Source organism: Cyprinus carpio, chromosome A5 (assembly GCF_018340385.1).
Source record: "Cyprinus carpio isolate SPL01 chromosome A5, ASM1834038v1, whole genome shotgun sequence".
Classification (NCBI taxonomy): domain Eukaryota; kingdom Metazoa; phylum Chordata; class Actinopteri; order Cypriniformes; family Cyprinidae; genus Cyprinus; species Cyprinus carpio.
Window position 1 is genome coordinate 11,050,486 of NC_056576.1, and position 288,358 is coordinate 11,338,843.

Below are 288,358 nucleotides of genomic sequence, written 5' to 3' on the forward strand. Positions count from 1 at the left end.
ATCCTCTTCCAAGCCTCTTCATAAATGCCAAGTTCTGTCATGAAACTCTAGATGGCGCAGGCTGCAAACTGATGATAGGAGCCATGTGTAATGTATGGCAACTGATACTCCATTCCATACACAGTATGCTTAAACTACTTGACACGAGAAACGGCTGATTGGCTCCTGTACCTAACAAACACCCTAGAGCCATAGCCGAAGCCTAAGAGGACATACAAGTGATTTGAAACATCGACCAAGTTGTATATACACATTATTTGAATTAAATTAATTGCACAGCTTCTGTCAACATTTAAATGGCTAGGCCAACCAACGTAACCAGAGCTGCCAACTAAAGCAATTTCGCACACGCTTTCAAAAACTTGACCGCTCTAGAAACCTCTCCTCTCTCTCTCTCTCTCCCCGGGCTTATCCAAGCTTCTTAGGTAATGTTACATTTTAGCATCAGCTTGGTAGATTTGGTAGATAACACTAAAACGGATCGGATTGTGGGTAAGTTATTACTATCAAACGCAGCTACTTTGTGCACGTTTAGAACAGCCTTCGATACTTTCTATGTTATAACTTCCCGAAAAAAAATACGCAAAACATATAAAAAACAAACTTCTAGCGAAATACTAACAGCATCTTACTACCAATCCAAAAGAAATGTTGCAAGTTCGGAGTCGAAGCTCATTCTTTCAAGTCCATCAGTTGTCTCCAGCGATGGATCAGTGCCGATGTTTACTCTGTTTCGGCTCCTTTTCTTATCGGATTTGATTTGTGATTCCGAGCGGCGGTTGACATAGTACGCCCACAAGCCGTGGCTAGTTATTCTGTGTAGGTTGGCTGGTGGTTATGTTGCCATATCGCCTCAGCAATTATCTACCGTGGCAAGTAATGCAATGCAATTAAGGTAATATCTCTGCAGCCAACACATTTTTTTAGCAGCATTTCTTCTCATTCTTTTGATGCGTGTAGGTCATTTTTTGGATATTTTTACCTCAATTTTTACCACATGGCACCTTTAATGCAAACTGCACAGCCTTAACTACTTGCAGATCTGGTTGGCTCATGTTTCAACACTAAATATTTAAATGGCATTAACATTGTCAAATCCACCTTCCCAGCTCCAGAATTAGCTGTTAAACTCATCTGCAGCAGCAGTATGTCTTAACCCTTATCGGCATAGTCTCCAGTTCTGCCAGCATTTTCCAGAACTGCAACCCACCTGGCAATCTCCCGCCAACACTAAATAAATGCTTAATGCTGAAGTGTTGTGATATGCATGAAGACTGATTACAATAATCTCCTAGGTAAAGAATCCTAAAAAATGCTTAATGCTGAAGTGTTGTGATATGCATGAAGACTGATTTCTATAGGCTTTTATTGACAGATAAGTTGAGAGTGACTCTTGGACCAGCACCAAATCCTCTTGTACCACTCTTTCAAGAATTTATCTTCAGGAATTTTGGGAGATCATTTTTAGTCCATCTCCAATCCTGAAAATCTGTTTTGTCTAGATGGACTAAAAATGACCTTCCAAAATTCACTGCCAGATGACTAAAGATAAATTAATATTAATATCTATAGTATTGATCAGTCAAAATAATTTATTTTGGTTAATAGTTAAACGGTCAGTATGAGTATGCCTAGTCTGAGGACCAGCGGGTTGTCAGGTAGCTTTCATTTATTTTTTCCCCAAGTAATTTGCCAGCATCTCGTCCATATGCAAATATTTTCCCCATCTAATATCATTCATTGAGCTGCTCCTCTACCTGCTCCTGAAAACCGATGGGAAAGTTGGGTTATATGGTGTCTCACTTTTGAACCATGGCAGCCTCTTTCAAATGTATCACTTTATCCCCTTCATCGCCTCCATTTTTGTTGAAAGGTGTCTCACGAAAGAACGAAATAAAGGAGGAGCCGTAAAAATCATACCTAAACTGATAATGAGGTCGGAGGATGAATGAATAATTCTCTCATATCTTTTTCTTCTCACTATCTCCTTACAGTGTGACAGCGAGAGTGACATCGATGACAAGGTAAGACTTCTTTTCATGAGTGTTTGTGTGTGCGTGTCTGTTTACCTAACCCACCGTGGAGTGAGTAAGAGTGATTTTGGAGTTGATAGTATGAAAGCCTGTCGCCTGTCTGCATGCGTGTTTGTGTATGTGTGTAGATGACAGAAAATGGCTGCCAGTCTTGTGATTGTTGTTTATTTGCATATTACAGGGATACAAAAGCAAGCGTAGTGTGATAGAGAGAAAGTACAGTTATTTCAGAAGTGTTTTAAGCTTTCTGTGAGGTGTCATTGTGATTGGCGTGTACTTTGAAGTTGTTTGAACTTGACTTGATGTTTGTGCTAGTTAATTCTAGGCAGGAAGTACTATTGTGAACTTCACTTAACTCTTTCCCTGCCATTGACGAGTTATCTCGTCATTTAGAAGACAACGATTCCCCGCCAAAGACGAGTTTTTATGGCTTTTCATGTTTTCACTGTTATACACTCGGGGGCGCTATTACACATCTCCTGAGTGAGTACAAAACTCCAGAACAAAAAACACACGTGAACAGGATGGAGAAACTAGCGACCTCTTATGTAAACAGATGCATATGATAAATAATGCGATCATCATTAGCAATAGACAGCATATAAATGAAAACTGTATAATGTTATGGAGTAAAATGATGATCCAGGAAGTGGTATATGGCTGTGCATGCTTTGGAGGTGTTGATGAAAGCGATTAACTGGATTTATGCTTTGATAATCGTACTGAATATTATCCAGAGGTAGTTTTTGATAAAAATGTGATTTTCTCACCTTTTTGCAAAAAATTCTACCTTTTTTTGAAACCTTCCTATATTCAAGTGTTGATAAAAAAAGAATGCTTTAAGATAGAATAAAACAGATTTTTTTGTTTAAAAGTAGAAGCTTTGATCTTTATTTTGGTGTATTGCATATTTAAATATTCATACAGCAAAATATACTGGAGGCCAACCAATTTTAGTGAAAATCATCAAAATCGCTGGCGGTGGCTGGCAACTTTTTTTTTAAAAAGTGAGCAAGTGAGTAAGTGTAAGTGACGTGAAATACAGCCAAGTATGGTGACCCATACTTGGAATTTGTGCTCTGCAACCGATCCAAAGTGCACACACACAGCAGTTAACACACACACACACACACCCGGAGCAGTGGGCAGACATTCCCACCAGCCTTTCTTCAGCTAATTCTTTTTCCCCCTTTTTTTTTTGGCAATAGTGTAGTATTTTATTAGCATTTTCCATGTTTTCCTTGTCTTGTTTCTTGAAAGATGCATTTTTTTTTTTTACATTCTAACAACTAGCCTATTATGGAGACGTAATGCGAGGCTAGTTGCAGAATCATTGATTTAACCAGTTAGAAATGAACTACCAGGTATATATTTGAATGACAGTTTGAAAATGTTGTCTCTGCTTTATAATTTGATATGTTATCTTGACAGTGGATGTTAAATTGCAGAACCGGTCTTATCTGAATTTGCAGGTTCTCTTGTTTAATATGATGTATGTAACATCCACACAAGCTTTTCACAGGCTACTCATAAGGTGTTCGATTTGCATATTCTTTGCAAAATAAACAACAGCTACAGCCGTATAGTCATGGATAGATAGGCCTCAGATTATACCATTATGTCTAATTTGTTATTCAAATTCGCTCTGGTCATGAATGCTTTTGAGATTTGGTTAGCGGTTTGTAGGTTGCCAGATCTTTTCCGATGGAATGTTTTTCCCGGCACCTTTAGCGCTTGTTTATCTTTTAATATTGATAACCCTAATATGTCTGTCACCCATATAAACAGCATGTAGCTCCAGTGGAAGTGTAACACGTGTTAATTCCCCTGCAGTTAAGCTATTACTCCCTGCTAAATGAATGTGATAGCATAACTAATCTCCTGTAAGCCAAGCTCCCAGTTCAGTGGAAAACGTCTCCGGCGCACTATATAAATAATACATTGATAGCGAGCAGCAATTTGCATTAACCGCAGCTCACACTAGTCAATAGGCTTTTATCTCTCTCCTCATTGAGGCAGATGGTAAGAGAAAAACTCTTTGGATTTGACACGATGAAGAGAGGGACTTTTAGAGGCTGCTATTCTTTTAACACTAGTAGGCTTCAGAGAAAAGAGAAATGGGGTATTCCACACTTATTTTAGGGCCCTTTACTGCCTTTGTTTCTCTGTGGGTCGTTCTCTCAATCAGCTTGCGTTCTTGAAATTCTAGATGATGTGGATGTATTTTGTTGGTCACAAGATATATTTGTAAAAAATGAAACCATCTCAGATCTAGGGCAAAGAGATGTAGGTGGAAAATAGGCTTTTGTGGCATGCAGTTAGAGCCAAGTTTCAAATTACGTTTAAAATATTTATTAAAAAATATATTTGTTAAAACTGAAAGCAGCTATTTTATTTAAAATTAAGGTAAGATGAAAAGCACACTAAAATATTAAATGTTAAAAGAAAATACTGACTTCATCATTCATAACATATAAAAAGTACTCTAATTCTGCCGATGTTAAATGCAGAAACAGACTTTTTTGTGCATCAGTGAGAACATGTGGAAGCAATTGCAAATCTCTCAGAGTCAGAGAGTGTTTGTGTTCCTTCGGAAGAATGCATCAGGTTGGGATTACTTCTGGAGATAATAGTTGTAGATGAGAGCTACAGTAGTTTGAGGGCACTGAGAAAATGAATCATGGTTGTTGTGGTGTTTGTGTCCAGGTGCGCAGGTGAACACCTCATAGGTGTTTTTCTATACACTTATCCGTCTTAAACAGCGAGCGTAAGCAAGATAACATGTTTACCCCATCAAAAATCACTCTTACATAATTGCTTTGCATAAAGAAAAGAATAAACACTGTTATTTGTTATTATATACATTTAAATCTAATCTAAAGCATGAATCTTTCCCTTCTTTTGAATAGTAACAGGTGTCTTCCCTTGAACAATAGCTCCTTTGAGAAGTTGCAGGAAGAATGGGAACATCCTCTCTCATGGTGTTTTTATACATTACTACATTATAAAACAGCCCGCAGGTGCACTGGAGGGGTGTAATCAGTTGGGCTGATTTGAATAAAATTGCTTCATGTGTAGATCGAGTCCACTTATTAACAAAGACATCACGACTTGTTCAAAGAAAACAGCTCATGCGGTGTATGACAGATGATACCACCTGAGGGTTAGAGCCATCCCTGAAATTACATACACAGTTGTGGCCAAAGGTTTTGGAACTAGCTGGAGATAGTTGATGCATTTTATATTTTGTATTCGTATAGAGTATTGTATGATTTTTGTTTTGATTTTTCTGCCTTTTTTGGAATGATTTTTTCCTCTCCTGAAATGGCTGAAAGCTGGTTTTGTGTGTGTTTCCAACATAAATTATTTCCTTGAAAGGTTTCTGTAAAGAAAGATTGAACGTTGATAAAGAACACATGTGATGTGGTTCACTTTATTTTTGTGCACCAGTATTTCTCAATATTTTTAGCAGACTTCTAGCATGAATTAGTATTACTATAGTGTTTTAACCCTCTGGGGTCAGTGAATGCACCAGTGTTATGGGGATGTGCACGTGCTCGTGAGCTATTTTACTTCACTTTCCAGCAGATTCGTCAGATGTGAGCTATGAAGCTGCAAAGAAAATACGCTTGGTACATTCTTAATGTTCTTAATAAATGTTAATACAACTACACTGCAGTTTCCTCAATATCTGTGCTAATGCATTTGACACAGTTTTAGTGTAATTTTAACATGATGGTAACAGGGTTCACAAACCACACCCATGTTTTCTTGAAACGTTGACTTTAATAGAAAATGACAATTATACTTATACATATGTTGTTGTACTCTGTCATAGGGAGAAATGTCAGTAGTACACATAAGTGGTATGTTTAGATTTATTTTTTTAGATTTAACCACAAGATTTAGATTTAACTGAACATAAATTGGTAGTGTTAAAGTTCAATGTGTGGGTATCTTCTGCTCCTATATTTAGTTTTTCTTTTCTTCTTTTTAAATAAACCAGTGATATAGCGAACGAATTTAAGAGCCAGTGTTAACATTGCCTACCAGATGCCAGCTGAGTGAGGGAGGTTATGATTTTTTTTTTTAAATAAATGTGCAGGGGATTGTCTGACTCCATTGTACAGTGTTTTTTTACACCTCAGTGGATTTCTGCCACTAACACAGAAATCCCCATAACACAGGGGAAGTCGTGGCCTAATGGTTAGAGAGTTTGACTCCTAACCCTAAGGTTGTGGGTTCCAGTCTCGGGCCGGCAATACCACGACTGAGGGGCCCTTGAGCAAGGCACCAAACCCCCAACTGCTCCCCAGGTGCCTGAGCATAAATGGCTGCCCACTGCTCCGGGTGTGTGTTCACGGTGTGTGTGTGTTCACTGCTGTGTGGGTGCACTTTTGATGGGTTAAATGCAGAGCACGTATTCTGAGTATGGGTTACCATACGTGACTGTATGTTACGTCACTCACTTTTTTTTTCTTTTCTTTTCATTTTGCAAAATTGTTTTGAACCAAATGTTCAGCAAATCTATCAAATAATGTGTATTGTTTCTACAGCTGGATTTAAAAAAATAATACATAGTCTTGGGTGATAAACAGTTGATTGGAGTCTGTATACCTGACAACAATGCACTGACATGCAAATATCTGATAGAAGAGTACTCTAACTTTACATTTAGAAACATACTTAATTAGAGTCAAGCACCATTTTCACATTTTTCATTTAATGCTTTTGTTTTTGCATACTGGGACTGGTTGAAAAATAATTTATTACAAAACTAATGTTTGCACGGTTATAGGTTTCTTGCAGTGTTCATTTTGGCAGGCATTTTTGATTTAGTCTTAGTCTTTCTCTTGAGACGAAATCTAAATGCTTTCATAGTTTTAGTTTTTTTAGTCGGCGAAAAGTCATTTTAGTCAACTTTTAGTCATTACTTTTAGTCAATTTTTGGCCAAACTAGTTTTTTATTTTGGTCTAGTTTTTAGTAGTCTTTTAAACGAAAATAATCATTAATACTTCTTTTTAGTCAACTTTAGTCATTGCTTTTTTAGTCATTACTTTAATTTAAATTAAACCAAACTGTAGGTTTTACTTACCAAACATTTATTTAATATCTTTTGTGGTTGAATCGACAACGGAATTTAAATTTGACTGTCCCGGAAAAAATACGGGACGTCTGGTTACCACTTATCCCTACCCCTGTCGGGAGATACTCTGAGGATAAATTTTGGTTGTCAGAGCATGAGCTGGTTCGCGTTCCGCCTATCCCGCCTTCTCTATCAGCCTATCCATCTCGCGGGACTGCAGCTGGTTACTACACCCCTTCGACTATGTTTCAAACGCCCCCTATCCATCCGATCGACTATGCGAATGACCCATTCGCAATCCGCACATTTTGGTCGACAATAGCCTATAGGATGCATTTTGAATGTCCGGTAGTCCTCAAATAACATTATAGTCCAGTCTCGTCTAGTTAACGAAGACGCGGCATAAATTTCGTCATAATTTCGTCATCACATATTGTTTTTAGCTCATCAACGTCTCATCTTAGTCACAGAAAAAATGTTTGTTAACGAATATTTTTCATTGTCGTCTTCATTAATGAAATTAACACTGGTTTCTTGAAATAAATAAAAGTAAGTAAAAACAAAAGCATTAAATAAACAAAAGAAAACTCTTTACATGCATGCAGGATAACAGTATGTTCCAGATGTGGAAGGTCTGTCTACACAGTCCCATTAGTACCATTTTCCACAGTCCATACGTTCAATCTAAAGTGCTTAGAGCATAAAAAAGCTACATAATGCCATAATACAAGAGAACAGCTACTCCAGCTTTCTTACTGTATGTATTTCTCACCCATTGGTCAGATTCACTTTTGCATGTTTTCTGCTCTCCACAAGATGCATAGGTCTGAAAGGTCATATTTTGACAATGTGGATATGAGTATATTGGTCATGAGTATGCGATAAAATACTCAGTTATGAATAAAATGCTAGTGGTTCACAAGCCAGTGAAACTGTATAAGAGACTTTTATGTTTACCAGTTTTTTCTAACAATGTAAAAAGATAAAGTTATCCTTTTAGTGCAAAATCTAAAATTTTATACTTTTAGTCTACAATAGAATGTTGAGAACTAACAGATGAACAGAATAAATTATTGCTCATGCATACTTCTATAACAAAATTTCCGGTAACAGTTTACAATGAGGTTCATTAGTGAACTAAGAATGAACAATATTCTACAGCATTTATAATCTTAGTTGAGCTTGTTGACATTAATGTATTGTGAATTAACAATGAACGACTGTATTTTCATTAATTAATATTAACAAAGATTCATTAATATTGTAATAAATCTATTGTTCATAGTCAATACATTAACTAACATTAACTAATGGAACCTTATTGTAAAGTGTTACCAGATTTCCATTACAAATAAATGCTGTTCTTTTGACCTTTCTATTCATTAAAGAATTGTGCAAAAATATTAAGCAGCACAACTATTTTGAACATTGACAATAATGTTTCTGGAGTAATGCCCATATGCCATATTTAAATTATTTTAATATTTCACAATATTATTGTTTTTACTGTATTATTTATGAAGTAAATTGAGCCTTGGTAAGCATGAGAGACAACTTTCAGTATAAATAAAAAAAAATCAAACCGTTGAATGATTGTTTCACACATTGCATTTGTTATGAATCAAATGCTTCTGGTTCAAGTTAATGATTAAAAAGAAGCAACTTAAAAAAAAAAATTGTTTACCAGTTAAACATTATATGCAAAAAAGATACATAGATTGTGGGTCGAAAAGTCATGTATGAATCTGGATCGGCACTGGAATCAAAACATGATCCATTCAGTCCGGTTGTTGCATTGTGACAGACTTCCACAGTTGCATGACTCAGGGACAGAGCTGTCAGGTATAATTCTATCTCACCTGACAGGTGAACACTGAAAACTGTCTATTTTGTTGGGCAGCTTAAAGAGATTTGGGTTATTTCATTCCTCTTGTATATCTGTCCGCTACATCAGTGTGACAGCATGTCACATAACACACCCAGCCATTTCAGCCACTTCAGGTAAACACAGGCGTTTTCCCCTTTAACTGAAGGGCTTTATAGCTGACGAGCAAAGGCTGTCTTTATTGACACCCAAACCCTTCTCCCTCTCTCAATTCCGGCTATTTGTCCTGCCAAATATACTGTTGTTCAGTATGACACTGGAAGCATTAGCGCCACATGCTTGGATTTTATCTTTGTGTTGGCCCCAATTAGATGGGCCAAAGCATTTTAAAACCCACCCCTTTTTATTAACTCAATTCCCCATACAGTCTTACATGGAAACATCATGCCAGCATGCTTTTGGATGTTATGCTTTTCCAGTACATCAAGCTGCTTTATCTCAGATTAAGCATGTGATTCCTAAAGTTATGACCCCTTTAATACTACAGTACAAATGGCAATAGTTCGACTGCTGTTTACTTAACACTCTCAAATGTAGCATGCTAACATACAGTATGTAGCACAACTCATACATTAGCAAAAAAAGCTAACTGACTGACTTTACATGATACAACTTAACCTTAAAATGACTGTTTTATAGAGTTCTGGATTAAGTAGTATCATGTATGACAACATGCTTTTTTTACGTGTCTACATAACACATAGGGTGTGTCTACACCCTTTAATGAAGCTGTACCTACAGTCATTTAGCATCCACCTCACTGGTGAGTAAACTTCAAAAAACCTTACCTCTTCATATTTCACTGCAAATGCAAGAAAATGAAGCCTATTTGTAAAGATGATTTATTATTATTAATATTATTATTATTATTATTATTATTGGAATTATTTTATGACAATTAAACAGCCCAACCCACCGATTTCCATTATAGTAATGCAAAAAAAAAAAAACAATCATGAATTTTAATTTACAAAGTATTAAATGGTAGTAATTTTGTGAGTGTATGCTGATTTAAATACACTTTATTAACTTTATGAAAGGTTTTATCTACTCTTAAAAATTACAGAATTACTGTATAATTATTGGAATTTAGGGAGAAACTCTGCTTAAAGAACGTAATATTATCACCATGCAAAAACTTGATTTGTCCTAAAAAGGCATGTCTTCTGTGTGTAAAATAGATGCATTAAATGTATTTATTTATTTATTTATTAAATGACCCAGACATATTTTTGTGAGATTCATCCATATATGCCCCACATGCTTTTAGAATAGTCTGCACTACTGTATATCTGTGCACCTCTGCTTGTCTCGCTACAGTCTTTCTCCTTGACAAATTGCTTATGTGCCCCTTTTTTAGCAGTTTTCCTCCTTTGCTCCTCTCCGCATCATTTTGACGATCTGAGGGAACTAATGATCTGTAATGTACCTTCTACCCCTAGACCTTTCTTAGCTGTCTTTTCTCTCTCCTCTCGTCCTCCTTTTCTCATATTCAGTCATAAACAGGCCACCCACAGGCTTGCTGACAGGCCTCTAATAGTTTTTTTATGGAGGTGAAGATGGAGCAGCTTAATGTTTCGACACAAGCAATCATCGCTCCTCATCTCTTTAATGAAATTAGATTAAGTGCACCTGGGGAAAGGCTGAGGAGAGGGAGGCCGAACGCTGGTTAGGACGCTAGCTTTCATTTAAAACCAATTTGCCTGCAATATTCCGCCATCAGCCTGGGATTCAGCATGCAGTCGAAACGGAGGGTGAATGAGATCACACTGGCACAGACGGGTTTAATTCTCTTCCCTGCTGGCGGCGTGAAATTATAACTGACACATTCGACACACACTTTAATATGGAGATGCCATTTTTCTTCTGTCCAGCATGGCTTTCATTCTCTAGCTTTCTTCACCTCACATCTTTCCCTCCCTTGTCTACAATTTCTCTCTCTCTGTTTTTCTTACTCTCTTTCTCTTTCTTTTTCTTAATGGCACCGTGATGTTACCTCTCTCAGAACCGCTAAAGCATGGAAGCGGTTTTCTTTCGAATTTATTTATATTACGACTGATTCCAATGTTCTCTTCCTTTATTTGAGAGAATGTATTTTCTATGAATATAAGGAGTTACATCTGGTCCATGTTTTCCTGCGGTTCTGCTTTTACACAGCTTGAGGACGGAAGCAGAGATCTGACCCAATGTGGAATTTGAAGATGTTTCTCATTGATCTTGTTTAGCAAATGTTTTACCATTTTTAAGAAATATTGCATGCATTGCATTTACTTTGACATGAAAATGGGAACATTTAAGGCTTAGAGGAGCAGTTCACTCAAAATTTGAATGACTGTCATTCAGCTTCATGTCATTTCAAACGCTTCCATCCTTCCATTGAATACAAATGGAGATTTTTACAGCTTGTAAAAACGCATAGTGAAATTTTTCAAACAGGGAAAACAAGCCATATCCAGGGGCTCAAAAGCACCAAAAAAACGTCTTAATAGTATCATAAAATTTGTGAAGTGCACTATATTACAAGCCGTATGATAGCTATTTATGAGCAGGCTGAAATTTAAGTTGCTATTGACATGTAATATTCACATTCAGAAGCTCACAAATCTCATTTGTGTTTGTGTACAATTGAAGCATGCCATCTTTAAATGCATTGCAGAAGGTTTGACGTCAATGATGCCATACATAATTGGTTTGTGCTGATTTTCTGAAGTGAATTAACACCTTTTGGTCTGCTCCTTACATATTGGTATTGTATGACTTCAAGACTTGAAATATAACACATGAGCCATATGGCCAACTTTTGTGGTTTCTGTATGGTGTTTGTGTGTGTGTGTGTGTCATATTTGGAGTTTAACATCTGTGGTCACTATGAATTTTTTGGAATAGAGCTAGGCAAACAGTCTTCAAATTTCTCCTTGTGTGTTCCATGGAAAAAGTAGCAGCATACAGGTTTGAACCAGCTTGAAAGTGAGTGAATAATTACTGAATGTTTAACTGCGTTCATGTTTTTGACTCAACTATGAAAGAGTAATATGTCCTGTACGGCTTGACGCCAACCTCATTAAAGCATCACCGTTGAAATTTTGTTTCCACAAATACACATCATAGATGGCTTGCAAGGACACATTTACTTTGACATACACTTGTGAAACAGTGCTTATTATACTGTCTGTTTATTCTGGCACTGGGGAGAAGTTGAGAGAGGCCAAACATAATCACAGTGTGAATTATTGCTGGAGTGGGACAGGTGTTCAAGGTATTGTCTGAAAAAACAATTACAAATCTACAAATAACAAACCGTGGATCATTACTACAAGGGTGTTTTTGTAGGTGGTGCGATTGCTAGTTCTGAACCCAGTTCAATTCTATCCATCTGAAAACTTCTTGACTACATTTCAAAGCAGACTGCAATTTACTGGTACATACTCAAATTCATAAAGCCATGTCAGACCAAATAAACCGAACTCTAACATCAGGCAGAATAGTAAGCAGTGCTAGTGCAATGGTTTCTGGGACACTTGGTTTCTGTTACTGTGTTTCTGTCCTAATTCTAGGTGTCTGTTTTCCTTTTTTGAACAAAACTATAGATCAATGTCAGGTGTTTCCCGCAATCTGAGCATGTTAATGTGTGCTTTTAAAGGTGGATTGTCGTGGCAATCTACCCAGTGCTTTTGCTAGGAACAGTGTGTGAATAACAAGCCAAACCCTATAAACATTTTTCCACATCAGTAATAAAACTAAAATTGAGTCCATATTGGATGCAGATGTTGTCTGCTGAGAAAACATTTGGTGCATATGTTTGTGTGCACATGTGTCAGACTGAAGTATTTCTGACCGTGCATAAACATGATGCTTAAGTGCCTCTTATTCAATAAACATTGGCGGACGCTAACTACTCGCAGCTTGTTGCCAGTGCTTTGTGTTTCCAACTGGAGCTTGAAAACCAAGATTTGTCCCAGCCAGGGCTTGTCTGGAGAAGTTTTACATGAGCTGAGGTTTCACTTCCCTTCCAGGAAATGACACGGACAATCAGAGGCAACTCGCAGAAGGGCTCGCTGTGACTATTAGCCCATGTCATTGATTGTAATGCACCCCATGAGAAATGAGCCTTTCTATGGAAAGTATCAAAGAGTTTTGTAGATATTTCAATTCAATGTAGAGCCATGTGCAGCTTGTGAAATGTTACTTTATGGTCTTGACAAGGGGTGCTTATATGCTCTGATGAAAACATAAGATAGATAGATATGTTATTTTTTTTATATTATGCATAATCTATAGATTTATGGTGAATTCCAGTGCACTCTTAAGTCCCAAGTGTCTACAATTTCAAAACCCAGAATGTGAAGGTATGTTGATGATGTACGCAGAAAGAGGAAACACTCTAGAGAGCGAGCGTTCAGAGATGACGACCAAAACACACAAGCCTGACTGCTTTCAATTATAGTTTGGATACAGCAATTGAGTCCCTCATGAAAATAATAGAGCCCGCTTTGATCCGTTCCACTGAGAGGAAAAGGTTGCGGGCCTTGAAAGATTACAGGAAAACATTATTATTGTATCAAGGAGGCCCACATAAAACTTTATAGAGGCTTTTGAGGCACAGGGGGTAAAGGGAACAAGTCCTAACGATGCTAGTCACTAGCGCTCATTCGCTATATTTTCCTTTTTTAGCAGCTTTTAATGGCATAGTTATAGTCTGGGCTGTTTTATAACTTAAGGCAGCCCGTGTCTCACTCTGCTTTTATTATACTTCAGAGGAGCCCTAACATACTGCAACTTCATTCCTGTAATTTACTTTCATATGCTAACTAGCATGCATGTTTTAGCGCACTTACGCTCAGCGCTAACTCTTATGAGTTCTGACAGGGTTGTTCTGGAGCGAAATCAGCGGCAGACTGGCATTAACCCCACCTCCCTGCTGGCAGCACAGATAGGTTAGATGGGGCCTCGATTAAATTAATTTGACTTCATTAGCACAAACCTGCTACAGTCAGAGCACCCGCGGTGTTGCTGTAGAGGGGCATTGGGAGGCGCCTGGCAGAGGATCGTAGGAAAGCTAACACATGGCCTTGACAGCCGGAATATGCAAGCCCATGGACGGAGGGATGGCTGCCAAATGAGTGTAATGTAGCTTCAGTTCTTCAGTAGCTTTAGGGGAGCTCCATCAACGCCCACCCTCAACCCTGATGCCCCATAAGGCTAAGTCGCAATCCAGTGCTAGCTCTATCGGTTTTTACCTACTGGCAGAAAAATGCCCTGTCATTGCAATAGGCTTTTATTTTTTGTAGTAAACAGTATTTTATTATGTTTTTGTTTTTCTAGTAGGGTGAAATAGACATTTTACATACTAAAGAAAGCTCGATGGATAGGAACATGTAAGGTGCTAAACACAAAAGTAGGCTACTCTATGCAGCACTAGCATTGTTGGTTTGCACCTACTTGCATAAAAATGCCCTGTCATTGCAATATGTCTTTTGTATATTGCATATTGTATAATATTGTATTATTATTATTATTATTATTATTATTTATTTCTATTGCTCATTTTTACACACTAGAGAAATCTGATGGATAGGAGCGTGTAAGACATACTCTACAAATTATTCTCACTACGTAAGCTCATTTTTGTGCTTAGTTATGTTTCTAAATGGGTCACACTGCTGTTCATATCGCAGTGCTACACACTGTATTCTCAAGTAGCAGGTATATGCATTATTATTTTCTATTTTTGTCATTTTTATGTCAACTGCTGTTATAGCAGAGAAAGAAATTGCCTGAATATAACTACACATTTGATTTAAATGCGCAGAAATTTGATCACTACCTTGAGTACTATAGTTAGTTAGCGCCAGACATATTCAAGAGCAAACATTGGCAGTGCATTGGCCAGGCACTCGCCTCTATATACTTGTGTAAAATGTGTTTTGAGGGTGTTGAAAGAAGCATGCTTCAAGAGTGTGAATTGGTTTTCGGGAAAGAACATTCAAACAAAAAAAGTCTGTGACATTAGTGTCTTAAAAATCTGAACAGATGGTTTCAGTCTATCTTTTGTTTGACTCTCTCATTGTTTTGCTGGATTTGTTAAGGCTATTGACAAACAACAATATTTTGTTAACGTTTAGACTTATGGCAGAAGTGTTCCAATTCAGAAGTGGAAAAAAAAGTTGTGAATGTCTTTCATCACAGCATTACAAATATGTTTTAAATAGTACTTGCTTTTTAAGAAGCAAACACAATAACACATTAACACCTTGTATATGTTTGTTTCTTGAGCATCAATTCACCATATTAGAATGATTTCGGAAGGATCATGTGACACTGAAGACTGGAGTAAGAGCTGCTGAAAATAGAAACCGTAATAATAAATCACAATATTACTGGTATTTTTGGTGAAATGAATGCAGCCTTGGTGAGAATAACAGACTTCTTTTTAAAACATTCAAAAAACTGGAGAAGAAAGAAAAAAGACAATAATATTTACATAAATGTGTTAATTGAATTGCTGGTATTGTGTAAAACTGATTCTTGGCATGTGTTTTAGTCATTTTACTGTCAGTGTTATGAGTACTTATTTTGGATTGTGTAACTGCAGTTTGAGCCCTTACTGTCAAAGGGGGAAGTCGTGGCCTAATGGTTAGAGAGTCGGACTCCCAATCGAAGGGTTGTGAGTTCGAGTCTCGGTCCGGCAGGAATTGTGGGTGGGGGGAGTGCATGTACAGTTCTCTCTCCACCTTCAATACCATGACTTAGGTGCCCTTGAGCAAGGCATCGAACCCCCAAATGCTCCCCCGGGCGCCGCAGCATAAAATGGCTGCCCACTCAGGTCTGTGTTCACAGTGTGTGTGTGTGTTCACTGCTCTGTGTGTGTGCACTTCGGATGGGTTAAATGCAGAGCACGAATTCTGAGTATGGGTCACCATACTTGGCTGAATGTCACGTCACTTTCACTTTCACTTTCAAAGGGTGACATATAAATGAGTGCAGTTCTGCCAAATGCAGATCCAGGGGCCCCAGTTTGGAACGATGTGACTGAATCACAGAACACGTAATGAAAGAACACAGTTATGGCCCACAGAAGCAGAGAAGAGGAGGCCGCCATTCTGCACTGACCTGTACTCATGTGGGAGTGCAGGGATAAATAAATAACTTTGTAAATAAATAAATAATGGTAGCGGTAACTCCAGCTTGGCCTGCGGTAGCCAGAAGGCGGTAAGTTTTCTCCGTCTGGTGTAGACATGAGAACTCTTTGATCAGGAGAGCATCTGAAGATTCACTCCACATCTGCACACGGGGAACGAGCCACAAACTGCCAAGAAACGTTTTAATGACGCCAGGATTAGAGAATGAAAGGCAGCTCCAGATGGTGGACGGTGCAGAGCTGCGTCCACGGTGGGGTTTTTTAACTGCATTTTTATTGATAAAATATGGGGTGAAAAATTGCGCAGGGCTTATTAGGCGTCCCGCTGCACTGCTGCTCAGCTGGCCAAGCTGTTCGCTATGGCCTCTGTCCAAACACGCTTCCATAAATTTTTAGCAGCGCCTTTAAATCTACGAGATCCCAGCTTGTTAAGCCCAACCCACACTCCTGTCCACCTCCCTCCAGTCTCCTTCTTTCCTTCCCACAGGCCTTGAATCCTCAATCCTAGCGTCCAACTTTTTTTCTTCTTCTTCTTAGCATTTTCACTTGGGCTTTTTGAATGTCTCGGTTGAAAGCTTTTGTTGGCTTGGTTTTGCAGAAGAGCAGGAGGATGGAGCAGGGGAGGTTTTGTTGGGGAGAGTCCCGCTTTTCAGGCTTGTTATGATGAAATGCCAAGCAGTGATGTTTAGCCTCTCAACAACTTAATTCCTGCATGATTTCATTAGTTCCAGGCCTTTCCTTAAGTGAAGCGAGGAACTAGGGTGATTAATCAGATACATGCGGCACTCTGTCTAAGCTACTGGCAGGAATGATCAGAGACTAAAATAGACACATGGCTCCAACAGAGAGAGTGTAGAGAGAGAGAGAGCGTATACATTTTCACTAGGTGTGAATGTCCTCTTTGTTGATAATTAGATTGAAACTGTAAGACTAAGTTTTACAGTTTATAAACAGCAGGGCGTCTCTACAAATTCTAGTTATGTGGCTCTTGAGTTAATTCTAAATTCTCACTGAGCGCCTTTAAGCTGAATGAGTCAAATGAGGCACCAACAAATGTAGAAATGACTGCATTCATGTTTTTATCCATTTAATACTGAATGTCTTAAAACAAGGACACATTTTTCTCCACAAAAGAAAGAAGTGTATAATTTGTCATCATTTTATAGATACTTTTGTTTAAGCTTAAGGGTGCTCTGAGTAGGGTGAGTTTTTATTCCATGTTTTCCAGTTACAACTTAAAAAAGTTTTACATATAAAGAGATGAATAGCTCTTTAAAAAGTGTTGAAAATTATTTACATGTACACGAAGAAGCCTATAACATGCTGTTTTATATAGGTTTTTCTTTCCATTTGTTTTAAGTTGTTAATTTCAATGAACATTAAACTTGTATGTCTGCAGAAAACAACGTTTTATATATGTGTGTGTTTGTGTATGCAATTAAACACTGGTAAAACATTGCTGGATTGCATATTCCAGTTATTAATTAAATTTCAAACAAATGAGTAATACTAACATAGTTCACCTATAGGGTCGATGTAGTGTGTTTATAAATCTCATTGAAAATCTACTTTATCCAGAGGTATTGTCGACCCTGATGACTGCTGAACATTGAAATTTTTTTCTGTCATATCCCTTAAGCCAGCTCAGCCAGATCATCATCAATAAGTGCTGTTGTGGCCGACAGGACTTTGAATAATGGCCATCAATTTGTCTCTTCACTCCTCAAAATCCATCCCCTTTTCTGTTTTCTGCCGACAGCTTAATGGACTAATCTGGAACTGTGAGAAGAGATTGAGTTATTGGATGTGTTATAATTTGAGAGTGATGGGCCCTGATGCCTCTACCACAGATGCCTACTTTTTGTTATGCACTTCTTCTATTCTTAGCCCTCCTTTTTTTTCCTGCTGAGGATAGAGATGAGGGAATGTTAGAAGATTTTGATGTTTAAAGCCCACCAGGCCTGGAATTCCCCAATCAATTCCTCCCGCCTGTTTTCCCCTCCATATTCCCTTCATGTGAAGCCCAAAGGGGGACTGTTCGTTCCCAGAGCACAGAGTGTCTGAAGCCCAGGACACATGAACGCCTCTGGGACTGTGAAATGAATGGAGAAGGGGTAATAGGAGAGAGTTTTGAGGGCTATAACATGAGTTATTTATCAGGTTTGAGTGTGTTCGTGTCTTAGCGAGCAAGGAAAGAAAATGAGTGAATGAACCAGAGATGAAGCTCAGAGTGCACTCAGAACTAATGCAGTACTTGATGACTCGTTGGATCAGTGCACTTTTAGGAAGTGCAGGTAAAGAGCAGGAAGAGCATTAACACCACAGCCTCAGGAGGAACAAAAAAGATGAATGCACAGCAAATTTTCACCACAGGACACAGAGTGAAATGTGTCACAAAAAAGGACTCCCACGATGAAATCATACATGATGAGATGAAATGAGTGCATTCACATTTGTGCGAGCTTGGAATAAAATATGTACTGTATCATGTCAGCAACAAGTAATAACAATCTAATGGACCATAATGGATTCCAAAAACAGGCAACAACTATTTTTGATGGCATCAAATTCTGACATCTCAAATTGACTCAAGATTAAAGTTTGTTTAAAGAACTCAAAGTCGAGTTTTGAGGCTTTTAGTTTGACAGTTTTGAGGCCATCTACTGTATATTCGTATATTATACTTGTATACCAATGTGGCCTATTCCTGCACCTGCACATGTGTTCTTCTTCTGTGTTTAGCGTATTTGATGTGCACTTTAGTAACAAATTAGAAAGTCGATTATTTGCCATTTACTGTCAGACTATATGAGACGTTGTTGTCATAACATGCTGCTATGGGTTGCATTTTGATTCAGACATGTCTGACGGACTGGCATTCTGGCATTCGCGAGCTTTATGCTTTCTAATCTTATCTCCACTTTTTTGCCTTTTATGTTGCAATTATTCTGTTTATTGTACAAAATACAAGTTTATATCAACAGTCCCATATTCATATATGTATCATTCCTGTAGAAATTATATATAGAGAGATTTGTCTGGTCGACTAGTAGTTGTTAATTTTAAGCATTAGTCAACTAATCACACGTTTATTAATAAACCATTTAAATCATACTAAAGAGCCTTTAATTGCCTACATACCCTAATAAGGGCTCAAGCGCACACATAAAGCTTGCCACAGCACACCGGCAGAAGTAATGATGGTGAATGTGTCAGGGAAAAACAGTAAGATTTAACTGCATTAACATTTGAATAATCTATTGATAAAGTAGTGTTTTCTGTGTTTTTGGCTTTAGAGATGAATTTGGCGATGCTGATTCGTCATCTCCACAGTAGTGGATGCGCCTGCATGCAAGTTTCATATGGATACATAATTTCATGATATTATTAGAGCACTTTTTATGAAGAAACAGTAAGTGTAGAAAAGGACGCATAAGACATAACAGCTGCACAGTCCATGTTATTGCCTTTAAAATCACCATTGAGTGTGTTCTCACTGGTCCATCAGGTTTAAATGTCTTTTAAATCTTTTTCCAGTTCAGGGACCCATAACATTACGGTGAACAACTGCAATTCAGACAAATTGTTTCATAAGGTCACTTCCTCTCCACTGTGCGCATCCACAGCAAGCCTTCATTGTCTGACTGTACAATCGTGTATGTGTTTTACAGTGAGAGAGAGAGCGCCAGCAATATTCTCATTATTTTTCTCCACCGACCTGGTTATTACCCCGGCTGTAAATATTAGATGTTCCTGGAACATTGTCTCTCCTTGTTAAGTGTGACCCCCCCATCATGCCTCAGGGTTAACAGTAAGAACACAGAGCGCTTTCATGTAAAATGCTTTGATGGAGTCTGGCAGGCAGGAGGATCCTGAGCTGGTGTATCTGTAAAGGCTGGTGTATCTGAAGTTTGTGCCCCATTGTCAGGTCGGTCAACTCAATGATCTGTCTCGTACTTGTCAGATTTTCAGAAGGACTGTTTTTTGATTCATGCATGTATAAACCCAGCATCTCTCCTTAAAGCTGAATGTTTCATTTGTGTCACTAGCGACACCAAATTAAATTGCAGCAATAACTCTTTCTCTACCGTTGACGGGATTTTCCATCACTTATTACACAATGCTTCCCCGCCATGGACTTAATCTATCCTTTCCATTCTCGTTTTAATTCTTGTCAATAATTAAATATGGCGCTACCCAGACTAAGGTCTCTTGACAAGTTATTCTGGCAATCTGCGTTTTCACTGTTATATGGTAGGGGGCGCTGTTACAGATCTTCTGATATAGTACAGAATCTGTGGATCCAAAAACAAGTGAAGAAGATCTGTGTAAACCAGAGCTGCGACCAAAATCACATAATCTCTTGAGTAGTTATTTACTTTGAATAAACAATAACTTTGTAACCCCTCAAAAAGTATGACCTGTATAGCATGATTGTGTGGAGTATGAATGTAATCTAGACATACTACAGTCGCCATGTTGTCATTATTATATATATATATATAATATAATGTAGAGCATTGCGTTACGAAGCGCAAGGTTGGGCGTTCGATTCCCCGGGAACACATGATAGGTAAAAATTGATAGCCTGAATGCACTGTAAGTCGCTTTGGATAAAAGCATCTGCTAAATGCATAAAATAAATTTTAATTTTAATTATATATATATATATATATATATATATATATATATATATATATATATATATATATATATATATATATATATATATATATATAGTACTGTACTAGCTATATGATTTATCCTGTAAATTCATTTGTTCAAATGCACATAACCACCTTATCTAAGACAATTTTAACTGTAATTGAACTACTTTAATGTGATGTTTGTAGCTTGACAAGCATAAGTTTTAAAGTGTTTTCAAGTGTAGTATTAACTACATTGCAAAAGGTGAATGTGGGTAGTTGTTACTTTAAGAATATATTTTTACCAAAAGTGACCATCAAAAATGGCATTACTTGGATTAGCCAAATGTAGTCAGGTTTATTTTATTTTATTTTTTATTTTATTTTTTTATGTAGTAAAACCAGTTTACTTCAATATTACTGTATGAAGTATTTTCAGGGTATCTAACAAAACATTTTTTTCCAGTGTTATAAAAATGCCCAGGTGCATCAGTCCATATGCTGAAGAATATGTTCTGAGCCTTTGAATTCTCTGACTATTCAAAAGAACAGAAAGACCTTGGTAATCATTAGTTTTGAATTTACGAATTCTAGCCACTCTTTTCAGAGGGTGTAAAAGACTTTAAGCCTTTTATCTGTGGCATAATGTTCTGTCACAAGCATTTTAACTTTGAAATAAAGTACGCTGGAATCACAATCCCTGACAAGTGTTTAACAGTGCTACAACGTTTTGGGGAGTAATTGGCCAATTTTGCAAGGTTCTTGCTACAACCCAATTATAAAAATCGTTATGTGGCTATTTTTCTAAGGACTTCTGGGGGGAAAAACACAGTGCTTTTAAGCTGGGTGCTGTTATTCATCATAAAGCAGGGCTAACAGTATTGTGTTGTATTAGATATATAGGTACAGTATTTAAATAAAACAGACTTCATAATGAATGTGCTATAATGGCACAGCAAGTGCTAACATAATACCATTTATTGTGTGCTATACCAAACCAATTGCCGTTTACCCAGGGCACCATCGCAGATTCTTTGAGATGCGTTCAGTCTGGCTGTGGACCACTTGTATTGATGTATATCTGGAGAAACAGACAATCTCGCTGTTGTGCGGCAGTCCCAGCTTTCAGTGGGTCAGCGTATAAGCCTCTGGGCCCTCAGGGTATTATTGTCGCATGAGAAGCTCTGGACTATGTGCATAAAGAACATATCTTATTCTGAATTCATTCTGTGGCCTTTTATGAAATAAGAAGCTGGATATTGAGATATTTGGCTGATGGTACTATTTTCCACTAGCAAGCACATGATTTCATTTCATTTTGTAAATTCCTGTGGACATGCATCTATTTCGCATCAATATGATTACGACTGCCACTGTTCTCTGTGCTTGTGTCTGAAAACATAGCACCAAAATGTGCACTTTATAAATTATGTGCAAAATGGTTATTTCATTTGTTTTTGGTTTGTTTTTGGGTTTTTTATTTTTTTTGTTTTTTTTTTGTTTTTTGATTTTTGGACAAAGTCATTGCATCAGAAACATGTTAAGCTGTACAATAATACTACTGCAACTTGATTATTACATTTTCTGAAGAAAATGTGCATAAAGCTTCTCAGTACACACATTGTCTTAATAGTCTGAAGGAAATGTAAGTGGTGTTTTCCTGTACAACACTTAGCATCACTCTAGTGATGTTGGTATAGTTGCCAGGGTGTTGCTATGCAATATGCTAATTTGGTCTGATATATAACAATTATAGATTACATTTTGTTCCTTAAAAATATTACTTTTATTCAGCAGATACACACATTGAGCACAAACTTATATATATGTGTGTGTGTGTACTATTTTAAATAAATTGCTGTATATGTGTGTGTGTGTGAGATGTGTGCACAATGGAGGGGCATTATAGGTAAAGACAGAGTGAACAAGGCTGCAGAGATGGGGAAAATAGCGTAACCAACTCTAGATTGCTAGTGACAGGCTGATACTTCAACACTTACGGCTGCAGCCTTGATTTAATCACAGACCTGTCATTTGTTATTTGTCTGGCTCTCTCCACCGGTGCAGAGCCTGATCAACGGTCCCTTCCCTTGAGTTCCATCCCTCCTCCCCCAGTGTTACATCTAAATCCTCCATACAAATTACAACCTCCTCTGCGTGCTGGTGAGCAGGTTGATCGGAGATGGACAGAGGAAGAAAGGAGTGGGAAGGGGGAAAAAACTGTGGATTTGGGAGAGCAGAATCCGCCCGAGGCCCACTAAAGATCATTAATAGGGCCGTCAGAAGCCTTGCCAGTTGGTTAGCTTCTCATAAATAAGAAATGAATTCTTCCGCACCTTCATTAATAATGACTGCTCTAGCTATTTTGTTGCAATGTAACCTTAAAGGAAAAAGAGGGGGTGGATGCTGGGAGGCCCCTTATTCTCACTAGTAATATGATAAGACAGGTCTCCAAATTAGCAATGAGCATGTGATACCAAACCAGAGTCAATTACTCCCTGAGCCGAGCGGAGAGTGTGTGTCTCACATGCTTTCGAAGGTGGCTGGGGATGCTCAATGAATCGAGCCGTTTTAAAATCCTGTGTTTTATAGCCGGCAGGACTGCTACAGATAATCAGGATTTCACTGTCTTATTATTATTGCATGCATCTAAGAGTGAAGGAAAAGGAGATGGTGGAAACGATCTCGCAATTTCCCAAAGTCCCCGAACGGGAGGTTAGGGGGTTGTCAGGGTCAGCGGGTGGGTGAGATTATTTTGGTTTAATTAGGTGAAGGGGATGATTATTTTATTAAGGTTGTGGTAAGCTGTCACAACGGTAGCAGTGAATGAGCTTCATTAACCCAGAGCTAAAATCATTATTCTGAACAAGGCTCAAACCCCAAGACCTGAGAGACTAATCAGAAATGATCTGATCTCGTTTTGTCCTGGCCCTTTCTTTAAGGGCCCATTTAACCATGTTTTACTTTGATCTCAACAGCCATCACTTCTGCTTAAACCCTGAAGGAACGTCTGTCTGTCTGTCTGTCTGTCTGTCTGTTTGTTTGTTTGTTTGTTTGTTTGTTTGTTTGTTTGTTCATCCATCCTTCCATCCACCCATCCATCGATACTGTAATAATAATGTTTCTTAGGTACCAAACAAGCATATTAGTATGATTTGACGTAAGTGACGTACAACACTTTTTAAATTGTTATAATATTTCCAAATATTATTATTTTAACATATTTTTGATCAAATAAATGCAGACTTGGTAAGCATACGAGACTAACTAATAAATAACTAAAAAAATAACTAAATTAATTAATTAATTAATTTTACAGATCCCAAACTTTTCTATGGAAGTGTGTGTATATACGATATAATGATTTCTATATGAATTACATTTATTTTTTATAGATCATATAAAGTATAATTAATAAATGTAAGTCAATATATAATACTTTTTATTTTATTTTTATTCATATTTTTTTTTTCATTTAATTATGTATTATTATTTATTTTATATTATTTTATTTATTTATTTTTTTGCCTTTTTTTCCCATACCAAAGTATAAAAGTAAAATAATACTAACTAACACTACCATTAACTTTTTTTGTAAGAATCTGTTTGAGGTTAGAAGTCTTTAAACCATGATGATTAGTGCCTAATTTAAAGCCTTTTTGAAAACAGGTGCATCACGGTTTATATTGTAAGGTTTAAAGGATATTTTGTTAGGTTTAAGGAGTATAAAATTGTTATATTCTGGTGTCCAGGTTCATGTGTTGGTAGAATAAGTTAAACAAATATTGGTGGAGTTCTGCTTTTGATGGTTTAAAGAGATTAACATTTAATGAAAAACAGGGTAACCTTTACCCTGAACCTTTTCACTTTCTTCAGTTCCTTCATGAGACCATTAATAACCAACTATACAGAGACAGGAAGCACAATCGTTTAGCCACGCTTCGGCCTTGACCACAGATCTGAAACGCTCCAGCACTCCTCCACATCATCTCTCCATGTTCTCCATTATTCCCTGTTCAAGGTGTGTTTCGACTTCCAAGAAGCAGCCATTGTGTGGATGACTTATGAAGTCTCCCAGAGGAAGTCAAATCTCTGCTGCATACTTGGAGCAGGTTCGCTTTGCCTCATTGCCAGAACAGCTTTATGATATGTAATCTCTGGATAGAGCCTAGGCAGGGAGATTCATATGTATTACTCATGTGCATTTCTCCAGCTCCTAACCTCTAATCAACTGCTCTCAGCAGCTGGTTTTCCTTAAGGTCCTGGAGAGGATTGCTGTTGTTACAAGCAGACATTGTGTTTCACCTCTGCAGTCCGAAATGCTGCATTCGTCGCCAGACACACAGGTATACAGTTATATAGTGTTTATGAATTAGTCTAAGAGAATCAGTCTGTGCAATGTAAAACAGAATTTACATTTATACATATGGTGGACACTTTATCCAAAGCAACTTGATGTGCATGCATAGGTTTTGCATTTTAGCAGTCCAGGTGTTCGCTGACAATTGAACCACTCTTTACCTGTCAATTGACAGGTACTATATAATGGGATGTAATGCAACAGGAAATAAAGTAGGACAGGACTTGATTTTGTCTGGGATTTGATTGGACCATCAAACAATGAATCAAGTTTTACAAGAAAAAACTTTTTTAAATTATACTGATAAAATAATAATAATAATAGTCTGAATGCACTGTAAGTCGCTTTGGATAAAAGCGTCTGCTAAATGCATAAATATAAATAGCATTTTTTTCTATTTTTCTATTGGTTCTTTGTAATTATTTTTGGAAATGTACTTGAAATCTCTGGAAAATAACTCAAGTAAATAAGGTCAGTTCTGATTTCATATAAAAATGTATTCCATTTGTTGATTTATAGAATATGCCACACAAAATACTGAACATTCTTACACTTATTACATCCTTGGTTGTGGATCTTGGTGTGCTTTTTAGAATATTATATTGCTTCAACTGTCTGGCTCTTAAACCTATTGCATAAAAATAACATCCTAGCAATGCTTGTGTATAAAAATATTGCCCGGCAGGCTTGGCTCTTGATTAATTAGTTCAATCTTTTTTTTTTTTTTTTTTTTTTTTTTTTTTTTTAGCCCCAGCTGCTTTCTAATTGGTAATCCACTGTAGTAGTCATTATCTAAAACCTCTTTACTGTGCCTCTAACTGTTAGTAAACCAAGAACAATTAGCTCTCAATAAGCTTGCATACAAAATCACAAACCTTTTGTTTCCTGGGGAATTGCTTATTAATATTCATGAGGTCCATCAGCAGACCTGGTGAAAAACATGCCATTGTGCATCAACTAAGCTCTTAACTAGATTTAGCATTCCTGTTATATTCAGAGCTACTTAATCCAGTAGCGTCTTTTTCCCCCCTAGTTTTTTTTTTTGCCTCCAATCTCCAATTATGAATGATCACCTCCTTGCTTGCTGTCATCTGCTTGTTAAGACCAATATTGAAATCCTCGTGTGGATTTATGCGGTGAGATCTGCAATGGAAATCAGGCACATCTGTTTGGAGATGCCGGTCTGGAAAAGAGCGATTGCTTCTCCCAGAGGATCCGCGGCGGCATCACTCCTCAAAAACACCAGCTCGTCGGTGACAAGTAAACCCAAATCATCACTGATGTTATTTATTTTCAAATGTTCCCCGCTTGACAGACGACATCTTGTTCCGCGCCCGTCCCACGGGGCCCTGCGTCTGTGTCTGACGTGTCTGGCTGACACCAAAGCAGCAGGAAGTCACCAGAGACATGTTTGGGAATTTGTCACGAGCCCAAACACACATGCGCACCGAGGTTGTTTACACACCTACGGATCTGTCGAGATGACTGTTGCAGTTGTCAACATTTGTGGCAGTGCGGTGTGACAGTTCCCATCGAAATGAGACTGTGATTGGATTGAAAAGATGTAAAGGTATAAATCAGTGAAATAACAAGGAACGGGTGGGTGGAAAGTGCAAATGTAGGCCACCTTTCCCATTCATTCTGCTTTTTAGGTGCTTTAGATCAGCTCAAATCAGCTTTTGGTAAGTAGTCCGAATGATCCAACCTCTTCCGATTTCAGTATTAATTTAAGGGAGATGATAACCTACTGCAAAATTATATTATAGCCTGTCAGAGAAGCCAGATTATGTGCCGAATGGACCGTTCCAGTCAAAATTCTGGATGCGACACTGTGCCAAAACAAACAGGGCGACAAAGTCACTGTCGCCACATTTTGATCTATTGCAGTACACACTTACTTCCATGACTTTCACATCTTGGCAACAACTGGGTCGCTGCTAGAGAAAGAGTGTGTGTGTCCATGTCTCTAAGAACCAGGATGAGCGAGTGAGCGTAGCGGCAGGTAAACGAGGCGTGAGCACAGGGTCCTGCTCCCTGAACGCAGCACTCGTCAGACAGTCCATTTGTCAAAGCGCCCCAGCAGAGCTTTCCAAAAGACCGCGTCACTTCCAACCCCTGCGGGGAAACCCCACGTCTACATCCAGGACAGAATCATAGTATCTAGATTCTGAGAAGCATAAAGACTAATATGGACCTCATGGAAGGTAGAATTATGCTCAATGTTGTGTTGCAGCTGCTGGCATGATGTAAAATATTTTTGTTTTATAACAAAAACTACATCAAGTTTATGCTGCATCAATAAATCTGTCATTGGTTTCATTTATTAGTCCTAAAAGGGGAAAATAAATCAAAATACATCTTGACTGTGGTTTTGTTAGCTTGGAAAGAACACATTGTACTCGGTTTAAAGCCTCGTTCAGACTGTCAGCCCAAATCTGATTTTTGTGCAAATCCGATTGAAATCTGGTCATATTTAGATAGTCTGAACAGCAATGAACTACATGAAATCCAATTTTTGCAAATCCGTTTCGAGCTACATTCATATGTGGTTTGAAATCCTTAATCAAATCGGATTTCTGGAAATGCATTTCAGTCTGACTGCTCAGATTTTTTGTGTAGCTTTTTTACGTTCTCACACCACATAAAACACATCAGACATTATTTGTAGAAAACATGCTGAACAGTCTTGCAGAAACAAGGTTCTGTTCTTCCGAATAGCAAGTCAAGCGGAAAATGACAATATATTTCTAGTCTACCCGCCTCTTAGAGTTATGAAACCGGCGAGACAGCAGCACGGAATAAAGCTGCATATGCAACTTCCTACCTTTATCTCTGTCCCTTATTATAATCTATCGCGACGGGAACATGTTAACATGTTGCAAGACAACATCTGTATTGCAAACTGTATTGCACTTATTGTTGTTTTTAGCATAGACATACCAGCACAATTTCATTGCCATAGAAACCAATGCAGATATTGAGTAAAACGCCATGGACACACAAATCGAAAACTGAACAGTTGCGATACACTGTGTGGACAGTCAATCATTTAGATTGGATTCCAATTGGATATGAAGAAAAATTGGATTTGGACTGACAGTCTGAACAAGGTTTTATATTAGGTTTATTATAAATTCTGGTTTAAATTAAATTTAAATTATTGTATTTAGGCTTTAAATTCATAAAAGTTAATTAGTAAAAAATATCTTGATGAATTAAATGTGAAAGTATCATGAACTTTTGCTGGTCACAGAGCTTATTTTCTGCAGTAGTCCAATAGGTTTATGTCTAGGAAACAAGGCCGATGTTAACTTCTGGGTTGGCCCTCAAAAATATGTTATTCCTGAAGCCCTCCATGAAAACAGCTGCAAATGGAGGTGGGGAAAACAATAAAGGATATGCAAGAAGGTCTGAAGATAAAGAGGACCTCTACAGGTCAGATTTGAAAAGCCAACTGCAGGTTCAGTTAATACCATGAGTTTGGGATGGGACTAACTGTTCTCTTAACAGTGGCAGACAGGAAATCTTTGGGAAACACATTTGGAAACAGTGCTACTTTTTCCAATTGCATGCATTGTCTTTAGTGGAAAGGATATTCTACATTACACTTTTAAAGAAGCCAGAGGCTGAACATACTATTGTTATACAATAGTTAGATTCTTGACCTGTTTTAATAGATCTATGATATTTGATTTTCTGTTAAGGCGCAGATGCCAAATGTTTGTAGGTTAATGATTCACTTTTAAAATATGCATTTGATGCTTCACACTCTTCACTGTGTGCTTGCCATTTCCTAGTGGCTGTGTGGTGCCAAAACGAGTATTCCTCTTGTCTTCTTTTGAGGTGTCCAGCCAGAGCTCTCAGTAGAGACTCATTTATGAAAGCACTCTGCTGGCTGGCCCAGTCATGCACTGGTGCTTTGGACATCACTTCACTCCACTAATGGTCTTACTGGGAGAGGTTCTGCATCCTGGCCATCCATCAATGTGTCAGGATAGGGTATGTGGAGATACTTCAGTGTTTTACTTTTGTGTGTGTGTAAGAGAGAGAGAGAGCTATCCAACTATCCATCTATCTATCCATCCATCCAGACTGAGCATAGACGATTTCCACCTATAGTTTTGACACTAAATGAATGACACTAAACTGAATGCAAAAAGAATGATTGTTTTCAAACAGGTGGCCCTGTCCCAAATTCATGTCATTTGTTGAGCCTATGTTATGTCTAGAGTGTAGTGTTTAGACTTTTAACTGACTGACATTTTGTTGTCCCTGCACACTAAACTGAATGGAAGAAAATATTTTTAGCATCTAAAACTGACACTGCAGCTTGAAGAGACCGCAAACTCAGGGTTTGGGCTACTTGATTCACTCCAAAACTGCTGTTCGTTTAGACTCAACCGTCTCCTGTCCTCTGCTCTATTGATTTACCTCTGTGAACTTGAATGTGTACAAGTCTCTCTTTCTTTCTCAGCCTTTCTCTCTCTATGATGCACTACTTGTCCTTGGGAGTCGTGTGTGTTTGGGCCGAGTTATGGTATAAATCAGATGAAAGGTAGAGACTGGGCCTGCAGGGTTGTGACTTCCTCTGGAGAGTACTACAGCTCCAACTGAATAAATGGGAAGTGAAATGGCATATGGAGCCATAAAGTGCTCAGACTAAGGACTAGGCCACTGTGCTTTCCAAGCAAATGAGATTAGATTTACACATGCAGCCTTCAGATTTAGAAAGCTTACACTTTGCATAGCCTTCATGACTTTTTTTTTTATTTTTATTTTTTTGGAGTTTACAGATACTGTATGTGAAATTTAAAGCAGTTATTTAAAGGAATTTTTCACCCAGAAATGGCACTATACCTTTCAAAGCTATTGGGGGTCAGTAAGGTCAGTAAGGCTTTTTTGAAAGAGATTAATACTTCTGTTTAGCAAGGACACAATTAATTGATCAAAATTATTGTAAAAAGTTCTATATTGATACAAATGTTTCTAATTCAAATAAATGCTGTTCTTTTGAAGTGTCTATTCATCAAAGAATCCTGAAAATGTATCATGGTTTCCAGCAAAATATTAAGCAGCATAACTTTTTCGACATAGATAATAATAATTTTATAAATTTGATTGATAAGAAATGCTTTTTGAGCACCAAATCAGCATATTTATCAAAGATTATTTTCTGTAGAATCATGTGAAACTGGAGACTGGATTAATGGCTGCTGGAAATTCAGCTTTGTAATCAGGAATAAATTGCATTTTAAAATAAATTAAAGTCATTTTAAATTAATAACATTTCACAATATTACTGTTTACTGTATTTTTCTTCAAATAAATGCAGCCTTGGCCTTCAAATAAACTACCATAAAGTATAATAAAACTACATTTGTCCATATGATGTGTATATTAGATTTATTATACAATCTGAGACAATATTTCAATAGTATATTTCAAATAGAAATAGGCTAATCTAAATCTAAATTTTAGCCAGTGTTCACATGTGTTTTGAGAGAAAGAGCAGAAAAATGAGACCACTAGAGGACCCAGACCTGAAGTTGTTTAAAAAGCAATTACATGACTGCTTTCTACTTCCTGTTTAGTGGGATGTTACAGACTTCCAGTCAGAGAAAGGAGGAACGGATGGGGTAATAAGGGTGAAATGGACACCATAGCATTTTCAGACATACCCTCAAGGAGAGGAGGGCTTCTCTTATTAGGTAGAGAACAAGATTTATTCCTTTATTCCTACCATGGCTTAAAAATAGCCTTAGTCATTTCCATATGTGACCCCAGGTGGGAAAAGGTTGACAGGGCCTTTCCAGGCCTATTAGCCTCCCTGCCCAGATTAAGAGGCCATAGTCAAGGGCTGCCGGGATGGGGTCTGCACCCTCTTGAGCTCAATTGGTTAGAATCACAGATGGGGAGCTCCTCCGAGCCCGAGAGTGAAAGAGAGACTCGCTCGATATGGAAAGCTTTAGAACAGAGGGGATGGTGTTTCTATGTTCCTCAAGGATGAAATAACTTTGCCTCCGATGAAAGTTTTTAAACCTTAAATAAAACTCAGCACTGATGATTTTTAAAACAGCAGGGTTAATGCTTGTTTGTCTTTATGATCAGGCTGCAAGGGAATAGACATTTCCTTTCCTGTTTCCTATTAACTAGGATTTGGTAGCTTGTGGTACATTTTCTACTGCTTCTGCCATTTTTTTGCTCATTCTGATAACTTCAAGATTTATTTCTGTGTAATCACTAGGAGTAAACCTAAGATAGGTTTCCTCTGGTGTTTTACAGATTACAGCTTTCTTACCAAGCTCTATTAATTTAAGTAAATCTTGCGTTTGTGCTCACCAAAGGCCACAATAGTTACACTTTGAGAGCTTTGAGAAATCAAAGAACTGTGCACAGACATGTCATGTCTATTCAAACTTTACATTTGTATTTTAAATGCAGCTTCCAAAAATGAAAGGTCGTTGTAGGCTAAAAAAGTGTTTGTCTACAACACTATGGCAGAAATCACTCCTGCATATTTGGTCTGCCCAACTTCTGCTAGTCATTTTACTCAAAACTATGACTTTTCCCTTTCTTTTTTTCAAACAATGTAAATGTTGTCAACAAGGTCAGGCGCAACTTTGCTTGCTTCTGTCTAACATTTGTATATGGAACTGATTGGTAGTTTTGTTTTTGCGCTTTGGTCATGGTGCACGATGCCCCTGAGGGCCTGACCATGCAAATGGTTGTATCATGACCATCAAGGAACATCATGACATTTCCAGGGTGAACATCAGGTATCTAAAGAATTTTCAACTGTGAAACAGTCAGATGATTCCTGGAGGCCGTTGGTTCCTTTTCCTCAAAAACTGAATGGCGAAACAAAAATAGGATGATAGCATATATCCATTTTCATTGGAGCATTAATGCAAATGTTTGAACACGTAAACATGCGTGGAAAAAAAGCTCTTTGCAAGGTCACAATCCTTTTGATTTTATCAGTGCTGTGGTTTCACATATAACCGATAAAGTTTGCAATCTCCTCGAGCACAGTCAGATGTCAACTGCTGTTTTTTTGTCCCTTTTTCCAGTGTGTAGCAGACAGACTTAATGCCTCCCAGCATGGCTGCACTTAGTTAGTGGATTTTAGAGTGTTACTGAGTTTAAATAACCTGTAAAGTGTATTTGCCAGACAGCTCTGCATTATGGGCCTCTCCCCAGGCTGCTGACAGTGAGGGAATGGGTTCATACAGAGAGACAAGAAATAAAAAACAGTTACATTTTGTCTAATATTTCATTCTGTGGATAAATGAATTAGGTATTTTAGTTGGCATGAATGGTATGAGGTTTAGCTGTGTATATTGTGCAAAATGTCAAATCTGTCTATCTATCTATCTATCTATCTATCTATCTATCTATCTATCTATCTATCTATCTATCTATCTATCTATCTATCTATCTGTCTGTCTGTCTGTCTGTCTGTCTGTCTGTCTGTCTGTCTGTTTGTCATCCATCTGTCTGTCTATCTATCTGTCCATCCATCACTCTCTCTCTCTGTCTCTCTGTCTGTCTGCCTACAGGTATCTTTTTGTCTCTCTGTCTGTTTGCCTGTCTGGTATTTTTCTTCAGAATTTCTTTGAACAAGAGTAAATAGAATTAAAACGAATTTAAATTCAACTTTGAACTGCAATCCTTCATCCTGTTTGCTTCCATGTTTTAAATTCAGAAATTAGTTTGTCATTTTAAAAGCATTCTCAATCCAAGCCACACAACCCTAGTTCGTACAGACATTGGCCAAGGGTTTTGTGTGTACATATATATTGGTGTGTATTTGCGGGCAGGTATCTTTTAGTATGAATGTTTTTCTCTTTGCTATTATATTCAGTATGTGTGCATGTGTAGTCTCTGCACATATTAATAAAACACTAGTGGCAGGCATGCTTGTGATGCATTCTGAGCTCTGGGTAATACATTATGGAACAAAGAAACAAAGGACCAGTATGAACTCAGTGTAGACTGTTTCAACCCTTGTCTCTAGGGCTCTGTAACACTAATTAGAGAAAAGGCCCTCTTGCCCTCCGTCCTCTTTATATTTCTGTCTCCTTGCTCATCCCCCCATCCCGATGGATTTGAGGAGGAGGTTGGCAAGGGCACCTCCTCCTTTCAGATGAGTGTCGGGGGTCTTTAAGTGATGGTCCCACAAGGAAAAAGAGGGGTAAAAGTCATGTCAGGCTTGTGTCCAGATGGAGGAGGAAGAAAAACATGGCTGTGGGAGTGATTGAGAGAGTCTTTTCTGGGAATGCTAACATGCAATAAGAGGCTAATCCATATTAGCTGCACAAAAGCATAGCAGATTAGCGTGTGTGTTCATTAAAATGCATTAAAAACATTTTGATGTGACCTAACAGACCACAGAATGAGAAGTTCAAGGGAAAACAGAATTCCACTATTTTGTGTCAATCTTCTGCTTTCAAGATTAGCACCAATGATATCCCCTTCAATTCTTGGGAGATTCATCTATGTTGTCTTTACTTTGTTTTTTAATTGTTGGTCTGTGTGGAGAGAGAGAGAGAGATTGTAGAGGCTAACATGGCTATGCTAACCAGCATCAAATGGGGATGTGAGGGTGTATAAATTATTATTTTTTTAAGTTGTTTCAGGATTTTATGGCAGTGCCATCGCAACAATGTTGCAAAATTGGATGTGGGTTTTTTTTTTTTTTTTATGTGATGTTATTACGCAGTATCTTAGTATTCTTTTTAAAAGCTCAAATAGTGCACTTAACTTTTTACAAAAATCCCAGCCTAGGCTCATTGGAAAAACTCACCTCTTGCTACATTTTCACTCAGACTCCAAAAACCTACCAAAAGTATGTATACAATACACAGGTCATGATGAACCATCTTGACTAGTCCTGTTGAACCAAGCTAAAATGGTATGGTTGCTTCAGCAAATTTGTTTTTATGTCATGTTTGGATTTGTTAATACTATAGGTTAGGTTTAGGGTAGGGTTTAGTATAAATGTTATTTAGGTTTAGATTTTATTAGATATTGTAATAAAATAGGGCTACACCAGCACTTTTTGGCCCTGTCTGCTGTCTTGTGAGCACAATATGGAGGAGTGGAAAGCAGGAAAATTGTCTGTTCTGTGCCCATTTGATATCTTCTTTTATTCCTTCTAGGATAGCTTTGATTCTTGTTAAGCCAACATCTTGATTTTTGTTAAGCCTACATTAACTGTTCATAGGCTTCAGCGCCTCAATCAAAGACTCTTTCCCTTGTCTGATGGGCCTTGAGAAAAGAGTAGACATGCATTTTTAGATGCTAAGTCTTTGAAAGCATCAAGGTAAAGTGCTAATAGATATAAAAGGGGATCCCTCTAACAGCATAAAGCAGGCATTGGCAGCAGAGAAGAAGATTGTTTAGCCTGCATGACTAGCATCTGCTAATGTGATTTTCTTAGGTGTGCGATATTGACTGCACTCTCTGATTTGACAAATAGTATTGCAATATTTCGGGTTTCACTTAACTAATGCATCATCTTTGCAGTAAGCAATAAGCGTTTTGCTGATCAGGCATCATCTGTGAAATACATATCTGGCCAATGGCGTACTTGACTCAGGACTCCACGTAAGTGTCTTGAAAGCATTGTTACTGCAAGCCTCTCAACTGTCTCCATCTGTATTTGTCATGTTTATAACTGCCTCCCTTTTTCTTATTTTTTTTTCTTATGCACCACCATCTTGATGAGAGGCATCCACCCTGTGTTTCATTTCCGTAATGGCCTCGGTTGACTGTATATCAGATGCTGGGTGATTTAATCTGCCACTTTGCTGTTAATGCACAGAAAGTGACTCAAATTTCATGGCTGCTGGAGTCAACCGCTGCTTTATTGTTATTAGCGTCATGCTATTGTCACCACCTCTGAATGCAATAAGCATAAAGCAGCTATTCTTCCTGGCGAGCGTCAAAGGGAATGTGAGGGACAAGCTGTGCATGGTTTGTATGAAAAATTGAAACCTGAATAGGGGATTCACATCCCTGGCATGACTGCTGCTCACTGCTGATTAAATTGGGGAAGGTTAATGCAACCAGCCTGCAAAGTTGCACCCACTACTACAACATGCTTAGAGTGCACAGCTTGTTTTTCCTCATGACTTCTCATTTTTCTTTCAGTCAACACAGAATTCACAGTTCACCTGAATTTGATTAGCTGACCCCACGGTTTGTTTATGTTACGTTTCTGAGGTCGATTGGTGTTCCGAGTCAGTTCCCAGTTCGACCACGGTTCATAGAGCAGGGCCGTGTAAACAGCTAGCTTGTATTCGGTAATTCAATTTGAAATCTACTGTCATAAATTTAATTTGATGATTGTAATGTGATATTCCTAACTCAATTCATTTCATTTGCTTGCTGTTGATTTGCTATTCACTGGAGGATTTTTCTTCCTCAACTTCACTTTTCCTTTCCATCACCCTTGTAAATCTTGATTTCCTTTTTTAACTTGTTAAAATTAAATGTCGGTTTAATTTCAGCAAAGTTGTAAGTTTAAATAACCTGAATGGTAAACATTATTCACCTTTTTTGGGCTCTCCTACAGTGCTTTACAGGTTACAGAAACAAATATTTAACAGTAATTAATATTAGGGCTGGGTAAAATGTTTGATTTTTCATATAACGCACTGTAGTCTGATTCACAAACCGATGACTCTTTCGAGTCATTTGTTCACTTTAACGAATCATTAAAAAAAAAGAGTAACTTTGAGTTAGTCTAATGAATTGTTCATTGAATGAACTCACTTTAATTTAGTTGTGACTGTATCAGGAAATTTGTATTGATACCCTGGACTAATTAATAAATTCAAGAAAAAAATACATTTACAAAAAATTTTAAATCTTTCTCTGTCCATCCACGTAGCTTTTTTTTGTTTGTTTTTTTTGTTTTTTAATTTCCACAGTTGTTTTGCAATTGAAAAAAAGAGGTGATCTGGTCATAGATTTTGAGCACCAGTTGATTTAACAGTGTTGACATAGTGACCTCTGCTTAGCTGAAAAGACTCAAATTGCCCATCAGAAATCAGTCCTGTGCTAACGCAGCCTCCAGTGTAACCATGCCATTGTTTCCCTGCTCTTAAACCTTCCACTCTTTATCTTCTTTTTTTTTTTTTTTTACATCCCTTGCTTTTCCTCAAGGGGGCTTATTATACACTTCTGGAGCTCTATGAGGAGGCAGGGAATCTCTCAGTGGGAAGCCTGAAAGCCCAGTTTGCGGCTGGGGTAAGTCTGCAGGAGCATCTGCTGCCCGCGGCTGGGTTGGAGCTCTGACGCGTGGGTCTGGAGAACTATTTCAGAGCCGCTGTAGTTGTAGTGAATGCCAGCAGATTAACATATCTAACATGTTGGATGAAGGCAGGGCTGTTGGATGAAAAAAAAAACAGAAATGCTTGTGTCCGCATTCAGATCTACTAGCGTGAAATGCAGCAACATATGGTAGGCGAAGGGACACACGTACTGCAGCCAGAAAAATCACACTCGATTTTCCCGTCCTTTGTCTTTCCTGTTTTTTCTTCCTGTTGCACTCTGCCTCTTCCCCTCATTTGTGTCAAACGTGCATGCAAAGTGGCTTATGCAAATACTCATGTACACAAGCATGTAAAACCATATGGATCTCTCATAGTACGATAAGAGATGGCACACAGCACATACCCCACACACACGCGCTTGCCTGCACAAAGAGAAAGATTTATTTCTCCATTCTCCTCCCCTTTTTCCTCTCTTCCTGGCCTGACACAGCCCTTGGATCTATTCCCAGAGCTGACCCCTTAGTGGGGACATTGATGTAGGCTTGCTAATGATGAGAAATGGAACCATAATGCCGGCTGTTAAACCTCGGGGGCGCACAACAAATGTGCTTCCGAGACCCAGCATTTGTCTCTGAATAGATTAAATCCTAGCTGTGGTAACCTTATATTTAATCTCTCTACCTCTCTCTCTACCTCCCTCTCTCCCTTCGCTGGGCCAGTAGCTTTTCCTCATGATAAATAATACTTTATCATCCTCTGCCGCAGGCGCAGCCGGACTGCTTTAACTGTTGCCATTCCGGAATAACAATGCGATGCTTTTGTCTTTACGTGTGTCATAATTCAATCGCACATGGGATGACGACGCTGGATCTTTAGCATTTCGTTCCACATTTACATGCCATGCAAGGCCCATGAGCATTTTACCTGGGCATCCAATTTGGATGTTCTCTGTATGGAATGATAGCATTCCAGCCGATATGAATAATGTAAAGAATTTAGAACACATGTTGTTCAATTTAGTCTGCCTCGTTGTCTTGTTAGTCTCCTGCGTTCAGCAGGAAAATGAGAGCAAGTTATATTAAGTCTCTCTGAGGAGGTTTTTTTTCCATCCAATCAGTGTGAACACCTTTTTTCTGTGACATTGTTCTGAAAGCACTCAGAAAGCGAGATCATATCCTTGTTATTCTCCTAAGAAAAAAGAGTGGCAACGATACAGAGATCTGATAAATTGGCGCCACAACATATTAAATTATCAATGCACATGAAAAATTCATTCTAGAATGCCTTTCACACTTTCTGAGTCAGTGCGTAATTTACTTTTATCTTGTTAAGGCAGGGAAATTTTATTATGGAAAAATAATGCCACTGTTTTTTTTTTCCTCCCTAGACTCTCTCTTTCGCTCCCAGATTCTCTCTCTGATCCATTTTAAATGATTGCAGTAATGGTGCAGAAAAATAGGCTGAAAATGAGAAATCGCTCATGAGTAGTTATAAATATTCATGTGAACGATAACTATGTTGGGCTGCTTTTCTGAGTTCTTCTGTTGTGAAAGTCTGTCCCCACCACAGAAACGTCTTATCTTGATGATTCATGGTTAGTCTCAAAGTTCCTCCAAAGTTCTGAAAGGCCGTGGTTCTAGAATGTTTACGTTTCCAAATTCCGTACTTGTTAAATGTGCATTTCTTACGAAACATGATTGGTGGAATGTGCAGTATAATCGTGTGCAGTCTTAAGCCAGACCGAACGACTTCAAAAGGCATCATTTTGTTGCCATGTGGTCAAACACTAACCAATGATTAAAGAAAATTTGTGTAAGCGCTTTGATAAATCACTTTCTGTATTTGCAGAACAGAAATTTGGAATGGCTTGTTTCATGAAATTTCAGATGCTGATTTGAGTGATTTATAGCCACAATTTTAAATCACACTGTGTATTTCTTCTTAATAATAATGTGGTTGTAATATATGTTTAACAGCCTTTCTTAACAAATTTCCAGTAAGTCTTTCCAAATACACATACAGTATCCAATCCACTCATTTATCTCTACTAAATGACTCTGTCACAAGCAGAAACCATGTAAAGTAGATGCAAAGGTGTTTGGGAGCGTCCAAAAATGGCCATGTTGTTCTCATCTGTCACTTTTTTTTTTCTTTTTTTTTTACCATTTTGATAACCAAAAATGAGTGTAAGGAGGTTAAGAATGAGGACAGAATATTTGTACATGAACAAGATTCTGTCATTAAGCTAATGTTATTTCAAAACCTTATGCTGTTTTTTGTTTTTTGTGCAACACAAAATGAAAAATTTAATGCTTTTCCCTTTCCATACGTTGACAATAACAGTGTCCAAAAGCTCCAAAAAAATACAAAAACCCCTTAAAAGTAGCTAATATGACTATACGGTATATAAGTCTTCTGATGCCATATCTGTGGGATTTATGTAATAAAATGCCTCCTAGTTAATGTGCAGCTGGATTTGAACTTATGAACCGAATCAGTTTGATTCTTAAACACATTGTTCTTTTTTTTTTCTCTATTTCCCTTTTTTTCTTCTTCTCTAGTTGAACCAGTTGATTCATTGCACAAGTCTGACTGATCTGAGTTCTTGTCATCTGGAGGCCAAGAATATTAATTAATAACAACATACAATTTAGTCTGTTCTTCACGGAAAGCTATTGTATGCCTTTCAAGGACTTGGAATGAAGATTTGTGTTTTTTTTTTTATTTTATTTTTTTATAAAGCGTAGCAGATGTGCTCACTGTGAATTCATATGGGAAAAAAAGCAATGTGACATTTCTCCTTTTGTGTTCAACAGAAGAAAGAAAGTCTCATGATTTGGAATGACATTGGGGTGAGTAAATAATGACAGATTTTTCATTTTTGGTGAACTATGCCTTTAAACCTGCCTCATTTATGCTGATCTGCCATGTTTGGTGATGCAAATTGCTGTAACTTGCCCAAGGTGTTCCATCATCAGAGGGGCATAATTATCTTCGGCAACAACCAATATTGGATTGTTAAGCCTGAGGATGAGATGCCCAATGAGGCCTGCGCTCGTTCTTACTCTCTGTCTCTCTCTCGGTTGAGCTCTGACAGATGAATCTACAGGGAAAGATAGCTGAAAGGCAACCTGAGGCAACTGGAGCGTCTTTCTCTCTCTCTGCTTTTTTTCTCACTCTCCCCATCTCTATGCCTAGCTTGGTCTCTCCTCTTCCTTTTCTGTTTTTGACTTTATATCACTCAGAACGTATGTGCATCTGATGGAGCTTTTGTTGCAAACCAGCTTGCATTGTCGGAATTGTTCTTTCAAGCTTTACATGACTTTGAATTTCCAGTTCTGCCCTTCATTCCGTAGATCTTCTCTTCCCATGATAGTACAGTAGCTAGCCAAAGAAAAGTTGAAATCGTTTTTCTGTCATCAGATTTGCCTAGTAGCAAAAATGGATTCCCCTGGCAAAGTGAAAACCTATTACTGTCGACATATGGCACATCTGCAGTGCTAAACTAAAATTCGGTTTGTCTCAGTGCTAAGGTTAGTGCCATATTCATAAAACATATTCTGTGCAGGGTTCTTCAGAGATGATATTTCAGTGTTAAAGAACAATGATTTTGTTGTACAAGTTTGTAAACAATGTGTTTATCCATGCATTGTCCTCCCTTGCTTGACTCAAAGGCCTCAAGCTGTTGTTGGTACTGAGTTTTTTTTTTGTTTTTTTTTAGGAATTATACTTGCATGATACTGTCTGTAGCCGTTTACAAGATTTGATTTTCTCATAGCAATAAACCATTAAAGATAATATGACAATTGTTCCATTTGGAGGACCTCAGATATACCTCGTTCATGATCTCTCAGTTGTCTTTCTGTTGGTTGTCAGTGTATGTGCGTCTCCATCCCATGTTCTGTTTTTCTCTAACTGCCTGATGGTTTTAATAGGAAGTGTGTAGGAAAGGGGATGACCTATAATCACAATCAGCTGGTAAATAATTACAAGCTGTGCATTCCATGCAGAAACTTCCTAGAAGCACCACAGACATTGAATGCTTTATGGGGCAGGCTACACTGTTTAGCCACTTGTCGAAGCAAAACAAGAACATTGGTTGGTTAGTTTGCAACACTGTTTTAGTGTTTAAAAGATGCCATTTATTTGGTTTTGATTAAAGCCAGCCGCAGCTTAAATCCCTTGGAGATAAAATTGCTTTGATTCAGTCAAGCTGTATTAAATTGTCTGCAGAGTGTATAGGTCAAGCCCTCAATAAAACACAAGATGTTCAGTTCTTCTTTCTGAAAACAGTTAATAAAGGTTTCTCTTTAGATGGTGTGTCCTTTACGCCATTTATTTGATTTGACTGCCAAGCAAATTTGATCTCACAGAATTGACCCACTTGCGGATTAGATTCAGACTTATCATCCTTTTCAAACACAGATTCAGAAACTGTCGGAATCTAGTTGTGATGAGATGAAATTGTCGCAAGGGTGACATCTCAGTATCTGGGATTTTGAGTGAAAATTTCAATTGCACAATTTCTTGTTTTTTACAGCAGTATTTATATATATATATATATATATATATATATATATATATATATATATATATATATATATATATATTATGCAAAAAATTATCTTTTTTATAATAGCTGTTGGATGAACTAAGTGAATAAAATCACATTGGGAATATACTAAAGCAAAGATTGAAAAGAAAGAGAGATTTGAAATCAAAGTATGTTGTTGGTGTAGGGCAATTTTATCAAGTGATTTGTATTGTAATTTTGTAGAATTTATTAGGTCTAACTATAATATATTTTGGACCAAACCACAGTAAAGGTATAATATCCCTATGAATATGTTTGTGAACAGCTCACAAAACATTTTGACATGTAGGGTATGGAAAAGTTTAGGAGAAATGTGGTCATTTTTACATTTTACATTGAAGTCGTCCGTATGATATTTATAAATGTCTGCTAGAGTGAGATTTCATTATTAAAAAAAAAAAAAAAAAAATAAAAAATCCGCCTGGTATGATTTAAACTATCCGCCTCTCATACATCGATTGCTTTGGTCTTGTCCTGTGCACGTTTTTTTTTTTTTTAACACACCCAGCGGAGTGGCCGCTTGAAGCGCACTTCAGCTCGCGCTCACGGAACACTCGCTCCCGTATGTGCCTGGAGAGCCTCGCGCAACGGAGGCGCCGGACGCGCTCAATTCGTGTGGAGACTTTTAAAACCTTCCAGATACGTCGAAAACGAACGGATTCGCTCAGTTCATCGATATAAACGAGATTATCAAGTGCTCAGATCCATGGAATGTTGTTCCGCGGTGTTTTTGCCTGTGAAATCGAGCGGTACTTCTGCTGGGAATCTATTGTTAATGATCTGTCATAGGAGCTTACACGACTTGGGATTCATATCTGTCGCCTTCACCTTCCCTTGACTAAAAACCTGATTCTTTTCACCTGAGTGAGGAATGTATGACTCATTGCTGGACAGATATCAGTCTGTCTGATCTGTCGTTTGAAAATATCCTCCGCTTCTGACAGCTTTCGCCACCGCAGTCGTTAAAAACGTTCCTCTGAAGATTTATTGTTGGGACAGGTTCGTAATTCTTGTCCGCCTTCAGCCGGTAGAGATCTGCGGGAGCTCGGAGAAAGAAATCTGCCTTAGCTTACATAAGGCATATACTGGATGTAACGGAATTGCATTGTTTTTGGCACCTTTCGCAAAATCGGTTCGAGTATTTTTCCCTGATGGAAGCGAATCTAATATAGAATTCGGTAAGATGTTTAATGAATGCGTCTTGAATGCTTCTGAAACCAAAACTTATGTTTTGTGGGCAATAATTTGATAAACAGTCTTTTTTAAATGCTTTTTTAATAACAATCGAGGGGGGGACAAATGAAAACCTCACTGTTAGTGTCTGAAGTCTCTTGAAAAAGGTTTTACTTGAATCTAACAGAGGTTCAGGTTTTGTTCTAGAGAGTGGTGTTTTTTCCTCACGCACTGGTATCACAAGCAGTTTATTACCTGAAGTCATTGTGTTTTATTCGGTTTAATGCCATTTTTTGTATGTGTATGCACTTTGTTGTGTTTTTATTCAGCACCAAATGATAAGCATTTGAACATCTGAAATCTTTCTTTCACGTTTGTCAGGGTCTGGCTTTTTGTATCGAGATTATTTTTTTCTTTACTTAATTTGTTGCTTTGCATATGGGTCAGTGACGTGATGCTTATTTTTGTCTATATCTATTTCATTTTTACATTTTTAAATAATTAATACTTTCAAATTTAAAACATTAAAACGACATTTATACAAATTTTATGATATCATATACGTTTTCAATTTCTGAATTAATATTATTTTTGCCATATTTAGGTTTTTGTCTGTGTGTGTGTTTGTAAAAATGTCTAAGTGGTGTAACCATCTGAGAATATTTTTATTATTATTAAAAAAAAGTCTGAAAAAACTTAGTTTGGCATAATCTTTTATTGTTATTTCTTAAAAATAATTATATAAAGAAGAAGAATAGGCAGTTTTATTGAATTGCAATATTAATATTTACAAATTTTGGTTTGCCAAATCATTATATGGTATTACCAACCTGCAGGAAGCCATTTTGTTGTCATATGACAAGAAAATTGTAAAATGATAATTGACCCCTTAAACCCTGACAATTGTGTTTCAAGGTCATTGAGTTTAATGAAAATATCACATTTGAGCTTTGTGTGAAGAGCATTTTGTTCAGGTCAAATAGACTAACTCACTAATGTAAGAAATTACGTTGTTTTTAAGTAATGAAATTGAATTATTATTTCCAATAAATAAAAACAAAATACCTTAATGTTGAAAGCATTGCTTAAGTTAAGTTGTGTACACTGAGTACTTCAGTAGTTTTTATTTCGTTACACCACTTGATTTTTATAGCCATTAAGTCAGTATTTCTTTTGAAAATGGTATAAATGTTTAATTTATGAATACACAATACAAAGATGACATTGACTTTTCATCTACTTTTAATATTCTCATTTTTTTGTCACTGACCCATTCTTTCTTTCTGTTTATTACACATATGGTGTACATTTGTGAAGCTCTGACATTGTATATTGAGTTACATTCATTTCATATTACATAGGATATTTAGACTCTACCTAATCAGCTGTTCAAGGTTACCAACAAATCCTTTGCATATAAGCTGCGCCTCGAGTGTTTGTGCTTCCTAAGCCTGCCATTTTAATGTCAAAAATACCTATACCAATTGTTGTAGCTGGCTACATATCTGGATAGGAATTTTGTACACAGAACCAAATATGAAAGAGCTTGAATTTTAGCTTAATTCAAGTTAAGAGAATGCGTGTAACATCACTGACTTGCATACGGTGATGTAAACAGCCTGCCTCAGGCAGGGTAGAACATAGATCAGAGATTGGGGTGGTTTGTTGTCTGTCTGTATTAGCACTTTGAATTAGATTTGCATAAAGGATTTGCATTGAGACCATTTTAAGATACTCGTCACCACCTTCACAAATCATGTTTATGGTTCGCACTGCATCATTTTACATTACGGGTGCTTCATGTGTTGATATATGATAATTATATGTTACTCACGTTACATAATATTTTATGAATGCGGTTAAAGCAGCAAATTGATTGGCGCATTGCTCAGCTTTATGATTTACAGCTTTTTCGCTCAGAAAATAGAAGTGGATACAGACTACTGTACCTAATTCACATGAGAGTTCCTCCTCTCTGAACTGTCAGGGATTTTTGAGACTGGGTCAGGTGGCTGTGAGGTCCCAGAATTCACTTGGGTAAGAGCACATATGTTACCTTGGTGGTTGATGAGTGAATATGTTGATTTATACTCTGATTTCTACTTTCATTACACCATGTAGCAAGACATTCATAGACTATTTGCGATATGAAATAGCAGTAAGTGAAGCAGAATTATGGTGAGTGTTAAAAGGGCGCCCATTCACCTTCACCTTCCTCTCCCTCTCTGATAAGTCAAATGTATAATTCTTCATTTTTTTTTTCATGTGGCCAGAGGCTAATCTTTCAACTTGTGCAGATGCAGCTCTGGAATTAGCTTGCAAACGCTCCCTCGTTCGTATCTTCAAACCCTCCACTTATCAGGCGCGGAGAGCTGATATGGCGGAGGCCTGGCTCGGCAGTCCTGATAAGAGGGTGAGGAAAAATCTGCTAGCTATTTGTAATATAAGAGTCGAGGCAGATCACAGCCTAGACTGATATGACAGACCTTCCGGCACGAAGCTAACATCTTGAGTCCTCTTAGTCCGTGGAGAAATAAATGGAGTTTTGTAAGAGTAAGACGTGATAAAGGTAGACAAGCGCAGAGCAGGAAAGGGAAATGTGTGTTTGTGCATAATCTCCATAGTGACTTGATTTATTCGACTGTAAAGTGGATTCATTAATGTTGGTGATAAGGGAGTTTTTTTTCTTTCTTGAATGTTAATGTTATCAAGGGTGTTACTGTGTACATTAGCTATCATATTAGATAAACGATCCTGAATTTTGATAATGTATTATTCCGATAAGGATATGAAATACTTGTTTGTTTGTTTTTTGCCTTTTTATTATTATATTATACTATTTCTCTAGAAATATAGCATTATTTCTGTTATCATTTTGACTAAGCGGACTTTAAAAGACCCACTTGAAATTGCTTAGTAATAAAAAAAACATTTAACTTGTTTTGCTAAGATTTTGCTGTTTGTTGTGACTTTAAAAGCCAGGCAAACACAATTTATTTTGCAATATTTTTATATCCAGCTTGTTCAAATTGGTGAAATAATTGCTTTATAAATTATTTTATTTTATTTATTTTTTTATTTTATTATTTGCTTATTTTTCTCTAATAATAGGTGATTTTTCTGTAAGGCTATATTTTTTTAATTTATTTATTTTTTATAGAATGTCACCTTTCCTATGTGTAAAATGCAGTTTTGAGATCGCCAGACAATGGACTGTCATAAAAATATTGCCAATATTTCACCTTTTTTGTCTCCCCCCACCCCACATCTTATCACTTAACTCTTGGTAAAGCCCCTTAAGCTTTGTAATGTCCCATCCTCTTTTTTTTCCCTCCTGTAATTTTTTCTGCTAAATGTCAAACGCTCACACACACTTGTGCCCAAGCACACAACAGCAACATGCCAAGGCCTTTTAAATACCTCCAGGTATTGCTGAAGTCATAGGTCAGTGACTCACTGGCTGGGTGAGCTGGATTTCAAGCTGGTTGCACACAGCGGATGCAGCTGAACAGGGCCCGGTGCACACGGCACACTGTGTTTCTCTTCCACAGAGACGCTAAATCTGGATGTCAGAGAGTTATCCTCTCTGCTTGGGTCACACTGACCGGATGTGCTGCTGCTGTTGTTTTGTCAAAGCCTTGCAGATTAACCACAGCCACTACACTTCAAACACGGAGGCAGGCGGATGAATAATTCCGAGACCTCGCTCTTTAATCTTGTGTGATCCCGTTCCAATTAGCCATTGTGTACGGGTGCACAGAGCCTTGCTTTTTTGTGCAATAATAGAATGGCACACCAAAGGCGTCCTGTCTCTTTTGTGCAGGGTGTCTCATTCTCTACCTTCAGTGTGTTTCATCTGGAGTGTTTGTTGAGTGTAGGTTGGTCCATGTGAATGTGAAGGTGGGTCTTTTTGCAGGCTGAGATGTAGACTGATTGTAGAACAAATGAAGTTTTTATTTGTCCCAAATGTGGCCTTTTCCTGCATTCCTCAGTGCTGTGCTTTCCGGTCAGGCACTTGTGTGTCTTTTGTCACCTTTATAGCTCATAATTAAATGTGCCTTGTGTGATGTGGGAAATTATGGAAGCTCACAACCCAGACATGCTATTTACCAGCTGTTCTTTCTCTCTAATAATAGAGGAAATAGACTGAAGTGTAACAGTGCACGCAACCTGAGAGATGTGCCAAGAGGTCTAAATTCACAGTTACTCTGTGAGATATTAATTGCTGGAGCTACTTAAAACTCTTAAAACTAAAAGATTTGTATTGGTTTTGATGGTTCCAGGAAGAACCTTTAGCATCGATGGGACCTTTCCATTGGACAAATGGTTCTATATAATGAAAAATAATTCTTTAGATTATTAAAATGGAAAAAAAAATTAAGTAATTAAGGTTTTGGTGTTTGTGACTTTTAGATCCTAAGCAAACAACTGAACTGCATTTTGCTATTTTTATATCTAAGGCTATTCTGTTTTAAATGTAGCTGATAAAGTAGACTGAAACTAAGTCCTTTACATGAAAGTGTTCCAGGACCTTTTGTGAAAAATGGCACTCTCTTAGCTGGAGGTCTCTGTGGCTTTTACAGATGCTAAGTCAGATGTGCAGTGATTGTTTCAGATTAACCAACTTCCCTTCTTTTCAGGGCATCTGCGTTCTACCATTCACTGCTCTCATATTTCCTTTTAAGCCCTTTCACTGGCACTGGATTAAATCCTTGTTTAATCTGGTCCCTTAGCCGCTCTCTCTCCTTACTAAGCAGATTTGCAAGGGGAGGTTTCATTAGATGTTTTTTTTTTCTTCTTCTTTTTCTTCCTACCTAGGATGTGTAGAATATTCGGCGGGTGGTCTGCCAGGGCAAGGAGAGTAAGAAATGGGAGATGAATGAATATGAAGACAGAAGAGAGGGAAAGAAGAGAAGTTTGAAGATTGTGAAAGGGCAAAGAGAAAGCGAAAAGCAGAAGGGGAGGGCGAACGAAAGATGGCCAACATTAAAACCATAAGGCCTCTTTGTTAGTGTGGGGCTGACAAGCTGCCGTTCACATTAGGGTAATTAACACCGCCACAGATTGCACAACAGCTGTGCAGTTTAGCACTGTGGCAACATCAGAGAGCTGAGAGAGAGCCTGTGCAAACAGTGGCCTGTGCAGGGATAGTTAGACTACCACTGTTTAGATAGGTGCTCAAACCACACTCTGTAGTATATGACGTCCGCCAAGCTCTGTGTGCGGTAAAGCTTGGCTCGGAAAGCTGCAAGCTATTTGCGTAATAGGTGTTGCTGCCTATAAATTTTACTTCAGGAAGTTTGGTAGCCAACTACATTGTAGATAATACACTCTTGAAAATAAAGGTCCTTTAGTGCATCTCACAGTGATTCAAAACCAGGAAATATCAGGGAATTTTATGCATGGAAATGAATACAATTATAGAAAGTCATTGAGAGCGACTTTTTTCTCTCTTCATGCTTGATCTATTCTTGAATATTGAATTTACAGATAAATGGCGCCATCTGGTAAGTCTTTAAAAATAACACCCAACAATGCCATTGTTTACAGGTAATGTTATAATGTTTTAATTATTGTAATATTTTAGTTGTACTTAATGTATTTTAATGTGTTGCTATTATGCAATGCTGTATTAGTTTTGTACTGATTTTCCAGTACTTTAAATAGAAACAAAAATAATTAGTGTTGATAGTGTCATAAAAACAATATTGATGGATTTCTAGCAAATCAAGAGTGTGTGTGTGTGTGTGTGTGTGTTTCTACCCTGCTGAGAAATTTTTCTACCATATTTGACCTTTTCATTGTGTTTTTAAGTTGTCTCTATGAATCTTTAGAATTTTTGAAGTTATATTGGATTGTGCAGATCAGTATTCTGGTTTCTGGTTTTTGGGAGAACTAGAGAAGAAATAGATCTTTTTTGCATCAAAAACTTATATTTTTAAGACTGTACAGAATAAAACTATATTAAGAAATTGATACCATGTACTGTTTAGAGTAACTCAACATAAGTTTGAAGAACATATGTATTTTGTTAGCTATAAATATAATTTCGTTGTATTGCGCCTTAAGGGGTTGAGAAGGTAGATTGTTGAAATCCCCAACTCACAGCCTCATGCGATCTGAAGAGTTTAGCAGCTCCTCGGAACTGTGAGACTGTTGGCACGGCTTTGGAATTACTTCATGTAATTTCAGTGCCCTGTCATCTAGCTTGTCTTGGCAAATTTCTGGTCTTGCGCCCACAAAAACAAATTATATGTGAAAACACCATTGGCCTGTTCATGTTTCTGTTTCTTTTTGATTATATTTAATGTTTACTGTTTTCATTTTCGAGCTCCCTGTGTTTATCCATTCTGTTTTTCTTGGGTACCGATGCCCAACATCTGGATATGGGAAGTGTGTGCATGTGAGAAAAATGTTCCTACACACATGTGCAACAATCATTGGTGAATTAAACAGTACTGTAAATGTTGCATGAGGTCTTGTTAGGATTTTTCACTGTAAACCAATCAAAACCAATGCTTCTCTTATGGGTGGAATGTTGTCAGAACTGTCAGATTTTGCTTCACGCTTCCACGCGTGTTCTTTCAACATGACATCCGGAGCTCTGTGCAGAATTCCAAAGCCACATGGAAGAAGTTTTCAGTTGAAGCTTTATTGAATTAGATGACCTGTACTAGAGTGCTTTTTTGATTGTTCCATTAGATAAGCAAAACATTGAGAAGATGAATTCTAGATAGATTACTAATGAAAAACTCAACTTTCAGTTGTGCGCACAAATGCACGTTTGTCATTCTGCTCGGTCTCATACTTCCTGTGCTGCTCTCCGCAGGGTTATCTTGTTAAATTTCAGCGAGGGAGTGCTGACATTAAGAGACGAGATAGACATTTCTGTCCACCCCCTCTTCGTACTCCGGGTGCAGAGTGCAGCAGTAATAATCCGACAAGTGACAGCTAGCTATAATAGGAAGGGAAAGCTGACAAAGACGGAGAGGTGTCGGAAGCAAAAGGACACCTCTGATTTGCCTGCTGCGTTGTATTGAGGGTTTGAAGGGCTCTGGCAGGTGCCACACACCAATGTACACAGAATATACTTGGGCCCCGTTCAGTCCGACTCCACAGGGTGAACTTCTGTTATGCTCTGATTACCCGCAGGGAGCTTTCGGTCATAACTCACAAGGTGCCTGTTCACCATCAGCTGAGGGATAGGAAAGAGTGAGAGAGAGAGGTGATTCCTCGAGTATTTCTGTCAGTTGCCCTCTTCCTGGTATTCGTTTGATCTAGTGAGATTTCCTCAGCACACCGCTGGCCGGGTGATATACGGCCTCCAGGTGGGCGGGTTCAAGGCCTGGGTCTGGGTGGGTTTTGATGTGGCTGGCCGGCATTCAAGGTGCATGTGTTTGCTATGAGGAACACGCCACCTGTTAATATAGCATAACTGAGGGAAAGGGCCAAGCCTGAGGTGATGATAGTTTGCCATTGGTCACAGATTGTAGGAGCATGGCTGTTGTTTTATTGTTTGGTTTTTGGATGTGTTTCACATTTATGTGACTGCATTGTTCTTAGGTACTGCATTTAACAGTTAAAATTGATTTTTAAGAAAATGTGAGTGCTGCTTGTGAGTGAGAATGTAGGTGGTCTGCAGCGTGTTCCGGGGTCTTGAATTGAATTCAGAATGCATTGAAAAATATGGAACAATATTGACATAGAAATTGCTAGTAAATTTCACAAATAACTACAAAGTAATGCCAAGTAACGCATTGAATTAAACATAAAATTTTAAAGTAGAGAGACTGAAATGTTTTTTTTTTTAATTACAACTTCGAAAATATAATAATAATAACCAAAAGTTATGACCAGTTTACTAATTTATAAGATTAGCCTAAGTATTTTTGCAACCAGCCACTGGTCTTTAAATATAGTTCCATCAATATAAGATTTTTTTTCTTTTTTGTCTGTTTTTGCCTTTTTCATGTCATGGTTTGAGATATAGCCTAATACATATCCTGCAGAGAATTTACAGGTATGGTACAGGCCAAGAACTATATAATGCAAGGAAAAGGCACATGAAAACCTAAAATTCAGACTGCTTGATCTCTTTTACAGTTCTTTTTTTAAAACACGTCACATAAATCTCAAGACTTCTGTTACTGCCTTTCATTTATTGGAGCTTCAAATGAACCAGGTCTTTATATGAGGTGAGGTTTGCACTTCAGGAGGCTTTATTGTAGAGTAGTTTGTTGCTCAGTAGGGAAACATACTGTACACCCCCCACCCTGACCTGCTCCCGCCCTGCTTTTCACCACATTTACCACTTAGTTAAATCCCCTTCTTTCTCGCAGTAAAGCTTTTAAGCAGTGTGAGGATAGAGTGGGGACTCTGGAGTCAGGGGGAGCCGCTCCTAGCCACTGAATCTCTGCTTGCAGAAGGGTTTTTCTCTCAGTGATGCCTCGCGGTTGGGTCCAGGATGATGGGTTAAGGGATTCTGGCATTCCAGGATTATCCGCCTTTTATCTCCTTGCTATTTGCCGCCAATCCCAGAAGGATGTTGAGTGGAATTCCTCTATGTCCGCAGACATGATATGCAAACAGGACTATGTCTAAACAACTCACCAATCCGATTTCTCATAGATTCACACGGTGTCGATTGAGTCTTAAAGGATAATCCCAGTGACAAATGAAAGGAAAGGGTTTTTCCCTGTCAGAAATGTTAGCATCACCAATGCTAATCTCGCATTAGAGCTAAGGTGGGTTTCCAAGGCCTTGGAAGTTTGCAACATGAGATTTATACGCTAGTGATATAAGCACAACAGATAAAGGGAAATGGCATTTGTATAGAAGCACTTATCTGCTTTTAAAATTCTATTCCAGTATTGTCATGATGCCGGATGGTTTGTTTATTGACCAGATATGGTTTGTGCTTATTCCATCACAGGCCTCTGTAATTAGCTGTTTAACCTCGCTTTTTTTTCCCCAATATGAAATCAACTGACCGAATGGTCAGTACAGTTTATTTAATTAATACATTAATTCAGCAAGGACACAATAAATTATTTAAAAATGACAGCAAAGACTTTTATAATGTTACAAAATTTCAAATAAATGCTGTTCCTTTAAACTTTCTATTCATGTATCTATCTATACTGTAATCTTTAATAAATCAAAAAATGCATGTCATTTTTCATACGGTACATTAATATTGTGATGCCTAAGTTCGCTTGTTGCATTTAAAATTTTTAAAATGACTGATTTTAGTTTTTAGTGTTTTGTTTTTAATTTTATTTCAAGTACACAAAATACTATAGAATTTTAAGTCTGGCTATTTATCAGCCATATCGTGAAATTAATCGTCTCATTGGTATCCACCAGAAATGTAATATTGATGCATTCCTAGCAGAGAGAGATGGTGCTGTGAGCCTCGCAAGGACTATTAAAGCTTTTAACAAGCAGAGAGAGAGAAATTCATCCTTGCCATGATGTGCTTCCTAGTATATGGGCTGAATACCCTAGGGAATCTGTTTGCCAGTTGTTGTTTTCCTCTCTCCACATGAATAATTGAAAGTGTAGCATGTCAGACAAAGATGCATTTACTTGCTTCATTATATTTTAATCCAAAGTGAACAATTTTGCGTATTGTTTTCTTGGCATCTGAAGCAACTTTTAATTTTCTTCCGCCGGGTCTCTTGTAATTCAACCTCGCCCACACACGCCCTCGTCAGCCCGCTCTTTCCGAAACCTTTATTGCATTTTTCCAGAAATTTTTACAATGTACAGGTGCTAATTGGCAGTGTTCGTTCCAGCTGAGATCAGTGTTTGTTCAATGAAGTCCTTACAAAATATCTCAAAGCTAATAAGGGTGTTTGTTGAAATAAGATCTTTTTTTTTTTTTCCTTTTTGCAGTTGGAGGCCCTGGTGTGTTGTTCAGCTGGTTTACACAGTGTGTGCGTTAGCCTGTGTAGATTACACTTCATTGTACAACCCTCTAATTACCAGGTATTTACTGAGTACAAAAGGCTGTAACAACATGAACAAATATGTACACAGCGCTTTATAAAGTACGTAATTGTTATTCCCAAATTGCTGTCAGTTGACCTTAGCTGACTTTAGCGTATAGTGGAGCTAAAAACTTTGACTTTCTGCAATTTGGATGCACTTTTGTTGTAAACACAGTGCTGTCTGACAAAATAATTCAATTCTTTACATGTCTGGGATCATTATCCCCTCTCTTCGCCTCTAACATTACATTGAATGTAATAGAAAACCCCATCAGGGGCCTTTTGTCACAAGGTTGACTCAATTGCTGGTATGTGAAGGGGTGAGGTTTAAACGGTAAGTGTGAAAGCCAGAGCCATAATCTCTCTCACAAGGTTAGAGCAGTTGTCGACTTGATGATAAACGGACAGGGTGTAGCGCTTTGTCAGAATTCGTGTAGCTCACTGGGTTTGCGTGGCTAGCGCTCGTCAAAGGAAATTTCTTGGGTGTTTATTTATGACGCCATACGATGCACATCTGGGGCCGGGGGTTACAAAAAAAGCCCTGCACAATGTGCCGTGTTTGGCATTAGATAAATGTGACATGCCTGGGGCAGCTGCCGCAAGCCTTCCTAAACTTCCCTCCATAAAATGGCAATCAAGCATGCCTGAACTGTGTCCGCTAGTCAGGTTTCCTAGCAGTGAATGAAGAGATCAGTTAGGTGATAAAGAGCTCCAAATAAATCCTGTTGGTGGGATCGAATGCTGTAGGACCAAACATGGACACTGAAAGGGTCACCAGGTTCTTCACAAGGCATAGTTGTGGATACAACCAATACAAAACAAAATTTGTTGTAGTTCAGTTGTCACTGTACATGTGCATTTGAAACGACATGAAGGTGTGTAGATGATGAGAAAAAAAAATCAGTTTTGGATGGTCTATCCCTTTGAGGTCGATGAGAAGTGGATGAAACCAGGTTCCTGTGTCCCTTGTATCCCTCATCCTTCTCTTCCCTCTATTTTAAGGACAGGGGAGGTGCTAAGGTGAATTTAAAGGCACAAGCAGAGACCTGCCGAGAGGCCGAGGCACAGGGATAGCATTACAGTGCACAGTAACATGAGCAGGGGTGTCCGCTTTAAAAGTAAATTCCACTTAATGTGGCGCGTCCCATCCCAACAGGAGCCTGGCTCAACTGTGAGCTTCCTTTATATAGTACATTCCGTGTCTGTTTGTGCAGCGAGGGGTTGTGGGGGATTAGCCGTTGACACTGTCAGTTTCTGCCTCTCCTGCCTTCCTCTTTTCATTTCCTTTCCTTTCACCTACAACTTTTCTGTAGTGCCCACATGAATCCTGGAAGTCTGCTTTGATGTACTTACAGGATTCTGCAACTGCTTTGATTTCAGGCAGTTCCAGTTCAGGCAGTGTGAGTGAGCACAGCACCTGAAAGGTCAGAAGTCAAGAGGATCTGTGGTGCAAAGGCCACCGTGCGCATCCTGCTCAGCAAGAGCTCTCACGTACAGGAGTGCAATGTGCCACACTGAGTTTTTAGGATCTGAATGCACGCTTCAGGTTAGGATGCCTGCTTATTTTGGCCGAATGTGTGTTTGCATTACAAGGAGAAGATTCATGTAAAATTCACATGGCTTCGTGGTTGGATGAAAACAGGGTGCCTTGCTTTGCATTTTTTCCTCTCATAAAAGGCATCAGAACAGGCCGTGTTGTATCACGTAGTAAGACTGCCGTGCTCCCTGTCTAACAGGACCTGAACAATCCTCAACATCCTTTTCTTTCTTCTACCTACTGCAGATGAAGACCCAGCAATGGGCACAAACCCTGTTTTATTTATGAATTATTCAATGTGTCTAGATGGGTTTCCCTTGTAGCGAAGCAGATCTGCAAAGAAAAAGCAACTCATCTTTGCTCTCCTTCGTACTTGCCCGAGGTAGTGAATGACTCAGAAGTTGTTCTCATTGAAGGAAACAAGGTGAACAAGAGGCGACGCTGAATAGCGCTTCAAGCCGTCCCTTAAGAATCGCATGCGTTTAATTGGTAGTCTGTACCGTACACTTTAGTCAGAGTACGTCATACTTAATTTGACATGAATGGAAATGAGACTGTGAGAGACTGAAGTACAGCCTATTCATTAAATGCCATTCTAGTGCCTTTCGCACCGCAGGAACCTTTTCATAGTACCAGAACTACTTGTGGAACTACCCACTTTTTGGCATTTTCGCACCGCCGGAACTGGGTACGATTTTAGTACTGGACTTCCTTTTTTGAGAACCAAATTAGCTCTTACTCTGGAGCAGGGTCTAACCAGCTACTGGTACTACCCGTGATGTAAGTAGTCATATATTGGCCAAACACATACGAAAACGCCCTCACACGCCAGGATTTAAAATGCTGTGTAAACGTACTGTAAACATTGTCAACTTATTTCGCAAGTATGGAGAACAGAGATAGATGGACGGACACTGAAGTGCAGGCACTTGTAGCAAATGTAGCACTGCCAGTTGTCGTTGGAGATTCTTAGTCCTCCTTTCTGTTCTTTCAGTCGCTTTACGTATACGTCGACATTTCATGTCCATTATTATGAAACCTGTGAGATACAAAAACACAGTTCGGATCTCAGCGCCCTCCATCCACCTGTTGTTAACATTTTTCTTCTTTATTTCCGTTGTTAAACGCCGCGCACAAATGACGTTGCTGTCGACCAGCTTATGTCACTTCCTAGTACACACTGTTTAGTGTGAATGCAACTCTTTAACTGGTACTGAGAAATAGTTCACGCAAAATCATCCTAGTACTTTAGTACTGTACATTTAGTTCTGGAACTAAAGCGGTGCGAAAGGCCCTAATGACATGTTGTCAGTGTTTTGTCAGCTAAGTGAGGGGTTTTCAAACTTGTTTTATGCCAAGGAAGCTATATATTTTATGTAAAGCTATATATTTATGTAGGATGACCTTTTCATACTATGTGAGAAAAATATCAATCATGTTATAAAAACATGTTTTTTCCATAGTTAAATTGAACAAATGTTTAGATGTGTTAATTAAATACTAAGCGATGAACATGTAGGTATGTGCTAAATGCGAATCAATTCATTTGTATTGTTTTGTTTCTTGGTGTGTCTCAGCTTCAGTAGAGTTTTAGGTATTAGGCTACATGAGAGTCGCATAGGATTGAATCACATAACCATCTAATGGAAGTGTCTGGTTAACCAGAAAGGAAGCGCGTTATCTTTTTCTCGCTATCTTTCTTTGCTACTCTCCGTATCCCAGTCGTGTTGGCAGGAGTAAGAATCCCTGGACTAAGATCTGTATCTGCAGTGTGTCTACTAAAGAACAGGCTCTGATTCCTTAGCTGATAAGCCACGTTTTATCTTTCCCTGCTTTCACATTAAAGACGAGGAGGCCTGTGAGAGCCTGTAGCCCGTGACAGTTCCTGTGTGGCGACTGTCTGTCACCCAGGAGCTTGGGAACGCTGGTTTCAAGAGAGCAGGCATGGCACAAATAGTTGATTTATACTGGAATTTAATTTTGCCTTACTTCACTATCCAGCTGGTCAGGATGTTATGCTACTCCGTTTGTACCTTCACCTCCTTAGCAGGATTTGCCCTTGGTTTGCTCACTGGAGGTTTTAGGGCACGATCCTTGTAAAGCTGTTTTGAGATAATATTTTTAAAATAGATTTTGAAATACAGTTTAATTGAATGTCTCTCCAAGTTATTAAATCATTTTTTTCTGGGGATGTGTATCTAAGAGTCTACAACTCCAAACCTAGTGAACTTGTCTACTGCCTACATATGAAACTGAAATAGTGATCTTGGGATAGTCAGTTTGTACAATTGAATTATTTTGATAGATATTTGACATTGTTGAATTTAATAATAATATACTAATAGTGTTCTTATTATAACTGTAAATCAAAATGAATATCGGTTTAATTTTTGTGATATATATTTTTTTTCCAGAAGGCCAGAATAATAATAAGTAGTTTATGCATATAGTTATTTGGACATTTAAAACATAAATTATAATTATTATATTAATAATAGGTAGTAGTAGTAGTATATTTTTTAAAAATTCATGCATTATTTGTATTTATTAATATTATAATCATAATGCATATTATTTATTGTTGTGATCGTAGATCGTAGTTTAATAGTTTTTGTCTCAAAAGGCAAATTTTTTTCTGTTTATTTATTTATTTTAAACATAAAAATACTGTTATGATCATGCAGCGATATTGGTCGGTCTCTACTTTGCATTCTGCATTGTGTTCTACTTTGGCACTGCATCAATATTTGGAACATATCGGTAAGCCCTTTTTAGGCAGCTCACTGGGTTTTGGAACAGAGCTTACTGTATGTGTAAGAAGCCTCTTCTACACTGCTTTATTTACTTTTTACTTTGTTTCTCATAATGGGTTTATTCCTGGCCATGTGTCAGGCCCTGGAGGCAACCACAACTGAGCTGATTTGTGACCCTGTATCGCTGTTTGGCCTTAGTGTTACTATGCCACACATCTTTACCCTCCCTCCCTCTCTCTCTCTCTCGCTCTCCCCCCCCCCCCCCTCTCTCCCTCTCTTACCTCCCCCTCTCTCTCTCTCTCTCTCTCTCTCTCTCTACCTCCCCTGTGATCTCAGTCTACCCTACGCTCACCGGATAGCATTCTAATTTGTATTTCACACTAACCGGCTGTTATGTTAACAGCCTGTGAATGCTCAAAAGCAGGGGGAAGCGATTGCAAAAAAAAAAAAAAAAAAAAAAAAAGGTAGAAAAATGTGTGAGTGAAAGTGAGATTAAATTATAGCGAGAAAGACGGAAGAAAGAAAGACATTGGATAAGGAAGATTACTACAGAAAGATAAATGAAGAGAGATCAGAGCAAGTAGGATGGTAAAAATGTAAATGGAGTAACTGCGAGGAAAGGGGTGAATTAGAGGATCAGAGAAGACGGGATCGCAGGAACTGCAGGCGATTTAGATGTGCAAACCACAGGAGCTGTGCTGCGATTGCGCTTCAGGTTCTCATCATGTTGTTGCCAAGTGGGAGTTCGACGAAGGAATCGTTCCTCACCCTCAGCCAATCACGGCTGACGTGGAATGTGGTGCTCACGGCGAGCAGCACAGACTTGTGGGTAGGCCTGCATTTTGCACGGTCACCCAGTGGAATACATTATCATCTTAATGATGCTTTAGGTGCAAATGCATGTCTAATGCACTGGTGTGGGAGTTTGTGTGTGTGTGTGTCACTCTCCTGTGAAGTGGAGAGGGTAGAAAGCTGTAATCACTCTCACACACACCTGTTCTGACTGGAGGCGGTCTGCACCGTGGCTGATAGGATGAGAGCGCAGGGGGAGAGATGTAGCAGCGCTCATGATAAACGAGTATGTAGGAGGTCATTAAGCAGAACAGCGAGAGGAGGAGAGAGAGAGGGAGGCAGCGAGATGGGAGAGAGAAGGACAAACACAGTGAAGATAATTAATTTGGAGTTTCATTAGCAGGAACTTGTATGCCTGGATGACTGCATGTGTGCAAGGGCAGGCAAATGCACAATCCTGAGGAACTATGTGGTACGTGTACCACCTGACGTCCTCTTTGGAATGAAAATGGAGAAATGAGATTTCGAAAATTAAAAGGAGAACATTTGCTGTCACTTGCTTTTTAGATGTTTAGATGTTTTAGATGTTTCTTGGGTCAGGCATAGATTTCCCATAGACGTCTCTCCTTGAGGAAGAGATCAAATATTATCAATAATATTCATTGATAATTTTAATAATATAATTAATAATATTAGGAATTAGCAATAATATTGGGACATATATAAATGTATGGATATTATTATTTTGGGATATTCATATTATTATAATAGTATTTAGGACTTAAAATATTTCATAGATCTATTTATAGATATATTTATAGTTATGTTTATATGTATAATCTTACCTACTTGCATACTGAAATAGAGTATAGAGCTGTACAAATATTATTTCATACTTTTGTAATTTAATGATTTTTGAATTTTCGAAATTTAATTTCATACTGAAATCTCTGACTTATAATGTATATTAATGTATGTTATAATGTTTACTCATTTATTGCTATGTACACTTACTGTATGTCAACAATTATCTCATTCTTTATTTTCTTAGTAATTTTAGGAGAATCATCTGAGACAAATATGATAATTAAATGGAATATAACTTAAATGAAGTCTCATGTCTATGGAAGACAAGCTTCCTAACAATAAACGTGCACAAACACACTCCACATACATTATACAAGTTCACATAATATATTGTATAACACACACCCACAGTATCTTATCAACAATCGGGTACAAGATCAACACACGTGTTTCAAACTCAAAGCAAACAAACAAGCAAAATGTAGAGGTTGATGTGGCACTCGCCAGTTTTAAGAGGGTGATGACTGATATGTTTATCAGCCCTTAGCTGGCCCTCTTCAACATGATGTTACATAAACAGTGAGAAAATCGAAGCTTGTAAGGCTCTGGACAACATCCTGCCATAAAGAGAAAGAGAGAGACTGAGGCAAGATGATGGGTGAGGGATGATTGCTGATGGAAGAGAGGAAGAATGAGGAGTTTGCTGTGACAATGATAAAACACAGGCATGATCCACATACTAAAATCTGTTGTAGAAGTCACTCTGTTGTTGTCAGGTTAATCAGAGGACTGTGTGGCAGCCCTCTTCAGGCCAGGCTGACTCTCTCTCTCTCTCTCTGTCTCTGATAATTGATGCCATCTGGCCGGCCTGCCTGCTGATGGCAGCGTGACATCGCAGCAGTGCCACACCTTCCTCTCTGAAGCCTCCAGTGGCTCTGCTGTGCCACCCTCTCCTGGCACTGAGCCCACGGGGTGTGAGGAGGAGGAGCAGGGGAGGAAACAGATCAGTCGACTTATGTTATATAAGTGGTTCTATCATGTGTTTCAGTGGAATTGTTTATACAGTATTGAGCTTTGTTTGTTTGTGTGTGTGTATATAAATATAAATGTATTAGAAAATAGTTATTTTAAATTGTTACAATTTTTGCAATATTTCTGTATTTTTGCAGACGTGGTGAGCATAATAGACTTGGTTTTACCTGTTTTTATTTTTGTAAAATATTGATTTACAGTCAAATCTGAATATTGGTGAAATTTCATGCAATTTTCCTCACCAAAGCCTTCCATGTTTTGCATTTTGCACCTGCATTTTAATTTTGATCTTTAATCAAATTATTCTTTTAATTATAACAGTTGCGTGTCACGCAGCAGAAAATTTCTCAAAAGTATTTCATGTCAACTGCTTTTATTCCATTGGCTTTGTCCAGCTTATAAATTCAGTCTTCTTGCGGAGCATTAGAAGAAGCAGTATAAAACGTTTAGATGTTTGATGTAGTTTGAACTCTGACTGCTGTGATTGTTTATTTTTATGGCTTAGCACCGTTTTGGTGCAATGAATCTGCCCTCCCCTCCCTGTCTTCCCTTTCCAGTTCTTTCTTCCAGTGGCACTTTACAACTGCAGGCAGCAGGTCTCAACACATGCCCATGACATTTTTATTTTTCTAACTCCCTCCCTACCTCCTCCCTATCTCTCTGTTTTCCTCTGTGGCTCCTGTGAGAGTCGGGTCGTGCTCCAGAGGAGGCTGCATCATAGCCTGTAGTTTATGAGTGCAATGGGAGAAGTGAACTAAGGACTGTTTTGGTATCTCAGAGTCCGAGGCCTGGCCTCTCTGCCTCCAGATCCAGTATCACACGTCCTCTTGGGTCAGGCCTCCTGTGGCCCCGCCAACGTGGTTTGGCTCCCAGCAATGTGGCTTCAATTTCCTCCGTTTTGAAATGGTTATAGCCCCTCTGCTTCCTTCAGCAGGCAGGGTCTTTGCTTTGTTTTTCTCTCTCGCTCTTTCTCCTTTCCTGCTCATTTTGATCACTCTGTACTTTAATCACCTCTCGGCCCCCCCTGCGTTGTAAGAGTGCAAAGAATTTGTTATGGGTGACCTTTGTTTGACCTCTGGCCTGTAGGGACACAGTATAATGGCTGCTCGGAAGAACAGCTCACTGGCAAAAAACACAAACAGTGAAATGCAGCCACCATTTTTTTTAACGGTCTGGCAGTTCTTTTCTTGTTTTAAGCTCTCATAAGAGTACCTTTCATAACCGGATCACTGTATTGAAAGTTTCTTTTCAACATTAAAGGCACACGCCGAACGAACATTGACATCAGTCTTTGCCCAAACCCGAGGCTTAAACATATGCTACGGGCCCAGTTTCATCTGAACCTCTTTTCTTTCATGTAATCCTACGGGTGTGTGAGCTAAAGTGTTCCAGCGCTCAGACACAGGCAGCTTGTGTAGTAAAAAATCCCGCTTGCTGAAAAATTAGTCCCCTGACATAGTGAATTATGGGGCTTAAATAGAGCTCCTTATTGATGTACTCCAGGATTCACGTCAGCGGAGGTCTCAGAAATTATGCCATGCCGTGGGTCTGGTCTCAGAGGAGGTTTTGCATATTAGACTGAGTACACATTTTAAAGAACAAGTTATAAATTGAGCTAGAAACTTGGTCTACACAAGATTAAATTTTTTTTTATCAAAACATGCTGCAGAATCAGAAGGTTCTATGCCTAAAAATGAAACAGTGACATTCTCAAATTAATCTTTTTAACAGCAATGTTATTTTTCTTCTTGCTTGTCTATTAGCATATACTACTGGATATGAACAGAAATAATAATATACCATATGCCAAAAGAAGCTCAGAATAAGCAGGTTCAAACACATGACTGCCTGCTTTCTCTTGCTAAGTTAAATCCGTAGTATGTGTTTTGTATTGATAGACTGTTTTATTCTAAGAAAAAGCTGGAATGTGTGTGCCGGCATTCTTTACCGCCCTTGTGTATAGTGTGTGAAGAATTTAAGAGTTCTTTCTCTTCGTTAAGAGCCCCACGTCCTGTCTGTCAGTGACTGTGTGTTTTTGTTAGAGCATGGCGTGTTTTCTTTTTCTTGCTGCTTGCCAGAAACTACACGCTCTGGTACATGGAGGGGAAGGAAAAGCACACTCATGTTTAGTCTACATAGCACTTAAGTCACTTTGTAGGGAGATTACCTTTTTCCTATTCTAATCTGCGGGTAGGATTTGTGATGTCACCATCCGTCAGTGTTCTTTTATTAAATCATTAAGTGTAAGGATGTGGAAAATTGCTCAGCTTGGCTCCACTTAAACATTTGCACAGTGTTTTATTTGTCTATTGGCTTTTTACGTCATTCTCCTCCAGTTTTTCTTCCTTCTCTGTTCTTTGTTTTTTGACATACATATTTAGGCACAAAAAACATCCCTACCTATTTTTTCTTTCCCCCCCCCCTAAAAAGGGGAGGACAAGAACAGTTAAAAAAAGGAACTTTACTTGAACATGGTCTAATTGTGTTTCATTTCTGTTTTGCAGGCATCGGATGTAGGATCAGAGAAGCTGTTCTCGCCTACTGCACCTAAAGGTAAGAGCATGAATATATATTGTGGGTGCTATGTAAGTGTTTCACGTGTCATTTTTCCTGCATTGGATGTTTTAGACAGGATTGAACTGGTAAACATAAACTGGTTTTGAAAATGAAGAAAGACCAGGGTTATCAGTTCAATATACATACTGTAGCAAAACTCACACAACTAAACACTTGTTTCTTTATTTTTCATTCAAGGTAGCTCTGTTCTTGTTCAGGCAGCAGTTTGGCTGATAGGCTATGTTTTTGGTGTTGAAGTCAATGTTTTCCCACCAAAGCCTGACAATATTCAATATGCTCCCAAAGGCCACTAGGAGCTCATTTTCAGAGCCATACTCCATCCAAAAGAGTAACATTCCTCTTGTCGGAATGGTGCTGTTCTCTTTTTATAATTTTTTTCTTAAATGTTAAAGGGTTTTTGGCCTTGGGAGCCAAAGAGATACCCATATTTTCCAGGTTTAAATGCTACGTTTTTTTAGGTTGCACATGTGTGGAAGTACATAGTTCTAAATATGGTTGCAGCAAATCGAGGGCCGTCAGACTTATCAGAAGGGGTTGTTGAGTTTGGGTGGGTGGGTTTACATCTCTAGACCTCGATGCCAGACAGCAAATCTCAGATGCACTGTAATCCTGCTAAAAGCCTGTTAAGATTATATGAGGCTGTAAAATGGTGAGATGATGTTTCTTTGTATTTTTGACTCGTTTTCAAGTGGCTGCTGGTAGAAGTTTGCTTTTAATGCGGATCTGAGCTACTTTTTACTGTTTCCAGTAGTAGTAAAAGTTGGCCCTAGAAGTTTTTTTTTTAAGTTGGTTCACATCCATGTTTTGAAGGGGAACTAAGTTGTGAAACAAATTCTGTTTGTTGCACAGTGTAAAGGAGCTGTGTAGTTTAATGCCACACTTCTGATGCTCGGCATGAATCCTTTGGAGAGCCTTTGACCCCTCTCTCTGAAAACGGAGAAAAGAGGAAGTGAGAAGATACAAGTCGAGCTCAGAGGAAGAGTAAAACTTGTGACTGCTGTCGGGGTCCAAATTAAAGTCCTTTTTTTGCATGTCTGGTCTGTGGATGACTTCCAGACATAACCGTAGGAAAAGTCTTGTGCAACAGCTGACATGTTTAAAAGTAGATCAAAGCATATGGTTTGAGCTCTTCTGATGCCAACAGAGGAGCTTGTTGTTGCTGATATTACATACACCCTAATCTGTGTTACGGCTGATGGCGAGTAAAACTGCATCTTTCTTAAAATCTTGCTAATGTGTGTCATGCAGACACACTCCCCAGGGATCACGGAGATGATACATGGAAAGCAGAAAGTAGTAGGAAGTGCCAGATTAGGATAGAAAAGTGTAAAACCAAGAGTAGAAATATGTGGATTAAGTGATTTAGGACTGCAGGGAATAAACATTATCAGACTAGCAATTTGACGTCTAAACTGTAGAGATTACGGATCTTGTTATTCATCATATATTCTGGAGCCATTAACATTTTGTGAAAAGGACCAAAAATTCGGACAATGACTGGCAACATTTTTAAAAACAAGTTGCATGACTCTTTAAGTTCAGACTTCATAGCTTTGGATATCCATCAAGTTTCATGATAGTTTAAGTTTAAGTCATCAAAACATTGTATCCAGTAGTTTCGCTGTAGTTCCAGTTTGGTCTCTTTTAGGTCCCACCTGGAAACCTTTGGTGCTGTGTTCCAGAACTCCTGAAGACTAAGAAGTGTAGGGCGTCTGGTTAAGTGTATTCTAGATTTTGGGGGTATAGGAACATATGTGTCCCATTACAGTGCGTCCGCCGAGACCAATCTAAAGCTCACTCAGCTCTGATCCCCAAATTGGTCTGCCCTAGAGAACTTCTGGCAGACTGATCACTCGCTTGGCTCACATCTTGCTTTTGAGAATTGCATTACAGGGAAATACCTCGGCATGCATGTGGTGCTGCTTACACAAATATGCATGTGTCTTTGTTTCTGTAAACAGCTTTTGTGCATGCCGGTGCTTGATTTGATTGATTTTGTGGCCTCAGTCAAGTACTGTGGTGACATACAAGTTTCGTATCAGCTTAACAGCTGTTTAGTTTTATTCTGTGTGCTTGTATAATTACCGCAGTCACTGTGCTTTTTGTAACATTGGAAGAGGCTTGCTCTCCATCTAGCAGTGCCAGGTTTTTCTTGCCCTGAATGAAGGAATAGCAAACTCATACCCGCAACACATCATTCTATACAGCTTTCATTGTGTCTATCATTTTAGCTAGTTAGCTATCACTCTAGCTATCATCGTAGTTATCATTCCAGCTTTTATAATTATCATTCCAGCTGTTGTTGTAGTTATCGTCCCAGCTATTGTTTGTTCTATCGTTACTGTAATGAGTGACACATTGTGTGTTTGTTTTATCTGTCCATGATTCAAACTAATGTTTGGTTTGTCTGTCTTTCTGCTTATGTATCTACCTGTCGTTCTTGCTATTGTTCACGCTATCATTCTGGAAACAGTTGACAGTATTTGTTTTTCTGTCTGTGATTTAAATGATCTGTCAGTTGTTTTGTCTGTTTGTCACGTATGAAGTATAGCTCTGTTTTACATTCGTTGTTTACTCCATGTATGGCGCTACAGTACATCTAATGCAGCTATATAAGACGATTGTTGGTTCTAGAACAGTGTGCAGCATCTGCCAGCTCCACAATAAGGTTAGATACTCTAAACGTAGTTGGGAGGGGTGGTGGTGGGGGGGTTGTTCTCTTTCTCTTCATTTTGCCCATCAGTGAAGCGGTGATGCAGCCATTTTGTGTGTGAGGTCTGTCAGGCAAACCCGGGGCATGCTGGGATAGTGAAGGAAGATTGTAGTGGAAAGCCATTTGTGAAGTGGATTTCTGGTTTGCTAATCCTGATTAATTTTGACCCGTTGTGCTCATTTTAAACAGCGCATTACTGTACGCGAGAAGCACCGCCAGCTTCGGGCCAAACTGAGAGCTTAGCGGCTTTGGAAGGCTTAACAGCAGATGGCATTTTAAGCCGGACTTAATAAATTGTTTCCATTAAACTTACCGGCCCACACATAGTGGATTAAGACTGAAGAACAAAGAAAGAAAGAGAGTGAGAAAGCAACAAAAAAGGAGGGGGTAACAGCCATTGCCACAACTGCAAAAGATCAAATTGATAATGTGCCACGGTTGTACGATTTTCGCTGTTAATCCACCATTGCAAAAATCTGTCTGCGCTCCAGCCCATGAAAACAAATTGACCCAGCTAATTTATTATGAATAATATTTACAGTCCGTACTGTTATCGTAACGTATGTAATTCCAGATTAAGAGCCACGTCTGGTCGTCACACGTTATACTTGGTTTTTCTTGATAGTATTTGGCCGAATCAATTCCGCAGAGGATGGATGCTACTCCCCCTCCCTGCTTCCCCTCCACTGCCGTCCCCAGGGAGCCGCAGGGTCGCTCTCTAAGCACTCATTATATGCTACACAGCTCAGGGTCTCCGTGTCGAATCGCTAATCAAGCACTCTGTCTGCAGGCCCACGATTCAATAGCTGTTGAGTGGCCTTTGTTCCTACCCGCTATTTGCTGCATGTCAATAAAAGTCTGCTCCCTGCTCCGCCTCAGCGGAGAAGCCCCCCTTCACACACGCCTTCCCTTCAGCCTTTCAGAATATAAAATGCACTTGTTTTTCTCCCCTCCTGCATGGGCGAAAAATAGAGGGAGGGAAAAATGAGTGGAGGCCAGTAGGGGTCAAGGGATTGGGGGGGGATCGGTGTGTTCGTATGCTGCTCTTCTCCTCCGCCGAGGTTAATGCTGATGTATTGCTAACCTTAGCGCTCCAGTGTTTGTGGCCTCTTGCCCATTAAATAATGAATAGAAGTTGACCTCTTGACCACCTAATCAGCTTTGCAGCTGTTGGATCGTGGAAGCACCGAGTTCGTGGTGTCACGGTTGGGGAAGGACCATAGAGAGTATCTGGACATAAGCGGCCGTATATTTCAAGATGAAGATGCAGCTAATATTAAACCCACCAGTCATTGCGAGGGTTTCTGTATCCTGTATGGGTGGAATTGGATTTGTGTTCGTTTGATAAACCCTGTCCAGCTTTTATTGCATGTAAGTGTTCCACAGCTGATTTTTCTGAGCTCTTATTGTGGTGCCAGATAGTCATTTAGCCATTGTCATATGTCATTTGATATTAAAGGTGCTGTATGTAATATTGACACCGAGTGGTTGACCTAGGTATTGCAGTCCAAATTCAAAATATTGGAGAGGGTTTTTTCACCCGGCCCCTCCTCCTCAGACTTGAAGTGCACGCAGGTTGCCAGTTTGATGTCACAAACAGGAACGAGTGCACTTAATGATGAATGAAATGAAATATGCTGTGTTTTCCGCCAACTGGCAACCCAGGGTGCTGAAATACAATTGGGTAAACTGGCAGTGGGCACGTTTCACAAACCAAAACAAAGATCGACATTCCGGCCTGGAACGCACATTTTCAAAAAAGAATAACTGACTGTGGCGTTGTTTTTCAGATAAGTATGTTAACTTAGCATGTTTCCTAAATATCTGCAATCATATAATGGCATTTTATGCTTTAGTACAGTCAAAATCTTACATACCTCACCTTTAATAAACACAGAATGCTTGTCCTTTGTTTTTTGGTGATTGTTCGTGCTTGTTTTCCCTCCTCTGCCTCTTAAGCTATTGGTTTACATGGATATTTCCATTTAGTCAAAGGTCGGGTCCATATTGCAACTTCTTCTGTTCAAGAATGGCTTGTTAGACAGGAAGAGACCTTACTGTCTGACCAATATGTAAAGCATGTAAATGACTTTGCAGGAATATCCGACTCCCGCACTCTTATGGTTTTTGTATCTGTATTCTATTTGAACTTTTTCAACGAGGAAAGATTTCTCACAGGGTGTTTCATAAATGTCGTTGGGTCACACTTGGCTCTGAACCAGAACTGCAACTTCAGCTCAAATGGAAGAATGGCTTTCATATCTCTTTATTATTTCCAACTTTTTTTTTTTTTATATTCCCACCACCTTGGAACATATGACCATTTGTTGTGGTAGCTGGCTTGTCTGTTTTCCTTTCATTTCTGGAAGAGGGTGTTATGAATGTTCCTCTTTATTGATAGCGCTAACCCTGTTTGTGTAGTACTGCCTGTCTTGAAGATGAAAATAAATAGAGGGAGTGTGGAAGAGATAAAACATGTGTTTAATTATTAATTGAGCCATTACTGACAGAGATTGCCTTTTTGATAAAAGGCAGGAAGCTGCTTCGGGGGTAGAAAAAGCAATTACTAAAGCTATCTTCCTCTTCCTCTCCGCCCATCGTTTTGCTCTGCGCAAACAGAAAAACAGACCCTGTCGACCAACCTGTTCCATAAATTATTTTAATTTCCTTTCAATATTTATGATGTTTTAAATTATGATTCTGTTGTCATGTTCTATTTATATGAAGAGGCACTAGAGCCATGCTATACTACCATGCCTGTAACTATTATCTTAACTGGCGGGAGTTGTTTTTCTTAACGCGGTTCAGAAAATAATATTACGTCTCAACATGTTCGTTTCCTCTTTCATTTAGTTTCAATTTGGTCGAGCGACCGCACATGGTGTATTGATTTTGTTGACGTCTGGCCATTTGCTGAAATGCTATATCAGTTGCTTTGCATTTAAGCTGACTGTGCATGGGGTATTGATATTATTCTAGCTTACATTTGCAGAGATTCTAAACCATAATTGATGAGATATAACCTTTCAAATGCCAATATAACTAACTTGACTGAGAGCTTTGCAGAAAGTGAAGAGTGTCTAGAGGTTTCACTAGTATGCAAAAACATTCCGGAGTCATATTTTATCCCAAAAATCAGAGCAAAATTGTTGCACTATGAAATTATTTTTGTAAGTCAAGTAGCCAATACGCACACTAATGCAAAATAAAATAAGTTTGGAATCATTTCTTTTATAAATTTTAAATAAATAAAATATATTTATTTATATATATATATATATATATATATATATATATATATATATATATATATATATATATACACACATACATACATACATACACATTTGAATCATATATAATATTTTAAATAAATTTAAATAAAAAATATATTTTTAATATATTTTATTTATTTTAAATTTTATAAAAGAAATTATTCCAAACTTATTTATTTTATTTTGCATTAGTGTGCGTATTGGCTACTTGACTTACAAAAATAATTTCATAGTGCAACAATTTTGCTCGGATTTTTGGAGTAAAATACGACTAAGGAATGTTTTTGCATATATATAAAACAACATTAAAAAAGAAAATTTATTTAGAATAAAACAGTTAAAATAGAACAGTTTTTACTGTATTTTTGATCAAATAAATTTTGTTGAGCATAGGAAACTTGTGTGTAAATGTATTTTTTCATCATAGTTTTATGCTCATCATAGTATTTGTTGGACTTCCTTTAATTTCTACTTATTTAGAGCATTAAATCATTTAATTACACTAATGAGAATCCCCATTGAGAATAACTGGTAAAACATCCAGCTGTATTAAGGTAATTAGACTTTTTAGGGAAAATGTGGTTATGAAAATAACGTCATAATGCACAGAAACTTAACACAGACCTTAATTGGATAGGTTTTCGCAAGATTTATAAGACCTCAGTCATCCGTGCTTCCTCCACAGTTAGGAAAGTCATAGTTCCATAGTTGGGCAGGCTTCAAGTAAGCATCTTTTCGCCTCTCAATAAGCTTTCCCTGGGCTACCAGTCTAAGCCTGTTAAAACCATCCTTACCCTGTTCCACGGCCTCCCAGGGACCAGACGGTGATGGAACAACACTCTTGGGATGATCTAGAAGCCCTACAGCGAGGAGAGCAGCTTGTAAAGTTGAGGTCAGGCCTTCTCAGGAGTCTGCCTGCATTTGCGCAGGGTAATTTTAGCACTCGTGGGCCAGCTAATGACCGGTTTCTTTCAAGAGTTGATTGCTGGAGCTCGTTTAACTATCCCCAGTGTGATCATTCCCGCTGGGGCTGGGATAACCATCAGTCTAGCTGCAGGGTAGCTGCATTTTTTTAAGTGAGAGAGAAAATGTCAGGATGGCTAGAATAGGAAGTGAATATCAAATATGTACGCTTGGCTCTTTATCACCCGTTTTGAAGGAGATGCGAGGATGAGATTTTTAGCATTTTGTTTTATGGTGTCCTGCGTTTGAAGTCAATGCTATTTGCAGAGGACGTTGTTATCCTCACTCGCAAAGCCAGATGGTTGTTGCTTGTGGCCAAACATGAAGCTTGGATAATGTTCAGTCACTGGCAGAGACGAATTGCTAGACTGGATGGATATTGCAAACATGCTTGTAATGGATTTGACATTTCGGGAACCGGTTCAGAAGGATTATATAAAGAGCGGAATTCTGTGGCCGAGCACAGGAAGGAGGTTAAATGAACAGAATTCCATGACCAGGAACAATATTAGGGATCGACCGATATGCATTTTTCAGGGCCGATGCCGATACCGATTATTACAGATCAAGGAGACCGATAACCGATATTTTGACAAAGACTCTCTTTAAATTATTTTAACACATCTTTAATTCTGAGAACTGTTCATAATAACAACATTAATATTAATAATAACAACAAACATAAAAAGTGCTGGGAGCATCCATCAGCAGCATTCTGTAAACTAAGTAAAACTTAAAGCAAATTTAAACAGCAACAAATGAACAAATAATGGAAAATAAATGTAATCTATATATATATATATATATATATATATATATATATATATATATATATATATATATATATGTGTGTGTGTGTGTGTGTGTGTGTGTGTGTGTGTGTGTGTGTGTGTGTCTGTGTGTGTGTGTGTGTGTGTGTGTGTGTTATATTTAGCATTTTATTTGCAACCCAGAATTGCATTAAAATCACACACAACCCATATTGTAATAGTGTTTTTTTTTTTTTTTTTTTTTTTTTTTTTAGTCTGTTTATCACGGCGATACAAACTAGGAAGTATACAGGACAGCGTCATCCAGAAACGTGCAATGTGAGATTATTGACAATTTACGTTATTAGCATAGGGTTATTAGCAGGGTGCGATTTGTGAAATAAACAGAGGTGGGGATGCTTTTGAAAAATTTTATGAAATGTTTTTAATACAACGGAAATTGTATTTAGTGTGATCTCAGTTTAATAAAAACATTGTAAGCCTACGTTAGGCCTATTAATTGTAATGATTTAATGTCCACGGTTATTCAAACAACAAATTACATCTAGAAAGCGAGCAAAGAACACAACGGAACTTTTTGAAACTCCGAATCAGTTAAACCATTGCATCGCAAAATGATTCACTGTTTCGATGCGCTTCAATCGGATCGCGAATCGCGAATCATTTGATTCAGATCTGGACGTCAGAGCGGGTTAGCATGATGTTTTTATCCCCACCGGGGATAAAAGTTATTCAGCAGAGGCAGGGTTGCATAGACCAGAAGGGGGGAAAATCCCCCCCCATCAAAGTCGCACCCTGGTTATTAGTCAAATGAGAGAGCGCGGCCGCGGAGATAACTAAATCAGGAATAGGGAGCTCGCGTCACGTCAGGGCGTCAGAGCTCGCGCTTGATGCCCTTTCAGCTCTTCAAAATTGCATAATGGTAATTCTGAAACTGTATGATAAATTATTTTGCAATCATGTTAGAATAAAGCAATATTTCTCCAAATTTTTGACTAAGAGCCCTAACTGAACGGACGCTGTTCATTGAAGCTATGTGAACAACACAAAAAAAAAGAACCGCAGCAGACGTGAGTGAATTCATTCGTGTTGATAATCTATTCACAATATAACGTTAAGTTAAGTTGGCCGAATGGTGAGAGAAGTAGGTTTTAGTTTCACTATCTCAGCACTGATGTGATGATCCGTTAAAACATATCACTGCAATGACGGACATTGACCGGGGATTCACAGTATAATAACTGAACGGGGCTTGTCATCATAAATCGATTATATTTAGGTGTTTTGCAACTTAAGTGTAGTGATTTATTGCAACTTCAGGAACGTTTACTGCATTCTTACCTTCGAGAGATAACTTGATGTGTGATGATGATCACTGAAGCAGCTCCTGTGCTTTCGGTGTTAGAGCGGAACATTTTCCAGCCGCGCCAGCCGTATTGATTGGCCAGGCTCGTGACTCCCAACAAATCAGACGGACGATGGGCGGGGCTTAGTCTAGGCCACAGAGCGGTGCGCTCTGACTGAGGTGGCTGGATCAGTGCCAGATCGCGCATTTCAAAATAAAATGGTTTTATCGGCAAATCGGTTTTGAAAATGGCCGATGCCGATAACAATAAAAATGCTTAATATCGGTGCCGATAATCGGCCACGCCGATAATTGGTCGACCCCTAAACAATATGAAAGCGAATCCATGCTTGTTGGAGTTCAAAGGACTTAGACGTGCTTTAACGTGGTTGTGGTATGTCTTGCTGCAAAGTGTTATTCAAGTTTTTGTAGCTTATTTGCACTTCATCAATGCTATACATATTCAGCATTCAAGATATGTCATGCCAAGTACAAACACATGCTTCTGTGCATTCAGTTAACTCCGCAGTTGCGTTATTCCATCTGCATTCATCACGCTGAAGTCTTGCAGCTCAGAGATGGTTTGTGAGGTTAAGCTAATTAGCCCTGAAATCAGCACATGGTAGAAAACCACAGAGGGACGCACTTCAGCGAGAGACGTTGTGCAGAGATCACGTATTTTATGTTCAGACAGCCATTTATCGTTAATTGATTCGACCGTTAATCGGTCATTAATCGAGCTATGCTAAGGCACAAATACAGGTCTGCGTGATGCTCTCGGCACTGAAAAGAGAAGGAAAGAAAAATTGTATAAATTCCAGTCTGTGTGGTCTTCTGTTAATCAAACAGGCATCTGTTCCCCCTTGCGCCAAGCACAGGATAGGCCTCTTAACAGCCTTCCTCTCCAGTGGCCCCATTCAGACCCAGAGTGGCTGTTATTTTAGCACCACGCTGGAGAGCGGTGGAAGAGTGGGATGCTGAACCCCGCTGATGTGTTACCTCACTTGGGAGAGACCGGATAAGAGGGTCCCAGGAGTAGATCTCGACTATGAAGAGCAATTTAGAGGTAGACCTAGCTGCCTCTCCTAGGTGTGAGGGGGCATGGAGGGCCACGACAGCAATAGATGTGGAAAAGATGAGCAGGTACAGAACAAGTCCTGCTTTTGTGCCATACAACCATTGGAGTTCATCTGAGTTTTGTGATGTTATCTTAAAGGTGAAGTTGAAACTCTAAACCACATAGCATCATATTTTATTTTCCTGTATTATTTATATATAATTCAAATTCAAATCTGTTTCCAAACATACTGTCAGCAGACCTGCCAACCTGTACACGTACATATTTTAACCTCAAAATACGCTGGTACAATTTGTCACACTAACATATGCAAAAACCTTGTGACTCCTCTGTGCACGCACAGCACTCATATCAAGCAACAGCAAAAGAAGAAGAGTTCGACCAATCAGAGCGCTGAGTTCATTCCCCAAATAACAAGCAGGGAGGATTCACAAATGCGGAAGGCCTAGCATTAAAAAGAGACTGCAAATCGACATCAACACAAAATCCTGCTTGATTCCCCTTCCACTCTCGCCATCTGTTTTCTTAAGCAAGCACAGTAGTCATTATTTATTTTTTTATTTTTTTTTTCAAGTTTTGCATCGATAAGCAATGGATTATAAATATACATAGTTATTATGAAAATGCCTGAGATGGCTTGAAGAACACAGATTAACTATACGTTGTCACAGTCTAGTTTTTACCTTTAATTCAGCTATAGGAATAGCTGGATGGCTTTGTCATATTAGCAATTGCCTGGAGCATCATTGGTTCTAATACTTCTGTGATGCATATGTGGATTTTCTACGAGAGGGCGCCCTCCGGCTTCCAGTATGATTGAAAAAGACAAAACATGTTTATAGCACTCAATAATGGCCAGTCCATAAGAATACTTCTCTTAAAAGAAATTTGAGAGTACTGGATTTTTAATTAAAGTGAAACAAAATATTTAACGAAATACAAATTTATGAGCTATAACTTAATTTTTGTTATTTTAATATTTAATTACATTCGGTTTTGAATTGCAATTGCTTTTACTTTATCCTTGTTTTCTTAATGCTGTTCATACATGTATGTTCTTTGTTGGATTGTACACCCTAAACTTAAATTTTTCCACATGAATCCAAGATATCCGAGATGAATACATTCAGCTCAGGTGTGAACCCCTGTAGGTTTGAAGAGCATGTTGGATTATGGTTTTGGATGTCTTCTCCTTTGATGCATGATTGCAAGTAAATTGAAAGCATGACACAGAGTGCGGTTTTGGTGAAGATCTACATTGGCAGCTGAGGTGCTTTATTATCTACCCCAAGCTATGGATTTTTCTTTACTAACAGCCTGAATTTGAACCAGGAGCAGTGAGAATATTAGTATAGCCCAAAGGTTCTTCAGCAAGAATGAACCACCTGGGTCTCCCTTTCAAACCAGCATTAAAATGCTCCTCTTCTGGGAGGCTTTTAGCTGGCCTATTTGCACTTAAACTCTTCTGTAGGAAACATAGATGGACCTCTATTTAAAAGGTTGCATTTAGTATAGTCATGGACACCAATCTTTGAAAAGCACCACATTATACATCCTGCCTAAACATTAAAGGGGTCATATGACTGCTAAAAAGAACATTATTTTGTGTTCTTGCTGTAATGCTATGTGTTTTTGCGACACAAAACCAATAAAACCCATTACAAACTATGCATTTGTTGCATCCAGTGGGGACATAATTACTGATTATATTGACTTATACTGTCTTTTTAAGCGTTGCGTTGCATATTGCGCTGCGTAAACATAAAACCATGTTGTGATTGGCGAAACAACAAACAAAAAAATTATACTCTACAGTCTTGTCAGTAAAGCCGGTTCTGTGATTAGCAGCAAATGTCCATCACCTGCTTTCAAATGGAGTGGGATTTAGAGCCGTAGTTCGCTGACAAGCTACGCAATATCACGTCATAATTACAGATGAATCCCATTCGGTTATGAACGCGATATTGCGTAGCTTGTCAGCGAACTACGGCTCTGTGTAGTAAGTGCTGCTCCATTTGGAGCAGGTGAAGGACATTTACTGCTAATCACAGAACCGGCTTTGCTGACGAGACACGTATGACAATCGCATGCGATTAATTGTTCAGCCCTAAAAATAATTAATATATTCCTTTACAAGTCTGACTGGAGACTACGCTCTTTTCACTATGCTATGACCATAATAAGGCAGTATGTTGTTTCTTTGTGTGTGTGTGCAAAAGAGCTTTAACAGGAAATTAGAGGAGACATGCATGTTTGAGCGGGTCCCCCTGAGTGGTTCTGGAGGTCAGGACAGAGGGCCTGTCTCCATTAGTTTTACTGGCTCACCTCCAAAACCTTCCTTGTCCCTTCAGACTGCCTTTATTACTTTCCTCCCCACTGTACCGCTTAAAGTCTATACAGATGGGTTAAAGCCTGGACTCATACATCATAAACCCTGGTCAGCGTAGACACCATATTAAATTTTGATGCAATTGAACAAGGCTGAAAAACAATACGTTCAGTATAGCGTACTGATGTGTGTAAAACTTTTTCTGCATGTGTATGGTGTCACATAAACATCCACTAAAAATGTATAAACTGCTGTGACAGGTTTTTCAGATTCAGAACTTGCTAGTTTTTTGCCGATGTATTAAAATAATTGGCTCAAACGAGTAGTTTATTTGTGAATGAAACTATACTGTTCATGCTACATGTTTAAATCCATTGTACTCTTACAAATGTCTACAAAATGTTTGACCCTAGTTTATTGTCATATTCATTTTACCTCAGTTTTTCCTTCTGCTTTAAAAAAACTAAACTAAACTGGCAGTCATTGTATACCTCTCCCCATTGTTTAGCTCTGTTTTTGCAAGATTGAAGGCACCTAAAAGTAGTGTGTGTTTGCTAACCTGATATTTCCCTGAAATCTTATCCCATGTCTTTATCCCAGTGTCAAACCCACCTGAGGAGTCCCATCTGAGTCAAACAAGAGGGTCTCAGAGCTGTAATTTAGCCCCTGTCTACATGAACGGACACACTTGGCTATTGTAAACACTCGGATGTTGCCTCTTAAAACAGTGTAATACAGAAGTGATGCATTTCAGAAAGGGACCCAAGACCTCCTTATTCCAAAATAATGATGTTTTAGAGTTTTCAGAATTTTTTTTTTTTTTTTTTGGTCTGTTAAATACGGAAAGTTTTTTGGCAGATGCTAGTCCCAAGCCTACCTGAAAAATAAGCCTTGAATGATATAGATTGAATGATAAGACTGTGAAGTGACAATGAATGTTTTGTTTGGGGTCATTTCCCCCTTCAGCAAAATGAAAAGAGGTTTTCCAGTGCTGGCAGAAATATTGTACAATCTTTTCTACATGTGATGCAATCTCACTTTCATCCAGTGTGGTTTTCAGGCATTACAATTTTTGAAGGCATTCATAGAAACGACACAATAAAACATGCCCAGTACGGTTTTTAATGAGACCTAATGCTCTTCAAGCATCTTTGAAGGATTTCAGTGGAAAAGAGCTATGATTTTGTGCAGAAATATCCCAGGAATTTAGGTAGACAGTCCATACAATGAAATCTTTAAAACAATATTCTTGTATCAACCGAGAAGTCTGATCAAATGGTTGGTCTGACTGTTACTTGACCCGTGTTTGTCATGTTTTTTCTTCAATAAGGTTTTTCAGAAAGTCACACTTTGAAAGATAGAATCAGCTCTACTTAAAGCCGATTATCCAGTTTAATTTGGCGTGAAGATGTTGAGATATTCTTCGCCTTGAGATGGCTGAATTATTTCATAATAAAGTCACAAGGCGAGTCATTAGGGAAGGAAAAAATCATAAGACATTTGAAAAACATGCATGCGGTCATCCACATGTGCACCTTCTTGTGAGGTGTGCGTGCAAGTGTGTACGCTAGCCAAGCAAAGCGTTTCCATCTAATGGTCTTTTTTTTTACTGGAAAAAAAAGCACTTGAGGGAACGTTATCCGAATGAAAATATTGACACTATGCCTTTACACATCCTTGCCACTATGGCCACAACTTCAAAACAAGAAGCCGAGTGTGACGGGTAGAAGAAGGCCTGTCAAACTGGGATTGTTCCTGCAAGCTCACCATGGTACAGTAGGAAAGCCAGTTCCAGGTACATAAAGAGAGAGGCAAGAAAGCACAAGAGCTCTTTCAGACACGTTATGCTACTTGGGCTGTTGAATGATTCCAATACATCCCATTTCCTCTTCCACTGAAAAGTAATCAGTTACTTGCTGAAAGATGATATTATATGCACCTAATGTCAGACAGGTCTGAAGCCGGTTCATGCCTGATAGCATTGTTAGAGAACACCTTTATTTGTACTCTCTCATGGCAAAATGCTCACTACCCCAAATGGCTTTCGCCAGTGTTGTTTGGCCTGTTTTTTTTTTTTTTTTTTATTCACTTTTCTCCTCCTGTTTCACCTCCTGCTTTTCTCTGCGGCCTGTAAATCAGGAGAAAAGCAGCTGGCAGTGCTAATAGAGGATGCTCTCCTGCAGGGTAACAAAGAGGTATTGTTGGGTTTGTAAGGGCATTATGCAGCTAAATAAAGCTGACATGCTGAGGTGGAATTATTGCCCATGCTGAGCCTGGCGCTGCCCTGTGAAGCGAGGCTGAAAGTCGGCTGGAAGGAAACCAGAGCCGGAGAACCTGAGAGAGAATGGGCTGCCATTCCAGAAAGTTCTATAATGATGGCTGTTCTTCTATTCATCAGTTCTTGTGCTCTTCTTGAATGGAGTGGCACTTGGATGTATACCATGGTACTGTGTAGGGATGCACAATATATTGGTTATCTGACAATATTTGTGTTATTTTTACATTTTTATTAGTTGTTTATGCCAATAAGCAATAAACAATTAGCTCAATAAGCTCAAAATGCCCAAATTCTAATATAACATATCACTAATCCATGCCCCATGCTTTGAGGTTAAACTAATAAGAACCCAAAACGTGGACTGACTTGTTCAGCTGAAAACTGACTGTGTGGCCATTTACGGGTGGTTCTCATATTTTGGCTTTTACTCCAAATGTCAAAGGCCGAGGAATCGAGATTTGTCTGTTGTATTGGCCTGCATACGACTGAGACTCTGCTGATTCCAACACCCTGCTGAGCTGTAAGACGAATCTTTATTAGAGCAGACAGCCATTGTCTGCAGTCATCTAGATAATTGCAGCGCTGGGTCCTCTTCTCTAATCAATCCAGACAGCTGCCGCCGTGCCTGCCGCGTTTGCCAACCATGCAGCTCAAGCTAATTAATGAAATGATGAGCCGTTTGGGCACAACGTGGTACCACACAAACAATCTGGGACGCTTGGAAATGCCCAGCCCACATTAGAGGTGCAGATAGATTAGTGAAGAGCTTGTATTTTTATCACTGTCTTAAAATCAAAAGTTTCACAAGTACTGCATACTGTTAAAGGAATAGAACTTTTTCATCCAGAATTGATAGTTCTGCTGTTATTTACTCAGCTTCATGTTGTCCAAAACCAGTATGACTGACTTTTTTTTCATGGAGCACAAAGGAGGAAATATGAAATTCATTGAAAAGATTTGGTCACAAATCGGACATAACTAGTTCTCTCATGAACAGAGAACTGGGGTGGTTGACAATATTTTCAATGACTAACCATATGAAATGTAATTTTTTTGTTTACACAAAGCTATGGTATAGCAACAGAATTCATATGGACTACCTTTATAATACTTTTTAAAGCTTAAAGTCCACATTCATTTCAGTTGCATTGAAAAGAGTGGCCAACACAGTCATCAGAGTTTCTGATTTTATATTCATACAGGTTTAGAACAACATGAGGTAAAGTGATGTGAGAATTTTCATTTTTGGGTGAAATATTTCTTTACATGAAATAGTCTAGAATAGTTTCTATTAACTTACTGAAGCCATTTTTTCACAGATGTGAAAGTCAGGGCAAAAAAAAAAGTTAATCTGACATGTTTGTTACTCAAGTCATTGCGCCTAATTTTAAGCTAATAACCTTATACACATTTTTCCCCCCAGTCTTCATTCTGTCCGTCAGTAATCACGCATGGCATGAAACAGGATGGCATATGCCGTCTGAGCCATATGGGCACAGTGTGAGTCTGTTCCCAGCATGGGGAAGCAGTGGTTCATGGAGGGCACGGAAAGCTTCCAGATCTCTGAAACGAACAGTAGGTGCTCACAGATTTTCTGTGTGGGTTTCACCAGCCAACATGTTGCAGCTTAACACCCAGAGTGCTCTGGTGCCACCTTGCCCTGTCCCAAACAGAGATGGAAATAGAGGACCAATGTATTTGCACCCACTGGCCCATAAATTGTCTTAAAACGCACAGGCTGTTTTTGCATGTCTGTGTTCTTAGTAGGGATGGGTATAGAGGAGCTTAAACTAAACTTCTCCTAGAGAAATACTGTATGTGTTTTTGCGTCTGTAGGGCAGCTTAATAGTACTGTCAAATGGTAACTGCATACAATACTACACAGTGAGGGAAATAAAGTATATTTGGTTACCTTTTGAAGCTTAGAAGGGTTTTATTTGAGCAGATGATTTTTACCATCACTGTCCCTGACTGTCATCGTCAGAGCGCACTTCCCCAGTACATTCGCGATCTCAACCATATTCTCAACATTATAATTTTCAGGGACTTCAAAATCAATATTTTGATCACTGGCAGCTCATCCAAAAACTAAAGTCCTGACATGCTGAGGGTGGAATTATTGCCCATGCTGAGCCTGGCGCTGCCCTGTGAAGCCCCTTTTTTGGCTTGAAAGTCGGCTGGAGGAAACCGCGAGCGGAGACCTGAGAGGAGAATGGGCTGCCATTCCAGAAAGTTCGTCCTAATGGATGGCTGTTCTATTCATCAGTTTTGTGCTCCTTCTTGAATGGAGTGGCACTTGGTGTATACCATGGTATGTGTAGAGAGATGCACAATATATATGGTTATCTGACACTATTTTGTGTTAGTTTTACATTTTTATTAGTTGTTTATGCCAAATTAAGCAATAAAACAATTAGCTCAATAAGCTCAAACAATGCCCAAATTCTAATATAACATATCACTAATCCATGCCACATGACTTTGAGGTTAAACTAATAAAGAACCACAAAACGTGGACTGGACCTGACTTTTCAGCTGAAAAATGACTGTGTGGCCATTTACGGGTGGTTCTTCATATTTGGTTTACTCCAAATGTCAAGGCCGAGAATCGAGATTTGTCTGTTGTATTGGCCTGCATACGACTGAGACTATGCTGATTCCAACACCCTGCTGAGCTGTAAGACGAACTCTTTATTTAGAGCAGACAGCCATTGTCTGCAGTCATCTAGGATAATTGCAGCGCTGGGTCCTCTTCTCTAATCAATCCAGACAGCTGCCGCCGTGCCTGCCGCGTTTGCCAACCATGCAGCTCAAGCTAATTAATGAAATGATGAGCCGTTTGGGGCACATCGTGGTACCACACAAACAATCTGGGATGCTTGGAAATGCCCCAGCCCACATAGAGGTGCAGATAGATTATGTGAAAGAGCTTGTATTTTTATCACTGTCTTAAAATCAAAAGTTTCACAAGTACTGCATACTGTTAAAGGAATAGAACTTTTTCATCCAGAATTGATAGTTCTGCTGTTATTTACTCAGCTTCATGTTGTCCAAAACCAGTATGACTGACTTTTTTTTCATGGAGCACAAAGGAGGAAATATGAAATTCATTGAAAAGATTTGGTCACAAATCGGACATATAGTTCTCTCTCATGAACAGAGAACTGGGTGTGGTTGACAAGATTTTCATTGACTAAACCATATGAAATATAATTTTTTTTGTTTACACAAAGCGTCAGAATTCATATGGACTACCTTTTATAATACTTTTTAAAGGAAAAAGCTTAAAGTTCACATTCATTATTCAGTTGCATTGAAAAGAGCGGCCATCACAGTCATCAGAGTTTTCTGATTTTATATTCATACAGGTTTAGAACAACATGAGGTAAAACGTGACTGTGAGAATTTTCGTTTTTGGGTGAAATATTTCTTGTACATGAAACAGTTTTAGAATAGTTTCTATTAACTTACTGAAGCCATTTTTTCACAGATGTGAAAGTCAGGGCAAAAAAAAAAGTTAATCTGACATGTTTGTTACTCAAGTCATTGCGCCTAATTTTAAAGCTAATAACCTTATACACATTTTTTTCCCCCCAATCTTCATTCTGTCCATCAGTAATCAAGCATGGCATGAAACAGGATGGCATATGCGTCTGAGCCATATGGGCACAGTGTGAGTCTGTTCCCAGCATGGGGAAGCAGTGGTTCATGGAGGGATCACGGAAAGCTTCCAGATCTCTGAAACGAACAGTAGGTGCTCACAGATTGTCTGTGTGGGTTTCACCAGCCAACATGTTGCAGCTTAAACACCCGCAGAGTGCTCTGGTGCCACCTTGCCCTTGTCCCAAACAGAGATGGAAATAGAGGCCCATGTATTTGCACCAGCTGTCATTGGCCCATAAATTGTCTAAAAATGCACAGGCTGTTTTGCATGTCTGTGTTCTTAGTAGGGATGTGGGTATAGAGGAGAGAGCTTAAACTAAACTTCTCTCCTAGAGAAATACTGTATGTGTTTTTGCATCTGTAGGCAGCTTAATAAGTACTGTGAAATGGTAACTGCATACAATACTACACAGTGAGGGAAATAAAGTATATTTGGTTACCTTTTTGAAGCTTAGAAGGGTTTTATTTGAGCAGATGATTTTTTACCATCGTGTCCCTGACTGGTCATCGTCAGAGCGCAACTTTCCCCAGTACATTCGCGATCTCAACCATATTCTCAACATTATAATTTTCAGGGACTTCAAAATCAATATTTTGATCACTGGCAGCTCATTCACCACATCCACCATCAAATGACAGGGACATTTATATTTCATTGCGTACAGTAACTGCTCTGCAGTAAAGCCATTCAAGCCAGTTCAGTTTTTGCTTATGATTTTCTTTTGTTTTATATCTGTGGTAATCACGTCACGTCATCGTTGTCTATCAAACAGTGCCACCTTGAGGAATAAAGGTGAATTGCATTTATTGAGTCATCAGATATTTAATTATTGTTACGCAGGAAAAATAAACTTACACTATTACATACCTCTTGTTCCTAGTGACCCTATACACTTTAAAAAAAAAAAAATAAACAGAAAACAGACATTCTTTTGTGTGTGTGTGTGTAATATATATATTCTTATATTGTTTATAATGAATAGCTTGAGGAATACTAAGAAAGTGGATGTATAACTTAAAAGACTTACTTAAATAAAGGAGGGTACAGTAGAAGTCATACTAATAAAATATTACTATGCATTTTAGGGTTAATAATTTTTCATGTGTATTACCATGTGAAATTAGGCAAAAACATTTTAATGTACAGTAGAAGTCATACTAATAAAATATTACCAATATGGTCACCAATATATTGTACATCCCTAGATGATGTTATCCCCATAAATGAATGTATCATATTTTGGCAGCTGCGAGGCAATATTCAGGCTTATTATCAACATATCTGAACGCAAAACGTTTCATCAACTAGAGGAACCCACCCAGTTGTGATTTAGATGTTTTGGCATTCTGTGTTCTTTGTTGGCACAATTAAATGCAGATCCCAGTGGATTTGACTGGTAAAGAGGAAAGAATTTCCTGTCTGGATGCTGCTAATCTGTGAAAAGATGACAGCACCTGTTCGAGAGATAAATTCCTGTGTCTTATTCTGTTTGTTGACTTCATCAGCTGGAGGCGGCTTTTAGTTTGTTACTTGAGGTTTTATTTCTGTTGTTGTGCATGAGTATTAATGTTTATTTTTTGGCACACAGTGGTGATGGAGAGATATACCACAGGGTTTGCGAGGGAAATGAACTCACGATGTGTAGCGTTAGGCTTGAGTTCTCTCGGCAGAAGGCAGCGTGGTGTGAGTATTTGCAATAAGCATCAATGGCCCCTGGTCATTTGAGAGAATTTGCATCCCCTGCTGCCTTATCTTAAGACCCCGTTTGCATATGAGCTGTTTTTATTACATATAAAACAGCGACAGACTAAGACGTAAATCCATAATCTCCCATTTGCATGTGCAACAGGAGACGGTTGAGAATATTGTTGTAAGGGGGGTGGGGGGCTTAATAGTCTGGAAATAGACACGGCTGCATTGAAATTCATAGTGTGCAACATTAGGATTAGTGTGTCTCAAGCATTACGTCAAAAATAGTGTGTTGATGATGTCTTGATGCTTTGTACTTTAGAAGTATGCATGTGTGAATGCTGCATGTGCTAATATTAACCACAATGTCTTGCACTGCAGAAGATAGCATCTAACTATCTGTCCATCTGTCCGTCCATCCATCCATCCATCTATCATTCCGATCATTCCATCTATCTGTCAGTCTATCAACCCATCCATCCATCCATCCATCATTCTAACTATATATTGTTCTATCTGTCGTTCTGTCTGTCAGTCTATACATCTCTCTTAAGGCTTTAAAGAAGTTTAGAACTTTCAAACAAGTTTTTTTTGTTTGGTTGTTTTGTTTGTTTGTTTGTTTGTTTGTTTTTTTTTTTTTTTTTTTTTTCTGGCCAAGATAGAGTTTGTCAAAAAACGTTAAATATTTGGGAATCATCTGTGAAAAAACTTTTTTTTTTTAACAATTTCGAATTAGAATTGAGTCCTGTTTGTTGTTATTCAAATTGAATTCAAATTCTGAAATTTAATTGAAATTTGAAAGGTGTTGTCAATCCAGTTCTAAATGATGCCCTGCAAGAGACATTTTAATGATTTTGTAGCTTTATGTCTCTGGAATTTCATAGCCCACCATACTACACACTACAAAGTATGAACTGTCCCATTACCAGTGAAATATATATTTAATTAAAATACAGTACATTTTAACAGAAGTTTTTATTCATTTTGTGTGCCTGTATACTATTTGCTGATGATTTAGTTGTCTTAAATTTTATTACTTGCTGTAAGCTGTACAAGTGTCAGTCATAAGTAGATTAGAAAAGATTTCAGAACCCTGAAAAGAATTTTCTCTGGAAGCTACAGCCATCTGTCTACGCTTTCATCACGCCAGTGTGTGTGTAATGGCTATAGTACGGCAGCTCTCCAGATGTTCCAAGACTGCTGTCTGAGCCTGAAATGAGGTCAGAGGTCAAGGATATCTTAGTGGGACAGCTGTGGGCGATGCTGGGGACACTCTGCCTCTGCTAGAACCATCCATCATGAGTATGCACACCCCTACCGACACTGCTTGTGGTTTCTACCACAGTAGGCTCATGTTGAGGCCAGAGTCTCTTGAGGGATTGTACCATGAGAGAAGCAGCAGGGGGAGAGGATAGATCAATAGTACGCTGAAGTGTCATCTGGTGAACAGGGATGCCAACACGTCCCAAGGGAATGTCACTCCCTTCTCAGAATCTGACCTTCGACCTGTACAAATCTGTGGGTGTTCCTGAGGGCGCTCTTGTCTGTGTGTCTAATAGCTCTGCTGTGATTTCACTCAGTCTTAAGGGTCTCTTGTGTTGCCTGTTTTATGTTACAGATTGAAATCGCTTTTCTGTTCGAAGCTTGAGAGCACTGTAAGGCATAAAATGGCGTGGCAAGAATTGTAGTACTTGTTAAATTACTGAAAGTGTTATCAATTCTACTTAGCATTACTATTCTTATTTGAACAAACCCATAACCCTTTTTTTCCTCTTAATTTTCCTCTTCTTCCACCTCTGCCTCTTACTTAATAATAATAATAATAATAATAATAATAATAATAATAATAATGGTTATTTTTCTTTTTTTTTTACAGCACATATGCGTTATTTTAATAATAATAATACTTTTAAAATGATTTTTAATTTGCTGCACCATTTGTGTTATAGCACATATGCTTTATTATTTTAATAATAATAATAACAATAATAATAATATGATTTATTGTTATTATTATCTTATTAATAATATATTTTATTTTTTTATTTAGCTGTTCCACTTGTGTTAAAGCAAATATTTGTTTTATGTATGTATGTTTTTCTGAGACATTTGTGTTGTGACACTGGTTAGAAATAGTTGTGGTCTAAATTTTCTTAATTAATCAGAATGATGATTTTTGCCTGTTGGACAATAAAATGGGTGAAAATAGTCCATAGAATGAGTGATTTTGGGAGTGAGCTCTTTTGACTTGGGCTAGTAAGCAAATACTCCACAACCACCAAGTGACAAACTACTAAAGGCAATACACTAAAACTACTTTGAACACCTAGCAAGCAGCAAACCAAGACACTTCAGCTTCAGGGTGGCAATGTTTGCATGGCTAAGCAGTAAAAACCTACTCCATTTACAGTGAAGTTTTTGTGTTGTGTGGTTTTGTTGTTAGCAGGCACAGTAAATCTATCGTTGACCCTGGTGTTGGATAATGAGGTCTTGTTTGTCTCAGAGAAATATTTCTGCCTTGAGGAATGTCAGTTGTCAAAACCTAAAGTTAAAGGAGTTACAAGTTTATTTGGCACTGTCTTCTCATTAAAAGATTCCTAAGGCAGACTTTCAGGGCCAACAGTCAAAGTATGGAATGTTTTGAGAAAATTGAAGGAACAGTGAGGTTGACACATTAACAATTTACCGCAACCACAAATTGACAAGATTTTTACAGGTGACAACCTTCTAGGATTGTCTGAGACACGCACAGCCACTGGCAGCAGCGTTACATCACACCGGCTGCCCGGGCGCTCATTTCGAATGACATTGTGTCACATTTTCTGCAAAATGATTACGGCCACATTCCAGGTTGGGAAGAAATCCCTTCGTTATGTACTGCAGGCATCCAGACGAACTGAGCCATTCACAGAGCACTTTTTTAATGAGAAAGAAGCCAAGCTTGTATGTCTTGTCCTGCCTGCTGGCTGCCATTATGGCCCATTAGAATCATCATTAAGAGAGAGCTCAGGGCCCATTGTGCCTTAAGTGCCACGGACTGCTAACTGAGGAGACTGACTACCACTGTCCGCTTTCACCACACAAACGTGCCTCGGAGACTGGTTTCCATGGCAACGTCACTGAAAGGCAACGTATTTCTTCTCTGTGCTTTGTAGGAAAAGTTAGCAAGACAGGGTTATCTGTGAATGCATCTGCTTAGACCTTTCCAAGCAATTGGGTAGAAGTTCTCATTTTGCACTAATCTTGTACAAGGCTCTGCCCTACCAGTCCTAACCACTGCTGTTCCCAGAAAACATTCAAAAGCCATCCCAGAGCTGCAAAAAAGGACAAGTTCCACCACCTACATGCTTAAAAGGACAAGTTTCATTGTAAGAACACGTTCTGTTTGTAGACATGGGCTCATTTAGCACGTGCATCACATTCGGCTGAGGAGAAATGTGTCAAGAACTCAAGCTAGCATTTTTATCCCTCAATTATTGGTGTCCATTAATGATTAAGTGGTATGTTAATACAGCACAGATATTCCATTAGGAGCTCCGGTCTGAGGTTTTAATGGCCTGGGAGAGAGTATGTGTACTGCAGGCTTTCAAAGTCTTTGTTTGAGACTGCACTAAGCTGTTAGGAATGAGGACTGCATTAAATGTGCTAATTAGTGGCCTGGGGTAGATATTGTCTTAAATTACTCTCTTCCTCTCTCCGACTTTCCTTTCTGTGTTCTTTTCTAGCACTGTTGCCAATAAAATAGACATGTGATTGGTTATATGCCAATACAGGTGTTTTTATGTTAAGACAATATGCAATAATTGGCCAATATTAAAATTCTATACTAGGATTGATGGATGGATGGATGGATGGATGGATGGGGAAAAAAGTGTTAAATTGCACAACTGAATTTAGGCAACATAACATTATATTTCAAAGCTTTAAAGGGATAGTTCACTCAAAATCCGAGAGCTTTCTGACCCTGATTATTTTACTATGCTTTTACATGTTGAATGACTATAGTCTGTAAAATGCTGAAGCTAAACTATTTTTTTTTTCTTCTTGCACTGCACTCCGATTAACTAAGCAAAAGCAGAAGTTCCTCTGTACAAAAATTCTGGCAGTGTTACTGAAATCCCTGGAAATATCTTGTGAAAAAGAGCGAGCAAGCGAGGGGGGGGGGCTCTGAAAGGCCAGTATAAAGGGTGCATGATCCCTTTTCACAGCACAATTGAAACATAATTATTTCATGGCAGACTGTGTGCTCTGTAAATCTATGAATGAGAATGGCATTTAACTTTAATTAGCTCTGATTTATTCATTCTGACTGGATTGCTTGCAGAAAATTGGATCATCTGATTATAGTCAAGCATGAAAATGACCTGATTAAACACTTCATAAAAACCCATGGAGAGAGAAAGAAATACAAAAGGAAAAGAAACCTGGGATGAAATGATAAAGGGGAGATAAGAGATGAGGCACAGAGAGGAAGACAGTCAGACAGATGTGGATGCGTTTGGTGTCTTGGCGTATGCCAGCGTTATGCACAGTGGGTGAAAAAGGCATCGCAGCTGGTTTCTGTTCACCCTGCTGCAAACTAATGGATGGATTGGCAAACCAATCCCACGCTATAGGTTACATGTCGACAGCTGCACCAAACTTCATGTGCATTTGATTTGAGATGCTTCCATGCACCTGAGCAAAAAAAAAAAAAAGACTACCCTATGTTGTGAATTGGCCTTTGGAAAATTGGAAAAATGCATGATTTATCTCTAAATTTATCATGCGTTTTGCCCTCAACTATATTAATTAAAGCATCTAAACTGCATTTGACATCTGAATTAAATACAGTAACCATTAAATGACTTGTATAAAATATAGATACAAATTTTATACAAATTTCTGTTTGTGTCTTTCTTTCTAGTTACGCCAACGAATGAGAATCTCGGGTCCAAAACTTCCAGCTCGACCAAAGTGTCAGGCCTTCAGCGTAGCCAGGAACAAAGTAACGACATTTCGTTTGTCCCGCCGATCTCAAGTCCGACCCCTGCGTCACCCCCTACGGGGTCTCCTGCCCCTGCTGCGGCGGCAGCCCCGGCGCCTAGACCGCTCCCCATCTCCCCGAACCCTCTCAGTATCAAGAAGGAATCAGTGCCCCCTATCCCCACCCCTTCCCTCCTGAGGAATCAATTAAATTCACTGGAGCACAGAGTCCCACCCCCATCACACCACAGCCGGCCAATCATCAGTCATCATCATCATCCTTTGCCGTACAGCAGTCTTCACAACATCAGGTTAGTAACTTTTCAAAAAAAAAAATTTTTTACACATTTTTTATAAATGTTATAAATACATTTTTATTTATTATATTTATAGAATTACATTTTGTTTCTCTTACAACAAAAACACATTTTAATTTGTAATCAAAACTGAAAATTGGTAGCTATAAGTTTATAAACTGCCATAACATGAATATTGTTTCTCATATCCTGTCTTTCCTTTCTAAACACAGCAACAACCCTTCCACTCTTCCTCCCAAACACCACCTGCGTCACTCCCCTCATCATCTCAGCGGCCTCCTGTCTCCTGCTCCTCCTCTTCCTCTCTCCATCGCCGGTCTGCCTTCCTCCCACTACTCCCTTCACTCGCCTTCTCACCTCTCCAGCCATCCGGCCATGTTCGCCACCCCTGCTACACTGCCTCCTCCACCCACCTTACCGACCAACAGCCTTGTGGTTCCAGGACACCATACAGGACCACCCTATCCAGGTTAGAACCCTTTCATTGAGATTTAAACTGTCTATGGCATAGTTAATATGAGATTTGAAAATATTTTGGACAATAGGTTTTTTCAGTTCTGCAGTATGATGAATTGATAAAAATTAGTGCTGTCAAATGATTAATCACCATTAATCGCATCCAAAATAAACGTTTTTGTTTACATAATATATGTGTGTACTGTGTATGATTGTTATGTATATATAAATACACATATATGCATGTATATATTTAAAAAATGTTTATATATAAAATATTTATATTTATAAATAATATACATTTTTTATATGTATTTATTTATATACAATAAATAAAAACAGCACACACACACAAAATCTATACATGTATGTTTTTGTATTTATATATACATAATAAATATATACAGTACACACACACATTATCTAAACAAAATTAGTTATGTTGGATGCAATTAATCACGATTGATTGTTTGGGGGCACTAATAAAAATATTGAATTTGTATAAAGGTGCGTACACACTAGAGTTTGCACTGCATCAGAGAGTGCTGCAAATCCACTGATTTCAATTAAGATGGTGCCTTGTAAGGATCTAGAGGCATTGACATCCACTGTCCAAACAGAATGGAGGGTCCAGTTTTTACCCAACTTTTACCTCATTTTTGTCCATCAAACGTGCCATCGCAGGTTTCTCTAGTGTGTAAGCGCCCCAAGAGTATAGATTTTTAACTTAGACCTAAGAAATGTGTGCTATGTCATAGCACACAATTAATTATTCTTGTTTTAATTTAGCATATTGTAGTGCTAGTCTTAAATCAACAAAAATTTGGTTCGCACAAATGTAGAGACCTTTCCTGCAGTTACTATGCTTTAAATTTCTTGGTGTAAAACACAAAATGCTTTGTTTTTTGACAAATAACCCATGTTAAAGACTTATGGACAAAGTATTCAGTAACAACAGCATTGCTCTTAAATTGCATTCTTTTCAAGATGTTTCAAGAGCGAGACGAAATGGGGCACGCATCAGAGGTCAGCATATGAAATATGTGACTTATATCCAGTTGGCCCATTTTTCTACAGTATATGATACATCTAATAAAAAAAAAGATGTCAGCTATACTGTTCATTTCTAATATCTGGATCCTGTGCCTCGGAAGGGCACTTCAGCAGTAAACTTCTGTTTTATTGGCTGTTATTTTACCTTTGACAGTTATATGAGATTTTGATACAATTTACACTAAATGCAAAATTTGAGATGAAAATACCTTTCTGCTTCATCTCTGCCTTTCTTTATATGGTAAGTATTTTTTTTGTTTTAAAATTATTGGCTTTTAAATGCCAGTTCCAGGCATTTTAGAGCAACATGCTGATCTTAACCAAAGGAGAAAGTAAAGAATAAAAAGATATTCAATAAAAAAATATGTATTTTTGTACATGCAGCTAACATCTACAATGTAAACCTTTGGCAAACACATGGCTCAAGCCATGAAAATATGAAGAATGGTTAGTACCAAAACCATTCTTTATATTTTCTCTGGTTTTGATCACTAAAAACATAATGTTAATTTAAACTCTAAACTAAAAGTATAAATTAATGGCTTTTTATAAGCATCAAGCAAGTGCTTAAAGAGTTTCTTCAATTTTAGGGATAGAGGGATAGTCTTAAAGTCTTAAAGGGATAGTTCGCCCAAAAATTAAAATTTTGTATGCAAACCTGTATGCATTTGTTTCTTCTGTTATTGTATTTATTTATTTTCATCCATGCAATATAAGTCCCTTTCAAAGAAGAAAGCAAGTCACACAGGTTTGGAACAACATGAGGGTGATTTTCATTTTTGGGTGAACGGTCCCTTTAAGGCAGTATAAGAGTCTGTGTTTGTCGGGTCAAGTGTGTGTGTTTTCTGCTGAGGTGACTCTTGGTTCTCTCTTGTCTTTAGATACCAGCCTGTTGATATCTTTCAACCAACCAATCATGTATTGCCAGCCTCATTCGGGGATTCTGATTGGCACATTGTCACAGGCAACTCTCTTACCTCCACCAATGAGTCCTCACGTAGAAAACCCTCACACCTTGAATTGGAGAAACAGAGAAAGCCAGGTGACTACCCTCTTTCGCTTCTTCCTACCGCTGTTGTGAAAACTCACTGGCCGCCCGTGCCTTTTTTTTTCTTTTCCCTCCCGTGTCTTTCCCCCTCTACCCCCTATCCCTCCTTTTTCCCCTTCGCTCTCCTTTCTTGCAGAGCATGATCTTCTGCGGCAGGAGCTGAACAACCGATTCCTGGCTCAGAGCTCAGAGCGAGGTCGGGGGTCGGCACCAGGGGCGACAGGGTCACCGTTGGCCCCTGTGTCGCTCCTCCGGGCCGAGTTTCACCAACATCAGCATATGCACCAGCACCAACACACGCATCAGCACACCTTCACGCCTTTCCCTGCCAGTCTGCCCCCGGCAGCCATCATTGGGCCGCCCACTGCACCTCCCATGGTGCGTACCCCAGCCAGAAATGTGAGGATAAGTAAAAACAGATAGATTTTACTCCCTTCCTACATTCCTATTCCCCTCGAAATACTCCGACCTATTAAAAACAAGCCCCTTCTATGCGACCATCATATTTATTTCATCTACTTTGTCTCAGTTGACAGAAATAGTTCTAAGAAAAGCCAAAACAGTTACACGTAACAGAGAAACACACAGACTGGCAGCCTGTTTGGAACCCCATGAATCCAAACGGTGAACCGAAATGGCGCTCATTCAGTCACATAATAACACAGCCCTGCATCTTGGTGGGGGGGTAATGTTACCTAATGTGATGATGCTGAGTCCAAAAAAAAAATATGTATATATAGACATACACACAGTATATATACATCAATATATATATATATATAGTATATATATATATATATATATATATATATATATGTATTCGCTTAAAAACATATACAAAAAAAAAATATATATTACTTTTCACAAAAATAAAATAAAATTTTTTTTAACAAAATAAGAATGATGATTTTTCCAATTATATATATGTATTCGCTTAAATGCAGTCAAATTTCAAACCTTTTCAGTTTTAATGACAAAAGAGATATTCAGATTGCAAAGGAGTCTAAAAATATGTTCATATACTCCATTTAATGCCAAAGAACTTTACATAAGCACAAGTTAGCTGTTTGGATGTAGTAAAACACCCAGACAAACAGCAGAAAACATCTGAATCAGGTTTGCATTTTTTTCTGTCACTGGCCATAATTCTAACCTTGAAATTAAGCATAAAAGATTAGGCATAAAAGAATGTCTTCAGAATCATTCATACATATAAAAATCATCTGAGAATTGAACAAACACTTGTAACCTGGTTCAAAGGAAGATAGGAATCAAGTCCTTGTGACAGTTTTTCTGCTGATAATACAAGACTTCAGGGATAAGACTTTGAAAGCAAAAATGTCACAAAATGCACATCATATTTTGTGAGAAAGTGTGACATGCTGCTGTTTTTGGAATCAGCATCTCAAACTTAGTAAGAAACAAGTATTGGATTTCATTCAGCAAATATGATGCAGGGTGGTGATTTATAGAGCGCCAGAACTAACTGTTGCATAATAAGTAAAAGTGTTTACAACCCACTAGAGACCTGAGGCTTATCTTAAAGCAAGCCAGATTAAACAGAGGCCACAGGGTTGAAAGTTTTATAGCACCATCTCAGTGACATAACTGATACCCATCATCCTAACAAGATAAACTATTGTCCCATGACAACCACAAATATTGTAGCTCTTCCTCTAATAAAAAGCTCTTCCCCTTTTTGCTGACATGCCATACTCATTGCGCTTTTAAAGTGTGAGCCAGAGATGTTTTATTGCTTTCATATGAGCAAAATGGTGATGTTTCTGAGTGCTGGGGGCTGTTTGAGAAAAACAGGAGGCAGACAAAGTCTTATGGCGTGACAGAGGTACAGACGGAACTCATTCTGTGTGACACATTCAAAGCTTGCGGTCGAAACATAATGACCTCACCGCAGATGAAAGTCATGACATCAACGGGGTTGTTTTGATAAAGCATAATTGCTTCCGTGTGCAAAGCGGCTATTAGAAGCAAACTTTGGCAGCCTGTAATCAGATAAATTCAGCTCCTCAAAGTTAGCTAGCCATATGAAATGCATTCAGATCTCTGAAACGTATTCAGACAGGAACAAGAACGTCTTATCTGCATACTATCGCTGCTGTTAACCAATCCAAAAGATATTATTTCAAGAGTGCTAGATGAAAAGTCAAGCATTTTTGTATCATAGATTACCATCTCCAAAGATTGAAATCTCACTTAAAACATGCCATATGTTTTGTAGTTTGCTGCCTGCATTCTTTTGTGGGTTACAGAACCGTTTCGTCATTAAAAAACTGAAAGACTGAAATAGCGAGGAAAATGTGCAAACACACCACCACACCTTCCCCAAATGTTTTATGAGATACAAATCTTATTTGCTGAACAGTTATTGTTGAATTTCTTTCAATACCATGTGATTTAAGTGTGATGTTTTCTACTGACAAATATACTGATGCTTAGTTTCTAAAGGATTTCTGCATGGTTGAAGAGCTTTTGCATAGACTGTGGTGTTGTTGTTTACCGGGGTCAATTAAAAAAAGTATAAATGTCATTTTTAAAGTCAACATGACAACAGAAATTAACCCAATTTGCTTCCTTTATACATGTTTCTTGTCTTATTGTGCATAATTCATTGGTTTGTTATTCCAAAGAAGAAAAAAAATCCTGATAAAGGAAAACTACCTTTTGTTACTTTCGAAAATACATCAGTTTAGTGAAGTAAAGTGGGTAGCGAATTCTGTTTCATGTTGACATAACACACTTCATTTAATGTCTTTCTTGTTTTCTTTTTTCCTTTCCTCCTAGCTTTTCTTATAAAGATTGAATTGTTTACAGATGTAATATTGAATCTTGATTTGCCAAAGCTGTTTGTTATAAAGCTCTGATGGGGTTGTGAATTATGAAGCAGTGTTTTTTATGGGGCACTATAAACCTTTGTTGTATTTACTCTGCAAGTGTTAACCATAAAGCAGGCGTGCGCCCCTCGGAAGGATCACTGAAGTGCAATATGCAGGGAAGCCAGATCAGCGATTTTCTCAGCCAGGGCAACCTCATGTGTTTGATTTAGGCTAATTATCATCACACATTCATACGATGTAGGATAAAAGCAGCTTATGCCTGCTGATCTGTTAGAGTATAAAGTCTGTACCATAAGTGAGCTGCGGTTCAAGCACTGCTGCTTTTCAAAGAAACACACACAGAGCTTATCCACTTTTATTACCATCACCTATGACTTAAGATGACAGGCTTCTGTAGGAACAACACTATATATGAGGGAGTTTGTAAAGGATTTGAATGTTTATGTAAAAGAAATGTCTCAGTAGCAATTACTTTGTTTAAAAAGCAGCGCTGAATTTGCAGTGTTCAGTTAAGTGATAAAAATACAAGTCAGTGGAATTAAGGTGACAAAGATGCTGGGTTTATTAACTTAATAGTAAAATGTAGCAAAAAAAAAGTAAAGTTTATGAAATTTTGCTGAAGTTTACAATTTTTTTTAAATGTTTTAAAAGTATTTAAATATTTATGGGTTTTTTATGTTTATGGACACATTTTAAGACATTTGTTTTATTACAGTGATTTAAAAAAAGATACAAATTGGAATTGAAATGTTATTTTTTGTTGTTGTTGTTTTTTTATGTTTATGGACACATTTTAAGACATTTGTTTTATTACAGTGATAAAAATGGAAGATTATTAAATATATGACATTTTATTTCAATCACATTTGTATGAATCTCTGAAAATAACCATGAACCATTTGTAATGTTTTTTTTTTTTTTTTTTTTTTTTTTTCATGTTCCCTTCTTGCTTCTTTATGAATCCTGACTCACCAAATACAGAATCTCACAACATTAGCCAGTTCTTATTGTTGGTCCTATAGTTACACTGCTAACTTTACTCTCAAGTTTTTCTATTAAAACTAGAACTTGCCTTGAAAGAGTTACTGTTCCATATATTTGTCTTAACTGTAATGGAATAATGCTGCCACGTAATAAATGGCTCATGTCAATTTAATTGGAAGTGAAGGGTGCCTTTAATTTGTTTAGCGATCTGGTTTGACTCTTTTGTGAGTGTATTCCCACACTCTGGGTCTGCTCTATGAAGCCTGTGCCAGCTGCGGCTGCAGTGGTTTTCTTTCATGTGACATTGAATGGCTGCTTTACTGTGTAATTGTTTTATTAAAAGGGTGTAATTTATCTGAGCTTCATCTGCTTTTTATTTGACTATGTAAGCGCACTGCAGTAAAGCTCTCTCATGTTTTGGTCACAGATGCCTTTGATTTTGTTGACATGTTTTTAATTTGAACTCTCTCTCTCTCTCTTTTTGTCTCCTTTCTATAGTTCGACAAATACGCCCCAAAACTGGACAATCCTTTCTTGAGGCATTCAAATGTAAGTGAAAACTTGTTTTGACTGCATATCCTTGCTTTGACTGAAGATGAAGCACATTATGTAAACTTTTTGGACTTTTTGAGACACATTTGTAAACTTGTTTTCAAGCATGCTTGGTTTGATGTTGTTTTCAAAGCAGGATAAAAAAAGTTGTTATAGTTCAAAGAGATGACAGACGCCAAAGAATTTTGTAAACTTTTTTTTACATTTACGTTTTTTCTTTGCAGTTCTTTCCCTCCTACCCACCAACAATGCCAGGAATGCCTCCATTACTTCCACATTCAGGGCCCTTCAGTTCACTGCAAGGAGCCTTCCAGCCAAAGGTTAGACCTCAAAACTGTGCATTCACATCATGTGGGAAAGTAGACAAAACGGTTTTGACTTGAGCATTAAAAGAACGAGACCTGTGGTTTGTTAGGGCGTTTCAAATTTCCCGCTTGCAGATATTTGAAAAATATGGCCCATAAAACTAGCGTTCACACAGATGTGAACATAAAAAAAAAAACTGGTGAAAGTATGTACAGATTAATTGTTTGCCAGATCGATCTGGTAGTTCTGCCAAACAAAGGACTGAAAAAATAGTTAATAAAAATTTGAGTAATATGGGAATTGAACATGGTATACTATTCAGGCTGTCGTTTTCACAGGTGATAAACCTGTTCTTTAGCAGTAAGCCACTTCTCAGTTTTTCAGGTGAACAATTTGTAATTTGTCTAGAATCAAGTGTGCACAAATCAGATGTTTATTGTTTAAGATTAATATTTTAAGTTAACTAAATGTCAGTGCATCTCTATACAGAACTAAATTTTTAGAGTTTAGTTGCTTAGAACAGGTCATGGTCACAGTGATGGTTTAGTGGTTAGTTCTCTAGGTATGCTAAGCCTTGGATGCTCATACTCATGCTCATGACTCAATCCCATCCCCCTCTCTTTATCCCAGTAATTTCCTGTCACATTTGTTGATAATAAAAAGGCAAAAAAGTCCAAAAACAAAAAAGAATGGGGTCAAACCATTCACCATTTCCTGTATACTGCAGAAATGTGGCTGATTGAGAGCCCAGCATCACCTTACCATTAGTATTCAGGGTGCTCTCAAATCCCGCACAGCTGAATTTATACCGCAGGCAGATAGAGAAATCTACCACTGCCATTTTCTCCACTAATGGATTATGCAAAGAGGCTCAGGCTCAATAACCTGCTGGAGGCTTTTGTGTTAACTTTAGACTTAGCACTGTGGTCTTTGAGCAGGGTGGTTAGTCTGGGTGTGTGTGTCTTTGCAGTGTGTGTGTTATACGGCTTTCATTCACTTGGTGTGTAATGATTTTTCCTTGCATTCTTAAATAATTCTCACTATTGTGTTAGCTACCAGTCAAAGGTAGAGCAAGCCTGAAGTTTCCAACAAGTATGAAGTTCATGAGTATAAACGAGTGGCATCCATGAAACTTGGGGCTGAAATGAAACTTTAGGCTACACCCTTGATGAATCACATGCATTTTTTTCCTGACCTGTTTCATCCCTTATGAAACAGGATGTTTGTACAGAGTATATCAATGACTTACTGTGTTCGGTTTAATAGTTAGTAACGTCACAGTAATAAACTCTAATTTGAAAATTGCTTGTCAGTTTTTAAATACATTTCTGCCAAATGTTTTACACTAGCATATAGACATCAAGTTAACACATACAAGCCACAAAATTTCCATTTTGATTTCATAGGATCATCAGTTAAAAAAAAAATATTAAAAAGACTTTAGTCAACACACCAAGGAGCCGAAAATGCTTATAATATATACAAAAATGTTTCTCAACAGTGCATGATTGAAAATAGTAAGTAAACAGACTTCGGTGTCATGCTGTGTTCCATTAGCTTTATCTGAAACTGTCTTAACTGTCTTTCCAGGCTCCAAATCCTATAGATGTTGCAGGACGACCAGGAACAGTCCCACACACACTCCTTCAGAAGGACCCAAGGGTAAGCCACCCACTCTGGAGATCCACTTAAGAGATTGGCCATTAAAACTGATCTCACAATCAAAATTGTGATGTTTTTAGCATTTCATGAACCTGAACTTTGTTAGAAAAATCTCTCCTTTCTTGTCCTTTTCTCTGTTTCTCACAGATAACAGATCCTTTTAGGACTTCAGTAAGAGTAAGCATCATATTTTCATTCTCTTTCAAATCCCTAAATTTTCCACCTTAAATGCCACCGCCTTTGTGTTAATGCTTTGAAATGTCTTCTGCGCTCATGTTAGAAGCCAGGCAAATGGTGTGCAGTACATGTTCAAATCGCCTGGCAGATCTACCATCATCAGCAGAAGATGAAAGTAAGTTCTTTTGGAAGCCATGAAAAAGTTCAGAAAGAACTTTTTTTTTTTTTATACAGTGTAGCCTTATTACAAGAATACACAAGTATGCTTTGTTTTGATTCATGCATGAGAAACCAACTCAGTAATTTACCATAAATTAATATAATTATATAATATTATATAATATTAAACACAGACGCTAAAGTGTCCTTTCGTTATTTATTCACCCTGATGTTGTATCAAACCTGCGTGGCTTTCTTTCTTCTGCAGGACACATTATATTATATTTATATTATATTATATTATATTATATTATATTATATTATATTAAAATGACTTGTCTCTCATAAGCAGATGCACTTGGACCCTCATAAACTGGATATGAATGGAAAACTTGATTTGTTCAGCCGTCCTCCAGCTCCAGGCGTGTTCCCTGGGTTCCCCTACCCTCATGATCTGGCCAGACCCCTCTTTTCATCAACAGGTATGTGCAGAATAAATGAGAAAACTCTTAAAGTAAACATGAAATCAAACTTGACCCTGTTTAATAATAACACACATTCCTGATTATATTCTGCATAGTTCAGTTATTCCAATATCAAATCTGCCCTACATGTTTTTTCTCATTAAATGTCCTGTAAAATGGGTAACACACAATATGTTATATTAACTTTAAGTTCTCAAGCTGCAAAGATGACTGTTTTAGATGAAAAGTTGTGGTTAAACAACCATTCCTGGAAATTATTTCCTTTCCCTACTGTTTTTGGGAAAGCCTGATGCTGAAATCACCCCTAAACCTGAAGAAATTCTACTTGAATATATTTCATTTTCATTTCACTTATAAATTATATTTATAATACAATCAAGGTACTGCTCTCACAGATTATTTATATCTTATTTTATAAATTATACCACAGTGTCTTTATTGGCATGGCTTCAGTAAAATAAAAATGGATTTGTATGTCTTTCTTTCTCTCATGTTCCTTGCTCACTAATTTGCATGTTGTTATTTTGAACGTTGTCTTGGCTCAACGCTGGGGCCACGGGCATGAATATAAATGCTTTTACCTGACTGACTGGTAGCTCTTTGTTGAAGGGCAACATGAGCATGTCTGCCCTTTAGATTGTAATTATGCAGCGTGGTGTCATGAAGGAGCTTGTAATTGGTTTCTTCATTAATGATACACAGTAACAAATGACATATCGTTCAGGCTGAATAGACAGTTGACCCTTTCAAATGCAACCAGAACGCTCAATATAAGACATCACTGTCCTTTTTATTGTCCGTGCAAACTATTCTAACAGCTTATTACTGATAGTCCTGCCCCAAACACACACCATTGGTTGAGCCCGGCTGACTTCTAGTTGTCTCTGCTTATTAAACTGGAATAGGAGAAAGTATTTAACCTAACAAGATCGATCTTTACCCAAGACCTCTCTTGTCTCTATATATAAAGAGAGAAAGAGAGAGAGAGACTATTTCTAGTGCTGTTTTGGTGAATATTTGAATGGTTTGGGTAACTTTGTCTGCGGTGAGTTTGACTGATTATTTCCTGCTATATTCAATAGCATCGGGACATCCAGCTGCTTCACCCTATGGACCGTCTCCTCACCACACTGCCTTCCTGCCTCCTAGCCATTTGGCAGGTAAGTGTAAGTAAACCACCATTTTAAATAGTTCCTCTTTTTTCTCTCATACTTCAAACTTAAAACATTAAAACCCTCTTTTATTCAGACAAAAGAAACAAAAATACAAAAGCTTTCAAGTGATGTACTTCAGAAAATTTCACAAAACAATAAAAGCAATAAAAGCATGTCTTTCCTAAAATTTCCCAAACCAAAATTAAAACAAAATATAAAAATTAAAATGCAAACTTTAGAAAGTGGGTTTGAAAATGCATGTTTTTGAAAATTACAGCTACCGTCTCCTTGTAAACTACAAAAAATGAGAATTTATATTTGTGAATTTATTACGTGTTCAGCGTATAGGTATATGCTCACGCGCATAGTGTTTCTTTACAAAGAAAGTTTCTAGTCAGAAGTTTTCAAAAACACAAAGGAAAAAGTTTTCCGTTTTAGTACATAGTTATCATTTGAACAACATAAGGCTCCCCTTTGGAGAGACACTTCGGGGTCAAATGATATCAAATGAATCAGTCAGCTTCTCCCCAAAGCTCAACTTTCAAAATGCATTGATGATTTCTAAATTATTTGGAAGCAAATTATATTGGCAGGTTATTCTAAACTAATAAATTTGTCTTGTTGGAATTTGTAAAAATAGTTAAGCAAAACAAGATAAACATACTTAAGCAAAATTACTTTTGGTATTTAGGCTTGATATTATATCTTGAACGTATTTTTTTTTGTTGTTGTTGTTGTTGAACTTGAAGGTATATAAGCATAAACAGTGAATACTTAGTCTTATATTCAAGATATGATATTGTTTAGATTAAATAAATGGAAAACAAGGCAAAGTTACATAATAAGAATATGTTTTGCAGTGTAAAGTGACCGTGGCGATTAATTTCATCCGAAGGAATCCTAGACTTTTTAACCAAAACTCAACTTTTGTTTTCCACAACAAAACTGAGTATGAAAACTCAAAAAAGTTGAGCTTTGGTTAGAAAGCTCTCTGACAAAATGTCATGGAAACAACAATTTGGTGGATAAAAGACAGTCTAGGATTCCTTCGGATGAAAATAATTACTATAATTACTATAGTAATAGTAATATTTTACTATCAATTTATTTTTTTATTTTTTTTTAACTGACCTCAGATAGTGTTTCCCCACAGTTTCTATCAGATATGTTATTTGAGTTAGGAGCTAAATGCTGATTTCACACAGTGAGCTTTCAAGTCAGTCCAATTTGAGTTCATAAACAGCTGGGGCCCAAAGGAAGTGGAGAGAAAACTGGTAAAATGCAGAACTGAGTGCAGTGTTGCCTAGTGGTAAAAGCTCAGAACTGGTAATCTAAAGGTTTCTCAGTCAAGAACTTACCACTATTGTGCCCTTACGCACTCCAGGTTGTTCCAGGGGGATTGTTCATGTAAATTAGTATTTAAATTAGTATAATGTAAGTTGCTTTGGATAAAAGCATGTGCTGAATGTCTACTTACTTGCTTAAGTATTCTGTAGATTAGTCATAAATCCATTATTGGAGTTGAGGAATTTAAATTCATGTTTTACATAGAAAACACTGAATTGTGTTTTTTACTTATGTGGGCTGGAGGTAGGTTGTTTATATTTATTTTAATTATAAATGCAACTGTATGAATGATTCGGGCTCCTTCACCCATTGCAAGGTACGTATTCATACATAGCTTAATATTCTGAGGGGTAAGCAGATGGAAGAATCACAGAAACCTCTAGAGGAGATGGGAGACACATGAGCTGTTTGCTGTCATTTAATCATTTTTCACATCAGACATTTCAACATGTCCCTAGCTATCACACTCCAATCAGTTATTGGTCTTCATGCCAGCACCTCTTGCTGCCTAATCCGCAGTCAGTGAACACTCTCCAACAGTCTTACTGGGAGAAATAAACAACCCTTAGGGAGTTAGAATAGCAGCAGTAACAGTGACGCAAAAAACAAAGCTTGCTTGTTTGAGAAAAGCCGGTTGGAATGGTCGGGCACCTCCAGCCCCGCGTCGCTAATCCCTGTTTGGCATTTTGCAGATCCATTCAGTCGCTCCAGTACCTTTGGCGGCCTCAGCAACCTTTCAAGCAGTGCCTTCGGTGGATTAGGCAACCCAGCCCTCGGTAAGCCTCGGCCCCCGGCCTCTAGCACAGCTTAGCTCTAGACCACAGAGAGTGCAGAGGGAATAAAAAAGGAGGTGGGAATGAAAGAAAGGCACTTAGCTTTGCAGCAAATGCCAAATGAGAGTTTAGGGAAGCGGGGGAGGCAGGCATTACCGCAGACAGTCATTTGCCAAATTCACAACCCAACTGGTTTAGCATTGCTCTTGCATTCATTAGTTGCTTGCAAAGTAGGGTGGAGGGTTTGCCATATCTCATTTCCTCTCCCTTCTTCCTTCATTGGCTGAATGGGACGTCTTTTAGTGAAACTGATTGCATTGAAATGAATCTCTATGGAACGCTTTGCTTTCCGTAGCTCTTGACCCCGCCGGTCATTCATTTGTTCTCTGCTGAAGAGTCTTCAAAAGCAGCCCTTGGTACCCCATTTGCAGAAGAACTACTATCCGCCATTAACCTTTCAGTTTGTGCATGGAGAACCTCGACAGAACTGGACTGTGATTTGTTAAACTGATTTTACTTTTTGTCATTTCAGGGGGCAACAGTATATTTGGACCCAAAGAGGGTCCAGGGCTGCCTGGTCTCAGTAGTCCTCATCAGGACACCTGGAATCGGCTGCACCGAACACCACCTTCCTTCCCGACCCCACCACAGTGGCCCAAATCTGTAGATGCAGAAAGAAGCAGCTCTGCAAACAGCCATGATAGAGAGAGAGAGCGGGAGAGGGAGAAAGAAAAAGAACGGGAAAGAGAAAAAAGGGACTCTTCTGTTGGGAAAGAAGAGAAAGATAAAGACAGGTTGGTGTTGCTGATTTCATGAACCATAGCATCTTATTTTGCCTATTCTTTGTCTCTTAAGTCGACTAATTATGGGTTCTTCCCTGTTGCAGAGACTCTTTAGATCGTAACCGCCATTCGAACCGCTCTTCTCCAGCTTCCGCTCCAGTTAGCTATCAGATCAGCAGCCTGATCCGCTCAAACAGCCAGAACTCGACCGACTCTGGCAGACACCGTAGTGGTAGTGCTGACCGCAACCGTGAGCCCGAGAAAGAACTGTTGGACCGTCAACGAGAGGCAGGCATTTTGGGAGACATAAAGGTGAAGGAAAGTCGTTCTCCAGGGAAAGAGATCACAGACAGACGTTCTTCAGATGACTCTCTCAAATCCGTTCACCGTTCACCCTCTCCATACTCGAAAAATGTCCTTAATGATGCAGGAACCAAGATGGGTGTCCCACAACCGCTACCGATTAAAGAAAGTGAGAGGGATAGGAAGGAAACTAGCTCAGGGGATCTTCTGCAGAAGGTGAAGAACGACATGAAGATCAAGGAAGAACACAAGGAAGAGCAGGATGTTATGGTGATTGGATCCGAAGCAGCCCCTAAACCTCAAGTCCCTCCTCCACCTCATCAAACCACACCAATAGCTCACCACCCTGCGCTATCCCATCAGCCTCCTCCACCGTCTCCTCGCTGTAGTGACCCTCCAACACCGTCCTCACTTCACGGTGTCCCCATGCCACACTCATTGCCGCTCACTCTGAGTGCCATGCATCAAATGGGAAGTCTGAATGCACTTGAACGCACCCGCATGGCACCGTTTATGGGAGTCAGCCCTCATGCAGCAGGTCGAGACCGCCTTCCTCATCCGGCGTTTTCCTGGGATCCTCTACGAGAGGCTTACCGAAACTTCGACCTTCAACGGCGCATGGACTTCCACCTTCGTTCCGAACCTGGGCACCGTTTCCCTGGTGTCTACGATCCAGAACGGGTCTATCGGGATCGGGAGCCACATGACTACTCACACCACGAACATCTCCTGGAAGTTCGGCGGGAACAGGAGAGACTGAGGCAACAGGCTGAAGAAAGGGAACGGTTGCATTTACGGGAGGAACTGGATCGAGCAAGGCTTCACCAACTTCACCAATCACCCATTGAAGGACACTTACCCCACATCTCGCCATTTATGTCACACCTTGGCGGGATGCCATACCCAAGGCTTAGCCCTTCGACAGGTCATAATGGACTTCTTAACCGGACACCCCCAACTGCAGCACTAAGTGCCCCTCCTCCTCTGGTACCCTCTGGTGCTGCCAGACCGGCATCGCCAAGACGGACTACGCCAATCACCACCCAGGACCCTCGGGAGTACTCACCATCACGCAACCCAAAAGAAGTGGAGGCACGGTAACATACTAGAAAGGAAAATGCCTCACTTGAGTTGGACACAGGAAACATGCACTTATTTTCACACAAAGTAGAGTAAATGATAAATAGGTATGTGTAATTTGTACAAATATTTGTACCTTGGAACAAGCACATCAGCTGGCTTTTTTAAATGATTAGAGTGGAAGAAAAGAGTTGTTAGCTCCAACTCTTGGTAGCTCCAAACCTAAGACGTGAACTACCAAACAGAAATTTGATATTAATATATTAATCCAATGCCTTTTCAGTTTTTCATGTGAAAAGACATTCTGAAATTTGTTTGTACATTTCCTATCCTTAATGTACAGACATTTTTTATGTATTTGCATTAAAGGGATAGTTCACCTTCAGTTGCTGGTCCCCATTGACTTCCATAGTATGGAAAAAAACACTATGAAACTCAATATGTAACAGCAACTGAAAGTGAACTATCCCTTTAAGTTTCATTTTGTTCCCTGCCCTGTATTTATCCTAGTGAGCTGCTGGATATGGATGCCTACATATCTGAATTGGTATGATCTTTCTGTTTGACAGCTGATTTGCTCTATGGTACCTGGAAATATTCAGTGATGATACATTTTGGAGTTTTTTTTTTTTTCTTTTCTTTTTTTTGCTTCATTTTCTTTTTGAGATATGCAGACAAATATGTATTGCAATATTCTTGTTTGGTTTATGTAAAGTTTAAAGATATTGTAAATATCTTGTTGATATTACTTGGAACGAAATGACATTGTACATTTGTTAGGCTTTTTAAATGTTTCTAAAAAACAATGAAATTAAACAGAACCACTTCCAGGTTGAAAACCATGGTGACGGAGCTGTCCAATCAGAGGGGAGGATTCAAATGGGAGTGCAGTTATGGCGATGCAATCTATGCAAAGAGGATTTAGAGTGTTCTGATTGGACGGTTATCAAATGAAGTTCTAAAGTGGGAACCTGGATAACTGTTATTCATTTGTCCAATGAAGAGCCAATGAAACAAACAGTTATAAACTTCCAGGTCATAAAGGAATTGCTTTAGCAGTGAACAGTTCTCCAGCCACAAAACCTGGACATCTGAGAAACATATTGGAATGGTTGGGGTGACAATAGACTCTTTCTGTCGACCTTGTGGTGTTGTGCAGTTGTTTTTCTTAGACTCTTGTATACAAAACAAGTAGAGCTTTAGGCGTGAAAAAATGAAAATGAACATTCATGGTTTAAAAATGTATGGAATAAAGGTTGGACCTTATATCTGCATACCTGTCTGCTATTTAATTATAGACTCAGGATTTACTGAATAATGTATTGATGAAGTGTACCAAGTTTCAAAGACAAGGATGGATGAAGTGCCTGGGTCATAAGAACAGTAGCTTATATTATAGCCATAAGTTTTGTTGTTTTTTTGTTTTTTTTTAATAATTGTTTTCATGACAAAGAAGCACATTTTACCCTCTACTGAGAAATAAAATCTCATTCTCATTACTACAATAAAGTAACAAGAATCACCTGTCTGGACACAATGATTATAATATTATTTATCTAATATTTTAATTTTCATAATTAATAATTAGATTTCAACAGTTCAAGAATTAATAATTAATGTTTAATCATTTTTATAATTTTATTAATTTCTATATGTAATTACATATAATTATATATGTGTATATATATATATATATATATATATATATATATATACTCACAAAAATGTTTTTATTTAATATTTAATAATTAAATAAAATAATTAGCATTAATTAGATTCAGTACAGCAAATACTACCAAGATTTACACTTGAAATTGTACTCTACATTCACTTTACAATTAAAATATTTGTGCTTTCTTCACAGTTGCTATTTTTACTATATTTTTACAGGAGAGAGCATTTATGTCAGCTGTGCTGTAGAGAGTAGGATGAGAATGGTGATGGGACAGGCCTGCAACACAATATTGATTTTCTGCAAGTACAGCTTTTGAGTGTTTGTGTTGCAGGTAACTGGTATTGACTCTGAGGCTAGTGCCGTATTGACCCGTGGTCTGGACTCATTAATGGGAGTGACGCCTGCTAATAAGGGATGGATCAAGAAGGCGAGGATGTAGAAGTGAAAGAAACTGAAAAAGAATAGACCAAAGGTTGTCTGTCCCGCAAATAAGACAACCAGAGGTTACTGTCCCTTTAGTATTGACCGAGTCTATCTGTCTGTCCTTTTGACTTGCGACTTCATTCTCCTTCTCTCTTCATCATTCTTCTCCCCAACTGACAAACAATTCATCCTCATAACCATCCCTAACTGGCTCCATCTGCCCTCGGTCCCGGCCTTCACCTCAAGTAATGGCAGCATGCGTCAGGCAGTGTGCAGTCATTAGTGATTTTATTGAGAATCGATGGTCTCCCCGCTGCGTCTGGCAGCCTATCTGGATGTGCTGCTTCAGAGAGGTCCATCGCTGGAGAAAGAGATAGACGGACTGGGAAAGCTGCCGTGAGGTGTATTGGAAAGAGAGTTAAATCGGGATCCGTTTCAATTTGGCCATGCTGTAATTGAGAGGGTTATTCCATAGACACCGAGCATCTGTGCCTCCCTAGCCCTGTGCTGTCTCCCTCTAATCAGCTAGTTAGCACTTTCCAGACCTGGACCGGATAGCGAAACCAGAGAGAAAGTGTTCACATTTCTATTTTCATTTCAAAGCCCCTACAAAGGTGTTTAATAGAGTGCTAGGTGGTTTGGTTGGTTAGTCAATATACTATCTGACTGCAATTCAAAAAAGCCAGTCAACAATTTTGCTAGCAACATTTCAGTGTTAACGGACAGCTCTATCCGTAGACATTTTTGATTGGGAAATCAAAACTCCACTCCATTGTGTAGTGGAGCAGAAATTACACACTTGACTTATCTTTCATACTGGTACTCTGGCCAGTTATCAGAGTATAAAATAAAGTAGGACACATTTTTAACATTCTCAATTTCAGCCTATAATTTCCACATACATTTTACCTGTTAGCTAAAATATGCCAAATTATAGCCAAACAAATAAAGACTCTTATTTTTCTCATATAATTTAATACTATTAAATGTAAATTTGCTTCTTACAAATATATCAGCTTTATTGGCATTTTTTCTGGTTTTCCCAACCAACCCATCAAAGGAAAACAAAATGCAGACCAGTATATTTTGCTCAAAACTGAAATTATAAATATATTAAACTATACCTTGAATCTACACCCTGGAAAGTATATATACAGTGGTGGTATCAGATGGTAATACTACAGTACCTTGAAAGTATATACTGTAGTATGTCATTTGCTCATAACTGTGCTTCTGTATATTGACCAAATCCTTGCAGACCATATGTGACCCTGGAACACAAAACCAGTCATAAGGGTCAATTTTTCGAAATTGAGATATATACAACATCTGAAAGCTGAATAAATAAGCTTTCCATTAATGTATGGTTTGTTAGGATAGGAGGACAATATTTGGCCAAGATACAAACATTTGAAAATCTGGAATCTGAAATATTGAAAAATTGCCTTTAAAGTTGTCCAAATGAAGTTCTTAGCAATGCATATTACTAATATATATATATATATATATATTTTAAGGTAGGAAATTAACAAAATATCTTCATGGAACATGATCTTTACTTAATATCATAATGATTTTTGGCATAAAAGAAAAAATCAATAATTTTGACCCATACAATGTATTTTTGGCTATTGCTACAAATATACCCCAGAGACTTAAGACTGCTTTTGTGGTCCAGGGTCACATATAACACAGTGAAGCACCAAGTGACCTCAGATGGAGTGAATTCCAGACTGAAGTGATAGAATAGCATCGAGGTCTGTCTACACCTCCAAATATACTGTCACAGACTCGGCCCTCCAGTAATGCTGTCTGACTCTCAGTGCTTCTGAGCAGAAACACATCCACTACAAACAGGAACATATGAGGGAACAGAATGGAAACAAATAATTGTTCATTCTAAAAACAAGCGAGCCACTGAGATATGATGACATATAGGGATAAAATGAGAAAGAGTGAGTGTAAAGCTGTAAAGTAGTCCGAAAAAGATGGGAAATTGAGGAAAGGAGAGAGAGAGAGAGAAAGAAAGAGAATTCCAGACACACTAACTGAGCCCCAGCAGCTAAATCATTTTTCCACTTTCATTCATTTTTGAAATGATTTTTTTCCTCTTTTTTTCATGCCTCAGTGAAAGTTGGCTGCCTGACTCCTCACACTCACATACATAGGCATCATTGTGTATACAAACCATAAAAGCCCATGAGAATTTATGCAGCTGGGTTTATCTGGCAGAGATGGAGGTTATAGTGGAGAGAAGCTGGCGTGATATTCAGACGACCTGCAATCTTCGCTGCCAGTACAGGGTGGAGGAAAACAGTAGATTGTATGCTCAACAAAGAAGGAGAGTAGAAGAAAAGCTTTCTCATACACTGACTTTTCAATTTGTTCCAATATAATTTCAGGATTTAAAAAAAAAAAAAAAGTGTCTGCACCAAGAGGTTAAGGTTTGACTGTTTAGTGCACCCCTATTAGGCCCTGTTGGCAGATACTGTAACTACACGCTCACAGTCACAGACAAAAAGCATCTTGCTCCATTGACTGTTTCAAGAATAGCTGTGTATTCTGCCAAAATAAAACTGCAAACAACATATATTGCTAATATTACATTACAGTAGATGTTCATTTCATGAAATAATAATGAATAGCAGTCTATAGCTCTCATCAGGTAATACAAGCCTCCTCTAGATGGCCAAAGATTGTTTGGGTTCTCCATTGGAAAGCGAGACTTCTCACATCAACCAGAGAAACTTTGATTTATTCCTTCAAGCAATTATGTGTGAATTCTATAAACACTGACCCTGTTTGAGTCTCACAAATATATGGATGTCTGCTTGGCCACAGCGTATGAGACGGTCTTCACTCACATGGAGAAGGTTGTTTTAGGTCTGGGGTCACATTCAGTGACTTCTATTATTGCATATTATCCAAAGGAGAAATTGTGTCTTGTATGGACACCAAACTACTATTTTCAAAAATTTAATTAAAAGTTATTGTTTATGTATATGTATCTTGTTTGTTTTATTATATTACTTGATATTTCTGTTTATCTTCCATGTCCATGCCAAGTTTCATTACAAATAAATCCAAATATTTGTATCCAAGCAACACAAAACCTGTTTTTTAAATTAAAAATGTGTCAGAGAAAAATACACAGAAACACAAATTTTAAAAATAAATAAAAGTTCTGATACTTATTTGGTTATAAGGAAGTCGCATATGGCTTTGGCCTGTGATGCAAATGTATGCTTTTAGTTGTCCACGAAAAAAGCTAAATCTCTTAATCTGTGTGCTTTCACTTCTGACATATGACTAACAACAAACATCTGACAACCGCCCTGCACTTGACCTTGTGTTTTTAAGCTGGCTTTGTACAGTATTCAGAGCTGTATGATTGCTGGAGAGGGAGATGGGAGGGCACTGTATGCACACCCTTGGCTAAATGATTGCAGATGCCTGGCTTGAGCTCAAAAGCTCCACATTCCTCCCCTGTCGAAAAGACATTAGACCAGCTCTGCTCTGGTCTATACTGTCTGGCAGCCTGCTTTGAAAAAAGACAAAAAAAGACAACCTCACTTATCTGTTATCACTACATGAACACATAACAATCCTCATATCTTATCTCTCCCTGTTCTCTAATGTCATATAGCTTAAGGGCAGGATCTGTAGTGGTTGCAGGGCTACAAGCAACATAAGTCTTTGTACAGTGCAAATGCCTAGCCAGGCAGCAAAGTGCATTGAACTGAGCATGTTTAATAAAGCTTGTTAACCACTCCTGGCTGTAGACATCCGACTATCAGCCTAAACCAGCCATTACACAGTGGCTCAACCATCAGCGTTTGGCTTCTGTTGACAAGCATCTATTTAACACATAGAAACAACAAGAGCTGCTATCTTTTGCTTTCGGCTTGTTGGTTTTAGTCACACGATGTGTGCTGACACTCCCTTTCTTCCTCTGAGGGCTCAGTGTAGCCATCGTGGAAAGGTCAAAAGAGAAGTTGGCCAACTTATAAACAAATACCGATGGGTTTATGCAAAGAGGAGGTTTCCATAGAAGCGATTTTATGGAAATGTGTACCTATGGAAATATCCACTTCAAACAATGCAAAAAAAATATTTTCTTAATCTGTATTTTTGGTTTGTTTACCAATGAAAATATCCAAACGTCCTTTAAAAGATTTTATAAATGTAATTTATAATTATGAATATTCATGTTTATGAATATGTATTTGATATATTTTGAATTAAGTTTATTTTTCTTATCCCATTGGCACATCTTTTTTTCTTTTAATAAGCATAAATCAAACTAAGACGTTTACGCTAGAAATAAGGGAAAAACTATTTGGCAGTGGGATAAGAAAAAGAAATTTCTTTCAAGATTTATTTGAAAACGTCATATTATCTTTGATGATTCATTTGAAATGTTCTTGTTTTTAGAATGCTTAATAGAAAATGACATCAAATACTAATTAGGAGTTTTTTGTTGTTGGTGGTGGGTTTTCGGCACTGAGGTTGCCATGTTGTTGCTTTTTTTGTCCTATGGGTTCTTTTTTTATATTTATTTATTTATTTTTTTTTGTACCTCACAATTCTGAGTTTACATCTCGCAATTCTGACTTTTTCCTGAATTCTGAGTTTATATTCCACTTTTTTTTTCACCATGGGATTAAAAAAAATGCAAATATGAATTTTTATCTCTCAATTCTGACTTTTTTTCTCACAATTGCAAGTTTATTTCACAGTTCCAACTTTTCTTCTCAGAACTGCAAGATCCTGTGATAACAAAAACGAGCTTCCATAGACTGATACCTTCTTTTCTGGTGTATTACCCACACCAAACCAACACTGATAAGGTTAAGACACCACATACATTAATACAAATCATGCCTCCATTATCTTCTGCATCCAGCATTTTGATACATCTCTGAATCTTTTATTTGGAATGGCCATAATAATTAAACATGAATAACATTTTGACAAATGCAGGCATACATCTGTTCACTCTGAGGCTGTTTGTAAGAGATAAAATGTGCATCATGCATGAAAACGGCAGGCGCTCTGTGCCCTGTTCCTGTTTTGTTCTTCTGTATGTGCACTGAATCTCACATTAATTAACGCTGCTCTTTCACCTGGTATCAGTTTCTCATCCTTCTGTGCTTTATTTGGATTGCTCATTATTTTCTTTCCCAGAGAAATATGTCTAATACCTACAAGCTGTGTCTCCGGCATAATGTCCTTTGTTGTTGCCAAATGGTTTTTTAATGAAAAGTTTAAGAGGGGCATAATTACATATGTGAGGCTATTATGAAATCCAGTATTACAATTAAAGTAATTTTATTTGCTTGTAATCTCCCTTCACCAAGTCTAATAAGGGTTTTGAAAGAAGGGCAAGCAGGCTTTGAATGGTGACTCTTTTCTAAATGAAGTTGGGCCGTCTTTGCTCTGTCTCAGTTCTCCATGTCTTTGATTCGCAGTGTCGTGGTGAGACTGTCGGAGAAGCGTGGGGGGGTTGTTAGTCTGTGATCATGCAGACTCACTGACAAATCAGTGAATTTGGGAGAAATGTTGAAGGAAGTGCTGCCACTGCTGCGAGATCGGCATGGTTAGTTGAACAGAAATGATTTACTGATTTTAGCTGGTTTAAGATGGTCTCTCTCAACCTGACCAGCTGAAAAGTGACCAAAACCTCATCCAAAACAGCCAGCAGACCAGATGAACACAAGCAAAAACAGTTTTTCTAGGAAATAACCAGCTTCATCTGCACCAAACCGGCGCTAACAAGCATAAAGCATGCTGGGAATTCATTTTGATCTTTTCAGCGGGGCCTTTCACCATTCAGGGAGTCTTCTGAGAGTCGAGTTGAACTCAAGATGAGCGCTCTATGAGCACGATCCCTCTACGCACGCGCAAAGCCCCTGCAGCGCACCAATTTACAAACGAATGCCAATGAGATTATGCAAAAACTGTTTTTCATAGAAACGACCTGTGGAGGTGCAGGCGAGAGGAACATATCTGCCGTAATATAAAAACTCTGCTTCAGAAAAATAGCCATATAAAACAAACGTGTGAAAATGTAATTCTGACCTGACATTTGTGCCTGCATCCTTCGCACGAATAGCCTACATCAGCGAATACAAATCATGTTTAATAGTCTGAACACATGGGTTTATGAATAATGTGGTAATGTTTTATTGATAAAAATTACAAAAGATTGTAAATATGCATAAGCGTATAGAAAATATCCAGTAGCTGTTCCCTGAAGCGTTCGTCTAGCTATGACAATTGTGTCACAGTTCAACAGCTACCCCTGCTGTATGATTTGTAGAACTGCAGCTACGTCGAATCGTTAGTGTTTAGGAGTAGTTGACAAAACATTAAGATTTTAGCGAAACTTGCAATATTCCCATGATTGTATAAGTTTGTTTGTTTTGATTTCAACACTCTGTGTCCCAGAGGTTGATTTTTATTTCTTTTTAAAAAATATTTTTTTCCCCTTTGCTAAATGAAGGTCACATTAAAACTGTTGGATATTTTGACACTTTATGTGTTTAAAATGTTATTTGTGTAGAGTTTTGTTTTACCTTGTCCCAGACATCTTTAACCTTTATTTTCACCACAGAATGCTAAACACGTTTCATTATTTGGGTGGCATAAATGACACTGTGTTGGAAATATTCATCTTCAGATAAAATAATTATTATTTTTTTAAACCATATAATGCATTTATGTCCATTGTTGTATATTCTTGCAAATTGTCCACAAAGTGCTGTAATGGACCCTTTATTATTTTCAGTTAATTTAACTACTCCTGCCATTTGGAAAAAAAAAAAAAAAAAGTGGTAACACTTTAGAATAGGGAACATTAATAGTTAGTAAGGTAGTTGTTAAGTTTAGGTATGGGGTTGATTAAGGGATCTAAAATATGGTTATGCAGAATAAGGCATTAATTTGTGCTTTATACAGTAAGTACTAATAAACAGCCAATAGGCTAATAATATTCATGCTAATAAGCAACTAATTTACAGATAAAATTTGGTACTTAAAATAGAGTGCTACCAAAAGGGGGGGGGGGGGGGGGGGGGGGGGGGGGGAGGGGGGGGGGGGGGGGGGGGGGGGGGTGGGGGGGGGGGGGGGGGGGGGGGGGGGGGGAGGGGGGGGGGGGGGGGGGGGGGGGGGGGCACAAGATAATTGAAGAAATTGTTTTTAGATGAAGATAACTTTATATAATAGGTTTACAAAATGGATTCACTGCATTAAATGTTTCTGCAATTTAAATGAGCTGTCCACCAAATCACAGCAGTCATTATGAACGTGTATAAACAAAACTGAAAGAAATAAAATGAAGAAAGAATAAAGCAATCAAAATTATGATCAGTCAGTATATTAACAGGTAAACATTTAAGAAATGATTTATCTATTTAAATAAACACAGCTGTGTTCTGCTTGAGTTGAGTGAATCTGTCAGGTTAAACTTTCCCCATCTCAACAGTGTAATAAACTGCAGGGCTCCATGTGTTGGCATGGACTGAATGTGAACAGACAGGCTTGACATGAAACTGCCTGACTGCTTATCAGAGCCAGACTGCGCAGACACCTTTAGAGCCCTCTGAGACACTCTTTTCAATCTACGAGAGGCTATGAAAAGCAAAGTGAAAGCTGGCCAAAGAACTGCTGCCAAAGCAAATGACCGCAGTCCTGAACCTTGCACACACTGTGACAGTTTCTCCCAGTTACAGAGCGTGTTATCAGTGATCTCTCTTCTACTTTCCAAAGACCCCATCCTTAATGTATCCCCCACTTTTCAAATCCTTCTTGTGACCCTGTCTGTGAGGAGATTGGAGTACTTTTTTTTTTGTTTTGTACCCACACTTCACTCTTCTAGTGTAATGATTGAGGTATACATGACTGAACATAACTCATCTCATTACATAAATACATTGAGGTCATCTAAACAGCAGATTTATTTTTAGATGTTATTTATCATCCTCTGCAGTTGAGCAATTGTGTACACTCTTTTATATAACTTTTCTAGATCAGTGTTCACATGCATTGTGTTTGTTGTGGCAGAGTGAAAATGTCTGTTGTTTCCTATCATTCCATAAAATCAACCTTTGGTTTGCTTTAAGGAGGGTTTCTGATGCCTCCAAATAATCAAATAATTATTCATTTATTTCATAGCGGTATAGCTACAGGTATATCCATGTACAAAACCCCATCTATACTACAGGTATGTCAGACAATATGTGTGATATTATAAAGGTTGTTTGGCAAATTAAATACATGATTAAATTAGTATTTTTTTCCCCACTGAATATTAGAGAAACTTTTCAATTAAACTGAATTATTTTATTGAAAAAAAAAAAAAACTATAAATAATATATTGCTTTACCATCCTTAGTGAGCAAGATAAATGTGACAGTGGGAAGGAAAAAATCCACAAAACTATGCAGATTTTGTTTACATTTCTTACTATTAACAATTTTGTATTTGCTTTTTTTTTTTTTTTTTTTTAGAAAATATAGTAAGAATGTATGGACTTTTCAAAAAGAAAACAAAATTGAGATGTTGGTTTAAAAAGATGTTTAATCTTGTTATCTTTGTTATATTGTTATCACTGGAATAAAATAATCACAAACAGTATGACTAATGATTTATTGAATCATTAGTGTTTTTAAACCTGCTTTTAAGGAATATGAATAGTGAGGTGCTTTACAAATAAAACTATCTTGACTAATGTTTAATTCTAAATCAATATTTAATGAATTATGCATAATCTAAAAAAAAAAAAAATTCACTCATTCACAACAGTTCATACTTCTCCATCAGTGATGTCTAGCTCCATGTCTTGTCTAGACACCCTTCCCAGACGGGTTTTTGTTCGAGGCTTACACATGGGCCAGACTGGTGACCCCCTGCCAACTTCATTCCCATAGCCTCTCTCTCTCTCTCTCTCTCTCTCTCTCTCTCTCTCTCTCTCTCTCTCTCTCTCTCTCTCTCTCTCTCTCTCTCTCTCTAACCCTCCCTCCCTCTCTTCCTCCTCCTCCTATTCCTCTTTGCTCTATCAGCTGATGCCTGAAAATGCCACTGCTGGCCAGGAAGTGCTCAAGAAAATAAAAACGAAAGCGCACAGAAGCTTCAGGACAACATGCGCTAATGCTCCGGATACTCTCGGACGTTGGTTAGGTTAGTGCATCGAATACATTAGAGGTTAAGTTTACAGATGATTTTTGTTATTTTGAACTGTTTCAGATGTGATTGTGGGCTAGCGATTCAGAGTTAACGTTAGCAGCCCTCGCGTAAACATTGCGCCGTTTCACGCTGCTCTTTAGCTTCCCAAAACAAAACTCAAACTGAAAACAGCCACTTAAAGAAACGAAAGATTTTACACACACAGCTCGTATAATTTAACTTACTCTAACGTTAGTGGTTTTTAGCTTTACCCAGAACTCTTTTGCAGTTTGACACACCTACTAACCACAAATAATACAACAAATGAAAAAAAAGCTTAAAAAAAAACTTTATGAAAAAACTCTTTATCAACACACTTAACCCACCTATGTATCTCATACTTTCATGTAATATCTTTGCATATCTAAATGCTTCAAATTAAAGTCGTTTAGAAATATACAACTTGTCTTAACTTTATAAAATTAATGTCAAGAGTTTTACACTTTTCTTCACTACCACTGCTGTAACGCTAACTTAATAGAAATCATGTGTTATGTGCATGAATTTATTACTATAATCAAATTTACCACCCCATCCTTTGATATTCAAAAATTCAAAACAGCTAATGAAATTGGAAATATATACAGAAAAGTACATGTGGTCAATTGTGATATTAGAAAAGCTTTTAAATATCTGCTGATTCATTTGATACAAGTTCTGTCATTTAACATGATAACAAATTTCTGATTTAGAAAAATTACACTAATTGTTTTGCGCAGAGTCAAACTTCTGTCACCTGAGGGTTTTGTTCATGTACAGTTCATCCCTGTAGCTCATTTATAATCAGTTAAACTGCTGGTTACAACACATCTTGTGTTACAAACACTTCCTGCTCTCCTCTACTGTTATTGTACTAAAATATGCTTCTTTTAGTGGTTCACACCACATTTTTTGACTCTTCTTTCACCATCATCAGCATTTGCATTTATTTGACTTCATGACAAAGCCTGTTTGTGTTCTTTGCCTCATGCTTCTTTAGATGACGTGATCTGCTGTCTGGCAGGTAAAAAATAAGGAAGAGGAGAAGATGGCACATCAGGGCAGCGGACAGGCCTGGGGAAAACTTGTGAAAGTCGACAAATCTCTGGGTTCAGAGATATTGCTTATAAATAGAGAATGCACGGTGGGAAGAAAAAAAGGTGTGCTCAGCATCAACTCTAATAATGTGTTTGATCATGTTAGTTACTCAGTCTTGTTTTTCTTCATCACAGACTCTTCTGTGACTGTCTAGTTTTACCTATTAAGTTTATTAGTTATTACTTTTTTTCTTAACCATCAAGAAGATAATCAGTCTGAAGCAGTGTCTGTGTGTATTCAGCGAGCCCATGCCTTTCACAATGCTCTCTTTAATTCAGCAAATGAACCCCCACCCCAATAATAACAAAGGCGTCTATTGAAGACATGCTCTTGGAATATTAAGTAGTTTTTTGTGTTGTGGTGGTGTGCAGGGGAAGGTCTGTCTGGTTTTGAAGACTGTCTGTTTTCCTGCTTTAATTAATATTATTAATCCATGTGTTTCTTTGGTTCTGCATGCTTCACAGTAACATTCGACACTGGTTATTAGCAGAACTGATACGCTTCATTACTATAATAGTGTCATTTTTAACCTTACATCACATCACGCCACACTATACTTAATTTAAGACTTGCATGCCTAATGTGTCTGAGCGAGAAAGTAATGGGCCAGTTCAGGAAGAGAAAAGGTGCTTGATGAAAAGAGGAGCGTGCTTTATTAAAGTCGACATAAAATGCGTTTGCAACCAATTTTACTTCAGTAATGTCACCTATTTTAAAGGGAAGCAGAATATTAAATAAAATCATAGAGTGTCCTATTTGCCTTTCCCATTTATCCACACTCTTGTAGACAAAGCAACTTACATTGCAAAGTATGTGTTTATCATTTCATGTATTCCCTGAGAATCGAGTCCATGACTTTGGTTTGGTGCTAGAAAAAAAACACTTTACTGCTACTATTACTATTGTTATTATTAATAATAATATTTATTTTATTTGTTTGTTTATTTGCCTTACAGTAGTGAGACTTTTGGAAATTTCACAATTATTATTAATGGTCCTAAAATTCATTTTCTTCATGCTTTTCTCATTTGAGCTAAAACCTGCATTTTTGTAAAGCATTTTTGCAGATTTGTGTAAAGGCTTAGGCTGGCATTGGAGACAGGGCCTGAAAGCTTAAAGGTGACATCTGTTTAAAGATGCTATATGTCATAACCTCACAGATATATTTTCTTCATAGATTGTGACCTCTCATTCCCGGCTAATAAACTGGTCTCAGGGAATCATTGCAAAATCACTCAAGATCAGAACTCAGGAAAGGTGTGGCTGGAGGACATGAGGTAGGACCACTTGTTTGACATCATGAAGTCCTTCTTGTAAGAAATAAGCTATAATACACGGACATGGATTGTTGAATAATTTCACGCCAATATCATGCTCCTGCTCGTTCCCTCTTTTTGTATACATAGTTTATACTAATATACTGTATATATAGTATTAGTATAAACTATATTTTATTAGCAGACCTGCTAATCTGTATGCATTTTGCGTAGCGGCTATGCATTTTGACCTCAAAGTACGCTGTTACGATTTGTCACTCTAAACTACGCAAAAAATCTAGTGACGCCCTGTCCACTCGCAGTATTCAAAACAAGCAACATTTGTAGTTGGAAAATAAATGTGACATATGTAGAATTTTAAACCTACAAGTAAGTGTGTTTATATGATAGCACTAACTGTAAAGTGTAATGGGGTAATCAAAATAGCTTTTTTACTCAATTAGTCTTTTGTACTTTTTATTATTTTCATTTTTAGTTTAGTAACTTTAACTTCTGCTTTAAAAGATTTTTTGTTGTTGTTGTTTTTAGATTGCAATGTTACAATGTAATGTGATTTTTAACCCTTTTTTTGCACATAATATTTACCTACATTCACTTTATTTGTTAAATCTAAATACAAAATACATAGATATATAGGCTACCGTATACCGCAAATCAGCCCAAAAAATATAGAGATATGACTTTTTGCTCATATCGCCCAGCCATATGCAGAAGTGTACTGGAGTTTTAATCAAAGTGTACTGGAGTTTTCTTTTTTTAAATAGTATAAAAAAAAAAAACACCTAATTAGCAAAAATTAACTAAACTGTAAAAACCTGTAAACAGTAAACCAGTAAACTGTTTAGCCACGCTGATGGTGCTCAAAAAAATTTCCAAAGTTGGCAGGTCTGTATTAGTATATGAAGTATATATTAGTGAATATCATATATGATAAAATACAGATAAAAACGTCATTGTCTAACAATAGTTTATATACCAAAAAAATTTGTCAGGCATATTTAGAACAAGAATCATTAATGACATTAAAAGACTAAGATCACAGTGCAACAAAATACAGTATAATACAGTGTAACTATTATTATTAATATTAATTTGGAAGACTGATGTATAACGATGATGCTACAGTTTATCATATAGATGTATAAAAAAGAAATTAATTATGGGCAGTTGGTGTTAATTCTTTTAAGATCTTTTAAGTTTTTGCAAATTGAGTGACTTGTAATTACATTAGTAAGTGAATTCAGTTAATGACATGCTTCGCCCTGCAGCAAATATATATCCAATTCCCTCATGACATTTAATCTTTGCTTTGGTGAATAATTAATTGTAATTTGGTTAATAGTCAGTTGATGGAGATCTACTAGTCGATCTGTGTCTGTAGTGACTGTGTCTCCCATGTATTTGATTGTATGCCAGCTCATCAATGCTGCTGTAAATTTCCATCCAGCTAATTAAGTGAATGTCTGTTAGACAGTCAATATGCTGGGTGTTTTACGCAGTGCTTAGTCAGCATGATGGAAATGGCAAGTTTCCCTCCCTCCTTTCTCATTATCCTTTCTTGTACAACTTTCCCTTTGCTATTTTTAACAAGGCTTTAACTAGGGACTTTATTCTGTCTGTATTCATTATGATCTGTTTGTTTCCGTCAGCACCAATGGAACAGTGGTCAACATGTCCAAAGTGGTGAAGAAACAGATGCATTTACTGCAGAATGGGGATATCATTCACTTTGTGTACAGGAAGAATGAGCCAGAGCATAGTAAGTTTTCACATTTGTTATATATCACACAGTTTCGGTTGCATAGTTGCATCCTAACAGATGATGCAGGTTAGCCACATCACTCATCTATTTTTGGTTTTGCAGACATCGCTTACGTTTATCAGGCCATCAGGCCACAGGAAAGTGCCTCACAGGATGTTGAAGGTAAATACTAAATGTAATGTTTTATACAGATATTCCTGTACTATAATAATAGTTTTGCTATTGCCTGCCTAAGTGAGGCCAGCAGAAAAAGAAAGTTGTTTCAAAACAAGTGCATGTTACTACATTTTGAAGAGAAGTTATGGAAACAAGCATTTTTCTCCTTTGGAAAAGCATGCACAGATGAATTATTCACAATAACATGAGAAAAGTAAGGATTAGGATCAGTTTTGATTTCATGAAATCCCAGTTTCATCCCCATGCAATTTCTGTAAATTCGAGTTTTCTCTTTGGGATCTCCATAGACGCTGGAAGAGAAGAAGATTCAGATCTGACGGAAACCGAGAGTGAACCAGCACCAGTAGAGCCTGTTATTGTGAAGCCTCTACCTCAGTCTGGGCATGAGGATCCTCAGCCATCTACCTCCAGCTCTTCCTTACACTTCTACGACATGCCATTATCTACCTGCTCTGGTGATTACAAGTTGCAAGTTGCTTTTGATAAGAAAGTGATGAGTATATAAATGAAAATGCATTGTCTTTCTGTGCTGCTGTTCATCTATGAATTGAGTTATTTACACATTTAAGGCCTGTTCAGACAGTTTTAGAAATCATTTTAGATTTAAAAGGATAGCAAGCAAGTCTACACTGCAACTGTAACAATAATGGCACAGAGGAACAACATGGTTGGAATCACTTTTTCTAACTGCTGAACGATTAAAACCTTGGCAGCCAATCAGAATCCATCCTGCTTTAAAGAGCAGTGTGCACTTATAATAAACAGAATCTTATAATGAGTTACTGTGGACACTGATATAGTTATCATTTTCTTTACCTTTATAGTTAACATTTTTGGTGTAAACCAGCCTTTACATACTCAAAAAATGCCTAAAAAATGTATATGCCTGTATGCAACATTTAGCAGATGTGTCTCCAAAGAAGAGCCCAGTGAGTTCTTCGGTTATTCGTAAAGGAGAATCCGAGATGACTGCATCAGCAGGGAGCCCTGGGGAGCCGCTCATGAATCACACTCGCGTGAAGTGGACCTGTTGGACTGAAGGAGGGCAACAGATGGAGCCAGAGGTGGAAATGCAGAGGAAAAGAAGAAAAACTGACAAAGGTAATGTAACACAAAGTTTTGGTAAAATGAATAAATGTGACGAGTTGCAAATAATTTATGATTTCTGTCTATTTTGTGTGGACTAAGCATCTGTATTCACTAACATGACATGTTTCAGACCACTTTGAAAGAGTTTAGAAGTGTTTTATGCTTTTGATGGTTTAAGATTGCACTACCGTTCAAAAATTTGTCATGCTCACCAAGGCTGCATTTTATTTGATCAAAAATACAGTAAAAACTGTAATATTGTGATATATTATTACAGTTTAAAATAACTGTTTTCTATTTCACTGCATTAAAATGTAATTTATTCCTGTGATGGCAACGCTGAGTTTTCAGCAGCCATTACTCCAGTCTTCAGTGTCACATGATCCTTCTAATCACTGTAATATGCTGATGTGGTTCTTAAGTAACATTTCTTATTATTATCAATGTTGAAAACAGTTGTGCTGCTTAATATTTAGATAAAACCGTGATAATTGTTTTCAAGATTCTTTGATGAATAGAAAGTTGAAAAGAACTGAATTTATTTGAAAAATATTTTTTTTTACATTATAAATGTCTTTATTGTCACTTTTGAGGCATCTTTGCTAAACAAAAATAATTTCTTTAAAACAATGACAACTTGTTGACTGTTGAAGTGTATACTGATTTAAACATGCATTTCAGAACTGTCCTAGAATGTGAACACTTTCAAATGTAATGTTTATGTCTGTATCTATCTGTCTGGCAGATGATCAGAAGGGGTATGGATCTTCTCACAGTGACTCTGCTCAGGTTCCTCTCAGAGGAGCAGCAGGGAAAGAGAAAGCTGAAGGAGCCACAACAGACAAAATGGAAGAATCCCTCACATGCATTGTCTGCCAGGACCTGCTGCATGACTGTGTCAGGTCAGTCCAGTGTGAACAAATCAACACTTACACCCGAATGGACATGTTGGCTGAGTGGAAATCCATTAGTTGTTATACTAATTAAAGGAGGATTTGAAATGTGTGTGTCTCTGTACAGTCTTCAGCCCTGCATGCATACTTTTTGTGCTGCCTGTTATTCTGGCTGGATGGAGCGGTCCTCCCTCTGCCCCACCTGCCGATGTCCTGTGGAGAGGATCCGGAAAAACCACATCCTCAACAACCTGGTGGAGGCTTACCTTCTCCAGCACCCAGGTACACTGGTAACTCCCCAGTGATAACACGTTTAAATTCTTTAGAAATAAATATGTTATTACACTTACTATCGAAGAGGTCTACATTACATATTTTTAAAGAAGAAAGAGAAACTACAGGCCTAGACAACGGATCAGAAAAACTGCTTTGAATGATTCTTAAACCAGTGGGTATAGCATTGCGTACTTTATCATAACCTTTTATTGTAATTTTAACTCTATATTTATCATTAAAATGACGAGATAAGATAAATACCCATTTTCATCTAATAAATCATGAATAAATATCATTTTCCAAAAAAGCAGTACTTATTTATGAAAATTTGAAATGAATTTTGAAAAGATCAAGATCACATCTTAAAACAAATTCAAGGTCACCAATATTTTTGAAAATATGATTAGGAATATGGTACCATATTGAGTGTGGCTTTGCTATTATATTTTAATATATAATTTTAACATTTACTCCTGTGATGGCAAAGTTGAATTTTCAGCAGCCAATATTCAAGTCTTTAATGTCACATGATGCTTCAGAAATCATTCTAATATTCAAAAATGACTAGGGGTGTAACGATACGTGTACCGTGTACCGAACGGTTCCCGGGCAAATTCCAAATTGAAGTGATCTACACTTTTCGTGATTATTTTGATGAATAGAAAGTTTAAAAGAACAGCATTTATCCGCAAAAGATTTTTATATAGTTATATATGTCACTTTAGATCGATTTCATCTTTCCTTGTGGATCTTTTTTTTTTGGTCAATAAAAATAAAAACCATACTGACACTGGGCTTTTGAAATTTCTGAAAAAAAAATATATATATATTTTTGGGGATCATAGAGAAGTGTCGGAGTGAAGATGATTTGCGCAGCATGGATGCCCGAAACAAGATCACGCAGGACATGCTGCAGCCAAAGGTGGAACGCTCCTTCTCGGATGAGGAGGGCAGTTCAGACTATCTGTTTGAGCTCTCAGACAATGACAGCGACATTTCTGACTTGAGGTGAACGACTGTTATCCATTCAGAATCTTGTATTACTTGAAGTAGAACTTTAAAGAAAGGAAAATCCAGTTATCGGTAGAGTTTTGTTTCTTATTAAATGTTAGCTGAAACTGTGATTCTCTTGCTTGGATCTTAAAATAGTAGATTCTGTCAAGTATTGAAGTGATTACTAAAACACACCCTGATCTACCATGTTTGTTCACAGTCAGCCCTATATGATGTGTCGGCAGTGTCCAGGTTATCGGAAGGAGCTTAGCGCTGCCCCGTGGCTCTGTGAGGCCGCTCAATCAGAAGGGCCAGCTAAAGTGCCTGGAGACGGCCCCTCCACATCCTCTGACACCTCCACAGGTTATAGTTCGAGTCTAGACAATGCATTTACACAACAACAGACACATCCATGCAATTCTTCATATGTTTAAATCCACCTTATTCCTTCCGCAGCTCCTCAGGAGTTCAGATGTCCTCCTCAGGGCAGTCACCTCATTTGCTCCTGCTGCCTGCAGCCCATGCCCGACCGACGCTTGGAGCACCTCCCCCCTCAGATGTCCCCGCAGCACTGTGAGTGATCCTGACACCTGTCCATCAGTGTTCTCGGGCCTCCTGGAGTCACCTGCTGATTTGTTGTCTGTTCCTTTGGCCAGGTATGGTGTGCCAGAAGCCTTTCTGTCATGTGTACTGGGGCTGCCAGCGGATCGGCTGTCACGGCTGCCTAGCACGTTTCAGTGGTAGGTTTCTGAGCAGTTAAGCTTTCTGTATAATATTTTTCTGACTGTCTTTATTATTTTATGATAACGATTATTATTTCTCTTTACAGAACTTAACCTTAATGATAAATGTCTGGATGGAGTTTTTAATGGCAATCAATATGAGTCTGAAGTCCTTCAGGTTTGTTTGCTCATACTTCGAACTCATATTCATACATGGAATCACGGTTATTTTATTATTATTTATACACTATGATAGTATTTATTAGTAATTGTGCTATATGCTTTTGTCTTTTTTGGTTATAATTATTTCTTTTATTTTTTGGGGGTTTTTGGTGTTCTGTTTTTATTTCCATTTATGTCATTTTAGCATTTCAACTAGCTGCAAGGCAAAAAATTTCTTTTTAACTCCCGGGTTTTTTTTTTTTTTTTTTTTATTTCTAGGAAAATCTTTTTTTATTCAACATTTTTTTTTTCTTTTAATTTTAATTAATGTTTTTATTTGATTTTAAAACAATTATTTAAATAGAATTTACTTTAAATGAACTACTACATTTTGCATCCCACTTGGAATCCCAGCCCTCGGTTATCTTTGCATGGGCAAGCTCACATTTTCTTTAGAAAATATAAAAACCTAGTTTTCATTCTAATTACTACCAGGAGGATATTTTACCAACACAAATCCCAGTTTTAAATTGAAGTATTTGTTAGAATTTGACTTGTATAATTCTTGAGCTGTAAGCTGTTGTTTATTTCTGCTTTTTGTGGTAGAATTATTTGACTTCTCGAGGAATGAGCTGGAGGCATATGCTGCAGGAAGCACTCCAGGCTGTACAGCAGGGCCTGTACCAGCTCTCCGGTAACTTGGCTTTGCTCATGTTAAGAAATGTTGAGGGTCAGGCACAGGTTGAAGTAAGGGTGGTTGATACAAAAAAAAAAAAAAAAACACAATATGTCTAAATTTTTGGGGGGATACATTATCTTTATCACATTATGCATATTACCATGGAAGAGAGATGGATACTTATACATCAAGGAGATCTTTCTTAGCTTTTTGTCTTTTCTGCTGAACACAAAGTAATTGGAAGCCTCATTTCCTAGCATGTGTTCTAATCGTAATATTATTTATACCAGGTGACATCGTCGTTGGCTTATCGTTTCACTATACCGCTCATAAAGAAACTGAATGTCTATGCATCAGTTATGTAGTACTGTTTCACTGAAGACTACTGTATCTCAGGTAAATGACCCTGTGTAATTCACTGTTGTTTATCTGTGCATGTATTTCAGATTACAGAATCACTGCCAACGCTTTCCTGTGCTACTGCTGTGGACTTCGCACTTTTAGAGAGCTTGCGTACAAATACAGAGAGCATATTCCTGCACCAGAGCTCCCAGGTAACACAAAGCTCATATCAGTGAAGTGATGTCTGGCCAAGTATGGTGTCCTGTACTCGGAATTGGTATTGAGGGTGGAAGAGAGCGCTGGTTATTCACTCCCCCCACCGACAATTCCTTTCAGACACGAGACTCGAACCCACGACTTTCCGGATACAAGTCCGACTCTCTAACGATTTAGGTCACGACTGCCCCATATTAGCGTCACAGTGTTAATTTCATGCCCCTCTGCTGTAGGTAGACATAAAGCCAAATATATAAAACTACAGATTTAATAAAAAAGTATTTTTGTATGCAGTAACTAGTATTTATTTTTTTTTTATTTTTTTTACAGATTCTGTGACCACCAGACCAAACTGTTACTTTGGACGCAACTGTCGGACTCAAGTGAAAGCACACCACGCTTTGTAAGTGCAAAACCAGTTCTTCATGGAAAACTTTAAAGTTAATTTTAAAATGAATCTCGTGTCTTTCCAATCTAATTCAATTTAAATTTAAAAGTACTTTTTGGCATGATTATGTTCATGTGCAAAAGCATTAAAACAGATCCATCCCATCCTTGTGACCACACCAATGTCCATCCTGTGAAGCTGTCATACTTTAGTCCACCAAGAGAGAGGGCAGCATTTATGTACAGTAGTGTCAGCCCCGCACTACAACAACATAGGCCTTTCGCTTAGGAAATTCTCAATTTATATCAGGGTTTTCTTAATTCACCCTTCCACAAACAAAGGCTTAAAAAGATCTTAAACATAGTCAGAAAGTCTGAAATTCATAAAGTTATGGCATTAACTGTTGCCTTTCAACTTCAAAATATATCTTCCTCAAGCCTGAGTATCTTCCTCAGTATTGTTGTATTGGTTTCCAATATATCTAAACATCAATTCAATATACCTTTATTTGAGAGGCAAAGTTAACAAAGTCTTTTGTTATGCGAAATTGATCAAAATAACGTGGAGTTTATGATTAAAACAAATAGATATCTATCAGTGGTGTATGAAAACTTTTTGTACCTTTGATTTATCTTGATTTTTCTCGCCCCCATTGGTAGATATTTTTTCTTGTATTAATCATAAACTGAATTTATTTTGATCAATTTCTTTAAATATGTAAGAATTCTTTCGACCAATTTGCAGAGCTATTCAGTTTTTTTGTCACCAAAATTAAATAACAGTTGGATCATTAAGTTGTTGTTGTATTTTCAAACTTTGAAGTGTTGCTAATAAAAAAGACCATATTGATGTCTTGTGTTCCATTCAGTTTATTCCGTAAATTGTCTTTACTTGGTCTTAAATTTTACCTTCATAAAACCTGAGTAATGTCACTATCATAATATGATAATCATACTCAACAATCAAATGCAGAATGACATGCAATGGACAACACTGAATCATAATCAGTCATTTTGTTTCTCCTCTTTCAGGAAATTCAATCACATATGTGAGCAGACGCGTTTTAAGAACTAAAGCTGGAGGACCGTCGCTTGATTTGACAGCAGTCGTTTCTCAGCAGCTTCATTATTAGCCTGCTTTGGGTAATGGATTCTGCTGGCAGGCACGTGTGTGACCTCTTTACTCCTCTAGATCGGAACTCTTACATATGACAAAGTCAATCAGATGATGATAAACCCAATCATCCTTGAGGTTATGGCTCACAGCATGTGGAAACATCTGCTCTGGATCTGCACTGGTGTTGAAACGACACTAGTTTACATGATGTATGACGTCACTATTCAGTATGCACACTTCCTATCACATTATGCATATTACCATGGAAGAAGCATGGATACTTATACACATGGAGAGCTTTCTTTACAAGCTTTTTGTCTTTTCTGCTGCCACAAAGTAAGTGGAACCTCATTTCCTACATGTTTCTAATCGTGATATATATATTATACCGGTGTAACATCGGCGTTGGCTTATCGTTTCACTATACCAATCATAAAGAAACTGAAGTGTCTTTGCAAATCCGTTTATGTAGTACTAGTTTCATGCACTGAAGGACTACTGTACTCGCAGGTAAATGACCCGGTGTAATTCACTGTTGTTTATCTGTGCATGTATGTTCAGATTACGAATCACCTTGCCAAACGCCTTTCCTGTGCTAACTGCTGTGGACTTCGCACTTTTTAGAGAGCTTGCATACAAATATAGAGAGCATATTCCTGCACCAGAGCCTGCCAGGTAACACAAAGCTCATATCAGTGAAGTGATGTACTGGCCAAAGCATGTGTTGTCCGGTACTCAGAATGGTATTGAGGGTGGAAGAGAGCGCTGGTTTATTCACCTCGGGGCCCCCCCCCCCCCACCCGCAATTCCTGTCAGAACCTGAGACTCGAACCCATGACTTTCGGGATACAAGTCCGACTTCTAACGATTTAGGTCATGACTGCCCCATATGAGCCGTCACAGTGTTATTTCATGCCCCTGCTGTCTACGAGGTAGACATAAAGCCAAATATATAAAACTACAGATTTAATAAAAAAGTATTTTTGTATGCAGTAACTAGTATTTATTTTTTTTTTATTTTTTTTACAGATTCTGTGACCACCAGACCAAACTGTTACTGGGGACGCAACTGTCGGACTCAAGTGAAAAGCACACCACGCTTAGTTTGTAAGTGCAAAAACCAGTTCTTCATGGAAAACTTTAAAGTTAATTTTAAAATGAATCTCGTGTCTTTCCAATCTAATTCAATTTAAATTTAAAAGTACTTTTTGGCATGATTATGTTCATGTGCAAAGCATTAAACAGATCCATCCATCCTTGTGACCACAATGTGTCCATCCTGTGAAGCTGTCATACTTTAGTCCACCAGTAGAGGGCAGCATTTATGTACAGTAGTGTCAGCCCCGCAGTACAACAACATAGGAAATTCTCAATTTATATCAGGGTTTTCTTAATTCACCCTTCCACAAACAAAGGCTTAAAAAGATCTTAAACCATAGCAGAAAGTCTGAAATTCATAAAGTTATGGCATTAAATGTTGCCTCAACTTCAAAATATATCTTCCTCAAGCTGAGTATCTTCCTCAGTATTTTTGTATTGGTTTCCAATAATATCTAAACATCAATTCAATATACATTTATTTGAGAGGCAAATTTAACAAAGTCTTGTGTTATGCGAAATTGATCAAAATAAAGTGAGTTTATGAGTTAAAACAAATAAATATCTATCAGTGGTTGTATGAAAACTTGTTTTACCTTTGATGTTTATCTTGATTTTTCTAGCCCCATTGGTAGATATTTTTTCTTGTATTAATCATAAAACTGAGGGGGGGGGGTGGTTTATTTATTTGATCAATTTCTTAAATATGTAAGAATCTTTAGACATTTGCAGAGCTATTCAAGTTTTTTTGTCACAAAATTAAATAAAGTTGTCATTAAGTTGTTGTATTTTCAAACTTTGAAGTGTTGCTAATAAAAGACCATATTGATGTCTTGTGTTCCATTCAGTTTATTCCTTAAATTGTCTTTACTTGGTCTTAAATTTACCTTCATAAAACCTGAGTAATGATCACTATCCTAATATCATAATCATACTCAACAATCAAATGCAGATGACATGCAATGACAACAGTGAATCTTAATCAGTCATTTTGTTTTCTCCTCTCTCAGGAAATTCAATCACATATGTGAGCAGACGCGGTTTAAGAACTAACGCTGGAGGAGCGTCGCTTGATTTGACAGCAGTCGTTTCTCAGCAGCTTCATTAGTAGCCTGCTTCTGGGTAACTGATCTGCTGCAGGCACGTGTGTGACCTCTTTACTCCTCTAGAATGCAACCTTACATATGCAAAGTCAATCAGATGATGATAAACCAATCATCCTTGAGGTATGGCGTCAGCATGTGGAAACATCTGATCTGGATCTGCACTGTGTTGAAACAGACACTAGTTTTCCATGATGTACTGACCGTCACTCTTTCAGTATGCACACTTCATTCCACTATGCTAATGACATGCTTTCATGCTGCATTTCTGCTTATAATTGTGAAACGAGACAATACTGGCAATCACCTTTACATGCAAAAATCTCTTTAGCTTGAACCTTATACACTATACAAAATATATAACTAACCTTTGGTGCCTGAGAATCGACTATGAGTGTTTGTGAGCTTTCTTTGCATATGTCACATACTTCTTCCATTTTAATGTTCTTTCACTATTATTATCATAAACAGAGGGGAAAGCTGCTCAAGTCATTTAAATGCTACTGAGAATATTGAAAATTTATGTTATAAAAAAAGGGATGATCGTGTTTGTCAAGTGCACTAAACTTTCCCATATAAGGTATTCAGCATCAGTAGCTGCATTTTGTTCTTTATTATTTTTCTAATCGGTAAGGGCAGTAAGCCATTTAAAGAAAAGGTGTGTATTTTTTTCCCTCTAACACAAGACTGAGGGTATATCACACTGCAGGGGATAATCAAGTCAAATCTGATTTATAATAAAGGCTTAGATGCTTTCGCACATCTCGATATGATTATGGAAGTTTTGCTTTTGGCTCATGTTCATATGCAAACAAGGCCAGTTTTTAGCTAGACAGTGGATGATGCTTTTCCTAGTGTTTTCCTGTGTAACTAATATATTTTAGTTTTTCTTTTACTTGTAGGATTGGTGATGATATAGGTAGATGGTATGGCCATATAATAGCTGATTAAATATTTTTATATTTTCTGACTGAGCTGTATATTTGGACTAGTAAATTCATTTTTTTTTTCATCTTCCCCAATAAGTTTTATTTCAGTTCTTGTTTAACTTGGTAAACCACATTGGTGTGATCCTTAAAAAAAGTTACCACAGTCAGTCTTTAAAATGTGGCATTAAGCATCAAAGCCACATGAAAGTTCTGAACATTTTACCCTTCAACATTTTTTTTTTTTTTTTAAAAAGCATGAAAAACATTTGTAACTTTTAGAAATACCTGCAAGCAGATATATGTTGTATTTCAGTTCATTGACATGTTTTGTAAATATTTGTATTTTTTTTTTCTTTTTTGCCTTGTGCATGTTTTTGGGTGTGTTGTCCCTCTTACCATGGCATTCTTCAGAGGCTCAAATTAGACTTCCTACAACTCTAGAGGTCAAGCCTCGCCAACCCTCACCAGCCTCAACTGCTTTTTGGGTGGACAAAAGTGCTCAGCACTCTAAAACCTCACAAACTGATCTAATGGCACCTGACAAACAGCCACATTTGCTGGATTTGCTTCATTAGTGAACGTTAAGTTGTGGGTTTTACCCAGGATAAATCACCCTGCTTTACTTTGGAAGTTTGCTTGGGAATGTTTCTACAATTGTGGTTCATGCTTTGGTTGGCAAATTAATGGTTAGTTTTCGCTCTCTTTTATGCATTTGGTAGATGCTTTTACCTAGAGCAACTTTCCCCAAATTGTATCTGTTTGTACATTAACTGGTATGCAAAATAGTATTTATCAAATGTACACAAATATCAAGATCTGTGGAAAAGGGTTTTATACTGTATTCAAATATCTACGTAAACATTTTGTTATAAAATGTCAGACTAATAGAGCTTCCTTTGAAACCACATACAGGCTGTTGCATAAATCTAAAATGTGGTTTTAGGTGAGTGGAATAGTGTTATGATGTGAGCTCCAAAGCGGGTCTCATTCTATGAACTAAAAAATCTGCAGGAAGGGTTGAGGGATTTATTCAGGAATGGCCCTGAGTGTTAGAAAGGCTTTGGAGGCTGCTTTGCATTTACTTAAAGGGAAATGTACTCTGCAAAATTTTGGGGGGGGGGGGGGGGGGGGGGGTAATTCTACCTCATCAAAGTTGAACTGGGGCTTCAAATGGAGGAAAAAAAGTTTTCTGCTCATCAGGTTTTTGAATAACTTTAGGGAAGCCCGTCTAATAGCACTGGTAAAGTTCTATAATTAAATTAGCACTTGCTGTGCCTCACGTTTGTAATGCCTAGAAATAAATCTGACTAAAAACCTTGTCTAATTTACTGCACTAATAATAAGACTATTAAATTCCATATGCCTTTGTCCCTTCTATGCATATGGTTGTACAAGAACAGACAGCACCACACAACATCACTATGCAATGTTTTATTTGCGTTAAATGTTAGTTACTGCATTTTAAATGTCTGTACAGTGATCAGTTCCCTTTATAATCCTTCAGTGTCAGAACAGTTGACATTACTGCATTCAGGAAAACACACCATTATAAATGAAAACAGTTGCAGCATATATGAACTTGAATACGTTATAAAAATATGATTGTATACAATTTCAGGTATTGCATCAGTGCATATTTAGCAGCATAGATGATTGCCACAAGGCACATAGTAAGTGATACAGGTGAAAAACAGTAACTTGATTGAAATTATTTGTAAAAGAAAGTTAAAATAAGTCAAAACGAAATTTTCAGTGGTCATGTCCCTTGAGAAATAAGAATATATATGCCATTTCCATTCATATATGCTTTACTAACTTGCTGGGTTTTTTTTTTTTTTTACAAGACAATGTGTATTGGACCCTTAGTGATTACAAGAAACAAAACATGTGGAAGTCAAGAGAGATGCCAAGCAGCTTTCTACCAGACCAGCTAATCGATCTTCTACGTGTTGCAAAGGGATTAGAACAAGCCGTATTGTTCATAGAGCAAATACATGGAATTTCATAATGAAAGTAACAATGCAGCCAGTCTACAACTTAAACTCTCAGTAGTGAGTAGAAACATTAAGTGATCTTGGTTAAAAGTTTATCATATACATACATTTGCAGGTTATAAAATATACTGTTAGATAGTTTTAGTGAATTAACTGTGCAGATACAATAACAGGAAGAACAATAAGTGCTTACATTTTTCATTCATGCCAATATTCATAACAAACCCTTTTGAAACTCCACGGCATAGTCACACACCATATATGTGCTTCACACCATATGAAGACATCAGGAACAGCTCATAAGCTGTGAGTTTTCAGTCCTGACATGACCATCATTTCTCAAACTTCATGGCACTGGCAGACTTTATTTCTGGGGTCACTGTTAACAAGAGAGAGCTGAAGGATCCTGCGTCTTCAATGCACCTCCACGGCCTCCCCTCGATAAAGAGATTGGTTGGATGCTGGGAACTTGGCTTTTCGATAGCAGTGGCATCTTTGTGCCTTCAAACATCTGTTCATTCATTCTCAAAGGCTTCTCGGGATGTTCTGCTGAAACAAGAGGCTGTTGGTCTTCCTCTTCTGAGATTGCAAACACTGGTACTGTGATGTGGTCATCCTCAATCCTTGATACTTGACCTTTGACCTGCAGCTGGCTTGATGGGGCACCGCTGGTGTCGGAGAACGTATTTGAGGTTGTAATTCCATTTACTTGTGGTTTGGAGGACTCAGATGTGCCAGACAGCAGGCCAAAGCATGGAGTGTTGAAACGTGCGCGTCTGAGGTTGCTGGTGGAGTTGAGACGTCGCTGGCACTGGGCGGGTTGAGTCAGGGGGTACGAGGCGTTACTCATGAAGGAGTCGGACTGGCAGCTGTTGGCGGGACTATGAAGAGGAGCATCAGATAGGACCTTTCCCCTTCTAGTGTCTGTAGATGTGCTTGTGAGTCCCTGAGTGCACAGTGTTAAAATAAAAAAACATATAAATACAAATACAAATTAGGAACACACAAAAACAACAAAAACATATATATATAAAAAAAAAAATACACACACACACACACCCATATTTATATATGTCCCATACATCATACTTTAAAATGTGACTTCCATTAGACTTCCAGTTTAGGTTTAAAGGAAGTTTGTTGCTATAAACGTTAAAATGTAAATATATATATATATATATATATATATATATATATATATATATATATATATATATATATATATATATATATATATATATATATAGATATATATATATATATATATATGTTTTTTTTTAACAAATTAATACTTTTCTTGAACAAGGCCTATATATATATATAAATACATACACATACAGTATATACAGTGTTTTTTTTTTTTAACAAATTAATACTTTTCTTGAACAAGGCCTCCATATATTTTAGTATTTATATACACTGAAATATATAGTACAAATAATCCTGGAAAAAAAAATGCATCACGGTTTACAGTTTATATAAACAGAGAGTGAGTGTGTGTGTGTGTGTATATATATATATATATATTATACACACACACACAGTATGAAATAATATTTATTTATTTTTGCCACCACCTGCGCTTGCGTACTTGAATGAACTAAGGAATGCTAAAGAAAAAAAAATATGATTAATGCTATGATGAAGACAAACATGGACATCATTAGGAGCACATCTATGTGTCTGAATGATAGGTTGTCAATCTTGATATCTTTAAATATCTCACTAATGAACTTTTAATCATATTTTTGTGTGATAAATGTGATAAAAATGCCTTACGCATCAATACTCACACTGTCCACCAGCTTTGTGAATGGGCTGGTTGAGTTCCAGCTGCACCATTTCTTATGGAGTTGAGGAAGAGGTGGAAGGAGATCCTGGAAGGTTCGGACGCTCCATGCTCGTGGTCGTGCGCTGTTTGTGGACCCGGCATGGCTGCTCTTTGTCACAGAAGGCAGCGCTTGGTCTGGAGTCGACCAGTCAAAGGGGCGGCTGGATCCCGTGTCACTGTGTCTCAGGAAACGGTCTCGTTGCTATAAAAGACAGAACAAATTTAGAAGAAAAACTCTTTAAAAAAATCCCTTGTGGTGGAATGAATACTTGATATGGCAGCAACTAGTAATTGCACTCTGGATAAAAGTGTGTACTAATGCATTTTTATTGTTTACTTGTATAAAAGTAGTTTTACTTCACTACATAAAATAATTGTTATACGTTTGAGTATTTACTGTATTTTTCATCAAATAAATGCAATTGTTTATTACTCCCATGCATCCTTTATTAAAATAATTTGAGCTTCATAAATGGCCAAAAATGACTCAAAGTTGCTTGAAATTAAATTTTAGAATGTATATCAAATAAACTTGCATCAGTGTAAATAAACTAATGAATGTGAGAATTTGGCTTGGATTTCAAGCTTTCAGTGCAGTGTATGAACCTGCTGAGATCAGAGCAACTACATCCAGAGAGACCAGCTGTTGCTTTAGGATTTGCTTTAGTAAGATTAAAAAGAATTTCTCCCGCTCTCTTGAGCGGTTTCAGGCGGTGCGGCAGAGACCGATATCTAAATGAGGTCCGCGACAGGCAAAGACCTCCAAATGTGTCAGTCAACTGTTAAGTGGACATGTGCAGCATGTGGGTGAGTATCAGAAGGGCTTTTCTCATCAGTAGGAGTTTGACAGTCCTCACACATGATCTCCAACAGCTCCCCATGTCTAGACGAGTATTATGCCGGATTTAATCTTGAGCTGTTCTGGCATGGTTTTGTATTTTTAACCAAAACAATAAGGCAAAAACAAAAAAAGGATAAAGAATCTACAGCACAAAACAGCTAGCAGGAACGCAGCCGGACACCAAGAGATGCATGTTTCTGATTCTTCTCAAACATCCTTGGATGAACACACAGCTTGGAAAATTTTTCATGCCACATTTCAGAGCCAAAGCAGCATGGACCACACAAACACACACTTGCGCAGAAACACACAGAGCTGGAGCTGGGAAATTGGCTACAGGCAGATAGCATTCATTAGTCAGAGCTATTAGCGGGCCAGCTCCCCCTTCGGCTGCCAGAGTCTCTGCGTCCCAGGAGCCTCTAGTGAAGAGCTACTTCTCTGCCCCTCATCCAGAACATTACCACACACCATGAAGCTTGGCCCCCATCAGCGTACTACACTTCACCAGCTATTCAAGCTGAAAACAATTCAGTGTCATGAAGAACGCTTGAAACTACCAAGAAAAAGTAAACAGAGCATCCCTTATAGTACTAAGAGCAGTAAAGCAGATTTATATAAATAATATATAAAGATTAGTGAAATGTTCTGCTTGAAAAATGTGCTTGTTATTATTATTTTTTTTTATTCAAATAAAAGATACTGGGTTTAATATTTTGTGGCTTAATCTGAAAAAAAAAATCTATACTATTCAAAGATCAGTTAGATTGTCTTGTTAAGAAAAAAATTTCAATAACATCCAAAAAAATAACATACTCTATTTCTGAAGGATCATGTGACACTGAAGATTGGAGTAATGACTTTGGAATTTTTGTAAAAATTGTAATAATATTTCACAATATTATTGTTTTTACTGTACTTTAAGCAAATACATTCAGTCTTAAGTGATAAGAAAGCATACAATACTTTGTTCAGAAACAGTTTTGCCAACCCCAAACTTTTGAATGGTAGTGTACAAAACATTTCAAAGTTTCTCATCCATCTCTGAATGTAGCAATGTACAGAAGAATCAGATACTCACAGTATGTGGGGAGAAAGGCAGTTGGGCTGAGTTGGGTGCAGAGGCGATGACAAAAACCTCATCTGTGCCTAATTCTAATTCAGTCAAACCCCTGGAGAACTGCTCTAGAGCGGCCTTCTCTGTGGAATATTTATAAAAAAAATTTAAATACCACAGTTTCACATGCATCTTGTATATTTTCAGCAAGCTACACCCTAATAGAGCTCTGGTGGTCTTATTATACTGTTCCTGATTTACAGTAATTAACCTATTTCTGTTCTTTGAAGAGATTAATTAATCTCAATGTATAGGTTCAGAAAGGGGACAAATGAACTCTGCAGCTTTACCAAAAGGAACCCAGTGAACCCAAAGTTCCCTTCATCTGACAACATCAATAAAGAAAACAATACATCTGGAGGAGAGAGAAGGGGAGGGAGGGAGAGAGAGAAAGCAAGGTAGACTCATGGATTGAAGGAGTGATGTTGAAGGGAAAAGAGAATAAGGCAGAGGGTCATATAAAGAGACACTAAGCACCTGTATGGGACAGACTGCGGTTGAGGGAATGGTTGTTGTTGTCGTTCACTGTACCCGACTGCTGCTCCAAGTGATTAGGAGAAACCATCTGAAGTTCACTCACATCTGCCGCTGAATTTAGCACTCCTTCTGGAACCTACAACATAATCCCTCACATTATTTCTACATGGTCCAAAATAATTGCTTGCCAAAGCACCAAATGACAGCACAAACTGGCTTTGACAGGTGAATACTCGCCACGAAAATTAAAGACAAAATCACTATGTGCATTCACATTTTTGATTGTATCTATATACAGACACATTTAAATACATACTATGCAAGGAGTAATTTTTTGAATTTAAATAAAGCATAAAATAATGTATACATAATATTTTGTATGCAAAATACATGTTCATTATTTTAGTTTCATGCCCAGTACAAATCACTTATGGATGGAACATTTCATCAATTCACTCAACATTGGCAAGTGTGGACCCTGGACGCAGTACAAACTCTTCCTCATCTTTCATAAAGGTGGGGACCTCAATGTTCCATCTGAAAGAAGAACATATGTCTATATGTTGACTGTTTACCTCTGAGCTGATGGAAGAGGAAGCATTGGCACCTTTTGCACATAGTTTTGGCCTGGGAAAACAACAGAACACAGATAACATCATCTTGTTTGATTTTAATTACTGTAAGTGGTCATCAAATGTTCCATTAAATAACGTTTTACTTCTCCTAGCTCAATGACATTGAAATATCTGCTATAAAATCGGTAGGACACACAAATTCAAAGAACCAAATTAATTTCCGATTTGCTCAGCGTAGGTTGTGTGTTGAAGGGTGAACTGGATATTTCATCTGCCTGAATCATGCTGTAAAATTGACTGTAATTGTATGACCTCTAAAGCTTAATAAGGTCATGTCATCAGTAAAGGAAACTTCATTTGAAATATCACAATACATACATTCATTTGATATTTTTTAAATTGTATTTTAAATTGTATTGTTAAAAGCTAAAAACAATTTCAGTAAATAAAACAAACAAATTCTGTTCATAACAGAAAAAAAAACTGAAATGGCCCTGCTCACACTCATTATTAAAATCTGTCTTCAATGTGAATGGATCACCTAAGATGTGTGTTAATACCAGGTGTAAACAGAGCCAATAAAAGGCACAGGCAAAGATCACTTCCGCACAGACAAATGGACACATGGACCCTGGACACAGGCAAAGATCACTTCCGCACAGACAAACCGCACAGTAACTCTGGGCTTCATAAATCAGTTCTGTGAGTGTCAAAAGTCACACTGTTATTCCCATTGGGACCAACCAAGAATAAATCTTACATGATGGATTCTTTAAAATGTCATGTTTGTGTGTTAAAAAACAATTAAAACATCTTTAAGGACAATGGCCTCTTGTTTTCTCTTTTCTACCCTTTCTCTCTGCTTCTTCCATTTCTTACGCTTTCTTTTCTCTGTATTGTGTGACTGCACCTTGCTTTTGTGCATTTAGTTTAATGCCAGGTGCGGAACCAAGAACATGCTCAGGTATGAATAGTGTTTTAACATCAAAGTGTTTTCGAAAAAAGGAGAAGAAAGACTTGATTTAAGCTGCCAACAATGGTCAAAAATACCTCCAGCTGTGTCAACACCGACTCATCTGACTTAGGTTGTCACGGACATGGTACTGTGTATGCCACATCTGACTAATTCTAAAGTGAACGAATGAGAGAATAACTGTGATACTGACTGTGAGGTTATGAAAATTAATGTAGACATTATATATAAATATGTCCATCACTGGTTCACCCAGCAACCGAATGACAGATATGTTTGCATGGCAGATCAACTGATACCAGATCAACTGCAATTAAATCTCTCCACCTTAAGAAGAAATGTCCTTACCTGAAAATCACACAGAGGATGCCAGCAAGGGCCAAAGCAAACACAACTGTTCCACTTACAGCACCGAGCAGTGCACCAGTTCTGCTGTCTGAGGGCACTAGCGATCGCTGTCGTTCGCTTGTGGCTGCCTGTGTTTGATTCTGATAATGGAAGAGGAGAGCAAAACCACGGCCCCAGTGAGTAGTGGTAATCAACTCCATAATGACTTCCACCATGTCATCATCAGACCCAAACACCAACTGGCTGCTAGAAGGGCGTCTAGAGCCACAGAATCGGGAGGAGAAGGTGATGAGATCAGATATGTAGAGGACATCATGGGGACAGGCATCAATCAAAGTTGACTGGGTCTCAGTGCTCAATGCGTCATCTGTTTCTGTGGCTGTATGTGGGCTTGTAGAGATAAAGTCACTGGCTGCTCTTGATGCCTGAGATGAAATAGAATTTCTGTTTTCAACTGGAAGAGATGCTTGTGGAGCTGAGGGGGAATCAGAAAGCATTTTGGCAGAATTGGAAACTTTGGTCATCTCCATTTTGGTGGACTGCTCTTGGATCACCACTTGCTTGACATCCTCTCTGTGTGTGGACTGGGGTTCCTTTAGACTCCCGAGGCTTTTTGATACCAGCGAGTCACCATCATTTGGTTCCTCATCCACAATGGCAGCAGATGTGGTGGTATACCTTGCAGGACTGTTGTGACTCTCAAAGACATCAAAATCAAACATCTCCATAATTAGCTGGTGACCAACAGGTACAAAGAACTGCCAGACACAGTGAGTTCCAGATGAATAGTTATATGGGAAGCCAGGTGACAGAATGAGGCCCTGCACATCCACAACATCCACCCTGGCACCACAATCAAAGTAAACCTGGAAAAAAAAAAAAAAAATCAAATGCATTTCCACCTGGAACCAAACTTTTATGATTACATACAATACCATGTTAAGCTTACAAGACCAAGTTTTGCTTACATTTTAAAGGTGATGTTTGTTTTTTCCATATTTTACACCTATCCAATGGTAAAAGATCCAATCAAATCAAAATTATACATAAATCACATTTAAGACAAGTTCTTGATTTTTACAAAATGTCCTGTTTCAACAGGAGATAAGATCTTGTGCTTATCAAGAACACTTGGGTGCCTCAGCTGTCATTCAAGTGGGCCCTAAGATGACTTAAGAATGATAAATAAGACAAAACAAGCTTAAACTGATCTGAATAACTAAAACAAACTAAAAATCTAAAATTTTACATGTACCCCCTAAACAATGGTTAATCCCAGTAAATGATTATGTAATGTAATGTAATGTATTATTTATTTATTTACAGAAAGTACTCAGAAATTAAAAGTTTTGATAACGATAAGTCTTGATAAAGTTTTTCCTCGGATGCCGCAGCATAAATGGCTGCCCACTGCTCCGGGTGTGTGTTCACAGTGTGTGTGTGTGTTCACTGCTGTGTGTGTGCACTTTGGATGGGTTAAATGCAGAGCACGAATTCTGAGTATGAGTCGTCATACTTGGCTGTATGTCATGTCACATCACATAACAAAATTAGGGCTAGGAGGCCTTCAAATATTATTGTGGAAAACGGGGGGCCTTAGCTTAAAGCTGTACTAGGCAATGGAAGAATTTAACACTTAGAAAATTATAATTGCATTAAGCAAATTAGAATTTTTGTGCACATTAATTAGTAAATTCACCTTCCGTGACACTATCTGCAACACTTTCATGTGGAGGTCAAAGAGTTGCATGACACTTGTGTGGAAGGTGGGTTGACTTTATAGCAGCACATTTAAACATTGCATGGTACCAAAAGAAAGTCATAACGATTATAAACAGTGGACATTTCTACACTACTTGAAATGTAGATTAAGATAAACATGCTGAAAGAAAATTATAATACATCTACTAGCAGTGGAGAATCAGCAGACTGTTCAAGATAATTCTTCCCAGAACCTGCGCTCCAGGGGTTAGTGCTATGGTCCTAAAACTTCTTAATAGGCTGTGGTAGTTCTAGCATCAAAAGTTCAAGAGGATGGCACGAGTTCAACAAATCATTGGCAAAGTCTTTGACTCTGCTCCGGTTCATTCAATGTAACATTAAATGTAGGTAAACAATTTTGGCAGTCATAGCTGGTCTGATGATAAGTCGCTAGATGCTTTGAAAACTTTGTAAAGCATTGCCCTAATTTGATCATTTCAGAGCAATAACAACAGACAGCTGTGAAAGAAACCCACCGAGCAACAAAACTAAATGTTCTGTTCAGAAAATTAGCTTTGGTCTGCCTCTCCCTAACTGAACTATTCAACCCTTCCTCCTTCATCGGGTATCAAAGCTGGATATGCTGGCTGCTTTGCTAACCCCAGGGAAGTATTCCTTCAGACATGCTGTTCGTAATATCTCACAGGTGTGCAGGATGAGGGGACCTCCGTATAATTGGAGGCAGATGGAAATCGGGGCTAGACCACTCCAAACCAGACCTTGGCAGGGGCCTGTTTGTTTATTGGGCTTCCTGTTGGCACTGGTTCTGGACTGTGGGAGAGAATAAAAGAACTGCAAGACCTCAACAACACCAGACAGGTAACAAGCCTAGCCTCAAGCTTGGGCATTATGCAGGACAAAAAGTGAAATTAAAGTCAAGATGAAATACAAAATGAGTCAGTTTACTTTCTGAAGACACATTCCTAGTCTTATTGTCATGATTTATTAGTAAAAAAAGAAAAGTCCATAATCTTTCATCAAAATGTTAAAGATGCATTGCCTTCGAAACGACTTTCTCTTTTAACTGAAATAACCAGGGAAGGAAAATACATACAATGTTAGCCAATAGCCAAAGATGACCTAATTAGGCATTTTTTTAGGCAGCGGTTTTATTTTTTTATCTTGCCTCAATGCAACATTTTAATGTTGGTTAATATAATAAAGACTGTAATAATTAAAAAAAAAAGATAGATTTTAAAGACAATTAGGAAAAAAAATGCTTATTGAGGGTGATTTTGACTTTCAGCATCCATATTGTAGTTCCCAGAAATTTGAGGCTCAAATAAACATCAAATCTTATTTATTTCATCCTCATGTCAGTTGAAAGGTCAAAAATGGGAAAAACACTTTGGAAAAATAAAAGTTTGCTTGGCTGCTACTCAAGAAGTATTACAGATATCATAATTTTCTTTTAGATTTTGGTTGTCATGAGTAAATAGTTACCATTTACCCCATGAGTAAATTGTTAAATTGTTCAGATTTTCAGTGGTCAAAAACCAAACATGGGTCATTTTGCATACTTTTTTTTTTTTTAAAGAAATGACAGAAAAACAAATAATGTTGAAACTAGAAATGCATCTTCTTTACTTCTGTCAAAACAATTGCATAGAGCATACCTCTCTGAGTGCCATAAATATTCTTTTTCCAAAGTTTATGTCCCTGTAACTCAAAGTATTTAAGTTATCTCAATATGATTTTATAATTCTGGTTCTTAATAAACTTTTTATTTGGTGTTTTTATTTTAAGGCCCTATATGGTTCTGTCCCAGAGATATGGGAATCTCAATGCAGCTCCATGTCCAAATTGTTGAATTCTATCCATTTTCATTGGTTGAAAACCAAATATGGGTCACTTTGCATAGAGGCAATGTTTATTATATTTAAAGAATAATGTTCATCCAAGACATATATAGGTTATTATATTATTATAATATTATAATATTTTGCCCTTCGTTATTATTTGCTTGTTTTTCTTTGGAAAAATATAAACAAAATCAAAGATGCCACATATTCAGTCAGCTATGTATTTGCCTTGTTGCAGGACAAAGTGAAATCAGTGCAAAAGTCATCCTGAAATGGACAAGGCCACAGTAAATGATCTCAGCTTGAGAAGGTCGAAGTAACTTTCAGCTTCATAGTGCCTTCACTCTTAAAAATAAAGGTGCTTCAAAAGGTTCTTCAAGCGAAGCCATAGAAGATCCATTTTTGGTTCCACAAAGAACCATTCAGTCAAAGGTTCTTTAAAGAACCACCTCTTTCTTACCTTTTTATAATCTGAAGAACCTTCTTTTGCCACAAATAACTTTTTGTGAAAGAGAAAGGTTCTTCAGATGTTTAAAGTTCTTTATGGAACCATTTAGACAAAAAGGTTCTTCTATGGCATCGGGAAGCACCTTTAAGAGGTTTGTTTCTTCTGCGGATACTTCTACTCTTGATTCTCGCCCCATGTTTTTCTTAATTCAGGCCATTTATCAAACTCAGCTAACACATCTGTTGGTCAAACCTCATGCTGTCCAGAGTTTACCTCAGGTTCATGTGCTACTACACTAATAATTGCATGCCTGACATTTGAGCTGGTCAAATGCCACTCACTGCTGGGATGTAAAGTAAGCCGATTTCAGATTAGCACAAAAGTTGAGCAATGCACATCAATTGAGCAAAGTTGAGCAATGCACATGAATATGAGAGACAGAGAACAAACTAAACTGGAACAAGAGGTGAAAAAAGGTTAAAGACAAGCATGTAGGGTTATTCCAAGCAGGAATAGGGGAAATGCAATTGATTAAGGTCCATGTTTCACTGAAGTGTGCTGAAGAGGTTTGTGATTCAACCAAACCACCCATCTGCCCAGAAAACCATTTGGTTCAACAAGTCCAACATGATTTTGTCTAGGAATTCTAAAAGACAGCAAAAAAGAAAACTTAAGCAGTGATTTGCAAGATTTTTGTAAGTACCTCCCTATCTATCTGAAAAAAAAGGTATTGGGTCATTACCATGGCTCCACCATAATACTGGACTTTCTGCTGGTTACGGCAGTGTACCATGCATGGTAGACTTCACATGAATGGCGTCCAAAGTACCACAGTGCGGAATAGGAAATGGGACATTCTTATAATGCCAAACATCCCAGCTCTGTTGCATCATCGTCCCGCACTGGCATGGCGTAATTAGTAAAGTTGTCTTTTCTCCCACAGGGGACATTGGAAAGCTTCACTGTTTGGTTATATAGCATTATAATGAAACTAGGGTAATAAGTAGGAGGCATTTACATAAGGTCCCACTGGTTATCGCGCCCCAGTTGTGCTATATCAAAAGAGAGCTGATGACCCCCTTCCTCCTCTGCCAATCACTCACACAATACACACTTTCATACATAAATGGCAGACCATTCAAAGTCATTTACTAGTCAGTGAGCATCATAAAAAATCCATGCCATCCACTGACCAAGTTAATTTCTTAATACACCGGTTTTTGGTCTTAATTTTTATCTTTTTGAGAAAAATTGTATTATGTTAAATTTGTATCATGTTAATTTAACCCGCAAACCAACCTTGAGTTGTCAGGAAATACTGGAATCTAGGATAAGTGAAAATTTCTCATTTAGGGTCATGAACAAGCCTGTAATGTTTTGAAATGTGCATGTGTGCGTTCAAAATGTTTATTACGGTTATGAAAATCGTGACCCACATAAAAAAAAAAAAAAAAAAAAAAAAAAAAAAAAATATCAGTTTAGCAGTTTAAGCATGGTAACTTGCTGGGAATCTTGGCATTGCTAGATTGCCATACTCTACTGCTTGAGCTTAACAAATGCACAAGCAAAAATGTAAAAAATAATATTTTATATATATATATAAATATATATATATATATATATAAATAAAATGGTTGACAAATTATATTGACATATTTATGTATACTGTTATATTTATTCAAATTTATATAATCAATTAATGTTTACTGTTTTTACGGTTTTATTTTTTCATAGTGTGATTTTTAGTGAATTGTATTGAATCCAATTACCATCCACATAAACATTTTACCCAAAATTCGAACATAACACAAGGGTTAAAGGGATAGTTCACCCAAAAATGAAAAATCTGTCAAACAGTTGGTGTTTCCCATTGACTTCCATAGTAGTTATTTTCCTACTATGGAAGTCAATAGGAACCACCTACTGTTTGATTACCAGCAATCTTCAAAATATTTTTTTTTGTTCAACATAAGGAAGCAACTCATACAGGTTTGGAACGACTTGAGGGTGAGTAAATAATGATTATTTTCATTTTTGGGTGAACTACCCATTTAAGATGGTGTTCAGGAGCGAAGTAGCCCTCCACAATCAATTGAAATCACTTCATTTTAATTTCCCAGTCAATTCCCAAAAGATAAAAAGAATCCCTCTACATTTTTGTTTCTCATGATAACAACCTGTTTCACTCAAAAATACATCACACTGGAAAGAAAACAAAAAAGGAAAAAGCTAAACCCATACAATCATAAGTGTAATGTCATCCTCTTACTTGCCACTTACCTTACTCTACTATTATTTTACTTGTCAATTGCAAATTTAAACGGCACAACATGATTTGGTTAAGAATTTTTTTTTAGATTTTTTAAGTAAGTTTGTTATGCTCATCAGGGCTGCATTTATTTGATCAAAATACAGAAAAAAAACTGTAGTATTGTAAAATATTATTGCAATTTTAAAATAATGAGTTTCTATTTTAATAAACTGTAAAATATAATTTATTCCTGTGATGTCAAAGCTGAATTTTTATTGGCCATCATTCCAGTCTTCAGTGTCACATGATCCTTCAGAAATCATTATTATATGCTGATTTATTATCAGTGTTAATAAGCAACGGTTGTGGTGCTTAATATTTTTTGGAACCTGTGATACTTGTTTGCAAGATTATTTGATTAATAAACAGATAAAAAGAGTAACATTTATTCAAAATAGAAAACTTTCCTAACAATATAGAGTACTGTTCAAAAATAATAAATGCTGTTCTTTTTAACTTTTTATTCATCAAAGCATCCTTTAAAAATTTTCACAGGTTCCAGAACAATATTAAGCAGCACAACTGCCGCTTATTAACATTGATAATAAATCAGCATATGATAATGATTTCTCAAGGATCATGTGACACTGAAACCTGGAGTAACGGCCAATGAGAATTCAGCTTTGACATCACAGGAATAAATTATATTTAACAGTTTCTTAAAATAGAAACCCATTCTTTTAAATTGCAAAAACATTTCACAATATTACTGTTTTTTTCTGTATTTTTGATCAAATAAATGCAGCCTTGATGAGCATAAGAAACTTCTTTAAAAATATTAAAAATCTTATTGATCCCAAACTTTTGACTGGCAGTGTATGTGTATGCATGTGTATATAATTTAGTTTTATATATTTTATATATATATATATAATATATATATATGGTTTAGTCCTTCTGCTATGTAACACCAACTCTAATGAACACCAACTCCTTGAACTGAAAAACAAGCCTCCTGCACTTTTAACACCAACAAACTGTAGCTGACTCACTGAATGAGTGTGAGTAAAACCGTGCCAGATAAACTCACAGCTGTCGTAGGGAACAGAAGATTTCGCAGTAAGAGCTGCAATGTGAAAAACACCATGCTGAAACTTCCTCTTGTATTTAATAGGATACACGCATCTGTCCCTTCTTTCCCCCTTTCAGTAAACATATCACTTTACAACTTCCGTTCTTATTGTCATTTTTACAATAAATCGCTATCTGCTTGTCTCACCAACATTATCTGTACTTAAAGGCTTTGAACAAAAAATGTGACTCATTATGAAACGTGAGAAGTCAAATGAGCTGTTAAACTGAAAGTTCATATATAGTTCTTTTCCTGGTCTCTTTTGTACTGTACAGTGTTTTCACAACAGGGGTATCTGAGATAATATGAGCTGACAATATGAAATTGGGCGAGCAGAGAGCTTAAGCCCCTTTTGCCACACACACACCCAAACTCAAATGCACGAACACCCCTCTGAGTCCCCCATAAACATGCTATGGGCCCCTGTAAGGGGGCTGGAAGAGGAGCACGGATATTTATTGGTTGTGAAAAGTGAGACTGTTCCAGGCACTATTGAGCCCTGAGCACAGAGAGGCTGTGATGATGTGTTACAACCAGTTACATCAGTCATAGCTTGCCACTGGACACTGAGGCCAGCAGAACCGAAATATGAAAATATTTCACAATAATATTTTGATGAAAAGAGCAGTAGCAGCTGCACTTCATGCAAAAACCTGCAAGGATATGAATAGTTGGACAGCACAAGTGAACAGTAGTAAGAACCTACGGCTCAACTATAAAACTGTGATATATATGTACAGTAAGTACAATATTTATATTTATACTTTGTTAAAAATGTAAGACACTTTATAAAGTGTACCTTCCAGAGAAAACAAAACACTCCATTGCTTTGATTTGCCCATATGATGTTGCCATGACACAACAAGAGCATTGTGCAGATCATTTTGCCTAGGAAGACTTGGAATATTAATACTTTTTAAATAAAGTGTGACTGTAGTTGTATCTGCCTTTTATATCCTGTGTTTTATATTGATAAATGGATAGGTTAAGGGGTAGTGTTTGGGTAACATGCTCAAATATTTGTAAATAATGTAAATAAAATTGCAAATGTCTAAATTGAATATCACATGCCAACATATATGTAATAGTTGCAAAGTTATTACCCAATATCTAATTTAATCATGATGATAAAATTCTCATGCCCTTTGCATCTGCATATTGGTGCAGAAGGTTTCTTATGAGCAACCCTGAAAATGTTCATAATACTTGTTCACAACTAGACCTTAGCCGCCACTGGAGTAATTCTACTGTATTTCTTGTGGTTACCCTCCACAAATCATTTAAAACAGTTATGCTGAAATTTCTGAATTCACACAGAATGTGGTCTGCTGGCCAGCAAAATGCACATTAGTGGTTTGCTCCCATTCAAGCTGTTAAGAGAGGCTTTCTCCATTCTCAGAGGGCCGGGTGAAAATGTCAGAATTGCGTGGGTGTGATATAGCATTATTGGTGGGGTGAGGTTGAATAATTGAGAGGAATCACTCTCTGAACTACAAGTGCTTTGCATAGATATGTGAACACAAATGCATGCACACACGCAGGAATTTTCTGACCCACTCTGTGCTTACCACACTAACTCAAGAATGAGGGCAATTCATTGTCCAAAATTTTGATGACTACTAGAGAAAGACCTGCACGAAAACTCTTTGTCATTGCTTAGGTCAAATCCATGACAAGTATCTTAACCTATCTAAGATGATGTAATTTATAATTAAGTCAATATATATATATATATATATATATATGTGTGTGTGTGTGTGTGTGTGTGTGTGTGTATATATATATATGTGCAATATATATATATATATATATATATATATATAATCTTGATCTGTATGTGAGGGCCATGCAGCAAATTCCAAACTTGATTTGCACAGTTCTGTAAATCAACTTAATTCAAGAGGACAAAGAGAGCATTTAGAGGAGCCAGATAATTGCAGAGCCGTTGAGGTGCACACACTCAGTAACTGAAGCTATGCACATCAACAATGCAATAAAGCCTTTGTTAGCAGCTCAGGATTCTCAGAATTCAGAATTCACATAGGAAGAGAGTTTTGAGTACCACAGGTCGTCACCTCAGAAATACTGTAGCTCTTGACCTTATGTGGCCAGGTCATAATGATACAAACAGGTGAAGAAACTGCAAAAATATTAGAAGTAGTAGTAGTAGTAATTAAAATGAAGGAAAATTACTATGTGCACCTTTAAAATTTATGATCAAAATAGACACATAATGCCTATCTCTATTAATCTCAGTATGGAATATCACTCTACTCTAGAGGAATCAATAAATCACATCCATTCCTGGGAAGGGAATAAGCATTGGTGAAAGACAGCATGTGGAAATGACCGCAGAGCAATGTGTTTAATTGCATCAGTGGAGCATGTTTTCCACAGGAATCTGGTAATCACCTCAAAAACACACTAAGCTTTTCCTTAACAACATATTTCCCAAACTCTCCATTTCCTAGCATGTGAGAAACTACATAAAGTGTACACCCTCTGTAATGAGAGCTGATAGAGTATGCAAAGGAGCTGAGGTGAAAACAGTCCTGTCATTCAGTTCTGATCTATGGATATACATAGATGCAGGTCTGAGAAAGTGCTATGACACTGAATGTGAAATGTATGAGGAGATTTCTTTCTAACATTTTAGAAAAATGTTTTCATTTTCTATTTCCTTAAGCATTTTGATCTAATGACTCCAAAACGTTCACATGGTGCAGCCAGTAAAAAGTACAAAAAAAAAAAAACTTTCCTTGCACCTTGAAGGCACAATATTTCAACAAATATCATGATCTACTGAGCTACAAATATACAGAGGTTTTCTTATAGGATTACCCCATTTGACAAAAATGTCTTCATAAAGAATTTGGATGGATGGATGGATGGATAAATAGATGACCTTGACACAAAGTCATGAGGGTCTAAAGGGGTCTATCATCTAATTTGTTTCTTGTCACATGACAACAAAATGGCTTCCTACATGCTGATCACATAACACTGGCTCAAATATTAATAATATTCTGAAGTAAAATTGATTAGTACCAAGAGTGATCTAATCTACTTGCACCAACAGATACTTATACCAAAATTTCCAACAATAATTTAGCTCTACAGTTACTTATCTATACATTTTTGACATTAAGCTCTAGAAAAAGAAAAGAAAAAAAAACTTATTTTAAGAATTGAAAACATAGTAATAGAAGATGTTTAATTAAATCATTTAAAAGTATTTTTAAATAATAATAATAAAAAAACGCTAATAACTGATCTACAAAAAAAATAAAAGACTTGTTCTATCCTTTTTTAAATGTTAAATTTTAATTCTGATTTTTATTGTGGTTTTTTTTTAATAAAAATATTTATAGAGAAAAACATTGCTCACGGAACCGCTGGCCCTTGCTGAACAGATCCCGCTCAGCCGATCTCTCTGCCAGAACCGAGCCGGACCACACAACAAGCTGCTCCACATTTCATCACAACACCTTCCACAAACTTCCGAAATAAATTTCCTTCGAACCAAGAGTCTTAATATTTGAAAGTTGTTTTAACTACTACATAATCCATATAGTGTACTATATACTACTATAATCCCTGCTGTAAACATTTTGTGACAAGCCGAAACAAACCGCAAACAAACAAAAGATAGGAAAAGTGGGCTACTGCCACACACTTGTACTCACTTTTTGGGTAAAGCATCCAGTCATCCACAGAAGGCAGACTGTCATGTACACCCCCGTCCTGGTCAGTCCGAGAAGCCCCATTTTTGTCACTTCAGCTCGGCCAGAGACGCACACAGGACTGTCCTGTCCCTCTCTCCATTCACCTGAGGAAGCGCGGGGGCGCGCCTTCATAAAGCGTGGACACGCACGCAGCAACAGCGGAGGTCTGGCGGTGCGCGTTCACGACTACTGACATTAGTGGGGAGAGTGAGGGAGAGAGAGAATGGGAACACTTAATACCACTGCACAATGCTTTAGGGAGTGGAATTACCTTTAATCTACGTCCTAAAATGGAAGAGAATTTGTTTTCAGTTAGGTTACTTTATTTCTGTGCGCCAACTCGGACATAGTGATGTTTTCCCCTGACTCCTCTCTGATATGAAACTGTCTGTGGAGCCAATTGCCCTTTTTAATAATGATAATAATAAAATAAAAATAATTATTGTTAATTGGGCAAATCTTAACTTTTGTTCTGCACACTTGACATTGGTTTGAGATGGTTTAATCTATCTGTCTGTTTTATTTCAAAACAGAAGATAAACAACAAAGATCAGACCGAAATGAATGTTCACGTTATATTTATTGTTTTCCTCCTTGATGAACAAAAATAATAGATGTACCTTTATATGAAACTATAACGTCTTCATTTAATCTGAACGAAATACTTCACCACAGAAAAAAAAAAGTTGTTATTCATCTTGTTTTGTTTTAACTGTACACGTGGTTCATTTTAACAGAAGGTGACGCTGTGCCAGACAGCGCCAGTGAATTCACAGAAATAAAGCCTAGCAAACTGTAAATGACAACATTAATTATTTACAATTTCAAGGAGCTGTTTTACTGGAAAAAGTATGATAATATCAATTTTTACATGCACCAAAATCATGTTTGTACTCTGTAAGTGCTTGAGTGTCTGTAGTCTGTTAGACCCATAAGGCAGATCTGTGAGGAAATCAATATGAATTCCTTGTAAAGTCATCTGATGAGCAGCAGAGAACTCCACTTGCGGTGCATTTCCAGTCGGCAAGACATCTGTAAGATCACCCTGTCACAGATGCTGACAGCATAAATCAACACTTCACTACAAAACTATTCTTATAAAATTATTAGGTCTTTAATCATGAAACAGGCCACAGTGTGAAGTTGTTCTGTTAACAGGATTGGCCACTTTTACCTGTGCTGTCCATTTCATTTCTTGAGAAAAAAATTATTACATTTAAAACAGATTTCTTTTCAGCTGTTAATTACATAATTGCCTATCACTTTATTTATTTTTAATCAGTGTGTCTTGCACTACCAGTGACAATTTTAAAGATGTGTGTCTCTTTCATACTCTTTCCAAAAAAAAAAAAAAAAAAACGTATTGTTCTCCCCTTTTAAAATTCTAATTAACAGATACCAAGCAATATTTATTTGCCCTTGTTGTAAAATCAGAAAATACTATTTGCAACTACTTTTGAAAGAAAGAAAGGAAGGTGAGGCTTTAAACTTCCTTAAACAAAAAAAATAATAATAAAAAAATAATATGAAAAATTAAAAATTTAACACACATATACACTACTCAAAAAAATTTTGCTGCTGTAAAAATTTTAAAATTTTTTTAAAAAAATCTTCTTATGCTCACAAAGCTTTCACTTATTTGATCAAAAATACAGTAAAAAAAAGCAGTTTATAAAAGACATGTGTCATATTGTCTTTCAAATGGATCCAGCATTCAAAAAACAAGCATCTTCACTTCAACTTTCTTAAACAAAGTTTCCTAAAATGTTCTACAATAACATCTTAATCTTTCAACATTCATTCACTGAGAGAAAAACAAAAATCTTAACAGAAAATACTACTTTCAACTAATCAAAATGGCAATGCACACTAATTAATTTGAACAAATAAATTATAAAATATGCAAAAATGAAACAGAAAATGAAAAAAATCCACCCAAAAAAATCCAAACACCCACCTATTTGAATATCTGTATAAAACGTGAAATATACCAAAGCTTATAAAAGTTGGGCTAAAAAAAAAAAGATGTTATAAAAACAAAATAAATGAAAATATTTTAGATGTTTGAGATGCAGCAATGAATTACCATCATGTTTTTTAATCTATTACAAATAAATGGAAATGGTAAAGCAATAAAACAACTTGGAGTTTGGAAAGATCATAACTGGAAAACATGGTAAAATATGGCTTTAACATGTGGCCAGTACTGCTAATACACAGTGGTCTGTTTCTGTTTATATATTCATATTGCTTCCACGAGAAAATACTTTTTACAAAGAAAAACAAAGTTTGAAAGAAAGTTTTAACAAAATGGTTATAACGGCCAGTATCCAACATTTTTTCCCTTTTTTTGTTTTTTAATTTTATATATACACATGTATGTTTATTTCTATGGCAGTTTATAGTTATACATTACAAAAAGTGTAAATGACCACCATATTTGAAAAATAAAACTTCTGCGTTGGTTTTTAAAGTACACAAGTGCTATTATGGTTTGTTTTGGAACCTGATAGCTTAACAGAGAAATGCATTTGAATGAAACCCTGATTATTAGATCAGCATAATGACAAAAACATAGTAGTAATGGAGTTACTGGCATGTACATAGACACTCACATTCAAGTGTGTGGAAGATCAGCATACTGAGCACATTTGCATTCAATATGCGACCTTTGAACTTTTATATACAAACAAATGAACTGACACTGTACATATTCAGCCCTTACTGTATATATATTTTACATTTTCATTTGATGTAATTAAACCAGCATTTTCTGTGGTGTGGGATTTACATCCTGATGGCTGACACTTTAAAAACATACAATGCTTCTTTGACAAAGCACTCGTTATATTTTACAATGGGTCAATTGGAAAGTTGCTTGCCATCTCTTTAGCAAAGCTTTTTCCATTTGAACTGCACCAGATAATGTGCGTCTCCTGATCAATCAGTCTGAATATTATTTAAAAAAAAAAAACTGTGAAAAGAAAGAGGAACTTCATTCTCTAGAGCACAAGTGGAGGTGGTGTTGCCATGGCAGTGCTTTTCCTCACAGGCAGTGGCTCTTCAAGCTGTCCGTCAAACGGAAATCTCATATGTAGTTCCACCCACTCCTGTGACCTTTTTGACATTGGTGTGTCTGCTGGGAGTTCCAGAAGGAGTCCCTAGATGGCAGTCACGTGCTTGGCCCTTTAGTTGCCCATTGACTTTACCTTGACCAAGGTCCCCTCTATGTGGAGAAAATATAAAAAAAACAGAAAGACACATTTGAGGTGGTTCTTTTCCAACTCTGTTATGTACTGTTATCCTTTTTTTGCCTTCCTTTAGAAAGGCAGAGATCCAAACATGTACTAAATAGCCTGAAATATTACAAATGAAGATGAGTTCATGAAGAAGAGGACAGTATTAAAGAATGGTAAAAGGGATTATATATTTGACATTATAATACAGGACTCAAAAATAAGGAGACAGTTTAGGGACAGTTGAAAAAACCATTTGCCCAAAACTTAAGCCTTGCAAACACTTTTTAAAATATTTTTGCTATGCTTTCTTATTTATTGATTGCTTTTTGTTATTGTTATGCTTCCATTACCCTTTATCTTCTTTTTACAAAAAGATAAAAAAAAAATATTTTATTAAAAATAAAAAAATAAATATATATATATATGTGTGTATGTATATATATATATATATATATATGTGTGTGTGTGTGTGTATGTGTGTGTGTATATATATTTGTGCTATGAATATCGATTGATTTTTTTTTGATGAGATCTATAAAAATCTATTTTAAAAATCCTTTCTGTTGAGTCCTGTAATAAAATCTGAATTTTTAAGAGAAAACGCTCATGCAGTCTGATGTTGTAAAATGATCAAGTCAAAGAAAAAGCAAAGAAAATATACAGTAAAATGATAGTGATTTAAAAGCATTAAGCATAAAAAATCAACACAAACAGAACAAAAAGATATAAAAGGATATTAAAACATGATTATTGTGTATTTCATTGATCTCTGATGCCATTTATGAGATTAATCATGATGCAGTAAAACGCACAGTATGCCAGAAGTAGATGCCAAGCAAAATGTGTCATAAATAAGTTCATGAATATGGATAAACATGCATGTAGAAACTGAAAACTGAAAATGGGGTGGGGTGTGAGGGTATGAGCAAAAAAATGACATTTATTTGGCTAACAGATACATAACCACAACATTGTTTTCATCTCTGCACAAAGGCAAAAAATTAATTTAAAAAAGTATGCATTCTAAATAACAATAATGACAGAAATTAATTCATTAAAGTACAAAAAAGCAGTACTCAAAAATTAACAAATAAACATAACACAACTGAAATCTCTTTTCTGAAGTCTCTTGACCCCACCAGATCAGAGGGTACATATCAAGACTGTTTAGTCTATACATCACGTTCTCATCCTCTTTTCAGGTTGGTTAAAAGTAGATGCTATGTGTCATACCTTGTACCCAGATGTGGTGAGTCTGCCCTCTCCAGAGCGCTAATGAAGGCGACCTTCTGATGCGCGTATGATGGGGAACGGGGCACAGATGTTGGGGAGTGATGCGTTTGGTGCACCGGAGAGCGATATTGGTGTTCGGCTGTCCTGCTCGCAACGCCTCCATCAGTGTGGAGGGACGTAGTGGAAGTCCTCGGTGCTCTGGCGAGCGAGGATGCAGAGGAACGCAGAACAGGTGTTTGGGAAGCGTATCCCACTACCCCAACTCCCATCAAGTTATCCCGAGAGCCGCACACAGGAGGGGTGTGCTCTCGGGACCCGGGGCCCCTAGGGCCATTGGGGTAGCACGTCCCAGGTGGGAGTCCATAGGCGGCTCCACTGCAGGTGTCAAACACACCCGAATCGTTGGCATAGGCCATCGGTGCTTGAGCGTGCCGATGCATGAGTTTCTCCCTCTCTTCAAACTCCTTCCTCTCCTGAATGGAGGCCATAATGGTTTTGGAGAGGTTGTCGTAGCGGACGGGCGAGGGATCTCTGTCTCTTGAGAGTGGTGACTGCCGCCCGTACATCACTCCTACGTGAACAGGACTATAGGATGGCGGACCGACGTGCCGTTGAAGCTCAGGCCCTCGCACATGACACATTTTAGTGGGCAAGTAGGGTGAATGAAATCCCATAGAGGGCACTCCCGGGTGGGCAGCACACTCGCCCACAGATGGCATAATGCTGGGGGTTATCAAGCTATCGTAGGATAGGCTGCCATTGCGGCCAGATAATGTCCCAGGGGAGAAGACTCCTTTTTGAGCGGTGGAAGTGACCGTTTGTGGTTTGCTGCCACCCAGTGGCATCTGGTCAGCCCTGTTCACTCCCTGTTTGAGACTGAATGAGCGAGAGGTTGTGCTGAAAGAGTCCAGCTGGAAAGGTGAGGATTGGTAAGTTCGGTGGAGAGGAGTGCTGCGGAAGTCCGGCATATCCAGATTCGGCTCTGAGCGGTAATCGTGACCTCTCTCTTCCAAAACTGCAGAGGGCTTACCGTTCTCAGACATTACAATCTGAAAACAAAGGACAATATTAGAGAGAGAGAATTTTTTTTTAAAATAATCAATCAGCATTTAATAATATTATAATTAGGGCTGTCAAATGATTAATCACGATTAATCACATCCAAAATAAAAGTTTTGTGTTTACAATAATATATGTGTGTATACTGTGTAGATATATAAATACACAAACATGCAAATTTAAGAAGAATATGTTATGTTTAATATTTATAATATAAAATAAAGATATAAAATAAATGCACATGTAAATATTTTCTAATAATTTATGTGTGTGTATTTTATATATACATAATAAATATACACAGTATACACACATATATTATGTAACAAAACGCTTATTTTGGATGTGGATTAATGTGATTAATCATTTGACAGCTTTATTCAGCAAGGATTATTATATTTGTTCAAAAGTCTGGTGTGAGAAACCTTTTAAGAAATTAATTCTTTAAAATTTTATTCAGCAAGGATGCATTAAATTAATTAAACGCATGACAATCAAGACATTGTTACAAAAGATTTCTATTTCAAATAAATGTTCTTTTGAACTTTTTATTTATCAAAGAATCCTGAAAAGAAAAATATCAATGTTCTCCACAAAAATAGCAGAACAATGTAAAAAAAAAAAAAAAAAAAGTTTCTTGAGGGCAAAATCAGCATATTAGAATGATTTCTGAAGGATCATGTGAGACTGTAATGAGTAATGGCTGCTGAAAATTGCATCACAGAAATAAATTTGATTATAAAATATATAATAGTTGTTATTTTAACTGGTAATAATTTTTCAGAATATTACTGTTTTTACTGTATTTTTGATAAGATAAATGCAGAATTTCTTAAAAAAAAAAAACTTTTTTTAACAGACCCCAAACTTTTGAACAGTAGTGTATATTATAATATATTATTCCAGAAAACATTGTTTTAGTCTGTTGTTCCTACCTTCTCTCCGGTTGCGTGATAGTGCACTTTAGGCATGGTACCGAAGGAAGGTCGGTATTTGTACATGGCTGGGGTGGACGGATTAGTGGGTTTGCTGGACAGAGAACTCTCTAGAAAATGAAGCACAAATTAAATGAATGACTTAACAGTGCTGCAACATGATCCAACACCAGATGGCAGTAGAAATGCAGTTAAGAAAAAGATTCAACAACCTGCTACAGGGCCCACTGAATACACAGGCTTTGAGTAATTAGGCGTATAAATAATTTTTGATCACATGCTAATAATAATAATAAGAAACCTCACAAGACAAAAACGTGTTTAAATACACAGAGTAAATAATTATAAAAGTCAAGTCAAGTCAAGTCATCTTTATTTATATAGCGCTTTAAAACAAAAAAGATTGCGTCAAAGCAACTGAACAACATTAATTAGGAAAACAGTGTCAATAATGCAAAATGACAGTTAAAGGCAGTTCATCATTGAATTCAGCGATGTCATAAAACAACAAAAATAAACCTAAAAAGAAAAAAACCAATAAAAATACACAGAGTAAATAATTACAAAAACATAAATTAGTTACATTTTGGTGCAGAGTAAATAATTATAAAAACATAAATTAGTTACATTTTGGTGCTGACTGCTTTAAAATAACCTGACTGGCTGTTAGTGTTACTTGCCTTCGCTGGAGGTGAGCTTACTCTTGAGCTGGTTGTAGCGATCTGCTTTGGGCGGCAGAGGTGGTTGAGTATCTATACTTTTATCATCCATACCATCCAGACTGGTCTTAAAATAAAGCATAAGAAAATCTATTTATTTTGGGAGGCTTGATTTAGGCAGAGGCAGCATATTATTAAAAGTTTTGCTTTGAAAATGAGGACACCATTGTTTAGATTGAAATCTAAATAATGAGCCTGCATTGACGCAATTCTGAATTGCTGGTGTAGCAGTACTTACTACAATAACAGAAATGATTATACACAATTGAAATTCCAAGTTGTGGGCAGACAGAATTAAAAGCTTTTGTGGACTCACTTTGCTTCGTAGGATGTTACTATGGATACCATTATCACTGACTTTTACACTGACGTGTCGGTTAGAGAGGTCAGGGCGGATGAATGGTGGTTTCATGGTGATGGGAATTTTCTTCCTGGGATCAGCGACGTACCTGTAGACAGAAACAGTGAACAAGATGCATGTAATAAATATTTTTAGATAAAGCATGTTAAGTTCATGGGTCAGAAATAGTGTATACCACAATCACATGTAGTTTATCGTATGCTTAAAAATGGTTGAAAAATGACAACAGTGTTATTTACTCATGTTCATTTTGATTCAAAACCACATGACTGACTTTCTGCTGTGGAACATTAAAGGGGAATGTTCTGATTCCATTTAAAAGTTTGGGGTCAGTCTTATTATATATATATTGTATATAAACATACTGAACAAAAGTATAAATGCAATACTTTTGTTTTTGCCCCCATTTTTCATGACCTGAACTCAAAGATCTAAGACTTTTTCTATGTACACAAAAGGCCTATTTCTCTCAAATATTGTTCACAAATCTGTGTTAGTTAGCACTTCTCCTTTGCCGAGATAATCCATCCACCTCACAGGTGTGAGGCCACTCTAATAATGTGCAGTTTTATCACACAGTACAATGCAGCGCAAAAGTGTGGGTTCGATTCCCAGGGAACACATCCTGAATGCACTGTGAGTTGCTTTGGATAAAAGCGTCTGCTAAATGCATAAATGTAAATGTAAATATCAAGATGCTGATTAGACAGCATGATTTATCACACAGTACAATGCCACAGATGTTGCAAGAAAGGCCACTCTAATAATGTGCAGTTTCAACACAAAATACAATGCAACATATGATGCAACATGCAATTGGCATGCTGACAGCAGGAATGTCCTCCAGAGCTGTTGCCTGTGAATTGAATGTTCATTTCTCTACCATAAGCCATCCCATCTCCAAAGGCGTTTCAGAGAATTTGCAGTACCTTCAACCGCATCGCAACCGCAGACCACGTGGCCCAGTCCTCCACATCCAGCATCTTCACCTCCAAGATCGTCTGAGACCACCACCCGGACAGCTGCTGCAACAATCGGTTTGCATAACCAAAGAATTTCTGCACAAACTTTTAGAAACCATCTCAGGGAAGCTCATCTGCATGCTTGTCATCCTCATCGGCGTCTCGACCTGACTGCAGTTCATCATCGTAACCGACTTGAGTGGGCAAATGCCCGCATTTGATGGTGTCTGGCACTTTGGAGAGGTGTTCTCTTCACAAATGAATCCTGGTATTCAAGACAGCGTGTAGGGCCTGACAGGTTATTGATGGCATTTTAAAGGGTGAGTGGTTTGCTGATATCAAAGTTGTGGATCGAGTGGCCCATGGTGGCGGTGGGGTTATGGTATGGGCAGGCTTAGTTATGGACAACGAACATAGGTGCCTTTTATTGATGGCATTTTAAATGCACAGAGATACCGTGATGAGATCCTGAGACCCACTGTTGTGCCATTTATCCACGACCATCACATCATGTGGCAGCATGATAATGCATGGCCCCATGTTTCTGTACACAACTCCTGGAAGCTGAAAACATCCCAGTTCTTGCATGGTCAGCATACTCACCGGACATGTCACCCATTGAGCATGTTTGGGATGCTCTGGATCAGTGTATGCGACAGCTTGTTCCAGTTCCTGCCAATATCCAGCAACTTCACACAGCCATTGAAGAGTAGTGGACCAACATTCCACAGGCCACAATCAACAACCTGATCAACTCTATGTGAAGGAGATGTGTTGCATTGTGTGAGGCAAATGGTGGTCACACCAGATACTGACTGGTTTTCGAAGCCCCCTGGACCCCCCAAAACAGTAAAACTGTATATTTTAGAGTGCCTAAGGCACACCTGTGCAATAATCATGCTGTCTAATCAGCATCTTGATATGCCACACCTGTGAGGTGGATGGATTATCTCGGCAAAGGAGAAGTGCTCACTAACACAGATTTAGACAGATTTGTGAACAATATATGAGAGAAATAGGCCTTTTGTGTACATAGGCGTATGTTATGGACAACGATCTTTGAGTTCAGCTCATGAAAAGTGGGGCAAAAACAAGTGTTTATAATTTTGTTCAGTGTATATATATATATATATATATATATATATATATATATATATATATATATCTATATATATATATATATAAAAGTTTTGAGAATTATAAATATTGGAAATTGGAAAAGTGCTGCTTAAGTTTTTATAATAGCATATATACTCCAGAATGTTATGAAGAGGGATCAGATATGCAAAGTGAAAGACATTTCATATGGTTACAGAAAACAAGAAATTAATGCTTTTATTCAGCAAGGATGCATTCAACTGATCAAAGTGAAAGACATTTCACATGGTTACAGAAAACGTCTATTTAAAGAAATGCTGATCTTTTGAACTTTTTATTAAAGGGGTCATATGACGCTATTTCAAGTTTTCCTTTCTCTTTGGAGTGTTACAAGCTGTTTGTGCATAGATAAGATCCCTAAAGTTGTAAAGACTAAAGTCTCAAACCCAAAGAGATGTTCTTTATAAAAGTTAAGACTCGTCCACGCCCTCCTAAAACGCCTAATTTAAACACGCCCCCAAATGTCTATGTCACTATGTGGGACAATTTCTGACTCACAGCCTGTAAGCACGTTTTCATTTATAAAGAATTTGCCACTGATGCTTCAAACGTGAGTTTTGAGCAGTGTAGAGTAGCGCTTGTTGTTTCTCCGATCACAAATGCAGACATGGTTTTATGTTTACGCAGCGCGATACGCAACAAAACGCGTAAAAACACAGTATAAGTCATTATAATCAGTAATCATGTCCCCACTGGATGCAGCAAATGCATCATTTTCTCTCGTCACATGAGGGGCTTACCATTTCCATGTTTGAGGTATTCAGCCAATCACAACACACTGGATAGCTGGCCATTCAGCGTATACCTCGCTTTTCAGATCGATTAGCTTTGTAAAAATCAACATGTTTCAGAAAGGCAGGGCATAAAAGAGCAAAAATAATCTACAGTATGTGGAAAATAATGTGTTATTTGAACCTTAAACCACATAAACACATTGCATTATACCAAATACACAAAATAATGTTCTTTTTAGCAACGTCATATGACCCCTTTAAGCAAAGAATCCTGAAAAAAAATATGTTTTCATGTTTTTTTACAAAAATATTAAGCAACACAGTCATTTTCAACATTAACAATATTAAGAGATGTTTCTTGAGCACAAAAAATCAGACTGAAATTATTGATTGAAATTTTCATTTTCGGGTAAACTATTCCTATAATTTCTGATTGTCTTGTGGAAAAAGGTTTATAGCAACAACCTTTTGTTATGTTTTGGGCTCACAAAGGTTGTCCTCTATTGTTTCTGAAGATGCCTTCACTAGTCTTAAAAAGACATTAACTTTGGCTCTGATCTGTGTTTATACAGCAATCACTTTCTCTCTCCATTGTTTCACAACCTGATTCAATCTTCAGTATTATACGCTTTTCCTGCTCCAGAGTGTCATAAAACAGGCAAGAAAAACAGGACACAATCTACCTTCCTATGGACCTCTATTCTTTTCAAACCCCTCCAGACTGTCTACTATGATAAACAACCTCTTTTTAACCTCTGTCTGCTCTTTTCAAGTATTATACTAAATGTCAATGGCTTCACATATATTTCAAAGCATATGTTCTTCTTAAAGCATTTTCGATTTTATAGTATACTGCCACACTGTCTTCATTACTGTTGTCGAGAGCACTGCATAAAATGTTTTTATATGCCATGGTGTCCTTTTTATTTGACCTTATAATGTTGATTTTAATCTTGTACTTTAAGTCAGCATGAAATTCATCCATGCACACGCACACACACACATACATATATATACACACACACACACACACACACACACACACACACACACACACACTCTTGCCATCTCTAGATCTGCTTCCATTTAGTTACGCAGTACTCATTTTTCACTATCCAATCAACCAACAATTCATAAAATCAAGTCACTTTTTTTTCTTCTGTAAGTTGTTTATCTTGGAAGTACATTTAAAAATTTGGGGTCAGTAAGATGTTTTAATGTTTTTAAAAAAGAAGTCTCCTATGCTCATTAAGGCTGCATTTTTAAAAACAGCAATATTATTATAATTCAAAATAACTTTTTTCTACTTCAATATATTTTAAAATGCAATTTATTCCTCTGATGGCAACAGTGATTTTTCAGCAGCCATTACTGCAGTCTTCAGTGTCACATGATTCTTCAGAAATCATTCTGATAAAACTGATTTGCTGCCCAACAAAATGTTTTATTATTATAAATGTTGAAAACAGTTGTGCTGCTTAATATTTTTGTGGAAATTGTGATATATTTTTTTTCCCAAGGATTTTCGATGAATAGAAAGTTCAAAAGAACAATTTATTTGAAATTGATTTTTTTTTTGTAACATTACAAATGCTTTTTGTCTCTTTTGATAAATGTAATGCATTCTTGCCAAATATAATAAATTAGTGCTGTGAATCAATTAAAAAAATAGACTAATTAATCACATTTTTCCCTGAAATGTATCATGATCAATCCTTTGTTCTTTGATTAAAAGACATCACAGCTGCTGGGTTATTTTGCTTTAAAAGGTAATGTATGCCACTATGGACATCAGCCGCAATTGCCTTTCCATGGTGACTAAAATCTTTTCATTTTGGTTGGTACTTTATAGGTCTTTTGTAGCATTTGCTAAAGCGTAATGTTCATTAAACCCTTTCTGTTTTGCAAATGTAAAATAACACAATCTAATGTAAATTCATTTGAAAGTGAAGTGAAACACCCAACTGTCTGTTCAAAAATGAGCAAAAGATAGATGAACCAGCTGTCAGGGGCCGTGGAAACACACCGTGCATGGTGTTACGACTCACTTTCACACATGTCTGGTATGTTTGTGTATTTGAGACTCTCAATGATTACAGAAATGAAGCCAGTTTTTTCTTTACCTAGAAGCAAGCGGACTGCATAAGACGTGTTTCACGTTGCCACGGCAACCCCGAGTGAATGGATTCACGCCTCCTCGGAACTTTCCTGTCACCTGAGAACAGAGAGAGAGAGAGGAATCCTACAGTAAGCTACAGTAAGTAAACTGAAGAGAGTGGAAAACAACTGTCCTTGACCGACAGAACCGTAATGTGCGATGACAACACCAGGCTTTGTAACAGATGTCATGCACGAACAACAGAAGGCAATCAAATTGGAAAGACATCAAGGGGATTCTGAGTGGGTGTTCAACATGTGACCACAATTCTGCCTCTACAAGTGTACATGTTGTTACACAAACCAGATTAACATTTTAAGTGCTGTGTAATTTGGTTCACCTGTTCGTTTGTGGTCCGTCCTCTGGCTACGAGAACCATGTGGAACCCAGTGAGGCCCATAACAGGGATGAAGAACAGGCCAGTCACACACATAACCACAAGACTGGACAGCAGGAGAGTCAAGGAACCTATTGTGTTTTTCTGTCCTTGCTGAAAGAGAAATGCTGCACGAAGCTACAGCCAAGCAGAATCTTTTTGATTTTTAATACACAGTTAAGTAGAGCAGAATTTTGAGCCAATGAGATCTCACTGTGGGCGTGGCCACCCTTTCTTAAAGGGTTAGTTCACCCAAAAATGAAAATTAGGCTGCGTTTTAATCACCCCCGAGGCATCCTAGGTGTATATGACTTTCTTTTTTCAGACAAATCCAGTCGGAGTTATATTAAAAACTGTATTTGCGCTTTCAAGCCGTTTAATGCCACTCAGCGGGTGTTGCATTGCTTCAGTCCAAAAGATGTGAAATAAATGCGCCCTCCCATAAAAAAAAAAAAAAAAAAAGTGTCTCACACGGCTCTGGGGGATGAACAAAGACCTCCTGTAGTGAATCGATGCATTTTTGTAAGAAAAATATCCATATTCAAAACGTAATAATCACTTTAATCTAGCTTGAGCTAACAGTTGTACACAGAAGCAGCTCCGGGAGGATGATGTATGAGGTCGGCGTTGCACATGGGCCATGAGTCTCGTGAAAACCAACGTTTGTTTAAAAGATCAAAAGAAGCAAAGTTTCCTTACTTCAGCAAAGAAAAACAAGTCTCCTCCAACATACTTCTTTACAAATCCTCGTTTTGTACTTCTAATTAGTGAACGTTGTTTTGTTTTGATCTCTCCCCTGCACTTCCGCATTCGTCATTTCTGAGCAGCGCATGCGCAAAGCTGACATCCATACGTCATCCTCCCGGAGCTGCTTCTGTGTACAACTGTTAGCTCAAGCTAGATTAAAGTGATTATTACGTTTTGAATATGGATATTTTTCTTACAAAAACACATCGATTCTCTACAGGAGGTCTTTGTTCATCCCCCATAGCCGTGTGAGAGACTTTTTTTTTATGGGAGGGCGCATTTATTTCACGTCTTTTGGACTGAAGCAATGCAACACCCGCTGAGTGGCATTAAACAGCTTGAAAGATCAAAGACAATTTTTTATATTCTTTAAACTCTGACTGGATTAGTCTGAAAGAAGAAAGTCATATACACCTAGGATGCCTCGGGGGTGAGTAAAACACAGCCTAATTTAAATTTTTGGGTGAACTAACCCTTTAAGTAAAATTAAAATTAAAAAAATAAATAAAAGCTAATTAAAATAAACACTGCCTTCAGCTCAAATTATGCTTAAAAACAACAACAAAAAAAATAGTTTTTAGGCTGGCCCATCTGAAGAACTAAAATTTATTATTTCATTGTTGTCAGATGTCACTGCTGCTTTGATATGTTATCGGAAAGTGTTTATTTGAAATAGAAATCAAATATCTTTATTGTCATTCCATCCTTGCTCAATAAAATTACCCATTTCTTTAAAAAAGAATCTTACTTCTGAAGAGTAGTGTATAGCCACAAATTCATTAAATACAACTAAATGAGCTTTCATTATATTTGCTATTTGTTATTCACAACAGGGAATTGCTTCTCATGGAAGGATACGTCACAGTGGTGTGGAGCGCACTCAGTCTCTCAAGGTGGTGTAAGACAAACAGCAGGCCAAAGGAAAATACGCCCACCATGTGAACACTTAGAGACAGCAGAAACAAGAAGAAGTAACGATAATTCCTCCTGCCAATGCAGTTGTTCACCCATGGGCAGTGGTGGTCAAACTCCTACAGTGAGAAGAAAAGTATGTGTGTGAGAGCGCTGGCATTGTGATGATTTTATATTGGGCAGGAATGTTGGTCTGTGTGTTTGTATGCGTCTCACCTCCACACAGTTGTCACACACGCTGCAGTGTGAGCAGCGAGGAGGTCTGTAGAAGTGGCACGTGGCACACCACTTCATCCGCACCTGAATTCCCTTTATCTCTACGTTTTTATAAAGTGGAGCTCGGAAATCATCATCTTTGTCTTCGTCCTCATCCGCTGGGAAACAGAAATTTCAACGTTCACATCAATATTTTGTGTGACTCGCAATTTTCAGAACATTTTAATCATGGACCTACTGTTGGATCTCCAGACATCTGAAACAGAGAATGGATTGAGAAACCTAAACTATGACCGGATCATACCTCTGGGAAAGACTCCAGGATCCATGAAGGTGGCCATGCTGAAGTTGGCCAACACAAATAGGAAGACGATGCCATTGTATAGAGGCACAACAGGGGAGATGGCTTTGGTTAACCACGGACACCTGAGAGGATACGAGAGAAACAGGAGGAGGATTATCATCTAGAATGCTAAAGCTCAAAAGACCGGCTCTGAATAAGTAATTTTCAGCCTGTGGTTGTTCAGCCTTTTTTTTTTTTTTTTTTTTTCTGAACAACATCTATGTTCATCCCTGCAACATTTTTGCAACAGAGAGATTTATGCAAACCTCAGAAAACTTCTGAACCTTATAGCTGATCACTGACAGAAATCGTAAAATCATGTGTGTGTGCAGTTACTCTAGTGACAGACTGAATAATCAGTCAAACATTAGGATTCATCTGGCTGATAAATATGCTTGGCAGATTAACAGAAATATTAATTTGCCATTGGGTCAGTAAAAAAAATATTATTAAAATAAAATGTTATTTTGCACAAATGAAATGACAAAAAAATAATATATATAAATATAAAATGTACATTGTATATATGTATCATTTTTTTCAATTAGTATATTGCTACTACTATTATTATTGTTGTTGTTGTTGTCATTTGTGCAACATATTTTATTGTTTTAAAGGAGTCATATGATGTGATTTCAAGTTTTTTCTTTCTCTTTGGAGTGTTACAAGCTCTTGGTGCATAAAGGAGATCTGTAAAGTTGCAAAGACTAAAGTCTCAATTCCAAAGAGATATTCTTAATCAAAGTTAAGAGTCAACCACACCCCCCTATAACGGCTTGTTCTAACATGCCCCCAAATGTACACGCATCGAAGTATGTTAAGGGGAGTAACATTTACGTCACATGCTTGAGGTATTTGGCCAATCACAAAGTACTGGATAGCTGGCCAATCAGAGCACACCTCGCTTTTCAGAACGATGAGCTTTGCAAAAAACAACGCGTTTCAGAAAGGCGGGGCATAGAGGAGAAACAATAATGCACAGTATGTGGGAAATAATGTGTTCTTTGAACCTTAAACCACATAAACACATTGCATTACACAAAATACACAACATAATGTTCTTTTTAGCGACATCATATGACCCCTTTAATAATAATAATAAATTATAATTTACTATTTTTCTATTATTATTATTGTTGTTGTTATAACTACTATTGCAATTATTATGAACATTTATTATGTACAGATCCTGCAATAATTAAATCATATCATAAACATATAGATATTGCTATTAGCAATTAAACAAACCTATATGGATCGACCGTTACTTCACACACTGATTTGTTCAAATCAAAAGAGGTGTGTGGCAATGTTTAATGGGTAAACTGCTTTAAGGGTTGGGGGATGTCTACCAAATTGGCATTAGATGATGTCTACAGTGAAACATCGCGATGGACGTGATGGATCAACTACTTGACTTGCTCTGTTTCAACAGAGTCTGCGCGGTCACAAAAATTGGTCTGCACGCAGACAGTGTGGGAATCACAATGCCAGCTCAACATCGTGATATCTGTCAGCCATTGGCGATGGATGATGGGATCATTTATCGACCCAACCCTACTGCTTATGCAGGAAAGCAACAACCAGTGCCCAATCCACGACTAGTTGTCCTACCAGCTCACCTCATAATACACCCTATGACTGGGCTCTGCTCAGGTTTTATTTAAGATGGGTTAACAGGCAGAGCCAAGCATATATATATCTGTGCACTTCTAAATTTGAACCGCTATTGGAGTCTATTACATTTCTTGTAGTCTTGTAGAACAGGACTTTTTCTGACCAAGAACCACCCACCCAGACAGGAAGACTCCATTTGATCGACGTCTATAGTGACCAAGCACATTTATTTTGGTTTCTACATGTCATTTAGGGGTAGATAAATCTATAATGCATTCATTGTGTGACCACTATGCAACTGTTCAAAGAACGTTTCAGCAGGATTTATGAATGGCCGAGATTACATTTATTACATTTCTGCGTATTAAAGCAACAAACCACTCAAGGCCATGCTTTACAGTGATTTGACCAGATTTATTTGATACAAACAGCACAATTCAACAAATAAGCCCATTTAATTATAGTACCAATTAGAATAATGGAAATACTGTTTAAGTAATACAATCCATTAGCCTAACTGCAGACGTTTATTTTTGCCAAGCAACTGTTATAATGGCTATTCCACACAGGAGCTTCGAACACACCTCATCCAATCAGAATTTAAAGCTAGAATGATCCGTAACTCTCTAACCCCTCCTGCTGCCTTTATTCTCTCTCAGCAGGCAGTAGATCACGCTACTATTCTGTAGAACCCTGAGGGAAAAGCACTAACTCATAGTCCGTCTGCACTGGAGGAATGCCAGGCTCCTTTGATTGGTGATGGCTGCCACCTTTATCTCACTGATGTGATTCGATACACTCATTCCATTCAGCTTTCTATTCAGTTGGTTGTTTTCTTCATTTTAATCAGAGACCTAACAATGGCAGTCCTGAGAATACAAAGTAGTAATGAAGTGGAAGGTGAGAATGATAAAGAGACCAGATTCATCCCCCTCAGACACAACAGAGCAAAACTGATGGAATAACTATTCCTTCATATATAATCCAATCACAAACAGACGACCTCAGAATCAATCCACGCTGTGGGCGAAGAAATAAATGCCAGTTTTATCGGCCGCATGAACATCTCCTTGGGGGTAAACAAGAACGTCAGGGGAATTATGGAATAAATAAACTGCCTGTGAAATGCAATAACCCTTGATCTGTAAGCATCTTGCTCTATGTAAGACAGACAGTGGGCAGCATTCATGAAGTACAGCAGGGCTTAAAATCCCCTTCATCTGAATAACAGTTCAGAGATTTTTATTAGGTTATGGTGGTAACATTATTTCTTAGTTTGCACATCAAAACCAAGAACAGACTAAATGCTTTTTGGCCACACAAAGAAACATTTTAACACTGAGAATAAGAAATGTTTCCTGAAGGATCATGTGACACTGAAGACTGGAGTAATGATGCTGAAAATTCAGCTTTGCCATTAAAGGCATAGATGACATTTTAAAATGTATTAAAACAGAAAAGTTATTTTTAAAGTTAAACTCCAATTACATAATTATAAACAAGGTTGCAAAAATTAAGTCTCTTAATTCATCTCCTTTGAATGAATCACCATCACAACAAAAGCACCTCTTTTACAGCAAATGATTGCATGGCTCTACTTGTTTCTGATTGGTCAGTCATTCCAAGGTGTGATATGTAAGCAATAAGGTACTAGAGGCTGTGCTGTATTGTGGATAAGTCACAGCTGAAGGGTGTTGTTAGGACGTGAAGCACACCTTGAGTATCTTTTATAAAACAGTTACCACACAATAAAAATATTAAAACCAAAAATGTATGTACTGATGTTATTTTTTTAAAAATAAATTCATTAAATGCTATCCTTCCCCTAAAATAAAATAGTTCCTGACAATGACATTAACTGTCAAGAGAATTTTCCAATGTAACATGCCTAAAAGCATATATGTCAAATGTGTGAATGTAAATGTAAACTCTTCTGGGGAACACGTTCAGATTTAGTAAACAATTTCAATGCACCTTGTTTTGTGGAAAGGGGAATTTTCATATTAAAGCCCTCTACAAAGTGCTGCAAACTCTATTGGAATAACATTCTCATAATTAGCAAGAAAAGCTTCTGAGTCTCTCATTGGACATGAAGCTAAGTCAACAAATTCATCAATCTGCTCTATGAACATAATTGTGAGGAGTAAAAATGTCACAGTATGCCCTTAAACAACATAACTAAAAATACTTTCGTGAAACAATCTGTGCTTAATTTTGTAAATCTGTTCTCCATTTAATTGGACGCTACTTCCAAGGATTAAACCAGGAAAGCTTGTGTATGGCTGTATCCTAAATCATGCATTTACACACTCCCCTCTCTAGCATGAGCCCCTTATTTTACTGTAAATTACACAGGCATTTTAACAACCCAAGGGCTGTGCTGGAGGGGTGTATAGTAGGTTTAATTTAGGCCATTCCCTGCAGTGCAACGTAGCTGCTACAAACATTAGCATATCTGTGCCAGAAGCAGTCGCTCTAAGGAGCCATCTATCCATGTGGATTATGATATGCCGAAGAGATCAATATAGATAAAAGAAACAACCCTGTCAACAACAGCTTTAGGGAGCACAAAGCTATTAAACCGGTGCTAGTTAATTCACATCTCTGATTGTGAGATAAACAGAAAAAATACATTCAAATATGCTAAAAAAACATGCAGAAAAAGAGAGAGACACACAGACGTCACAACCCCAACAACTCTAGTAATTTAATAGATGCAGCAATAATTAGAATATAGATAAAATTAATTATTAAAACAAATTTTAAAACAAATCTAGGAGAGAAGGTATTTATTGGTGACGCGGCACCTGATATGTACAAACTTACAGTTGTAAAATAAAATAAAATAAAATAAAAAAAAGAGAGACAAATAAAAATAAAATAATTACAATTATCACAGATCTCGCAGTAAAGCTATGTATTAGTGGTGCTTGAGAAGACAATTATCACAATTACTATGTCCATATTTATTGTTGTAAAATAAAATAAAGAAGAGAAAGAAAAGAGAGATATACATCATACAAAACAAATCTGGTCATTTAATAAATGGAGCAATAATCTGACATTTTTATTAAAAATAATTGAATGAATGAATTAAATATCTAGCAGAGAATCTGTTTATTTGTGGTGCTTTATAAATATAATTATTAAAATTAATATTTTCATACATAATAATAATTGTTATAGATGTCTTAAGCACCACTTATAAACATCTTTTCTGCTGGGATCTGACAGCAAGTCATCAAAGCCCCCCCCCCCTCCACTTTTCCCCCCAGTATAGGTGTGTGGCATCATTGATATGCAGCATACACACCTTCATGATGCACATCTCACTGGGATGATAGATGTATTTCAGTGATGTAAAACCCATTTGACTAGACAAATAAAATATCTAAGTGCTAGAACAGAGGAAAAAGCTTTTGAAGTTCCACCTATCATATCCACCAGACTGTTTCTGTACTGAAGATGGAACATTAGTGCTTGGTATATGTTTGTTGTGGACATTTTTGTCCTCACATTTACTGCATGGATGCCATCTTACGCCTTCAGAGATAAGGTAGTCTGAACAGCTGAATTCACATCTCTATTCTTGTTATTCCAAAGCACTGGGGCAAATTAGTAAATGGGCATATGAGTCCTGTATCTGCAATAAATTATGCTTCATTAATCAACGTGTGTGAAATCTATGTGATTTATAATGGAGCAAAAGAGTCTAGAAGAAGAGGAAGATAGTGATGGACTTGGATGCAGGAGAACATTAATCAGTCATACAGATGCTTACTGAGGGAATGTTGATCCACCCTGGAGCTTCTGACAACAGAGAAATGAAACGTTATTCATTTGAAAGACTTCCTGTACTACCGCACTAAAAGAAAAATGTTTGCCCTACATTTCCCTCATTAGAATCTTATGAAAATAAATGACCACTCCTGAGAGCAAGGTAGTGTGTGCATTTGGGTCCAAAATTTACACTTGCCAAGCTTCAAATGGAAGTAAAAGTGCAATTTTAATGTTAATTTTTTTTTTGTTTGTTTTTTTTTTTTTTTTTTTTTTTAGGATTTGAAACTTAAAAGGTTTAAAGGAATAGTTCACCCAAAAATTAAAATTTGCTGAAAATTATGTCACCCTCAGGTCATCCAAGATTCAGTGAGAAATGCAAACACAGATCAATCCCATATTAACACACCGGCAGTCACATCTCCCCTACACACTTTAAGATTAAAGCATCAGTCAAAACACACCCGAAGGGAGAAACGCTCCCACAGATACAGCCCCAATGCCGTGAACACAAGTCAAAACATACAGGAGAACTATTCCAAGCATAATCTCACCAGTCTGAAAACTACAAGCACAATACCACATGGTACTCGATGGGCATTACTGAATGTGATCCACATCAAAGAGATTATCTTCACCGCTAGCCCTTTAAACAATTTAATAACGAGAGTGAATGCACCATAAATAAGGTCACAAAGCCCCGCCGGTCTATTAATCACGCTCTGAAAGGACAATAGAACAGATGACATCCCGCTCTTTCCTCGTTTAGATCTGCTTAAAACAGTAGAATATCCCCAACAACAGCATCTTAAACTGGTCTGAACTAAGAGGGCTGAACGTGAACAAATATGACCGGGTCAGATTTAGCCCTGAGGGAATCTGTCCCCAAACATCCTCACCAACAGCTTCTGTAAATATCTTGAACCATCAAATCCTTATAGACTCGATGGAAGTTTATACACATCCACAGGTGTGCTGCTCAAACACACACACACACACACACACACACACACACACACACACACACACACACACACACACACATACACACACAGCTACATTTAAGTTCTGTCCTGACAGTGCATATCTGAGTGGCAGTTGTTGGCTAACCTCACACACATTCCTTAACATGCATATTTTAAGCGCAGACTGCAGCTGCTGTGGTTACATGCGTGGCAAATATCGGACAGACAAAACCAGGTCAAACATCGAAAGCAGGGCAGATTCATGTAGAAACTAGGTACTACAGATTATAGTGTTTAATTTGCTTAAAATTTTTCTTCTATATCTTGCTAATTTAATTGGTGTCAGCTCTGATTTAAGCATCCCATTAAAAAAAAAAAAAAAAAGTATCGATTTGCATGGGTCAAAATTATCGATTTTTCTTTTATGCCAAAAATCATTAGGACATTAAGTAAAGATCATGTCCCATGAAGATATTTTGTAAATTTCCTACCATAAATATATCAAAACATATTTTTTTTATTAGTAATATGCATTGCTAAGAATTCTTTTGGACAACTTTAAAGGCGATTTTCTCAGTATTTAGATTTTTTTTGCATCAGATTCCAGATTTTGTATCTTGGCCAAATATTGTCCGATCCTAATAAACCATCCATCAATGGAAAGCTTATTTATTCAGCTTTCAGAGGATCTATAAATCTCAATTTCGAAAAATTGACACTTAAGACTGGTTTTGTGGTCCAGGGTCACATATTATCCTTATGTGCTGGGTCTTTATCAGGATAGATTATAGTTTTTTTTTGACACTATCATTTGAAAAGTTGTGCTTTTTTGCCTATGTTTTTTACCTTTGAAGTGTGGGTTTGGTCATTTTTCTTGCCTTCACCAATCTCATTTGTAAATGAATTAAATGAACTGGAACAGCTTTTTTTTTTTTTTTTAAGAAATTACAATTTTATTCAGCAAAGATGCATTAAATTAATCAAAATTGACTGTGAATACATTTATAATGTTTCAAGAGATTTCTGTTTCAAATAAATGCTGTTCTTTGGAACTTTCTATTGACCAAAGAATCCTGAAAAGGATCACAGTTTCCACCAAAGTATGAAGCAACCATTTAAAACATTGATGATAATAAGAAATGTTTCATAAGCATGACACCAGCACATTAAAATGATTTTTATAGAATCAACTAACACTTGACACAAAATTCGGCTTTGTCATCACAGGAACAAATTACATTTTAAAATATAGGCTAATAAAATAGAAGACTGTTATGTAAAATTGTAATAGTATTTCACAATATTACCATTTTTATTGCATTTTTAATCAAATAAATGCAGCCTTGGTGAACACGAGACTTTTTTAAAAAGCATAAAAAAAAAATTACCAACCCCAAACTTTTGAATGCTAGTGAAGGAAAATTATAAAGCATGAACTGCATATATATTATAGCAAATCATTTAAGTAAAGGGATAAAAAAATAAATAAATTCATTTTGGGGTGAAGTATCCCTTTAAGTAAATGATTCAGTCCCTCGCTCATAACACACAAGAAAAGACTCTCATACTCACACCACCTCCTGGCCTAATGGTGTAACTGTTAGAAACGGTCACTGAAGAAATCAGAATAAATCTCTCTGACTACGATTCAAAAGATTTGAGTAACCAGCACTTCAAAATCCTCAGCAAGCACACGAGATAAGAATAAAACCCCATCCATTCTACTGACACCTAGGCATTCAGATGGGCTTGGAGAATGACCCAGATGAAGTAGCTGCCAAGTACTGGGACTTAATATCTCCTTTCTCCTTGACCTTAAGAGACACAGTATTTATTTGTGTCTTCTCTACTAAAACTACACATGTGTGTACACTAACACGAATATGTAGATACACACATGCATGCATCCATCTTCAAACATATTGGTGAATAGTTACAAGTAGTCCTCAACCATTTTCTTCTAGCCACTTCCTAAACGGAAGTCCAGACAGAATGAGCCTAAGTGAGAGAGGGGAAAAATCTGAACTGTCAAGCATTGTTTACTCAACTGCTGCTAAGTGTCAGACTCAATGTAGCTGAGTGTTTGTTATAAGATAAGGTCTAGGAGACAAATACCAGCATTTCTATAAACCTGTTCAACAGAATGAAGGGTCAAAAGTCACTGATCCTAAAACTGATGTATCCACCACATTTTCCATAACAAACACTATACCTGTATATATATATATCTGTATATATATATATATATATACACATATGTGTGTGCGTGTGTGTGTTATATAATACACACACATATATGGTGTTAATACTAATTTTTATCCCTTTCTTTCATTGGGATGCTATAAATGTTGCATTCATATACCACATAAGCATCATAGCCTAATGTGTTAAGAGTGTGGTAACCACTATGCCACAGCTCTGACATTAAATACAGCCAGTTTGGCTCTGTTCTCATTGTGTTTTTGATTAGTGCATGAGTAGGTCTGTTCCTGGATCATTTCCCACCGAGTTACACAATCAAGTTTTGGTCTAGCAGAACTTCTTCTTTCCTTCTGATTTACTGCTCTCTCAACATAGCTTCACGCATATTAAAAACACATTAGGCCCGATCTACACACACTATGCCAGCACACAAGCAGATATAGTGGGAACAGAATTATTGCGAGCATGTAGAGCGCAGGAGACTGATTTACTATCATGTTTGACGTGGGATGTTTCGCTGCGGTGGAAAACAGTGAGATATCACGACACTCGCTGTGGTAAACTGCATCTGGGACACAAATGTGGCAGAACAGTACATCCTTTGATAAATATAGCTGTAATGTTGACTATACTATCTTCACATATAAACAAAAACGTGATCGAATGCACTATGAATGAAAGAAACGATTGCAAGGTTAAAACACTCATGTTGACAGCTTGGTAATATTACCTTCCTTCCTGTATTTCTGCTCAGACTGATCACACGGAAACAAACTCCTAAATTAAATGAGACAATCCAGCTGGATGTTTCTGTATGTAATAAAAAAGACTGCAGAAAGATATCGCCTGTCATGGCCTGCATTATCAAAGCAGAGGGGGTGAGGGAGGGAGAGAGACCATCAGAACAATGAGGAGCTTTCACAGGCTGAGGACTGCAAGAGACACAATAACTCCCTTTAGCAATCAGAACTCACAACAGACCATCTATCTATCATGAACTACTGAGGGAGGGAGGAAGAGGGGGAGAGAAAGATTGTATGTGTCTGTGAATATGATTATGAAGCAAAAGAAAATGCTGTAAGTTGTATGATTGGTTCTTGGATTGTTCTCCAAAAGATCAGAACTACCTACTTAAAACTATGAACACACACACACACACACACACACAAAAAACTTGAGCTGGCTTGATTGATTAATTGTAGAAAGGAAACATTCTAATGTATTATGTGCTGAATAAAGATATAATGACAGAAAAATAGAACAACAGATATAAGTATTCATAGTCAAATAATTAGACTCAGTGTGCTGGACATGTCCTCGGATTGTTGCAATAGGCTGATGTAAAGTGGCCTTTCTAGGAACAATGAAATGACAAACATCTGAAGTTTGAAACTCCCTGTCAGATGTAACATAGGGTAAAACTGTGTTTTAAGAGACTGGTGGCCTGGTTAAACTGATTACTGTGTGTGTGTCTTAACCAATAAGGCGACTTCTGCTGGATTTTCATGTAAATGATGTGCATGATGTTATTTTTCAAAAGTACTATTCATTTATTTGCGTATAAAACTGTTCTAAGAGAAAAATTATTGCGTGCACCTGTAATGGAAGGCTAAGGGTTGCTGAAAATTTGCAATATGATATAATCTCTTTTACTAACTTTATGACAGTCTAAGTATTGCATTAACAGTCTAGAAATGCATCTAAAATTCACAAATAAGCATATTTTGCAAAACTAAGCAAGGCTGAAGGAGAATGAGCACCGAGTAGGCGTTCCGACTTACTGTATAAATGTGTGGCACAACTTTAGTCAGAAAAAAACAGCTATATGGTTACAAATAGCTCACCACACGTGCCTGTTCAGACACACATGGTTTTCAAGTCAAGTGTGCCAACTCAAGCGCCAAATAAGCTGGCATTTCAGTGTGCTACAACAAATGTGTGAAACTCAGAGCATCCAAAATAGAAGATAGCATCACCAAAATTGGCATTAGATTTCAAGAATGAATCAGGACTGTTTCAATGGCCATACCCAAATATTCAAACACATGCTCATCATCTGGCATGAGTAACTGGCCACATTCACTTTATGAAGCTTTTTAATGTTCAAAAATATCTCCCCCATATGTGCGTTCTCTCACTCTCTTTCAGCCAATCTGATCTTCTAACTCACATAATGTTTCAACACCAAGCAGAACCTACAGTACACACACACACACACACACACACACACACACACACACACACACACACACACACACACACACACACACACACACACACACACAGAGGACATCTCCTTATGCCCAGAATAACCCTTTGCTTCCTGTTAATCTCTGCTGAACAGGTGCTGCTATTTACAGCACACAAATCCATCCATTCCAACAGAGGAATGAGGGACAGTGAGACAGAGAGGGTGAATCAGACGAAAAAAAGTGGAAGATGGAAAGTCTTATAACAAAGATAAAGAGAAATCTCTCAGAAAGTAGAAAAGCAGAAAGTGTCAAACGAAAAAGAAAAGAAAAACAGTCAGAAATGTAATAATTTGTTGTTAACTAAAAAAGCTAAATTTGTCAAAGCAAACTTTAAAAGTGAATGTTTTGAGAAACGTTTAAAGGTTTATACGTCTTATAGACCAATTGAGATTGAGAGATTGAGTGATAGACGGAACTATAGACAGATAGAGTGATAGATGGACAGAATGACAGACAAAACACAAGAACAATACATTGTACAGAAAGACAGACAGACAGAGAACAGAAATCATATATGAATATATGCAACAAGTGCAACCAACAAGAGATGAATGATGTTTTTCTTTAGCTGAGATTTATGGGTAAAACTGCATGACCCCAGCAGTCAATTTTACACAGGAGATCTTACAGTGTTTAAGCACTAAAGGCTATTATATTCAACAATCCAGAAATCCTTGACCTGAATGACTCAGAGAGTGTGAATATTATGCAAGACAGATAATCTGAGTGCTTGGTCAAGTCAAGTCACCTTTATTTATATAGCGCTTTATACAATACTGATTGTGTCAAAGCAGCTTTACAGTGTCAAACAGGAAAAAAAGTTTGTCAATAATGTAAGAGGACAATGACAAAGAAGTCATTTATCCAGCTAAAGTCAGTTCATTGATGATTCAGTGATGTCATCATCCAGTTCAGCTCTCTTCCAATATTGTCTGTGCAATCAGTCAGTCAAGTGTCCCCAACTAAGCAAGTCAGAGGCGACAGCGGCAGGGAACCAAAACTCCATCGATGTCAGAAATGGAGAAAAAAAAATCTTGGGAGAAACCAGGCTCAGTTGAGGGGCCAGTTCTCCTCTGGCCTGACGAAACCAGCATGGCATGGATTAATTCCAAGCTGCAACACAGGTCAGATTGTGCAGAGGAATTTTCTGGTTCCCGTGGTCTTGTGCTGATGGTCGTCAAGGTGACGAGGTCTTCGCACTGGATCTTTCTTTGGAGTGCTCACTCATACAGACTGAGGAGGGCAGTTATTTGTAATATGAACATAATAACTGAAGGAAAAACTAGATTTCGCATTTTATGAAGAAAAAGTACTTGTCCTTGCAAATCTCGCCATGTGTTGTACGAGTTTGCCAGCGTGTTGCTAAATTCTGAGTGAGAGCTTTTTTAGTGTGTTGCTATTGTATCCTATCAAAAAGCCTAAAATGTATCACCAAGTATAAGCAATAATTATATATAGGCCACAAACATATGTAAATATCTGCCAGAACATGCTCAGAAATATTCCTTTGCAAACATATTAATAATCATATTTAATCAAAAGAACGTCCAAGACACAGGAAGTTTGTTTCCTTTGAAGTTTTTGTTTTTGGTTTTAATTTGCATCTAAATCAGTGCTGCCAGGATATGATTTTGCATGATAAACCCATATACTCATTAAACTAAGCATGAATGTGTAAGGTGTCCTATCAATGCATAACAAAGGCATAAATAGCACAAAAACACCCACTGCAATTAATGCAGCATGCAGACTGAACGCAGGCCTCTTGCAGGGAGAGTGAATAAAACTGAGAAGAGAAGGAACAGATGAAGAATGAACATAATCACTGTCCCTCTAGGACCTAAATTTCCTCTCCATCTATCTAATCTACTCATTAAGAAGTGTCCAAATCATATCCCCACACAAGAATGGAAGGAAATCAGTAATGACGGCTCAGTGGAAATCTCTTCAGTCTCAAGCAAGAACTGCCTTTGTTCCAGCAGGAGATGCTGAAAGACGAGAGAGAGTAAGATAGACTGTTTACTCTGGCACTTCTGAAATCACCCCCTCTCTCTTTAGATCAGGATGATGGACATCTCACCGAAAACAATGACAACAGCTCAAAAATTAGTCAATTCAAAGTAAAGGAATAGCTCACCCGGAAATGAAAGTTTGCTGACAATGTACTCACCCTCAGGCTATTCAAAGATGTAGATGAATTTGTTTCTTCATCAGAACAAATCTGGAGCAATTTAGCATTACATCACTTGCTTACCAATGGATTCACTGCAGTGAATGGGTGCTGTCAGAGTGAGTCTCTAAACAGCTGAAAAAACATCACACAGTAATCCACATGACCCTAGTCCATCAATTACCAGCTCAATTTCCAAGTCCTCCATAACATTGATTTCTTCAGCAAAAACATTTGTCTCATCTAAATCAGGAGAGAAATATGCACATATCAAGCACCGTGCAAGCATAAACAGTCTACTGGATAAAGCATTAATATGGATTATAGACTCATATTTAAGCTAGAAACAATGTTTTAAAGTTAAAACGCCTTAATGATGGATTTGTTTCTTACAAACACACAGCTTTTTGCTTCACAAGACATTAATTGATGGACTGGAGTCGTGTGGATTACTTTTCTGTTTAGACTCTCATTCTGACGGCACCCATTCACTGCAGAGGATTCACTGGTGAGCAAGTGATGTGATGCTAGATCTAGATCCTGAGGGTGAGTAAAAGAATCTGAACCCCTAATATCAAGATAACCTCACAAATATAAAGTTCAGGACCTCTACAATATTCTGACTCGAACAGAGTGGTCCTGATTGAAATATAAATAAAATAACCTTCAGCTTTCCAAAAACTATATCCTCATAATGAAATGTCATGTGAATAACTGCCTCTGGTCCTACGGTATGCACTGCAAAATCTCCCATAATTGCTCTTTTCCAGTGGTCTCGATCCAATTTGTCTCAATTCTGACATTCTGTAATGTTCTCCACTGCACAAAGATCAGCCTCAGAGCTGTTCAATAAGACATGATGAAAATGAATACACGCTCTATGTAAGGGAAGAAATAACTGCAGGAAAAAAATGCCAAGCTTTAGTTTCGCAGTGACAGGTTTTGGGTCACAGGTCAAATGGCAATAAAACATTTCTAAATGCCACAGGGGAGACATTCTGACACTGTAAATGGTCTTGCAATTTATTCTGGAGCCCAAATATACTGTAGACAGAAATTTCGGTCTAATAATCTTTCTTTCAATAGCAGCATATTATGAGGTGAGCAATATGTGAGAAACTGCTAGAGCAGTATTGAAAATCATTAATCACTGCTGTGTTTTCCCTTAACAAATGATAATATATTAGCAGAATTAAGAGCCAAATTTAGCAAACCTTTTACCGAGGGATGAGATACAACCTCAGGAATAGAAATACACTTTTGATGTATTAATACCTCAGACGTGCTCTCCTCATGGGTTTGTTTCAGTTCGACAGCTCTGACGGTGCTTTAGTTAAAAGTAAATCTTAAGTCTCTTAGACACGAGCAAGCAATTGTTCTCCACAAGTAACAGCATGCAAAAACCAATCTATTAAAATGGGCTTATTAAATGCTTTTGTAACATCTAACGTTTGCCCTCAAGGTCATTTATAAAAGTAACAGTCATAAATTAGTTTGCTGCTGTGACTTTAAACATTTTTTATGTAAATGATCTCGTTTTTGAATAATGTACAATCTATTGGCATAGTTCAAGCTGGGAACTGAATAACAAAATATCCAAAACTAAACAATCTCTAATGAATGAGTTGGTTGTTAACAACTAGTTGATATGTTAACATGGGGAGTCATACTGTTCAAAAGTTTGGGGTCGGTAAAAAAAAAAAAATGCTACTAATACTATGCAAACATGTTTTAATTTAATTGAGTTTGTGACATAACACCCCTGACAAGCTGCATCAAGTTATTCATCAATTCTTGCCCCCTTTAAAAAGCTGGCCAATCCAATAAAACTGACACATTCATTAAAAAAAATTAACCTAAATGCTAACATTTTTTAATGCTAGTTTTGAGATTTGCTAATTTGAGAATGCACTTTTAAGAATATATGTAAAATATATAAATGATTAATTTATATTATAAATAATAAAATAATACTTCAATTTTAAAATTTAAAACTTCAGGGTTTTGCCTGCAGTACACACACACACACACACACACACACACACACACACACACCTTTGTGGAGTGAGCAAAATACTCTCACAGCCATTGTGATGGGAATAAAAGCAGGATGATGGAATTTCAGACATATTCCTCTGATAGGGACAGACAGTAGAAAGCGTAATGTCTTCCCATGAGAAGAATTAAAGGAGTCAAGGAATCATGAGGTGTGTCAAAGAGATGCTCTGTTTCTCTCCCCACATATGCACACAAAAATAGGACACCAAATCTGAGCACATTCGGCAGAAATGTCAGTAAATGCTGAGCTCCAGAGACAGAGAAACAGTAGAGTGACTGTACACAGCCAAATCAGCACAAAATAAGAGGGAGATCGACAGACTGCACTTTTCTGTAGAGCTTTTGTAGAAAGTTTCAGGAGTTGAAAACTTCAGTATTCACATGCTGTAACACTTTAACAGTCCCGTGATGGAAATTCAGTTCTTTCACTATTCTGCAACCAAAGCACAATGGGAGAAAATGTGGAAAATATTGGTTTATATACAATTCAGGCTCACACAGATTCCCCCCCATTGAATTCTGTGGAATGTGTTTAAATAGACTAAACTGTGTCAAATAGCCAACAGTGCAACACTTATACACTTATATGGGAACACTTTTTGTAAGCGAAGACAACTTTGTTTAACAATTCCTTTGTCAACAGGCTGATACTTTGTGGCACGGCTGATACAGAAGAGCATACGCAGCATATGGTGATATGGAGAGGGTGAGAGAGACACAGAGGAGACTGTTGTTGACAAAGGAATTGTTGAATAAAGTCGTTATTTTTGTTTTCTTTGCTTACAAAAAGTGTTCTCGTCGCTTCATATACCCCAGATTGCACGTCTGATGGCAGAGAGTATTCTGACGATGACTTTCATACCTTTTCTGGACCTTGACACTGTTATTTACTTGGCAGTCTATGGGACAGTCACAGGCCTCCAGGATTTCATCCAAAATATCTTAAATTGTGTTCCGAAGACGAACGGAGCTTTTATGGGTTTGGAACGACATTGGGGGTAAGTGATTAAGGACAAAATTTTCATTTTGGGTTGGAGTATTCCTTTAAGTGCAATACGTTGCAGAAAACAACTCTTTGCCGTCTCGTCTTGCCCACAAACACACACACAAAAACCTCTCACAACAAACATATAAAACACCACATAAACAATTCTGCCGCACACATGCAAAGCGCACATACACACACACACACAGACATGTTTCAGACAGTGCTCAAACACCAAGTTAATTTGTCTTTCGTATCTCCACCTTATGTTTGAACATACACACAGAATTATGTAAATAGTACCTGTCTTGACGATCATTTTTGTAAACGCAGTCGGTTATGTTTTAAATCAATTTAAATAGCTGAGAAAGAAATCGGATGTGTATCATTACAGTATACTGGATCCATGCAGTTGGTTTTAAAGGGACAGCAGCCTATAAATACGTTCTGCTGAATATGTTATTAACGTTAATCAAAAAACAAAACAACTACTGTATACCAAAGATTATTAAAAAAAAATTCATACAGTGAACACAATGCAGTGTTATTTTACACTTAATTATTAAATTTCTGTACCTGAATACTACGGTTTATTTTATCTATGCTTGTAAATTGTGGATTTCTTTTTTTTCTTTTTATTTCTTTTTTTTTACTGACTGTTCACTTGCCTTTAATCATGTTTCTCAGACTATAGTTTTTACTGTGGTATATGAAGAAGTACTTAAAGTGTATGGAAAGCAAAGTTACAATGATATAAAATTTGTGTCTTTTTTATATTTTAAAATATAATTGAAAGAACACTTTAAGCAATATCATATCGCATATCGAATTTTTTAACAAGGTATCGCATATCGCATTTTTCTTCAATATCACACAGCCCTAGTGTTCATCACTCACTGCTGTGTGTGTGCACTTGGGTTAAATGCAGAGCACAAATTCCAAGTATGGGACACCATACCTGGCGTCACATCACTTAATATTTGTGCTAATTTAATTCTGCTTTCAGTTACTGTTTAAAAAACTGCAAGGACATTATCCATTTCCATTAACATTAAAACTCAGTGCAATGAAGTGGAAATTTCAAAACAAAGGTAAAACACATACAAAAAAATCAATACAGAAAATTAATTCATATTAATACAGTACACTGGCACCTATTTTATTTTTTGCCTCCATGGAACATATTCTATGATATTCTATCAAAAATAAATAAATAAAATGTTTTTCAAACTCTGTTAGTAACATTTTAAAATATATTAAATATTTAAAATATATTAAAATAGAAAATAGTTATTTTAAATTGTAATAATAATTCACAATATTACTGTTTTAAAAAATTGCAGCCTTGGTGAGCATAAAAATCTCATTTGAAAAACATAAAAAATATTTTAATGACCTCAAACATTTTAATGGTAGTGTAAATGCCAAGTTAGAAAGACACACTGATATGCTTGACATATTTGTGCAGACAAACATATAACAAACATATAACTTTAACATATAACAATTGCAATATTCGTCATCATAGCATTCATCTGAAAAATCATCCCAATATGCCTGTTCTTACTACTCATGTAGTAAGACAAGGCATAAGAGTCTCATTCATACCGAGGAACTCTCATGTTTGCAGCTGGAGGAGATGACGAAGGGATTTGCTTGGATCGTGGGACTACAGTTCTGAGAACAATCCCTCTTCTGCATGGGCACAATGGGAGGCACAGATTACTGCTGCATAATAGAGCTAACATGCATTGTTCGTTGAAAATCTGCCAGCCCAATTCCCACACTACATGTGGCCCGATCCAACCACACTTTGCAAAACACGTCACAAACTGCTGATCATCTTATTTTTTCATCAGAGAAAAAAAAGAGGCAACTCACATGTTTGTTGTGTATTATGACCTCGTTTAAAGTGTTTAAAGGAATGGTTTACCCAAAAATGAAAATGTACTGACCCTCAGACAGTCTAAGAGGTAGATGAGTTTATTTTTTCATCAGAACAGATTTGGAGCAATGTAATATTTTATCACTTGCTCACCAATAGTTGTTCTGCAGTGAATGGGTGCCGTCAGAATTAGAGTCTAAACAGCTGATAAAAACCGCGAGCATGAGCAGCTGTTCCTGTGTTGTGACTGTGTTCTGTCACTGTTTCAGCAATGATGTGGAGGATATGCATTCTTTGGCCACATGCTCATCCAAAAAATGTGTCAATGCAGCATGGGCTGAACATAAATGAATAGGACCGTCTTTTTACTGCCACTCCTGTATGCTGTGATTATGATTAGGGTTGGCAGTGTTTTGAAGGTTGACAGAATGCAGCATGTTAGTGAACCTATATTAAAAGAGGAAGAAACAAAGCATGCAGATGAATACAGTGATCAGGGCTTAATTAGGGTTTAAAACAGTTTAATTATGTCCAAAAAAGATCTAATGCCAGTGGGAGCAATACAGTGGCATTCCGACGAACACAATCACATGATTCAAAGATTGACCAATTCATAATTTAGGATTTTAGAAATTAGAAGTCAGAAAGTGCTTCATTGCCAAGTGTGTTTACACACATAAGGAATTTGCCCTGGCGACAGGAGCTTCCAGTGCAGAAGAAAGTACAGACACAGTGCAAACATACATAGAAATGTAAATACTCCAGTGCACCTGTGAGCATAATGCCCAACGAGCGACTAGCATCCACTCCTTCCCTTCCTTTAGCGTCTCTTTTTTCAGCAGAGCTAAATGATTGACCTGAGCAAAAAAAAATAAAACATAAGAAAATACACACATAAATAAAAAAAAAATAAATATAAAACAACACACACACAGACAAAAACAAAAAAAAAAAAAAACAACAGACAGAAAGACAGAAAGACAAACAAAACAGAAAGATAGATAGAATGATAGAACGACAAAGAAAAGAGAAAAAAATCATGAAATGAAGATAGAACCATATAATGATAGATAGATAGATAGATAGATAGATAGATAGATAGATAGATAGATAGATAGATAGATAGATAGATAGATAGATAGATCGTGACAGAAAGAGAGATAGAACTAATTAAAAACCAGAGCTCTTCATTTTGATGATAACATACAATATATTTTCCCTTAAAAATGTCAACTCCCTGCATTCCAGTCCATTAGTCATGAAAGCATCAGGTGGAGAGCTCTGCTGCAAATCAACAATAATTCAACACTGTACACAACACAACCTGAAACAGAACTGCTGCTATTCAGCTCACACACCTCTAATCTAACATACTGTATAACAGAGCCATAAAATAACTATATGAGCTCGACATGAAACAATCACAAGATGGAATTTGCAACAGTTCTTTAGAATTCAGATTTCCATGGGAAAATGTCCCTCACTGTGAGCATTCAATCATTCATCTCATCTCAGAAAGAGGCCCAGCGCTGCATTTCAAAACTCTTCTTATCTACAGGCTACCTCAGCTCCCAAAGCAAAGCCTGAACGGCTGACATAAACTCTCTCTATCTCCATCTCAAAAGGTTAAGCATGAATGGGGCTCTTTTGAGTGAAGCTGTGTTCCTCCTACAGTGGAAACTATGACAGGCAAGAGCCAGGAGCAGGTAGGAGGCTAGAAGCCAGTTAGCCTTCCCTGTGAAAAAAAAGGACAAAAACATCCAAAACTATTTATTCTACCAATTTTTTCTAAATAAGACTTGTGGTAAGAAGCCAGCGGAGGGGTCAGCGGCTGAAACAATTAGCATTGTTATTATTGGCTGCGAAGGGTTATATTTAGTGTGATGGGAAATGAGTGCAGAAAAACATATTACCTTGACTTCTTGATGCCATTATAACAAACGCAGCAGGGCAGTGAGTAGGTCCTTGTTTAAATATACATAAATCCATATACATATAAATTAAATGAATAAAAAAATAAACACATACAAAAAAAAAAAAAAAAAAATTAGAAAAATTTCAAAAATTTCAACAGGTCCTTCTAAAAAAAAATTAGCATATTGTGAAAAAGTTCATTATTTTCCATAATGTATGATGATAAAAATTAAACTTTCATATATTTTAGATTCATGTGCACACCAACTGAAATATTTCAAGGTCTTTTATTGTTTTAATACTGATGATTTTGGCATTCAGCTCATCACAAAAACCCAAAATTCCTATCTCAAAAAATTAGCATATATCATGAAAAGGTTCTCTAAACGAGCTATTAACCTCTATCCTCTCAATCAACTAATTAACTCTAAACACCTGCAAACAGATTCCTGAGGCTTCTTAAAAGAACTCCCCCGCCTGGTTCATTACTTCAAAAACCGCAATCATGGGTACAGACTGCCGACCTGAATGCGGCCAGCTGTCCAGAAGGCCAATCATGTGACACCCCTCACAGCGCGGTCGAGGCGTACGACACAGAAAGAAATTTCTGAACGAATTAGGCTGTTCCCAGAGTGCTGTATCAAGGCAGACCTCAGTGGGAGTCTGTGGGAAGGAAAACAGTGTGGCAAAAACAGCGCTGCACAACGCGAGAAGAGGTGACTGGACCCTGAGGAAGATGTGCTGGAAGAAGGGACCGATTCCAGACCTTGGGGGGACCTGCTGAAAGACAGCAGTGACTGAGTCTGGATGTAGAAACATCCAGAGCCATGGCTGCACAGGCCGTGTGCTTTTGAACCAGAAACAGCGGCAGAAGCGCCTGACCTGCGGCTACAGAGAAGCAGCACTGGACTGTTGCTCACGTGGTCCAACGTACTTTTTTCGGCGGTTTGAAAGCAAAAATTTTGCCATGTCCCTTCGGAAATCAAGGTGCCAGGAGTCTGGAGGAAGACTGGGTGAGAAGGACAATGCCCAAATGCCTGAAGTCCAGTGTCAAGTACCCATTCCGTCCAGTGATGGTCTGGGGTGCCCAGTCCAGTGTGGTGGTGTTGGTCCACTGTGTTTTATCAAGGGGCAGGGTCAATGCAGATTAGCCTCTCAGAGAGAATTTTGGAGCACGTTCATGCTTCCATCTGCTGAAAAGCTTTATGGGAGATGAAGATCTTGGTTTTTTCTAGCACGACTACCTGGGCCTGGACCTGCTCACCCGTGCCCAAACACCACTGGGTAAATGGTTTACTGACCAGGTTAATTACTGCCCCAAGTGGCATGCCAACCTTCCTGACACGAACCCCCTGAGAGCCCCTGTTGGGTATTGTCTAAGAGAAAGTTGAGAGACGCAAGACCCAAACACTCTGGCATGCCGCGGACTTAAGGCCTTTGCTATCGAAGCATCCTGGGCCTCCTTACACCTCGCATGTGCCACAGGCTGATTGCCTCCATGCCATGCACTGGCATGAAGAAGTTAATTCTGCAAATACCGATTCGCGACCAAGTATTGCCGTAGCATAACCCCTGAACATAATTCTTTGAGATTTGACTTTGTTGTATTTAAAAACACTTTCTTTATTGGTTTCGGATGAAATATGATAATTCTTTTGAGATAGAATTTTGGGTTTTCACGGAACTGTATGCAAATCATCAGTATGTAAAACAATAAAAAGACCTGAACTATTCAGTGGTGTTCATTTTTTTTTTTGCAAGAATCTGAAAATATATGAAAGTTTAATTTTATCATTACATTTATGGAAATTAATGAAATCGTCTCACACTATGCAATTTTTGAGAAGGACCTGTATATATATCTATATATATATATATATATATATATTATATCTATATATATATTATATATATAATATATATACTGTATATATTTCTACCTTCTATGTCCAGACTCTGTTAGAGAGTCCTGTTTGAGAGGACCTGAGTTAAAACTGAGATTAGCAGCATCTGGAATGCGCAGTACATATGAACAGAATTACTGCCGTTTAATAGCTTAGCAGCTGCTTATTAATAAAAAAGCAGCCATCCATCTGAGAAACATGACCAATGGAGATCATAGAGGCTCTAACAGCACACCAGCTACATTATGGCTGCACCACGAACTGTATCCTGTAGATATCCCGCACAAATCATCACCAGCTGAAGTTTCTGAACCACCTGCCAGATTTGACCAAACCACAACATGAATAACCCCGTAAATGATATTTATGACTCATTATTGATCGCATTAACTATACCAAAGTAATTACAACTTATGACCCCACTGACTTGTGTTATTGCTTAAATGTTAGTTTTGTCTCACGATTTGTAAATTAAATAATGTGACAATTATAATAATGAAAAAACTGTCTATGGGAGAAGAAAACAAAGGTTGCATTTTTCGTGCTTTTTTTGTATCGCAACCAAAGGAACATATTTTTTTAATGCGGGATTATTCCTGTCTCAAGAACTGAAACACTTTAGACATTCATGAACAAGGTTTTTACCATAAAAAGTGATGCCCCCCAAAAACAATCTGGTCTTTGGTGAGCTTATTCATGTCTTTTTTATGTACTCTCTCTCGCTCTCTTCTATCTCTCTCTCTCCTGTCTTCTGCTCCCTTCTGCTTCGTCCCGTCCCCTGTCCGCGTCCTGTTTGCGTGGCCTCGCCCCCTGCTTCCACCGCCTTGCGCTTCCGCCATCTCCTGCATGCTCCGTCCGTATGCCCGCCTTCCGGCCTCTCTCCTCGCCGCCGCGCGTTTCCTTCCCTCCCCCGCCGCCCTCCCCTCTGCGCCCCCTGCCCTGGCGCGCTCCCGCGCCTGCACCCCGCTCCGCGGTCCTTCTGTTCGCCTCCCCCGCCCTGCTATCGCTGTCCCTCTCCTCCCCCTCCTCTCCCCGCTGCCGTTCGCCCCCCTTCCCGCTTGTGCCCCCCCCCCCCCCCCCCTCCTCCCCGCCCTTGCTCTTTCTGACTACTTCTTTCTTCCTTCCTATTTACCCGGTCCCCCCCCCCTTCCCCCCCTGCGCCCACCCCGCCCCCCCTTCGCCACCCTTGCTGTTGCCCCACCCCCCAGTCCCGTTCCGTTTTTTCCCCTCCCCACCTTGTCACCTCCATCCTCCTCCCCTTTCTCCTTCCCTTCACCCACTTGTCTCTCTGGTCGCGCCGCCCCCACGGTTGCCTTTCTCTGTGCCATTTTTGTCATGCCCCCCTTGTCCCATTGTCGATTTCTTTTTTAATGACCGGATTTGATGATATTATGAATCAATATTTATTCATTAATATTAAAAAGGTCAATTTACAACACATGAGCAAAACTGACTTGATGTTGCTTTAAATGTTGAAGTTTTTCTCATAATTGGTAAATTAAATAATAAATACCATTTATAATAATTAAAGCAAAATGTCCTATGGTAGAAACAAAGGTTGCATGGTTATGTATGGATTATTCCTGTCTCAACAAAGGCACATATTTTTTTAATGATGGATTATTCCTGTCTCAAGAACTGAACACTTTAGACATTCAGAACAAGGTTTTACCAAAAAAGTGATGCAAAACAATCTAGACTGAATAAATACACACCACTTTTAAGACTAAAAAAAAGTTTATTGTTTGTAGATTGTAAAGAGGACCAGGTGCTGAATCGATAGGCAGAGGAGTGTACATAAAAACACACAAAAATTCTCCCTTGCTTCCATTAAAGTCTAATGTGTGCTGTTCTCAGAGCAGTATTAAGGCACTACACCTGGTTTTATATTAAAGTTTTGTGAGTCATGCCTTCCCTTGGGACCACTCTCCCTATGCAAACAAAATGGGTCCGCTTTTGGGAATGATAAGCAGTGGAGTACAGAAAAAGCTGCATGCCATTCAAATATATTAAAAGCCTTCATAATACATTAGATAGTCTATATATACACACATAATATTCATACCATCTATTGTCCTTGCAATGGGTTGTATTGCTGAAGAATTTAACATACCAGTATGTAAAGTTTTCATATCTGCATTTTGTCACCCAAATGGATTCGACAAAAACTGTAACTTCATGTTATGACAGATAACAGACAGAGAATTTAGCACGCTTCGTATTTCATACTGGGCTCTGGGCCTACCATTTTCAAGTCTTTACTCACTCACAGATTACTTACCATCTCTCACTGTGGTTTGCTTCAAAGGAAATAAAGTGCTTAATACAATGAATCATCAACTCAACATATTTAGTGACATTGGAATGATACTAGATTGAGTTTCTTAAATGCAGTAGTTATGTCATGATTGCTCTGTGAAGGTTGAGCATGCATAAGGCTCTCGTCTTTGTTTACATAGAGCCCTTGTGTTTTGTTAACACATGATAAGGGCCACAAATGACTTTGAAAACAGCCCAGAGGTATTTTACATGACAGCTCAGCTGAAACATGAGTATCAACGTGCTCTGCTTGATGTCAAAAAACATTTGGATGTATTAATAAGGGAATAGCATACATGCTTACTATGTGATCTCCACTAAAGAAAAAGAAAAGTATGTGAAATAGTCTGTAATATGCAATGCTAATATATATATATATATATATATATATATATATATATAGTATAGATATATAATGATCCTGACATGTTTTATTTTACCCATTTAAAATATTTAATATTATAAATAAATAAATGTTTTTCTTCTTTTCTATTTAATTTTTATTTTTGTAATTACATTTTTCATTCTTTCATTTATCATGGCAGTCTTTAAAGTCAAGAAAAGGATCAAGACATTTATTTAAACAATTTATATATGTTTAGAAATTCCTCCTAAACAGCATAAAATCAACCATTATGCCGGGCACACACTGCCTTATACAGTAAAAGTCAAACACAGAGAGAGAACAAAGGGGAACGAGGGCATGCATTTCCATGACCCTGAGGAGTTTATGACCCTCTGAATGGAGGTCAAACATCATGACATAAACACTGTAGAACATAATAAGAACATAAACAATAAAAAAAATAGGAGAAAGCACTTTCCATTTTCTGCCTGCCATTATTCTGAGCTGTGAACTCAAGTCACCTGAGGAGCGAGTCAGTGGCTTGACTGATGTAAGATAAGTCACTCTATGGAAAGTGCCGACACAATGTTAAATTACAAGAGGACAGAAAAAAAAGGAAAAGTATGTGAAATAGTCTGTAATATGCAATGCTAATATATATAATGATCCTGACATGTTTTATTTGACCCATTTAAATATTTAATATTATAAATAAATGTTTGTCTTCTTTTCTATTTAATTTTTATTTATGTAATTACATTTTTCATTTTTTCATCTAACACTTCAAACTCAAAAAAAAAAAAAAAAAACAAAACAAAAAAATAAACAATATATATATATTATAGCTAAATAATGAGATTATGGATGCTGAATGGTTATTCTGAAGTAAACGTATTGTTACATGGCATTGTTTACAAGTTTTCCGCAGTTTGAAACACTGAATGAGTAATTACATGAGACATTTCAGTTACATACGTGTTACTTCGACTTAACAAGTGATGTGATCACAAAACAATCAGGAAAGAAAGCCATTACACGCAATTTTTGCTTTTTAGCCACAGTTTGGAGCCCGGAGTAAGACTAGTATGGTAGTATGCCATTCCAAACATTGCCATAGTCCATGGTTCAAGCTGAACTGAACCAATTATCAAGGTACGACACGAGTGGCCAATCAGAAGGTACAATTTTTTTTCCTGCAATACCAGCAACAAACTCCTGTCAGCTGTTTTCTTTGGAATCCTGTCACAAAGCAAGCGCTCTATTTGTGGAAACAGGCCATATTCAGTTTCATTCAAATTTTGCTCTTCATTCGTTAAACTTCAAAATCATTCATCCAGTTGAAATAAATAATCCGGAGATGTGGTATAATCACTGCTAAACATATATGCTAACAAAACATTCATTAATGTGAAGTAGGACCACTAATGCACAACAGATCCAGCGCTGAACACAGGTCACATTTAATACCCAGTAGGTAATGGAAAAGAGACAGACAGAGAGGGTGGAGGAAACATGAATAGGCTGATCAAATCTGTTCCATCACTGCATCTGTTTTTCATTATAGATTTAAAAAAAAATATATATATATTTAAATGCCCCCCCCCCCCCAACACACACACACACACATTTACGCTCACAAAGTCATGAGATTTCATCCGAGACCATTCATTATCACAATGCAGGAGGTTTGACACCATGATGGATGTCAAGTGTAAGAGTTTCAACAGGCTGTCTGGAGATTTTAATTAGTGACCCAAAAGCCTTGCACTCCATTTCCACTCAGATCCCATCCATCTTCACAGAGAAGAAGAGAGAGGGATGGTAGACAGGATCTGTATTCAAACCAGCTGCATGACTGAGCAGTCGACAGGAAAAAATAAGAAGGGAGACGGGGGACTTAACTACAAGAAAAAGAAAAAGGAGGAGGAAATCTGTAATGAGTGGCAAGATGCACTCCCACCTAACATTAATTTATGATTACAGGGTCCAAACTGAGATAATGTGGTCTCTGTTTATTCTCAGTTCAAAGTGTGTTCTCCATGTTAACCTTGTTAACCCATTTAGTCTGAGTACATGATTTAACAACATTAAATTGCCATAGAACAGCCATGAACTTAGTACAGACAAACTCCTCAGAGAACAGACTGGGGTTAAGAGCCTTGCTCAAGGGCACAATGGTGCTTCTCTTTGAAAGTGAAAGTGACACTGTGAACTGAACTAGCAACCTTCTGGTTACCAGCCCTGAGAGTTAACCCCTAAACTCCACCACCCACAAGACTTTCACACTTTACGGATTACAAATGTCATAGGGAGGCAAGACAGCAGCCAGGAAAGTAAAAGTAAAAGGAAGCTAAAAACAAAATAAGAGAATGAAGCTACTGAATGAAAGGCAGACAGAAAGACACAAGCATTTTTAATAATCAGAAATACAGTGTCTACAATGGATGCAAGCATCACACTGTTCCAAAAAAAAAAAAAAAAAAAAAAAAAATAATAAAAAAAATCATCCCTCTCTAAAAAAAACCAAAGCAAATTCATATACATACTGATGGATTTCTATAGAAATTTTATAAATTCATAAACTGATTATATTAGAATTTTACTGTTATTGAAGTATTGAATGTCTAAATGTTGTTGTTGAGACATTGTCATACAAAATTTTGGGGTCAGTAAGATTTTTTTTCAATTAATATTTTATTTATTTATTCTGCAAGGATGCATTAAATCGATCAAAATACACAGTAAATACATTTACAATGTTACAAAAGAATTCTATTTCAAATAAATGCTGTTCTTTTAAACTTTGTATTCATCACAGAATCCTGAAAAAAAAAAGTATCATTGTTTCCACAAACATTATATAACACAACTACATAATTATTAATAACAGTAAAACGTGTTCCTTGAGCCCCAAATCAGCATATGATTCCCGAAGGATCATGTGACACTGATGTCTGGAGTAATGCCTGCTGAAAATACAGCTTTGCATCACAGAAATAAATTACATTTTAAAATTTGCAAAAATAGAAAACTGTTATTTTAAACGCAAACTATTTCACATATTTTTACTGTATTTTTAATTAAATAAATGCAGCTTTAAAGAGCATAAGAGTCTTCCTTGAAAAACATAATAATAATTTTAAAAAATACTTACTGACCCCAAACTTTTGAACATTAGTGTAGGTTAAATGGTGAAAAAAAAGCTTAAAAACTTGAAATTCCTCCTAAACAGCATAAAATCAACCATTATGCCGGGCACACACTGCCTTATACAGTAAAAGTCAAACACAGAGAGAGAACAAAGGGGAACGAGGGCATGCATTTTCCTGACCCTGAGGAGTTCATGACCCTCTGAATGGAGGTCAAACATAATGACATAAACACTGTAGAACACAATAAGAACATAAACAATAAAAAAATAGGAGAAAGCACTTTCCATTTTCTGCCTGCTGTTATTCTGAGCTGTGAACTCAAGTCACCTGAGGAGCGAGTCAGTGGCTTGACTGATGTAAGATAAGTCACTCTAAAATTAAATTACAAGAGGGCAGAAGGAAAAACATACCAAAACATTCGTCAGACAAGAACAAGATCTGTAAAATCAAATACCAACAAAAACAATATTAGATTCACCAACAATAAAGACTATAGTCAAGTTGTACCACAAATATAGATTCAATCAAGCAGATACTCTGGCCGCTGTCTGATGTGAAGGGTTTTGACAGATTAGGAGGCAGCACGGATAATAGGCTTTATCTGTACAATAAGAGAAGATATAAAATCCTCTCATCTAAAATGTCTCTGTTGTGACAGGTCATAAAAAATGAGCAACAGGGTTGTTGGTAATTTGTGAGCAACTCATTCAGCCAAATTCTTTAACCAAACCAACGCAGCAGGCTTGTTCTGGTAGCTTTATGTGGCTAACCTTCCCTTTCATTCAGTGGTATAAAAAAGAACAAAACACTCATTTTGGGAAAGGAGAGATTTTGGCTGCTGAACTAACAGCAAACACTTGAGAGAAAAAAATAGTAGAAAGGAACATATCAAATGCTTATGAGTTTAATAACAGCTTTTTGTCTTAAGCACTTTGTAGTTTCTTATTTTCTTTTATTTTTTTCAAGGGGGTTCCCAATTTGGAAAATGGTGTAAGGTTAGCCATGTCAGCACAAGCATTAAGGTTTTCTCTAGGAAACAGAAATGCTTTACACAGAGCAACAGGTGTGTCACACAAAGACCTTCTAAAATCAAATTCCCACATCATTCACTCATAAATAACCATAGATAAACAAACAAACCAACATCTCTACCAAAGATAGTAACGATCACGTCGCAAATCAACTAGGCAGCGGGGCCATTTAGTCATCAAGTCAGAAATCATCACATCTCCCTAGGAAAGATGAAAATGTTTACCTTGTTGACTTGCTAAATCGTGATTCCTTGCCACTAAAAGAAAAGAAAAAAATCCCAAAGCTTAACCAAACATCCAAAAATCTAAAACCAAATGAATGCGTTGATTCTTATTCAAACTAATTACAAGTAATCCAATATCAGTATTTGTCGAGAAAAACCCACAAAAAAAGATAATTAGACTATAAAAAATAACATCATAAAATTAAAAAATAATAAAACAATCAAACTCTTTTTTTATCAAATGTAACTTATTTCTATGATGGCAAAGCAGCCAGGCTTCATTGTCACATGATTCTTCAGAAACCATTCTGATACCTTTATTTGCTCAAGACTTATAACACTGAAAGCAGTGTCTTTACTTTAACTTTTGAGCAATTTAATGCATCCTTGATAAATAAATAATAAATCATATCAATTCCATATCATAACAATACTTCACTAAACTTGAGTAAACTGAATGGTAGTGTATATCAAGTTAAAAATGTATGCCAAATGCTATGCCAAATATGTTTTTTGGAAGAATACTTTAAATTATGGGTGGTCGATATGGCAAAAATACCATATTATGACTTTTGGTTCAGGAAAATCCCAATTCATGATTTTATCACAATTCTTTGTCATGTTGGTTTTTACCATTTTGCAAGTTGTCTGAGCAGTACAGCCAAACTAATTTCCCTGTTTTAAAAACAAAGCCTTACAAGGTAACAAAATCTAAAATAAAAAAAGAACGGCAGACATTTAGGCGGTTCAAAGTGCATGAGAGATACAAAATCCTTTTGTCAATATGTTTTTATCTTTGTTATTAAAAAATAAGAACAAAAAAAAAAAAACCTTTCTTTGTTATACACATTACAAATAACACATAATATACAAATATAAAAAAAACAAACAGTTCAGGTACAGTAGGTGTATTTATCAGTAGCATTCAAGAATTTTTTCAGGTACAGTAGGTGTATTTATCAGTAGCATTCAAGAAATTGAATGAAACAGTTTTTATGAGGTATACCGCTTTATTGGAGATCTTTTGGATTATTGAAAAATAACACCCATTCACTGCCATCATAAAGCTTGGAAGAGCCAGCATATTTTTTAATATGACTGCTGATTTTGATAAGTCTGAAGAAAGTCATATAAACCTAGGAAAAAAAAAAAAAAAAAACCAAAAAATGCCTTGAGGATAAGAAAATCATGGGGTAATGTTAGTGTTGTTTCAACTGATGGCAAGATCAAACAATTCAATATGTAAAAATACAGACAACTTTGCATGAAAGTCATTCACATGTATTTGCCAGACCATAAGTGCACATCTCTGAGAAAAGACAGAGAAAGAGAGAGAGAGAGAGAGAGAGAGAGAGAGAGAGGAGCGAGAAGAGAGAGACGGGATAGAGAGAGAGAGATAGAGAGAGAGAGAGAGAGAGAGAGAGAGGCGAAGAGAGAGAGAGAGAGATAGAGAGCGAGAGAGAGAGAGAGATCATGTCTTCTCCCAGGCCTGGGTAGAGAGATTAAGGTTAGACTAGAAGTAGCGTTTGTACAATCTTCCTTTGTACAGGTCATCTGTCAACTCCATAAACAGAGCATGTGTTAATGCTAGGGCTTATGGAAAACAACTCTGCATAAACTCTACTTTTGTATCAATATTACGTTCCTCATCTGAGACTTCTTGTTCACAATTTATTAATTGTCATACTCTTTGAGTTGACAGCTGGCTGGCAAGATTCATTTCCAAGCCAATTTCACAAGAGACAGCGAGGGAACTTTACACGGGCATAGAAATACAATGAGACAATGAGAATTCAAGTGACAATTCATAACTAAAAGTTATATTTTAAATTATTATATTTACTTAAAAGAAGAAGAGACCTTGCAGACTGGAAAGACAGTTAATGTGTCCCATGGCTGACTGTTGCCTTTGCAGGCCGGCTGCTATATTCTAAAATCAAACGGTGCCTTAATCCTGTTCTGTGAGGCTTAAAAATAGTTGGGCGCTCAACTAGACACCCACAGTTACCGTGCTGTTCCAAACTGAAACTCCTGAATGGCCTATGTGTCTAAGGTATGACTAGTCCTTGTCATGAATCCAAGTGAACACTTACGTCCAACGCCTCGGCTAGACCAAAATGGGTAACTCTCACATGGCATTGGAGGGAGGCTGCAGTGATGTTTGTATTAGGTTTTCCAGAAAAAAAAAAAAAATGTAAAAAGTTATAACAAGGAAACTCTAGGTAGAAAGAAGCATTAGTGCATCATTAGAATCAAATGTGCATTTCTAAGAGACCTTAAGTGATATTATTATTATTAATATTATCAGGCAAATTTTAAAAAAAAAATCAGTTTTTTTTAAACAAAACATATATCACTCATTAGAACTTGCAGAAACTAAGAATTATTTTTCTATTTAGATATTTTATTCTTTTATTAACAGGAAAATGAATGGTCTGGTTTCTCTTAACAAACTTTCAACTTTGGAGTCAGAAATCCGGCTTTAAACTGTGAAAGAAATAAAATTTTGACATGTTATCATGACAAATATCGATATCGACTGATACAAAGAAAAAAACTATATCATTATTAAATAGGATAAAGAGAGATAGAGTAGGGCTGGGGCGATATGGGATAAATTTTTTTTTTGCCATATCCATAGTCCCAGCATCTTATAATAGCCTTTATATAATACCAATCTTAGAGATTATATGGTCGGGAAAACATATGATAATCTATATTTAAAGGGTTTGTTCTAATATCTATGATCCTCCAAAAGACAGCAAACACAACTTCCCACGTTCAATGGCCCAGAAAGGTATTAATCAGGACACTTGTTAAAATAGTCCATGTGACATCAAGTGGTAGGTGTTCAAAAAAAAAAAAAACTAAACCCGTAAGGGGTTATGAAGCTACGAGAATACTTTCTGTGTGCAAAGAAATCAAAAACAATTATTTTACTTAAGCATTTCTTCTCCTCAGTGTCAGTCTTCGATGCACGTTCATGAGAGTACCAGGACACATGCATGTGATCCTCGATGCACTGCGTCTTGTTTTACAAGCCGAGGAAATGCACACGCATGTGGGGTGGTACTCACGTGAATGCACGACCTTTACAAGTTTTTTTTTTTTTCCTGTTCAGCTAAGAAGTCCTGAAAAAAATGTTTACCCCCGTTTTCCACAAATATTAAAGCAGCACAACTGTTCTTCAACATTGATAAGAAATTCGTTCGTGAGCAGGTCTTCCAGGATATTAGAATGAGTATGTCTGAAGGATCATGTGACACTGACAGACTGGATTAATAGCTGCCTGAAAAAATTCAGCTTTGCAATCACAGGAATTAAAGGTACATACACTAAGTGATGACAAAAAAACCTTCCCAGAGCGATATGGGATCGTTTTTGTTTGACCATAATGATTGGTGGCAGTAAAGAAGCCAATGGAGTTCTCTTTCACATCAACCCCTCAGCAGTTGTGGGTCTTGACCCTATTCATGAGTGGATGTGTTTTCTTCATGGAATCAAGAGGAATGTCTCATACACAACCTGACAGTCTCACAACTATAGCTGTCTGAAAAACACACAGGGCTTTCCATCTAACCATTTTGCTGTCACACATACTTGTGAGCAAGAGTGCAAACAAGAGCAACTACTGATAAATGCAGATTAGAACTACTGTTCTATGTTGTTTCTTCAGGGACTAGGCTTCATTATACACAAAAAAACTATGGTGAGGTACTATAAAAAAAATGACATGGAACATAAAATAGATTAAGGGTAATCGTCCTGTGTAATCTAAAAGAAAATGTAGAATAGACACAACAATAGATAAAATAAAAGCGATGGACATGCTGAAAATCTCAAGGTCAAGGGGTCCACTGCCACTAAATACAAAAGCTTTCAAGACATGCATTGGGTGTTTGTTAAACAAACTTAACAAGATGAAATAAACCTGTCGGTGCACAAACACTACACGCCATTCCTTATTGCAGATCATGCCACATCGTTGCCGTCTGCGAGACGAATAAAAAGCCATTAATTACTCTCATATGCACTGGCAGGGACGGGATTTCTAACTGGGGTTGTGGTTCTGGGGTTCTGTTTGTTTGATATTTCAAGGCTCAGCTTTCATGCGATTTACGGGGGAAAAATTTCCAAGGGTTCTGTCTCCATCTCCCATATCGAGTTTACAATGTAGCAAGAGTTTACACTCGTGGGATCCATGGCACGAACTGCATATCCTGAACCTCATTCAGAATGAGGAGTTAAACACACTAAATAAGAACACAGAAAAAAAAACGTTTGGCTTTCACTTTTTATCCAAGGATGTCTCCCACTAAACCTCATATAAAAACCAGCATAAACGCTGTGAAAGGCTTTTCAACTACTGCCCATAAATGGACTGTAATGTGGGAAAAAGGCCACTGGGGAGATCGAAGCTCTTGTGGTTGTAAGCTCAGGAAGCAGACCGAGGAGAGACGGAAAATCGCCCCCTGGTCACCTTATACATGTAAACTTTGGTCATGCTTATGCTTTGGTATGAAAAAGCATTCTCAAGGCAACGCTGTGATTTACATCAAAACCACCCTCAATTAACAATCAAAAGGATCAACTCCTTAAAATCGACTGATGTGCGTCACCTGGACTTTCATTGTTCACGTCAAAGTGACAGCAAGAAACTTCAATATATCTGAATTGTGAATATCTCATCAGTGTTCTGTCAGCAACATTCTCCAATATATCTGAATTGTGAATATCTCATCAGTCACCCATCAACAAAACTCCAAAAAAAAACATGGCAAGACTGTCGACCCTGTCTATTTCTTTAGCTGTTGTTTTTACTCCTCATAACACTCACAGAGATGGTGATGTTGTATTTACTAATCCAGCGTAACAATACAAATTAGGACACACCATCCAGTCAAGTGGGGTCAGCTGCCAACACTATCCAGATCAGACCTTTGACCCTCACCTGCCCACCACACATACACACAGACTTTGATACTTTCGAACTACTTCACCTAACACACACAACATAACACTAGTTTTAGGTTCAGTAAGATTTTCTCTATGCTTTGAAAGAAGCGTTTATGCCTCATTAAAGGATGCTGTATTTGATCCAAAAATACAGTAAAAAAAACAGTAATATGTGAAATACTATTATATTTTTAAACTAAAGTTTTCTCTTTTTCAAATATTGAAAATGCAATTTATTCCTATGCTGACAAAGCTGAATTTTTTGAGCAGTCATCAACTAAAATATTAATGTTAGTTTACTTATTAACTTTTGTTAATATTAATGTTAGTTTACACAGTTGAATGAAATAAGTGATAATACAATCAATTATCTTAAAACATGAGTAAACTAACAATGTGAGATTAACATTAAGTAAGATGAATAAATACTGTAGAATTATGGTTCATTATAAGTTTACTAATGTAGTTAACAAATGTTAACAAATGACACCTTAGCTGTAAAATGATGTCAAGAAATGTTACTTGAGCACCAAATGCCATTTCTTATTATTATCAATTTTGAAAAAAGTTGTACTGCTTAATATTTTCATGGAAACCAAAATTCCCTTTTTCAAGATTCTTTGATGAATAGAATGTGAAAAAGAACAGCATTTTATTTGAAATAATATATATGATTTTCGACACATTTAAAGTTCTTAATGTTGCTTTGATTAACCAAATGTATCCTACCTAAATAAAAACATTTTCTTGGCATAATAAAATCATGATCCCAATCTCTTGAAATGATAGTGTAGTAAATATGGCATAACAACAAAAAACAATAAAATCAAACATAAAAAAGAATATATAAATAATTAAAACAAACAGTGACAAACACAAAATCTAAAAAACAAGGTGGAGTGTGTGAATGCTGAACAAATGTCATGTATACACTTGATACCAAATATAACAGGAGTGGAAATGTAGGATCAATTTATTGTGCTCTTTCTCTCTCTCTCTCTCTCTCACACACACACACACACACACTCTAAAGATTTACCCAATGTAAACATATGACCATAAACACATAGATGGAAGACCAATAAAATCAATCAACCCTGCAAGGGATTTATACACAGCAAGGTATAGCATTCATTTCACGATGAGCAAAAACACTCTGAATAGATGGATTTTCTTTTTAAATGATTCAAAACTGCAGCCTTTAGACCACAAAAAGGAGGAGTAATGCAACAACAAAGACAAAAAAGCCTGTTCTTTAAATGTCAAATGTACTTCATTCTTTTATCCTGAATTGATTTCCCACTGTGATGCTCATGAAGGATCATGGATATCAGCCACAAAAATACCTTCAGCTATTTTGGCCACAATACTGGAAGATGAATGAACAAATGTGATCTTGAAAATAAAACTCAGTGAAGGACACATTCCTTAACAGGCGGTTTTTTTTTAAAAACATGCAGGGGAGTGGCAAAAAACAAAGACTAACAGTTGAAAATCAAAAAAAAAAAAAAAGTCTTTCAGCTCCAATCAGGGCTACAATGATGTCCAAAGGGAGAGGAAAACAAAACAACCTAGCACAGATAAGACAAGATTCTTCTTCTATCTGGTCCTTTCCACCTATACAATCCAATCAGGGCTTACTGTAAAAGGGCAGAGACAAGCTGTTGAAGTCTCTTACAAAACAAGCTGTCTGCAGAAGGTAGTCATCTTCTGACTATGTTCAAGCACAAAAATATGAATCCAAAAAATTCATCAAAAGACAAATACAATTTAAACATATAAGAAAAAAAAAAAAAAAAGAAAAGCATGCAAATGAAGGAGTTATACATCTTCTGACTATGTTCAAGCAAAGAGGTTATCAGCTTCTGGATATGTTAAAGCACTGTTCAATTTCTGTTGAAGAAAAGACCGACTCTGACTCACAATGGTATCAGAACACTTTGTCAGGCTATAAAGGACTAATGTGGGCACATTTCAGAATTTTTACAGTCAAATTGAAGGATTTGCATTGGTGATTCATTCGTCAGAGGCAATGGGTGAAGACGGCAGAGCGTTCTTACTTCGGCATAAACCGTGTAAGCTGATGACTACAGATGAGCCGATATGAAAGTATATCTTACATATCATGCCCTCATATCCTCCATCACAGACAGACATACAGATACAGGTTTCACACTGATGATGAAATTCAAATTCTGTTCAATTCATTCTGCATTATTATAATTTATGTACCAAAGAACTGAACTAATTTTTAAGCATTGCACAATCAACACCCACTCCTTATTACTGCATCTGTTAACTACATGCACTCACATCTCTTTTTGGTTACTATATACTTAAATTTTTCTTTTACAATTTTGATGACTCACACTAATGTTCAAAAGTTTGGGGTCAGTAAATATATAGATATATATATATATATATATATATATATATATATATATATATATATATATATATATATATATATATATATATATATATATATATATATATATATATATATATATAGGACTGTGTGTATACCACCGAAGATGGGAGTAAAACTAATGAGTGCTGAGAATTCAGCTTGCTATACCACAGGAATAAATTAAAACAAAATGCAGCCTTGGTCAGCATAAGTGACTTCTGTATATCGTTATTATTACACATATTGTATAATATATTCCATTTACATGCAAATATAATTAAATAATAATGGCAATAATTTGGTTATTTTAAGATTATGGTCCTTGGCTTGGCCAACTAACAGAAGTGATTCTCATCAATAGATATAGCAAAGCTTTAGTTTCATTAGTTTCATTTCTAATCAGCAATCTGTCCTTGATCTGTAGATAACAGTTTCAGCCTATGAAAGAATCCATAGTGGCCCACCACCGATGTAACACTCTGTATATAAATAAAATAACAAACCCATAGGGTCAAGCTGGCCTTTATATCTCTTACATCAAAGCACCAGAGACCAGTGGCACCTATAACATTCTCTCTGATGTGACAGTCTCCACGTTGATACTTCATCTTTTTGGTTCATAATAGTAGGCTTCGACTGAAAACACTTTATCCGACCGACTGCACCAGGTATACACAATTATAAGACCGACTGCACCAGGATATTAATGCCCATCCAATTTTAATTAGTGCCTGAAATACAGCCAAAGGCAAACCCTTTTACTGACAGCTGTTTAATCACACACAAGAAAGCATTACTGGCAAATGGAGGTGAAACAGTAGGCGGTCAAGGGCAGGAATGTTTAGAATGGGTGGAAAAGAGGTGAGAGAAAGGAGGGTGGAGACAGCTCGGGTGGGCGCAGCTGAGGTGGTTAAATGTGTTCCACCATGTTTGTAAAAATAGTCAGAGGCTTTGTCAGCCAGTGGGCAGATCAGATGGAATGGTTGGAAAGGGGGGGTCGGAGAAAAAGGAGTAGCCCTTACTCAATCCAGCTCCCTCCCTGCCGGCCATCGCGCTCTCTTCATCCGCTCCATTCTTCCACTCATGCTCCGTTGCTGCCCTTTTCACCTCAGCAGGCTCCCAACACCACCATCCTCACACACACACACAAAGAGCTCCCCCCAGTTACCCCCACCCGCCGGTCCTGCACAGGACAGCCCCCCTCCTCGTGCTTTCAGGGAAAGTTTTCAGGCAGGCTATGACCTGACAAAAGCCAATAGAAGGCAGGCTGCAGCACTGAGGAACACCGACCGTATTTTTAGCTGTGTGGGGGTCTAGTGGTATTATCTTCGAATGTTGTGTGTGGATTATTTTAGAAACGGTTTTTCTTTTTTTGGGATGTTTTCTTCCTGACTTTACATGTTTGTGTAGTGGTAGAGTCAGATGTGTCGAGAGCAAAAGTGTCGTAGCGGCTTCGGCACATTGTGCGGGCACATGCGGCTCGCTGGTTAATAGGACATGTGCCTGCCCCAGGCGGCACCACCTAAAGTGATTAATGTGTGCCTGATGATTTTGAGTGGAAAGTTTCTGGACCAAAAACAGACATATCTACTGGGGAGCAGAATGAAGCAAACCAAAGCACCCCAGCAGGACAGTTAAGTTCATTATGATTCTTCACAAGTGTTTACAGCAGCCGGATTCTCCATTTTTAAATGACGAGGGGAAAGCTTCTACGAGGAAGCAAACAATCTCGGGGAGATACTTAACTTGGAATATACTAAGAATTGTGTTGATTACCTTTCCAAACTCGTATCCACACAAAACATACGAAAATTACTCTCTTCATATGTTAGTACTTCACTTCGATACCGTGAATCTGAGTGTCAAATTATAAGATCTGGTCGTTCTGAGATTCATGAAAAATAGTCCTAAGGGGTAACAAAGAAACGAAATTCTGAAGGAGGTAAGTGTATCTATACACTGAGAAGTTCTTCCCGAAGAACGCAAAATGACAGGCTTTGGTTGTTATCTGTCTGAATTGTGGGTTCATGGTGACGACTCACTGATTCAAATGCAGAGTCCTGGTGCATCCAGAGGATTAGTAAGTCTGGCACGAGCGAGCGTGCTGTTAGGCTTAGTACTGTTAATTGATGAAAACCCAACTAAATTAATTGAACACTCTTACTTTGGGATGTAAGACAGGCTCGGAGGACTATTACTAACTGTACGGGGTTATTTACAATGATTTTAAGAATCCATCTATTTTTTCAGGAATGGCATAATATTCTGTAAGTTTTGTCTTTTAGAACAATCTTTGAAAAAAAAAAAAAAAAAAAAAAAAAGACACATATTCAAGATTTTTTTTTTTGGGGGGGGGGGGGGGGGTGCAAATATTCTTAAATGTATACTTAAGTTACAACTAAGCAGAAAAAAAAATCAATTATAAAACTATATTTTGTGGCAAAAAATGATTATATTTTACCCAAGTTGTGAGGTCCTAAATTGAAACCAATAAGATAGAAAGAAATGCTTTTTTAAGAAAACAAAACAAACAACAGTCCACAAACAAATGGCTCTTATGGGTCATTCAAAAGAGACTCAAAACAAAATAGTTCCTGGTTTGACAAATGACCCTGAATGACTAACATCACTGAATCAACAGACGAGTTCATGAACCACTCATCTGACTCTTTACCTGAAACAGCCAATTCATACTTTCAGTGTCTGTGTCAAAATGAAAGCTTTGTGTATTTAACGGGATAGTTCCACACCCAAAAATGAAAATTTCTCATCATAAATTTACTCACCATAATGTCGTGTCAACCCTGTATGAGTTGCTTTTCTTAGGGGAACCATAAAAGAAGATATTTTGAAGATTGCTGGTAATCAAAACATTTGGTGGTTCCCACTGATTTCCCATAGTAGGAAAAAGAAATACTGGGCAGTCAATGGGAACCACCAACTGTGTTGATTACCAGCAATCTTCTTAAGTTGCATGAAAAAAACAAATATATTATTAAAATCACTACAAACAGGTACATATTATCAGATCAACAATTCACCTTAGAATGACCGTGCTGTCTCTGCTAGGGCAGCTCTGTACATCTTAACAAACGGTGTAATGATGTAATCTAACCCAAATAAATATCCTGCTGGTTTTATGATACAATGGGAATGCCAGAAACAGGTGAAAAGTTCATCCTTCCTCCTTACAGTGTGCAAAAACGCATGAAAGTCGCGGCCTAGCCGCATAGTGGCGGCTTATCTGTTGTTCACGTGTCTCTGTTGCTGGCATATTATGAACTGTTCAACACCCTGCTGTGCTGGGCCAAACAGTTGTCAGAAAGATTGTCTTTCAAAAGCAGATCAAGATGCAACAAAATGTAGCTGTGCAAGGATAGTAGGAGTCACTAAAATTCTTGTCAGCTCTAGCATTCTCCGACACTTGCAGGGTCCATCCTAGTCTTGTACAGTTTCCACTAACTTACCCACCAAATAAAGTTTGTATGCCAGGTGTGATAAAAGCTGATTACAGGTTTTCAGGGGCTGATCTTTTGAATTAGTTCCCCAGGGCCTGGTGCTAACACGCTAAACTGCAAAATCATGTAAGATAATTGACCGTCGGATAAAAGTGGAAAAATGCACACTTTCGAAAAGTCATTCAATAGAGGACTTTTTACATTTACAAAGGAACAGTACACCCAAATATGAAAATTTGCTGGAACGATTTTTCCTCAATTTCGAGGCAATCAAGCTATTGATTAAGTTTGTATCTTCACCTGAATCAATATTCTGAGGGAAAGTAGTATTATATCCACTTGGCCCACCAATGGGATCCTCTGCAGAGTGAATGGGTGCCGTCAGAAAAAGAAGAGGTGCCAGAAACAGCCGATAAAGGACATCACAGATACTCTATCAACTAATGCATCTGTGACACAAAACAATTATATAAAGTAATTAATATAAAGATAATAATAATCATAATAAAATAAGAAAGTGAGTAATAATATTATTATACTATCATATATATATTATATACTATATATATATATATATATAGGAGTATAAATATTATATTACCATTTAGTATGCACAGATTGAAGCACCAGTGGTTTACAAAACAGTCAAAAATGGTGGATTTTGATGTGAGAGGACTTCTTATAGAGTATGGGACTCATATTTTTTTAGCAAAAAGCAATGGTTTAAAGTTTAAAACTCTTAATGATGGGAGTTGTTTCTGCGGAAAAACACACAGAGCTTTTCACGTCACAAGATGTTAATTGATTGACTGGAGACAGTGGGAATTACATGTAGATTATTGGATGCTTTGTATCAGCAGTTGGGACTTTCATTCTGACGGCACCCATTCCTTCACGCAGAGAAACTGGTTGAGAACTCCACTGGTGAGCAAGTGATGTAATGCAAAATGTATCCAATTTTGTTCCAATGAAGAAACATCATCTGCATCTTGGATGAGGGTATGTACATTTTCAGCATATTTAAATTTTTGGGGTGAATTAAATACATTGGTAACAAAATGGACATTTCTTTTTTTCATTTGAAGCATGCTTTGCGGCCATTAGATGCTAATGTTTTGTAAAAATTATTACATGGAATCCATGAATCTGACATTCTACGCTCCAACATTTTTGTATAATGAAAAATCTCAAGTCTCCAATAGATCCACACAGAATGCCTCACACAGACAGCATACTGATCCGTCTGCATTTATCTGAACCGGAGAGTGGCATGTTTATGGGGAAGTCTGGCTGAAATGAGACTAAATGGCCTGGTCCTTATTTGTCTGACTCATTTTCAAAACCATCAGTATACAGTAGACTTGTGCCGGTATTCCGTAATGTGATATATCACGGTAATGAATATGCACGATATTGTTATCTGGGGCACTACTAAATACCGAGAATAATTATATATTACAAAAATTATTCAGAATTTGGAATTCATTTTAAGAATACTACTTCACATTCAACTGGTCAAAAATTAGACATGTGCCGATATTCGGTAATGCGATGTATCGCGGTTAATGAATATGCACGGTATTGTTATCGTGGGCACTTCTAAATACCGAGAATAATTATATATTACAAATTATTCCGAATTTGGAATGCATTTTAAGTATACTTTTCCCATCAACTGGTCAAAAATGCACAACAACCGCTGTATGCTGCTTTAAGACGCGTGTGTGAGCTCTGATGTAAACAAGCGCATGAGAAGCACATTTGGGAACAACGGGACAGACGCGCTGAATGAAAGCACATTCACTCTCTGACAGCAGATGGCGCTAAACTGCAAGAAAATGCAGCCCTTACCCTGGAAACCCCATAAATAAAAGCTGCTGCTAGTTTCTAAAACATTTAAATAATATAAAATAATATTTATATATTTCCATAAAATTTTTCCATTTTTAATCTGGACTACAACATGCCCTAGATATTGTTTGAAAGTGTTTTAATTCTCTATTGTTCATTAACACTTTACATTAGGGCTTCATTAGTTAACAAACTGCCAATGAGAAATTTACTTCTGAATATTCATTAATCTTAGGTATTCCAATATTTAATAACACATTGTGTTAAATTCGAAAAGTTGCAACTTTGCTATTAAATGAGCTACATAAGCTAAGACTTGAATTTTTTAACAGATTAATAACCCCCTGTAGCAAATGTAGCTATTGCCTCATTGTTAATGTTTAATGCATTAACTAAGGTTAACTAATGAGGTCTTATTGTAAAGTGATACCTGTGGGGTCTTTAAAGTTCTTTTGCACTTTAATCGGTGTAAAAAATTTTATTTTAAATATATTTTTTGTATTGCTTCATTGTATTCAACTGTTTAGTATTTTCTGTTATAAAAAAGTTATTTAACTGTTATACTGTATTATGACCACTTTTTGAAAACTTAATTTCAATACCGTAATAATATCGCATACCGTGACAAAACATTATCAATTAATCACAACAGGAAAATTTGATACCGGCATATCCCTAGTCAAAATGCACAACACCGCTGTATGTGCTTGAAAGACGCGTGTGCGCTCTGTTATAAACAAGCACGCATGAGAAGCACATGGGGGAACACGTGAGAGACACGCTGAATGAAAACACATTCACTCTCTGACAGCAGATGGCGCTAAACTGCAGACAATGCAGTCCTTACCCTGGAAACCCCAAAAAATAAAGCAGCTGTGCTACTTTCTAAAACATATTTAAATTATTTTAAATAGCCATTCAGATCTGTGTATTTGCTATGATGTTCAACACAGTGCCAAATACTTAAGTATTAAGACTTAAGTATTTGGCTATTTTAATCTGGACTACAACATGCCTAGATATAGTTTGAAAGTGTTTTGATTTTTTTATTGTTAATTCACACTTTACATCAGGGCTTCATTTTTAACATTAGTTAATTCAATGGTTAACATAAACTGCCAATGAAAAATTTATCTGAACATTCATTAATCTTAGGTATTCCAATATTTAATAACACGTTGTTAAAATGTAAAAAGCTAAAAAGCATGAACTAAGACTTGTATTTTTTTAACAAAAATTAATAACTTCTGTAGCAAATGTAAGCTATTGCTCATTGTGAATGTTAATGGTTAACTAATGAGATTGTAAAGTGATACCTATAGGTCTTTATAGCTCTTTTGCACTTTAATCTGTGCAAAACTTTTAACTTTATATATTTTTCTGTATTGCTTTATTTTATTTAAATGTTCAGTTATTTTTAGGTTATTAGAAAAAAAAAAAGTATTTAACCTTAATTATACTATATTATACTATATTATTTTGAGCACTTTTTTAAACTAAATTTCAATACTGTGATAAAAAGCATGAGCAATTAATCGCAACAGGAAAATTTGATTAACGGCATATCCCTAGATATACAGACAGATAATGTTTAGGATAGATTTAGGAATATAGATATGAAAGTTGTTTAAAAGTGGAATAATATTTTACTATATGAATTTTTGTTAAATAAATGCAGCCTTGGTGAGCATAAGAAATGGCTTCTTACTGTTTCAAAAACACCTCCAAACTTCTGAATGGTAGTGTGTAGGAAAGCAAAAAGGCCCATGCACATATTCATCTATCATTCATCTCTCGACTGACAGCCAACAGCTGCAGGTGTCAAAATGTTACGTTAGAAATTTATGGTTATGTATTGGTGTAACTGATAACAGGGCATAATTGTATTTCTCAGAGGGGTTCACAGACTAGTTTAAGCCACAGACAATCTTCCTATACCAAATTAACACCATCATTTTGATCAATCTTCATGGAGCACCCCATTTACTTAATGCAAAAACTAACCGGGGGAAACAGATTTGATCTCATTACTGTCATGTAGCCTCTAGCTAAGTAATACATGAGCTATGACGTCCAAAATTAGATTCTCACATCTATTCTAATGTGAGTCCCACATAGGGTGAGAGTGAGTCATAGCTGTTCTATTGTTTTAAGCAAGCATGCAGGGTTCTAAAAGAAACGGGTATGATTTAATGTTTGTTTTGCAGTAGCTGAAGACTAAAATACCTAAAACACAGATGTAAATGCAAAATAACTTTATAAGAGTATTTTCAATATCCACAGAAAACTGAACAGCTATCACTGTAATACTCATTATATTTACACTTACTTACACCTGAAGTGTGTATAAATAATTGCTTATTTAATTATATGGAGTTTTCCCCCATTCAGTACACATATTATGATATCCTGCATTAAACAGAAAATGCACAGATAACAGCAATGAAGACTTTTCAGAAGAGTTTAACTTTCATCTTGCATAGATTCCTCTAGCGAATGCAAAAGAAATACAAATCATTTTAAATTAACGAGACTTAAAAGGCTGTAGCTAAATCCAAAAACTGCTCATGGTTATAATTAAAGTTTATGGTCTGTATTCATGGAGCTTTATGAACAGTTACAGATCTGAGGTCAAGCTTTCTCCATCTTTCTGTGCATATGAAAGAAAACACAATAAAGATTCACTATTACTGGCACCTAATTCTTATGAGCAACCTTATGGTTATAGTAATATTGAAAAATTGGATTTATGGGAGCTATACTTCTGAATTCTTAGCCCCAGGCTCTTCCCTGAATTTAATATGTTTTATATATATATTAGAGATCCATGGATATTCACCGACAAGACGGCAGCACAGCACTGTTCAACTGAAAACAAAAGTGAGATTGAAATCAAAACGGATTATCCATATCTGCACTATGCGTATGAATAATGCAGCAAATATTGGAGAATTTGTGATGAGGATGTGATGATGAAACAGTTTTAGGAGATTTAGGACTACTGACTGGTGGTGATTATATTTGAATGCCATTCTTCTGTGAAACCAGAAGGAAAAAGGCAACAATGTTTAATGTATCGTTTCACATGCACTTCTGGCATGAAAATTCTGTTATTATTTATACTCACCAAAACATTCTTTTTGTGCAGCAGAACAAAAAATAAAATATTTTAAAGAATTTCAGCTGGGTCCAAGGCATTACAGACTTTCACTGTATATGTACAATATATATATCTATCTATCTATCTATCTATCTATATATATATATATATATATATATATATATATATATATATATATATATTAAATGTATATTTATATATATATATATATATATAAATAATAATAATATTAATACTAATAATGTTGTACCAACACTGCATGTTTTTGGCACACAAAAGAACAATGACTTTTATTTTATGGAAGACATATTTTCAAAATATCTTCTTCTGTGTTCCAAAGAAGAAAGAAATTGTTGCCAAATCTTCTATGTGACTGAGGCTACATCTCTATCTTCTACCCCTAAAACCACCTTCCTCATTCTCTTTCCGTTGTGCCCATCACTCTATCTCTCTGCACACTGCAGTTTCTGAATGGCACACGCCTGCTTTGTTTGAGTCTCCGGCCTGATGGATTCATTATGAACAGAATTATAGGCAATTCATCAGCCAAATATTATTCTCTTCCTGACAGTTCGCTAAACAAAAGCAGTGGGCTGCACGATTATGACAAAAATCATAATTGTCGATTATTCCCTTGAAATTGTAATTGCGATTATTAATTACGATTATCACATTTTACATTGAATGATGTTTATACCATGTTTTGATGCAACTGCATGCCATATTTTTATATGAAAACAAACAAGCTGAAAACACTAACTGAAAAACCTTTAGTGCATTCCTATAGTAATAAGCCTCAAATGTCAAATATACATCGGATTGGTTTCTTTAAAATATAAAAAAAGTTGTAAAAATATGAATGGTATTATAATGTTATACTAAAACTAAAAACAATGGAAAGACCCTTAAGATAACATGTAGAAAGAAAAAAAAACATATCTTAAGTGTTGCAGAATAACATAAGTGAACTTTGAACGATTAATTGCCGATTTGAACGATTACGTAATTGTGACAAAAGCAGTGTCTATGTGCGTTATCAGACAGTTGAATTAATATATCAAACAGTTCGCTAAACAAAAGCAGTGTCTATGTGCGTTATCAGACAGTTGAATTAATATATCAAATTCCTCCTTTCATTCACATTTCCAAACTCTGCATCAGAACATTAAAACACTGAATTCACAAGAAGAGTTAGTATATTTGTGTGTGCACATTCTTGTACATGGTGCAAGTGCTTATCTTGAAATCTAACAGAACAACATAAACATATTACAGGCCCATTAACAAGAAAGGACAGAAGGGAATGAAGATTAATATAAATGGAGAGGAGCACTTCATTGGCGGCCTTAAATTTAAACTACAGCCCATTATGTCACCATAATGTTTAGAAATACTACAGACCACAGGACATCTGCACACAGACCGCTGTTAATCCAATCTGTCCCCCTTAAGGGAACAAGAGAAAGAGGTTAGCGCAAATTAAAAGGAGGACATTATCTGACAGTTCACACTGATATGCTTTCAGATATATATATATAAAAAGTGAAAACTGCTACACAAACCATTCAAAAAAAAAAAAGTTTCAAATGTGAATTTTTTCTTCATTTCGAAATGAATAAATGTGCAAATCACTATAAACCCTCATATACTGAACATCATGCTCACAAAGGTGAAATTCTATTTTCAGAAAATCTATCAGCACTGAAAGAAGTCCTTAATGCTGCTCCTTCATAATTCCTCTTTTGACTTGCTGCTAAAAGCAGATCTGGTCATAATTATAAATCAAATTACTTCAAAGGTTAATTTCTTTCATGCATATGTAACGTTTCTTAAGAGCACTTCAGCAGTTCATTCTCTATGAAAATGAGAGACTAAACTTCCGTTAGCTTGTTTACCTAGCAAATTTTCAGATATTAAATCTCAGAAAAAAAATTATAATATGTTTTAGAAAGAGGTAAAGCCACTAAGAAATGTCTTAAACAAATGGATAAATGATTATATGAGAAGATCATAAAGACAATGTCACAAGACTCCTCTCTCCACACCACTGTTCTCGACACAAATGCAGTGATGTAGTGAGGCCATATGGGAAAACCAACTGAGAACAACCTTGTTAAGATCTGTGCAAATGCCTGACAACACCCAGATCCCCCATCACTTCTCACATTCAGGAGAAAGTCATCACATGGCCTCTGTTGGCATGAAACTCTATCGACTGTTCTCTAGTGAGCAGTCAGTAAACAAGCGTGGCCTTAGGTACTGACATTAGCTTTGCTGCACCTGAGTGCTGTTTTAAATACAAATGCCACTGAAGTTTTGGAGGTCTGATGCTGGACACAGACCTAACTTACCAATGGATACCAGAGGAAACTGAAAAACCAGTCTGTTTCCTAGTATTTGCATAGGAAATTTAGCATGTAAAAATGTCAACATTAACAAACCCCTATTTCCAAAACAGTATATTAATACAGCAGTAGTGGTCAAGCTCTAAATCCACTGATCATTCATCTGCTCAGGGCTCATGATCCCAACCAGCACAGAAATGTATTATAGTCTTTATAAAAAAACATTAAAAGAGTTCACACACCAGTTTTCAACCAGCTTTGTTTTGTTACAATGTTGGTAGTATAAGTAAATGAACAATGCAAGTTATTTTTCTGTTACCTGCATCAAGTCTTTATTTTTAAAATATGTCATTCAGAGGACTTTTGACATCTCCAGGGCTCTCGTGAAAATGGACAGTCTGATCAAGCCCGGTGCATTATGGGTGCTGGAGTTTTGCTACTTTTTTCCCGTCACAGGCCTTTTTCTCTAGTTGAGGAGCACAGATTTAAAAATCTAAAATGTAATCTAAGTGGTGTAAAAGTAACTTATTTTAGACACCACAAACAGGTAGGAGAATTATTCCCTAAATCCTACAAGTGCCTAGATATCTCCTAAATCAAATGCAAGTGGGTATTAGACATGAAATACTTCTGGGACGACAACATAGCTTGCAAACAATGCTAGTTAATCAACAATTTTTAAACAGTATTTTGCTATATCCTTTATAATGACTATGCATTAGGCTATATGACCTCATATTAATTATGAGACTATAGAGTGCTGCAGCTGTGATGTCAAAACCCAGAAGACTAATTTGGATTCCCTTGAGACTTTCCAAGGTTTTTTTTTTTTTTTTTTTTAAATGGAATTTTTCAATTAATGAATAAAATAAGGTCTGTGGTAAACAAAACTTGAGGATACTTGGCCATTCGAACTTAAAAATAAAAATTCACATTTTCAGTATTGGTGAATGTCATTTATTTTTAAGAGAAATGTGTTGAAATATCATAAATTTATATTTACCACAGACCTTATTCTACTCATAAAGTAAAAAACACACCATTACAAAAAACCTATAAAGAAATCTTAAGGGAACCCATGGCTTTTGGCTTTTAATGTCACAGCTGCAGCACTTTATACTGAATATTTGTAATTTTGGAAAAAAAAAAAAAAAAAAAAAAAATCATCGCAGAGTCATATCGCATAACTATTCAAATTGAAAAAGCAAGAACAAAAAATGTGTCAAAATGGTAAAAAAAAAAAAAAAAAGCTTAGCAAAAAATCGTGATCCATCCATTTGTGAACCACGATTTAAAAATAATAAATAATCATGACAGCCCAATCAGCAAGAAGCTCATTCTACAAAACACACTATGAGCGGGTTTATGCCTGCAAGATTATCAAATAAAAACAGTGTACTCTAGACTGTAATCTGAAAGAGAATAATTAAAACACAAGTGATCCAAAACACTGAGCCTGTATGAGCCAGTTGATTCTTCAAACAACTGCTAGAGTAAATCAAAGCCTGTCACTATCTTCTCTATCACACTCACTGCTTGATGAACGCCTCAACGTTAAAGCAATTTCCTGGCCATCAATACACTCAAAAAGATCACTGTATGTTGATCTTTGGTAATGACTTTAGCCTTGCATAGTATGAGAAAGCTTTTGAAGCAAAGATCATGCACTCTGCACATTGAGGCCATATGCATTTAAGCAATGTCTACGAAATCATATGCATACAATATCGTTCAGTTATATAAACTGGGGGAATGCCAAAACCTATCACCTTGAAAGCACATTACGTTTAAAAATCTGTGCAATGAATGAAGAGAACAAAACTGTCTACAAGCTTCCAATAACAGGCAGCATGCTGATAGTCCATATAAAATAATATTTTGTAGCACAAGAATTTTAAGAAACCAGACTTTACTGCTGAACCCATTTCACATGTGAAATATCAACAGAAATGACCAATTATCGTTTAGCATTTTAAGACTCCCACCAAAAATGCACACTTATTACGCACATCAACTGTCTATAGGTTTAAAAGAAGAAATCAGAAACGTAGCTCAAGGCGTTTAGTCAAATCACAGGCCTTGTGGCCATTTAACTGTCATGAAACTTAGTCCAATGAACAGCTTACAATCACTCCCAGCGTTTCTCGAAATAGCGCGTGAATGAAATCGCCGCAAACTTACGTGAAAACGAAGAATAAAGTAGTGGACCCCACCAGAAGAGTGGCGGCAGTGGACACCGGGATGTATTTGGTGGGTTTAAATCTTTTTCCAACGCTGTTGGGCATTCTGTAAATCCCACATTCCTCGTTTATTTGATCGCTGTCGTTAGATGCGCGCAAACACGAACACAAATCCTGCACCGTTCAGCGCGAACCGGCTAAACGCTCATTCGCTCCGTCACATACACCGTTAAATCGTGATCCTTGAAAACGCGATCGGGAATACGAGGTTGAAAATCCCACCCAGCTCAATTCAGCCCACTGCTGAGGTCACTGCGATGCTTGAAAGGTGGAGCCTCCGCTTCGCAAATAGAGAAGGCGACACACGAGCTCCATCAGTGGGGCCTTGGCGTGTCTTGAGGTTTGCAAGCGGCGGAAAGAGACTGGGGCTTTTGCTATGGAGCAATCACACTCGGGGTGGTGTTGAGAGACACACACACACGCACCTCTTCTTACTCAAAGGGAAATCGAGAATGAAACCTACCTCATTTAAAATCATATTATATCAAAACAGAAATTTGAGATTTGGAAGATTAAGTTTGGAGGACACTGCCCACTGCTGCACAACCAACGTTTCAGTGGGTTTGTGATGTGATATGGGCCTTGTTTGACCTCTGGTGGCAGATTTGGAGAATTATCCCGTTTCCTCTTGATTTCTTATAAACATTTTTACACGTGTGGTGTAAATATTCACGTGACCAGAACGTGCACTGCTGCTCTTGTAATATTTTTCATCTTTATTTTATCCTTCCTAATTTTTTTATTTTTTTTTATATTCAGTGATGTTTCTTCATATTATGCGTTCATTTAATCGTTGTTCAGACAATAAACTTGACAAAACAACGTTCACGTGAACTAATGAAAAGAAATAAGTGAATGTAACTGAAGGCATTTGTATCGCACAGCTTCCTGTGAACAGCTCACGATCAGCGTTTCACAAAATACCGCGTGGAAACAAATGTTACAGCGCAGTAAGACAGTCATACACTTTCTTGTAACTGACTATAATAAAGTTACTTAATTAGAAACTGGACAAACCACAACGTGCCCAATAACTAATGAAAATAAAAATTTGTATATGCTGCAGTGGAAGCCTACAGCACAGTTAAAGTTAACCTGCCTACTGAACTAAACCTTTTTTTTATGTAAAGTCTCTCGAAAAACCGTTACTGAGGTTGTTTAATATGAACGGTATTATGAAGGGAAAACTAATGACAATACTTCTCTTTAGCGGCAGTATTGCTCCTGACTATTTTTAAAGTTCGTGTCTTCATCATTCAACTATGCAAATGTAGGCTTACTGGAAGCTAAAAAACATGATCAGAGGAAATAATTTTGTAACACTGCAACAACTTTCTTTAAAAAATATGAGGTAAATATCACTACATAAAACATTACTTACATTATTAGTTATAGATTTAGAAATGAAATTAATAAAAATGTAACGACACTGTAAGTTCTATGGAGTTTTATATAATTAATTATTTCTTTTTTTTTACAGACTTTTATTTTGCAATGACGTCTGCTCGAGAACACCGGAAATCCACGCAGATAGATGCGATGCCTTGAGCTGGAGCTGTTAAACATCTGTTGAAAGATTCAGCGAAGAGGTGACATTTTTATCATTTGGCTTTGAATAAATGTTATTTTTTATTTCGTGTTGTTAAGATGAACAATGCCATTTGTTATTGAAACGCAAGAAAGCGTAATTTTCTTAGTTTCCACCTCATTGTCACAACAAACAAAAAAATTCTGCTTTTATTAATCACCACCTTCTACTAAAAAAATCATTTGCAGATGATGGAAACTGCTGTTGTTTGTCGTGTTGTGTTTAATAAAGATGTTGAGCTCGTTGAACCGGGCAGCAAGAGCGAGTCCGTCATCTTACAGATAGACAGCAGAATATGTAACGAGTCTAAAATCAAATACAGAAAATCTCTTATTAAATGCAACTGTTGTGAGGAAAATCTCCACCATGACAAAATATCACTGCTTGTTTATCTCTCACGCATTAGTCTGTCAGTGTGGCCGTCTATAGACAGTGAATCTGTCAATCAAAATAGTAACAACTACGACTAAGCATAACATCTCGCAAACCACCTACCAGAACTAAGCAAACATCTCGCAAACCCACCATTTAATTATGATTTACAAACAATACAGACAAATAAAATGATTAAATATGTCTTATCAGTTATTATTACTATTGGCCATCTTCCTCAGGGCAAGTCTGTTTCTACCTGGGGAGGTGAAATGGCGTGTGCAAAAGTGCCTTTAGATGAACTGCATGTGACTGAGCCCTTTGGACCACAAGGCAAAGAACGCACCCTACCAGCACTGGTGAGTGAATATTTTACTTTATGTCTTTTTCCTGCATAATTAACTAGAGTACACCTGAACCGTCGCTTTAGTCCAGTACTTCTATGGGCTACGTGAACAATGATGCCACCTTAATGTCTCCCATCAGCACCCTGACCGTAAAGAAGAAAGATGTTTCTTAACCTATAAACCCCCACCTGAGGATGGCACACCTGTGCTGGTGGAGCAGTTTCTGGAGCATGCTCAGTTCATCTCAGAGGATCTGGAGTGGCTGCTGGCTTTACCTCATGACAAGTTCTGGTGTCAGGTTAGACTCTCTAAAAAAAAAAAATAAATAAAACATTTGTTTAGACAGATTTTAGTAAAATGAAGTTATACTTCTCTTGACAAAGAAAATAAATCTGCTACTAATGAAGATACAGTACAGCAAAATAATAATGTTGTTTTTGACCCTTACATTATATAATATCACATGTGGCCAGGCAGTTGTCATATTGTTTCTTTTTTATTCTTTCTCCATTTAGGTGGTGTTTGATGAGTCATTACAGAGGTGTTTGGACTCTTATTTGAGACATGCTCCGCGTGGTTTGGACCCGTCTGGTCTCTCGTCCAGTCCAGCTGTGGCTGACATGCAGAGGAACATTCATCGCTTTGTGTTCATGGTCTTCCTCAGGATGGCTACGCACAAAGAGTCTAAGGTAAAACATTAACTCCTGAACTCCGATAAACTCTTTTTAAAATAAATTATATTGTTTAGCTAACTATATTATTTGTTTAAGATTTATAATCATTGTACAGTGTGGGTTTGGACAGGCTATAAATCCTACAGTAGAAACTGTTCAAATGTTTAGGGTCAGTAAGATCACAAAGACTTAAAATGTATGAATAGATTTTAAAATGTAATTTATTCCTATGATGGCAAAGCAGCCATGATGAATAAAAAGTTCAAAAGAACAGCTTTTATTTAAAATATAAATCTTCTGTAACATTATAAAAAAAAATCTTCACTGTCACTTTTGATCAATTTAATGCATCCTTGCTGAATGAAAGCGTTCATTCATTCCAAAGAAAATTATTACTGACCCCTAATAGTGTAAATGTATGCTAGTGTTTTTTGTATTAAATGACATTCAATTAATATGATTGCAATATATTTGGTATTCAGTGGGATTCAAAATCGATTCATTTATTTTTTCCTCAGGAGAACTTCATAACCCCTGCAGTGTTTGCAGAGATTATTTACAACAACTACCTATTTGACATTCCCAAAATTCTGGATCTGTGTGTGCTGTTTGGGAAAGGAAATTCCCAACTGCTACATAAAATGATCGGTACACAAAATCTGATAGTATTATAGTACACATATATAATTAGCAAAAAATACATAAATATCTCATGAACCCACCTGATTTTTTTTTTTTTTCCACTCACAATGGTTTCCATATTTAAAGCTAAAATGTCATCCTTTTTTACTTTTTCCAGAGAACATTTTTACCCAACAGCCCAGTTATTATGGAGACCTAAATGAGACTTTACCTTCAATCATCCAGGTAGTTCATGTTATCATGAGATTCATCAAATTGTGCTGAACTTCCAGAAAATCTGTGTGTGTGTGTATTTTAGGTGTTTGATATAATATTACAGAAGTGTGGTATTCAATCAGAGAACACAGGAAACAGTCAACCCCTCAAACTGAATGCAAACAAATGCCTAACTGCCATTGCCATGCCAGAGGAGGTAACCAAAACAAAACTTTCTTAACCATTTTTACAAATACAGAGACACGTACTGACCCTACCTTTAATTCACACAGTGTCCTAAAAGGCAGAAATAATATACTTATATTTATAAATGTATTATGTATTACGTAGGAGCTTGCAGACTTGGTTTTGTACATGTGTGATACTTGCACTACTATCCACTCTTTCCTGGACACCTTCCCTGAGGCTTGTTCTACCTTCAAACAACACAACTTTCTTAACAGGTGACAAATACATCCACACTATCCAAACTATGATTCACACAGTGTCCTCAAGGGCAGAATTTCATACCTGATATTACTGATACAAAAACAATGAATGAAGCGTCTCTCACTGACTGTAGATTATCGTCATTCTATGAGATGGCAGTTCCAGACCTGGAGAAAGCAGTGAAGAAGAGAAATTTGAATAAAAGGTTAGAATGGCAAACTTGACTGACATGTTCTCTTACAATCAACACATTTTTTCGTGAATTTATACAGATTGGTTAAACTAGATGCAATCTGTCTCAGTTTACAGGAGGACATGTGGAGACGGATATCTCATTCAAGAAAGAAAATGGTAGAGATTGCTCACCTGTTGCTCCAACACACATGTTTACAGCCCATACTGGAGGGGTGAGGAAAAAAGACATGCTTTAAACCACATTAAACAAGCAAAGATGGGAACGAATACCAGATATCTTTGATCTTAAGTTTCATTGATTTTTTTACAGCTCTGAAAACATGGTATCCTACGTAGAAGATCTTCTACAGAACTTCACAGCTTTCCTTCAAGAGAAAAGGTAAATTATGCAGACATTTCTCAGCAAGGTCATGGTTGTATATGTAATCTGTCACCGCCAGTGACTAAATTGCATTCTCCTTGCACTGTTTGTCTCTTTCTCTCTCAGATTCCTGGCAGATTATGATGAACAGTTCCCTATAGCGGATGACATCAGTCTCCTACAGCAGGCCTTCCCACATTTGTATCCTTTACTTTGGTCCAGTGGAACACTGTATGATGATTTCAAAAGGAACAAAAGGGGAAGCATTCTGCCATCTTTCAAGCTTCTACTAGAGAAGATGACCTTAGTTATTCAAGAAATAACCTGTCCTAATTTCTGATTGTTTTCCTACACGCTTCATAATCAGTGGTGCACGGATACCAATACTGGTGCTCATTTCCTCTAATACCAATATCCGATACATACCATGTATGTACAAAGTTCATTTCATTAACATTGTCATGCAAATTACACTGGCAGCAGAACATTATGCTGTTAATCCCTGCCAATTTACACTGTTGTTCAAGTAGAGAAAAACAAAGAACATTGTGCCTTTATCTTTAAATATTAGAATAATGCCTCTTTTCTAAATTTTTTAAGCTCCTCTCTACAATTTTCTGTTATTCTCCTTGATGTCCACTCAGAGACGACACCAGGACGTCTTACCTGTTGCAAGGTGTAGAGTCTTCATGGGAGTCTGTGGGGAAAAAGAGAAGCTTCCCCTCATCAGCCAATCACAGCGCAGGAGCCAAGAGCAAGACTGGCAGAGATTTAGCAGTTTCCCAAAAGGAAGGAGCGGGAGTGTTGGAAGACAGAGAGGAGTTAAGAGGAGTGGAAGCTATAACTGACATTCCCCATAAGGGGGACAACGTGAGTTTATTAGCTGCTAAAAATATCTATAAAGTTTTAAAAATGTGTTTTTATCCACCTCTGGTGAAATAAAGGTCATTTTTTTACCCTTTTATTTTTGGGGCCTGTAGGGGGCAGTGTGCACGTTGACTGCTGGAGAACTAGAGTCTCTGCTGTCCAGTATACGTGACTTGCTTCCGGACTTGGGAGAGGGGTTTATACTGGCATGTTTGGAGGAGTACGGCTACAATTCTGAACTTGTCATCAACAACATTTTGGAAGATAAACTGTCTCCTTCTCTTGACAAACTGGACAAGGCAATGGCAAGGTAAAGTCCAACTGAAGTGACTTGTATGCTTCAGTTCAGGTCCACTTCATTGTTGCTTATGGACTAATGTTTCCCTGTAGGCCTGTGAAGAATGAGCTTCCATCAGTTCTGAGCACCAGATCAAATGTGTTTGACGATGACGAGTTTGACGTGTTCAACCGTGACCGACTAGACATGAGTCGCGTTTTGGAAGGCCGGAGGTCATCGCAAGTTAAAATTCCACTCAAAAAGCATCACCCTATCCTGCTTTGCAGTACATTACTCTAATTTTAGTCTGATTAGTCAAACAAGCTGCTAAATATTGATGTTAATCCACTTGGTCAAAAGAAAATAGTCTTTGACAAGTACATCATAAACTGACATCAGAGAACCGCATGAAAGTGGGCTTATGAGATATTCAGTTGAAGCTATAAAAGATGGTTTGTGTCAGCTAGAAATGAGTATCTCTGTGTATTTCAGACAGGGGGAGAGTGTGTGTGCCACGCTCCATGACAAGCAGCACATAGAAGAGCAGAGAGCAAGATATCAAGCCTACCAGATAGTGGTGGATGAGATTCCCATAGCGAATGACCCCTCTGGAGAACGTGATAATGCTTTCGGGATGGATGATTATGATGATGAATATGATGACACATATGATACCAACCAAATAGGAGCCAATGATTTAGATGAAGAGGATGAACTATTAAACCGCAGGTATGAGCTGTGATAAATGTACATAAACTTGCATCTCCCTCCAATGTGGCTTATCAGTATGAGTTTTCAAAGACCATTTTGTTAGAGGAACGGGAAATGCATTGCAATGCAAATATTTAATTTATAAAAAAAAATTTTTTTTTACTATTAATCCAAATAAAACCAAAATCGCAATATGGCTTATCGGTTTTCCCTGAAAAAAAAACTTGTTTGAAAATGAAGAATCATAGAAGTCATAAATATTAGTTTTTTTTTTTTTTTTTATAGTAATGTTTATTATTGCAATCATTTTGATATATACGTCTCAGTTAACATTTAAGTATTTTTCCTTTAGGCCATTCACTACCCCACAAGTTCTCAGAACAGGCAAACAGGCTCAGGAGAATGACGAAGATGAGGAGGACGAGGACAAGGTTTGAATGATTCACTTTCTCTTTTTTGGTGTAAATTCATTTTGGTCCCTTACGCAGGTCTTTTGTTTTGTTATAGATCACATGGCGCTTTCACTACCTGCCTTTTTTCTTTTTCTCTTTTCCTGTTAATAGAAATTAGATGGATTTGAAACAAATAACAATTTCAGGTTCTCAGATTACGCACATTTCCGTTTATTTATGATGATCTTGTGTTATTTCGATCAGAATGAGGCTGTGAAAAAGGATCACTTCCTCCAGGACCCAGCAGTCCTCAGAGAGAGAAGCGAGGCCAGGAGAGCTGCTATGCAAAGCAGGAAAGGGTAAATTTGAGAACACCATGACTGGAATATAGGGATGTAACGATGCACCCCAAACGGGTTAAAAAATCAATTAAAATATGTGATGATTTTAAGTTGGTAGAGATGCTAAATTAATTTAGTTTTAACATAAAAGATATTTCAATTTCACAAGGAAATATGCAGCATTTTGTGAGAAATAATAAAAAGACACTTTCTCATTTTTAATTTGCCTTAAATCTCATTTTGTTAAATGTGAGAAAATTGTATCATTAAACCAGTATCGTGAATCATATCACATTGTGAGTTGGGGTGAATCGTTACATCCCTACTGGAATATACTTACACTGCACATGTGCACTGGTTATTATCTAACTAACCTAAAAGCATGGATCAGTCAGTCATTAATTGATTTACTTGTTTTTTTTTCCTGATAGCTATAGACCACCACCGCAAGTAATGTGGTAGGTGGGCCAAAGGGACGGGGCCAGACACAAGAGATCATTTTGGACCGTCGCAGAAAAGAAGCGAATAAGAACAGAGGAGCCAATCACAGTCGCAGAATGATGGCTGACAGGAAGAGGAACAAGGGCATGATCCCTTCCTAAGACATTTACATTAACAACAGCACATTGCACATTCTTAGAGAGCTAAAAGCAGAAATAGCACCTGAAGTTTAATGTAGCTCCTCACTTATACAAGTTTGATATGCAATGAAATTACGCTCTGGTCTATTACATAGACCTATTATTCTTTCAGATTGAAAATTAGTTGGTTTTTTTATGAAGTTTGAATCAACAGGCTGAGTTTGAAGTGCCTAGTAAAGTGCACAGAGATGTGTGGTCTATAAGGGATCAAGATAATCTTTTTTTTTTGCTAGTGAGTGAGTTAACAATGTATGACAAGAAAACAGTGTGTTGTAAGGCAAAGGAGTCATGTAATTTGCCCTGTAACACATGAGTTTATTGAACAGAGAAGAGGTACAAACAGTTATTGCACTGTTAAGTTAAATTCAATAAATAAATAAAGGAACATCAGGTTTGAGAATGTAGCATCTAATATAAATTTGAGAACAAATTCTACAAAAGATGCGGTACATTACCCTATTGAAGCAAAAATGCAGCTCATAAGATCCTGTTCCAGTTCACTAAAGGTTCAGAAAGCAATTAAGACTTAACCTCAGAGCAGTCTTTTGAGAAATCTCCCCATTTGAGGTTGGGTTGCACAGACTGGATACACAGTCTGATTTCAAACATGAGTCATATTGTGCCAAAGGCTATCATTCTAGAAAAGAGAGATGTCCTTTTTTTTTTCACATAAAACTTTGAACAGGCAATGTTCTCTTGTCATGTGGAGTAAACATATTTCTACTTACTAAGATACATTCAAAGCATTTTTGTAATAAAAAGCATATTTAAGAATGCTTTTGAAATAAAACAAACCATGGGTAGATAAAACATGAATAAATACTGTTCTCAAGACTGTGTCTCTATATTGTTCATCTTTGTGTGAGTGTTTACTGTAATTTGACGTAGTGGTTGTCTACCTGTCTGGCAGATGCCCTCCTGAGATAGCATGGAGTCAAGCTCATGTATCATGACTGAAGCATGATAGCTAGGGTCGGGGAAATTCCTCATTTTGGCATAAGCATAGATTGTGATTTCATTTAATGAGATGCTTCGATTGGTTGCCTTGAGATTCCATATTCCTATATTCTGTCATTAAGTACATTTACATGCACAGTTAAAATCAAGCTACAGCAGGGTTTTGCATAGATGAGCTACAGTCTTCATCTATCCGTTCTAGTAATAAACAATATGTAACTGAAAATTAAAAGGGGAACATAACTTTTGGGGGGGATGTCAAGGCCTACTGTAGCTGAGCTACAACTGCTTTTTCATTATATGATGTTTTTTCACGTTTATTGAAAGAAGTCTCATGCTCATCAGGACTGCTATTATTTGATCAAAACATACTATAACTAATATTATGAAAACTAATTACCATGTCTATTTTAATATATTTTAAAATATATTTTTTTCACGTGATATCTGATGGCAAAGCTGAATTTCCAGTAGCCATTACTCCAGTCTTCAGGGTTGCATGGTCCTTCAGAAATCAATTTTTGAAAACATTTGTGCTGCTTAAAATCATGTAAACTGTGATACATTTTTTGAGGATTCTTTTAAGAATAGAAAGTTTTAAAAAGCACTATTTATATGAGATAGACACCCTTTGGAACCTTCTGAATGTTTTTACTGTTTTTGATCAATATACTGCATCTTTGCTGAATAAAAGTATTAATTTCTTATTAAACCAACCCCAAACTTTTGAATGGGAATGTAGGTTCATTAGTCCAACTACGCAAAAACCCGACTGACATGATTTCAGACTAAAGCATTTACATGACATTTCAAAAAGACAATTCAAAACTAAAATGAAAAGAAACTGAACTTCTAAAACGCATGTAAATTATCTTTAAAAGCGATTATAATAATAATAGTAAAAGTCGCTCTCTGTGCACCAAGCAGGCATGGGGCATCCTTGCAGCTCTTTGTATGGAATACTGATGCTCGTATGTAACTTTCAATTTAATGGTTAGTTTATAGTAACAGAACTGATGTCCACCAATTGGTGCTAGTACTAGAGCTGGAGGTTAAGCTGTCAAAGCCAAACAATGGGCGTAACTTACAATGGCACTACACTACAGAGCCCCAAACTTGACATGCAGAAAAAAAAAAAAAAGATATTGTAGCCATTAACTTAAGATACTTTTATCCCATGTTTAAGGTAATTATTAGGTAAATTCTGAATGTTTAGGTAAACTGTGGACACGTTGTACTAATTTGTTCCCTCATTTTTGCTTAGTTGAGTCATGGCCACAATTTAACTGTAAAAAGGGTGGAACAGGGTCAGGTTGGGCACCAGCCCTGGTCTCATACCACAAGAAAATGTTCAGTTATATTCTACTGAAAGATTTCTTATGCAGTGCTTGAATACTATTTCTTATATTTTCTTAAAGGATTTTATCCTAACTTCATGCCTACCCTTGTTTAAACAAAAAAATTAAGAATTTAGGGTGTATGATTCTTCCTTAATTTGAAGAGATCTGAAATATTACTTTTGTTTTTTGCTGTGCATTTGACTTCACAATCCGTGTATCTGTGGATTGTTGAGTCGGTTCAGCAAATGTAACTAAAGTAGTCAACTGTGCACAAAAGAATTGATCCCATGTAGAAGGACCTACCTTCAAAAAAAGTGGTTTGACCCAAGATCAGGAACTAGTCCTGAATCTTTTGAGTCAGGAACTCAAGGTTTATAGTCTTTGGAGAGGTCAAAAATCATTACCATGGAGGTATTCTGACCTTACAGTACAGAGGAGGGGTTTAGTTGCCATGAGAAGTCTGAATCAGAAGTGTCAATCCAATTCCACAAATTCCTAGTCCAGAATCCTTCCTGGTCCAGCTCAATAAAAATTACCTGGGAGGAACAAAACAATAGCAGTTTAGTTCAGTTTAAATTTGGCAACTAATGGTGAAGCTGGCCAATGGTGATTGACAGTGTGCATGGAGCAAAAATAAGTAGAAATGGTTAACAAATGGTATTTCTCACCAAGCACGCTACGTTTGCAGAGAGGACAGGTCTGCTGGAGGAGTAGCCAGGGATCCACGCAGTCTCTATGGAATTCATGGAGGCACGGTAACACCCTCAAACACTTAAACACACCCAAAAAGAGCAGTGATTAAACTGTCTGTCTTTATGAAAGAAGAATACCTCTACCGAGCAAAAGCATAAGAATGTGCAGAGGATCTGTCACCTGGTTGTTGTTGTACTGCTCCAGACAAACTGCACAACTGTCTGTCTCCACCGGTTGAGTTTGTGTTGGGTCACATCTCACTTTGGGTTGCCGTATATCCTTGTCTTCAGTGCTGATAATCTCCTTAAAATGTCTTGCTTTAGGTCCGACTGTAAGACAAAGAGTTTATTTCGAATTTTATTTATATTATAAAATATGTACAGTGTATAGACTACTACTCAAAAGTTTGGGGTCAGTAAGAGCTTGTCTCTTCTGCTCACCAAGACTGCATTTATTCGATCAAAAATACGGTAAAAACAGTTTTATTGTGAAAATTCATTACAATTTAAAATAAATAATATATATATATATATATATATATACTAATATATATATATATATATATATATATATATATATATATTATATATATATATATATATATATATATATATATTTAAAGTGTAATTTATTCATGTCATGGGAAAAGCTGACTCCAGTTTTCAGTGCCACATAATATATAATTGTATTGATATAATTGAAATAATTGTAATATGCTGATTTGGTGCTCAAGAAATATTTCTTACAATTATCAGTGTGAAAACAGCTGTGCTGCTGTAATATAATTTGTGGAAACAGTGATAAAAAATTTTCAGGATTATTTGATGAACAGAAAATTCTAATCTAGAACATTTTTGTAACATTATAAATGTCTTTATTGACACTTTTTTAATTTAGCGCCTCCTTCTTGAATACAACTTTTAGGGGAAAAAAAATCTTACTAACCCCAAACTTTTTGAACGGTAATGTATGTTTTGATGGATCTCCTTCCAGTCTCCAGTTAACATGGCTACTTTCTTCAATTAGTCACATTAGTGTCATGAACTTTTGAAAATGTTTCCAACTTCAAAAGCAGGGTTCACCTCCAAATCATCATTAAACTGGTGTGTCCTGGTACTGCCAGCGTGCATGAACTATGACCCCTGTGGAGAGGACCAGGGCCACCAGAACAACAGTGTTCCAGAGCTGCTGAAGATATTTCTGGACAGATGAACAAAAATGTTAAAATTAAAAAGAAGAGAAATTCTCCTTGCTGTCTAATGAAACTGCTCTTTAATTACTAAACAGGTGACATTAAGTATTAAAGGGATAGTTTACCCAGCAATGAAAATTCTGTTATCATTCACTCATCCTCATGTCCTTTCAAATTTGATTTTCATTTTTGGGTGAACTATCCCTTTAAGAAACATAAGATGATTACACAACAGTCCTGAAATATTTTGGACTGTAAGGCTATGACAGTAACATTGGATGATATGATATGTCTTTCATAGCGCTCATACCTGGACCTGAGAGTTGGTCTCCCCGGTGCAGATGACCCCTTGCCATTCCCCGTACAACCCTCCTCTTGAACGGCCACAGCTGGACCACAGGGTCAAGGTGGCACCCTTCGACACATCATTTAAATATATCACACTCCCACACTAATAATGAACCATGACAAGCGTGTGAAACTATGCTACATATCAGTAAAAATCATACCCAGACAGTCCTGTAGAAAAGACTTGTAAGTGATTTTTGCCGTTGCATGAAGGCCCCTAATTAAATAAAAATAGAAAAAGAAACATTCCTAAAGTATAAAATTGTTTTATTCAGAAGACAATGGATAATTTCTAGACTGTGGATTACCTGAGGAGTGCGCCGATGAGCTTAGTTACATTTTCTGATGTCTGAATGATAATGATTGGCTTTGAGAGGACCTGAGAGAGATCCATCTATAAAGGAAGAACAGTTTTCTTTTTTTCTTAATTCTTACATCTAATAACCATTATGAAATCAACTGAAGGTTTATGGAACAGAACAGCAAAAAGCTCTCACCTCTCGGACAGTATTCTGGTTTAAAGCCAGTATAATCAAAGCAGATGCGCCCAAAACAAGAGCACGCTTCATCTGTGGAGGAAGAGCTGTCAGTTTGATCGGTCTACTTCCTAATCATCATGGTTTTAGTCTTCACAATGACAATTTTGAATACCTTATTGACCACAGAGGCAGCAAAAACGACTCCTTGGTTGCTGTTACTGGAAACTGTGCCTTCCTCCATCTGGACAGGTACCCTCCAATCCAGGGGTTCGGATCCTTTCCATCACTGCTTTCACTGTTGGTTTTAATAGCTTCGTCTTTTATCTGCAGAGAGAAAAAAAGAAGCATGACACTGATGCTTAAGACATCTGACAACTTAACTTGCAATATCAAGTTATCTGTTTGCATGCACTGATCACTTACTAATAGGAGGATCTCCTTTGAGATCATGTTTGTTTTTTTTGCTGTGGTTTTCCATTGGGTTCGTTCCTCCAGACTCCCCTGGACCACCTCACCCTGTAAAAACATGCTGATGGTCTTCCAGAAACGCCTCTACAAATGGGCCACCTGTTCGCTGGACGCCAGCGGGCAACGCCACAGCGAGCACAGCACAGAAAGACAGCTAAATGCGCCCATGGCTCCCTGTCAACTGATGTTATAAATCATAGACAGAAAGTTTGAGCCAAACTGTCAGGACAAGCCTGTGTTCTGTCACCGTCCTACTGATGTCCAACAAACGGTGTGATGTCTTCTTCCTGGCGGCTCGCTTTTTCATGCCTGGTCTCGGCTTGCGAAAAGTGAAACTATCTAGACAGATCATTAAAATAAAAGCTGCTTTTATTTACAAAATTAATTTATAAGTTAACACTATATAGCCAATATATATTTAATATATTTAAAATATGTCAATATTTTGTATCACAGTGCAGTGTAGTCACAGTCACCACATGATAAAATTGTTAAAATTCAAATATATTGCATAATACATCGTTTATTTTACAGCCAGACCAAGGCAAGAAAAAAAAAAACCACAATGAAAAACAATGATATTACTTTTTAAAAATGTACATTTCGTTTCCTTTAGTTTTATATAATTAAGCAGTTAAACAGCCAGAGCTAGAAATAGACATTCAGAACTGAAAAATAACTTGCAATATCAAGTTATCTGTTTGCATGCATTGATCACTTACTAATATGAGATCTCCTTTGAGATCATGTTTGTTTTTGCTGTGGTTTTCCATTGGGTCGTTCTCCAGACTCCCCTGGACCACCTCACCCTGTAAAACATGCTGATGGTCTTCCAGAAACGCCTCTACAAATGCCACCTGTTCGCTGGACGCCAGCGGGCAAAGCCACAGCGAGCACAGCACAGAAAGACAAGCTAATGCGCCCATGGCTCCCTGTCAACTGATGTTATAAATCATAGACAGAAAGTTTGAGCCAAACTGTCAGGACAGCCTGTGTTCTGTCACCTCCTGCTGATATCAACAAACTGAGTGAGTTCTTCTTCTGCGGCTCGCTTTTTCATGCCTGTCTCGCGCTTGCGAAAGTGAAACTATCTAGAATGGCAACTGTGTGTTCCAAATGGAAGTAAATGCACTCATGTGCTCTAGAGGGCGCTGTGTGGTCAAATCATTCATTATGACACATCAAGCTCCGCCCTCTTCGTGTCTCGCAGGTTTGTATCCGCGGTTCCTTTGTAGTTCGATTTCTATTTCTGGATTTCATATCTTCACCACAGCCGTTATGAAAAGATGTGCGCTCGCCACCCAGTGGGAAGCTGTAAAATAGTTTTATAAAGCTTTTCCACTCAAAATATGTTTTTAAAAGGTTTCTGTAATCTTACCATTACTCAGTTCTGTACGTGCGTATTTGACATGACAATTAATTTTACTGTCCTTAATGAAAATTTTTAATCCTTGTTTATAATTGGGCAAACGTTTTCCTCTATAAACAAAAAAATAATGTTTTTTTATATAATAATTTCAAATAAAATGTGCTGAATCTGTGAACTGCAGAAACGTGTCAAAACGGAACAATGGGGATTGGAACAGATAGATAGATAGATAGATAGATAGATAGATAGATAGATAGATAGATAGATAGATAGATAGATAGATAGATAGATAGAATTATGGGTCTATTAAAAAAAGTCAGCTTTCAGTTTTATCACCAGTTATAGCATCTTGCTATCATGTTATTTCATATCAATACCATTACTATGCTACATGACAAAAATGCTTATATCGTGGTTCTTTATTTGTATTGAACCTCAGTCTTATTGGGTGTCTTCTGAAATATGTAATGTAGCGCTTCTATATTTAGTCGCTTTTGTATATGTGATTTCAGCATTTGTAAATCGCTTTGGTTTATGCTTCGACAAGGTGAATTACTGGTAAACGAGGAACACACACGTTCCTTCTTTGTTTCAAAGGGAATTCGAAAAGGACGGCGAACTTCCGGCGGACTCAGTCGCCGCAGCGTCAGGACTCACCGAGTGATGAGAGAGAGAGAGAGAGAATGAGAGCGAACGAGAGACAGGATTGGAGTTAACTGAGCAACAAAGTAACGGATGAGCCGCAGCATTACAAGGCGGGCGAGGCGGGCGGACGCTGGAAAAGATTCTCCTCGGGAGCGCAAAGGCGGTTTTTATAATTGATCCGCGTTGAAGGATGAAAGCTTCTGAAGCCGAGTTGGGTCAATCACAAAATTGGTGAAGAGCAGAAGCCCGACTCTCTCTTTGTCTGTCTGTGGTTGTGTGTTTGTGCAGGAATCCGGGGCTTCCAACTTGCGCTTTTGTTGTGTAGAGAGACGGAATCGGGTCGCTTCTGCGGTCTGTGCTTACGATCGGATTACTCTTCTGACACGTTTGGTTTTTTTGTTTTTTTTTTTTTTTTTCTGGTTTTTTTGTTGTTTTTTTTTTTTTTTTAGCTTGGCTGGTTCTTAAGAAGCCACCCATGAATATGATGATGTGCACACCACCCATTTGAAGTTTGCAACACGACAGGCAAGAACCCTCTGATATGGGTCGATGAAGCAGCGAGCCGAGTCAATTGTGTAATTTAAGAGATGATCTGGTCTTAATGAACAAGTTTAAATTAAACTTGTGGACTTTTTCTGTATGTATTTTATATTCTCATATGGCCTTGTTTGCATTTCATATACCCTGCTTTGGGGAATCAGTGCATTTTTATGTATCGTATACTATTTTGTTGTTTGATCTTATTGCATATTTTTGTGACCAATGTTAGAGATGCGTTTCCAACTGTATTTGTGTTCTACGTGGTGTTTTTTTGTTTTCAGGCGTAAACCAATATTCTCAGTTTGATTATCCATCCAGATGGAACTAGTTTTCTACAGGTGGCCAGGGTGAAAATCAAACCCTTAACATCTCTGTCATTCTTTGCTGACTCTAGTATAGCTTTAGCAGATGAAGCTTAGTCTTAGAAGTAGGTAGAATTATTTACCATCCGAGATTTAGTTGACCAATGTGTCGGTGGGGTAGCTAATATTTTCAATGTTGACGTGACAGGTGAGGACTCTGGGAAAGTCCGTCATTTGGAATATGCCCCGGCTTCTTCGAGAGGAGTATGAGGAAAGAACGAGAATTGGCCCAAATGCTTTGTCAGATGGGACAATCCACTTAGGTATTTACTGATGACTTAATTATTATTTTGTTTTTTTTAACTCTACTATATTCAAGATTAAAATATATGAATAAAGAAACATGTTGTGGAGTATTGTTCTCCTCAAACTCGATTTTGTTGCATTTATTACCACATATTGGCTCCCACCAATAAAAAGAATATTTTAGAGATGGTGTCTAGATTATGTTTATGTCACTTAAATGGTATTTATTTACTCCATTGGATGTGAACTGCCCTGACAGAATGCTGGAGACAGAATGTGTTGACACTAATGAAGATGCCGCATCTAATTAAATGTTTATGTAACTTTGTAAATTTCAGCATGTGTGAATTGCGTGCGCTGGTCAAATAATGGCTTATACCTGGCATCAGGAGGAGACGACAACTGGTCATGGTCTGGAAGAGAGCTGCGTGAGTAATCAAACTGACCCGTTCTGTGTATCGCTGTCTGTTCTCCCTTCACAATGAATGGGATTACTTAAAAAAAAAAATTAAAAAAAAAAAAAAATACAAACATGTCAAAATGATTTAGTTAAAACATTTAGTTTTGTCCAACATTCAAAACTTTTTTTGTTTTTTTAAATATGTTTTTAAAATGCTATTATAATATTAATGTTTGATTAAGGTCCCCCTACGTCAGATTGTCGTCTTTTTTGTTTATAAGACACAAACAGATGCCAACAACATGCATCCACAGATTCCACGCACAGGCCTTTGAGGCATTATGTGGGTGTTCTTTTGTTGTGCAGTTTCATAGGTCCAAGCACAGTGTTTTGGGTCCCAGCAGTAAACTGGCTAATGTGGAACAGTGGAGATGCGTCATGATTCTGAGGAACCACACGGGAGGTGAGGGGGAAAACGCTGCTCATGTAGATTCTGGATATTGTCTTCACTTTTGGCATTGTGTGAAGCACATGTGGTGTTCTCTATATATCCGATTCAGATGTAATGGATGTCGCCTGGTCACCTCATGATGTCTGGCTCGCGTCCTGCAGTGTGGATAACACCATCGTTATATGGAACGCTCGAATTTCCAGGTGAAATGTCAGTTTAGATTTGAGGAAAAAGTCTAGCATGTTTTTTTTTTTTTTTTTTTTCCTCAGATGCCGCTTGATTTGATATATTTTGTAATGCAGTGGCATTAAGTTTGACTTAAATGCCCAAATACTTTCACGGTCACCCTAGTATCTAGGAAAGTTTGTCAGGGGATTTTCAAAAGGTTTGGCTTCTGTATCAGTGTATTCAGTTCTGAATCAAAGGTTGGTCTACTGCATTTTTGAATTTGCTTTTATATGTGTATGCCACAGAGATTGTGATGACTTTAAAGGGACACACAGGGCTGGTGAAAGGCCTGACGTGGGACCCAGTGGGAAAGTACATCGCCTCCCAGGCAGATGACCATAGCCTGAAGGTCTGGAAGGACCATGGACTGGCAGATGGAGACAAACATCACCAAACCTTTTCAGTGAAGTAAGACTTCAGACTTCAAGCTGCTCACCAGAAATGCTAGTTAGGGATTGTATTTACTTTTTTGTTTTGTTTATTTTTTTCTTCTTTAAATTGTTTACATGCTTGTATTCTCTCTTTTTTTCCTTCTCTCTTGCTTTGATTCAGTGTGGCGGCACCACACACGTCCTGAGGCTGAGCTGGTCTCCAGATGGCCAGTACCTGGTTTCAGCTCATGCCATGAATAATTCTGGGCCCACAGCTCAGATCATCGAACGCGATGGCTGGAAAACCAACATGGACTTTGTGGGTCATCGAAAAGCTGTTACTGTGGTGGTTAGTGTCTGTTCAAATCTGTAAAATTTCACAGAAAAGCATGCATTGAAATCTCCATCGTAGTTTGTGCTGTAGTGTTTTGCTTTTATTTTAATGAAATCATGATTTTTAAAACTGGCTAAGCACTAGAAGTTCATTCTTGTCTCTTATCGAGTGGTTTATGAATTCCTCTCCATCTCTTTGCAGAAGTTCAATCCTAAGATCTTTAAGAAGAAACAGAAGAATGGCAGTACCCCTAAACCCAGCTGCCCATACTGCTGCTGTGCAGTGGGCAGTAAGGACCGCTCACTCTCTGTATGGGTATGAGACTTTTCAATATCACCCCTTGGTTTAACCCAAATACAAAAAAAAAAAGAAAAAAAAAAGGCATATTTCTGTGTTTATATGTTCCTACGATCATGGGAAAACCTGGTCTGCCTTATTATAAATTTGTGCAAAATCGAGGGAAACTTAATTTATACAATTTTAAAATAACTGTTGTCTATTGTTACATATTTTAAAATAAAACAAATCCCAATAATAAAAATCAAAACTCAAAACAACCATTACTCCAGTCTTAGGTGTCACATGTTCCTTCAGAAATCATTGTAATATTCTGATTTGGTGTTCAGAAAACATAACTTATTATTAACGTTGAAAATGTTTTTTATGGAAACCCTGGTTTGTTTTTCTTTTTTACGGTTCGTTTGATGAATAGAACTTTCAAAGCAACAGCATTCATTTGAAACAGAAATATTTTGTAACAAAAAAAGTATTGTCATTTAAAACAATCTTACTGACCTCAAAATTTTGAATGGTAGTATAAAGAATTTTGTAATTATGCTCATGTAAAACAAAAAACAGACAGGCTAAAGTAATAAATCACATCTCGGTCATGTTAACGAGTTTTTGTCCTAACCAGCTGCAACCATGATAATACATTTTTGTCAGCCCCGTTACGCTGGACTCTGGCATGTAGTGCTCCCACAGTGAAGCCTTATTGGTCCAAGGCTCCACAAAGCTGTTTTGTAAGAATCAAATATGTTCTCATTCACTTGTTTTGCACAGTATTTCTCTGTCAATGAGGACAAAAAATGTCACATTCATGCAGTGTACGGATGTGATTTCTGAATGTTAAGATGACGCACCTTGAATCAGTTGTCCTGTTCTTGTTTTTCAGCTCACTTCACTTAAGCGCCCACTGGTGGTCATCCATGACCTCTTTGATAAGTCCATTATGGATATTACATGGTAAGAAAACAGCTTTTCTGTTTTCCAAGCTCTGTAAAGCATCATAGACACTCTAGTGGGGTAAAAACGTACATGCATGAGAGTATTGTGAATGGATCGTATCTCTCAGGACACTCAATGGGCTGGGACTCCTGGTGTGCTCCATGGATGGAACTGTGGCTTTCTTGGATTTCTCGCAGGATGAACTGGGAGATCCCTTGAATGAAGAGGAAAAGGTAGAGAAAATATACACACACACCAGTCGACATTATTTAAGGCATCAGCAGTGTTTCTCTCGCAGAAAAAAGTTGAATCTCACTTAAGTTGCACACATTTGTTGAAATATGCAAATGCGTTCATTCAGACTGTTGAACTTAGTTATTATTTATTTATTAAATCATAAGTGAATTGTTTCTTTGAACCATTTGTTGAAATATGCAAATGCATTCATTCAGACTGTTGAACTTTTATACAATTTTCCAGTCCTACTTAGAGATACACAAGACAGTCTAGGAGAGTGTTTGCTATTTGGCTTTGCTTGCTTAATGCAGTGTGACAAAAACAGCGTTGCAGCATTTAAAAAAATAGCTTGCTTCTAAAGAATGTAAATGGCTTAATAGCTTTGAGTGAAATAAGATTTCTGTGTATCTTTCTGTAGAATGCTATTCATCAGAACATCTATGGAAAGAGTCTGGCCATTACTATGGAATCCCACCTTTCCAGCACTATTATTGAGAACCCAGAAATGCTCAAGTATCAGCAGGAACGGCAGGGGAACCAGAACCCCAATGGAGCCCAGGGAAGTGGTCCTGAGAACCAGACGCCCAAACTCACCAATGTGCTCAACGGAGAGTCCCTGGAGGACATTAGGAAGGTCAGAGGAACGAATATGTAACCATACACACAGCAGTCTTTTTTTAAACGGTTAAAATGATTAAAATGGTTAATATAGTCAGTAATGATTGGTTATTCATATTTCCACCTCCAGTTATGGCTGGTTTGCAAGTATACAAAGTATAGTTTTCTGCTCTGTCAAATATTTAAAATCCATGTCTAGCATAATTTGTTTGCGGATGCTAATTGGTTTGATATTTAGGTATCTAAATAAATTCAATTCATATATTTGATGTGTGACTTAAGAGTCCAAAAGTGTCTAAAGAACTTTTTGGAACTAAAAGACATAGCAGGATCATACTGCCCAGCCCTAATACACATAATGAGTGGTTATGTAAAATTGCAATAATTTACATGCATATTGCATGCAAATACATAATGTGTGGGTGACATTAAATAATTTGCATACACTTTACATGCACATCTGCCTGTCTCTCTGTCTTTGAATCTGTATATATCATTTAATACCATGATGGTCATAGCATAGTAGTTTAGAGAGCCTGAAGATTTACCCACATTTGTCCCCAAATGATATGTTTGCAGAACTGCATTTATTAACAAATTGTCTTTTTTTGGGGGACAGAACCTCTTAAAGAAGCAGGTGGAGACCAGAACTCCAGATGGGAGGAGAAGAATCACACCTCTCTGCATCGCACAGCTTGACACGGGGTAACGAACACACACAACAACACGTCTAAAATTATCACTCATCTATACAACAGTGTACATTCAGTTGCTGAATGTCTCTTACTTTTACCCAGGGATTTCTCACCAGCGTTGTTCAACAGCGTCCCAATCTTGCCGGGGTCTTCTGCATCGACTCAGCTCACCCCTCAGATATCTTCGGATTCCAGTACAGCCAACTCACTTGGCTTGCGACCCTCCCATGACCCCACCACCACCTCTCCCAACAAAACTGCGGAAGAGAACAAGGACAGGTAAGTTTACATGTATGTAACGTCCTATTCCCCCCGCTCTCTCTCAACCAATACTTTGTAAAAAATCGAATTTCTCTCTTTTAGTGGACCTGCAGCTGTAAATTCGATCGGTATGAAATCGAATCTGTTGTTGACATCTGCCTCCAAGATGGAGCCCATGAAAGCACTGGATTCACGATTTACTGAAAGGTCAAAGGCCACGCCAGGGGTGACTAGTGTACCCCTCACTATAGGCATCACCCCACTTGACAGGTAATAAAATCTGCATGATAGCTGGTGTGCTCTTCTAAACTGAACTAAAAACCAAACTGAAGTTTTGTGGTTCCATCTCAGGGTCAAAGACAGCAGCTCTGTGAAGGAGCCAAAAGTAAAAGATGAAACCAGCAGCGATAGTGAGGACAAGATCATGGCGAAACCGCTATCTATGGCCAAGAGGAAGGGAGAGATGGAGGGAGCAGAGGTGGTAGAAAAGAGGAAGAAGGGAAGGCCAAGGAAAGATGCCAAAATGATGATGCCCATATCACAGCCCTTCCCACAGGTGACATTTCTTCTTTGGAAAACAACAGTTTCAAAGTCGACTAATCGGGCCTGTTCAGATCTGTGAAAACTGTGTAACTGCTAAAGCACAGCTGCTAAAAATATTTTAAGTATATAAAGAAACAGTTTTTACATATACTTTATGAATATGAATATTCATAAATAAATATTTATGTATATACAGCTTTTTAATACATATTGCATAGTACTGCTTAACAGTTTGGGTTTGGTAATACTCACCAAGGCTGCATTTGTGTATCAGAAAATACAGCAAAAACTCTGAAATATTATTACAGTTTTCAATAACTTGTTTCTATTTTAAAATTTTAAAATATAATCGCTTTGGTGATGCAAAGTTGAAGTACTCCAGTCTTCAGTGCCACATGATGTTTCAGAAATCAATGCTGAGTTGATGCTCAAGAAACATTTATTATTGTCAATGTTGAAAACAGTTGTGTTGCTAAATATTTTTGAGGAAACAGTGATAAATTTTTTTTTCTTAAATGAATAATAAACATTTATTTGAAATGTAAATCTATTTACTGCCACATTTGATCAATTTAATGTGTCCTTGCTGAATGAAAGAAATCTAACTGTCACTTAAACTTGTGAACAGTAGTATATAAATGTATGTTTATTTTTTATACAACGTTTTTTATATTATATATCAAATATATAAGAAAAATTCACACTAGTTGACTATGACCGCTATACTATAATCTCTATATCTTTCATTATCTTTCCATTAACTTAATGACCATGGCACATAAGAAACCCTGAGAGTCCTTCATTAGAACCCATGTGATGTCAGTGCGCATCAAAGACAAAACTGTTCACTCACTTTTTCTCTTATAGACTCCAGTCTCAGCGGAGAAGGAGCCGTCTCGATTAATAACACCTGTAGCGGTGTTAAAACTTCCTACCCCATCCATACAGAAGTCATTTAGCACTCAGGTATGACTCTAAGATATCAGTCCTGTGTATGCAATGAATGCTCTCAGCAGATCATAATGTGTAATCAGGAAGCTCAAGTACTATGTCTATGAAAGTGTTAAATGTAATGTAATTTAAACATAGACTCAATACCATTTCTGTATGAAAAACCTGCCTGGTTAATAACCCAGCTATTAGAGAACTTAAGTCAGCTTATAATAAAAACACGGACTAAAATCCACAAAACGTCATTTTGATTTCATGGGCTTTTTAACCTTCGTGTTTAGGTGAGTACAGACGCTATCGCGTATCTGGAGGTGGAGAACGAGGTCTCTGTGGTGTCTGGAGCTCGTCTCAGTCAGCTCAAATGGAGCAGAGACGGGCGAGAGTGGGACACGCTGCTGACCAGTCGCATCACCATAGCAACCGGGAGCAGGTGAGCACACAACGCGTGTTAAACCACACTGGATTATGCCTGATTTTGACATCTTGACTAAAAGTAACTTATTTGTTTTTTTTCATAGTGATATTGTTGCTGTAGCATGTGAGGACCGCACACTCTCTGTCTTCACTACATGTGGACGGAGACTGATTCCATCCATCATGCTGCCCGCCCCCCTGGCAGCACTACATTGCTCGGGACACTTTGTCATGGTGTTGATGGCATCAGCCACGCTGTCTGTCTGGTACTGACCCTTCCTCATTTCTTGATTGAGGCTAAAAACGTGTTCGTATTTGTAACAGGAGTCAGGTTGATTTGTACCTTTTTTTTTTTAAAAGACAGTGATTATTTACATAAATTCTGAAAGCTCTAGATCTAACATGATGTTAAATGGCTGGTATTGTCTTTTTTCTGCAGGGATGTTCAGAAACAGACGGCTTTGGTCAAAAATGAATCTCTGAATCCAATCTTATCAGGTGTGATTTAGTTTTCTTTCTTTAATAAATTAATGAGACCATACTCCTTTTTATAGCTTTATGTTGACCTTATTAATTGACTCTTCGCTAAACTCCAGCCCCTTGATTTCTACAGTTCATAAAGTTTTTAGAAATTGATTGGATGTTATTGTTCCATGGGTTGGAATAATATTTCTTTTAAACGTCCCATTCTTCAAAGAATCTTGAAAAAAAAAATGTTTCACGGTTTTCCACAACAACTGTTTCAACACATGATATATTAGCATATTAGCAATGAATGATTTTTGAAGTATCACGTGACTTTTGATTCAGTGTGCGGTTATCTCCTTGGCTTTACGCACCTGCAGTAAAAGGATTTTTTTTTTCTTATTTGGAGCGCAACTAATGAACTAACATAAATCAATTGAAATATAATAATACCTCGTCTCTTTCTCACTCCAGGCACAGACGCTACAGTAAGTCAGTCTTTTTGACTCAGCAAGGTGTAGCCGTTGGTGTCGCTGTCAAATGGCAAAACTTACTGCTTCAAACTCATCACTGGAGACCTGGTGAGTGATACACAAACCATATGTTAAGTGAAGTTTTAACATGTAACAACCAGAAACCATCCCAATAATTTTCCTGGCCACTATGATTGTTCTGCCTCTAATATTTTGTGTCCTTTTCTACATCTCTAATAGGAATTTGATCGCAGATAAGCAGGACTCTCTTGTACAGTGTGCAGACTTCCGCAATTGCTTGACCTCTCAGGATGCTCTGGGCTCCATGGGGCCACTGGCTCTCACACAGGGCCGTAATCTAAGGTAACATCCTTTGCTAATGCTGCTTTCAGATTCACGATCACTTTATATAGTTTTAATACTAATTTATGAGAAAAGGGAAAAGTCCACACTACAGCTTTAATGATAACAACATAGTAGAACAATTTTGTCGGAATTACTCATTTAATTTACTAATTTAAAGAGCTTGAGCATTGAAAGGGATAGCCCATTATCATTATAGTTATCGTTCTTTGGGTGAACAGGCCTTAACCGTCTCACTTTTGTCTCTCTCAGTGCGCCTGGGCGGTTGGCATCTCGCTTGTCATCGACTCCTCACCACTTGCAGCAGGGAATGACTCTGGCCTTCTTGGAGAACCAGCTCTCCTCTGCCCTCATGCTCCTCTCAGCAAGCGAGTATAGGCACTGGCTTCTCATCTACGCAACGTTTCCTCGTAAAACGAAGGTGAGTGAGAAGGTGGTCAGCTGGTAAAAGAGTCAAGAGGGTCCATTCGAAATAAAGCAATAGTTCACCGAAAACTATACATTTGCTGAAAATTTATTCACCCTCATTCCATCTAATATGAAGGTGCGTTTGTTTCTTAATCAGAACAGATTTACAATAACTCTGTGTGTATCTGTGAAGGTTATGAGATGAGGTTAAGGGAACTATGTCAGGATTTACTGGGACCAGTTCACAAATCCAGTAGCAGCTCCTGGGAGCCGACAGTCCTGGTATGAATTTTTCTAGAACTTAATTACAGATTTATTATTGGTATAGTTGTTGCATTTACTGGTGTCTTTCAAAATCATTTTCAAAGATTGTACTGTCTTCTGTGTCCATTTCAGGGACTGAGAAAGAGGGATCTGTTGACAGAGGTGTTACCTGTGATTGGTCAGAACTTACGGTTCCAGAGACTCTTCACTGAGTACCAGGATCAGCTCGAATTGCTGCGCTTGAAATAGCATTTCACCTTTGAATTCCTTGTGTTTCCTGGCCTGTACATGTGCTAACAGTCTGCCTTAGCTTTACTGACAGCACTATCTTTAACGCAGACATGGACACTAATTAAAATGGGCAAAAATAATGATGCTTTTTTAAAAAAATAATTAATCTGTTAAATACATTAATGAATTATGTTTGTAAACTTTGTGCCGTTGGTAAGAAAGAGGAAAGGATGTGAACTCACATTTTGGGATAATTTTGATCAAGCACAAAGTCTGCATGGCAGTCATCTTGAATCTGGGCGTTTTTACTTTACAACTAAAAGTTGCTTTAAGTGGTGATCCAACTCTTTCTGCCTCCTTTCTTTTTTGTCTTTCTCCTTCAGTTCTTATTTGTACAGCCACTTTTGTCATTTATTTGTAAATGTTTGTAAAAGGCCATTTCTTTTTTCTCCGTTTTCTATAAAATCAAGAAAATGGTAAACCTTCGATTTAAAAAAAAAAAAAAAAGGAATAAACAATTTACCAATTCTAAAATCTGTGGCTCCTTTTTCTCTGGTATGGTGATTTATTTGCTGGTGGTACAAAAATCAATCACTAACATCAGGGCACTTTTGTCACTTGTTTTGGGCAGGTGGTGGTAGTAGAGATCTGATTGTTTCGAAAGGGTCCAAAATTACCACTCTCTAACAAGAAAAAGAGTGTTTGGCAAGAAAAGAAAAGCATTGTTTGTAAACCTTTTCTAGGGATTGCAACATGGTTGAAGTCGATAGAAATATATTCTGAATCCTGATGTTATAAGTGTGACGCGTGATTGAAAACAAAGATGTACATTTCTTTTCAAAAGTTTGGGGTCGGTAAGATTTTATAATGTTGTTGAAAGAAGTCTCTTATGCTCACAAAGGCTGCACTTATTTGGAAAAAAAGAAATAGTAATATTGTGAAATATTACCATTTGAAATAACTACTATTTTGGTATTTTAAAATAATTTATTCCTGTGATGGCAACGCTGGAGCAGTCATTACTTCAGTCTTCAGTGTCACATGAGCCATCAGAAATATGCTAATTTGATGCTCAAGGAACACATTATTATCAAAAATAATAAAGTTGAACGACATTTGTGATGCTTAATATTTTTGTGTAAACTCTGATAATTTTTCCCCCAAGATCCTTAAATAGAATGTTCAAAAGAACAGCATTTATTTGAAATAGAATGTTTTTATGTAAAAGTCTTTACTGCCAAGTTTATGTATTTAATGTGTCCTTGCAGACTGAAAGTACTCATTAATAAAAATAAAATCTTACAGACCTCAAACGTTTGAACAGTAGTGTACAAATCTGATGAAAACATATTGGTGAATTGTCACCGGATTTATTATCCTACATTTTTTCTAAGACCAATGACTAGCCTAATAGTATGTCCTTCTTATTCTATTCATTGAAATGGAAATACTAATGGAATACAGCAACATCATTGTAAGGACATCAAATGCTATTGAACCTTTGCTTCTCTTTTAAACTACAATGATGAACGTTATGAACGGCATGTCTCAAAGTTTGTTTGCTTTTTTGTATATCAAACCTCCATACAAGTGAAAACTTTCATAAAATGACACAGTATCCACAGTTCTCGCATACAGAAAAATTCACATTAATACAAAAAGCATTCAATTATCGCAATGCGCATATACACAAATGTAACGCTTGTCAAACATAAACAACTTTCTTTTCAATTGGCCAAGAGTTATGATCCTACTTGGATGGCTTAGCATTGTGCGAACGCTGGAAAGTCTCTCAAACAGCTGCGTTTTAACACTAGAGGATAAACACCTGAGACCTGCACATTAACACACACACACACACACACACAAACTAATTCATAAAGGACCTATATCATAGACAATATGCTTCTTATATAACTCAGAAGTGTCTGTGTTCAGTGTTCAAAAGGCCATAATTTCTAATTCACATTTCTCTGCTCACCATATCAGTCCAGAAGCCTTGCCTGAGGGCTTTAAAGTGTCAGCTCTCTGGGGCTCAAATGCTTTTTTTTGGGGCCGTAGTTCAGAGTGAAGCCAATTTTTCTGAGAGAAACAGCTGTAATGATTCCAATCTTGTTCATTTGAATATTTATATAAATGTTAGAAAATGCCATTTTAGTGTGTTTACACAACCTTTTCTTGTCTAATAGTTCACCCACAAGGAACAATTATAAACTTTGGGGTTAGTAAGATTTTTTTTTAATACTTTATTTGGCAAGGATGAAATAAATTGATCAAAAAGTGACAGTAAAGACATTATTGTGTTACAAAAGATTTCTATTTAAAATAAACACTGTTCTTCTATTCATCAAAGAATCCTAAAAAATGGCTTCAACAAAAATATTAAGCAGCCCAGCTGCTTTCAGCATTGAAAATGAGTGTTTCTTGAGCACCTAATCAGCATATTAGAATGATTCTGAAGGATCATGTGACTCTGAAGCCTGGAGTAATGGCAGCTGAAAATTCAGCTTTGCCATCACAGGGAAATTTTAGAGTATATTAAAATAGAAAACAGTAATATTTCACAAAATTGCTCTTTTTCACTACAGTTGTGGTCAGCATATAAAACTATTCTAAAAACATTTTGTCAGAATGACCCAAAACATTGAAAAGGTACAGTGGCCCAAAAATGCAAGTCACATGAAAAAAAAATGCAAGACTGTCATTGCAATGGAAAATAAAATGTCAACCAAAGCAGCAGTTAATCACTAAAAATAAATAAATAAATAAATAAGGACTATGAAATTTAAATCAAAGCAATCCAGCTCTGAAAGCAATTACAATCTTAACAGCATAGAGTGAGAATATATATAGGCTACTGTGCCTTTAGATTGAGGGAGACAGGACAGAAAACAGGAGAGAAGAAAGAGAGACGGGAGGATGAGTGGAAGTGACACATGTGCTGCTTACATCTCACAAGGTCTGACTCCGAGCTAAACACAATTTAAAAAAGCCACCCCTCAAAAAACCCACAGCCTGAAACCTCACACACAGCACATTTCATGATTTACACACTCTCAAACTTTCAGCTCTCAGACCAGTGCAAAGACTAATAGCTCACTACTCCAGCTGACTGAAGTGTGGGAGAGGGAAAATGAGGCAGACAGGGGGAAAGAAATGTGTATTACTTGTTCATTGTTCATTTAAAAAAGGGTCACTGGAAACTGATTTACTCACCCTCATATTGTTCCAAACTTTGACTTTTATGTGTGGTGCACAACTGGAGAGGTTTAGCAGAATGAATGACCAAGCAGTTTTTTTTCTGTGCGATATAAGTGAATGGAGACTGAAGCTACTGACCTCTGAAAAAGATAATAAAAAAAAGAAAACATCTTTAAAGTAGTCTGTATGAATCTTGGCTATACTTTTCAAGTCTTTTGAAGTTATACAACAGCTTTGTGTTATGAACAAGCCAATATTTGTTATCAAAAATAATTTTATTTTGCATATATTCAAACTTAACACCTTAACATAGTAGTTCTCAAATAAGTTGTTTTTGGAGAACCAATGTCACCCATCTATTATCGTGACAAGAACACTCAAAACTTTGAAAGACTGATGCTTACTTTGTGACAAAAGCCCATCAAATATAAGTTGAAATGGGATGTTTGTTTATTTGGGTTTGTATGGAAGTATAAATGGAGTCAATGAGTGGTCCATCTGTCAGAAAGGAAACCTCACGGGAGATCTCACCACAGAGGGTGTCGAGGACCGAGTCTTTTACCATCTCAACCTGTCGACAGATTTGATGAATGTGACAGCTGCGACTGTAGTGAAGCTGAACAGGGTTTCACCTAAATCTATTTGAACACTCAGAGGAAAATGAGTTTCGAAGTTATAAATTTGACGCTCATTCTTCATCATTTAGGCTCCAAGTGCAAAACCAGTTTATCTTGAAGTGAGGAACAGAAAAAAAGAACAGTCTTTTTCCTTTCCTTTTTTTTTTTTAACAAAGAACTTGAAGAATAATGGACAGCAGTAGCTTTTTAAACTTTAGAACGGGTGCACATAATCATGGATAACAGATTCATATTTTACCATGGGATAAACAGTTATTTCATGCTGTTGAATCTACAGCACCATGGCAAAAGAAGTCATATTTTGCAGTTCAAACTTAATGTGATAAGACTAAATGGTTGTATACCAAGAGAAATAATAGCAAGAAAAACACATCTTGTCCTGGGAGCGGCACGCAATGTACAGGACAAACAGTTAAGTCTGATTCAAATGAACCCAGTCCTTTTTAGCAAATTCAAAACATACAGCACAGCACAATCAGTTTAGTCTGATTCATAAATAATAGGTATTTTTTCGTCTATCAAAAACATATATAAAACAGATATTTACTCACAAACTCTTAGAGTTACTGTTTAAATTAGACTTATGGATCCTTCACTGAATAAACTTCAGCAGAGCTGTTACTAAATCAATACCACTTTATTATGCAGTAATGAAATGTTTGAATCAAATACATTACACACACACATATATATATATATATATATATACACACACACACACACACACACACGCACACACAAAAAATTATCTAGGTAATAAAATGAATGAAACTAAAATTTAAATAAAAATAAAACCTAAATAGAAATAAAAAACAGTTACTAAAACTTTAAAATGACAACTAAAAAAAAAATGAAAATAAGTTAATTTAAAATCGTTATACTATAATAATAAAACCACACACACACAAACCACACAACACACACACACACACACACACACACACACACACACACACACCACACGTGTATGTGTATGTGCTGCAGTCAGTATAGATTGATGCAGTTCAATAATAAATAAAAAAAACAAATACTAATAGGAATTATAAAAGCAGATAACAAAATGACAGAATCTTAAACTAAAATTAAAATGAACTTTAAAGTATAATATTAATATTTATAAGCTCAACTATTAATATTATAATATGGTAGCAATCACTGCACCACCCACCATGCAGTGTAGAAAGGTAAGCCCTCTGTGGGTCAGTTTTTCCTCTCTCTGCAGAAGCAGTGGGCAGCAGATCCACATGATGGCAGTCCATCTACACCTCTCACTCCTCTTATCACGTCCTCTTTTTTTCTGTCCCTCGAGAGAGCTATGGGAGAGGGACAATGCCATTGCTGAAGCTTGGAGAGAAGCAACCTCAGTGCATCAGGACTGGCTTTAAAACAATATAAATCCTGGGGTTGAGAAAGGCTTAGAGTAAAATATATTAATAGCGCCCTCAGACTGGCACACACAGTGTCACTGTGGCCTTCTGGCCCCGCTGTCCTCCTTGTCTTACTGACGAGAGCTGCAACTCCTAGAGTGAGGACTATAATTATAATACGTCACACGTTTCAGTTTTTCACTTTCACAGTGTATATGGATCTTAAACTATCACATTATTATTGTAAAATTTCTGAAAAGCTTAGCAATTTCTAGAAAAACTATAGCAATATATCCACATGCACGCCAATGGCAGCATGTCAGTTGATTCTATATAACATTGCTTGGCAAAACAAAAAACATAGGCTATTAAGCTAAAATATTGCTCACTTGCTCACCAACGGATCCTCGCAGTGGAATGAAAGTTCAAAATGAAAGTTCAGAATGAAAAATTAAAAAAAGCTGATATACACATCACAATAATCCACAAGTAATCCACACTACTCCGTCCATCAATTAACATCTTGTTAAGCAAAAAGCTGCATGTTTGTAAGAAACAAATCTATCATTAAGTCATTTTAACTTTTAAACTGTTGTTTAAATCTTTTCTTCTATTTTTTTATATAATGTTTCTCATCACCTACATAATTCAGTTCAGCAAAGCAAACTAGTGCTTAGGAAAGTGGGAGGGAAAAACTTTAACCTGAAAAGGCCTATAGCCAATTTTACCCCACTTAACAAGCTTTTATGTCAGGAGACAAGCACATATTCACACACTTCCCCTGGGGTGGGCCTGTCCTGTGGGGCAGAAGTACTTGACTTTTGCTATCTCAGAGTTTTGAGCTCTCACTAATCTGAAATGTGATCTCTCTATCTGGGTGGGCTTAAAGGTGTCTGTATGTCTGTGCGGGCAGCAGTCTAACACTTCAGTTTTTCAAACAACAGCTGATAAGATCTTGGATACTGAGAGAGACAGGGACCGGGGGGAAGGTGGGCGGACACAGTTCTCGAGCCCAAACCTATATAAATACACAACAGCGGGGAAGTCTGTGAGGACTGAGGGTTTTGCTGAGCACCTGTTTGGCTGCCTGTCAGCTTTCTGACATGGTTTTCCTCCCTGCAGATCCATCAGGACAGGACCAGCACCACCGCCAGAAGAAAAAAACAAGAAGCAGATGTCAGTCAAATGATTGTTGGATAATTAATCAAAAACACAGTCATCTGGCTGTTAGAAGAGCTGGACCTGATCACATCTGACACACAAACACAAATGGAGTTCCCCAGACCCAAATCAATCAAATCAGGGTTTTTGGGGTTTTATTATTATAAATATAGCTTTGGAATATACAATCCACATATATAGACTTTAGAGCCCAAACATATGACCCACATAGAGCAAAAAAAAAAAAAAAAAAAAAATGAACATGAAATGTTTTTTTTCAAAACAAGAAATGATTCTGTATGTATGTTTTGTATATGTTATAAACAAACATCAAATGTATTAAACAAACAAACAAACAAACACTAAGGTGCACAAACAAAGTTCAATCAGTTGGGCTTTTTCTATAGAACAGTGGAACATAACAAGTAAATAATTCCATTTTCTCAAGTATTACGCATTATACTTGTGATGATTGCAGTTGTTTTCTAGTTGTTATAAGGAAAAAAAAAAAAAAAAAAGAATTTTGGGAATTTACAATGAACTAAGGTGAAAAAAACAACTTATATAATTAGTTTTGACAATCAAACATACAGCGCCAGGAAATTGGACCAGGTTGCCCCATCTCACTGTTAATGTTCTTTAGAAAGGAGCAATGATGGTTCCATTTCACCCGAAAACATGAGTCAATCCATCCTGTTCTTTGTCACTTTTTGGCTGCCAATATCCTCTCATAACCAACAAAACCAGTTAAAACTATCATTTGTTAAAACCACTTTCTCACTAATCAGACATGCAATAACCCCCACAATTCGTTCCTTTCTCTGCCGGATTCCCATCAAGCACAATTCCTCCTCTCCTGCTATTTGCATTTATGGAAAGTTGAGAAAACATTCACCACACTCACCTGGACCAGAATCATAATTAAATCCATCAGTCTCTTGCTACTTGTTGAATGTTAAGTGAGTGTCAAGGACCTGAGCCACAGACTACAAACAATCTGCTTTTTGGGCACATTCTGTTTGTTTTGTTTGTTAAAGGAAGACTTTCCAGCAGTGATAAAAGATTTTAAACTGGCTGTTATAAAGCAGTTAAAAAGTGTTTGCCATGCACAAAATTTACATTCAGGAGAATACATCTCTTCCACTGAGCACTGAACTGCAAAAAAAAATACAAAATAAAATAATAATAAATAAAATTAAATAAAATAAAAAATAATAAATAATAACATCTATTACATTTCATGTAATTTTCCAGTAAAATACAGGGTAAAATCTCACCCGACTTATCCGCCCAGTCTCTCATGTGTTAGCAAAAAATCCCAATTATTTATTATTGATTAGTTTTTCATTTAAACTTATTTGTTATAATTTATTCTTAATGTACATCTCAATAGCAATATCACATGAGTATGCAGTCTTATGTAATCATGAAAGTCTGCGTAGGTAATGGGACAGCGTGCTGATATCCAGGCCATATCGCACTGCCTACGATGATTACGCGTAACAGTTCGATGGCAAGGGTATGTTAAATAAACAAACAGACAAACTGCATCTGATGAAGTGAAAAAGTGAAATCGTGACGCTGTTGCCAAAATGGTTAACCCAATACTCGGAATTGGTTACCATTTAAATTAACTGGCATTGTAACCATCCAAGTGCACACACACAGCAGTGAGAAGAGAACCCACTGTGAATCACACACCCTTGGGATGCAGTGGGCCAGCTATTATCCAGCACCTGGGGAGCCACTGGAGGGTTCAGTGCCTTGCTTCAAAGGCACTTCAGCCATGGGTCATTGAGGGATGGAAGAGAGCACGTTCATTACTCACCCCACCTACAAACCTACTGCCAGCACTGAGACTCGAACCTGTAAACCTTCGGTGTATACGTTGAAACTTCTCTAAACCATTGCATGCAACTGCAGCAATGTGCAGCATTCAATTCTTTCAATCTCCTAATGTCATATTCACAATAAAAACATTCGTTTGAATGTCCAGTGCATATTTTTGCTCACAATGTAGTTGAAAGTAAAATAACTTCCTTGTTTACAGCCCCTGTTTCGTCTATCTCGTCTGTCGTTACTGCGACTCACTCCTTGTCGCCATTAAATGGGGAATAATGTCACTCAAATCACCATCACGAACCCACACTATTTCTCCAATGCTAAATACTATTTTATATAAATGTTATTATGAACAACAGCCATCATACACGTTGCAAGGTAAATGAGTCAAAAGGCCAAAGGCAGGGCGATATACCGCATTAAAGTTATACAAGATATAGCGTTGAGACTTCGCACTAAGCCAAAACTATTTGCTCTGGAACAAATAATAGATTAATGAGACCAAAGACTGCCCATAGAGATTTACCCAAAACAAATTATTTCTCTTGTTTTAACCACTATAGAGACATCAGAATAGTGATAAATTTCAGAAGATCTAGCTGATGTTAGGCTGCTCTCGATGGGTTCATGAGTGCTGAATGACCGCTGACATTGAAATTACATTTTAAAATAGACGTTCGTTATTAACAAATCCACATATTTTAGAAGTCCTAAACAATACATTCTCACCCTAAAAAAAAAAAAAAAAACCTCCTAAACCCTACACATTCCATTGACACAAAAAATTTGGCTATTTATAAAATTATAGTGGATTTGGGCATCCACGCCATGACATTAGCTGTGAGAGAAATACTACAAGTGAAGTGATACAAAATTGTGAAATGGTTGGAGTTCTGTTTTCACACATCTGGAAAGGCTCTCATTCAATCCAGTTGAGAACCACATAAACGGGCCGTTGAGAAACAGTTACTCCACTGAAGCTTCTACAGAATGTGGAAGTACACATGTCATGGTTTCCAGCATTGAAGCCCATTCATCTCAGTGTTTCTCAAGCACACTTGCCAGAAAGTTGAGAAAAATTACAGCATTTTTGACAATTATCAAAAATGACAATAAAGCGATATTTGACCTCAGAAATCTGGCAAGTGGTGGAATTTCATAAATGCGTTATAGTTAATGTGTATTGTTAGATAATGGTTATACTATAATTTGCAGTCAGATAGCGTTAGAAACACCTTAATAAGCGAACATAACCAGATGCTAGTTGTCATATTTTTTAAGTTTTAGTCTTTCTCGCCTTGTAAGAACTAAAAAAAAAAAAACTATGTGTATAAAAATCGTACTTATAAAAACTTCTAAAAATTGAGTGTTTGATATTGTCTAAATATACATTCAAAGAAAAAAAAAAAAAAAAAAAAAAAAAAAAAAAAAAAATTCAATACTGTCATAGGTCAGTATTATATATATATATTAAACAGCCATACGGGCATTTAGTGGTTAAACCATGGCATTATATATGAATATAATTTTTTCACTTAAGGTGTTTGGCTGGCAAAGAGTATGAGAACATATTAATGATGTCTCTTTATCACTTCCCAGAATAAAGTGCTATTGTAAATCATAATCAGTGTAGTTATCAATGCACAATTAATGCACATTACGAGTTAATAATTACCAGAAATCGCTGCAAATATAGTGAAACTGCTGTCTGTCCTAATTAAGCCCATTCAAACAGATTGACAGCATCGAGTTGTTTAAGAAACTATTGAGAGCTCCATAATGAACCAAGTGACGCGTGGTATAAGATCAAAACATGTCACTTAACTCTGTTTCACAATGGCTCTGGTATAAACAAGAATATTTAATGTAATTGTACAGTAAAATACTATTACATGTAGTTTTTGGAAAATGAAAAAAAAGAGAACAATTCAGAATGAAACTGTAAAATTACATTTAGAATTATCTGTGTGACACCTCATTTTGATAGTATTCATTGAAAAAACTGTTTCTTTGTGTGTGTGTGTGTGTATGGACACTATCAACTGACTTACCCAGCAAATTCCAAAACCCGGGGTAGTAACCAATCTGTCTGACTGCTGGTACGCGCTGTCCTGCTCAGTGAAAGAGTGAGACCACAAAACAATTGAGGAAGAATGAAGAGCAGAGAAAGAAAGAAAGAGAAAAGAAAAGAAAGAAAAGAAAGAGAAAGAAAGAAAGAAAGAAAAGAAAGGAGAGATTGTCACAGAGCGTATGTGTCAGAGAGTATTTCAAATTGCAATCACTGTAAATTATACCCTCTGCTGGGTTGTAGCAGTTCTGATGAACCTCAGACTTTGCAGCCCACAACAAACAAACAGACCCATGCACACAAAACAATCAGGTATGAAGGGAAATGTCATGATGTACTCCCTGTTCATTTTCTGCACTGTCTTGTCTATTTAAAAACTTTGGCTGCAGGGCCTATAATCTGACAACAGTCAGACTGAATCAGATGCTATTATACATCACATACAGATGGCCAGATGAGCCACATTAAAAGCTGTGTTCCAGATTCCTTCATGTTATGTACAACCATGATCTGAGAAACACCTGCAGTAGACTAATGTGATGGAGTAGTTTTGAACACTGCAGTCTCAGTCATTTCTCTTTATTATTTAAAGCAATAAGATACAAAATGCCAAGATATATACCATTATAGCCATTAAAAGGTATTGCTCGCTCCTCTCATTCATTAACCCATGAATTCAAAATCTGAAACAATACAAAACAAAACACTTTATTGTTAAAAATATGAAGTTCTATTAACATCATATATGTCCTATGTTATACATTTTTTTAAATACATTATTACAAAAAAAATATTTATGTCGACCTCAAAAAAAAAAAAAAATCCCCTTACATGTTAAATGATTAAATGAAAATGTTATTCTAAAACAAAACCATAGACATAAGTATAATTTATTTTAACTGAATGCATATTTGTTCTATATAACTGTCTGTTCATATATATCATATATAGTATTTGTTTACATTTACATTTAGTCATTTAGCAGGCGGCTTTTAGCGACTTACAAATGAGGACAATGAAGCAATCAAAACTAACAAAGAGCAGCAATATGTAGATGCAAATGACAAGTCTCTGTTAGCTTAAAAGCAAGTACACATAGCAAAGGTATTTATATATATGTACACACAAACAAAAGAAAAAACAAGTAGATAGAGCGTTAGGCGTGGTGAATAATCAGGCTGTTAGCTTGCTAATGTGAGCAGGAAATTCTTCTCCGTACGGCCCCCAGTGCCTCCTCTCTCATTACACAATCCCCACAGGAGATCTTCAGCCCTCACTCACACACCTTGCAATGAAAACGTCCTGTCTTTGCCACTTTAATCAGATTTGAGACCAGTGCTTTGAAATTACACTACTGCATGTCCGGTGGGAATTTTTTAGATGATGATCTGAAACCAGTTTTTCTCCCACACCACTTAATGCCCTTGAGAAATGTTTTCCATATGTTAATGCTGATTTGTATTTAATATGATCATCAACATAATATATGATCATCAACATAATATCAACATAATATTGCCATTTTAATAAAATACACACTAAGTGCACAAAAAATAAATTATTGATTGAAAGGTGTAGCAATTTACCAAGTATAGACACAATGCTTTTATGCCCATGTGTGTTATTTTAGCACTAATTAATCATGAGCAGCTGCGATTGACGAGAGTCTAATTTTACATTATCCACTAGCAATATTAAAATGATTTATTTTAGATAGAGACAGGCCATATGTTATAATAAAAGGGCCAGGGTTGAGTAAGTGTGGCACAAGCAGTTTGGCCAACAGATGAGAGCATATGTTAGTGAAGGAAACAGGATAATTTATCTCATCCTGATGAGTTGGTAAGTTGTAATTTCTGCCTTGCATAAATAATTAGTGGTTTGTTTCAAAATCCATTGCCACATCATGAATAATGCATGAGAGATGGGTGGGGAAGGGGCGGTGCTAGTATGAGAGACAATGTGACCTCTCCATCCTGATGGATCATTTATCTCTCTCCCCTGCTCATGCTCCTTATCAAGAGCAGCCAAACCTGCTTAACTTTTTTAACCCAAGGAAGCACTGGATGGCTGCAGGCATAAAATCCCAGTTTCCCCATTTAAATCATGATTCTTTTCACAGTCAAACCATGATTCAAAGCTGAAGGCATTAATTCTTTTTGAGCCATTACATCAGTATAGTATGTATGCGGGTGTAACTATAACTGAAAACATCTACATTGGCTTATCACCATTTATTCATCCTCAGTTAGTTCCAAACATGCTTTCTATTTTGACATAAAAAATTTAGGTAGAATGTTGATTTGTTTTATATGCAATAATAAATGTGAATGCAGGGATAATCAAAACTCCCAAAAATGACATAATAGCTAATGTACCAGGTTGTGAAAATATCAGAATAATTGGCTCTTTTTCAATGAATGAGTAGGAAATTGGGTGGTCACCTCCTACAGGGAAAATAAATTGGAATACCAGAAGGTAGAAATCTACTGCAGGTAAATGGGCTCTCTGGGAAATGCAATGTTACACACCTAGTCCACATTTACATTTTAATATGATTATTTCTTTCATATCTATCCAATCAATCATGGAAGTAACAGTATATCTATATCTATCTATCTATCTATCTATCTATCTATCTATCTATCTATCTATCTATCTATCTATCTATCTATCTATCTATCCCTATCTATCTATCTATCTATCCTATCTATCTATCTATCTATCTATCTATCCTATCTATCTCAAATTCCAGATTCAATTATGCATCCTGATACCACCTTAAATTAAACTCAAATTCAATTTAATTTAAAATGCACTCTCAATTCCATGCTGTACAACCATAAGAAATAACATAAAAAGTAGCCCAAGACAGAAAGACAAATAGAACCAAATTGCTTTTTAAACATGTGTTTATGAACACTACCTTTATTTTTAACAATGGAAATCCACAATTTTTCAGAAGCACTGCGATCAGTTAAGCAGCGATGAGGCCAATGAGGCCATGGATTGCATGAGAGAGTGTTCTCTCCCTAAACTCAACAACCTGCTCCCTCAAAGCCATAAGAGCTGACTAACAATGGCCCAAACAAATAGAGGCTATGATTGGAGTCATGTGAACAGAATCAACACTGCAGTAGCCAGTTCATGCTATCCATTAAACCATGTGTTTACTCCACAGCTTCCAAACTGATTTGGTCTTCCATCTTATTCCCAGATAAATTATTCCAACTTCACCTGCAAACTTTAGTTTGAACTTCTTGGATACATGTCACTTAATATGGCCTCAACTCTTCAGCTCTCCAAACACCGCTGGATTTAGCATGTGACATTTTTCAGTATTTGTTTATCCTTGTTTGATATATTTCTGCTTGAATGGTATCTGTCCATATCCTGAGGGACAAATAGGAACCAGGTGTGAGAGAAGCCTCTCTCTTGTTTTTTGACCTCAGCACATATCCATCTCTGTCATTCTTTCCCTTCACTTTGCTAGAGTGTTGTTCATGCTCTGAGGTAGCTGTAACCTCTGGTGAAACCCACAAGAGTGACGGAAGATAAAATCATTCAAAGACTGCATCTGGGCTCAAACTCACCCTGCAGTATTCCGCACAGGTCTGTACAGAAGACTAATAGCAATGTTTAAACCATACAACCACAGAGTACTTCCTGATTACCTTTGTTGGTGCTCCAATGCTTTACTTCCTGAGCCATGTAACTTCATGACTTCTCTTTGGATAAATAGAGGCTATTTGTTTACCAGTGTAGACATTATGCTGTAAGTCAAAAATTCAATCAAAACCACATTGGTGTACCGCTATCAGACTATAGCAAAGGAATACATTTCTTTAGGGAATTTATATTCTTTCTTATACCAGCAATGCAAAGGTTGTTGTATTTATGCTAATACAATGTACTAAACAGATTCTGATTTTGTTGCCGAGAAGCTTCGAATTCTATGGGAAAGATCTGTGGCCCGACTGTTGATAATACATCAGCCTGCTGATGTCATCCTGAAACATGATAATATTGTATCATTATTCAAATGTCTTTATCTCGCGGCGAGGGGAAATCAGAAACATTTCAATGAACAAGAGTGAGGCCAGGATATTCTTTCACGGATCACCACATGGTAATAGCAATGACATATCGGGATCAAAGTGCGCTCAGTTGAATGATGTATCTAACACTTAGAGGTGACTTGCAATAAAGTGACGAGGAAATCATTAATAATTTAAAATAGGTGATTTGAGCTGTTCTGGTGAATGATGCAACATGGCTGAGCAAAGTTAATTAATATAGTATACAAATGACGATGTGGCACCAACCAGTTGGAGTGGGAATTTAATGCTTATTAGTGCTGTAAATGCCTCTTTGCATTATAAAATATAGCTCTTTATTCCTGCCTTTTAGTTTTTACATACAGGTGCTTCTCAATAAATTAGAATGTCATGGAAAGTTCATTTATTTCAGTAATTCAACTCAAATTGTAAAACTCATGTATTAAACAAATTCAATGCACACAGACTGAAGTAGTTTTAAGTGTTTGGTTCTTTTAATTGCGATGCTTTTTGCTCACATTTAACAAAAACCCACCAATTCTCAACAAATTAGAATGCTATAAGACCAATAAAAAAAAATATTTTTGTGAATTGTTGGCCTTCGGAAAGTTTGTTCATTTACTGTACATGTACTCAATACATGGTAGGGAGCTCCTTTGCTTTAATTAATGACTCAATTCAGCGTGGCATGGAGGTGATCAGTTTGTGCTTTTCTTTGAGGTGGTATGGAAGCCAGGTTTCTTTTGACAATGACCTTCAAGCTCCATCTGCAATTTTTTGGTCTCTTGTTTCTCATTTCCTGTTGACAATGCCCTCCTTAGATTCTCTATGGGGGTTCAGGTCTAGTGAGTTTGCTGGCCAGTCAAGCACACCAACACCATAGTCATTAACCAACTTTTGGTGCTTTTGGCAGAGTGGGCAGTTGCCAAATCACTGCTGGAAAATGAAATCAGCATCTTCAAGCTGGTCAGCAGAAGGAAGCATGAAGTGCTCCACAAAGTCTTGGTAAATGGGTGCAGTGACTTTGGTTTCGAAAACACAATGGACCAACACCAGCAGATGACATTACGCTGATCATCACAGCTGCTTGACTTAACACTGGACTTTCAAGCAGCTTGGGCACTAGGCTACTCCACCCCTTCCTCCAGACTCTAGGACCTTGGTTTCCAAATGAAATACAAAACTACTCTCATCTAAAAAAAGATGACTTTGGACCACTGGGCAACAGTCCAGTTCTTCTTCTCATAGTCAGGTAAGAATGCCTCCTGACGTTGTCTGTGGTTCCAGGGTGGCTTCACAAAAAGTTTTCCCACCCAAATTTTGAGTTTGGGGGGAAAACTTACCGACAAAATTAAAACTCAAAAACTTTCCAAAACAAAAACATTCTGAAATTTAATTGAGGAAAAAAAAAAACAGGCTGTGCAACCCTGATATTTTAACTGGTCCAAAGGTTTTTCTTTCCACCTTTTTCCTTCCACCTCAACCTTCGGTTAACATGCTTGGATACAGCACTCTGTGAACAGCCAGCTTCTTTGGGCAATGAATGTTGTGGCTTAACCCCCGTTAGTGAGGGTGTCAATGATTGTCTTCTGGACAGCTGTCAGATCAGCAGGCTTCCCCATGATTGTGTTAGCCTAGTGAACCAAACTGAGAGGAGCATTTTTGAAGGCTCAGGAAACTTTGCAGGGGTTTTGAGCTGATTAGCTGATTGGCATTTCACCATATTCTAAGTTGTTGATTCCAAATGTGTTAAATGTGTTGTTAAATGTGAGCCGAAATCATCACAATTAAAAGAACCAAAGACTTAAACTACTTCAGTCTGTGTGCAATTGAATTTATTTTAATTCACAAGTTTCACAATTTGAGTTGAATTTACTGAAATAAATAAACTTTTCCACAACATTCTAATTTATTGAGAAGCACCTGTATATAACTGTCAAAGTCCTTTCAATGCCACCTCATTATTGATTTTCTGGAGCTCAACCATCCAACTACACAGACTGCCAACATACTTCTCAACAGGAACGTTGTTATCCTTCAAAATGTCTAGAAATTACAACTTTGAAAGGTTAGGTTTGATTTAAACATTTACATTTATGCATTTAGCAGACGCTTTTATCCAAAGCAACTTACAGTGCATTCAGGCTATAATTTATTTTTTTTTTTACATACTGGTAAAAAACAAACAAACAAACAAAAACAACAACAAAAAAACATGTATAGCCTGAATGCGCTGTAAGTCGCTTTGGATAAAAGTGTCTGCTAAATGCATAAATGTAAATGTTTCAAATTGCATTTCCTACTGTATGAATCATGTCTTTTACAATCACGACAAACAATCAAATACTCCCCTAAACTCAATAGCAGAAAGCCAGTGCTGTCCTGCAAATATGGCGGATAAACAAAGTGGTTTCCCAGAACTCAACGCAGCGTCACATTCTCATTCTTTATTGCTTTGTCTGGTTGCACACAAAAAACAATAATACAGCGAGACCAGTGTAGCCTGATTCATGAATGAATGCCGCCAGTTATTTTAAATGAACCAGTTAGAAAGACTCAAGACACTGCATAATGATTTGCTTGCTGAATCATTTAGAAGATTCGCTGATTCTGACTCACTGACTGGATTTTCAATTTGTAGATGAAGATACATACATATTTCAAAATGGTTTTTTAAATAAAACCAAAATAACATTGCAAGTGCACATTTATAAAGACAAATTAAGTATAACAAAAACTTCTTTCACAGAAACGGACATGGAAAAAAAAGAACTGCAGAAAGACTCATCCATTGTGCACTGAAAGAATCAGTCTACATTGTCGTTCCAGAAACTGACATCCAATGTCTGAATGAACAGACTGAGTCATGTGTGTGTAATATCTACTACAGAAGATATTGAGATGAACTGATGAACAAGAGATGACTGCAGTGTTCATATCTTCAGCTGGTCAATACTCATTGAGTAAATTACCCAGAGTGCATTTCATAGGTGAACTCAAGATCCACTGTTTGTTAATGTCAGAATAAAAGCTTTCCCGGCTCTCAAAAGGACAGCAAGGGATGCTTCAGGGCGGACATTCACTAACATACGCGTTTGCACTTACAACTCGCAGCTGTGAGACCCAAATGAAAAAAAAAAAAAATCAATGAAACAAGTTTTCTGTAATTGAATGTGAGATTCTCCTCTGGCTGAGAAGCTCTAGAGGAAATATGACTGTAATCAATGTAAGTGCCGTTATACAAAACCATTTAGGTGTCAATTTGAGGCGCGAAGCCAACAAGTCTGGCGCTGAGCAAGGGGAAGGAAAGGTCAGAACTCTGACCCCTTTGTGATTGGCGAGCTCAGTCTGAGTCAGCTCACTGTCTTTAACCTAGATTTTAACTGGAATGTGTGTTTGTTGAGACTGCAGATGTACAGGGAGGAATTTCAGCAACTCTGATGTATTGGCATCAACAGCGACTGCACCAAATCTGACTCTGCCTCCTGTGTCAATAATGTCTATTGCTTGTCCTGATGATTACTAATGATAACAACATTTTTCAATCAGATGCAAATGGCTTGTTTATTTTATACAACGTAAAAAAATGCACTTGAATGTGACATGAATTTAACTTTTTTTTTTTTTTTTTATTAGCTTTTATTTGGTTCATCTTAGGTCAAATGAAAGTAACAATAATGTAAATATAGTAATATACTATAAATAATAGATATGTACATATCTACATATAACATACAACCATACATTACTTCAGATGAAAAAATAAATAAAGAAATAAAAAAACATACATTCAAATAAATAAAGAAAGAAAGAAAGAAAGAAAAAAGAGAGCAAAAAGGAACTAAGTAGAATAAATAAATGAATGAATAAATAAAATAAATAAACAAACAAATAAAATTAAATTAAGATACAGTTGTCTCCTTAAAATATTTCAAAAAAGGGCTCCAGACAAGACCAGAAAGAATGCAATAACGTGGAACATGAACATGTCACCAGCAGAATCAGTCACCTGTGACCCACAGGAACACATTAAGCTTCTCTTTGGCTGTCTCATTCTCATTCTGTGGTTTCTGTTAAGCAGCTGCATTGTGGAAACAAGAAGGAAACAGGTGAGAGATTATCTGTTTTGGTGCCAAAGGAATGATTCTTTGAAAGTGATCCAATCAAAGTATTTTGTTATGTTTTTGGTAATAGTAGATGTGTGTGGGTGTCATAATATAGAAGAGCAATGAAAATGTCAGAGAAGAGAATGAGCACAAAGATGAGGAGGGCATTAGGGTGAAATCTGACATGCTTCACTGGTGTGCATCTGTGTTTGCTGGTTTTCCACTGGTGTATGACTGTTTTGAACATGGCTCTTTTCCAATAATCCTATGATTAAATGTGAGGTGAAAAAAAAAAAAAAAAAAAAAAAAAAAAAAAAAAAAAAAAAATAAACAAAATATATATATATATATATATATATATAAATCAGCCACAGCCAAACATCAGAATTCGATGAGAATGGCATTTCAGAAAAATACAACGGAAACAAACTTGTGTGTCTACAATACAAGACGCCTGTAATAATAAAACTCATTTTGAGGAGTCTGGGATTGAACTAGGCACAAGAGGGGAGCAAGAAAGCCACAGAATGCACAGCAGAATAAATGTATAAGAATTTACTCTTGGCTGTCCGCAGCAAGGCTTTCAACAGGAAAGTTTGTCCACATAAATATGTTCACAAGTTTAAGCAGTCAGAGGCTTTTAAAAGTGCTTTCTGTCACTTTATATGTTCTGCTCAAAACAAAATGCAGTCCAATCAATCAAAATGCTGAAAAAGAGACCAATAAATAAATAAATAAATAAATAAAATACAATTTCTGAACTGAACTGGCCTGCTCCATCTAAACAATAATAGACCTCATATCAGGGAATTACAACCTGATTAAACTTGAGAAAATGAGAAAACATTCTCTGTGAGAGTTCAAATTCCCAGGCTTGATTTTTCAGATTCCAGTTTATAATTATTTTCTGCCTCTTCTACATCTTGGATGGCCTGAGGTTGAGTACATTTTCAGGAAATTAAAATTTTTGGGTGAACTACTCCTTTAATATTTCACCCTTCTTCAATTAAAATCACTTTACATTACAAAAGACCTTTGCAAATGTAAAACTGCGGATCATATTGCATATCTAACTGAATCTATGCTGAGCGAGTGTGGTGATTGGCAGTGTATATGGCATGCTGTATCCTGCCGGGACAGCACTATGACAAGAGCAACCGTGGGTCTGTCTTTGTTAAGCTGGAATGGCTCTTGTGTGCTGTGGGTGTCATCTGTGGATCAGTTATTTGGCACAAATATCAAAAACTCAATTCAGATTCCCTCTCCCAGTGTGATTTCATAGAGGGAGAGAGAGAGGCTCTCAAAATTTAAACGGAAATATGAGCTACTTCACCACTCTACACTCCTTAATTTTCTGTAAAAATTTTTCTGAAAAAAAAAAAGTTCTGAAAAGTGAATTGGGCTTCTGCCTTGTTCTGATTTAGAATTTTGAATTGTGCTATTGGGTTTACGAATTTGCTGGTGGACCATCAGACATCAAGTTAAAAACGGAGAGACAGACTCACTCTTCAGTGGTTTGTTAATATCCACTACATTAAAATTTTGGCTTTTCATCTTGTGACTTCACAAGCAAGATTATACAGAATGCAGTCATAAAGGCTTGGGATTTATTAGCCCCCTGCTGGTATCATCACACTGCCTCTAGAAACAGGCTAAACGTTTTTTCCCCATTATAAAAACGTATGTTTAAGGGGCATTCGAGAAAGTGCTTGATGAATGGTTGTAATAAAAATAAGTCTTTGGCCCAGTTTATAACTGCCTTTAACAATCTTAAGTCAGATCACAAAAAGTCAACACTAGGTGTAAATGGTGTTCAAAACCAAAAACATTAGCGTCATCTAAAACTAAAACTAAAATTAAAAGTAAAAAAGGCAAAGCAACATTTCCAATTTTGGTGTAGTATCAGTTTGGTGCATTTATGCCGCCGCCGGCAAGAGTGTCTAAATTCGATCTGGCAGCCATGCCAAAAACGCTTTAGAAAGATTTATGGACGCTCTGACGTAGATCAAATGCTTGTCTTGTATTTAAAGGAGCTGCAAAGGAAACAAGCATGTTGATCTTTTGCAGACTTACCACTAATAGGGTATTAAAAATATAATTTTTAATAAAAATTAATACAAAATTCAATAAAAACACATAAAAAACTTCACAAAAAACTAAAATTTATATGAAAAATTAAAAATTTTATATATATTATATATATATATATATATATATAGATATATATATATATATATATATATATATATATATATATATATATATACACACACACACACACACACACACACAGTAAACAGTATTATAATATAAAACGTATTATTTAAATAATTATACTACAATAACAATGGTGAAAAGACATTCAGAGTCAGAAATATATGTGCATAATAACAGCAGGCAAAATGTATTTTTAGGGATGTTAAATTAACATATTAATTTACATTTATGCATTTAGCAGATGCTTTTATCCCAAGTGATTTACAAAAGAGTAACATAAGCAATTTGTCACAGAGCCAACAATATTCATAGTATACTGGGCTAGGTTTAGTGCAAATAATAAAGAAAGTATTAGTACAAATAATAATAATAATAATAATAATAATAAAAGTTGCGTAGAATGAAAATACATAAAATTAATAAATATATTTCACACCCACTGAAACAATTCAACAAATTTGAAGTATAATTTTTTTTTAGAGTCCCATCAGCTATTACATACAACATGCCTCATCAAACTTCACTGTGTAATGTCCTAATAAAAAATTTAAAACCGACATTTGTCATCCAACTTTTTACAACATATCGGCCTTGTTCTTTGTGCTGCTTAAAACTTTAAAGACTTTGTAGTGTTTCCTGCTCCAGCCGTTGTCACTGGTCCTCTATGCTGAAGCGGCCTGTCATCTGTACATATTTACATTTACATTACATTACATTTAATCATTTAGCAAACGCTTTTATCCAAAGTGACTTACAAATGAGAACAGCAATAGAAGCAATCAGATCACCAAGAGAACAACAATGGTATACAAGTGCTATGACAAGTCTCAGTTAGTCTAGTAACAGAAAACGTAGCAAGTTTTTTTTTTTTTTTTTTAAGAATATGATAGACAAGAAAAGAAAAGGTAAGTACTAGAATTAGTTGGTTAAGTGCTGGCGAAAAATATGAGTCTTTAGATGTTTTTTGAAAATGAGTAAAAACAACCCTCGCTGCTGCATTCTTGATCAGTTGCAGAGGCTTGATAGTACATGCAGGAAGGCCCACCAGGAGAGCATTACAATAGTCCCAGTCTAGAGAAAACAAGAACTTGGACAAGAAGTTGGGTGGCTTGCTCTGACAGGAAGGGTCTAATCTTCCTAATGTTGTATAAGGCAAATCTGCAGGACCGGGGTCATTGTAGCAATATGGTCTGTGAAGCTTAACTGATGATCCATCACAACTCCTAAAGTTTCTGGCTGTCCTGGAAGGAGGTATGGTAGACGAACCCAGCTGTATAGAGAAGTTGTGATGAAACGATGGGTTAGCCGGAACCACCAGCAGTTCAGTCTTAGTAAGATTGAGCTGAAGGGTGATGGTCATTCATCCAGCTAGAAATGTCACTCAGACATATGTAGTCCTCAGTTATCTGGACCCCCCCATCTGCCCTCAAACTGTGCGTTTCATCACTCGCCGCTATCAAGGAGCCCTGCCCCTGGTCACGATTAATGAGCCCAACGCCTCCTGGGTTAACAGAAATTAATAGGCAGACAGAAATTTACATTTCCATTTGAGGGCAAAAAAGGTTTGATGTAGTCCATCTAAGGCTGTTGAGAGAGAGAGAGAGAGAAAGAGAGAGAGAGAGAAGGAGAGAGAGAGAGAAAAGAGAATGGGTACATGTCCATAAAAATGTATGAGGTGTGGATTTATGAATGGTCCAGGTTTTGAGGTCTGCCAGTCTGGATATATTAAGACAATCTCAAGGCTTGTTAAGGTGTTGGTCAGGTAATGTGCCCTTGATGACACTTCCCTGAACTCCAGCTCCTTCATTAAACAGACTGTTTTGTGCTTAATGAGTGATTTGCTGTGTTAGCAGATTGATTAATTTTCTCATATGAAGGTGAGAGAGTGTTGAGTATGTCTAAGAGCTGTGCATTCATTTGTCTTTATTAGCATGGTACATATGATGCTGATGAAGACTAGCGGTTATCAACTAGTTTTTTCTTCAGGGAATTTTTTTTTTTATTATTAAACACATTAGGAATGCATAAATCTTTTAAGATGACTACCAACTGCAAAGGTCCAACAATATGCAGAATTATTAACTTGAAATAGGATGAGTAGGAAAAATAGACTATTGTGGCATTTCAGCTGAATTTTCAGTGTGTTTCAATCAAGGTGGAAAAATTTCACCCAGAAAGTACTATAAATCAAAAATTTTTAGAGAGAAACTAAAAAAATACAAAAAAAATATATAAAAAAAAAAAAAAAAAAAAAAACAAACAAAACAAACAAACAAAAAAAAAAAAAAAAACAAAACAATGATAACATGCTTTTCCATTAGTTTATCTCAAAACAATTTTAACTTTTAAAGTTATGAAATGAGTTGTATAGTAGATTTGATTATGCTAAATTTAAACATGTCATATGATGCAATTAAACATTTTTTCTTTCTCTTTTGGAGTGTTACAAGCTCTTGGCGCATAAGAATATCTGTAAATTTGCAAAAACTAAAGTCTCAAATCCAAAGAGATATTCTTTTTAAAAGTTAAGAGTCAACCACGCCCCCCTAAAATGGCTTGTTCTAACACGCCCCCACATCTCCATGTCACGATGTGGGAAGATTTGCATAACACCGCCCAAAAGTTCACGCAAAAGAAAGAAAGGAGTAACTTTATTCTTGCTGTAGTCATGGAGACGGTGTGTGTTTCGTTGTGAAATCGAAACTACTTTGTTTTGGCCTTCCAAAAGAGGACACAACTAGAAATCAGTGGTTAAGTTGTATTTACAACACTGTTCCGGAACAGTTCAACACAAATACTCAGATGGGTCGCTTTTCAGACCGATGAGCTTTGTAAAAAAAGATGCGTTTCAGAAAGGGGGGGCATAGAGGAGAAACAATAATGTACATTATGTGGAAAATAATGTGTTTTTTGAAACGTTAAACCCGCATAAACACATTGCATTACACCAAATACACAAAATAATGTTCTTTTTAGCAATATCATATGACCCGTTTAAGGCAGTAGCTGAAAGCTGAAGTAGGTGGAAAATTTATTTACATTAAGTAAATATAGCTTATCTTGATACAAGATTTTCAGTCAATTGAAATGCCACGTTGAACAGATTTATGGAAATGGAATAACAGTTTTTTCCCTCTTTTTATTATTTGAATTCAAAATAGTTTTGTGTGTGTGTGTAATCATATTTGGGTCATGATTTACCAGTTGAGAACCACTATACACTAGATTTTTTTTTGACATGCTCTGACAGCCAATGAGACGGATTTGCTGAGTTTAAAACATTCATTTTTGTAGAGAGAAAGAGAGATAGACTGAGAGTTGCGTTTGGAGCAAAGTGCCAGTTCAGCAAGAATTTAATGGAAGATCAATTAATTGGGCCTTTGGTGTTAATTGACATAACTGACATGTGGCTGCTCTCCAAAACGTCATCAGAAAAAAAAAAAGGGAAAAACTCATCATCGTGGTATCTAAGCTAGACACAGTGCCTCTGCAGATATTCTCTTCCCTTTATCTCATTTCCTGCATGCCAAATTCAGAACAGACTCCATATATTTTTTACCATCTAAAGTCCAAAAGAAAAGTGACATTCCTCTCAACCTGCCAAGCTTTCAGTGCTCATTTTATAATTCAGATGAATGGTTATATTTTTTATTTATTTATTTAATAGTTTGATTTGTGCTTGGAAACCATGAGCCCAGCTGGATAACTTAATTATATTGCTCCATGTAGCTCTTCCACAACAATTATGGGACAATAATAATTGGGCAAAGGTTTAATGCTCCATTTACATATTGGTGCCATTCAACGGTGAGGAAAAACTTTCAATGCTTGACTAGCCAAATGCCTGTTTAGTTAAATTATCTCCAGGGCCAACGAGCCTGAATTAAAAGGTCTCATGTTCCGTGGGGAAGTAAGCTTATATTCGCAACAACATGAAAAGTGATTAAACATTGTAAGTACTATTAGAGAGAAAGACCACAAAGACCATGTACTGTAGATTGCATCACATGCATCAAGCAAATCAAAAGTAAATTAACCCTGTAAAGCCTGACATATTAAACTCATATTTAAAATGTTTTTTCTGTTTCATCTTCCCTTCCTGAAGGTAATAATAAAAAAAAAGAAAAAAAAGAACTTTGCTTTATGTTTTTTATTTCACATATTGATCATTACTTTAATGATAATTTATCACAAGAAAAAAAGTATATATATATATATATATATATATATATATATACATACATATATATGAAAAATAATAATAATATACATTTAAAAATTTATATATACTAAAAAAATACAATCCACGATCAAAATAAAATATACCCTCAAGTGTTTGATGTATCATTTGTTAGACAACCTCTTCACATTTTCTATGTAAGCAATATCAAGATAAAATTTCACTCACACATCTATCAATTAAGCTATTCTTGCTGTGACTATTAAAATCTGCAAAGACCTCCTAGCAAAAATAAAATGCATTGCGACACAGAGGCAGACATTGGAAATATAAAAAGTGGTTCTTCCTGAAAAACATAAATGACCCACCAGGGGACAGAAAAAAAAACATAAAGGCTTTTCAGGAAAGTATTGATCAGGGGGGACCCTGTGGCTTTATAGGGTTAAGTCAAAAGGACATTTTATAATAGAATAGAAACCATTGCATATAATGAATCATGTACTATGTCCAAAACAGAATGCATTATGTTGATCTAGATGATGTAGCCCAGCCCTGTTTTCTTCATAAATGAATAATCTTTCTAAACATCTCCCAACAGGCTGAAAGCTTACTGTTTCTACATCTACATGCTTCACTAAGTGCTTTACACACGGGTAAACGACTTCTGTTGACTTCAAATCTCTCCCAGCAACTTGGAAATGAACATGTTAGAGTGAAATTTTGGAAAGAAGCTGCAACCCTCGAGTGTATTTTTCCTCCCCTTCGTATGCATAGTCACTCTTGTTCTTCAGACACAGAACAATAACAAGTACGCAACTTTGGATGGCGGGCCTTATCTCTTTCACGTCAGAACTCTATTTCAGCTGAATATTCAGACCAACTCATCACAATTCCGCGCACAGAAATAATGGAAAAATGCTTAATTGCAAAGATTGCCATCGGTTTAATTGAATTACCAGCCAGCAAAGCAATAATACAAGTCGTAATAGCACACAAAAGGACAGCTCTTCAGATAAGGAGTAACTTTGTGTGAGAGGAGAGGAGAGGAGAAAGATGTCTGGGTCGTTTTTTCATTTTGAGGGACATGGACGAGCATGTCAGCTTTACAAAGTCATTTGTATACAAGTCGAGTCTCGTCTTCTTTACATTTACAAAGCCTCGGTCAAGAGCCCTGGATTGTGCTTTATTTAGAGCCAAGTGAGGTGTATCCTATTCCAGCTAAATTAATGTCTATGAAGCTGTGCTGAGACCTGTTCTGACTGAGTGATCCTGTATTATAGTATGAGTGGATGCAGGCCTGCTTTTCTTCCATGCTGTGTATCCTGTTTTAGCACTCAGAATTTGTCAAAGTTTATTTCTATCCTATAAAAAAAATCTATTCTAACTATATATATATATGTATGTATATACTACCCTCTGCTGGGATGATCTCTATTAATGTGGCAAATAATTAAAAGGAATTGTTGTCGTTGCAGTTATACAAGTGGTTGGATATAAACCAATGAATTAATTTGACGTTTTCTAGTTATTGTTTGTGCTGAGGGAAACAAGGGTTGAGCCTCTTGATAGTGTAATCTAATTCTCTTAATATAATTTTAGACTAATTTAGAATGTCTCCTTCTTTAAACCCTCTGGATGTTGCTGTTCCCTTTTACATGGATTACATTAATAAGCATGTCTTTCTTGTTCTGTCACAGTTTGTCATTTGGAGAAAGGCCCCCAGAGCTCTGACACTCTGACTCACTTGCTCTGCATTCGACATGGAGGGAAAACGCTTGTCATTGCGATATTGTGGCCTTGATTGCTGATTGGCTGCAGAGTTCTAGCCAAGAATGCTGATTGGCTGTCTGCCACTTTTTACACTCGGCACAAAACGCTCAATATTCTTGGATTGAATTTTTCATACAGGTCACTACATAATTCTCAAGTATAGTAAAGAGAAAATAGAATTACGTTTCCTCCGTTTAATTTTGATATTCAGCAATGCAGCACTTTTTTCAGAAATTGCTTGCACTTTCTCATTTGTAAGTCACTTTGGATAAAAGCATCCACTAAGCTAGGTTTGGGCCCTTCCCGAGCTCTGAGCCCTTCCCCGGACAGCACGCCAAATATGCATTATCATACCTCAGCTAATCATATGTAAGCATGAACTCGTGAAACGATCTAAAGCGCATGGTCTAATTAGTGCATGGCACAGGTACACTCAGGGCGTGTCCGAATCAACTTTTGCTAATTTAACAGCGGGAAAACGGTCTGTATGCCCGGGCGCATGGTCTAAACGGTTTGTCCATATTCTCTTAATGAGAAACTTTTTATTAATGGGCGTAACGTGCAATAAACCAATCAGAGTCTCATCTCCCATTCCCTTTAAGAGCCAGTTGCGCTCGTGCCAGGACGGATTTGCTCGGTGTAATTGGCATGTGCAAAGACAAAACGTGTCTCCGAGATGAAACGGAGCTGCTCAAGCGCGTGCTTAAAAAAAAAAGTTTTGTAGTTAAGAGTTAGTTTTACCCATTATAAAGGGTGTGTGTGGGTGTGTATATATATATATATATGTGTGTGGGTGTGTATATATATATATATATATATATATATATATATATATATATAATATGTATGTATGTGTAGCCTGCGCAATAATATTCTTTTGCATTGTAATCCTTTATTTTTTATATATATATATATTTGGCATGTTTGTGTGCTGCTTTGCATCCCTGTGTGTTTAATAAGCAGCGTGTTATGTGCGTTGTGGACCCGTCTATACTAAACGCGCTCTTTAAATAACAAAGAAAAAACATTGTGCCAGACTTCAGACCAGGGTTCCCGTTCTTCGTACGTTGCTAACTCAGTTAGCTGGATTTGATTGTTGATGATTTGGCATTATCTTGGATAGTTTGGTTCTCCGAAGCTCATCCCAGATTTGTTGTCATAGCAACAGGTCCGTAAGCTTAAACCTGCTCGGAAGCAGGCTTATTTCATGTAAACAAGATTAGATTGCATCTTTTTAAGCAGAATTGATACTTAAAATCTGTCTGCTACCACCGCTAACTTATTACAAGAGCATCCTACTGATCCAGGGACAATAATTTAAAATAATAATTAAAAAAATAATTTAAAGATAATATAATAATGTTATGTAGTCTTTAACACAGCCAGTTTTACTCACTGAAAGATTTATTCGTCATGAAATAATTACTTCATAATTGTATTGCTATACAGATAATGTAGAATCGTGCATTAATTTGAGTGATGACAGCTATTATGGAAGTGGCTTGATGAGTGCAGGAGATGCAGATAACATGACGTTGACCCTTAAGAAACTTTAATTAATGCTGTCACGTAACAAATCTGTTCAAATATAAAATTTAATGAATTTCTAATTACTACATTGAAATAATGTAAAGTCTGTACAAATATTAGAAATCGTGAATATAAATAATTGGGAATCATGTAAAACATGATTTTTAAAATAAAATAAAAACAGTGCACATTTAATTTATATATTATAACATTTACTTTGTTCGCTTGGCTGTCTCCTTATTAAAGTCCAGAAATTTGTCAATTTTTTGTCAGGTGTCTTTTTAAATTATATGATGTCATTACGGTGCCGTCTTGCCGCCAGCCAATCACTGCATTGCTGATCATGGTTTCGAGTATCGATACATAGCCTCTTTTACACCAATCCATGAATGCGCAATTATCTCAGATAACTCAATCCAGCCATACTAATCATGAACAACAGGTGCTTTCGAAGAAAATATAAAATTTAATGAATTAGCCAGATCCTGATTGGCGCGATGATATCATCTTGGATGTGACATTTCATCTCGGATGTAATAAGTGACATACGAAGAACGAGCCCCAGGTTTGAGTTGGTCTTTGGCACAGTCTATTTTCAGTACCTGAAAATAGCAACGGGCCAGCAATGCGCCTGAACACACTTCGCTTTCAGACCAGCACGCCCATAAGTGCACTAATGGACGCAAATGTATTGCTATTTAAACAACATGGCGCAGGACAGAAAAATGAGAACTGCGTTGGGCTGAAACGAGCAAAATCACTTGCCACGCCTTGCGCCACATTGGGCCGGGTGTATGATAGGGACCAATATGTATGTTTAAAGACCATCCTTACCTTTTGTTTTCACATCAGCCTTAATTACGGTCAGACATTCTCAACCCCCCCATAGGTCACACCCTGTTTGAGAATATGAAAGTTTAACATATTCCTCTGAAACCTAGAAAATCTCTTTACTTTACTTTTTCTTTGACATCAGAGGAACACCACAGCTCTCAACCGTGTAAAATGGCACATTGTTTATTTTAACTATGATCATTCCAACACACAATTTCAAATAAAACATTTATTGTGCATCTATACAAAAAGAAGCACCACTGGACGTAACACTGGAAAGTTTCTTTAGGGTAAAGCTGATCGACTATTCTGTTCACTTTTATAATGGCTATGTATGACAAATGTAATTTTGCCCTGTAATTTAAAACCTGTTCTGTGTTCAGGTAATGGGAAATTAGAATGAAGTCAATACAGTGAAGTACGAAGAGCAACAAAAGTGATTCTCCTCTACATTTTACTTTTAAAGGCATTTTCTCTGAAGATCCTTTGGTACTGCGTGAGTTGGTAAACAGGGAGCATACATTTTCTTTGAACACTCATTGATTGGAACCTTCTGCCATTGCTCATTGTCTGCAGAATGAGACCAGCAGAATTGTCGTTATCTGGCCTGTGAGAGCTCCCAGGAGGGGCAATCATGAAATTCACTATTGTACTAGTATTTGGAACAAGCAGCATTTTTGTAAAATACTGCTTACCAGTTTGGGGAAGTGACTGTAGATACTATTCGGTTTGACCATTGGTTGCTCGAGAAACCTGTAATGAAGACACTTGGGCATGCTGTGGGTCTCCATCTCTTTTGTCTGTAATTCTGGACTATGTTCAAGCACCAAACCAAGCTTTGAGTTTCAAGGACTCAGGCCTGTGCAGAGTCTGTGAGAACATGATCCAAAGTTCATTGGAACTTGTTTTTCATCCCTCACCACAATCTCTCTCCCTGAGGAGCATTTGTTTGTCATGGGATAAGGTTTTAGTAGCTCACTACTAAGCTGCATTACACTGCTTAGCTGAGCTTTAAGAGGGGTTAGAGATCATTAGCATCATGCTGTGGAGTCTGAAGTAATGCAGTATAATATCATTCATCTTCATAAATGGCTCAAATGCATATCATCGTGCTTCAAACGCACCTTTCATGAGAATAAACCGCTCTGACTCTTGTGAATTTAGATGAGAAGTGTCTGTTTGTATGATCAGAGAGGCTGACTGGAACAACACAAAACCAGGTTGAAGCCTCTTCTTACTTGCAGTTAAGAAATCACAAAGCAAAGTGAGCTGCTTGTGGTTCGTGCTGGAGTTTTTATTTATTCATTGATTTTTTTTTTGTATTCAGGCTTTTTGAGTAATCAAAAAAAGAAAATAAATCAAAAAAAAAAAAAAAAATCAATCACTACAAATGATTACCAGACCTCCTCTGGTCGCATGGTCACATTGAGTCCAAGTCTGTATAATCCAAATAAATCATTTACTTACTCTCATGTCCTTCCAACCTGTGTGTTTGAAGTTTTAAATTGTCATTCACTCTTTGGGACATTTATGAGAGAAATAACTCTACAAATAAATATTATTTGAATCAGATATGTTAATCTGTTTGTTCAACTCACAAAACTGTTCTGAGTTGGACTGATTAGGTTCTTGAGTTCATCTTGATCTGGTTGCAGCAGTTTAACAGTTCTCACATAAAACTATACATGGCTTAAGAAGATATGGAATACATTGCACAAGTCAAATGGAACATTTTTATGATGCTCCCCAGTCCTTTTTGAAGTTTGAAAGCCATTCATTGAAATTGCTAAGAAAAGACCAGTAATTTTTTTTCAAAACTTCAAATTTTGTATTACAAAAAAGAAAGTAATACATGTTTGGAATGACATGAGGATGAGTAAATGGTTAGGCTTTATCTTGAACTGGAGCCTATTGTTTGTAAAACAGAAAACATTATTCTAGACTAACGTAACATATTTTGATAAGTGTTGAGCCCCCAAAGGCTAGAAATGCCTCTAGTAACACTGCAAGATAATCGCTAAAGCACAGATGCTCATTGCCTAACTCCGAGTCAATGCATGTTTTGTGTCCTTTGGCTTTTTTAATCTCAAAAGGTAGTAAACAGTGGGGAAGGGCTGTATGTGCAGAGCTGGTGCCAGAACACATTACAAAACGGGGCATTTATTATTTTGTAGAAGACACACTTGTCCCTTTCCAACTCATGATTTTGCTAGACATGCATATGTGTAACTATATAAATATACTAAATAAGAAAATATGTCAATCAATCAATCAATCAAAACAATACAATAAATGAAACAAAAAACAAGAAACCAACTATAAATCCAAAATATAATCAATGACAATAATCAAAAGTTTCAAATTTCATAATAAACATAATTTTAAGAAAAAATATATAATTTTAAAAATGGAGAATCCAATATAGTAATATTATAGCAATATTATAGCAATATTATAAAAATAATACCTTAAATAATATTGTAACTGTTAAACAGTGTAAAACACATGGAAAAGTAACAATAGTTTGGTTGAATGGAACATTTTGGCTGCAAGGCCTGGAGGTTATTTAAACAATGCTGTATTGTAGTAGATGAGATGGAGAAAAATAAAAATGCATGGATAAATCTTTTTACCTGGGGGTTTTCATTTTGGTTAAAGAATGGAAAAAGTCCCCGAAATGCTGTAAAGGTGAAGAACAGAGTCAGCAGTTCAGATGTACACTGGAGACAGAGGGTCACCACAAGCTCTGTGCTCTTCTTCTGCATTAGATTCAAAGCATCACACACAAACACACATAAACTATTTCCCTCTCTCACTTTCTCCCAAACAGAAGCACACACACACTCCAGCACAACGACACGCACTGTGATTAGTACAACCAGGCACGAGAGGAAGCCAAAGGAAAACCACTCACCGTCACCTTGGTGATTCTCCAGATGCCACAGGCACTGAGATTGCCTATCAATCACGGATAGTTTTCCCTTTCTGCCTCCTCTTCTCTCCTCCCCGATCCGCCCATCCGCTCAGGTCCGGTGTATGGGTGGAGCTGGGGGAGACAGCGGAGACAAATAGGTCCGTATTTAGGGAAACAGAATATCAATAAACAGCAAGGGGAAACGCATCTACATCTCACCAAGAGAAGAGCCACAGGACTTAAATAACAATGCTGAAAAATGAGCCAACCAGAGACCAAGAGTGTTATTAATCACATACTTGTCTGTCTGACACACACACAACACACACACACACACACACACACACACACACACACACCACAGCGGATGCTAGCCTAGCCAATAACATAAAACGTGGCCCTTGTAAAGTCAATTTTCATAAACTACATCAAAGTGAGGTGAGAGTGACAAACATGAGGCGGATGGTTAGAAGAGCATTTGTGTGTGTGAAGAATTAGGGTCGAAGGGCTCACGCTGCAGAACACACACGTTAAACAGAGATTAACTGTCACACGTTCTTTAAGTGGCAGCGCTGACTGATTTGGCGTTAAAAACATGGTGAATCTGCATTGCTAATGCGTCTCATGCTTATGTAACACGCCGCAGCGTTCACGCACTTTCATCCCCTCCGTCTCTCAGTGTGAAATCCGAACAGGTACGTATTATAATGAGCACCTTCTGTTTACTTACCTGTCAGAGGAGGCAATGCCACAGGGCCATTTGATCTCACGGAGTTTCCAGGGTTGATTTTTTTTCATTACTTTCACACCGTTTCCCCCCATCACAGCTTGTTTCTTTATATTTTGAGTGATGTTTTCGGTAACTTCAACACTAAAGGGATAATTTGCCCTAAAATTTATGTTCTGTCATAATATATTCACACTCATGTCATTCAAATTCTTTATGATGTTCTTTCTTTTGTGTGAATATTTAGTGTAAAACATGAAACACTCAAAAATTTTGACTGTTTGACTTTGCCAGTTGCTCCATGCAATTACAATGAATGGAGACTATATTACAGAACATTTATATATGCATTTCCCAGAGAAACTTTGCTGTCACCTTTTGCATTCTCCCAAGAAAAATTGTTTTCTCATGAAAAACTTGTGTTTACATGCAATTGCAATATATATATATTACTTTTGTTTTCACCTGAGAAACTGGATTTCGATTTGCAAGTGAATGCAAAGGTTCTGTGAGCAAACCAAATTATGATTTTTATTCCATCTCATATTGATCCTCCTATCTCAAACTGATATTGTTTTTGATAATCTTCCATTAAAGCAATTTGTCAATAAATCATTTAGACCATTTTTGAACTGCATAAACTGATTCACTGAAAATATCTTACTTAAAGGGTTCATATGATGCTATTCAAAATTTTCCTTTCTCTTTGGAGTGTTACAAGCTCTTGGTGCATAAAGAAGATCTGTAAATTTGCAAAGATTAAAGTCTCAAATCCAAAGAGATATTCTTTATAAAGAGTCAACCATGCCTACCTAAAACGGCTCGTTATAACATGCCCCCACATGTCTACGTCACGATGTGGGAAGATTTGCATAATGCTGCCCAAATGTTCATGCAAAGAAAGAAGGCATAACTTTTATTCTCACTGTTGTCCCGGCGCCTTGTTGTGGAGACGCTGTTTCATTGTGAAAGCGAAACTACTTTGTTTGGCCTTCCAAAAGTGGACACAACTAGAAATCAGTGGTTAAGTTGTATTTACAACACTGTTTCAGAACAGTTCAATACAAATATTCAGATGTGTGCAGCACATTTTACGAGGACTTTCCTGATCCTGGGAGAGTAGACTACAATGCCGGCTGTTCTGACTCACAGTCTGTAAGTAGGCTACATTTTCATATTTAAAGGATTTGCCACTGATGATTCAAACACGAGTTTTGAGCAGTGTAGAGTAGCATTTGTTGTTAGTCGTTTGTCATTTCTCTGATCACAAATGCAGACATGGTTTTATGTTTACGCAGTGTAATGCAACGCAACACGTAAAAAGACAGTATAAGTCAGCAGTTTTAAATTCCAGTCCTCGCGTTCCCCTGCTCTGCACATTTTATATGTTTCTCTTATCGCTTCAGACGTTTGTTCTATTTGAACGTAAGTGCCCTGCCATATGGACATCACAAGATATTCTGCCATGATTCCAGTTCGAAGTGAACATACTGTATATGTTCCATTCAAAGTGCATTGAAGTGTGTGAGATGTAAATTTGAATTGTATTTATTTATAGAGGTATATGATGTCACACTTGTCCATGTCACAACTCACTGGATAGCTGGCCAATCAGAGCACAACTCGCTCTTCAGAATGATGAGCTTTGTAAAAATTGAGGCGTTTCAAAAAGGGCGAGGCATAGAGGAGAAACAATAATGTACATTATGTGGAAAATTATGTTTGTTTGTTTTTTTACTTTAAACCACTTTCATTACACCAAATACACAAAATAATGTTCTTTTTAGCAACATCATATGAGCCCTTTAAGAGAATATTTATTTATAATCCAACATCAGCTGGTTCTCATATTAGCCAAATACAGTGGGTAATTTTATGCTCTATAGGGTTTGGTTTTAATTTTGACAGGAATATTAATGTTTCTTGATTACAGCTGCAAGACACCAAAATGGCACTTAGCAGTGGTCAAACAGCACTTTCAAAACAACTTTTATGCCAATTGTTACTTCTAAACACAAATGAATGGAATTAAATGGCAAAAAATATATATAAAAAAAGGTTATTCCTTTGGAAATTTTCTGGGTGGTTGGAGAAAAACAGACATTAATTATTTGGACAAAAATAAAATCAGCTACTGCCTGTAAATCCTAAAATTACCTAATGTAAAAAACTAATAGGGCTTTAGTGTAAAATAAATGTCTGTTTGTGAGTGATTTTAACTGGCAAGACTCTCATAAATACGAGGTGGAAAACCTGACTGCAGTGAAATGCACAGACATGTCTGTAGGATGTACTCCTCTGCTCTCTCTTTCTAATATGCTGTTTCAGCAAAATCTAGGAAGGATTTGGAATCTCTGACATTTCATGTGCAGTTCTGCTTATGGTTTAGCGCATGGTTTAGTCCTTAAGCTTTCAAAGGGGATGCCAGTCTTACGTAGTATCTACAGACATGACTTTCAGGGTATGATGGATTTTACTGACAAGTCACCCTACTTACAGACAGCCATTTAATGAGTTTCCCATGCATTGCAGATGCCACCAACTGAAGGCTAGCCATTAACGAGAAAACAGATTCTGTGATTTATATGCAGTGCCCCCCCGTGCATAGACGGTTAAGCCAGACTTACAGAAATGATTTTCACTTTCATTAGTTCAAGTGGCATTTGGATGCAAATTTTCTTAGAACTACTTTTATACAAATTGTCTGAATTTATTTTTATTTTTTTTGCATGCATGAAATCAGTTCTTCTTAAGAATGGCCACCATTGCAGTTTATCACATTATCTTATGGACATGATCCACTAACATTTGTCAACCAGAAAGTGAAAAACATGTTAAATAAAATATCTATTATTCTATAACTGAAACCTAACAAACTTATTTTCATGAAATATTTTGCTAGTTAAGCATACTATTAAAAAAACTGCCAACTGGTTTGATATTTTGTTAACTAATGCACTGACCTTTATGCATTTTAAAGGTGGTTTAAGTGCCTAAAAATAAAGCCTACTGTTCCTTCAAATGTTGAACAACAATGAAGAATTAAAAAGTTCAAGGACACAGTCCCTGTTTTTTGGAAAATAAAACATCATTGTCAGAGCCTGTTTATGAATATGCAGACACCTTGTAAACTCATGCGAAGAATAAACAATGATCCTCCAGCAGCACTGCTTCTGATCCCTGTGGGATTTTCTTGAGGAATGCATGCCCTTTAAAATGAGGTCAACTGAATGCCGCTTTAGCTGTCTATATTTAATGTATTGTTCATAAGGAAGTTCTCTAAGGCAACAATGTAACCTTGAAACAAATGCTTTGTCAAAAGAAAATGTGTGGGAAAGGTGTTGCACTGTGCAGCAAGTATTGTTAAGACATGAGAAGAGCTACAACAGAAATCCAACAGCTCAAGATAAACTTGATAAAGCCTTTGGAAAGATGTCTTATTAACCAAAGCAACAAAAACCGTAGGCAACAACCAAAGGTCATTACTCTGAAACACAGCACATGGCACTAGAACAAATGAGTAGTCTGTTGTTTGTCTTTAATATTGAAACTTTGTGGATCATTTGTAAAGTCAAGCACCCTTAGAACAGCCAATCTCCTTAGCAGCAGATCAGAGCAACCATTGCTCCAATTCTATGGAATATACCACAAGAACTTAGTGCCTTCTTTGGTCAGATATATGGCATTTCTCATCATGGCTGACACTGAGAACAGGAACGCATCTAGTTCATTTAGTGTCACTTCCTCTGAGGTGCTACCTTTTGGAGAAAATTATGAAATATGTGCTTGAACATGGTCTATTATTTTCAAAGATTTCTCCATTTTACACTCCAGTTACTTCTGTAGAACTCATTAATATTATAATAGGGTGGTGAGTTCAGTTAATACTCAAAATCAGCTCGTTAGAGTTACTTCATTATAAAGATATTAATTTAAATTAATGATCTCAGCTCGGAATTATCTGTAAAGCTTGTCAGAAGTCTGTGTTCCAGATGAACAGGATATCAGACAAAGTGTTAATCATCTGCAAAAGCTAATGACTACAAAACTAGCTGCTGCACATTTAGCGTTAGCTCAGCATAGTAACATAAAAAAAAAGTTATGTTCTTGAAAGTGACGATAGATCATGCAAGGACAACATAAATGTGCAACTTTTATTAATAATTTGTTCATTGTTTTTAATCTAATAGTGAACATGCGTATAAATTTAATTAGAAATCCTATTAATTATTGTGAATATGAGTATTTGTACTTCTTTGTCTTGTGTTGTGAATACACAGAGAGTTACTTTTTCTTACTGCAGTCATCTGGTGGTGACTTTGATCTTTAAATACCTTGACCCACCAAAAGATGACATGCAGAAGGCAGTGGATGTTGTGTTCTCTGGAGACAAGGTAATCCCAAAGCAACCACAAGTCATCCTCAGGTACCTGGTTGAGTGAAGGAAAAAGAAACTGTCTGCATATAAGATCAAAATAAATATAATGGTATTTTCCCATCCAAAGAGATATTACTGAGACACCAAAAACACAAGAAAATATGCAATCTGGAATATCGCAATTTAAAGCTTTTTAGAAAAATGTGCCATAAATTATTAACATGGGGGCAATTAATCTATTTTAAGTCTTCTTTTCACAAGGTTCCTTGCACAATACTATGTTATGACTTCAAAACACTTTATTTTTCAGTGCATTTAAGCACATAACCAGCTCCATATGTATGGATCTTCAGACACAGTAAACTTGCTCGGTAGCTTACCTGGTCTAGGATTGCAGAATAGCACAGAAATATTGCCATATCTGCAGCCTTCCTAGGAAAAACTGATTAAATCAAATGTAAAGCACTCTGATGAAGACACACTGAAATAATTGATTTGATAATACTGACAGATTGATGATTAAAAAAACAAAAATCCTGTCCCGGGTAAAATCTGCTCATTCTCAGTGACATTATCTTCCTCACTATGTGTAGATGATTAGCTAATTGCTATTTAGTCACCTAATTAGGTTCCTCATCAATCAAATTTCACACTAATTATGTACAATAGGTCTACAGCTCTGCTGAAGATATTGGAGCTTTGAAAATTTCACTCCTTTTATACCACAATGATAAATATAATCTCAGCGGAATAATTAACCTTTATCTACAATAATCCAAGCTGATTTACACCAACAAAGACATACAAATGAAACAAAAGATTCAACAAGTAAGGGCTGATTAAAGAGGCAACTATATAAATGGGGGGAAAATAGTTTGTCTCTATAAAGGTTGTGAGTCATCATACACTGGTTGCTGTTTCATCCAGTACAGATATCAACTACAGCTAGTGTTAAGGTGATACGACCAGATTCAATGTGCCTAAAATAAAAGTGTAATCAAGGAAAGAAAAGATTGAGTAAATGTCCTCTCCAATCATTTTTTGTTTCAGTTACCTTTTTGTTGTGGGGTTGTACTGAGACCTAGTGGCACGGAATAAGCATTATGCAAAAAACAAGCATTTTTAGCTAATATATTTGCATAAATGTGCTAGCCATGATCCATGAGTGAAAGTGCCAGTTAATAGGGAGTTACTAAGATACAGAGAATAATTATTGGCTGGTTATGTGATCTAAAAGGTATAGTTCACTTAAACGTTCTACTCACCCTCATGTGGTTTTAAATCTGTGGGGCACAAAAGATATTTGAAAGAACACCACACTATTCATATTTCAGTAGAGTCCAAACCACGTTGGATGCTATTGACTTTCATTGGGAAGAAATAAATAAATAAATGAGATGGCTTGCAATGAGATTTGAAGGAAAAAGGAAAGAACAGGCATTTTTCAAAATATCTTCTTCGCGTTCCACAGAAGAAAGTCATACATTTTAATTTTTTTGCTGAGCTATCCCTTTAGCATGGCAAATAGCTCCATGTTAAGGAAAACCTTATCGCCATTATAGATGTCTTAAAGTTCAGGTACAGTATGTGGATTTACCTTTTAAACCTTCCCTTTATAACATATTCAGCTGTGCTCTTAAACAACACTTGTCCCCAGGATTCATTTTTTACTTGTATCCCATATGTGACAACTCTCTGTCTCATGTGATTGGTTGGGCATCCTTCTCAATATTAGAAGATAAAACAAATCCCACCCAACCCAACCTCCTTTATAGAGATGGAGTGTCCTTGGTTAGAGTTTGCGGCCCATCTTTTATCTTTTACACAGGGTTATTTGTTAAAGCCTATGCCCTCTCCTCGCTCCCATCTCTCTGGATGTCTTACAGGACCAGAGGCAGGTTTTCTATTAGACACAGCATGAATTATGAAATGCAGGCGGTCAGGAGGTGATAGACAGTGAGTCATAATGCATGTAAAACACTGGTGGGGTCGCTGGAGCTGTTTTATTACGTCAAATGTGGCTGAAGGCAACCCTAGTACATCGACAGAAAAATATTCCTCATGAAATAAGAGCATTAGATCGCACACACTATGACCCCTTTTCACACAAACAAGTGGATGTACTGAGAAAATATATTTTTACTGAGAATATAATAATTTCCCTGCTTCCTCTCCAGTTAATTGCCAGTAATGTGATATAAGTTTTCTTGTAAGTTGCTGTGGTATGAAAATGTTATCAAAAATTAGAATTAAAATAAATCCTGAAAGACTCAAAATCGAGAGGAATTGAGGAATACACTTTAATTCAATATTCTCTCAACTCTCTGAAGGGATCCACAAATGGCACAATTCCTTGTGAAGACAAAATATCCCTCATATTACCAGTTAACAGTCCTTTGAAACATGTTGATTGTCCAGTGGACTGTATGAAAGCAATAAGCCACTTTAAGTGCCGCATCTTAAAATACAATGTAACGCACAACTTCAGCTGTTTATACCATTTAAAAAATACAAAAACAGTAAAATAAAATACATTTTTACCACATTTAAAAAATCATGATATATATATAATAAATATAAATACATATAAATATATAGTTTATTAGGAATAGGCAGATTGATCTCAAAGTATTAATACTTCAGATACTAATTTAGTTTTGAGAAGGTGATCCTTATACTGATACTGATACTTTAACGATTTTATTATTTATTAAGCAAATTAATGTGTATCAGCATTTAAAAAGAAAAAAAAACTGTCAGGGAAGGAGCTATTTTCTTTCCATTCCTAACATAAATACTAAATAATATACAGTTTTTTTGGTAAGATATTAAATTACAAATTTTCAATAATAATAATAATAATAATAAAATTTGGTTTAAATTACCATAAATGTTACTGATCAGGTTCTGTAATTGTCATTGATAAAAGAAAAAAAAATAGAAACCTGATCATTTTCAGTTAACGCAATAAAATTTAAAAAAATGAGGAATTTCAAATGTAAAAATTCAAATGGCTAATTATCCATAATCATTAAATGTTTCTACAGGCAAAAACTTTTTCATTTCATAGAGGTATTCTTACTGATATTTATATTGATACCAATATCATATCGACCTTACTTGGTATCAGATCAAAAACAAAATAAGTGCTCTCACCCTCTACACCGAAATCTTAAGAGACTGCAAGTCAAAGTCCTTGAGTCTGTAGCGCAGTCATACAATTCCTTTCCTGGGGATTTCTGCCGCTCTCCATACTGTCAAAGTCCCACTCTCTCAGGCAGAGACAAATGGACAGGCCCAGCTCTGCATCAGTCGCTTAAAGTGCGGCATCTCTAGAGTACAATTGAGTCTTTTTCTCGAAACTCAAGGAAAGACAGTTAACTTCACTTTTAATAATGAAGTCAAGACCAGTGCAATTTCAGACATAAATTTGGCTGCTCATTTTTCACACACCGCACTTTTATTCCCTGCTCATACTTTTATCTACACAGTTACTCTCTAATGGACTCAAGATCACCTTCAACATTTCAAAATGATGGCATTTTTTTCTATATTATATATTAGCGGTGAGGGTCACAGTTTTTCAGTCCGTGTCATCGGCAAAAATGACCCATATACCAAAGTGCACTATTTTTTCATGTCATTACATTGTTTAGAGCATTAAAAAATATGTATAAATGTAAAAATTATATTTCATTCATAAGTTATGCCACATCCTTGGTAGAGGACATCAGGTCTCAATTAAAAAAAAATAAATAAAAAATAAAAAGACATGAATGAACATGCATAGGCAAAAACAATTGATTCTTATTTTTAAATCACGAATACATTTTTAGTTTACATGATTTTTTAATCTTACCAAACTTTGTATAAAGACAATTCTCAACTATGTTATAACAGAATTATTTGATATACCATTTTTCTTAATGCAAAATGTGTGTAAAATGACCGTAAATAGGTTTTCTAATTATATATAATGTATCTATAAACTAAATCTAATTTGCATTTTAATGTGTTTTAGGGCAACATGTAATGAGAAAAGAAGTGTAATAATGGGAGTGATAATTGACAAGATTTTCATAATATATAATATTTCATAGGTATATTGAAATATAATTTATTTCCCTATTCATTTGTTGTGTTGCTGTCTCCCAAAATGCGTAATAAACATGCTATTAGTCCCAGTGTCCTCATATGAGGACATGTATGAAATCAATGTCCTGTTTCATAACAGAAAGTCATATTTTGATTTGAAACCACATAACATTTTACTGAGATGTTGATTTATGACACACAGTTTAAAAATTTGTCAGATTTAAATGATAATTACAAAATATTACCATATTTCCATAAGATTGTCACCAAATAAATAAGACATTTTTGAAGACCAAGTCATGGTGTGGTCATGGTGAAACATCCAAACATTTAGTATCTCTGAAAAGCCCTGAATGTGCTCTGTACAGGACATCCAGACTTAAATCAAACTGTGGCATGTATAATCTCAGAGAAATTCACTAAAATATAATATCCTCATATGAGGATACAGGGTCTCAGGAGGATTAAAAAAAAGAATTCCGTCCTTGTTGTGGCAATAAAGATTAATTTAATTCTGTTAAAAAAAACAACCTGTTATTTAACTTTTAAATACATTTAGTTAAGTATTTTTTTAACAATATGATTTAAAGTGCTAAATGAGTTTGGTACCAACATGGTTTAGTGTTTTTTTGCTATTGAAGCTGCTGATAGCTCATTAAAGAGCAGTTGTCCGAGATCAACATGTCATCTTCTAGAAAGGTCACAGTAACTTTACCACAAACCCACACCACTGACAGGGCTGAGTAAAAAAAAAAAAAAAAAACAAACAAAAAAAATGTGTGAAAGTCAGAGAAACAAAGAAAAGTGAACAGCACTAACAGACAGAATGAAGAATGAGACTTTTGAACTTGGGGTCTTTGGTTCTCTGTGGCTCTCCCTTATTCTCTGTTTTCTCTCTCTCTCCCTCTGGAGTATTGACCTAAAGAGGCGAGTTATTCCATTGGACGAAGAGAGAAGCGCATTACTCACAGCTGTGCATCTTCATGCAAAGAATCATCACTTCACACTCCTGCCTCCCAATTAGCAGCAGAGAAATAGGTCAATGGATGCCTGTGTATCACTAGAGAAAAATGAACAGAAAACAAGCTTCTGAGAGAAGAGATGCACAGATGCTGTTTCAGAAATGATACAAAATGATATCTGAATACAGAAAATACCATATCAAAAATATTAATAAAAATATCAAGAGATCTTATTTTTATGTTTGTATTCTTCCTCATGTATAATCACAGGGCATGTGATTCTGTATGTTGGGTCATTCCATTCATTTCTTCTGAACTATGTAACTGCTTAAAAAGAAACATGCTTGACTTGTATTTTCTATAAAAGGAACTCTACAAAAATAGAAATGGGTAAAACGTCAGTACCTGGATGATGATGTCATTAAGGCCCTGGCTTTTGTTACTATGTAGGTATATTACAGAAGACACAATAGAAAGTGATATTGAGGACACAGGAACAAAACTATAAACTGACTACAAATTAAAACTATATTTCCAAGAAAAAAATTGGAGAAAGGAAAATGGAGATTAGAGAAAGGGGGAAAAACAGAAAATCATGAAAAACAGATGTTTATCAATTGAGAATGTGGTTCATATCACCCTGGGCAACATTTGCTCAAGCTAAATTTCATTGAATTAAATGAAATTACATTATTTTAATTCACCCCCAAAGTCCTTTTAAGGCAAGTCATGTCGCTTGGCATGCAAGTGCAGCTCCTATCTCTTTGAATTGGAAAACATCAAATTCTCCAAAACTGTTCACTAAGCTTACGATTAAATTTCCTATTTGAAATTAACAATGAAATGTTTGTTTTGCTCAAATAGCGTGTAAAAAAAAAATAAAGCCATATTTTTCAGGCTAGATCAGCCAGTGTGCATGCGCACTCATAACCGCAAGTCTCAGAGTGTTGACTGTTTCTATGGCAACCGGGACTTCTAATGGCAGCTGCAGTGATATGATGACTTTACTAATTAGCGATTGGCTCTTTTGCTCAGAAGGTGGGGCTTCGTTCGATTGAGTGGCCATATTAAATGTTGCATTTTGCCCATTTAAAACTACACAAGTGACACGTCTTGGGTATTCTATAGGCTTTGTTCACCCTTATGTTCACTTAATTATAAAAAAAAAAAAACCTTTCTAAAATAAAAAAGTGAGCTAAATATAAATATGTTGTCCATTTTAAGACACAGAAAAACAGCATAGTAAAGAATCCAAATGTAAAAGTAATATATAGTAAAGTAACAGCATGTTACATTTTTATTTTAGATGTATTGCATTACATCTTGCATACTTTCTTAAAAGAGGGGCATTTATGAAGTTCACTAAGGAAAAGGCTATTTAAAAGCAAATTTTAGAATATAAAAATACAAAATTAATTCCAAAAAAAAACAAATTATAATAATTACTATTATACTATGATATAAGTGTATTTTCTGTGTATTTGATGACACTAAAAATACACAAATTTTCATATTTTATTAATCGGCATGTTATTTATTTATTATTTATTAAAAATACACACTCTTAAAAGAGAGGCTGTATGCAATTGGACTAATTTTAATACTGAAATTAGGGAAAAAGCTATATTTAGGGGCAAATTTTAGCACAAAAATATGAAATTAATTGCAAAAAGTGATTGTATTAATATTATACTATGGTACAGGTGGGTTTATTTAATTTGATGCAGCATTCCGATCATGACATTGAATCTTAAGTAAACTAGCTAGCCAAACTTATCACTACTGGTGCACAATACACTGACCACTCCTAAACATTATATTAAATCAAGAGGAGTAACTGGTCAGAGTACCCCAGTATAGCTGAACAGACAGTTCTTGACTAAACATAGCAACAGTATGCATCAAATTTAATGCAGCCTTCAATAGTTAAAGAAACAGAGAGTAGTTTATGAGAGTTGCTAGTATGACATGATTATTTCCTGGTAGTGTAAATGAAATAGTACACAATTGACAGTACTCCATATCTTCACACTTCATGCACTGGTCATATATGAGGGGAAAATGAAAATGTACCTCATAACAGGAACTAGAGATCCTGCTCTTTCCTGTTTTTAGACTCGCACCGTGTGTCACCTTCAGCCTTGCAAACCGCCTAGATTGAGATGGGATTTACCCAAAGCTCAAGGTAAATATCCTGCGGCCTAATCTGGGATACTTTTCCCTAGCCTGTGTAAAATCTGTCCAGGGGGCAAATGGATTCAAACCCAGGAGCCAAAGCCAAGCTTCCGATCCAGACAAATCTTACACTTACCTCATTATTGTTTGCGGTTCACTCACTGGCACCATTAAAACAGACGGATACAAATCCTGGATCGGGAGAGATGGAGCGAGAGAGAACCCACAGAGACGGGTAGCAATGTAACCCTGACAGCAAGGCTGAAATGATAAAGTGCTCACAAAGATAAAAAGATGGAGGGAAGAAGTGAAAATGTCAGAAAGGCAGACAAGAGAAAGAAAGAAAATAAGAAAGACAGAGAATCTCTTCATTACTGTCACTAGCTGATCAAGGTGGGAGTTGTAACTCAGGTGCATTACTTCCACATGCCGTGACAGCCTTCGCTGGGGAGAGCCCAAAGGTCATGACTCTCCTCTAAAGACTGGAGAGGCATAAAGATGAGAGGATGGTTGGAGAGCAGGGTCAGTATGCGTGCTAAAGAAGGCGTGTAGTCATGTGCATTATGGCCCTGCTGTATTTTAAAAGTCAAGTGATGGGGTCAGGAGCATAAACATATGTCTGAAAGAATTTCCTGTTCACAGTCCATAGTAACTACACAACATTAAAATATATAGTATTTGAGAGCTATATTTTGCAGCCATTCACACCAATCCAACAACACTTGTATAAACTAAATGTACATTGGTGTGATATAGTCAAACACACGACAACCACAAGCTCACTCTAAATTCACACTATTTTTTTCCTCTGTAATTCACTTTTACTTTGCTGCTGCTATTAATAAATAAATACATTTCTCAAATTTTTAATTTTAAGTGTGGTCAGTGTTCAAACCATGGTATAAGTTGTGGTAAATAAATAAATAAATAAATAAATAAATAAATAAATAAAACTTAATTTACAGACAAATGACATTAATCCTGCAAATGAAAGTGAAAGTGAAAGTCGTGACATTTGTCAAGTATGGTAACCACTACTCGAAATTGGTGCTCTGCATTTAACCCATCCAAGTGCACACACACAGCAGTGAGAAGTGAACACACCCCCAGAGCAGTGGGCAGCTATATCCAGCGCCAGGGGAGCAACTGGGGGTTCAGTGCCTTGCTCAAGGGCACTTCAGCCATGGATATTGAGGGTGGAAGAGAGCGCTGTTCATTCACTCCCTCCCACCTACAACTACTGCCAGCACCGAGACTCGAACCTGCGACCTTCTGGTTACAAGTCCAAGTCTCTAACTATAGGCCACAGCTGCCCCAAATTTACATGTAATCCTGTTATAGTATAGATTTACAGTAAACTATCAAAATTGTAAATCTATGCCAGCTAGTGTAAAACAGGAGTGGGTCTGATTTTTTTTTAATTTTAGGCAGTGATTTGGTTAACACTTTACAATAAGGTTCTCTTGGATTCAGTATGTTTTTTTTTTTTTTTTTAGGAAATTAATACTTTCATTTAGCAAGGACAAATTAAACTGAAAAGTGACAGTAAAAACATTTACAGTATAATGTTAGAAAATATATCTTTTTTTTTTTTTTTTTTAAATAAATGCTGTTCAGTTGAACTTTCTATTCATCGAAGAATCCTGGAAAAAATGTATCTCAGTTTCCACAAAAATATTAAGCAGCACAACTGTTTTCAACATTTACATTAATGATAAATGTTTCCTGAGCACCAAATCAGCATGTGAGAATGATTTCTGGATCGTGTGACAGTGAAGACTGGGGTGATGGCTGCTGAAAATTCAGCTTTCATTTTATTAAAATCAAAAACAGTTATTTTAAATTGTAATAATACTTCACAATATTACAGTTTATACTGTATCTTTGATCAAATAAAAGATGTTTTGGTAAACATGAGGTTCACTGAAAATCATTTTCTAAAAATCTTACCGACACCAAACTTTTGAAAAGTAGAGTATGCTAATATATTTTTTAAAATTAAAATGAGCTTATTATGAACTAATACAAATTAATAAACCAAATTATATTTATAAATTAACATTAATCTAGTTTAATATATTCTGTAAAAAAAAAAAAAAAATAAGTATTAGTTCATGATAACTGTAGCTTATTGTAAAGTGGTACCAACAATTTCACTGACCTAGAAGCAGTGGTGGTGTTTGTTTAACATGACCTATGAAAATACCTGCAAAGGTAAACAAAGACATTTAACGAGATATAGTAACACAATTGGCTGAACAATGATAAATCAAAGATGTGACCAGTAATCCCCTGTAAACACCCCACAGTTTGCCTGTAAATGCCCCACAAAACTGCACATGGCTGTGTTTACAACTTTCTGACAGAAAATCAATTGCAGATCACTGATTAAAGGTTGGATAAATGAAAAACAATCACACTACCAGTACAATTCTACCACTAGTAATTTTATTTTGTCCTGGATGCCCAGAACAACCGCCATTCCCTCTATGACTTGTGGTTTATCCGATTGAAGATATTCAAAGCAACCTTGAGTGATTGTGCAGTATGTTGCGTGGAGTGCAGACAGCGGTGTGAGCGTATGTGCACACTCTCTCTCTGCTGAATCAGAGATGTAATTAAGATTGGCATTAGCTTGGCTGGATAGAGGCGTGACACTGCCAAGAGCATCACCGTATGGAGAACAGGCCTTCTTTAATTAGGACAAGCCTCTGTGATGCAGCACCTTCTGTGTTTATGTGTGTGTGTGCTGGTTCACAGAATAATGGTGCAGTGGTTTCTACGAGGGTCTGTTTATGGGTAGACTATGCTCACTCCACCTGATCCAAAATGACAAAAGCACTGGGTGGTTTCTTAATTAACACTGTGACCTTTTTGCATGCTTTTATTTAGCCATGGTGATTAATATACAGACAGAGAGAGAGAGAGAGAGAGAGAGAGAGAGAGAGCAAGGGATGGATTGAGGCCTGAATTAAAAGAGTAAGAAAATAATTAGGTGTAACTGTCAAAGGGTGAAACACATGAATCTCATAGCGTTCTGAGAAAAACATGCAACAGCAGGTTCGAATACTTCCTTCCTGTGTACTTTGAGGAAACCAGGCGAAGTTTCATGCTCACGTTAATTTCCACTTCCATTACGGTAATCCAGATAAGAGAGGATATCACAAATATCAATGGAGTTTAAGAACTTTAATTAGTCTTAGTAATTAGTGCTGGTTTATAAGGTCTGTGACATCAGTGATATAAAATGAAATATAAAAGTGCACTGTTAGTTTAGAAGCAAAAAATCTTTTGGTTTTGTGTCTACAATAGAAGGGTTTATGTAAAAATGTTTAAGAGGCCAAATGCTATTTATGTTATTAGTAATTAATGAATAATAAACTAATTGATGAATTTAATATTTATTAATAATTTAAACAGTAAATTTAAACTGACTGATTTCAAGATGTTCAACAAATTAACACTCAACATGTTTAAATGTTTGACAACCAGAAAGTATCCAAATATATTTTGAACAGTATATATATCAACCATTCATATGTTCTTAAGTCTGGCTTAAGGGTGCCAATATTTTTTGGGGCCACTGTAGCTTAGAATAAGAGAGCAATCTAAATGAGTGATTTTGTTTAGTTTCTGTAACTTCAACATGCGTGCGCTCAGTGCTTTCAGCTGTCTCCATTCAGAATTTACACTCTCAGAAACACTCTCCGAGGGAGAGGGCTGGATGCCGCTTGGTATTTTGCTACACATACACAGACACACACAAATGCAAATTTGCCTCCGTATAGACCACAGCAATTAAAAAGTGTAGGTCACAGTTAATCTGTTGGTTGCAGTTTCCTGTGTTCACATTCACAGATTCCTTTAATTGTCAGCCATTTTTTTCATTATTTGGAAAAACTGGAAAAATGGAGATGATGATTCCTTTGAGACCATGAGAAAGGGAAAAGGGAATGAAACAAAGAAGAAAGAAGGTGAGAGAGGCGGATGTCGCAGACAGAGTCTATTCCTCCTGGCAGCAGTCAAAACACTTTGTTTACTCCTCGTTGCAGAGAGATGACGGTGTTCACATGCCCGGAGCGCTCTCACTCAGGCCTCCTGCACTTAACAGCATTTCTGCTTACTCACAGATTTTTTTTTATTTATTTTTATTTTTTTGCATACAGAACCCCAGTGGAAGTCCGTGCCCAAATCACCATGACCAGGAAATATGTCCCTAGGTGCCCCATGTAGAATATTACGGAAAGGAAAGACTCCCCCAGTATCCTGGTTTAGGTTACTTACGAGAAAAGTTTTGAAAAGGACTGAAAGAGCAGATGGTGGCATTTAATGTAAATCTCTGTGCTCATTCACAAGGGTTATTATCGGTAACTAAAACAAATTATTTAAATGAAAAATATTTAATAAGTGAAAATTATAAATATTTCTGTTTAAATTTTAATTATTTCTAAAGTGAAAATTAGAAACATCGAAGCCCTAAAGTTACTAATTGGAAATTAATAAAAACTAAAACCGAACTGAAACTAATACTAAAAAAAAAAAAAAAAAAAAAAAAAAAAAAAAATTAAACCTAAATAGTAATATTTAAAAATAACAAAAATTAATAAAAATGACAAGTACATAAAAAATACTAAAAATGAAAAAAAAGCAAACAAATTCAAATTATTAATAAAAACTATAAAAGTACATAATACCAAATTAGCACCGATTTATACATGATTCTTGTCTCTTCTCATAGGAGGGAAAATCACATATCAGATCTTTTTAAAGCAATCATTCTCAATTCCAGTCCTACATTTGAATATATTTTATCATGTAATTTATTCCTGTGGCAGAAAAGCTGAATTTTTAGCGGCCATTACTCCAGTCTTCAGTGTCCTTCAGAAATCATGCTGATTTGGTGTCCAAGAAACAATTCTTATTATCAGTAAAATAGAAATCCTTTGTATCATTAAATTTACTGTAAATTTTGATCTATTTAAAGTATAAAAAATATAAATGGTAGTTCAAAAACTTGAAATATAGTGAAAAAGCCCAACCCTTGTTGTCCTCTTATGTCAAAATACACAGACATATTTGTTTAGAACTTATTTGGACTGGATTTCCGCATGGTGATCTGTACATATTTCTCTCCTGATTCAGACAACTTTTTCACTGGAGAAAGCATTGACACAACCCCTAATTTGTTTCTTAAAAACACAGATATTCACTTCACCAGATGTTAAATGATGGACTGAAGTCAGTTGGATTACTTGTGGGTTATTGCAATGTTTTTATCAGCTGTCTGGACTCTCATTCTGACGGCACCCATTCACTGCAGAGGATCCATTGGTGAGCAAGTGCTGTAATGCAAACATTACAGCTCTTCCTGACAAACTGTGTACAGCTGCGTGTGTGTGTTCTCCACTTGTGAATCTTCCACTGAGAGATGTAGCATTCAAATATTTTCTGCCTTTTTGGTGTTATCAGACAGCACTGGTGGACAGAAAGTCTGATCTGCTTTCATTAACCAGACTGGTAGAAGAACACACTCTCTCTCTTTCTCATTAACGTGACACTGTTCTCTCTCATTGTGCAGCGAGGAGGATTGTGGGATAGACTATAACAGTGTCTCATTTGCAGAATCACATCAGGTGATGAGTTTGACTCTGATATTACTCGCTTCTCAAAACCCTCTTAATAGCTGAACAGCTACAGTATATTACTGCAGGTTGCCGCTCGTTCATATCGCAACAAATACAAAATGAGCAAAAAAGTGGAGTGAACGTGTAAAGGAGATTGAAAGTGAACTTACGGTATTAATAGAGCAAACAGAGTCTTTATCTTGATCTGTGCACTCTAATAAAACTCAGATTGAACTGTCAACATCCTGTTTACAAAGACATCAGGCCAAACGCTCCTCGCTCTGTCCATTTTCTTAATCTAAATGGGTCTTCAGAAATTAATCTTTTCTTTGAATTTTACTCTCTTTGCCCTTTTCTTCCCACAACTCTCCACTTCCACTGCTGTCTCATTGCAATGACTCTGTGCTTATTTACAGAGCAAGTTGACTACATGTGTATCTTACAGTCAATTCATCAAAATCTCCATTATTTCTTGGAAAAAAGTCCTTGACAGTATGTTACATCATTCACAATAAAATCAATAACATGCATAAAAAAATCAGAAGGGAGATATTTTATTTAAAAAAAATCCCTTTTCAAGAACTACAACAAACAGCTCAATTGGACTGCAGCATTGTTTTCTGGGTTTTGTGATGTCACAATGCGGCCCATTAGAATATAATTTAAATAATTCCCGCCTATGGAAATTCGAATGGTTGGAGGGTGGGGAGGGGCGAGGTTGTGGTTAAAACGCTTGGTTGAGTGCATCAGACAAGACGATGACGACAAAGAAGTGCTTCATGTTTATAATACATAAAGTAATTCATAAACAACTATTAAAATTGACAGAAATGCATATTTTTTTTTTTTTTTAAATAAACATGATACATATTACTGTTGCACTTAACTGTAGTAAATTCAGTTATTTTTCCACGAGTTGGGGGTGACATCACTCAACATCATGATGTCTATCAGCCATTGGCGATGGACGATGTCATCGCTCTTCCTCTCTCCTCTTTATCTCAATCAGCCAGCTCAAATCACTCTGGGATCAGGAGCCAAAAGAGAAACTTTTTTTCTAGTTACTAAACCGCTACAGCAAAACACTGTAAACCGCTACAGCAAAACACTGTAAACCGCTACAGCAATCCTGCGTGGATACAGCTCTGCTCATGTCAGTGTAATGAGCAGTGATGTTCTTGACCATGTTCTACATTGTATGTTTGACACTGATTACACTGAGCCAAGCCCGTCGGGCGATCAACCCTTTCCCCAACATCCTCTACCCCTCCACATCAATTCAATGCCTTGTCCTTCGCCTACAATGAAATATAAATGACACGCTTGAAAATGCAAAAGGAACCAATTCCACCAGGCTGGACGTGTGTGCTTGCGCCACCGATTTCAGTTTGCTTTTCATCTGAGACC

At 37.0% G+C, this 288,358-nt stretch overlaps 7 protein-coding genes and 1 pseudogene across 23 annotated transcripts in view; 4 read left to right on the forward strand and 4 right to left on the reverse strand.

Moving 5' to 3' along the window:
• LOC109090335 (autism susceptibility gene 2 protein homolog) overlaps positions 1 to 102,682 on the forward strand; it is a 292,074-nt gene extending 189,392 nt beyond the window's left edge. For 2 of the 13 annotated variants that reach the window (XM_042753644.1, XM_042753687.1), the window contains 16 exons: positions 1,995 to 2,024; positions 39,248 to 39,283; positions 61,616 to 61,664; positions 86,699 to 87,068; positions 87,287 to 87,543; positions 89,768 to 90,030; positions 93,969 to 94,019; positions 94,247 to 94,342; positions 95,919 to 95,990; positions 96,138 to 96,167; positions 96,271 to 96,342; positions 96,676 to 96,808; positions 97,894 to 97,977; positions 100,005 to 100,088; positions 100,618 to 100,879; positions 100,972 to 102,682. In XM_042753644.1, coding sequence (XP_042609578.1) covers positions 1,995 to 2,024; positions 39,248 to 39,283; positions 61,616 to 61,664; positions 86,699 to 87,068; positions 87,287 to 87,543; positions 89,768 to 90,030; positions 93,969 to 94,019; positions 94,247 to 94,342; positions 95,919 to 95,990; positions 96,138 to 96,167; positions 96,271 to 96,342; positions 96,676 to 96,808; positions 97,894 to 97,977; positions 100,005 to 100,088; positions 100,618 to 100,879; positions 100,972 to 102,271 — 3,189 coding nt within the window. In that variant the 3' untranslated portion in view covers positions 102,272 to 102,682. Of the gene's footprint in view, positions 1 to 1,994; positions 2,025 to 39,247; positions 39,284 to 61,615; positions 61,665 to 86,698; positions 87,069 to 87,286; positions 87,544 to 88,517; positions 88,557 to 89,464; positions 89,626 to 89,767; positions 90,031 to 93,968; positions 94,020 to 94,246; positions 94,343 to 95,918; positions 95,991 to 96,137; positions 96,168 to 96,270; positions 96,343 to 96,675; positions 96,809 to 97,893; positions 97,978 to 100,004; positions 100,089 to 100,617; positions 100,880 to 100,971 lie in introns of all 13 variants that reach the window. The other 11 variants (XM_042753680.1, XM_042753706.1, XM_042753696.1 and 8 more) reach the window with 10 other exon arrangements.
• A 10,689-nt stretch (positions 102,683 to 113,371) lies between these two features.
• chfr (checkpoint with forkhead and ring finger domains, E3 ubiquitin protein ligase) lies at positions 113,372 to 128,117 on the forward strand. 4 transcript variants are annotated; one of them, XM_042753744.1, is made up of 18 exons: positions 113,372 to 113,528; positions 114,553 to 114,712; positions 115,828 to 115,927; positions 117,577 to 117,686; positions 117,792 to 117,851; positions 118,154 to 118,321; positions 118,770 to 118,967; positions 119,701 to 119,857; positions 119,976 to 120,130; positions 120,970 to 121,132; positions 121,338 to 121,480; positions 121,574 to 121,690; positions 121,774 to 121,857; positions 121,947 to 122,017; positions 122,608 to 122,695; positions 123,127 to 123,234; positions 123,569 to 123,641; positions 126,851 to 128,117. In XM_042753744.1, exons 2-18 carry the CDS (start codon positions 114,601 to 114,603, stop codon positions 126,891 to 126,893), a joined length of 1,950 nt encoding a protein of 649 aa, XP_042609678.1. In that variant the 5' UTR covers positions 113,372 to 113,528; positions 114,553 to 114,600; the 3' UTR covers positions 126,894 to 128,117. The 4 variants fall into 4 exon arrangements, with proteins under 4 accessions (XP_042609678.1, XP_042609677.1, XP_042609685.1 ...); XM_042753743.1 differs by lacking the exon at positions 126,851 to 128,117 and adding an exon at positions 124,658 to 124,765; XM_042753751.1 differs by lacking the exon at positions 126,851 to 128,117 and adding an exon at positions 124,658 to 124,765 and having other exon boundaries at positions 118,773 to 118,967.
• A 1,826-nt stretch (positions 128,118 to 129,943) lies between these two features.
• LOC122145137 lies at positions 129,944 to 133,977 on the reverse strand. Its single transcript, XM_042757265.1, has 4 exons — positions 133,962 to 133,977; positions 133,617 to 133,735; positions 131,660 to 131,899; positions 129,944 to 130,812 (listed from the first exon to the last, which is right to left on the reverse strand). Exons 1-4 carry the CDS (start codon positions 133,975 to 133,977, stop codon positions 130,249 to 130,251), a joined length of 939 nt encoding a protein of 312 aa, XP_042613199.1. The 3' UTR covers positions 129,944 to 130,248.
• A 107-nt stretch (positions 133,978 to 134,084) lies between these two features.
• Positions 134,085 to 147,450, reverse strand: LOC109063972. The gene is made up of 4 exons (XM_042753757.1): positions 147,106 to 147,450; positions 136,026 to 136,891; positions 134,705 to 134,756; positions 134,085 to 134,265 (listed from the first exon to the last, which is right to left on the reverse strand). Exons 1-4 carry the CDS (start codon positions 147,274 to 147,276, stop codon positions 134,122 to 134,124), a joined length of 1,233 nt encoding a protein of 410 aa, XP_042609691.1. The 5' UTR covers positions 147,277 to 147,450; the 3' UTR covers positions 134,085 to 134,121.
• Positions 147,451 to 149,423: 1,973 nt separating this feature from the next.
• On the reverse strand, positions 149,424 to 212,090 carry LOC109112935 (palmitoyltransferase ZDHHC8B-like). 2 transcript variants are annotated; one of them, XM_042753768.1, is made up of 11 exons: positions 211,942 to 212,090; positions 162,258 to 162,379; positions 161,954 to 162,111; positions 161,684 to 161,856; positions 160,043 to 160,145; positions 159,668 to 159,759; positions 154,646 to 154,778; positions 154,291 to 154,396; positions 153,611 to 153,720; positions 151,617 to 152,665; positions 149,424 to 150,370 (listed from the first exon to the last, which is right to left on the reverse strand). In XM_042753768.1, exons 1-11 carry the CDS (start codon positions 211,944 to 211,946, stop codon positions 150,220 to 150,222), a joined length of 2,202 nt encoding a protein of 733 aa, XP_042609702.1. In that variant the 5' UTR covers positions 211,947 to 212,090; the 3' UTR covers positions 149,424 to 150,219. The 2 variants fall into 2 exon arrangements, with proteins under 2 accessions (XP_042609702.1, XP_042609699.1); XM_042753765.1 differs by lacking the exon at positions 211,942 to 212,090 and adding an exon at positions 211,420 to 211,873 and having other exon boundaries at positions 149,425 to 150,370.
• ascc2 (activating signal cointegrator 1 complex subunit 2) lies at positions 211,384 to 219,594 on the forward strand. Its single transcript, XM_042753773.1, is given in 21 exon segments — positions 211,384 to 211,488; positions 212,959 to 213,067; positions 213,706 to 213,797; positions 213,925 to 214,083; positions 214,301 to 214,474; positions 214,978 to 215,107; positions 215,259 to 215,326; positions 215,400 to 215,513; positions 215,648 to 215,760; positions 215,880 to 215,951; positions 216,049 to 216,153; positions 216,252 to 216,320; positions 216,429 to 216,503; positions 216,947 to 217,172; positions 217,283 to 217,479; positions 217,560 to 217,679; positions 217,939 to 218,175; positions 218,510 to 218,588; positions 218,814 to 218,908; positions 219,322 to 219,335; positions 219,338 to 219,594. Coding segments are annotated over 19 exon segments (2,289 nt in total). The 5' UTR covers positions 211,384 to 211,488; positions 212,959 to 213,067; positions 213,706 to 213,710; the 3' UTR covers positions 219,493 to 219,594.
• Positions 219,595 to 220,217: 623 nt separating this feature from the next.
• On the reverse strand, positions 220,218 to 226,435 carry LOC109089980 (annotated as a pseudogene).
• A 3,163-nt stretch (positions 226,436 to 229,598) lies between these two features.
• LOC109089979 (protein HIRA-like) lies at positions 229,599 to 236,215 on the forward strand. The gene is made up of 16 exons (XM_042753785.1): positions 229,599 to 229,657; positions 229,802 to 229,969; positions 230,156 to 230,269; positions 231,129 to 231,199; positions 231,309 to 231,414; positions 231,837 to 232,052; positions 232,656 to 232,741; positions 232,834 to 233,010; positions 233,095 to 233,262; positions 233,344 to 233,548; positions 234,403 to 234,501; positions 234,768 to 234,916; positions 235,005 to 235,166; positions 235,340 to 235,398; positions 235,840 to 235,946; positions 236,079 to 236,215. Exons 2-15 carry the CDS (start codon positions 229,874 to 229,876, stop codon positions 235,869 to 235,871), a joined length of 1,740 nt encoding a protein of 579 aa, XP_042609719.1. The 5' UTR covers positions 229,599 to 229,657; positions 229,802 to 229,873; the 3' UTR covers positions 235,872 to 235,946; positions 236,079 to 236,215.
• Positions 236,216 to 288,358: the final 52,143 nt, after the last annotated feature.

What these genes read in the sequence shown, in the direction of transcription:
- chfr (XM_042753744.1), top strand. Translation starts at nt 114,601, where the DNA reads ATGGCACATCAGGGCAGCGGACAGGCCTGGGGAAAACTTGTGAAAGTC. An exon ending in TGCCTCACAGGATGTTGAAG is followed by an intron (nt 117,852 to 118,153) that starts GTAAATACTAAA and finishes GGATCTCCATAG; the next exon opens with ACGCTGGAAGAGAAGAAGAT. An exon ending in ATCCTCTGACACCTCCACAG is followed by an intron (nt 121,481 to 121,573) that starts GTTATAGTTCGA and finishes TTCCTTCCGCAG; the next exon opens with CTCCTCAGGAGTTCAGATGT.
- LOC122145137 (XM_042757265.1), bottom strand. An exon ending in TGCCTTTCTCCCCACATACT is followed by an intron (nt 131,900 to 133,616) that starts GTGAGTATCTGA and finishes TGTCTTTTATAG; the next exon opens with CAACGAGACCGTTTCCTGAG. An exon ending in TCACAAAGCTGGTGGACAGT is followed by an intron (nt 130,813 to 131,659) that starts GTGAGTATTGAT and finishes CTGTGCACTCAG; the next exon opens with GGACTCACAAGCACATCTAC.
- LOC109063972 (XM_042753757.1), bottom strand. Translation starts at nt 147,276, where the DNA reads ATGAAGGCGCGCCCCCGCGCTTCCTCAGGTGAATGGAGAGAGGGACAG. An exon ending in CTGGATGCTTTACCCAAAAA is followed by an intron (nt 136,892 to 147,105) that starts GTGAGTACAAGT and finishes TTTTTTTTCCAG; the next exon opens with GTTTACTTTGATTGTGGTGC. An exon ending in ATCCTCTGTGTGATTTTCAG is followed by an intron (nt 134,757 to 136,025) that starts GTAAGGACATTT and finishes TTGTTTTCCCAG; the next exon opens with GCCAAAACTATGTGCAAAAG.
- LOC109112935 (XM_042753765.1), bottom strand. Translation starts at nt 211,523, where the DNA reads ATGCCCAACAGCGTTGGAAAAAGATTTAAACCCACCAAATACATCCCG. An exon ending in GCGCTCCACACCACTGTGAC is followed by an intron (nt 160,146 to 161,683) that starts GTATCCTTCCAT and finishes CCTGCTGTCCAG; the next exon opens with TCTTGTGGTTATGTGTGTGA. An exon ending in GTAACATCCTACGAAGCAAA is followed by an intron (nt 154,397 to 154,645) that starts GTGAGTCCACAA and finishes CTTTATTTTAAG; the next exon opens with ACCAGTCTGGATGGTATGGA.
- LOC109089979 (XM_042753785.1), top strand. Translation starts at nt 229,874, where the DNA reads ATGAATAATTCTGGGCCCACAGCTCAGATCATCGAACGCGATGGCTGG. An exon ending in TCCATTATGGATATTACATG is followed by an intron (nt 231,200 to 231,308) that starts GTAAGAAAACAG and finishes CGTATCTCTCAG; the next exon opens with GACACTCAATGGGCTGGGAC. An exon ending in TCAGCCACGCTGTCTGTCTG is followed by an intron (nt 235,167 to 235,339) that starts GTACTGACCCTT and finishes TTTTTTCTGCAG; the next exon opens with GGATGTTCAGAAACAGACGG.